This window comes from Coregonus clupeaformis, chromosome 40 (genome assembly GCF_020615455.1).
Source record: "Coregonus clupeaformis isolate EN_2021a chromosome 40, ASM2061545v1, whole genome shotgun sequence".
Lineage (NCBI taxonomy): Eukaryota > Metazoa > Chordata > Actinopteri > Salmoniformes > Salmonidae > Coregonus > Coregonus clupeaformis.
The window spans coordinates 17345297-17593553 of record NC_059231.1 but is presented as its reverse complement, the minus strand read 5'-3'; the positions used below and the strand labels follow the sequence as shown (position 1 = coordinate 17593553).

The following is a 248257-nucleotide window of genomic DNA, read 5'->3' as shown; positions in this document are numbered from 1 at the left end:
CCCATCCAACCTGACAGAGCTTGAGAGGATCTGCAGAAAAGAATGTGGGAAACTCCCCAAATACAGGTGTGCCAAGCTTGTAGCGTCATACCCAAGAAGACTCGAGGCTGTAATCACTGCCAAAGGCGCTTCAACAAAGTAATGAGTAAAGGGTCTTAATACTTATGTGATATTTCAGTTTATAAATTTGCACACATTTCTAAATATCTGTTTTTGCTTTGTCATTATGGGGTATTGTGTGTAGATTGATGAGAAAAAACAATTTAATCAATTTTAGAATAATGCTGTAACGTAACAAAATGTGGAGAAAGTCAACGGGTCTGAATACTTTCGAATGCACTGTACTCTCTGTTCCTAACACTAAAACTGAAACTAAATAATATAAAAACGAAATATAAATATTTTTATACAACTAAAACTAAATAAAACTAGCAAATCAGGTCTGAAATCTACCTGAAACTAAACTGATTTTCAAATAAAAATAAAGACTAATAGAAATAAAAACGACAACAAAAACACAAAACTATAATAACCCTGAACGGTAGTGAACTTTGATACAGTTTGTCAGCTATGTATGTTACCTCTCCTTTCCTGCCTGAGGAAACCTTTCCTTACAGTCCAAGGTTACTAGAGCTCACCGAATTCAGCCCTCTGATAGCAGGCATTACACTTTTTCTATTAGGTTACATATACATCAATTCATATTTCTAGCTGTATCTTTCCTTTGCATATAGGTTTTGCATTACATTAGTATTATATTGCATAACAGTTGGGTTCCCCCCCCATATTGATTTGTAGAATAGTGCAGATTGTGTACAATTAAGTATTTCGTCATATAACAGGATTGAAATAAAAAATATATGACTATACATTGACAAACAATTAAACATTTTATTTATCTACAAAGAAATGCATATTCAAAATAGTTAATTATTCATGTCCACCTACTGAATCCACCATCCTTTCAACTGCCAAAACATACTACTATTATAACCACATTCTTATTATTTACCCAGGCAGAATTAAAGGCTGTTTTCCTCACTCTCTCTACCCTTCTTTCCCAGTTTGTTATTATACAGGCCATGGTTGTTACATCCCAATTATCTCTCCTTTCTTCTTAAGTGTGCACTCGTTCACCACTTCCCACAAATATAAAGAGTTTCCATATGCCAGACATTTCCATTCAAATCCATGAACAGGTGCACACTTAGGGAGAAAGGAGAGATTATTGGGACGCACCTAATGTTCTAACATAATTTAGAGAGGCTGCAGTAGCGGGATATGAGATATGACCTGGGATCTGTCTCAAAAGTATTTATTGGATTCCTCAAGTGTCTCATTAATTCCTTGATGAATCTCCTCTTTTTTTTTTACGCATTGGAAGAGAAAATGTAAGCTTCCTCCCCTCAGACCTTCTCCTCCAATGCATTTTGAGAAAGAATCGATGAATCAAGGAATCAAGGAAATACTTTTGAGATTCACTCCAGTAACCATAACAACAGAAGGGATAGCAGTCCTTGGAAAGGCAGTTCTAAAGGCAGTGCTGTAAGACGCTCACTGGCATCAGGCTATAGGAGCGTACATATACTCTCATTGCTCTGACATCCATAGAATATATTAGACTGTTGGTTTTTCTGAGTAAATATGTAAAATATAATCATAAGTCAGATTCAAGTATTGCAGGTTTAAAGCAACAAAGCCAAGTAATCTTTCAAACACATTACGTAGCATCACTGAGCAAAATCTTTAAGTTATGTTTACCCCACACTAGGCTAAATTAATCAATTTCAAGTAGTGCACTAGTTTCCTCAAATACCCCTCAGACTTTATATGTTGCTAGGCCATATATTAAACAAAAAAGTAAAATTATGAGACAATTCCTAATAAAGCAACGACATGATAAGACTGCTTCAACCTATCCCCTTACTCTTTAAGAGTAAATATTTCACAGTAGTCACGGCCTAAAGGCTAACTAATGAAACGCTGATGCTATATGATGCTTGAAGTCTTTCCAAATGGGTGAATGCAGGGGAATCCATTCTGATATTGATGTGGCTCATCCTTGATAACAGAAATACCTATTCTGTTCCATTCAGCAATATGGTTCCCAGTTCCCTTTGGCCAACTAGTTGTAACACTTAAATTAGTAGAGTAACTAATAACTAAAAATGAACAGTTCAAATAATCCAGTTCAAATGTGTAGATAAGAGAACTGATCACAGCTATTGACCCATGTCTGTCAAAAAGGCACTAACAGATCGACAACTGACACTATTGATAGAACTATTAAGACACATTCAACTGAAATGCTGGTGGGGTGGTGAGGGGTGTTGCTTCCGGAAGGTGTAGGGCTGTAGTCTTATTTGGCATAAAGAAGATCACATCCATATTCTCTCGTCTCATTCCACTCCTGTTGTGGACCCTAAAGGATAGCCATCCAGGTGGAGGACAGTGCAGCTGTCCACAGACTGACCTCTATGACACGCCACAGCATCAGTGGTCTCTCACTGGTCAGTCATCGTCACTTTCACTGCCAGACTCACTTAACTGCAGGTCATTCTCTGTAAAAAGGGAAGTACGAACATCGTATTGTTAGATACTACTGCACTGTTGGAGCATTTCACTACACCCGCAATAACATCTGCTAAATGTGACAAATAAAATGTGATTTCATCATAAAACCATCATCAACCATGTCACAATTCTAGCCTGATGGAGTTTGGCATAGGCCTAACTTGTTCAGTATAGCCTACATCCACAGCAATGCAAATATACATTCTGATCTGGCAATGCAAATATAAAATGGTTCGATTTAACATTAAAGTATTCAGATTATACTCTAAATACTGAAGGGAGGGAGGGAAGGGAGAGAAAGAGAACGAGAGAAAGAAAAAGAAAGAGTAATGAACTTACTTAGTGTGCTCATGAGGTGTCCTCCACCCCGAGGTGGTGAGGGTGGGGAGGAGGTGGTGGTGGTGGTAACGGTGGTGAGGATGGGCATGCCCTGGTGGGGTGGTGGCCCTGTGGGGGGACCCCCAGGGGGTCCGGGGGGAGGGGGGGGGCAGGACTCGTCCTCAGAACCACTACTACTAGAGCTGTCCCCACTACTGGAGGATGAGGAGCTGTGGGAGTCTGAGGACGAGTCCCCACTACTCATCTGGTCCATGACCTTTGCCTCCGCCATTAGCTCTGTAGCGCACACACACACACACCAACGACAGACACACACAAACACATGCACACAGACAGGAAGACACACAGACAGACACAAAAACAGTGACTGACGTTACCTCTGACCTTGAATCACAACACAATTCCAGAAGATTTACAAACATAGCAATTGTTCAATTTATATGACCATGGACTCTAGATGGTTTGAGAGAAGGAGAGCTATTACACGTGACACTCTACCAGGGCTCTAAAGTGCAACCAATATGATAGCATATGCAACAAAATATTTTGCTGTGCGACCAGGAGTTTAATTTTGGGAGCACTGTGCGACTAGGAAAAAAAGTCTCCCAGATAATCATTGTTGTAATGATGAGGCTTCACTGTACCGTTGTTTCCAAATGCCCTGGAGAAAAAAGCGAATGCAGATTCAATAGCGTTATGGTTGCATTATTACTACTACGAAAACGACTTGCTTCTAGCCCAACCAGGTCAAAAGACCCGACCCATATTATACAAACATTCTGGGGCACAGAAAGAAAGGGATATCTTCTTCAGGAGATCAATGATCACAGCAATGACTGAATGACTGATCTCTTGCATGTCTTCATCACAAACCTGACCTTTTTAAAGAGACAGTGTACAATTTTCAATGTAATGCATCTCAATAGGAAAATAATGAATTTTAGCTTTTATAATAAACTAATTTCTTTACAGTGTTACATATTAGTTTCTAGGGCACAACGTACTTCAACAGTTGCCATATTTAATATAAGCTGTATCTCAATCAATTTTTACAAAAAATCTTATTTTCTGGTGTTCCTACATTTCATGTGGTGCTCCTAACATTAAGTTGGTAGTAGAGGTCTGCGCAGGACTGATTTATTCATCTCGTTCCCGCCCGCAAGCTTTCTGTCCAACTCCCATCTCCTACCGCAAGAACTTGTCCCGAACCCAACCACTGTCCCGCAATGTTATTTTAGGCATATGTGACGCAACTCACTTGCTAGCCATGGTCTCAGCAATTATGCGCCCTATAGGCAATATCAAAATGTGCAAAAATAACCCAAAAAAATACGTTAAATTACCAGAGATTACACGTGGCCCATTATATTAGGCTATCGGTATTATTGGGCTAGATCAGCCAATAGGCTAGACGTAGTTTGGAGAGAGCAGAGTTGGAGAGACTTGCACTTTCTCTTGAGCTACGTTTTATAGCCTACCTTTTAGGAGAGGGACGATTTTCAGACTGAGACAAATATGGGTGATCAATATTTATTTTTAGGCAATGTAGTAAACTATAGCCTAATCATATTTAGGAAGTACATTTCCTTGGAAAGATAACTGCCCTGTGCTTCTCTGTCCTACTCTATTTAATGGAGACCACACGCACACCTGATTTCACACATATGGCTACTGAACATGAAGCAACAAGAATGATGACAGTTACACTTGCACTTTCTGTTGAGATACGTTTTGCATATAGAATATAGCCAACCTTTTAGGAGGATGATTTGCAGGCAGAGACAAATAAATAGGTAATCAATATTTTTTGAAAATGAAAAGGCACAACGCTCGCTCACACCATGGTAACTTACGCACACATTGCACCTTTTCAATGACGATCTAATTTTTTGATTGTGCCTCGACTCACGTTGGTTGAGCGCCCTCCACTTTTCCATTATCAATCTTTATTTAGGCCTACTGACACTGTAGTAAACTATAGTCTAATCATATTTAATTTCCTTGGAAAGAACTGCCGCCCATGCATAGGCAGCCTACTCTATTTCATTGAGACCACACATACTGTATACTAGGCACTTGATCTCGCACGCCCAACTAGGAGAGCAGAGGTATGCTACGAAACTTGAAGCAGCTACCTGTGTGTGAATAATGCGATAAAGATGTGCTTTTAATACAATAGGTCCTATAAATAAATAAATAATCAGCGGGACAACAAAATGTTTTCATCCCAGAGTAGGCAGTCTGACCGCCCGCTCCCAACCGCAGCATGAAAGGGCCGACCGCGCCGCGATGATCTCTGTCGGGACCCGCAGGTCCCGCGGGAATGCAGCACTCTAGTTGTGAGCACCAGTGCTACCAAATAAAGTTTTTAATTTAGAGCCCTGTGCGTTACTGATGGTCTACATACCTCTCTCAATGTCATCCATGGGGGAGGCAGGGGACATCTTCTCTTTGGGAGGAGAGCTCTTGGAGCCTGCTGGGGTCTTGCTACTGCTGCCAACACTAGTCTTCATCTGCTGGCTCAGACGACTGGTCTGCTGCTCTATACGAGACTGGATCTTACTGCTGCCTTCAGCCCTGACAACATACACACACACAACTGAGTTTATAGCTCCTAACTACATAAGTAACACAAATCAGAATGACAAGTGAATCTGGACAGCACAGGTAACCAGGGAAACAGAAGGAAGCTGTTCAAAATGGGGAGTTACTGTCCATTAAGAAATTATAATTTTCCATTGCACAAATGTTTTGCTACAGTGTGCCCAAATAAACACGAGTTGACCCTTGTCTGTCCACCCACCTGGTCTTCTTGACTGCAATGTTGCTGTTGAGTTTCTCCAGACGGTACTCTCCTGTATCATGGTTTACAATGAGAATACATTCCTTCATATAAGGCCTCTTGGATCCTTTGAAGACTGTTACAGGGGCAGTGGATCCCTGGGGAAAATCAAGGAAATACGTTAATTTCTGGATATCAAGAGTAAAAGGGGGGGAAACAATAAATATGTGCACTTTTCAGTAATCAACTGTAAGATACATGATAATGCTACATTCTTACCTCCAGGTTGGGCAGTGTTATGGTAACTTGTTCTCCTTTTCCGACCTCCAGCTCTCCCTCACAGGCGGTGTCAATGGAGGCTGGTTTGAAGTCATCTGGATCAAAGAGATAGGAGAACAGTATAAATTCCAAACTACTGAATTATACAGCAAAATTATAAAGGCAGACTGTAGGCTCCACACAAAAACATCCTTGGTTTGGTTAATTCTGACAGAATGAAGTTTCAGTTACCACTGTTCACCAACAGATGATGCCACAAGGCCACTATTGTTGCTAACAAACTGCATACCAGAAGCAAGTGTTGCTAGCCAAAGGTGCAATCAAAAGTACGAAAATGTGATGTGTTTAAACTAAGGACTCTAGGTGGATCACTGTTAATAAAGCGACAGCGACTTAGAAAAACTAACTAACTATTTCATTTAAAACTAATATTTTGGGGGTTTAGCTAGCTACCTATCCATTGGCATACGTTAGCAAGTTAGCTAGCTAGCAAGTATGATCAAAATGCCACTTACATCGCACCGTGTGGTAAGCACCTTTGGGTTGTTTCTCAAATGTTTCGCCTAATTTCAAAACATGTTCTTGATTGTCAAAGTTTGAGTATGTTGTTCCATTCATATTCTAATCAAAGTTTTCAATCATATGTTACCAACAGTAAACTTGCCACGTCCATTCGACACCATCTATGGCAGAACTAGTCAACTCACCTCGAGAGCTAAGTTCTGCCCTTCCTTCGTTGTGATTGGTCAGACTGATCTAGTTGCTTTTTCTGATTCGTTTAAATACCTGTCAATCAATATTTGGAGCATTTCAGGCGGAAGTTGCTTCAGTGCTAATGTCACATGACATGGGTTGCTTTAAAAAAAAAAACGTGCTGAGAATTTCTTCATCATAACTATAGAAGTGTTTTATATTTACGGAGCGTCTACATGACAACTTCACACAGAACAGAGCGTCTATGGCCGGCTCCAAAGGAGCGATGGGCCTGTAAGTAGCCAAACAACCAAACACAGGCAGCCAAACACCATTTTCATGTCTTGGGCTAGCCTATATAAAGCAACAAATAGCCCAGGCCAGTATGTCATTCTTTTTTTCATTTTTAAGAAGGACAATCTAACAACCCTGCCATTTTTTATATATATATATATTTTTTTACATAACAGCATTAGGCCTATGTTTGCATTGTTGAATGAAAATAGAATAAGTGATTCTCAAGACAACAAGAGACAGCTTGATACAGTAGCCTGGTAGGCCAATACACTGAACAGGTGGTCTAAGTAATGAATTAGTAACAGTAGTTTGCTAGTCTCTAAAAACCTGCTATGGTGATGGGCTCTTCCCCCTAAAGCTGGTGAAATAAGCTATTTTCCTTCCCTAACCTGAATCCTAATCCTTCGATGCCTGCTGTGTCTACTTTTGCTGTGTCTGTACAAGCCATATGTACCCCCTTCAAACAGTAGGCTAGGGTAGAGGATGTAAATTTAGAGAAAGAGAATGTGAAGATTATGCTTGTCGGGACGATAATGACAACATTGGTATGAAAAATGTATGCACTCACTAACTGTAAGTCGCTCTGGATAAGAGCGTCTGCTAAATGACTAAAATGTAAAATGTCACTGTATATCCAGTATCAATTGCCCCAATTAGAGAAAGGTTGGAGTGCCAATCCCATCTGCTTCGTCTGGACACTGTTGTTGGAAAATTAGGTCAAGTGTGGTGTGTTACTGTAAATGACGACCCGAGAGAGAGAGAAGGAGGGAGGGAACGAGGGAGAGAGAAGGAGGGAGGGAACGAGGGAGAGAGAAGGAGGGAGGGAACGAGGGAGAGAGAAGGAGGGAGGGAGAAAGGGTAAAATAATGAACGAGAAAAGAAGAGGGATAAAAGGCCTATAGAGATATAATGGTAGGGTGGTGGAGAACAGGAAAACATAAATGAGGGAAGGGACAGAGATAAATCATTTTCTCATTTATAGGACAAACGTGTACAGTACAGTATACTTCGGGGTGGCAGGTAGCCTAGCAGGTTTGAGTGTTGGGCCAGTAACCGAAAAGTCGCTAGTTTTAATCCCGAGCCGACAAGGTGAAAAATCTGTCGATGTGCCCTTGAGCAAGGCACTTCACCCTAATTGCTCCAGGGTCGCTGTTGATAATGGCAGACCCTGGCCATGACCCCACTCTCCGACGGTGTCTCAGGGAGAGTTGGGATTTGCAAAAAGCACATTTCCAATGCACACATGCGTATTAATGCACACTTGTACATGTGTGAAACAGGACACATATAAGCACCCACTTTTTGTAGACCCAACCAGAAACTAGGCATAGGCCTACTGCAACTTTACCATAGCAGTGTATGGTATCCATGAGGAGAGAGCCCCATCCATGTGAAAGGAAAGCAGTAGGGGTTCTGTCAGCATGAACGGAGCGAGACAAAGGCAATTCTATGACGATATCAGTTGCCAGGGGTTTCCCTTGAACTGTGGAAGGTTGAGTTTACCCGTCTACATGCAACTCTACTAGAGCTGGGACGATAAACCGAAAATTATACACTGACCATGCCGATCACTTATCGCAGGCATTTTGCTGATATCGTTCATTACGATAAGTAGCCTATACTAGAGAAATGTGAAGTTTTAAATGAAATAAGTTTACTAATATGGGTGATCGTTAATGGGACAACTGATGGCTATAACCATCAAACTAGTAGTAGTAGTTTAAAGGATAATAAATAATAACACTGTGGTGCACATGCTTGTTATAAACGTATTGTTCTATTTATCTCTGTAGCTCAGCTGGTAGAGCACGGCGCTTGTAACGCCAGGGTAGTGGGTTCGATCCCCGGGACCACCCATACAAAAAAAAAAAATGTATGCACGCATGACTGTAAGTCGCTTTGGATAAAAGCGTCCGCTAAATGGCTTATTATTATCATTATCGCATAAATTCAAGAAATGTATCGCGATATGGATTTTTGTCCATATCACCCAGCTCTATGTTCAACTTCTCATAATGGTATTGCCTATTGGTGGGCCACAAATAATGTTCCCCAATGTGAAATAAGTTAACAGCCAGGCAGGGAGAGAGAGAATACCCCAGGCCCCCTTCTTCACTATAGGATTTAGTGTCAGGCTGTGTAACAGGATATTGCAGGCTGAATGGCCACTATACACTAAGATATGTCCATTCTGGATCAGGTTTCATCTACTATTGTGAGCTGAATGGAGCGTTAACCTGCCTATAGGCCCCATGGCAATAGTGTCAGTGTGATAAATGAAACAGAACAACAACACAATGTAACAGTGTGATAAATGTGTATTACACATTTTCTAATTGTCACTGGACATTATCTTCACATAGATTTTGGGATGCTTGGGTAGCCTATGAGCCTCAGCCTACCTATGCAAAATGCCCCCTCAAATAACATGTATTTATTTACGTCAAATGCATGTCTTTTTGGTTACAAATGTAGGCCTATAGCCTCTATGTTCTGCTCTTTTGATTTCTGAGAGGGAGCCAAGGGGGCACACACCACCACACTTGAATAAAGCTTTTTTCATTCTGTCCAATCAACATTAGAGAAAGGCTTGTCCAGTTTCTAAGGAGACTTCAGGGCCGGCTCAAGGCATAAGCAACATAAGCAGTCGCTTAGGGCCCCCGGCCGCTAGCGGGCCTCCATCCCAAAAATGTATAACCATAACATTTTTAAAAAAATAGAAACTCAGTTGGGGTCTCAACTTACTGTTGAGAATACACAAGATGCAATTTTCTAAATATGGTTGTGCATCAGCATTTTTTATCTTGTTATGTCAGTCACTGATAGTCACTCAATTAGCCCATGTCAGCTAACATTTTTTAGATTGCTAAATTAGCCTAGTGGCCAGCTATCTAAATGTATTAATCATCTACGAATTACCGTCTGGGGAGGGGGCCCATTGATTTTGTTAGTCAATCTCACTCAGATATCATATTAAAAACTGCAAACATTTCTCTCCACCCTATGGCAAAATTTGTAGAATTGCCGGAAATTAGCTGTAAAACTGCAACATTTTCTCTATGCCCCATGGCAAACTGTGTAACATTGCACAAAATGTACTGTAAAAAATTAAACATTTCTCTCCGCTGTCAAGAGAGGGGCTGCTAAAATGTTTTGCTCGCAGTGTGGTGGTGAAGGGTATGCACATGTGGGTACACATACCTATAGTTGAAGTCGGAAGTTTACATACACCTTAGCCAAATACATTTAAACTCAGTTTTTCACAATTCCTGACATTTAATCCTAGTAAAAATTCCCTGTCTTAGGTCAGTTAGGATCACCACTTTATTTTAAGAATGTGAAATGTCAGAATAATAGCAGAGAGAATGATTTATTTCAGCTATTATTTCTTTCATCACATTCCCAGTGGGTCAGAAGTTTACATACACTCAATTAGTATTTGGTAGCATTGTCTTTAAATTGTTTAACTTGGGTCAAACGTTTTGGGTAGCCTTCCACAAGCTTCCCACAATAAGTTGGGTGAATTTTGGCCCATTCCTCCTGACAGAGCTGGTGTAACTGAGTCAGGTTTGTAGGCCTCCTTGCTCGCACACGCTTTTTCAGTTCTGCCAACACATTTTCTATAGGATTGAGGTCAGGGCTTTGTGATGGCCACTCCAATACCTTGACTTTGTGGTCCTTAAGCCATTTTGCCACAACTTTGGAAGTATGCTTGGAGTCATTGTCCATTTGGAAGACCCATTTGCGACCAAGCTTTAACTTCCTGACTGATGTCTTGAGATGTTGCTTCAATATATCCACATAATTGTCCTTCCTCATGATGCCATCTATTTTGTGAAGTGCACCAGTCCCTCATGCAGCAAAGCACCCCCACAACATGCTGCTGCCACCCCCGTGCTTCACGGTTGGGATGGTGTTCTTCAGCTTGCAAGCTGCCCCCCTTTTCCTCCAAACATAACGATGGTCATTATGGCCAAACAGTTCTATTTTTGTTTCATCAGACCAGAGGACATTTCTCCAAAAAGTACGATCTTGTCCCCATATGCAGTTGCACATTAGAGGCTGCTGCTGCCTATTGAAATCACTGGCCACTTTAAGAAATTGAACACTAGTCACTTTAATAATGTTTACATATCTTGCACTACTCATCTCATATGTATATACTGCATTCTATTCTATAATATTATTCTGTATCTTAGTCCATGCTGCTCTGTCATTGCTTGTCCATATATGTATATATTCTTAAATCCCATTCCTTACTAGATTTGTGTGTATTGGGTATATGTTGTGTAATTGTTAGATATTACTGCACCGTCGGAGCTAGAAGCATAAGCATTTCGCTACAATTCCTGGATTCTGTGAGTGCCCTAATAATCCTATTAGGACCAGAATGCGGCTCTCCACTACCTGTTCCTGCAGTGATGATTCACCAACTTCATCAAATGTTTTTATAATGAATCTGCAGATAATCGCCAAAAACAACCTAGGCGTACCAGTTGCCTACGCAAATTAGGGAGCCAAATGAACAGCTTTCTCACGGATGCGATTAGGTAGGCTACACTGACTGACCAGACGATCACTCACTTTAGCGTCACTGTCTGGCAAGCCCCGACATCCTAGGAAAGAAAACCTAAGAAATCCTTTGGTTTAGGCTACTTGTCCCGATGCAATACCATGGACATATAACCAGGTTGCATGATTTATGAATGACAATGGGATATAGGAGATCACATTTTCAGTCAGTTTGACACCTTTTTTAAACTAGTCAACACTTGCTATTCAGTTGTCAATCAACGCACAGTAAATACCCCACTATGAGCCACGACTCTGCATGGCTGGCTATGTAAAACATATACAGTGCCTTGCAAAAGTATTCATCCCCCTTGGCATTTTTACTATTTTGTTGCATTACAACCTGTAATTTAAATGGATTTTTATTTAGATTTCATGTAATGGACATACACAAAATAGTCCAAATTGGTGAAGTGAAATGAAAAAAATTACTTATTTCAAGACATTCAAAAAAATTAATAACGGAAAAGTGGTGCGTGCATGTGTATTCATCCCCTTTGCTATGAAGTCCCTAAATTAGATCTGGTGCAACCAATTACCTTCAGCAGTCACATAATTAGTTAAATAAAGTCCACCTGTGTGCAATCTAAGTGTCACATGATCTGTCACATGATCTCAGTATATATATACACCTGTTCTGAAAGGCCCCAGAGTCTGCAACACCACTAAGCAAGGGGCACCACCAAGCAAGCGGCACCATGAAGACCAAGAAGCTCTCGAAACATGTCAGGGATAAAGTTGTGGAGAAGTACAGATCAGGGTTGGATTATAAAACATTTCTGAGACTTTGAACATCCCACGGAGCACCATTAAATCCATTATTAAAAAATGGAAAGAATATGGCACCACAACAAACCTGCCAAGAGAGGGCCGCCCACCAAAACTCACGGACCAGGGAAGGAGGGCATTAATCAGAGAGGCAACAAAGAGACCAAAGATAACCCTGAAGGAGCTGCAAAGCTCCACAGCGGGAATTTGAGTATCTGTCCATAGGACCACTTTAAGCCGTACACTCCACAGAGCTGGGCTTTACGGAAGAGTGGCCAGAAAAAAGCCATTGCTTAAAGAAAAAAATAAGCAAACACGTTTGGTGTTAGCCAAAAGGCATGTGGGACACTCCCCAAACATATGGAAGAAGGTACTCTGGTCAGACGAGACTAAAATTGAGCTTTTTGGCCATCAAGGAAAACGCTATGTCTGGCGCAAACCCAACACCTCTCATCACCCTGAGAACACCATCCCCACAGTGAAGCATGGTGGTGGCAGCATCATGCTGTGGGATGTTTTTCTTCGGCAGGGACTGGGAAACTGGTCAGAATTGAAGGAATGATGAATGGCGCTAAATACAGGGAAATTCTTGAGGGAAACCTGTTTCAGTTTTCCAGAGATTTGAGACTGGGACGGAGGTTCACCTTCCAGCAGGACAATGATCCTACGCATACTGCTAAAGCAACACTCGAGTGATTTAAGGGGAAACATTTAAATGTCTTGGAATGGCCTAGTCAAAGCCCAGACCTCAATCCAATTGAGAATCTGTGGTATGACTTAAAGATTGCTGTACACCAGCGGAACCCATTCAACTTGAAGGAGCTGGAGAAGTGGCTAGATGTGCCATGCTTATAGAGACATACCCCAAGAGACTTGCAGCTGTAATTGCTGCAAAAGGTGGCTCTACAAAGTATTGACTTTGGGGGTTGAATAGTTATGCACGCTCAAGTTTTCTGTTTCTTTGTCTTATTTCTTGTTTGTTTCACAAAATGTTTTAATTCCAGGTTGTAAGGCAACAAAATAAGAGAAATGCCAAGGGGGGTGAATACTTTCGCAAGCCACTGTAGCCAACACAATAATTAGGCTAAGTTGTGGATTTCGACTCATCGTTACCACTTACATTACATGGGATGTGCAAATTCACGAGCATCATGCACTCTCCCTCCATCATGCACTCTCCTTCCCTTATTTTGGAAAGATTTTGGCGAGAGTGAAACCTCTCGCTTCGCTTCTTCTTCGCTGCTGCGTTTCCCTGTCAAATCAAATCAAATTTTATTTGTCACATACAGTGGGGAAAAAAAGTATTTAGTCAGCCACCAATTGTGCAAGTTCTCCCACTTAAAAAGATGAGAGAGGCCTGTAATTTTCATCATAGGTACACGTCAACTATGACAGACAAAATGAGAAAAAAAATCCAGAAGATCACATTGTAGGATTTTTAATGAATTTATTTGCAAATTATGGTGGAAAATAAGTATTTGGTCAGTAACAAAAGTTTCTCAATACTTTGTTATATACCCTTTGTTGGCAATGACACAGGTCAAACGTTTTCTGTAAGTCTTCACAAGGTTTTCACACACTGTTGCTGGTATTTTGGCCCATTCCTCCATGCAGATCTCCTCTAGAGCAGTGATGTTTTGGGGCTGTCGCTGGGCAACACGGACTTTCAACTCCCTCCAAAGATTTTCTATGGGGTTGAGATCTGGAGACTGGCTAGGCCACTCCAGGACCTTGAAATGCTTCTTACGAAGCCACTCCTTCGTTGCCCGGGCGATGTGTTTGGGATCATTGTCATGCTGAAAGACCCAGCCACGTTTAATCTTCAATGCCCTTGCTGATGGAAGGAGGTTTTCACTAAAAATCTCACGATACATGGCCCCATTCATTCTTTCCTTTACACGGATCAGTCGTCCTGGTCCCTTTGCAGAAAAAACAGCCCCAAAGCATGATGTTTCCACCCCCATGCTTCACAGTAGGTATGGTGTTCTTTGGATGCAACTCAGCATTCTTTGTCCTCCAAACACGACGAGTTGAGTTTTTACCAAAATGTTCTATTTTGGTTTCATCTGACCATATGACATTCTCCCCAATCCTCTTCTGGATCATCCAAATGCACTCTAGCAAACTTCAGACGGGCCTGGACATGTACTGGCTTAAGCAGGGGGACACGTCTGGCACTGCAGGATTTGAGTCCCTGGCGGCGTAGTGTGTTACTGATGGTAGGCTTTGTTACTTTGGTCCCAGCTCTCTGCAGGTCATTCACTAGGTCCCCCCGTGTGGTTCTGGGATTTTTGCTCACCGTTCTTGTGATCATTTTGACCCCACGGGGTGAGATCTTGCGTGGAGCCCCAGATCGAGGGAGATTATCAGTGGTCTTGTATGTCTTCCATTTCCTAATAATTGCTCCCACAGTTGATTTCTTCAAACCAAGCTGCTTACCTATTGCAGATTCAGTCTTCCCAGCCTGGTGCAGGTCTACAATTTTGTTTCTGGTGTCCTTTGACAGCTCTTTGGTCTTGGCCATAGTGGAGTTTGGAGTGTGACTGTTTGAGGTTGTGGACAGGTGTCTTTTATACTGATAACAAGTTCAAACAGGTGCCATTAATACAGGTAACGAGTGGAGGGCAGACGAGCCTCTTAAATAAGTTACAGGTCTGTGAGAGCCAGAAATCTTGCTTGTTTGTAGGTGACCAAATACTTATTTTCCACCATAATTTGCAAATAAATTCATAAAAAATCCTATAATGTGATTTTCAGGATTTTTTTCTTCTCAATTTGTCTGTCATAGTTGATGTGTACCTATGATGAATTACAGGCCTCTCTCATCTTTTTAAGTGGGAGAACTTGCACAATTGGTGGCTGACTAAATACTTTTTCCCCCCACTGTACATATATGGACCACCAATGACAGAGCGGCAGGGACTAAGATACAGTCGAATATTATAGAATACAGTATATACATATGAGATGAGTAATGCAATATATGTAAACATTATTAAAGTGACTAATGTTCCATTTCTTAAAGTGACCAGTGATTTCAATAGGCAGCAGCAGCCTCTAATGTGCTAGTGATGGCTATTTAACAGTGATGGCCTTGAGATAGAAACTGTTTTTCATTCTCTCGGTCCCAGCTTTGATGCACCTGTACTGACCTCGCCTTCTGGATGATAGCGGGGTGAACAGGCAGTGGCTCGGGTGGTTGATGTCCTTGATGATCTTTTTGGCCTTCCTGTGACATCGGGTGATGTAGGTGTCCTGGAGGGCGGGTAGATTGGCCCCCGTAATGCGTTGGGCAGACTGCACCACCCTCTGGAGAGCCCTGCGATTGCGGGCGGTGCAGTTGCCGTACCAGGCGGTGATACAGCCCGACAGGATGCTCTCAATTGTGCATCTGTAAAAGTTTGTGAGGGTTTTAGGTGCCAAGACAAATTTCTTCAGCCTCCTGAGGTTGAAGAGGCTCTGTTGCGCCTTCTTCACTACACTGTCTGCGTGGGTGGACCATTTAAGTTTGTCAGTGATGTGTACGCCAAGGAACTTGAAGCTTTTCACCTTCTCCACTGCTGTCCCCGTCGATGTGGATAGGGTGGTGCACCCTCTGCTGTTTCCTGAAGTACACGATCATCTCCTTTGTTTTGTTGACGTTGAGTGAGAGGTTATTTTCTTGGCACCACACTCCCAGAGCCCTCACCTCCTCCCTGTAGGCTGTCTCGTCATCGCTCGCTTTGTGACTAACAGGCGCCTATCCTATCAATAGATCGCTAGAAGATGCATATCGTTCATTCTAGCGGGAGAGGGCTCGACAGACTAACTAATTTACATTTTTGTATGAAAAGTAGCATAGTTATTATGAAGTGGAAAATGTAACCGGCTGAAAAAGAGTGTGTAAATCAAATCAAATCTTATTGGTCACATACACGTGTTTAGCAGATGTTATTGCGGGTGTAGCGAAATGCTTGTGTTTCTAGCTCCGACAGTGCAGTAATCTAACAAGTAATATCTAACAATTTCACAACATATACACACAAATCTAAGTAAAGCAATGGAATTAAGAATATATAAATAAATATATGGATGAGCAATGTCAGAGCAGCATAGACTAAGATATGAGATGAGTAATGCAAGATATGTAAACATTATTAAAGTTACTATTGTTCCATTTATTAAAGTGGCAAGTGATTTCTAATCTGTGTATATAGGCAGCAGCCTCTAATGTGCTAGTGAAGGCTAGTGAACAGTCTGATGGCCTTGAGATAGGAGCTGTTTTTCAGTCTCTCGATCCCAGCTTTGATGCACCTGTACTGACCTCACCTTCTGGATGATAGCGGGGTGAACAGGCAGTGGCTCGGGTGGTTGTTGTCCTTGATTATCTTTTTGGCCTTCCTGTGACATTGGGTGCTGTAGGTGTCCTGGAGGGCTGGTAGTTTGCCCCCGGTGATGCGTTGGGCAGACTGCACCACCCTCTGGAGAGCCCTGCGGTTGCGGGCGGTGCAGTTGCCGTACCAGACAGTGATACAGCCCGACAGGATCCTCTCAATTGTACATCTGTAAAGGTTTGTGAAGGTGCCAACCCAAAATTCTTCAGCCTCCTGAGGTTGATTAGCCAGCTGATTGGCCGACAGCCGGCGCTAATGCAAGACACTGGTTATGTCAGTCACTGACAGTCACTCAATTAGTCATGTCAGCGAACATTATTTTGATTGGTAAGTTAGTCCATTGATTTTGTTAGTCACTCTCACTCAGATATCATTAACATGGAGTAAGTCTTGGAAAATGTGTAGACTTGCAGGAAATTAGCTTTAAACGTGCAAAAATGTCTCTCCACCCCATGGCAAAAGGGGTAGAATTGCAAGAAATTAGCTGTAAAACAGCTGATTATTTCCTCTCTGCCCCATGGCAAAAGGAGATTTGCATGAAATTTGTTATAAAGTTGCTAAGATTCTCTCTGCACGTTGGCAAAATGTGTAGAATTGCAGAAAGCTTGCTTTAAACCTGCAACATTTAAAAAAGGGGGGGGGGTTCTACAATTATTTGCGTGCAAGGTGGGGGTCTCTCAGCCAAATCTTCTCGCTTAGGGCCCCCAAAAGGCTAGGGCCGGCCCTGGAAGACTGTTGGTGAAGAGAGTTGTATTACACCGTTGTACACTGGGGTACGACTCGAGTGATCTCCCTCATGCTCCCACAACAAAGACAAAAACATACAGTACACATTACATGGAGACTGAAGATAAAAAAAACTAGATCGTTAACATGTCAGCAAATCATGAAAAGCCAAAACGCGAGCTTAGCTGCAAGTAAAATTGTTGGTCCGGGATTCGGAAGACACACCTGCTAGTGATGCGATTCTAACTGAGGATGTCGGTGTTACTTTGAAAAGTAGCCTACTAGAGATGTAAGTTTGAGCTTCATCAATGCAACAATGTATTAATTTGTGTTCATGAGTTCATTGTTTCAACGTTTCATGTGCCACGCGCTAAAATGTAGCAATTTTGCAAGATGACGTCTCGTGCTGGTTACACAGTAGTGGTTTTCTGTTGAGGGATACGGAACGATGCGAACAGAGATTGTATCTATTGTCGAACTAAACGATAGGCTTTTTATTAAATATGTTTTTATTGCATTATATTATGATTCTATTGTTGGTAGGGCAACAATTATACATCCGCGTTATGCATGCACTAGACGCTACAGTAGAGTACTATCACTAACTAGTGCTCCGAGAACATATGATTCAGAGGAGCAGGTGCACTGTGGGGGAAAGGCAAAGGTAAATGATGATTAAGCTCCAGCCATGCAGGCTGTATGCATGCCACTGGTTCGATAGGGCCCAAGAGGGGTAGAGGTTTGATAGAGCCAGAAGCTCGTTTAATGTTGAGCCAGTGAATCAGGAATTGTTCTTTGTAAACTATACCACACCGTACAGGAAGAAAATAATTGATAGAAAACAGTATCCATTCTATCTGAAAACATTATTCTCCATCCTGTCAGCACACTTCTTCAAATATTGATGAAGATTGGTATTTTTTTCACCATGGTGAGAGAGAGAGGGAGGGGGAGGGAGAGATGGGAGGGGGAGTGGTATGAATTGAAGATGAGACCTTCCATGGTCAGCATTGACTCTGGTCATGAGTGCACTTATTGTAGAAAGTTTCAAGATTTTAATGTCACCTGCACAAGTACAGTGAAATGCCTTTATTGCAAGCTCCAAACCTAACAATGCAGTAATCAATAATCACTAGTCACCACACATGATTGGATGGACCTCTTAGATTAGTTTATCATAGCTCATTGCGTGCGTGATGGAAGGCTTGCAAGGAAGGCATGCAAGGGCACTCACTCCATGCTTCCATGGTTTTCTTTACTCAACTGGATTCATATTGAATATCCCCTGGTTTTCCAAGGTTATCAAATCAAACTCTAATCAAATTTATTGGTCACATACACATTGTTAGCAGATGTTATTGCGAGTGTAGCGAAATGCTTGTGCTTCTAGTTCCGACAGTGCAGTAATATCTAGCAAGTAATATCTAACAGTTCCACAACAAATACCTAATACACACAAATCTAAGTAAAGGAATGGAATAAGAATATATAAATATATGGATGAGCAATGTCATTGTCAGAGCAGCATAGGCTAAGATGCAATAGATAGTATAGAATACAGTATATACATATGAGATGGGTAATGCAAGATATGTAAACATTATTACGATAGTATATAATACAGTATATACATATGAGACGAGTAATGCAAGACATGTAAACATTATTAAAGTGGCATTATTAAAGTGACTAGTGTTCCATTAATTAAGTGGCCAGTGATTTTCAAGTCTGTATGTAGGCAGCAGCTCCTCTATGCTAGTGATGGCTGTTTAACAGTCTGATGGCCTTGAGATAGAAGCTGTTTTTCAGTCTCTCGGTCCCAGCTTTGATGCACCTGTACTGACATCGCCTTCTGGATGATAGCGGGGTGAACAGGCAGTGGCTCCGGTGGTAGTTGTCCTTGATTATCTTTTTGGCCTTCCTGTGACATCGGGTGCTGTAGGTGTCCTGGAGGGCAGGTAGTTTGCCCCCGGGGATGCGTTGTGCAGACCGCACCACCCTCTGGAGAGCCCTGCTGTTGTGGGCGGTGCAGTTGCCATACCAGGCGGTGATACAGCCTGACAGGATGCTCTCAATTGTGAATCTGTAAAAGTTTGTGAGGGTTGTAGGTGACAGGCCAAATGTCTTCAGCCTCCTGAGGTTGAAGAGACGCTGTTGCGCCTTCTTCACCACACCGTCTGTGTGGGTGGACCATTTCAGTTATGTATATAATGCAGTGCAGGGACCTGATTAAAATGAAAGGGTTGCTGTGGTCTACTGAACTAAATCTATGAAATGATTTGACTCTGTGTACAGTGCCACCTTAAATGAAACTCGCTCTGCAGTCTGCACTACTAAGACACAGGATTGACGTTGGATATAGAGCAGGAGCAGGGCCAGCTCATAGCCTTAACAGGTGGATTATTCACGCTGTAGCTCACAGAGCTCAACAGGGATTTAATCAAGCGATGTGCTGTGGACAAAGGTCAGGTAATGTTCCTGTTGGTTCCTACAGTCAGTCTCTAGCTGGCCACACATCACCACACACACACACACACACACACACACACACACACACACACACACACACACACACACACACACACACACACACACACACACACACACACACACACACAGTGTGACTCATTACCAGGAGTCAAAAGCACTAGACTTAATGAGACAGGCAGATCGCTCAGGCTGAACCAGCAGATATCCCTGGCAGGCAGGTAGGTGATGGGGTCTAATGCTGATGTGTACTTGAGACAGGCATCCTAATGCTTATTGCTGATGCCTATTTGAGACATGAATCGTATCGTAATGCACTCTATTTTAATTTGGAGCAAGTTGGCATTATGTTACTGCGCTGAGTGTAATTGTGTTCATTTCATTAAGTTATTGGCTGATCTCAGGTCTTTTAGGTCCATTGACATCCAATTATTTAAGTAACGGCCATTAGAGAACAGTCATTAGGTGATTACAGTAATAACTCATGTTCCGCTTTTGAATAGTATACAAATCAAGGTGCAGTTGGACACCGCCATATTCACTGCATAACTGAGCAGAATCATGTTCTGAAGCCTACTGTTATGTTTGAGGCTCCTTCATCTCTCTTTCTCAAATGGCTTAGATTTAGCCTATTTACTGTAGCTAGCAAACACAGCTTGTACTGGTCTTTGGATTTCAGTGTGAATCATCAGTCGGCTTCTTATTTACACAATCTCAGCTGCTGCTGTCCAACATATCGGTGACAGACTGGGAATATTCATACTTGGATGAAAATCATTGGTTGCCAATTGCCATAAATATCGCTTAATGTGTAACCTATTTGGAGATGGTCTGTGTCCTCCAGCAGCCGTGGCGACTGGAGAGATTCTGTCCCTAGCTCCCAGTGCAGTAGCTCTGGATGGAGGGGAGAGTCTACCGTGTACCCCGCATCGCGAAAGCACTGACGTCAAATCAGCTGCTTGCCCTTGATTAGAAGAATGTTACCTTGTTTCAAGAGCACCATTATCCCTCTAATGTAGAAAGAACGTGGAAAATGACAAAGTAATAAAATAACTGGATGTCCACTTTCAAACTCCCTTGATATGGCTGCCTCATATTGCTACCATTTATTGGTTAAAGGTCACTGTGCTAATTGAAAAACAGAACAATACAATGGCAATTTTATCATTTATATATATTATTGTCAGCCAGGTAAATAACGACTGCAGAAAGCCTGTTCATTTTAGATGGCACACTCCTCCCCACCTCCACAGTAACCTCTTCCCCAGGGACCTCAGAGCAACCTTTGTTCCAAGCTGGTGGCTAAACAGATCCCATTGTGTCTTGTTAAAACATCAGTCACAGCTGCATGCAGAGAGGAGGGAGAGAGAGAGAGAGGGAGATGAAGGCAGAGGAGGATCAGTGACAAAGTGTCACTCCCCCTCCTCCCAAACAGACAGTCAACATCAGGCTGCTGACAGGCAGGCCTGGGGCTGTGGTGCGGAAGGTGCAGCAGAACTCTCTCTCTCTCTCTCTCGCTCTCTCACACACACAGGGCTGTTGTAGAGAGCCACTAATTACCATCGCTGGGGTAATTAAAGATTATACAGCTGGGGCAACAACACACCACTAATGACATACAGCTTTCTGATGTATAGCTGCTTAGGATAGTGAAATGGTTAATTAACACACACATCAGCCTCTCCCTTCTCCTCCTCAACCCCTCTGTAATTTGGTTTTGGGTTGCTGAGATTAGTTGGGGGTTAAACCTCTATAAATGGGAATGGCTACAGAACATACGTCATGGGCCTCTTAGCCGGACTACTGATATATATGAACTAGTTACTACACAGACGTGGTCGCAATGGTCAATCCATTCCTACTGTAGGTCTACAAACTGGCCCCACTGTACCTGTCAATGGTCAATCCATTCCTACTGTAGGTCTACAAACTGTCCCCACTGTACCTGTCAATGGTCAATCCATTCCTACTGTAGGTCTACAAACTGGCCCCACTGTACCTGTCAATGGTCAATCCATTCCTACTGTAGGTCTACAAACTGGCCCCACTGTACCTGTCAATGGTCAATCCATTCCTACTGTAGGCCTACAAACTGGCCCCACTGTACCTGTCAATGGTCAATCCATTCCTACTGTAGGCCTACAACTGGCCCCACTGTACCTGTCAATGGTCAATCCATTCCTACTGTAGGTCTACAACTGGCCCCACTGTACCTGTCAATGGTCAATCCATTCCTACTGTAGGCCTACAAACTGGCCCCACTGTACCTGTCATGTTGTATATCGTCTAACCGTCCATTGGAGTTCCACGATCGCATTGGATTACTTTATCATCACATGATGCCCCTGGTCCACTGACAGTCTTTGTAATGATGTCAGTACCTTTGCTGCCTATGATTAATCCTAGCCTATGGCACTAGGACGTGTTTGCATTTACAACACGCTATTAATAAGATAGCTTGCAGACCAGCGGGAAAATATTACCCATAGCACCCATTGTTGGTGTCTGACTGAGCCATTGCTAAAATATTAACCTCCATTTTGCCCTTGATCTACCATTAATAACCCAGAGATTAGCCGCTGTGCTAGGTTAATCCTGCCAGGTTTATTACCACCTAGCATTAGCATATTTCTGAACAAAGAAACTAGCAGGATTATGTATTTCCAATGCATGATTTAGCTATTTTCTTTGTTTCGTAAAGAACATTCAAGGTTGATGAAATCTATAGGGATAGGCCTGTAGCTATTTTGCTATACCTGTGGTAGCCTATAGTTGTTCTGTCATGATGAAAGTCCCTCTTGTACTGAAAGGCAGACACATCACAGTTCATAGCTCTCTGATCGGTAAAAGCTCCCCCAGTGTGCTCTCTCTCTGCTCTCTGTGTGTAGACATCATTGGACTAGCCATGAGTAAATATAGAGAGAGAGGCTCCAGCTGTGCTCTGTCCCACCCATGTGCCTCAGCCCCCCATCAGCCCCCAGCCCTCCACCTCAGCCCTGGCTGGCTGGCTGGTCCCTCTCCCTGCCTGCCTGTGGACTCTGGATGTGGTTGAGTGGCTGGAAGGTAATGACTGTTCACTCTTCTCTGTGGGGTGCTGCCCATGCCAGTGGCCTAGCACACAGGACCAGACCCAGCCTACAGATAACAGCAGTTCCAGACCACAGCACTCTCTCATTCTAAGGTAGTTGCTCACCAGGAACTTCCCATCAGTTCCTCTGGTGGAATTAGCCGCTAGCAACCATTCACTCAACCATTCTGACTGAACGATTTGGGTTTTTGCCTTAAGTACATTTTAGAGGAAAGAACAAAGAAATACTCTTATACAAGAGCTATTGTTATTTTATGCCTATACTCCATTTTTTTCAACTGATGTAGAATATATCCACAGTCTCTTAATGACCCCGGAAGGTATTCCTCACAGAGGGAGATGCGCTCCGTGTGCATGTTAGCATGTCGAGAGAGCAATCAGCACACAGATGTGGAATGGTAATGACTGTAAAGGAATGCAGCATATCTCCTTTACCTGCACGGTTGAAGGCAGGCAGGCGGGCAATGTGTAACCTACGAGCAAAGGAATATGCTGGCTATAAGGTGAATGAACCAATTTGTAAGTCGCTCTGGATAAGAGCGTCTGCTAAATGACGTAAATGTAAATGTAAATGAATACATTTCCTGGCAAAGGAATACATTGTTGATTCCCAGTACAGCAGGATATCTATTAAGATGCAGGTCAGGCTTCAGACTCTGGCCCTTTGTGGTTGAGTTGGGAGGGTTATCCTCAAACGAGCTGAATCGACTTTCTTCTGATTCTGCTCTCTACTGACTGTGTTTAGGTAAAAGGGTTAGTGCCAGTCTGTCAATCAGCGTCCCTCCCAATTAGAAGAGAGCTGCTCGGCTGAAGCATTCCGATTAAAGAATTAAGGTTCTGTCTGGCTTAATAGCATCCCTTGATAGTTGCTACTCTGCACTGCATTTTATAATTTTTTGTGACTGGTGAAGCAGTATAATCAAACTGCTGGTCTGACTGGAACCATGTCCCGTCTTTTTTTCTGTCTGACTCACTGAGGATGGTAAATGACCATCCAACCTCTCAGCTGGGCGTCCATGTTGGGTCTAGCTCCAAAACAGCAATGCAACACTGTCCTGAAAAACGATAGACATTCTCTCCCTGTCTGGGCTGAACGTATAGAGATAGAGACTGTAAGCATTCCAGTTTGTCTTTTATTCTGAAAAATGAAACCCCACAAGCACAATATAATCCTGTGGTACTGTACTGCCTGTAACCTCTCCCTTCCTTAACAAAGGAATATCTGTCTAATGGTGTTGTTTTGTTTCTCTAAATGAACATTATCCCTTTTCAAAGGGGCAGCATTTTTATTCAGTTCATAGCAGCTTCTATTCACATGGATGCTTCTCTTCATTTGAGCTGTCCCTGAGGAGGAATACATTTGTTGATTCTCAGTAGTCAAGGTCTTTTTCTCGGGAACAGCCTTTTTACTCAGGTGCATTTCCTAGTAAACATCCTTGTGTGGCCTTGAGGGGTTTTCACAGTAATACAGAGTGTTCTGTGCTGTGTTCTAGAAGCAGGAGGCTGGAGAGGTATGACCAAGTCATCAATGATACTTGTTGTCCTCTTTAGTATACCACATCATTAAGGGCTGAGATTATGGTTTCAAAAGCAATCTTCATATGCAGATGGTCCATAGTGTCTGTAAAGCACTCATCCTTGCCCGTTGCCTTCATAAATCCTTCATCCGTCCAGAACAATATCTCTCAGGAGCCTTGAGCACACTGATGAGTGTTCTGCATAATGTTACTCCCATCCCGGTGGCTGGATCTGCGCTGAAAGGACTTCTCCAGGTTTCCCTGGCTTTGTTGTGTAAATACTGACGCTACTTCAGAAGAGTCCTGCCGCTTTACCTCCTTACTATTACCATAAAGGTTACTGGGTTGGTTAGAATTTTTATGAGGACGGCCAAAGTTTGTGTGTCTTTAGTTCCGCCACCACACACACACACACTTGTGCACACACACACACGTAGGTCGGTGGGTCCTAAAACTGTCAAAGACTCCAGTCACCCAAGTCATAGACTGTTCACTTTACCCCTACCTACATGTACAAATTACCTCGACTAACCTGAACCCCCGCATTCCTCGACATCCTCAGTGGCTTGGGGGCAGTATTTAATATCTATCTGGTGAGATAGTTGATTAGGCTTCCCAACGTAATTGTCAGCCATTAGATGAGTGATACCACATCCTACTATGGTGCCCTGTAGAGAGGATTAACCATGTCATTTCCCTGTGGAGACAGTCTGGTAATATCCAGTATTCCTAGTATTAGTAATAATAGGACTGGTAGCCACCAGATGGTATGTATTTTTGTTCTGATATATACGGCTTTGATAGCCACTAGCCTATCATTTCCTTACAGCAATGGTATAACGTGACTGTGGTATCGGGCAGCAACTGATTACTAGTCAAATTAAAGGCGAGCCATGGATGTTTCCTTTAGCTGGATCATATTCCCAGGCAGCATACTGCAGAGAGAGAGAGAAAGACGATGGATAGATAGGGAAATTGGATTTCATGGGTTCCCATCAGGAGGCTTGCTGTACTGTACTGCTGCTGCTAGCATGATTGTGTTAGCATGCTCCCTCGACATTTAGCCAGGACTCCAGGCCGTGTTAGAGATACTGTTCTGTTTACTCTGCTGTATGCAGGAAGCCAGAGAGCCACAGTATGCATAGACAGACTCAGAGGTTGTGTCCCAAATAGCACCCTATTCCATACATTGTGCACTACTTTTGACCAGGGCCCTATAGGGAATAGGGTGGGACGAAGCCAGAGAGCTACGGTATGATCACAAGAGCCACCATGTTGCCAGGGAATATACTGTATTTTACAGCACTGTCCCACTGGGCAAAAACGGGTTCAATCAACGTTGTTTCCACGTCATTTCAACCAAAGAAATCTACGTGATTGGATTTGCAAAGTCATCAACGTAAGGGCATTTAGATTTTTTTTTAACCAAATTGTTTACCTAAATCCAATGACATGGTGACATTTTCTGGTGATTTCATGCTGAATTCACGTTAGTTGACAACTCAACCAAATGTAAATCAAAACTAGATGTTGAACTGATGTCTGTTCCAAGTGGGGTGTCTCTCTACAAAGGATGACATGTCCCTTTACAGGTTAATGAAGTCTGGTCTGGTCTGGGCCCTCACTCCTATCACACCTTCTTGGAGGAATGGACCAACCTGGACAGTTACACTGTTGGTTTTGTCTGGTTTGTGTGCTGATGTGCTTTTTAGGGATGTCAGTTGACATGGACCTGATACCCGTTTTTTATTAAAGCAGTGCCCTTAACATTACGGTTGCATGTTCACAGGCCCATGCATCCCTGAACACTCAAATGGACAAACACGCACATATACATCCACATACACACAAATGTCATCATGACTCAATGAAAGCTCTTCAGCTGAGGAATGTGGGCCAGTCCCATGCTGCCCCCCAGCCAGCACAGCCATCACACTGCCCTGCACCCCCACCCCCCATTCTGTTGTGTGCTAGTGTGTACAAAACCATCTAGCACGATGTGTGTGACCATGTGTTAGACATATTCATAGTCAATATGTGTCCATAATACGATGGCAAATAACATTGACATTTTAACCACACTGCAAGAGTGAGTTGTGTTGTTGTTGTTGTGAAAGCCACCACCAGCCACAGGAAAAGTAAAAGGGAAAACCTTTATTCTTATGTTAACCCTTGTCAGCTCATTTAAAGGACACAACCAAATGACCAATTATGTGATTATGTACTGTATATGTCAATGTGTGAGCCTGTCCTGTCCTGTATCGATTTGTTTCATTGTGTTCTTTGTGCATTGTGTCTCTCCGTCCGCATTGCATCAATCTATCAATCAATCAATCAATTGTCTCTCTCTCATTGGCTGATCATCAAAGACCATCATTGTTGCCCACAATGCCCTAGCAGTTGCCAAGCGCCCAGAACCGGTTATCTCTGTCCTTCTCTCCTGCAAAACAAACCAGACCAATAGAGGACATTTGTTGCGACGTCCTGTGGTCCTGCGTTTAGGTATCCCCCCTCAGCTTAACCCAGTAAGCAAACATTTCCATGTAGCCACAGCGAGGTCACAAACAATGCATTGTTCTTCTGTAGGGGGTAACACACTAGTAGCCATTGTATGGTCCTGAATGTAAGAGAATGCAGTAGAAGGGGTGCTCTGTTAATTTACACAGTGTGACTGTTAACACAGTGCCTGTAAAATGGTTCCTCTTCCTCTCTGCAGCATGGAAAAGATCCACAGATGGTAATGGTCCTAAGGAGACTCTGATATCCTGTGTGTGGGGTGGATGGATTTCCTGTTGTGCGCATTTGTATTGTGTTGGGGGGGAAATCCCTTTCTCCATACTCGCAGCATCATGGGCAGCTAACGTCATATACATACAGTGAGCTCCAACAGTATTGGGACAGTGACAATTTTGTTGTTGTTTTGGCTCTGTACTCCAGCACTTTGGATTTGAAATGATACGAGGTTGAAGTGCAGACTGTCAGCTTTAATTTGAGGGTATTTTATTTTATTATTATTTATAATATTTTACCCCCTTTTTCTCACCAAATGTTGTGATATCCAATTACAATCGAGTCTCATCGCTGCAACTCCCCAACAGGCTTGGGAGAGGTGAAGGTCGAGTCATGCTTTCTTCCGAAACATGACCCGCCAAGCCACGCTTCTTAACACCCGCCCGCACCAACGTGTCGGAGGAAACACCGTTCAACTGACGACAGCCTGCAGGCGCCCGGCCCTCCACAAGGAGTCACTAGAGCACGATGAGCCAAGTAAAGCCCCCCCGCCCAAATCCTCCCCTAATCCGGACAACGCTGGGCCAATTGTGCGCTGCCCTATGTGACTCCCGGTCACGGCCGGTTGTGACACAGCCAGGGATTGAACCCGGATCTGTAGTGACGCCTCAAGCACTGCAATGCAGTGCCTTAAACCGCTGAGCCACTCGGGAGGCTGCCAATTTGAGGGTATTTCCATCCATATCGGGTAAACCGTTTAGAAATTACAGCAGTTTTTGTACGTAGTCCCCCCATTTTAGGGTCTTAAAGTATTCACTTATGTGTATTAAAGTACTAAAAGTATTTGGTCCCATATTCCTAGCACACAATGACTACATCAAGCTTGTGACTCTACACATTTGTTGGATGCATTTGCTGTTTGTTTTGGTTGTGTTTCAGATTATTTTGTGCCCAATGAAATGAATGGTAAATAATGTATTGTGTCATTTTGGAGTCACTTTTATTGTAAAAAATAATATAATATGTTTCTAAACACTTCTACATTAATGTGGATGCTACTATTATTACAGATAATCCTGAAGGAATTGTGAATAATGATGAGTGAGAAAGTTAAATGCACAAATATCATACCCCAAAGACATGCTAAGCTCTCACCATTACAATAACAGGGGAGGTTAGCATTTTTTGGGGCGTATGATATTTATAACTGTATCACTTCAAATCCAAAGTGATGGAGTACAGAGCCAAAACCACAACAAATGTTTCACTGTCCCAAATACCTTTGGAGCTCACTGTATATCTCCTAACATCATACAGTACATCTTCCATGAAAAAGAGCCACCCATAATTCAGCATTGTTGTCTCTCTGTGCCAGTCCCTCTGTCATCCCCTGAGTCATCATGAGCCACAGTAAAGTTAGTATCCCAAAGAAAGTGACAAATTCTCTGAGGTAATTTTCTCTCTCTCTCGCTCTCTCTCTCTCTCTCTCTCTCTCTCTCTCTCTCTCTCTCTCTCTCTCTCTCTCTCTCTCTCTCTAAAAGGCTGTCCGTGACTCAAGTCCCCATGCATTATTGAGTCCGCTGGTGGAGCCCTCATAAATTATCTATCGCTGGCCGGGTCGGGCGGAGTGGGGCAGCGGACACTCAGCCCAGAGACCACATTCAGCCACCAAGCTAGCCAGCCAGCCATACACTACATCCATAGGATGTAATGATCACAATATAGTAGCCATATCTAGGAAAACCAAAGTTCCAAAGGCTGGGCCTAATATAGTGTATAAGAGGTCATACAATACGTTTTGTGGTGATTCATATGTTGATGATGTAAATAATATTTGCTGGTCTGTGGTGTGTAATGAGGAGCAACCAGATGCTGCACTTGACACATTTATTAAATTGCTTATTCCAGTTACTAATAAGCACACACCCATTAAGAAAATGACTGTAAGAACTGTGAAATCCCCTTGGATTGATGAGGAATTGAAAAATTGTATGGTTGAGAAGGATGAGGCAAAAGGTATGGCAAATAAGTCTGGCAGCCCAAATGATTGGCAAACGTACTGCAAATTAAGAAATCGTGACTAAACTAAATAAAAATAAAAATAAACTATACTAGTAAAAAAGTTTTGGAGCACCTTAAATGACATTTTGGGAAAAAAGGCAAACTCGGCTCCATCATTCATTGAATCAGATGGCTCATTCATCACAAAACCCACTGATATTGCCAACTACTTTAATTACCTTTTCATTGGCAAGATAAGCAAACTTAGGTTTGACATGCCAGAAACAAACGCTGACGCGACACATCCAAGAATATCTGACCAAATTATGAAAGACAACATTTGTACTTTGGAATTCCGTAAAGTCAGTGTGGAAGAGGTGAAAAAAGGATTGTTGTCTATCAACAATGACAAGCCACCGGGGTCTGACAATCTGGATGGAAAATTACTGAGGATAATAGCGGACGATATTGCCACTCCTATTTGCCACATCTTCAATTTAAGCCTACTAGAGAGTATGTGCTGCCCTCAGGCCTGGAGGGAAGCAAAAGTCATTCCGCTAGCCAAGAATAGTAAAGCCCCCTTTACTGGCTCAAATAGCCGACCAATCAGCCTGTTACCAACCAAAAATGGTGTTTGACCAGATACAATGCTATTTCACAGTAAACAGATTGACAACAGACTTTCAGCACGCTTATAGGGAAGGACACTCAACAAGCACAGCACTTAAACAAATGACTGATGATTGGCTTAGAGAAATTGATGATAAAATGATTGCGGGGGCTGTCTTGTTAGACTTCAGTGCAGCTTTTGACATTATCGATCGTAGTCTGCTGCTGGAAAAACGAATGCGTTATGGCTTTACACCCCCTGCTATAATGTGGATAAAGAGTTACTTGCCTAACAGAACACAGAGGGTGTTCTTTAATGGAAGCCTCACAAACATAATCCAGGTAGAATCAGGAATTCCCCAGGGTAGCTGTTTAGGCCCCTTACTTTTTTAAATCTTTACTAATGACATGCCACTGGCTTTGAGTAAAGCCAGTGTGTCTATGTATGCGGATGACTCAACACTATACACGTCAGCTACTACAGCAACTGAAAGGACTGCAACCCATAACAAAGAGCTGCAGTTAGTTTCGGAATGGGTAGCAAGGAATAAGTTAGTCCTAAATATTTCCACAACTAAAAGCATTGTATTTGGGACAAATCATTCACTAAACCCTAAACCTCAACTACATCTCGTAATGAATAATGTGGAAATTGAGCAAGTTGAGGTGACTAAACTGCTTGGAGTAAAACTGGATTGTAAACTGTCATGGTCAAAACATATTGATACAACAGTAGCTAAGATGGGGAGATGTCTATCAACACTATCAACAAGGCAGGTCCTACAGGCCCTAGTTTTGTCGCACCTAGACTACTGTTCAGTAGTGTGGTCAGGTGCCACAAAGAGGGACTTATGAAAATTGCAGTTGGCTCAGAACAGGGCAGCACGGCTGGCCCTTAAAAGTACATGGAGAGCTAACATTAATGACATGCATGTCAATCTCTCATGGCTCAAAGTGGAAGAGAGATTGACTTCATCACTACTTGTTTTTGTAAGAGGTGTTGACAAGCTGAATGTACCGAGCTGTCTGTTTAAAATACTAGCACACAGCTCGGACACCCATGCATACCCCACAAGACATACCAAGTCCCCAAGTCCCCAAGTCCAGAACAGACTATGGGAGGCGCACAGTACTACATAGAGCCATGACTACATGGAACTCTATTCCACATCAGGTAACTGATTCAAGCAGTAAAATCAGATTTTAAAACAGGTAAAAATACACCTTATGGAACAACGGGGACTGTGAAGAGACACACACAAAAGGTACAGACACGTGCATACGCATACATTGTTATAATGTTGTATGGTGGTATAAAAAATTGTTGTATTGTAGATATGTAGTGGTGTAATAATGTTATATGATGTACTGTTTTATATTTTGTTTTATATGTAAGTGCTTTAAAATGTTTGGACCCCAGGAAGAGTAGCTGCTGCCTTGGCAGCTAATGGGGATCCCTAAAAATACAAATACAAATACAGGAAGTCAGCCAGCCAGCCAGCTAGACAGCCAGCCAGCCATACAAGCAATCAGTCAGCCAGTCAGCCAGCTAACCAGCCATACAGGCAGTCAGCCAGTCAGCCAGCTAACCAGCCATATAGTCAGTACAAATACAAATACAGGAAGTCAGCCAGCCAGCCAGCTAGACAGCCAGCCAGCCATACAAGCAATCAGCCAGCCAGCCAGCCAGCCAACCAGCCAGCCCAGAGAAGATACATCTTTCTCACCCCAAAGCTGAAGGCCACATTCAGGCATTTCATCCTGCCAACATCTCCCCTTTAGCATCACCTCCCTGGCATGTAGTGATGTTTGAATTGAATGGGTAGATCAGTAGATACATGTTATACACATTTTTCAATTTCAAACTTTTACACTGTATTGGCTATGCAAATGTTCTCTGTGATATTTTTTTCAGGCAGTACGCTTTGTGGGACTACTGTATGTTGATGGTTGGTTAAGTGCTTTTTGATAGCATGAATCTGAAGTGATTATTTGCCATAGATAATCCCTCTCTCCTCCATGCCACCCCTGACCCCTGACCTGTGACCTCACCGAGCTGTAAGCCATTACACACCAGAGTAGCATTTTAACAGTTTTAACAGCACAGGGCTGCACACATTTAGCAAGTTTCTGCTGATGTGGATGTGATGCAGTGTGTGCTCCGACCCTGGCCCTGGCTTGGAACAACCGACCAACGAGGGAGTATTTAGTGTATGTACTCCCCCCGGGGAGAGAGCGAGAGGCCAGGCCTGGCACTGTAGCTGTATTGAATACTGATAATGGACAGGAGACTGGAGGCTGAAGTCAAGGCTTCTCATTTCTGCTCTACTGGTGGATTACTGAGGCCAAACCAAAACAAGGAAGCGGCGTAATTGGTGTTTTTGTAAGGTCCGATGGTATTGACACATGGCTAGTGCAGTAGATTGGCAATGACTGGTAGGCAAGGCGGGCACGGGCACTACTGTTGCTCAAGTGGGTGATGCCTCCGAGCGCGCACACACACACACACACACTGGACCTTATGGCTGCTGTCTGTTGCTGTTCAGTTTCACTGCAGGCTATGAGAGCTGTGGTTCCCATAGGAAACAGGGTGGTGCTTGGGTCATATAGCAGAGGTTGGAGGATTATCCCTGTGGTCCATATGCCCTGTAACTGTAACATACTGGAGATACCAAGCAGACAGACAGACACATCATCATCATCAAAGAGTAATTACTAGAGCAACAGCTACCTGCAGGCTAAATACTCTCAATGAGCTGAGACTGACCCCCGGCAATGCAATGCAACAGAATACTGTCCTTTAATTAATTAATTAATTTTCTGAAAAGAGCAGTGGCTTTATCCTTTATGGAACATAAAGTATGAGATTTAGTTCTGGTATATATCAGTCTATATCAGTGTCACGGATACGGCCGAGGCTGCCCCTCCTCCTCGCTCGGGCAGGCTTCGGCGGTCGTCGTCACCGGAGTACTAGCTGCCACCGATCGATGTTTCTGTGTCTCACTAGTTCTGTCTTTATTATTCACACCTGTTACTCATTAGGCTTATTAGTTTCCCTATATTACCTCTGATTTCCCTCCTGGGTGTGTGCGTGATTGTTCTTTGTTACGTCGTCTGTTGAGCTGTTGTTTTGCTCTTCCCTGCGTGGAGGGTTTGCTATGGTTTACTTTGAGTCTAGTAAAGCCATTTATCTCTCAGTCCTGCGCCTGATTCCGTTTACCCACTTCACCCAGACGCTGACAGAATCACGCACCCTTATGGAGTCAGCAGGCACGCCCGATCCTAGCGCTTCGGTGGAGGAACGCATCCACCAGCTCGCGACCATGCTGCAGAGACTAGGTTCAGCTCTGGATCAAGTGATCAACACCATGGATCGATGGGAAAGAGTTGGGTTTTCTACACCTCCTCCTTCACCGATTTCTCCTCCATCAAGACCCTCAAACCCTGGGTCCAGTGGTATTCGGCTCTCGCTCCCGAGGGAATACGATGGGACAGCTGCCGGGTGTAAGGGTTCCTGCTCCAGGTGGAGCTTTACCTGGCCACCATCCACCCGGCTCCCTCGGGATACGAGAGCGTGTCCGCCCTCATCTCCTGTCTGTCGGGCAGAGCCCTGGAATGGGCCAACGCGGAGTAGGGTGGAATAGACGCTGAGTCCGTTCGTTATGAGGATTTTACCCGCCGTTTCCGGGCAGTATTCGATCATCCGCCTGAGGGGAGAGCGGTGGGGGAGCGTCTGTTTCACCTCAGCCAGGGAAGGAGGAGTGCACAAGAGTTCGCCCTGGATTTCAGGACACTGGCAGCCAGCGCGGGATGGAACGAGAGGGCCCTGATTGATCACTACCGATGCAGTCTATGGGAGGACGTTCGTCGGGAGCTGGCCTGCAGGGACACTAATCTTAACCTGGACCAGCTGGTAGATTTATCGATCCGGCTGGATAACCTGTTGGCTACCCGCGGACGTCCAGATCAGGGTCCGTCCAGTCCATCCCCCAGCACTTCCGAGTCCACTCCTATGGAGCTTGGAAGTGCTGATGCGGAGAGAACGAGCAAGGGGGTGGTCTCCTGCACCAACGGTGGCCGCAGAGGACACACTGCGGGCCGGTGCAGGAGAAGACCCTCATGGAATCGAGGCAGCAGGCAGGGTTCTGGGGGACCATCCCAGGTGAGTAGGCACCCAACACACCCAGAGCTCCCTGTTGCTCACATGATGATTAATGTTATTTTTCCTGAGTTTTCCCCACATTCCCAGCATAGGGCGCTCGTAGATTCCGGCGCGGCTGGGAATTTCATGGATAGACTGGTTGCGCATAGATTAGGGATTCCTATATTGCCCTTCCCCATACGTGCCCTAGATAGTCGCCCATTAGGGTCAGGTATGGTTAGGGAGGTCACAGTTCCACTTCGGATGGAGACACAGGGGGGTCATGAGGAGAGAATTAGTCTCTTCCTTATTGATACTCCTGCGTTTCCCGTGGTGCTGGGCCTTCCCTGGCTAGCCACCCATGACCCCAGTATTTCGTGGCAACAGAGGGCTCTTAAGGGATGGTCACCTCAGTGCTCGGGAAGGTGTGTAGGTGTTTCCGTAGGGGCAACCACGGTGGAGAGTCCAAACCATGTCTCCCCAATGCACATTCCCTCAGAATATGCCGATTTGGCTCTCGCCTTCTGTAAAAAGAAGGCTACTCAATTACCACCCCATCGACGAGGGGATTGTGCGATAGATCTCCGTGAGGGCGCTGCACTTCCCAGGAGTCACGTGTATCCTCTGTCACAGGAGGAGACAGTGGCTATGGAGACATATGTCACCGAATCTCTGGGACAGGGATACATTCGGCCCTCCACTTCCCCTGCCTCCTCGAGTTTCTTTTTTGTGAAGAAAAAGGATGGAGGTTTACGCCCGTGCATTGACTATCGAGGTCTCAATCAGATAACCGTAAAATACAGCTATCCTCTTCCTCTCATTGCTAGTATGACGGAGTCATTGCACGGGGTGCCCTTCTTCACAAAATTGGACCTCAGGAGCGTGTACAATCTGATCCGTATCCGGGAGGGGGACAAGTGGAAGACGGCATTTAGTACCACCTCTGGTCACTATGAGTACCTCGTCATGCCATACGGGTTGATGAATGCTCCCTCAGTCTTTCAATCCTTTGTCGATGAGATTTTCAAGGACCTGCACGGACAGGGTGTAGTGGTGTATATAGATGATATTCTAATATACTCCGCTACACGCGACGAGCATGTGTCCCTGGTGCGCAGGGTGCTTGGTAGACTGTTGGAGCATGACCAGTACGTTAAGGCTGAGAAATGTCTGTTCTTCAAACAGTCCGTCTCCTTCTTAGGATACCGCTTGTCAGAGTCAGGGGTCGAGATGGAGTGTGACCGCATTTCAGCCGTGCGTAATTGGCCGACTCCTACCACGCTAAAGGAGGTGCAGCGATTTTTGGGTTTTGCCAACTACTACCGGAGATTTATCCGGGGCTTTGGCCAGGTAGCAGCTCCCATAACCTCTTTGCTAAAGGGCGGATCGGTGCGCCTGCAGTGGTCAGCTGAGGCGAACAGGGCTTTTGGTCAGCTGAAGGTGCTGTTCACCACGGCTCCCGTGCTGGCTCATCCGGATCCTTCCTTATAATTCATAGTCGAGGTGGACGCGTCCGAGGCGGGGATAGGAGCTGTACTGTCTCAGCGCTCGGGTACGCCTCCCAAACTCCGCCCCTGTGCTTTCTTCTCGAAGAAGCTCAGCCCGGAGGAGCAAAACTATGACGTGGGGGATCGGGAGCTGTTAGCTGTTGTGAAAGCTCTTAAGGTGTGGAGACATTGGCTTGAGGGGGCTAAACACCCTTTTCTCATTTTGACTGACCACCGCAATCTGGAGTACATTCGGGCAGCGAGGAGACTGAATCCTCGTCAGGCAAGGTGGGCCATGTTTTTCACGCATTTTGTGTTCACCCTATCATATAGACCAGGTTCCCAGAATGCTAAGGCAGACGCTCTGTCCCGGCTATATAACTCAGAGGATCGGACCAGGGAGCCTACTCGCATACTTCCGGCTTCTTGTCTGGTGGCACCGGTGGTATGGGAGGTTGACGCGGATATCGAGCGGGCATTACGCACGGAGCCCACTCCCCCCCAGTGTCCAGTGGGTCGTGCGTACGTTCCGTCCGAGGTTCGCGATCGTTTGATTTATTGGGCTCACACGTCACCCTCTTCTGGCCATCCTGGCATTGGTCGGACAGTGCGTTGTCTTAGTGGCAAGTACTGGTGGCCTACCTTAGCTCAGGACGTGAGGGTTTATGTTTCTTCCTGTTCGGTGTGTGCCCAGTGCAAGGCACCTAGACACCTGCCCAGAGGTAAATTACAACCTCTCCCCGTTCCACAGCGGCCGTGGTCACACCTATCGGTGGACTTTGTTACGGATCTTCCTCCGTCACAGGGTAACACCACGTCGTTGTGGATCGGTTTTCTAAGTCCTGTCGTCTCATTCCTTTGCTCGGTCTCCCTACTGCCCTACAGACCGCAGAGGCCCTGTTTACGCACGTCTTCCGGCACTACGGGGTGCCTGAGGATATAGTGTCTGATCGGGGTCCCCAGTTCACATCGAGGGTCTGGAAGGCGTTTATGGACCATCTGGGGGTCTCGGTCAGCCTGACATCAGGTTTTCACCCAGAGAGTAATGGGCAGGTGGAGAGAGTAAACCAGGATGTGGGTAGGTTTCTGAGGTCGTATTGCCAGGACCGGCAGGGGGATTGGTCAGTTTACATCCCCTGGGCAGAGATGGCACAAAATTCCCTCCGCCACTCCTCCACTGACCTGTCTCCTTTTCAGTGTGTACTAGGTTACCAGCCGGTCCTGACACCGTGGCATCAGAGACAGATTGAGGTTCCTGCGGTGGATGAATGGTTTCGGCGCTCGGAGGAAACATGGAACGCTGCCCATGTACGCCTGCAAAGGGCGATTAGGAGACAGAAGGCGAGTGCCGACCGCCACCGCAGTGAGGCTCCGGTTTATGCACCGGGGGACCGGGTCTGGCTCTCGACCCGAAACCTGCCCCTTCGCCTGCCCTGCCGGAAGCTGGGTCGGCGGTTTGTGTGGCCCTTTAATGTCCTGAGGAGGTTGAACAAGGTTTGTTATAGTTACAGATCCCCCCTGATTACCGTATTAACCCCTCGTTCCATGTGTCTCTCCTCAGGCCGGTGGTAGCTGGTCTGCTCCAGGAGTCCGAGGTGCGGGAGGTTCCTCCGCCCCCATTGGACATTGAGGGGGCACCGGCGTACTCGGTCCGTTCCATCATGGATTCGAGGCGTCGGTTTGGAGGCCTGCAGTATCTCATGGAGTGGGAGGGGTACGGTCCGGAGGAACGGAGCTGGGTTCCCAGGAGGGACATCCTCGATCCCTCCTTGTTAAGGGAGTTCCATCGTCGTCATCCGACTCGCCCTGCTCCGCGTCCTCCTGGCCGTCCCCGAGGCCGGTGTCGACGCACGGCTGGAGCTGCGCACTGTCACGGATACGGCCGAGGCTGCCCCTCCTCCTCGCTTGGGCAGGCTTCGGCGGTCGTCGTCACCGGAGTACTAGCTGACACCGATCGATGTTTCTGTGTTTCACTAGTTCTGTCTTTATTATTCACACCTGTTACTCATTAGGCTTATTAGTTTCTCTATATTACCTCTGATTTCCCTCCTGGGTGTGTGCGTGATTGTTCTTTGTTACGTCGTCTGTTGAGCTGTTGTTTTGCTCTTCCCTGCGTGGAGGGTTTGCTATGGTTTACTTTGAGTCTAGTAAAGCCATTTATCTCTCAGTTCTGTGTCCTGCGCCTGATTCCGTATCCCCACTTCACCCAGACGCTGACAATCAGTTATAACTTCAACAATGTAATATTTGTACGATTAAAGTATTTTATTATAGGACAAATGTCCATATCATAAAAAATCAAAAATACATTTTATTACATTCATTTGTTTAGATTAACACTTTCCGTTTATAATTTAATCTGGTTAACCCGATGAGTCGCGCCGGCGTGATTTAGGATTTCTAACCCCTTTTATACATTGTGTGTTTGCGCTACAGACGTCCGTATATTTCTTCTGCATCTGTTGGTACCAACCATTCGTCTGTGTGATTAACGGGGACTGAGCTAGAGCGGTGTTTGTGAGACAAGGGCAGATCCTGAAGGGGCCCGGGGCCGGGTCTTTTTTAGAGTCAGAAGGGTTTGAGCTACAATCTATGAAAAATTGAGATTCTCACGAATACGCACGTGCTTTGCTCTATGATGCTCACAAGAGTCGTTAGAAGGTTCTTCTACATAGAAGATCATAGGAAATCCCAGTACATAGAGTGTATAATACTGTAATAAGCTCACATAGTTGCTGTCACAAACTCCAAACTCTACACAGTTGTCACTGACTAGTTGGATATTCATTCCCTATTGAGCAAACCATTTCTGTACTTACAGCATTCATATAAATTCATTTTTATCAGGTTTTTGCTTTGGCTGACCTCATTTGTTTTTATTTGCATGTGTTTTGAGTTTTACTTGTAGCCCTGGTTGTCCTGAAAATAAAATGGTAAAACACTTAATTGTGAGGCTAAATATAAGGGCGGGACAGATAAATGAAAAGTTGATTTTTGCTGGGGATTTTAGGACTCATAGGGTTAATGGGACAGATCAGCGCTATTCAGGATACATTGCGAACGAATGGGAAGCTCTTATTAATTAGGCCTTTGTTACATCTTTGTCAGGCTGTGTGATTAAGGAGAATGCCATAACATAATTAAAGATTGAAGATGTGTTAAGAGATTGCCAGGACCATGACACAGCGACCCTGCCTTACTGTGTGTGTGCAGGCGTGTGTATGTGTGTGGGAGTGTGAGTGTGAGTGTGAGAGAGAGAGAAGAAAGCACCTTAGCACTTATACAGGGCTGCTGCCTGCCCCGCTTCCCGGTTTCCATGCCGACGGGGAGGGTTGTTCAGTTTGAGCATGCTCAGTAGGGCTCCCTTCCCTTGACTGTAACAACAGCTAGGCAGAGAGAGGGCTGGAGTATTCACACACACACACACACACACACACACTGCTAGAGCACAGCAGAGAGGAGTGTAGGAGAGAGCAGAGGGAGTCTAGCTGCCTGCCTGCTGTACTGAGCTGGGCTGAGCTCGTCGAGACGGTCACACACGCTTACTCACAACAAAGGTGAATCGGCAGAGCTTCGTATCTCTCATGTCTTATGCATGTGTAGTATTTTTTCTCTTTCATGATTTTGTACCAGGAATGAATGGACAGTTTGTGTGCTACATGTGCTCTATACTCTGTTATGGGTAATGAATGTGCGAAGAGCAGCCTACTCATTATTTAGTCTAATTAGTCTAATTAACAAGGCACCTTTAATTTGAGCTAGGATGGCCAGATATCTATACGCTGTTGATGATCTGTTACAGTAGATACTGTAAAGGCAGCACTGTGTATAACCAGAGTAGGTTTTCGTCAGTCTTGTTTGACTGAAGTGCACATTTCTACTTTATCCTGAAAGGTTGAAAAAGCATCTCTTGCAAAGCTTAATTTAAGGATACATAAATTGTGCATTTGCTGACAGAATTGAGCAATACAGTACCTAACGTTACTTAGCCAGAAATAAATGATTGACACATGGTGAATTGTATGCTGTGCATGTACCCCAGTGTTCTGTACTGTATACACTTCCGATAGGAGAGACCAACACGCTTGATATGTTTGTTTATACAGAACAGACATCAGATGACTGCCTGGAGCACTGGGTTATCTGTGGTTATCTGTTAGCTGTGTGTGTGTGTGTGTGTGTCTGCGTATGTATGTGCGTTCGTGTGTTCTCATGTCGTTCCCCTCTGATGAGCAGAGAAATGCTGAATATGAAGAGCTTTATCCCACACCCCTGTCACATGACTTGTGTGTTGTGAGAAGGTGCTTTCCAGTCATGCCTCGCTGACCCTCTCATGCTTATGTTGGCAGAGTGGGGCAGGGTCATAACCATAGACATAGAATTACCAGCCATATTGAGTGTACCCAGGAATCAAATTCCTGTGGTCTTTTTTTAATTTAATTGTTTTTGTATTTTTGTATTATATTTCATTTCATATTTCATAACACTGGTGTGTTGTTCCATTATTCTGTATGTGTTTTCTCATTTCGCCCCATTTCTCTGTCAGGCACACATGCCCGTCATTGTAAATAAACATTTGTTCTTAATTGACTTAACTGGATAAACGAAGGTTAAATAAAAAAAATACAAATTAATCACCCCGGCCTCCCACCAGATGAATTGGGCAGGCTAATGAATCCATGGGAGGATCGATAGTGTGTTCCTATGCACTGGATCGTATCATGGTCTACAGTCGTGGTCAAAAGTTTTGAGAATGACACAAATATTAATCTTCACAAAGTCTGCTGCCTCAGTTTTTATGATGGCAATTTGCATATACTCCAGAATGTTATGAAGAGTGATCAGATGAATTGCAATTAATTGCAAAGTCCCTATTTGCCATGAAAATGAACTTAATCCCCAAAAAACATTTCCACTGCATTTCAGCCCTGCCACAAAAGGACCAGCTGACATCATGTCAGTGATTCTGTCGTTAACACAGGTGAGAGTGTTGACGAAGACAAGGCTGGAGATCACTCTGTCATGCTGATTGAGTTAGAATAACAGACTGGAAGCTTTAAAAGGAGGGTGGTGCTTGAAATCATTGTTCTTCCTCTGTTAACCATGGTTACCTGCAAGGAAACATGTGCCGTCATCATTGCTTTGCACAAAAAGTGCCTCACAGGCAAGGATATTGCTGCTAGTAAGATTGCACCTAAATCAACCATTTATCGGATCATCAAGAACTTCAAGGAGAGAGGTTCAATTGTTGTGAAGAAGGCTTCAGGGCGCCCAAGAAAGTCCAGCAAGCGCCAGGACCGTCTCCTAAAGTTGATTCAGCTGTGGGATCGGGGCACCACCAGTGCAGAGCTTGCTCAGGAATGGCAGTAGGCAGGTGTGAGTGCATCTGCACGCACAGTGAGGCGAAGACTTTTGGAGGATGGCCTGGTGTCAAGAAGGGCAGTGAGGAAGCCACTTCTCTCCAGGAAAAACATCAGGGACAGACTGATATTCTGCAAAAGGTACAGGGATTGGACTGCTGAGGACTGGGATAAAGTCATTTTCTCGGATGAATCCCCTATCCGATTGTTTGGGGCATCCGGAAAAAAAGCTTGTCTGGAGAAGACAAGGTGAGCGCTACAATCAGTCCTATGTCATGCCAACAGTAAAGCATCCTGAGACCATTCATGTGTGGGGTTGCTTCTCAGCCAAGGGAGTGGGCTGACTCACTATTTTGCCTAAGAACACAGCCATGAATAAAGAATGGTACCAAAGCATCCTCTGAGAGCAACTTCTCCCAACCATCCAAGAACAGTTTGGTGACGAACAATGCCTTTTCCAGCATGATGGAGCACCTTGCCATAAGGCAAAAGTGATAACTAAGTGGCTCGGGGAACAAAACATCGACATTTTGGGTCCATGGCCAAGAAACTCCCCAGACCTTAATCCCATTGAGAACTTGTGGTCGATCCTCAAGAGGCGGGTGGACAAACAAAACCCCACAAATTCTGACAAACTCCAAGCATTGGTTATGCAAGAATGGGCTGCCATCAGTCAGGATGTGGCCCAGAAGTTAATTGACAGCATGCCAGGGCGGATTGCAGAGGTCTTGAAAAAGAAGGACAAACACTGCAAATGTTGATTCTTTGCATAAACTTAATGTAATTGTCAATAAAAGCCTTTGACACTTATGGAATGCTTGTAATTATACTTCAGTATACCAGAGTAACATCTGACAAAAATATCAAAAAACACTGAAGCAGCAAACATTGTGAAGACCAATACTTGTGTCCACGACGGTAGTCTGGTCTGGGCTGCAGTGGAGACAAGGCTGTGTCCTAAATGGAACTCTATCCCCTATGGGCCCTGGTCAAAAGTACTGCACTACATGGGGAATAGGGTGCCATTTGGAACATACATATTGACTCCGTCTGCTGACCTCAGTCCCTCCAGGATGACCAGGGAGTACACTGTAAACCCCAATGTGATGTGAAAACCCATTGCACTTAATATATCGGAGTACAATTACTTAGTGATTTTGTAGTAATTACTCAAACCAATAGAGTCACTGTGACACTGTCGTGGGTCCAGATTTTAGTTATATCAGCTTGAAAAAAAGGAGCGAGAGAGAGTATGAGAGAGAGGGGGGAGAGTGAGAGAGGGGTACAGAAGGAGAAAGCAGGAGAGAGGTAGAGATAGATGGAGAAGGTGAGATGGGGGTGGAGCGGGGGTAGAAAAGAGGAAGAGAGTCTTTCACCTCACAGGAAATTGGAAAATAAATTGAGTTGACATATCCAGGTTTGTACAGTTTCAGTCAGAGCCAGGGGTAATGTGAAGTTGTGTATAGGGTACGGGGCCAACCAGGTTCAGATGGGCGGTAATCATTTTGGTGCCCACCATTCAGGACTACTAACTAGAGGATATCCTGGGGATATCGATTAGTCATTCAAAGAACTGTAACAGTATAAATGGTACCTGCTAAAAGGGGGATTTTTCAGTTGCCATATTATGTTCTTTAGTCAATTATAATGGAAAACCCCTCTGATGTTAGCTACAATTGAAGTAGTTTGACACACTAATGCTAAAAATGCCTCCAGGATGAGAAGGATTTGTCACAGCTCAGCTCACAGGTAAAAATACTGCTATGTTTGGCTCAGTAGAATAGCAATAGTGGCAGACAGTTCAGGCAGCATGGTGTAGTACTTTGTGTCTGAACTGGTGTGACTGTCTGAGTATTATGACACTTCTCCTTGTTACCCAGATATGACAGCAGCATATCCACCCTGTGCTGTGTCTGGATGATAGTGAGGAGTGATAGACAGACAGCTCTGTGCTCATCACGAGAGAGAGAGAATATAACCTATCAGAGAGAACTTGTGCCGCTGTCACTTTCTTTAGGAGAGATGATTGTTAGCTCCTCAGTCACCCTCAGCGGGGTGGGATTTATCTGGAAACATCCGGTTTTCAGGGATACAGTGTCTTCAAACTAGCTTCCTTTCCCCCTAAAAAAACAGATGTGGGGACCACGCTCAGGCATTTCTTTTTTCGCCTGCTACCTTAGGTTACTCCTCAGTAAACAGATTACATCACCCCCTCCTCTTCTTCCCTCCTTTCCCTGGCTCTCACCTCCTCACTCCCTGTGTGTAAAGGCGTCTGCATGCTTCCCAGCCAAAACAGTTCGGAAGAGTTTGTGCATATATTATGACGACATTTTGTGACGTTTTTGTTCGTTTTGGACTTCTGTACGTTTTTGGGGGGGCTGTTCGGGCACACAATATTTTTTCTAGAGGCAAACCAAAGTCTACGCCCCTTCGTCGGTGATTGGTCAACAGTAAGGATTCTTCAATAAAGTATTTGTTGTCATTCAACGAGAGACGACTCGTTTTCATGCAAATCTTTTCATTGAGTAGTACTGCACCAAACACCTTAGTACTGTCTACGGTGTCTCAAAATGGACAACCAGTACTGTTGCCACTTTTTTCTAGTTTTCCAAGCATAGGTCTTTTAAGGGAGTATGCAAGCACATTCGTTCGGTTCTAACTTGCGCTAGGCGCCAGCTGAACTGAAGCATGCTGACACCTTAAGACCATGACCTGCCTGTCCTTGGCTCAGGGAGATGGGTAGACCTGAGACGAGGGGAGCCCACCACTCCCCTCTCCTCTGTGGTTGGTTGTCACAGACAACAAATGTGTGATCCTAGTTTTGACCCCCAGGGCAATGAGTGAAGAGGGAGAGTGAGCGATCCAATACTATGATCAGCTCCACTTGGGGAATAGTTACTACTGACATTCCTGAAGCTGACATTCTCAGGCAGAAGGGTGAAAAGGGCCATCATTGATCTGTTCTTTAGAAAAACACAAAACCACGAAAGCATGTGATTGACTGTTTTGAATGCAGGTATTGATTTGAAGTCTTATTTAGTATGCATTTTTTATGTTGCCATGTTTAGCCATTTTCTATTTTAAGGAGTTGCCATTGTTTCCTTTGATGTTCCATCCCATTGTAACACAGTGATTTATCAGAGAAGAGAGCTTTTGAAACAGGAGGTTTATTAAAGGCCCAGTGCAGTCAAAAATGTGATTTCCCTCTGTTTTATATACATTTCCACACTATGAGGTTGGAATAATACTGTGAAATTGTTACAATTATGATAATGCTCTTTTAGTGTAAGCGCTGTTTGAAAAGATTGCCTGAAATTTCAGCCTGTTTTGGTGGGATGGAGTTTTGGCCTGTCTGGTGACCAATAGACCAATAAGAAAGAGAGTTCCAAACCTCTCTGCCAATAACAGCTAGTTTTCAGTTATCTCCTCCTCAATCAGACCACCCCCAGACTGTCCTAGCTAAATTATTGCTTGAGAAATTGCTCTTTGCTAAGAATGTATTTTTGTTTTAATTGAGAACAATCAGATGAAGTTACTTAATTGTTACCCAGAAATTATGGGATATTGAGATAGAAATGTCTGCATTGGACCTTTAATGAGCAGACTAACATGGGTAGAATTTATATTCGTTTTTTTTCCTCGTGTGAAGTCAAGGACAGTGCAGGAAGATACGCCAAGGGTGGTGATGTGTGGGAGACATGACCGATATCATAGACCCCTAGATAGGATCTAGGTCCCCTTTTCCTCTCCTCTCTTTCTCCCCCACTGCCCCTATCTCGCTCAATCTCTCTCTCCTTCCTCCTCTTTCTCTCTCCATTCCCCTGTTGGTGATATGAGTGAGTCATTCTGCCATCTGTTCCTGAGTAAATTCTCCCTTATTACCCTCCTTTTGTTTATGAACAACACTCCTGGTTATCTCTCTTCATCTCTCGCTCCCTCGTTCTCTCCCCTATTTCTCTCTCTCTACCCCTCTCTCTCTCCTATTTCTCGCTCTACCCCCCTCTCTCTCTCCTATTTCTCTCTACCTTTCTCTACCTCTCTCTATCTACCTCTCTCTACCTCTACCCCTCTCTCTCTACCCCTCTCTCTACCTCCCTCTCTCTACCTCTCTCTCTCTACCTCTCTCTCTCTACCTCTCTCTCTCTACCTCTCTACCTCTCTCTCTCTACCTCTCTCTCTCTACCTCTCTCTCTCTACCTCGACATCGCTACCTCGACATCACTACCTCGACATCACTACCTCTCTCTCTACCCTGACACCTCTACCTCTCACTCTCTACCTCCCTCGCTTCCTCTTTTACCATCATACCCCATGCCTCCTTCCTCCTCATCACCTATTTTCTACCCACAGCTTTTGTATCCCCTTTCCTCCCTCTCTCCCCCTCTCTCTCCCCTGGAGATTGATCACAGGAATGAAGTCACACAGATCTCACAGAGGTCCCTATATCGTTTTTTGTTATTGTTACCGTTGCCACGGTGGTGTTGATGTCATTACCCCGGTAGCAGTGACAACAACAAAAACAGGAAAACACTGTGGAGGCGAGAGCCGAGTTAAGAAGCCTCAGTACTTACACTACACTGCCTGGGCTTAGAGAGACTTCTACCTGAACCCAAATACTGTAAGCAACTATACTGGATCAGATCAGGTTGTTTTGTTTTCATCATCCTGGAGAACAACATTTTCATTACATTATACATTTATATAAGGCTATTATTCAAATGAGGCAGGAAACATACATATTTGATTTGAAGTAATTAACAAGAAACATAGCTTACAATTAGAGTTTAAGAAGTTGAATTCTGACCTCTAACTGATCCCTTTTACTGAAGCCGACTGTAAGAACCCAGGTTGTTTTGTTTTCATTGCATTATACATTTATATCGGGCTTATTATTTAAATGAGACAGGAATCATACATATTTGATTTGAGGTAGTTATCAATAATCAGGTCCTGTGTTTATACAACAAGCCACTGAATTGAGAGAATCCTCTTGTGATACTGTTGTGTATGAACTATGAATGAAATGCTGCATTGAGAGATCGCCCCAAGCCCTGAGCTAGCATAGCGTGCTTCATTTTAAAATGCTGCAGCTCTTTGTCACAGAAATGCCAAAAGTGGCTGATGACGAGGGAGGGAGTGCGGCCAGCATCTCTACCTCCTGTTGTCCATGCAGCCGAACAGACCTGGGTTCAAACACTATCCAAAATCGTTCAGATACTTTGAGCGTTTGGTTTAACATGCCTGAACGCCTGATGGGCGGGGTTTATAATTTCGTGACAATTCAATTGGTTCCGTTTTGCCAGGCAAGCTCAATCAAAGACAGCTGAAGTATTTGAAATGATGTCAAATAGTATTTGAACCCAGGTGTGCAGCGGACAGAGCCCAGGGTCTCATATTTTCCCTCTGTTATCTAACAGAGGAGGAGAAGAACAGCCTTCTGGAAGGAAGAGAAGAGCGAATGCCGCTTCGTTTCCTTCAGAGTCCCGGCGGGAAAATCTGTTTACTATTAGGTTACATCATCTACAGCAGCCTCCCGCTCTGTGTCTAGGCCACTGGCACTGGCTACAGGCAACTAGCTACAGGCTACTGGCTACTGGATTAATCAGTTCATGCATCGTCGCAGGTGGTTAGGATAGGTATGATTATGTTACCAACAATACAGCAGCATCTCCATCTCACTAAGGTCTGTCTGTCTGTCTGCTTCTCTCTCCATGCTTACTGTGCAGTACTGTATTCATCAGATCTTGCACTGTCGTATGTGGTTAGGAATTATTACCAATCATACAGTTACAGTACTATCGCCATCTCACTAAGAGTTTTCTGTCTGTCTGACTGTGGCTCGATGGGCTGTATTATTGTGTAAGAGGGGGAGAGAGCGAGGGGACGCTGGGGCTCTGCTTTATTTTGGGTTGAGTCCAGAGAATCTGGTGGTGGTGACAGATCCATAACCCTCCATGAGTCAATACCAGAGCCGGAATGGTGACAGATATCCACTCCTCTGATTGGCTCTTTTACACTGGCCGCATGACAAATGGCAGCCTATTGCCTATATAGAGCACCACATTTGACCAGGACCACCACCGGCACCCTATAACGATGTTCATTGTATTGCTAAACCAGCCAGGGGTAAAAATGTACCACTGTAAAGCTATATCCTATTCCCTAACACTGTTACTGAGAATTACAGTGGGGGAAAAAAGTATTTAGTCAGCCACCAATTGTGCAAGTTCTCCCACTTAAAAAGATGAGAGAGGCCTGTAATTTTCATCATAGGTACACGTCAACTATGACAGACAAAATGAGAAAAGAAAATCCAGAAAATCACATTGTAGGATTTTTAATGAATTTATTTGCAAATTATGGTGGAAAATAAGTATTTGGTCAATAACAAAAGTTTCTCAATACTTTGTTATATACCCTTTGTTGGCAATGACACAGGTCAAACGTTTTCTGTAAGTCTTCACAAGGTTTTCACACACTGTTGCTGGTATTTTGGCCCATTCCTCCATGCAGATCTCCTCTAGAGCAGTGATGTTTTGGGGCTGTCGCTGGGCAACACAGACTTTCAACTCCCTCCAAAGATGTTCTATGGGGTTGAGATCTGGAGACTGGCTAGGCCACTCCAGGACCTTGAAATGCTTCTTACGAAGCCACTCCTTCGTTGCCCGGGCGGTGTGTTTGGGATCATTGTCATGCTGAAAGACCCAGCCACGTTTCATCTTCAATGCCCTTGCTGACGGAAGGAGGTTTTCACTCAAAATCTCACGATACATGGCCCCATTCATTCTTTCCTTTACACGGATCAGTCGTCCTGGTCCCTTTGCAGAAAAACAGCCCCAAAGCATGATGTTTCCACCCCCATGCTTCACAGTAGGTATGGTGTTCTTTGGATGCAACTCAGCATTCTTTGTCCTCCAAACACGACGAGTTGAGTTTTTACCAAAAAGTTCTATTTTGGTTTCATCTGACCATATGACATTCCCCCAATCCTCTTCTGGATCATCCAAATGCACTCTAGCAAACTTTTGACGGGCCTGGACATGTACTGGCTTAAGCAGGGGGACACGTCTGGCACTGCAGGATTTGAGTCCCTGGCGGCGTAGTGTGTTATTGATGGTAGGCTTTGTTACTTTGGTCCCAGCTCTCTGCAGGTCATTCACTAGGTCCCCCCGTGTGGTTCTGGGATTTTTGCTCACCGTTCTTGTGATCATTTTGACCCCACAGGGTGAGATCTTGCATGGAGCCCCAGATCGAGGGAGATTATCAGTGGTCTTGTATGTCTTCCATTTCCTAATAATTGCTCCCACAGTTGATTTCTTCAAACCAAGCTGCTTACCTATTGCAGATTCAGTCTTCCCAGCCTGGTGCAGGTCTACAATTTTGTTTCTGGTGTCCTTTGACAGCTCTTTGGTCTTGGCCATAGTGGAGTTTGGAGTGTGACTGTTTGAGGTTGTGGACAGGTGTCTTTTATACTGATAACAAGTTCAAACAGGTGCCATTAATACAGGTAACGAGTGGAGGACAGAGGAGCCTCTTAAAGAAGAAGTTACAGGTCTGTGAGAGCCAGAAATCTTGCTTGTTTGTAGGTGACCAAATACTTATTTTCCACCATAATTTGCAAATAAATTCATAAAAAATCCTACAATGTGATTTTCTGGATTTTTTTCCCTCAATTTGTCTGTCATAGTTGACGTGTACCTATGATGAAAATTACAGGCCTCTCTCATCTTTTTAAGTGGGAGAACTTGCACAATTGGTGGCTGACTAAATAGTTTTTTTCCCCACTGTATATGTATGTCTATCACTGAAGACCATACAAATACATAAGGACCTGCCATTTTCTACTCAGTCACATTTAAACATGACATGACATTATAACAAGCAAATATATTATGGAAGAGGTCCACACACAGAACAAGCACATAGTTACTGCTCTGAGATTCTGAAATATTTGACATCTGTTATCATCCCTTAATTCAAACCATCCTATCCAGATATGTTTTATCTGTATAGTCTTTTATCATATCCTTCCCTGGACATCATTTGCATGGATTGGTTGGGCCGGCTCCTTTGAACAGGCTCTCTCTGTCTAATAAAGCCTCTTTCATCGTCTCTGTGAATAGGTAGAGTTAAGTGGAGCTGTATTGAACTACTCTATATGGCATTGGGCTCCTCTACAGTGCATTCAGAAAGTATTCAGACCCCTTGACCTTTTCCACATTTTGTTACGTTACAGCCTTATTCTAAAATGGATTTTTATTAAACAATCCTTGTCAATCTACACACAATACCCCATAATGACAAAGTGGGACAGCAATGAATGACCTCCACCCACCCACCGTACAGGAACAGAGACACGCCCAGCCTTCACCTGAGGTGATGTGAAATGCAGGTAGAAATAGAATGAATAGAGCTGACGTGATTATTCCCTAGTCTAACAGACAATCATATCTGTTCTACACAATACATTCCTATGCGTTCTGTAACGTTACATCCTCCTGAACAGGCTCGTGCACTACTACACAGATAACCTTTTCACACTATCGTACTGACCGTGCTGTGCTGGCTCAGATATTTCCTTTCACGTTGTCCTTTCCAGCACGGTCCCAGCAAATGGATTTGTAACCAAACAAGCACAGCACTTGACTTGGTTTGACTCAGCTCAATAATGTGAAAAGAGTAACACAGTACAGCAGTACCCTGCTCTATGCTCTGGGTGTCAACTAAACCCCCTCTACACAGACTCTCCTCCCTGTGGCCTTGTAGTTCACACACATCCCAGGGACATGTTGCCTAATTAACTCCAGACTTCCACGTTAGACCTTTGATGTTGCCAGAATGCTACTACGCTAGTCATCTGTACCCTGGTGGGGCTCTATGAAAAGAGACTCAATAGAGAGTTGTAGTAGGTGTTGACTACTGCTGAGCCCGGGAGGATTCTTATTAACCCACACATCTCTGCCTGATGAGAGGAGAGAGAAAGGTTATGCCTTCCTTCTTGTCTCCTGGCATCATTCCTCTCGCTTGCTCGCTCGTCTGGTTGAGTGTTCTGTCTCCTATGGCTGTGAAGAGTGTTCATCTGCCTGCACCTTACTAAGGCTTGTCAGGATCCACTCTCCCCTTCCCTCCTCTCTCCTCCTTTCCCTCCCTCCCTCCCTCCCTCCCTCATCCTCCCCTTCCTTCCCTACCTTCCCCTCCTTACTCTCCTCTCTTTTCCCTCCCCTCCTCCCCCCTCCTGCTTACCTGACAGGAGCTAGAGAGCTACTCCACTTCATCAGGATCCAGTATCTTATTACCCTGGCAGTGTGGGTATAATCAGCCTCTCCTGTGTATTGGCCATCATACTTAGTGTCTGTCATGGCTATGCGTCCATAGATATAGAGTAGATTGAAGCAGCCTTTTAATAAACCTGTGTCATTTCAGTCCTTTCCAAGGGCAAGGAATGTTATTTCATACATAGGCCTACATCAATCTCACCATTTCATTGGTGTGTTCAGATATGCAATGCCTAAAATGCCTTTTAAATGATTTGATTCCATCAGTGAATGTTTAGTGCATGTGGTCCTCTGCAAAAGTAACCTGTTCTGCAGAGAAATTATCTGGAGAGAGATTCCCTCACAGGGACCAGTATTCCATTGAAGCGTAATTTGACTGAATGGTTGTGTTACATAAGATATTGGAGATAAGCATCTCTAGCCGATCAATACATGGAAAAACAAAAACAGTGCACTTGGTGTCCAGAGCTTTCCAGCCTATTGGATTTCTACAGGATCAGATGGACTCTAAAATGGAATATCTGGGATTAATAATCACCACTTGTATGCCTACCCGTAATACAGACAGACAGGTTGTAGAATGTACTGCCACCATACCCGTAATACAGACAGACAGGTTGTAGAATGTAATGCCACCATGCCCGTAATACAGACAGACAGGTTGTAGAATGTAATGCCACCATGCCCGTAATACAGACAGACAGGTTGTAGAATGTAATGCCACCATGCCCATGATACAGACAGACAGGTTGTAGAATGTACTGCCACCATGCCCGTAATACAGACAGACAGGTTGTAGAATGTACTGCCACCATGCCTGTAATACAGACAGACAGGTTGTAGAATGTAATGCCACCATGCCCGTGATACAGACAGACAGGTTGTAGAATGTAATGCCACCATGCCTGTAATACAGACAGACAGGTTGTAGAATGTACTGCCACCATGCCCGTAATACAGACAGACAGGTTGTAGAATGTAATGCCACCATGCCCGTAATACAGACAGACAGGTTGTAGAATGTAATGCCACCATGCCCGTGATACAGACAGACAGGTTGTAGAATGTACTGCCACCATGCCCATGATACAGACAGACAGGTTGTAGAATGTACTGCCACCATGCCCGTAATACAGACAGACAGGTTGTAGAATGTACTGCCACCATGCCTGTAATACAGACAGACAGGTTGTAGAATGTACTGCCACCATGCCCGTAATACAGACAGACAGGTTGTAGAATGTAATGCCACCATGCCCGTAATACAGACAGACAGGTTGTAGAATGTACTGCCACCATGCCTGTAATACAGACAGACAGGTTGTAGAATGTAATGCCACCATGCCCGTAATACAGACAGACAGGTTGTAGAATGTAATGCCACCATGCCTGTAATACAGACAGACAGGTTGTAGAATGTACTGCCACCATGCCCGTAATACAGACAGACAGGTTGTAGAATGTAATGCCACCATGCCCGTAATACAGACAGACAGGTTGTAGAATGTACTGCCACCATGCCCGTAATACAGACAGACAGGTTGTAGAATGTACATTTACATTTACATTTACGTCATTTAGCAGACGCTCTTATCCAGAGCCAGCGGTCAAGGATGAGTTGATCAGCGAGGTGAGGTAGGGGAGAAGGTCACCGGAGATGGTCTGGAGAAGAGAGGAGGGGATGGGGTCAAGCGGGCAGGTTGTTGGGCGGCCTGCAGTCACAAGTCGCAGGATTTTATCTGGAGAGAGAGGGGAGAAAGAAGTCAAAGCATAGGGTAGGGCAGTGTGAGCAGGACCAGCAGTGTCATTAGACTTAACAAACGAGGATCGGATGTCGTCAACCTTCTTTTCAAAGTGGTTGACGAAGTCATCCACAGAGAGAGAGGGGAGGGGGGGGGGGGGGAATGTGGCAAAGAGCTTCCTAGGGTTAGAGGCAGATGCTTGGAATTTAGAGTGGTAGAAAGTGGCCTTAGCAGCAGAAACAGATGAAGAAAATGTAGAGAGGAGGGAGTGAAAAGATGCCAGGTCGGCAGGGAGTTTAGTTTTTCTTCCATTTCCGCTCCCGCTGCCCGGAGCTCTGTTCTGTGAGCTCGCAATGAGTCATCAAGCCACGGAGCTGGAGGGGGAGGACCGAGCCGGCCGGGAGGATAGGGGACACAGAGAGTCAAAGGATGCAGAAAGCGAGGAGAGGAGGGTTGAGGAGGCAGAATCAGGAGATTGGAGGGAGAAGGATTGAGCAGAGGGAAGAGATGATAGGATGGAAGAGGAGAGAGTAGTGGGAGAGAGAGCGAAGGTTGCGGCGGCGCATTACCATCTGTGTAGGGGCAGAGTGAGTAGTGTAGGAGGAGAGCGAGAGAGAAAAGGATACAAAGTAGTGGTCGGAGACATGGAGGGGAGTTGCAGTGAGATTAGTAGAAGAGCAGCATCTAGTAAAGATGAGGTCAAGCGTATTGCCTGCCTTGTGAGTAGGGGGGGACGGTGAGAGGGTGAGGTCAAAAGAGGAGAGGAGTGGAAAGAAGGAGGCAGAGAGAAATGAGTCAAATGTAGACGTAGGGAGGTTGAAATCCCCCAAAACTGTGAGGGGTGAGCCATCCTCAGGAAAGGAACTTATCAAGGCGTCAAGCTCATTGATGAACTCTCCAAGGGAACCTGGAGGGCGATAGATGACAAGGATATTAAGCTTAAATGGGCTAGTGACTGTGACAGCATGGAATTCAAATGAGGATGCCACCATGCCCGTAATACAGACAGACAGGTTGTAGAATGTACTGCCACCATGCCCGTATACAGACAGACAGGTTGTAGAATGTAATGCCACCATGCCCGTAATACAGACAGACAGGTTGTAGAATGTACTGCCACCATGCCCGTGATACAGACAGACAGGTTGTAGAATGTACTGCCACCATGCCCATGATACAGACAGACAGGTTGTAGAATGTACTGCCACCATGCCCGTGATACAGACAGACAGGTTGTAGAATGTACTGCCACCATGCCCGTGATACAGACAGACAGGTTGTAGAATGTACTGCCACCATGCCCATGATACAGACAGACAGGTTGTAGAATGTACTGCCACCATGCCCGTAATACAGACAGACAGGTTGTAGAATGTAATGCCACCATGCCCATAATACAGACAGACAGGTTGTAGAATGTAATGCCACCATGCCCGTAATACAGACAGACAGGTTGTAGAATGTACTGCCACCATGCCCGTAATACAGACAGACATGTTGTAGAATGTAATGCCACCATGCCCGTGATACAGACAGACAGGTTGTAGAATGTACTGCCACCATGCCCGTAATACAGACAGACAGGTTGTAGAATGTACTGCCACCATGCCCGTAATACAGACAGACAGGTTGTAGAATGTACTGCCACCATGCCCGTAATACAGACAGACAGGTTGTAGAATGTAATGCCACCATGCCCGTGATACAGACAGACAGGTTGTAGAATGTACTGCCACCATGCCCGTAATACAGACAGACAGGTTGTAGAATGTACTGCCACCATGCCCGTAATACAGACAGACAGGTTGTAGAATGTACTGCCACCATGCCTGTAATACAGACAGACAGGTTGTAGAATGTACTGCCACCATGCCCGTAATACAGACAGACAGGTTGTAGAATGTACTGCCACCATGCCCGTAATACAGACAGACAGGTTGTAGAATGTAATGCCACCATGGCAACTCTGTAAACGTGTGTTTTTAACATCAGGAGGAAGCAGCCAGGTGGATGTTTGGATTGAACCCACGACTATATTGGGGCTCTAATATGCTTACTGTCAGGAAGGTTCCCACTTGACCTAGGCTCACAAAGCCACAGTACACCGTCTACCCTCCTTAGGTTCATCTTAGCGCAAAGTGACTGAGGCTGAGCCTTCAAAACTCCAACTGACCATGTTTTGTCAGCTGTTGCAGGCTCCATGCCACACACTGTCACAGGTTGTTGCATACTGTACAGGGCTTGGCTTGTCTTGGCCACACCACGGACCACACCCCAGTCTGACACTGAGAAGTCAGTGAGGGAAAAACTGAACACATCACCTCACTTCACGTCACACCTGTCCACAACTTACCAGTAGTAGCGTGACCGTCCCATAGTGTCCCATAGTGAGGGACGGCCATTCTCTGCTCTCCAGCTGGGTTTGACTGGTGCTCCCTGTCACTCACACAGGAGTCACACAGTATGGAGGATTAGCCTCAAACACCTGCTGGGACAATATAGTGGTCTGTGATGTGTAGACAGTCACGTACCACACAAAGAGTACACATGAGCCCAGTGAGCACACACGCGCACACACACACACAGTCAGTCACACACTATCGTTAACGCAATGAGGCTCTGGTACTGGTACACTGCTCCTCTGTCATGTGGTACAGTGATGTGAACATCTCCCTCAGAGCTGCGTAGCCAAAGAGTCCTCAATAACACATGAGAGGAGAGGTTGGAATCTGCAGGGGATTCATACCCATACTGGATAAAAATGACTTTCTGATGCTTGTCCAATCAGAATATACACACACACAGCGCTGCAAGAGGATTGTCTGTAGTCTTACTGTGGGTCAGATGAGGCTATTCTTAGTGTGGGTACAGATGTACGATCTTAATTTGAGACAGTTTGCTACAGCAGGAAAATAATCCTGCAGCAACAGAAAATGTGAATTATTATGTGGATTATTATTAATGGACATTTTTGTAGGGGTTGATACATTTTTCATAAGAGAAAATCAAGTCTGAAATTTTAAAGTGGAAATTACAAACTTCAGAAGCCTTTTTAAACTTCAAATACACTACAAGTTATAAAGTTATCCTGCAACAGGGTGATCAAATTAAGATCTGTAGCAGGAAGTGAAGTGAACAGTATCACTGTGGTTCTGAACATAGATGATATAAGCTAATGGGGTGCAGCTCCTCTCTCACTCTGCGTGTGTGTGAGCTCCTCTGATGCTGCCGCTGCCTCACGTTCTACAATCTATAGGGGAGGGTCCGCAGGGAGGCGGGACCACAGGGTCTCTGTCACTCATCTGCCATCCCACACTGACCTGTCACTCTTACCAGGGGATGGGGCCAGTCACTTAGCTATCACAGGCACTTGGCTTGTCAAACCTCAGGCTTTCGCTACTCCATTCTCCACCCTCCCCGCGACCTACCAAGGGGGCTGTCACAAATGGAAACTTCTAAAAAAAGTAACATGTGCCATCAGTGACTGTGCTGCTTTTAGACTCTCAGTCTCTCTCAGGTAGCTATGATGATTGAGGATGCAGAGATTTGTGTTCTGAGGATTGGATAGGAATGGAATGGAAGTCATAGGAAATCTATTCTAGAGCCTTGAAGCAACTTCTGTTTGGAATTGGGTAAGAATGTGCTTTCTGTATTATTTTCTGCTTCTATTTCTGTGGTCTGTTAGATGTGGTTTGACATGAGATGTGGTGATCTGTTGGATGTAGTTTGACATGAGATGTGGTGATCTGTTGGATGTGGTTTGACATGAGATGTGTGGTGATCTGTTAGATGTAGTTTGACATGAGATGTGTGGTGATCTGTTAGATGTAGTTTGACATGAGATGTGTGGTGATCTGTTGGATGTAGTTTGACATGAGATGTGTGGTGATCTGTTAGATGTAGTTTGATATGAGATGTGTGGTGATCTGTTAGATGTAGTTTGACATGAGATGTGTGGTGATCTGTTAGATGTAGTTTGACATGAGATGTGTGTATTCGGTTGTCCTGGATGTTCTTGTACTTGTGCAGTTTTATTATGGTGTAAAATGTTGTGTAATGTTGTTTGATCATTCAGCTTTGAAGTTCAGTTGAATTGTGTGATACAGTGATAAGAGTTGGCTGTGTGTACATCAGTGATGAGAGTTGTCTGTATGCACATCAGTGTGTGTGTGTTTCCCTGAGATAGTAATCAAACTCTAATGATGTTACTCGCTTACGGCTAATTCAGTTCAGGGTGGCTTGTTTTACATTATCAAATACATCTAGAAGTATATCGCTCTCACTCCCCCTCAGAATACAGAAATAGTTTCTGCTGGTTTGTTTATTTGACTCTATTGAGACTCAGTTATTGATGGATTTGTTTATCTCTCCTCTTGCTCCAGGCCATGGCTGTCTGGGTGCTGTAGTCTCTAGACTCACTGGTGTGCTCCACTGGTGTGCTCCACTGGTGTGCTCCACTGGTGTGCTCCACTGAAGACAGACTGTGAAGAAGCCGAAAAAGGCTGTGTGTTTGGAACGGAGCCAATGACCAGGAGGCTAAACTGAAGGAGAACAAGGCCACAGAGAATTGATTAAAATGGGGTAAGTTTATACTAACGTAGGGTGTACCTGGCTGTAAAATGGGGTATGTTTATACTGCCGTAGGGCGTACCTGGCTGTAAAATGGGGTACGTTTAGACTGCTACAGGGTGTAATGGGTGGTGATCAGAGGATTGAGTTAATACCAACCTGATAGATCATTGGAATATGATGCTCAAGGTTGTTGTGTAACCTCCTGAGAGTAACAGCGGTAGACACACACACTGACTCATCTAGGTGATCACACATACACATACACATTGAGGAGTACTGAGAAGAGATCGATGACCATTGTGACCTGATATTATGAGTGGTGTGAAGCAGTAGTATTTGGAGAATTACTTCAACCACCACTGAAAGGAAGTCACCTTCCAGGAAAAGCAGCATTTTCTCACATCCTTCACGGACTAGCACTCTCCTCTATCATATTAACATGGGCCCTTGTCTCCTCACAGAGTATCAGTGAGACTGATTTACTATGGAGCCAGAGGAGATGAAATATACCCTGGTTAGTGGCAGTGAAAGTAGGAGTAGAGAGATTAGCAGCGAGCCCAGGCCAGCCTCACTGTGTGCCTTTAGATGAGCAGTAATTCAATCAGAAAGGGAGGGTAAAGCGTCTACCTGCCTGTCACTGACAGAGACATAGGTGCTCACACTTACACATGTACACACAAACACACAAGATGGCGTAGTAGTGTGGTCGTGTATTCTGTAGTGTGCTCGTGTAAATAGCCAGTTTTTTTAGTTTTTTTGTCTTTTATTCGTATATATTTCTCTATCTCACTTTCCATCCTTTAACTAAATATACTTTCCTGCAACCCGCCTCACCCAATGTGGAACGGATTCTATTATTTCTTTATTTTTATCAAGAACATACGGCTGAAACTAGCCAGCTAGCCAGCTAACTAGCTACTTGCTATTAGCCACCGTTAGTGGTCTTCACCACTGTCCGTGGCCTACACTACCTACCAGCCAGCTCTAGCCTGGACAATTATCGGCCAGTCTGCACAGCGTGCTATCGACCCAGAGCATATCGGATTTTCTGCCGGAATCACTGAATCACTGGACCTTAACACCGGACCATCGCAACTAGCTAGCTGCAACCGAATGGCTGTTGTTGGCTAATCACCACTTCCCGACGTACCAGTTAGCCTTGAGCTAGCCTCGAGCCAGGCCCATCTCCCGGCTATCTACCTCTCTGTCAACCGGACGGGACCTCCTAGTGTCGACATGGAGCCCCGCTGATCCATCACGACTGGTCTGCCGACGTAATCGTCTGATGTGGTTTCAACAGGCTTCCCGTTGCGACGACCACAAAGTTCCATCTGCTAGCCCCGGCCCGCTAGCACGCGCAATCAACAGCCGTGCCTCCTGCTCGCCTGTGCTTTAGCAGCCTACGATCTGCTCCTGGACTTACTTAGTGCTGTTCACTGGACCTTATGATCACTCAGCTACACAGCTAATGCCTGCTGGACTGTTCCTTTACACCGTACCCCATCCTGTTTATCTGTTTAGCCTCAGCCCAAACTTTCGTCGCCATTACCAGTTGTTGTCTTAGCCCTCTCGAATAACACCTGTGATTGCGTTACGCCTCTCTCCCATGTCAATATGCCTAGCCTATTGCTGTTTGGGTTAGTTCTTATTATACAATTTCACTGTAGAGCCCCAAGTTCAGCTCAACCAGCCTCAGAGAGCTCCTTTGTCCCACACCCCATACACACGGAGACCGGCTCAATCGGTACCTCCAGTGATGCTATCTCTTTCATAGTTACCCAATGCTTAAGTGTACCTCCACTCTACTCATATCCTTCCATATCCTTGTCTGTACATAATGCCCTGAATCTATTCTACAAAGCCCGGAAATCTGCCCCTTTTCTCTGTACCCAACGCACTAGAAGACCAGTTCTTAAAGCCTTTAGTCGTATCCTTATTTTATTCCTCCTCTGTTCCTCTGGTGATATAAAGGTTAACCCAGGCCCTGTAGCCCTCAGTATCACTTCTACCCCCCAGGTGCTATCATTTGTTGACTTCTGTAACCGTAAAAGCCTTGGTTTCTTGCATGTTAACATCAGAAGTCTCCTCCCCAAGTTTGAGTTATTCACTGCGTTAGCACACTCTGCCAACCCTGATGTTCTAGCAGTGTCTGAATCTTGGCTTAGGAAGGCCACCAAAAATTCAGAAATGTCCATTCCGTCTAGATAGAACTGCCAAAGGGGGCGGAGTTGCAATCTACTGTAGCTCATCATACTATCCAGGTCTGTGCTCAAACAGTTTGAGCTTCTACTTCTAAAAATCCACCTTTCCAGAAATCAGTCTCTCACTGTTGCCGCTTGCTACAGACCCCCCTCAGCCCCCAGTTGTGCCCTGGACACCATATGTGAATTGCTTGCCCCCCATCTATCCTCAGAGTTCGTACTGGTTGGTGACCTAAACTGGGATATGCTTAACACCCCGGCCGTCCTACAATCTAAACTAGATGCCCTCAATCTTACACAAATGATCAAGGAACCTACCAGGCACAACCCTAAATCCGTAAACATGGGCACCTTCATAGATATCATCCTGACTAATTTATCTCAGCGATCACTGCCTCATTGCCTGCGTCCGTAATGGGTCCCCTCATCACTGACAAATGCTGCTTGCACCCGCCCACCCGACTAGAATCACTACTCTTGGCGGGTCTGACTTAGAATATGTGGACAACTACAAATAACTAGGTGTCTGGTTAGACCGTAAACTCTCCTTCCAGACTCACATTAAGCATCTCCAATCCAAAGTTAAATCTAGAATCGGCTTCCTATTTCGCAACAAAGCCTCCTTCACTCATGCTGCTAAACATGCCCTCGTAAAACTGACTATCCTACCGATCCTTGACTTCGGCGATGTCATTTACAAAATAGCTTCCAACACTCTACTCAGCAAATTGGATGTTGTCTATCACAGTGCCATCCGTTTTGTCACCAACGCCCCATATACTACCCAACATTGTGACCTGTACGCTCTCGTTGGCTGGCCCTCACTACATATTCGTCGCCAACCCACTGGCTCCAGGTCATCTATAAATCACTTCTAGGCAAATCCCCGCCTTATCTTAGCTCATTGGTCACCATAGCAACACCCACCCGTAGTATGCGTTCCAGCAGGTATATCTCACTGGTCATCCCCAAAGCCAACACCTCCTTTGGCCGCCATTCCTTCCAGTTCTCTGCTACAAATGACTGGAAAGAACTGCAAAAATCTCTGAAGCTGGAGACACTTATCTCCCTCACTAACTTTAAGCATCAGTTGTCAGAGCAGCTTACCGATCACTGCACCTGTACACAGCCCATCTGTAATTAGCCCACCCAACTACCTCATCCCCATATTGTTATTTACATTGTTATTTATTTTGCTAATTTGCACCCCAGTATCTCTATTTGCACATCATCTTCTGCACATCTATCACTCCAGTTTTAATACTAAATTGTCATTATTTTTCACTATGGCCTATTTATTGCCTTACCTCCATAACTTACTACATTTGCACACACTGTATATAGATTTTCTATTGTGTTATTGACTGTACGTTTTGTTTATTCCATATGTAACTCTGTGTTGTTGTTGTTTTTATCGCACTACTTTGCTTTATTGTCACGACGCCGAGGCTGCCTCCCCTCCTTGTTCGGGCAGGTTTCGGCGTTCGGCGTCACCGGCTTAGTAGCTACTGCCGATCCATTTATCATCACTCCATTTGTCTTGTCTTCAATCACACACACCTGGTTCTTATTCCCTCATTAGTTATGGTATAAGTGTTCCCTCTGCTTCCTTGTCTGTGTGGGTGATTTGTGAAGCTCGTATATCGACGGGACTATTCTCCCGTGTGCCTTGTATTTTCCAGTGCGCCTTGTATTTTCCAGTGCGCCTGTTTTGTGCCCTGGAGTGTGTTTGACGCATTTCTGCGTAATCCTGTATTTTGCGGATTAAAGCCTATTATTCTGTGATTTACCCTCCTGCGCCTGACTTCTTCAACACCACCTCATCACATTTATCTTGGCCAGGTCGCAGTTGTAAATGAGAACTTGTTCTCAACTGGCTTCCCTGGTTAAATAAAGGGGAAATAAAAAATGAATAAAATAAACACACCTAGAAAAGTGAGAGAAACACAGAGCTGGCCGATATTGACAAAAATCCATATCACGATAAATTGACAGTTTTTTTTAGATAACAATAATTAGCGAATAATACTTTTTTGGGGAGGTGCACAGTTACTCTAGCCTGTCTGATGTGCGAACCACGTGACTACACAGCGGGCTGCAAGGACGTGGAGGCTGGTGTTAGCAAGACTACAGTTACTCTCCATTAGCGGCCTTTTCACACCATGTCAAAGAAATGTCCATAATATATTAACTAGCCTACGTTATTTGGTTACCAGGTGACCCAGCAAAATGAAATAACGCTGCTACAGAAAGTGACCTGTATTTTAAACATTAATTTAGTTATGCATTTATTTATGATTTTAAGTCCATCAGTATATTGGTGTTTGGTAATTGCAGCATATTATTTGCTCCAAACACAATAAGAATGTAGGACTATAACTTTTTGCTTAATTATATTTAACTTTATTACAATACATACCGACTATGTCGATGGCCAAAATACTGCAACCTCGTCCATCCATTTCAGGTTGGTGGCTTTCACGACGTTTGCCCTACTGTCCGATGCTTCTCCTTTGGCTGATCCCAGGCTGCTGGCGAGTCCCACAGCCCCTGGCCTGTGCTATTATCTCCCCAGTGTGGTCCTCTGGAAAGTAGGCATTCTGCTCTGCAAGTACCTGCTGCGCAGCTTCCAGTCTGCATCGATGTAGTGCAGTGTCAATGTCATGTAGGGCTCCAGTTGTTGCGAAATAGTGCACGTTTCAGATCCAATGCTATTTTGGCATGACATTTCTTGTACGCAGCATTTTGTATTTCTTGTCCAGTGTGTGAACCATCTTCTTGAACCCACTTTGTTCAACTGTTGAATTTGGGGCCATGTCTTTTGCGATGTGGTACGTTATGGCATCTGTTATTTCATTCCACCGGTCAGAGCGTTGCGTAGGGAGTTGTGTGTGCAAATTATTCCATAATGGATTGTTGCCTGGGCTTTGCTCTTGTCATGACGCCTGTTGGCCTCTGCCTCATTTTTCTTCGCCATGCTGTATTACATGCCTGTGTTTCAAATGGTGGAATAAGTTGCTTGTGTTTCCTCGTCTGGTTGCTATCGTTGTGCGACAGTAGAAGCACACTGCCTCACTCTGCTCGATGTCACTAGGTTTAAAACCAATATAAGCCCAAACAACCGACACAGCAGTAATTGTTCTTGGATTTCTGGGACTGCATTTTCTTCGTCGCCGTTCATTTCCCCCGGCTAATGAACAAAGATACTCGCAACATCATTTGGGAGAACTGCCAACAACAGGTGTGGCAAGCATGGGATAGAACACGGCTCTGATTGGCTGCTGTAGTCTTGGTTCAAATAAAATGGCATAGATGAAAGTGTTGAGCTGCGGGAGCGCAAAGCTTTTTTTCTATGCCGTTTCGCTTTCATACAGTATATGCCGTGCTGCTCCGTAGGCTACTGTTTAATGCAGGCAGGAATATTGTGGCATCACTACAGACCCGGGTTTGATCCCAGGCTGTGTCACAGCGGGCCGTGACCTGGAGACCCATGAGGCGGCGCACAATTGGCCCAGCGTCGTCCGGGTTAGGGGAGGGTTTGGCCGGCGGAATGTCCTTGTCCGATCGCGCTCTAGCGACTCCTTGTGGCGGGCCGGGCGCCTGCAAGCTGACTTCGATCGCCAGTTGTACGGTGTTTCCTCCGACACATTGGTGCGGCTGGCTTCCGGGTTAAGCAAGCAGAAACAGTGCGGCTTGACATGGCTCTCGACCTTCGCCTCTCCCGAGTCCGTACGGGAGTTGCAGTGATGGAACAAGACTGTAACTACCAATTGGATATCACAAAATAAGTATTGGTAATTTTCGGTTTATCGTCCCAGCTCTAAAACACACACACACAAATGCGAACTAGCAAAAAGGGATATCTTGACAGGCTGCATCACCGCTTGGTATGGCAACTGCTTGGCATCCGACCACAAGGTGCTACAGAGGGTAGCGAGTACGGCCCAGTACATCACTGGGGCCAAGTTTCCTGCCATCCAGGACCTCTATACCAGGCGGTGTCAGAGGAAGGCCCTAAAAATTGTCAAAGATTCCAGCCACCCAAGTCATAGACTGTTCTCTCTGCTACAGAACGGCAAGTGGTACCGATGGACCAAGAATGGAACCAACAGGACCCTGAACAGCTTCTACCCCAAAGCCATAAGTTAGTGAACCAATAGCTATCTGGACTATCTGCATCAACCCTTTATGTACTAACTCTTTTGATTCATCACATAAGCTGCTGCTACTGTTTATTATCTATCCTGTTGCCTAGTCACTTTATCCCTACCTATATGTACATATCTCCCTCAATTACCTCTTACCCCTGTACATCGACTCGGTACTGGTACCCTGTGTATATAGCCAAGTTATCGTTACTCATTGTGGATTTATTCCTTGTGTTATTATGTTTCTATTATTTCTCTTTTCCTCTCTGCATTGTTGGGAAGGGCCCGTAAGTAAACATTTCACTGTTAGTCTACATCTGTTGTTTACCAAGCACATGACAAATAACATTTGATTTGATTCATCAGAATGATTGACAACCTCCAGCACTGAAAGGATTCACTTGTCTGCATACATTTAGATGAAGAGGTAAATAACAGACATTTTGTTTTGGCACGCAGCTCATTCAATCCAGCCACACAAATTAGATTTGAGGACAGCTGATGTATTTCCAGGAGCAGAGTTTTTAATTAAACCTGAATATCGTCATTTTACCTCCAGCATGTTAGGAATATTGATCAAACGTATTATCTACTATCAAACTAAGCTATTTTTCTCTGGAACTGTAGAGCCAGCTGGTAAAAGAGGAGGGGGGCATTGGTAAATAAACCTATTTTTATTGCATTCATCAATACATCGGGGAGGGATGAGGTATGATGATTCTGCCTAATGCAGCACTGTTTCATAACTATGTGCGGTCTGTCTTTCGACCCTGATCTGTGCTGAAGAGTACAGAGGTAGCTAGCTAGCTATACGGATGGCCCTGTCCTGGCCCTGGCCCTCAGCCATGCAATCTGTACTAATTACAGAGAGAGGGAGGAGTTAGTCCACTACACAGCACTATTGCTTTCTTTCTCTTCTCTTCTCTTCTTTTCTCTCTCTCTCTCTCTCTCTCTCTCTCTCTCTCTCTCTCTCTCTCTCTCTCTCCTTCCCTCCCCTATCCTCTCTCTCTCTCTCTCTCTCTCTCTCTCTCTCTCTCTCTCCTTCCCTCCCTATCCTCTCTCTCTCTCTCCCCCTGTCTCGCTCTCTCTCTCTCTCCTCTCCTAATCCACCGCTCCTCTCTGATTAGTAAAATGAACGCCGAAGGCTAACTGCAAAGTGGCAGTCTTCATTACTGTCCGTTCAGCTTAATGTTTTATTTTCCTCCTCTCGTTTTTCATCATGGCCCAAGAAGAAAGAGAGAGGGAAATAAATCCCTTATTTTATTCATTGCTGTGGAGCAATGCCATTTTTAGAAAATTAAAGTGATTATTCAAGTTAACGGAAGGAATCACGCATCAGGGACAATGACATTGTGTGGAGTGGGGATGCGCTGTCCTCTGTCCCTGTGTCCTAGTGTCATATTGTCCTAGTGTCATATTGTCCTAGTGTCATATTGTCCTAGTGTCATATTGTCCTAGTATCATATTTCCCTAGTATCATATTGTCCTAGTATCATATTGTCCTAGTATCATATTGTCCTAGTATCATATTGTCCTAGTATCATATTGTCCTAGTATCATATTGTCCTAGTGTCATATTGTCCTAGTATCATATTGTCCTAGTATCATATTGTCCTAGTATCATATTGTCCTAGTGTCATATTGTCCTAGTGTCATATTGTCCCAGTGTCATATTGTCCTAGTGTCTTTTTGTCCTAGTATCATATTGTCCTAGTATCATATTGTCATATGTTCTTTGATGGTTGATTGTCACATGGCCAAAACCACAGTATCAGCATCTCACAGAAGCTCAACCATCGAGCTAAGGTCAAAATGTAATCGAAAAGAATTGTAATCTCATTCATAACATGTACTGTATGTACAGTATGGAATGTATTTGTCATTTCAAGGATTATCTCAACAACCCTCAGTGTCTGTCCTTCAAATTCAATTCCTGAAATGTTTTAGTACAGATCACATATAGATGCACTGTGACAGTGTGTGTGTGTGTGTGTTTGCAGACAGTGCTCTTTCTCCCAGCTCATTCCCCTGTGTGTCTCATCTCTGTCCTTTAGGGCCAGTTTCCCGGAGCCTCTCTCTGAAGTATGGTGGCTCATACTGCAGCCATGCCGGACGTGAAGGCCCCTCCACCATGTGACTACCCCTCAGCGGGCTGTTCCCCCGGCCAAGGCCACGGCCTCGCGGGCTACACCTGCACCGCTGGTCTCACCATGGATCTGGAGCCTTGCCTTAGCCTCACTGACTTCCCCCTGCCCCAACCCCTCTCTGGCTTCAGAGGCCACAGCGTACCCTGCTACCCGCCCTACCCTGGCCAGTGCCCCTTCATACCCCGGTCTAACAGCAGTGCATTGCTCACTAACCTGGGGCTCCGGTACTGCTCCACCAACAGTGTGCAGCACCCAGCCAGAGGTCCTGACTCTGGGCTGGGGTTGGGGTCAGGGTTAGGCTTGGGGCCCAACCCAAGGCCCTATTGGAACATGAACCAAGGCTGTGGAACTAGACTCTACCGCAGCATGGAGAACCTGAACTGGAGTAATTCTATGTCTGAACCAGGCCTCTACTGTTCCCCATATAGCGCCCCCTACAGGGGCAGTGTGGACAGTGGGTTCATCTTCCGCTGCACTGCTACCAGCCACTGGTACGATGGGCCCCCGGAGGGGACAGGGCCCCAGGGCTATGGTCCTGAGAGCCTGGCTTTCTACCCCCAACCCCGCCTGGGGAGGGGTTTGGGGGGGTTGGGGAGGAAGGAGCTGCCCCTCTTCCCCCAGTGGCTGTTCCCCGGCGCAGATGACTGGGGGGTGAACGCTACCACCAATGCCAGGAAGGGGCTAAGGGAGAAGCTCCGCCTCCAAAGCGCCCGATCGGCAGCGGAACCACTGAAGCCTCTTCGACCTCAAGTAACCCCAGGCAGTACCACTCCCATCCTGAGGGGGTGCTCAGAGAGGGACTCATCACCCCACCAGAGGTACGTTGGGAGACCCCTGTATGTCCGGCGCCTCACCAGCCCTGAGGAAATCAAACAGGAGGTTCTGAGACGCCTTCAGCTCCGCCGGCAGAACAGCACCCCCAACCTGTCCCTCCACGCCTCCCTGGAGACCCCTCAGACCCCGGACATGGCCATGTCCTTCACCACCGAGTCCATCTGTGTCACTGGGAGTAGTGCTGAGCTCATAGCCGAGCGTAAGAGGCCCCCCATGGGCCGCCTGCACATCCCTACCTTCGAGGAGTTTAAGAGGATGAGACAGAGAGAGGGAGAGAGTGGACAGACAGAGAGCAAGAGTAATGCTACTACAGTAACAACTAGAGACCAACAGCCAGAGACTGGTACAGGCAGCCAGAGCCCAGGGACAGGCAGAGACTGTAAGACTCAGACAGCCCCATTGGGACGGCGAGACTCTCATTCTGCCACTGTGAGAGAGAGGGAGGAGGAGAGGGGGAGCGAGGGGAGGAGAGGCAGTGGAGAGAGGGAGGAGAGGGGGAGTGTGGAGAGGAGAGGCAGTGGTGAGAGGGAGGAGAGGGGGAGCGTGGAGAGGAGAGGCAGCAGTGGAGAGGCCATGCAGAGTGACAGCTCCCCTGTGGCTCCTCCACCATACATCAGTGGAGAGGGGAGTGTGATGGTAGTGGAGCTGACTCCTACAGCCAGCACTTTGAAAACAGCCTCTCCCATCGTCACTGTTCCTACTCCCCAGCCAAAAGTCAGCATTCAGACCACAGTCTCTAACAAAGCTATATGTACAGGCCCTACTCCCCGCTCTCCCCTCCAGCCCTCCAGTAAGACCCAGGGGGAGGGGATCATGGATCATACCCAGGCCCAGGACAGCAGGCCTAGTGTGGGGCTCAGTGTGCCTCGGGCCTCCCAGGTCCCCTTCCCTCCTCCACACAGGGAGAGTGCTGTGGGCCCCTCCAGCTGCTGCCCAGCCCTGCTCCTGGACAGGACTGACCTCTCCAGCTATGGAGCCAAGATCTACAAGATGAAGGATGGGTTCATCGGCTCCGCCCTGGACCTCATCAAGAAGAGGTTAGTAAGCAGGTGAAGGTAAAGCTGAAGCTGAAGGGGCTGGGGGGAGACCATCACTAATTTGATCATCAATGGGATTCAGTCATGTACAATAATGAAGTGTTTATCTAACTCAGTTTGCCTTATTGCTTTGTGGAACCTACTGTATGTGCTTAGTAAGATGAAAGCCAAAGCTAATTGAATATCAGTTGGACCTTAGCCATGTAAAGAGATCATTAACAAGAAAAGAAAACTAGAATATTAAACACTAAATCTACCAGTTAATTTACTGCTAGTTTTCATTTAAGATGGATGCACATGCTTTTGCCAAAAAGCTTGTTTTGAAGCCTGCTTATGCTCTTTGATGGCAGAATTAGATCTAATGGCATGTGCTGTAGTGGTTTTTTGCAGGGGCGACATTAGTGTTAGTGTTGTTATTGATTTATCACAGCTTATTATGAACAGCTGTTACAGTTAACAGGGTTGGCTACCAGAGGAGGCTGTTGTGGCTGTGCCAGGGTCTCCCGTCTCCAGTCTGACACATCATTTCCATAGCAGACCCAACTGGGTTCAAATAGGATTTGTAATCTTTCACATACTTTGAGTGTTTGTCTTGAACCTGCCTGGAATGCCAGATGGATAGGTTGTGTAGTTTTGGGACAATTCATTGGTTCCATTGCGCCAGGGAAGTTCCAACAAGCACATATAAAGTATTTGAAAGATTTCAAATACAGTTTCAACCAAGGTCTGCTCCATAGGCTCACAGTCACAGGACAGCTGGTTGGCACTTCAGGTTGGCACCGCCACCCTCCTCCTCCCCCTCTCACTGTGGCAGCTGGTTTAGGCATACTGTTTGCTAAACAGATGAAGCCTCCAGTCTGGTGTGGTTAGGCAAATCAGGGAGAGATGTAGAGCCTGATTTGGCATTGTTCGTAGGCTGACAATCTAGCATTCACCCAGGCCAGCACACGACATCAGACTCAGACAGGCACGTGTCGCCTCAAGGCCTTCCCACACTGTACGTCGGATTCAGTCTTTTACGATTATTTTACGACACACTGTGCAATGTTACCAAATTAAAATCTTGATATCAACCTGGCCAGATTGTACGATTTGCTTCAGTTCTGTTGTCACATTCTGCGATTGGCTTGCGAGGCTATGTCAGCAGACGTAGGCTACGTCAGCCGACTTACATGGTGACTAGACCGGGCACGCGCGTGCACCATCGCACGCATGTCCATCCACACCAGACGCGATCAGGACACGCAGGTTGAAATATCAAAACAAACTCTGAACCAACTATATTAATTTGGGGACAGGTCGAAAACGCATGAAACATTCATGGCAATTTAGCTAGCTTGGTTTTATGGCGGACTATAACCCAAAAAGGTGTATTGCCGTCACCAACTGGACGGGTTGAAACCAAAACAAGGTAAAAAGAAAATCCATACGTGATAGGGAAACTAACTTAATCCACCCCCAAAAAAATAGTACATTGACAAAACAAAACAAAACTCCCATTCTCCTCTCCCTTCTCAGGCTCTAGGGCCAGAGAGGGTGGTACGGCTTGTGACAATATTCCATGTAACTCCTTCGCCAATAAATCTTTCAGCCCCAGGAACCGCTCCGCCGCTTCCACAGTGATTTCTATCTTCCTGGACCTTCTCTCCACCTTGGCAGTGCCATTTATCACCATAGCTATAAAGGCCACAAAGTCCACCTTCTTAACCTTTAAAATGTCAGGATCCTGCTGGTGAAAGTGTCACATTTTCATCACTTTTATAACACATAATATGATATTTTCCACAACTTGGACATCTCAGCTTCTCCCTTCTGCAAACACTTGAAACATGACCAAAAGTTTTACAATGATCACACTGCATTGGTCTTGGGATAAATGCTCTGACTCTGTAGTTAATATCCCCTAACTGCACTTGAGTAGGGAGAGACTCCATATCAAAAAACTAAAGAACAGATAGACTCTTTTTCTTCATTCATTTCTTCATCCCACGTGCATCAATCACTCCAGGAATATTTTTCATCTCTTCAACATCTACTTCCCACGAGACGCCAGATATAATCCCCTTGAGGGGTGCCCTGTTCCTAAGAGACACACACGACACTTCAAACTTATCAAATCGGGTGAGACGCAACACACGTTTCTTCTGATCCTCAGAAGCACACAAAAATCAAAACCAGCCTGCCTCTCGTGAACCTCACAGCCTTCACTCTACCCAGCACTCTCTCTACCAGTTTGGATATCTCAAATGGATTCCTCAAGATTGGTAATTCGATCAGCTGTTCCTCATTTACAAACCGTACTCCTACAAGATACGAAGTGACATTCTCATCACTGTACTCTACTTTGCTCTGTTTTCCTATATTTTGGACAATATTCCAATACTCCTTGATTCTACTGCCCCGAGTGGCGCAGTGGTCTAAGGCACTGCATCGCAGTGCTAGCTGTGCCACTAGAGATCCTGGTTCGAATTCAGGCTCTGTCGTAGCCGGCCGCGACCGGGAGACCCATGGGGCGGCGCACAATTGGCCCAGGGTAGGGGAGGGAATGGCCGGCAGGGATGTAGCTCAGTTGGTAGAGCATGGTGTTTGCAACGCCAGGGTTGTGGGTTCGATTCCCACGGGGGGCCAGTATAAAAAAATTAATATGTATGCATTCACTAACTGTAAGTCGCTCTGGATAAGAGCGTCTGCTAAATTACCAAAATGTAAAATGTACTGCCATTAGATTCAGAATCCCTTCATCATCCTCTTCCGCCATATTTTTTCCCTCTGTCTCCCGAGCGTCCCCAGTTGAATTTTGGGAGTTTTTCTCAGTTCATCTTTCAATCACCCACGTGGGTATATGCTCCTAAAAACCAATGAGGAGATGGGAGAGGCGGGACTTGCAACGCATCAAGTGTAAAAATGTGTTATATTTTAATGCCTGGCTACCCAGATGCTTGTTGACGCGCGCGCGCGAGCGGTGTATGTGTACATTGATTTTGCAGCACGCAGCGGGAGCGGTGTGGTCAGCATGTTAGGTTACCCCAACTGCAGCAGTGTATTTGATCTGCGTATGTGCCAGCACCAGCAGCGCAAAACTCCCCCTATGCTTATGCGGAAGTGAAGTGAGTTCTGAAAAACTGAAAGTTTGCATCTTATAAATAAGTTTCACATACAAACTTTATATGTCCGACATCAGAATCAAAAAGCTTCCAAAAAATACCATGGTTGTTGTGGTAGAACATTTATTTTGATTTGCGATTTTGGGCATTGATCAAAATCCCATAATGTAGCCTGATTTCAGATGTGTAAACAAGATTATTAGGGAAATCGTTCTTCTTGCAAAGCATGTAAACGTTTAATCAAACTATTATATTAATCTGATTATTCACATTATTCGTATTATTGTGTGCATACGCAGAGCTAACTGTGTTCCTATTCATCACTAGACACAGTACACGATAAAAGCTCATTTCTGACACTGCCAGAACTTTGTCGGAGCCTATGACTGCCCGCACATAGTGGTACTTAATCGGCAGACCTAGAGCCTGTCACATTGAACGAGCCAAGATGTCCGAAAATCGTTTATGACCTAAGAATTTGCCCACGACGTGGACATTTTGTCTGGGATGGCTAAAATCGTACAGTCTGTGCGGGCCTTTAGACACGGTGAAGATTTGTTCTGAGATCTTATGGTTCTTATGGTGTATAACAGGCTCAGGACAAGGTGTAGTATACTAGAGAAGAGTTATAGGATTGTAAGTGTCAGTGGTGACCATGAGAGGAATGGATAGCCTTGTATTCTTATTTTTGTGTGTTATAAATGGCTCACTCTCTGACAGTCAGTCAGGCTGCTCCACTGTGCCTCCTTCTGTCACCCATAGATATCACTGTGTCTGTCACCTCTCCCCCATAGATATCACTGTGTCTGTCACCTCTCCCCCATAGATATCACTGTGTCTGTCACCTCTCCCCCATAGATATCACTGTGTCTGTCACCTCTCCCCCATAGATATCACTGTGTCTGTCACCTCTCACCCATATATATCGCTGTGTCTGTCACCTCTCACCCATAGATATCACTGTGTCTGTCACCTCTCACCCATAGATATCACTGTGTCTGTCACCTCTCACCCATAGATATCACTGTGTCTGTCACCTCTCACTCATAAATATCACTGTGTCTGTCACCTCTCACCCATAGATATCACTGTGTCTGTCACCTCTCACCCATAAATATCACTGTGTCTGTCACCTCTCACTCATAAATATCACTGTGTCTGTCACCTCTCACTCATAAATATCACTGTGTCTGTCAACTCTCACCCATAGATATCACTGTGTCTGTCACCTCTCACCCTAAATATCACTGTGTCTGTCACCTCTCACCCATAGATATCACTGTGTCTGTCACCTCTCACACATAGATATCACTGTGTCTGTCACCTCTCACCCATAGATATCACTGTGTCTGTCACCTCTCACCCATAGATATCACTGTGTCTGTCACCTCTCACCCATATATATCACTGTGTCTGTCACCTCTCACCCATAGATATCACTGTGTCTGTCACGTCTCCCCCATAGATATCACTGTGTCTGTCACCTCTCCCCCATAGATATCACTGTGTCTGTCACCTCTCACCCATAGATATCACTGTGTCTGTCACCTCTCACCCATAGTTATCACTGTGTCTGTCACCTCTCACCCATAGATATCACTGTGTATGTCGCCTCTCACTCATAAATATCACTGTGTCTGTCACCTCTCACCCATAGATATCACTGTGTCTGTCACCTCTCACCCATAAATATCACTGTGTCTGTCACCTCTCACTCATAAATATCACTGTGTCTGTCACCTCTCACCCATAGATATCACTGTGTCTGTCACCTCTCACCCATAGATATCACTGTGTCTGTCACCTCTCACCCATAGATATCACTGTGTCTGTCACCTCTCACCCATAGATATCACTGTGTCTGTCACCTCTCACCCATAGATATCACTGTGTCTGTCACCTCTCACTCATAAATATCACTGTGTCTGTCACCTCTCACTCATAAATATCACTGTGTCTGTCACCTCTCAGCCATATATATCACTGTGTCTGTCACCTCTCACCCATAAATATCACTGTGTCTGTCACCTCTCACCCATATATATCACTGTGTCTGTCACCTCTCACCCAAAGATATCACTGTGTCTGTCACCTCTCCCCCATAGATATCACTGTGTCTGTCACCTCTCACCCATAGATATCACTGTGTCTGTCACCTCTCACCCATAGATATCACTGTGTCAGTCACCTCTCACCCATAGATATCACTGTGTCTGTCACCTCTCACCCATAAATATCACTGTGTCTGTCACCTCTCACTCATAAATATCACTGTGTCTGTCACCTCTCACCCATAAATATCACTGTGTCTGTCACCTCTCACTCATAAATATCACTGTGTCTGTCACTTCTCACTCATAAATATCACTGTGTCTGTCAACTCTCACCCATAGATATCACTGTGTCTGTCTCCTCTCCCCCTAAATATCACTGTGTCTGTCACCTCTCACCCATAGATATCACTGTGTCTGTCACCTCTCACCCATAGATATCACTGTGTCTGTCACCTCTCCCCCATAGATATCACTGTGTCTGTCACCTCTCACCCATAGATATCACTGTGTCTGTCACCTCTCACCCATAGATATCACTGTGTCTGTCACCTCTCCCCCATAGATATCACTGTGTCTGTCACGTCTCCCCCATAGATATCACTGTGTCTGTCACCTCTCCCCCATAGATATCACTGTGTCTGTCACCTCTCCCCCATAGATATCACTGTGTCTGTCACCTCTCACCCATAGTTATCACTGTGTCTGTCACCTCTCACCCATAGATATCACTGTGTCTGTCACCTCTCCCCCTAAATATCACTGTGTCTGTCACCTCTCACCCATAGATATCACTGTGTCTGTCACCTCTCACCCATAGATATCACTGTGTCTGTCACCTCTCCCCCATAGATATCACTGTGTCTGTCACCTCTCACCCATAGATATCACTGTGTCTGTCACCTCTCACCCATAGATATCACTGTGTCTGTCACCTCTCACCCATAGATATCACTGTGTCTGTCACCTCTCCCCCATATATATCACTGTGTCTGTCACATCTCCCCCATAGTTATCACTGTGTCTGTCACCTCTCCCCCATAGATATCACTGTGTCTGTCACCTCTCACCCATAAATATCACTGTGTCTGTCACCTCTCACCCATATATATCACTGTGTCTGTCACCTCTCACCCATAGATATCACTGTGTCTGTCACCTCTCACCCATAGATATCACTGTGTCTGTCACCTCTCACCCATAAATATCACTGTGTTTGTCACCTCTCACTCATAAATATCACTGTGTCTGTCACCTCTCACCCATATATATCACTGTGTCTGTCACCTCTCACCCATATATATCACTGTGTCTGTCACCTCTCACTCATAAATATCACTGTGTCTGTCACCTCTCACCCATAGATATCACTGTGTCTGTCACCTCTCACCCTAAATATCACTGTGTCTGTCACCTCTCACTTATAGATACCACTGTGTCTGTCACCTCTCACCCATAGATATCACTGTGTCTGTCACCTCTCACCCATAGATATCACTGTGTCTGTCACCTCTCACCCATAGATATCACTGTGTCTGTCACCTCTCAACCATAGATACCACTGTGTCTGTCACCTCTCACCCATATATATCACTGTGTCTGTCACCTCTCACCCATAGATATCACTGTGTCTGTCACCTCTCACCCATAGATATCACTGTGTCTGAAAGAGGACAGAGGACAGGGGAAGGTTTAATAGTTTCTCATCTCCATACTGCTTATGAATTGCTATAATTTATGAGGTAGCTTTTATCAAGGGGTTTAATACATGTATGTAGGCTATTTTGTGCTAATATACAGTATGTTCATATTCTAACATACAATATATTCTTAGTAGGTTTTAATTTGACCTCTGTTAGCTGTGAGCTGTGTGAATATTTTAATAGCATAAAGTTGGTCATTAAAAATGTGTAATTTTCTAAGGGTATGCATGCACCCCAAGCTTCTAGTTTTAACCAGTCTAAACTCCACTAAACGCTCCTCAGTGTCCCATACAGGCTTGCAATCTTGATGGCTATCGAACTGTGGCTAGTCTGATGGCTTTTTCACCAGGCAACTACAATGCTATTCCCATGTATTATACTGTAGTGTACAGCTGATGGGATGGTGGAGCAGGAATCTATTAACGGGAAGTTCTGGAACAGTGCTCTTGGGTGTGCTTAAGCTCTGGGCTCTCAATTTCCTAATGACAAATACACACGTTATGGTTTTAATGTCCTATTTTCCCCTAACAGGGACTTTAATATTTAAACATGAATGGAGAGATTGATTAGGCCTACTAATGTATTTAGAATGTATGGATTCATACAAACATACAGTATATATGACGGCTATATGGCGACTATATACTAATTTAAATGTCACATTGTACCGCAGGCAGGGACATGTGATATACACAGTCTGTAGGCTAACAAATTAAGTTCCAGGTTATTACCCCAAATGCATCATACAGGCTGACAGGTAATATCTGGAAGGAAAGATTTTAATGACAGTTATTCCAACTGGAAGGAAACGCCGGCAGCAGCTTCTGTTTATTGCCTCTTTCTAGGCTGCGTCGCAAATGGTACCCTACGCATTCCCTACATAGTGCAGTACTTTTGACCAGAGCCCTATGGGCCTTGATATAAAGTAGTGCACTATATAGGAAATAGGGTGCCATTTGGGATGCAGACCTAAAGAAGGAGCATGTTAATTATCCCGTGTAGCCCCTGGCACCTGCACCATCTGAAGATTCGGGGGCAGAGTTCTTTTTTGTTGCTTTGTTGCATTTTAAAGACTTCAGAACCACTAGTGAGTGTTGCTAATGGGTAGGTCAATTGTGTGTGTGTGTGTGTGCCTGCGTGTGTGTGTGTCGTGTAGCTCAGTTGGTAGAGCATGGCGCTTGCAGTGCCAGGGTTGTGGGTTCGATTCCCACGGGGGACCAGTACGAACAAAGTATGAAAATGTATGCACTCACTACTGTACACTCGCTCTGGATAAGAGTGTATGCTAAATTACTAAAATGTAAATGTGTAAGGTGTGTGTGTTTTCTCTGATTAGTGTGTGACGGCGGTGCAGTCAGATCTTCCTCTGGCCTGAGACGTCAGCAGGTGGAACTGTGGATTATTTGTATGCTAATGACGGGTCCATGACGAGCTGAGATGGAGGCTTCAGACAAATACAGCACAGAGTTGTGTAACAGGCCAATTAATAGAGGAGACGTCATGCAAATTCACAGAGGAGATGTTATTCTACATGACAGACCAGAGAGAGATGGCAGTAGAGCAGGTTAAAGGAGGCTAGAGAGACAGGATGACTATGTAAACGTGATAAATAATGACTTTCACACATTGATGATTGACAAAAATGATTTAAATGTAGAATATTGATTAGCGTTCCATTTACATCCCTGACCAAATAGCTAGGCTATTTTCGTGTCATAGAAAAATTGATCTTTGGGAAGGAAATTGAGATTTTTGTCCGTCTAGTGCAGTCAATCACAATGTGACGTGAACGGACACCATGATTGTGGCAGGCGGACTGGTCTGTTCTCATGTTCATTCTGCAGCTAACTCATACTATGTGTGTGCATGCGTGTGTGTGTGTGCTCGGAGCATGTCTGGTCGGCACACAAAGGAACCAGAGAGGTGCAGACAGACAGACAGATGTATGATGCAGGTAGAGAGAGAGCTGTGGTGTGGAGCGAGGGAGGGAGGCAGCATCCTGCCCTGTGGTCCATGTGGTGTGGAGCGAGGGAGGGAGGCAGCATCCTGCCCTGTGGTCCATGTGGTGTGGAGCGAGGGAGGGAGGCAGCATCCTGCCCTGTGGTCCATGTGGTGTGGAGCGAGGGAGGGAGGCAGCATCCTGCCCTGTAGTCCATGTGGTGTGGAGCGAGGGAGGGAGGCAGCATCCTGCCCCTGTGGTCCATGTGGTGTGGAGCGAGTGAGGGAGGCAGCATCCTGCCCTGTGGTCCATGTGGTGTGGAGCGAGGGAGGGAGGCAGCATCCTGCCCTGTGGTCCATGTGGTGTGGAGCGAGGGAGGGAGGCAGCATCCTGCCCTGTGGTCCATGTGGTGTGGAGCGAGTGAGGGAGGCAGCATCCTGCCCTGTGGTCCATGTGGTGTGGAGCGAGGGAGGGAGGCAGCATCCTGCCCTGTGGTCCATTTGGTGTGGAGGAGGGAGGGAGGCAGCATCCTGCCCTGTGGTCCATGTGGTGTGGAGCGAGTGAGGGAGGCAGCATCCTGCCCTGTGGTCCATGTGGTGTGGAGCGAGGGAGGGAGGCAGCATCCTGCCCTGTGGTCCATGTGGTGTGGAGCGAGTGAGGAAGGCAGCATCCTGCCCTGTGGTCCATGTGGTGTGGAGCGAGTGAGGGAGGCAGCATCCTGCCCTGTGGTCCATGTGGTGTGGAGCGAGGGAGGGAGGCAGCATCCTGCCCTGTGGTCCATGTGGTGTGGAGCGAGGGAGGGAGGCAGCATCCTGCCCTGTGGTCCATGTGGTGTGGAGCGAGTGAGGGAGGCAGCATCCTGCCCTGTGGTCCATTTGGTGTGGAGTGAGTGAGGGAGGCAGCATCCTGCCCTGTGGTCCATGTGGTGTGGAGCGAGGGAGGGAGGCAGCATCCTGCCCTGTGGTCCATGTGGTGTGGAGCGAGGGAGGGAGGCAGCATCCTGCCCTGTGGTCCATCATGTGGTCCAGGAGTTCAGGTGTTAATGGGAATTGATGCGTCTCATTACCCAGTCCCTGAGCCCCTCTGCTGCGGAGAGAAAGGAGAAGAGAGGGGGGTCGGTCCCTGGAGAGGTGGAGGGGAAGAGGAGGAAGGGAGGATGAAAACTGAATGATTTGAATTGTGTGATGAGAGGAGAGGTGCCAGGAATCATAATTCCATCCTCTGCCGTTCTGCCTCCTCTAACACCCCTCCTCACCCCCCCCTCGCTCTCTCTCTCCCTTTCTCTCTCTCCTTCTCTCTCTCTCTCTCTCCCTTTCTCTCTATCCATCCATCCCTCTCTCTCTCTCTCTCTCTCTCCCTTTTTCTTTCTCTCTCTCTCTCTCTCTCTCTCTCTCTCTCTCTCTCTCTCTCTCTCTCTCTCTCTCTCTCTCTTCTCTCTCTCTCCCTTACTCCCCCTCCCTCTCCCTTCTTCTCTCTCTGTCTCCAGCTGCAGTGCAGAGATTGTAGCAGTGGAGGCCCCCGTCAGGCTGTCAGGTGACCAGGACGACAGCACTAACATCGCTCCCCCACCAGATTGTCAATCCTCCACCGTCTCCATGACAACCGCGGCGGCCTGTGGAGAGGAGGCTTGCGACGAGCCTGCAGCAGCAGGAGGAGGAGAGGAACTAGCTGCAGAATGCGTAAGGAGAATCTCTCCCCCCCCCCCTCTCTCTCTCTCTCTCTTTCTCTCTCCTTCACCACATCTTTATTCATTTTCATTTTTGAACCCTCTCTCTCTTTTACTCTGTCTGTCTCTCACTCAATATGCTGGAGACAGTGGTGGGCTGTAGCACGCACACAGACAGGCGCATGTGAGGATGGTTAGGGCAGAACAGAACAGAACAGAGGGACTGCGTATCCAGGCAGGCAGGCAGCAGGCTGCAGACACACACACACAGAGCCAGGCAGAGGTCTGTGATGAGCCACTGACAACCGCAGGCAGGCAGGCATGCAGCTACAGCCTCAGCGTCTTCCTCCCAGCCCAGCTCTGCGTCTGCCTGGGAACAGGACTCAGCAGAGAGGGAGGATTAAAGAGCAGGTTCATGGTGGTAACTGACGGGGCTTCTTCATCTCATCTGTGTGCTGTGCTGCTTGGCTTGCTCAGCTGTCTGTCCTCCTGTCCTCTCTGTGTGAAACGCAGCTACCCAGCTGCTAGCCGTCTGTCGGTAGCTGTCGGTGCATTGTGTTAATTTGTGCAATAATCCGACCAACACGTCTCTGCCTCTGCTGGGGTTGAGGTTACAGCATCAAGCATCACGTATCGACAACCAGGGTAGTTGGGTTTATGGCCGACAGTCCGTCATGTGTTTTGTATGAGGAAGGATGCTATAGGTGAGAACGAACGCTAACGTCATATATTCCACCATTGCTTTTTGCTCATAGCTCAGTCATTGTTGCTGTTGTATGCACCGGCTTATTTAATGCATGGAGAATGGCAGTGCATTTTTCCAGTCATGGCCAACCGCAATTCATTAATACCCCCATCCAACCGCGTCATTAATTATTCTGTGTGATACCTGAGCCCTAGCTACGTGTCTTATTTCCCGTCCTTGTCTTGTTGGATATGACAACATACCACAATGCCCTTCGTTTTCAGCCACGGTCATGTTGTTTATCATGCGTAGGTCTGCAGCTATCTGTTGTTTTTCAAGCTGATGCTAGGAACCACAGAGTCTAGACTTTAGCAGTTTTGGGGCCGATCGATGATGACCTGTCAATCAATGAGCTGCTGTCATTCAGCTCTGTCGATCACTAATGATGCTGAATGAGCATCTGTAGAGGGGTGAGGAGTCAGGGGGTCACCCTGTCAGTCTGATGACCTTTCACCTGATCTTTAGTTCCATGATGAGGCCCACCAAGATGTATGCAGGAATAATTTGACCGACGCCAAAGCAATCAATGCAATCCATCCTTGAACAGCACCTAGCATTGGTGCCATTGTGTCAGGCTGAGAGAAACTCATAATGTTGTCTTGGGGTATTTCTAAAATCTCAAAGGCTTCCCTAGCATTCCCATTCCATTCCATGGCTTCCCTAGCATTCCCATTCCATTCCAAGGATTCCCAAGTCATTCCGTGAAGGAAACAGATATTTGGTCTGTCTGTCTGAGTACGTACAACATTGACAGCCTCTCAGAGTCAAGGGTATCATATTAACAGTCTGTATCTCAGGATACTAAACACCATTTCATTAGTCAAACCTACCAGGTTCAGAATGGATCAATATCTGTTGAGATTGAGAGGGTGATGGCACCATTAGCAGGACTATTCTATGCTACAGAGCATGTTCTCAATGTGTTGTACAGCCAACCCACGTCCTATAGGCCTCTCACGTTACCATCTCCCTCTCACTCTGTCTCTAACACTCCATTGGCTCTTTCAGTTTCAGCCAATAGCAGGTGACATATTCAGTTGATTGACAGGTGTCTCTCCAATCAGCAGCACTCTGGCCTGGGCTGCAGGCGCTCCAGCTCGGACGCAGCCTATGAACCGGCCAAATCGGTAAGGGCCCAGCGCGAGTGCCGCCTCCGGCCCCACTACAGCGACCCCATGCCGGCCGACGCCACAAAGCGCAAACAGCTGGAAATGAAGATCGCTGCCGCTGCACGCCTCCACAGCCAGCGACGGGACAGGGACAGCGGTGGGTGGACTTACTGTACATGGTGTCTTGTCTCTATGCTGTATCTAGTGTTGTACAAACCAAATGTCCCTATGGGATGATACGGTGATGAGGTGTGTGTTTGAGTGTATGAATGAGTGGCCGCTATTCTAAAAAGGCATTAACATCGCAAAAGGAAAATATTGGAGTCTACTTTGTGTGCGAACCTACCTACTTTGTCATTGAACCCAACTCTAGTCCCCACATCCCTGTCCAGCCCATATTGAACATCCCTGTCCAGCCCATATCGTACATCCCTGTCCAGCCCATATCGTACATCCCTGTCCAGCCCATATCGTACATCCCTGTCCAGCCCATATCGAACATCCCTGTCCAGCCCATATCGAACATCCCTGTCCAGCCCATATCGAACATCCCTGTCCAGCCCATATCGTACATCCCTGTCTAGCCCATATCGAACATCCCTGTCCAGCCCATATCGTACATCCCTGTCCAGCCCATATCGTACATCCCTGTCCAGCCCATATCGTACATCCCTGTCCAGCCCATATCGTACATCCCTGTCCAGCCCATATCGTACATCCCTGTCCAGCCCATATCGAACATCCCTGTCCAGCCCATATCGAACATCCCTGTCCAGCCCATATCGTACATCCCTGTCCAGCCCATATCGAACATCCCTGTCCAGCCCATATCGTACATCCCTGTCCAGCCCATATCGAACATCCCTGTCCAGCCCATATCGTACATCCCTGTCCAGCCCATATCGTACATCCCTGTCCAGCCCATATCGTACATCCCTGTCCAGCCCATATCGAACATCCCTGTCCAGCCCATATCGTACATCCCTGTCCAGCCCATATCGAACATCCCTGTCCAGCCCATATCGTACATCCCTGTCCAGCCCATATCGAACATCCCTGTCCAGCCCATATCGTACATCCCTGTCCAGCCCATATCGTACATCCCTGTCCAGCCCATATCGTACATACATATCGTGGTCCTCTGTAGCTCAGCTGGTAGAGCACAGCGCTTGTAATGCCAAGGTAGTGGGTTCGATCCCCGGGACCACCCATACACAAAAAAAAACATGTATGCACGCATGACTGTAAGTCGCTTTGGATAAAAGCGTCTGCTAAATGGCATATTATTATTATCCCTGTCCAGCCCATATCGTACATCCCTGTCCAGCCCATATCAAATATCAAGTCTTACTTCATCATAATCACACATTATCCTCAGGAATAGTCTTTCCTAACACTAACCTCTTCGGGGGTAATTCCCCTAATCAATCCTGACAACGCACCCTTCCACCCAACTACCCACACGATTCATTACACTCACCCTTCTCATCCTACTTACCCTTTGGGCAGTCTTCCCAGCGGCCTTGTCTGGCACGGAGCCCATGTTGTACAGGCACAGAGACTCTAACAATGAGCCAGGTTAAGAAACAAACACCCATACACACACATGAACCCAACCTCAGGCTATCGTGTCATGCCACAAATTGTATTATTCTTGACTGTGACCTCTCTTACTAAAGTGCTAGCTTTACATAATGGACCTCACAACTGCAGTGTGATTGTCTCTTTGCTATTGAAACAGCTGCCTCCAGGACAGTTAAGATCTTTCCGAGTCACTGCACTCATATTTAGAGCCTGAGCCCCCCTCGACTCTGTTCTCCTCCGATTGAGTGCACTGCAGCCAGCTGAATCAGTAACTAGCTATCGTGTGTGATTTTTAAATGGCATTTTTCAGAGGCCCTTACAGTAATTTACCCTAACATTTTAAGATTGGGCTTGTTTTGAATAGTAGAAGCCTATTTAGTTTTGTGTCTTTTCGATACACTCTTAGAAAAAAAGGTGCTTGTGAAAGTATTCACCCCCCTTGGTATTTTTCCTATTTTGTTGCCTTACAACCTGGAATTAAAATGGATTTTTTGGGGGTTTGTATCATTTGATTTACACAACATGCCTACCACTTTGAAGATGCAAAATATATTTTTTGGTGAAACAAACATGAAATAAGACAGAAAAACTGAAAACTTGAGCGTGCATAACTATTCACCCCCCCCAAAGTCAATACTTTGTAGAGGTACCTTTTGCAGCAATTACAGCTGCAAGTCTCTTGGGGTATGTCTCTATAAGCTTGGCACATCTAGCCACTGGCAAAACTGCTCCAGCTCCTTCAAGTTGGATGGGTTCCGCTGGTGTACAGCAATCTTTAAGTCATACCACAGATTCTCAATTGGATTGAGGTCTGGGCTTTGACTAGGCCATTCCAAGACATTTAAATGTTTCCCCTTAAACCACTCGAGTGTTGCTTTAGCAGTATGCTTAGGGTCATTGTCCTGCTGGAAGGTGAACCTCCGTCCCAGTCTCAAAACTCTGGAAGACTGAAACAGGTTTCCCTCAAGAATTTCCCTGTATTTAGCACCATCCATTATTCCTTTAATTCTGACCAGTTTCCCAGTCCCTGCTGATGAAAAACATCCCACAGCATTATGCTGCCACCACCATACTTCACTGTGTGGATGGTGTTCTCGGGGTGATGAGAGGTGTTGGGTTTGCGCCAGACATAGTGTTTTCCTTGATGGCCAAAAAACTCAATTTTAGTCTCATCTGACCAGAGTACCTTCTTCCATATGTTTGGGGAGTCTCCCACATGCCTTTTGGCGAACACCAAACATGTTTGCTTATTTTCTTCTTTAAGCAATGGCTTTTTTCTGGCCACTCTTCTGTAAAGCCCAGCTCTGTGGAGTGTACGGCTTAAAGTGGTCCTATGGACAGATACTCCAATCTCCACTGTGGAGCTTTGGAGCTCTTTCAGGGTTATCTTTGGTCTCTTTGTTGCCTCTCTGATTAATGCCCTCCTTGCCTGGTCCATGAGTTTTGGTGGGCGGCCCTCTCTTGGCAGGTTTGTTGTGATGCCGTATTCTTTCCATTCTTTTTATAATGGATTTAATGGTGCTCCGTGGGATGTTCAAAGCTTCTGATATTTTTTTATAACCCAACCCTGATCTGTACTTCTCCACAACTTTGTCCCTGACCTGTTTGGAGAGCTCCTTGGTCTTCATGGTGCCGCTTGCTTGGTGGTGCCCCTTGCTTAGTGGTGTTGCAGACTCTGGGGCCTTTCAGAACAGGTGTATATATACTGAGATCATGTGACACTTAGATTGCACACAGGTGGACTTTATTTAACTAATTATGTGACTTCTGAAGGTAATTGGTTACACCAGATCTTATATACATATACATACATATACACATACATACACTACCGTTCAAAAGTTTGGGGTCACTTAGAAATGTCCTTGTTTTCGAAAGAAAAGCAATTTTTTTGTCTATTAAAATCACATCAAATTGGTCAGAAATACAGTGTAGACATTGTTAATGTTGTAAATGGCTATTGTAGCTGAATACGTCAGATTTTTTATGGAATATCTACATAAGCGTACAGAGGCCCATTATCAGCAACCATCAGTCCTGTGTTCCAATTGAACGTTGTGTTTGCTAATCCAAGTTTATCATTTTAAAAGGCTAACTGATCATAAAAAAACAGCCGTTTCACATATAATTCACTGTATCACAATTCCAGTGGGTCAGAAGTTTACATACCCTAAGTTGACTGTGCCTTTAAACAGCTTGGAAAATTCCAGAAAATGATGTCATGGCTTTAGAAGCTTCTGATAGGCTAATTGACATCATTTGAGTCAATTGGAGGTGTACCTGTGGATGTATTTCAAGGCCTACCTTCAAACTCAGTGCCTCTTTGCTTGACATCATGGGAAAATCTAAAGAAATCAGCCAACACCTCAGAAAAAAGATTGTAGACCTCCACAAGTCTGGTTCATCCTTGGGAGCAATTTCCAAACGCCTGAAGGTACCACGTTCATCTGTACAAACAATAGTATGCAAGTATAAACACCATGGGACCACGCAGCCGTCATACCGCTCAGGAAGGAGACACGTTCTGTCTCCTAGAGATGAACGTACTTTGGTGCGAAAAGTGCAAATCAATCCCAGAACAACAGTAAAGGACCTTGTGAAGATGCTGGAGGAACAGGTACAAAAGTATCTATATCCACAGTAAAACGAGTCCTATATCGACATAACCTGAAAGGCCGCTCAGCAAGGAAGAAGCCACTGCTCCAAAACCTGCCATAAAAAGCCAGACTACGGTTTGCAACTGCACATGGGGACAAAGATTGTACTTTTTGGAGAAATGTCCTCTGGTCTGATGAAACAAAAATATAACTTTTTGGCCATAATGACCATCGTTATGTTTGGAGGAAAAAGGGGGACCCTTGCAAGCCGAAGAACACCATCCCAACCGTGAAGCACGGGGGTGGCAGCATCATGCTGTGGGGGTGTTTGCTGCAGGAGGGACTGGTGCACTTCACAAAATAGATGGCATCATGAGGAAGGAAAATTATGTGGCTATATTTAAGCAACATCTCAAGACATCAGTCAGGAAGTTAAAGCTTGGTCGCAAATGGGTCTTCCAAATGGACAATGACCCCAAGCATACTTCCAAAGTTCTGGCAAAATGGGTTAAGGACAACAAAGTCAAGGTATTGGAGTGGCCATCACAAAGCCCTGATCTCAATCCTATTGAACATTTGTGGGCAGAACTGAAAAAGCGTGTGAAAGCAAGGAGGCCTACAAACCTGACTCAGTTACACCAGCTCTGTCAGGAGGAATGGGCCAAAATTCACCCAACTTATTATGGGAAGCTTGTGGAAGGCTACCCAAAACGTTTGACCCAAGTTAAACAATTTAAAGGCAATGCTACCAAATACTAATTGAGTGTATGTAAACTTCTGACCCACTGGGAATGTGATGAAAGAAATAAAAGCTGAAGTAAATCATTCTCTCTACTATTATTCTGACATTTTACATTCTTAAAATAAAGTGGTGATCCTAACTGACCTAAGACAGGGAATTTTTACTAGGATTAAATGTCAGGAATTGTGAAAAACTGAGTTTAAATGTATTTGGCTAAGGTGTATGTAAACTTCAGACTTCAACTGTATATACATTTTATGGACACAGTCAATTTTACAATAATTATATTTTGTTTATTTTTACTCCTGAACTTCCTCTACCCTCAACCTCTCTGATAATTTTCATGATGTTCATCTGGTTTGCTTCTATATGCCATATATTTAGGGAATATGTTAGTCAATATGCCATATTGGGCTGGGGGTAGATCAGCTTTAATACTTCAGATAGATTGTAACTTCCATCAATGTAATTGTCTGCACCACTTCCAATCCCCCATATGTATTTTTTTTTTTACTCAGTACTTTGTTGAAACACCTTTGGCAGCGATTACAGCCTCAAGTCTTCTTGGGTATGACGCTACAAGCTTGGCACACCTGTATTTGGGGAGTTTCTCCCATTCTTCTCTGCAGATCCTCTCAAGCTCTGTCAGGTTGGATGGGAACGTCGCTGCACAGCTATTTTCAGGTCTCTCCAAAGATGTTCGATCAGGTTCAAGGTGCTTAGTGTCGTTGTCCTGTTGGAAGGTGAACCTTCGCCCCAGTCTGAGTTCCTGAGCGCTCTGGAGCAGGTTTTCATCAAGGATCTCTCTGTACTTTGCTCCGTTCATCTTTCCCTCGATCCTGACTTGTCTCCTAGTCCCTGCCGCTGAAAAACATCCCACAGCATGATACTGCCACCACCACGCTTCACCGTAGGGATGCTGCCAGGTTTCCTCCAGATGTGACGCTTGGCATTCAGGCCAAAGAGTTCAATCTTGGTTTCATCAGACCAGATAATCTTGTTTTGTCCGGGTCTGAGAGTGCCTTTTGGTGCCTTTTTGGCAAACTCCAAGCGGGCTGTCATGTGCCTTTTACTGAGGAGTGGCTTCCGTCTGGCCACTCTACCATAAAGGTCCGATTGTTGGAGTGCTGCAGAGATGGTTGTCTTCTGGAAGGTTTTCCCATCTCCACAGAGGAACTCTGGAGCTTCCTGACCAAGGCCCTTCCACCCCGATTGCTCAGTTTGGCCGGGCGGCTAGCTCTATGAAGGGTCTTGGTGCTTCCAAACTTCTGCCATTTAGGAATGATTGAGGCCACTGTGTTCTTGGGGACCTTCAATACTGCAGAAATGTTTTGGTACCCTTCCCCAGATCTGTGCCTCGACACGATCCTGTCTCGGAGCTCTAAGGACAATTCCTTCGACCTGATGGCTTGGTTTTTGCTCTGACATGTATTGTCAACTGTGGGACCTTATTTAGACAGGTGTGTGCCTTTTCCAAATAATGTCCAATCAATTGAATTTACCACAGGTGGACTCCAGTCAAGTTGTAGAAACATCTCAAGGATGATCAATGGAAACAGGATCCCCCTGAGCTCAATTGAGAGTCTCATAGAGAAGGGTCTGAATACTTATGTAAATAAGGTATTTCTGTTTTTTATTTTTAATAAATGTGCAAACATGTCTAAAAACCTGTTTTCGCTTTGCCATAATGGGGTATTGTGTGTAGATTGATGAGGAAAAAAATATAATTTAATAAATTTTAGAATAAGGCTGTAATGTAACAAAATGTGGAAAAAGGGAAGGGGTCTGAAGACTTTCCGAATGCACTGTCTGACTATGTAATCTATCTTTATAATTTAGCATTACAACAAAGTAATTAATGTTCTAGGATTGAAGGGAGGTCGGGAGGTCTCTTGTTCACTTAGTAAAAAATAATTTGATGCTCATGTCCCAAAAAACAGTATAACTAAAAGCCTACAACAGTTCACTTCTTAATAATTGTGTGACTAGTTTCTAACCTTTCTTCTTGTCTGTGTTTGTCCCACAGCTCCTGCCTCGGTGCGGGTCCGTTCCGAGCCCCGCGGTGTGGAGCGTCTAGGGAGTCTGGGTGTGACACGGGCTGGACAGCACCGCTGGAGCACCGTGAGCAGCCTCAGTGCCGACAGCGGCGTCGTGGGCCTGTGTGACGACCGCAACGATGACGATGAACCCCGGAGAGTACACCACAGCGGAGAAGCTGAGGTAGAACGGGTGGACAGCGGGATTGGACCCTGCCTTGCTCGCGGCTGGAAGAGACCTTCTGCCTCCCTCATGGCCTGGGAGGCCCAGAGACCCTGCCCAGACTGTGGCCAGAGAGATGGGCATGGGGTGGCCCGGACGGATGGGGAGGGGACCGGGATGTGTGAGCGCTGCTCCAAGCTGAGGACGGAGAGGAAGGAAGCTATCTTGGAGTTCCTGAACACTGAGTCAAGCTATGGGGAGGACCTGAGGATCATCAAGGAGGAGTTCTACTGCCCCATGCAGAGCGCCGGGCTGCTGAACTCAGAACAGCTGACCGTGGTGTTCAGCAATGTTCAGGAGCTCATAGACGTCAACGAACGCTTCACTGAACACCTGCAGGACAGCATCGACCAGGCCTTCGACCAGGTGAGTCAGATAGAACCAGGTGACCCTTCAGAAAAACCAATCACTCACATGTTATTCTTTATCAGTGGTCATTGAGTAGGTGATAAGCCTACTTCAGAAAGAACGCCAGTCACTCATGTTATTCTATATCAGTGGTCATTGAGTAGGTGATAAGCCTACTTCAGAAAGAACGCCAGTCACTCATGTTATTCTATATCAGTGGTCATTGAGTAGGTGATAAGCCTACTTTAGAAAGAACGCCAGTCACTCATGTTATTCTTTATCAGTGGTCATTGAGTAGGTGATAAGCCTACTTCAGAAAGAACGCCAGTCACTCATGTTATTCTATATCAGTGGTCATTGAGTAGGTGATAAGCCTACTTCAGAAAGAACGCCAGTCACTCATGTTATTCTATATCAGTGGCCTGGTGATTAGTCAAAAAGCATAATTGATTTTTACTTAACTCGACATTAGTTTGGTATAAGTCATGTTGAAAAAGTGACACAGTGGCTTGTGGTTGCACTTTGGTTAATCTCTCATGTTAGCTAGCTAGCTAGTGTACACACGTTTTGGTTCTGAGATTACACTGTGGTCATACTATTGGCCTATAGAGATGTTCTAAATCTATGTATGTGCTTGTTCCCTTGCAGGGAGATGAGGACCTGCTAACAGTGTGCATTGGAGAGATTTTCCTGGAGTTTGTCAACATGCTGCCAGCCTTCCAGACGTACTGCCTGCAGCAGTCCACCTCAGTCAACATGCTCAACACCCTGGAGAAGGAGAAAGAACTGCTGAGGTAAAGACTGTGTAAAGTAACACTTCAAAGATCAAATCACATTTTATTGGTCCCGTACACATATTTTGCAGATGTTATCGCAGGTGCAGCAAAATGCTTGTTTCTAGCTCCAACAGTGCAGTAATACTGAACAATACAAAATGATACACACAAATTCCCAAAAAATAAAAATATGTGAACGAGCAATGTCCAGAATATAAATATATACACTATATATACAAAAGTATGTGGACACCCCTTCAATGCCAGGAGAATGCTACCTGTCCGAAAGCATAGTGCCAACTGTAAAGTTTGGTGGAGGAGAAATAATGGTCTGGGGCTGTTTTTCATGGTTCGGGCTAGGCCCCTTAGTTCCAGTGAAGTGAAATCTTAATGCTACAGCATACAACAGGTGTAGACCTTACAGTGAAATGCTTACTTACAAGCCCTTAACCAACAATGCAGTTTTAAGAAATGACATTCTAGATGATTCTCTGCTTCCAACTTTGTGGCAACAGTTTGGGGAAGGCCCTTTCCTGTTTCAGCATGACAATGCCCCCATGCACAAAGCGATGTCCATACAGAAATGGTTTGTCAAGATCAGTGTGGAAGAACTTGACTGGCCTGCACAGAGCCCTGACCTCAACACCATCGAACACCTTTGGAATGAATTGGAACGCCGACTGTGACTGACTTGTTGGAAAGGTGGCATCCTATGACGGTGCCACGTTGAAAGTGACAGCTCTTCAGTAAGGCCATTCTACTGGCAATGTTTGTCTATGGAGATTGCATGGCTGTGTGCTTGATTTTATACACCTGTCAGCAACGGGTGTGGCTGAAGTAGCCGAAGCCACTAATTTGAAAGGGTGTCCACATACTTTTGTGTATATAGTGTAGAAGCTGATTTTCAGTCTCTCGGTCTCAGCTTTGATGCGCCTGTATAGATTTGGTAGTTTATACTGTACGGATACTTGCAGGATTTGATCAACTATTGTTTTCTGTATTATAGTTACAAATAAGGGAACTTTGGTTTTTATTTTTCCTTATTCAAGATCGAAATCAAGAGAAAATGAATGTGTTGTTTTGGAAATGTCCACTGACCAGAATTCTCTTCTGTGCTCTAAGAGCAGAAGAACGGTACCTTGGAACCCTAAGTTCCCACCACGCTGTGGTAGTCTTAATGGAAGAGACAGAAGGTTATCATTCATTCATAACTGGACCTATTCTGAGAACAGTGCTGAAGTCATTATTATTTTTAGACCCAGGCAACTACATCACATCTCTGCCATAATGACTCAGCCTGTATTGTCTTGTGATTCCCACTGCTCTCAACTTTACAATTAGGTCTGAGACTCTCTTGTCTACGATCACAATTAAACAGTATGTTAATATCACTGTCTCTTTCCTTATCTCTCTTTCACTATCTCTCTCCCTCCATCCATCTCTCTCTCTCTCTCCCTCCTTCTCTCAGGATCTTCCTGGACGTGTCCCAGAATGACAACACAGCCCTGCGGCGTATGAACCTACGCTCCTTCCTCATGGCCCCCCTCCAGAGGGTCACCAAGTACCCCCTCCTGCTGAGCCGCATCAGCAAGGCCACCATGGAGTGCCACCCTGACCATGGCCGTCTCCGAGAGGCCAAGAGCCGCGTGGAGTCTCACCTAGAGCACATCAACATGAAGACCAAGCAGGAAGGAACCCTGACCTGGACTCTGCGTTCCTTCCGCCGCGACAGCCGCAAGAACCGTGAGGTCATCAACATCGAGATGCGGGAGATGTCTATGAAGACTGTGGGCTGGGCCAGGGAGAACACACGCTTCATCATGGAGGGGCCCCTGCAGCTCTCCCAGCCTGCAGACGGACAGTGGGTAAAGAAGGGCAGTAAAGGCCTCAAGTTCCAGAACGTCCAGAGTCTGTTGATGGTGCGTACTCAGCGGCCTGGTGAGGGGCTGTCTCAGACAGACGGCGAGGCCAAGGTGGAGCAGCAGGAGTACGGCGTGTGGGACGGTGTGCTGGTGCTCATCAAAGACAAGAGCAGTGGGAAGTTCACCGTGCTCAGAGAGCCCATCCGCCTGGCCAACTGTGTGGTGTCGGCCGACCCTGAATGCGAGGACACCTTTGAGGTGCTGGACATACGTAAGGAGGCCTTTGTTTTCAGGGCCTCAGACAAACCCCGCACGCAGCAGTGGTTCCGGCAAATCAAGAGGTATACCCGTGACCTGGGGCTGTGGAGGAAGAGGCGTAATGCGCTCCCCAATATTATGATGAACACAAACCAGGGCAGGTCCTGAGACTGAGCCCTGAGGAACACCTTTTCCCTGGCTGGATACCAGTGTAAATAGATGTACGACTACTGCAAAAAGAACTGACCATGGTTCTGGATGGTGAACCGATTTGTTTCTGAAGTTTTAAGGTGGGGTTTGTCTGAGGCTTGTGAGGTTCCATGTTATGATGAGGATAGCACTTTTTTCTAAGAAAAACTGCAAGTGCACCATACTGTAACGAAACGTATGAAGGTATAGTTTTTAGCTTCTGTCTAAAAATGATCAGCCACTTGGATGACCAAAAAGGTGACTTGGTTGGGAACACTGCTGTTTTCTCTTGAAGAAAGATATGTTTTCAGTATACTGACTGACTGGTGTCTGTGTTGAAAAGCATGGTTGAAGTTGATGATTGAAAAAACATGACTGAAAAAGATGACTCTGTAATGTTAATAAAAATGCACAAATGAGTGAAAAACTACTGTTAAATTATACAATGGGGACTTGGACTACAGCTTAGTAAAAAAAGACTTGAACTTTTTATTTTGTTTTACCTGACCAAGGTAAGTCAAAAGCACTGGCCTCTTCCCACTTTATTTTGCCCTTTGTGTCAGTAGCAATGTCCACTGCCAGGAGAGAAGATCAGTGATATGGCATCCATAGTAGGAACTCCGTTAGTGACTTCCTACTATGGATGCCGTGCAGACAGTGTCTGTCAGACAGATTGAACCCAGGGTGGTGGACATACTTGTATCAGAGGAGGCTGGTTGGAGGAGCTATAGGAAGACAGGCTCATTGTAATCGCTTAAATGGAATGAATGGAATGGAGTCAAACGTGGTTTCCATATGTTTGATGTGATTCCAGCCATAACAAGGAGCCTGTCCTCCTATAGCTCCTCCCACCAGCCTCCACTTACTTGTATCAGTGTACTGGGTAGGCTCAAGTCACAAAGCCAGAAAGCAGCAATAATTCGTGCAATTGTAGCTATTTATTTTTGTTTTTCCACATCTGGTCAGACTTTGTAATTGTGGGAAATTGAGAGCTTATTATCCCACCTATGAGTGGCAGTGACGTTATTGACACAAATGAGCTACAGAGGTTAGGCCCAAGAAGAATGTGCACTTGAACTTCAATCCTGGTTTGGCCCCTACCAGTATTGTCAACAGTTTATTCAAACTCTCAAAGCCTTTACCTGTACCTGAATGTGGTAGTAGAGCATGGCCAAAGTGGAGATGGAAAGGCCTCAAACGCTGGTCAACCTGGATCATGAGTTTAGTAGCTAAAGCTAACATAGTAGCGCCACTCAAATGTCTTCACAGTGCGCTGTTCCACAACAATCAGATGGGGAAATTATGAGCTTTTGTTCCTTGGGTTTTTATTTTACTCTAAATTAACAAAAAGCATTTCTTCTGTTGCCAGTCACAGTAATGTTGATAAAACGTTGAGTATCTGGAAATGGTCACTGAGTCAAACTGCCCTCTGCCCCTAGGTGGCAGCAGAAAGGCACTTAAAAAGCCTGCTTACATAGCCTGGTTACATAGCCTGGTTATACCAGTGAACACTGCATTCACCAATCTGAAACTTAGTGAAGTCTGTTTGGATGCCAGACCTTACAGGCTGTACTAATCACTTCATCTGGCTGCTAGTGTTACTACATTATTATGTCATAGTTTACCTGTGCCCTTATCTCAAGTGTGATTTCCCAACTCCTAACATGTGTTTTTGTGTCTGATGTTTCTGAATCTGAAGGCACTTTATAATTAAGACTACAAACTAGATCCAGATTATGGTGTGACTGTCACTCTCCAACAACGCTCTCTGCTGTTCATGATTTCAAAAGCTTTATTCTGTTGGTTGTGTTATTTATTCACAGAACTCTTTATGTTAGGGAAACGTATAAGACCACAGCTGACTACATACAGCAGGTCAACGCAATACTTCTTATCAAACAAATCTAACCTACATATACTGTTCAGTCTGATTATGTTTAGTCCAGGAGTAGCATAGGTCAATGAGGTAGTGAATCACTGTGTTTTTGGACAGAGAATGGTGTACGGAGTAGACTACTACCTGTCTTTTACTGTTCATCACCTTCCAATGGCGTTAACACTGTTACAATCATAGAATTAGAATCTCATTCTATTTCTAGAATTGTATCATTTTTCTATTGTTAGAATTCTTTCAGCTTCCATCTTGTTCCACTAAATTATTACTACCATATATGAGAAGACCGATGCTGTGTAAACCTTTTGAAAATATCATTTTCAATATCCTAGACCTGCTGAACTGTCAAATGTTTTTCCTCTGCATTTTAAAGACCTAATGTGATATTTCCTTTATGTAAGATATTGTGAATTATATTAAAAAATGACATGTTCAATACATATTTCTTTGTACTTTACCCATTTCCACTTATTGCTATCCATTGGCTTCCACTGTGCCTTGAGTCGTCAGGTAAGTCATATTCTGAAATAGTGAACGAGGTGTTCTTGTACACTACCAGTCAAACGTTTGGACACACCTACTCATTCAAGGGTTTTTCTTTATTTTTACTATTTTCTACATTGTAGAATAATAGTGAAGACATTAAAACTATGAAATAATACACATGGAATCATGTAGTAACCAGAAAAGTGTTAAACAAATCAAAATATATTTTATATTTGAGATTCTTCAAATAGTCACCCTTTGCCTTGATGACAGCTTTGCACACTCTTGGCATTCTCTCAACCAGCTTCATGAGGTAGTCACCTGGAATGCATTTCAATTAACATTTGTGCCTTCTTAAAAGTTAATTTGTGGAATTTCTTTCCTTAATGCGTTTGAGCCAATCAGTTGTGTTGTGACAAGGTAGAGGGAGTATACAGAAGATAGCCCTATTTGGTAAAAGACCAAGTCCATATTATTTCAAAAACAGCTCAAATAAGCAAAGAGAAACGACAGTCCATCATTACTTTAAGACATGAAGGTCAGTCAATCCGTAACATTTCAAGAACTTTGAACGTTTTTTCAAGTGCAGTCGCAGAAACCATCAAGCGCTATGATGAAACTGGCTCTCATGAGGACCGCCACAGCAATGGAAGACCCAGAGTTACCTCTGCTGCAGAGGATAAGTTCATTAGAGTTACCAGCCTCAGAAATTGCAGCCCAAATAAATGCTTCACAGAGTTCAAGTAACAGACACATCTCAACATCAACTGTTCAGAGGAGACTGTGAATCAGGCCTTCATGGTCAAATTGCTGCAAAGAAACCACTACTAAAGGACACCAAAAAGAAGAAGAGACCTGCTTGGGCCAAGAAACACGAGCAATGAACGGTGGAAATTTGTCCTTTGGTTCCAACCGCCGTGTCTTTGTGAGACGCGGTGTGGGTGAACGGATGATCTCTGCATGTGTAGTTCCCACCATAAAGCATGGAGGAGGAGGTGTTATGGTGTGGGGGTGCTTTGCTGGTGACACTGTCTGTGATTTATTTAGAATTCAAGGCACACTTAACCAGCATGGCTACCACAGCATTCTGCAGCGATACGCCATCCCATCTGGTTTGGGCTTAGTGGGACTATCATTTGTTTTTCAACAGGACAATGACCCAACACATCTCCAGGCTGTGTAAGGGCTATTTTACCAAGAAGGAGAGTGATGGAGTGCTGCATCAGATGACCTGGCCTCCACAATCCCCTGACCTCAACCAAATTGAGATGGTTTGGGATGAGTCGGACGGCAGAGTGAAGGAAACGCAGCCAACAAGTGCTCAGCATATGTGGGAACTCCTTCAAGACTGTTGGAAAAGCATTCCAGGTGAAACTGGTTGAGAGAATGCCAAGAGTGTGCAAAGCTGTCATCAAGGCAAAGGGTTGCTATTTGAAGAATCTCAAATATAAAATATATTTTTATTTGTTTAACACGTTTTTGGTTACTACATGATTCCATATGTGTTATCTCATCGTTTTGATGTCTTCACTATTATTCTACAATGTAAAAATTAAGAAAAACCCTTGAATGAGTAGGTGTTCTAAAACATTTTACCGGTAGTGTATGCAAGTAAGGCGTGGTTCATTCATAAAAAGGTACAAGGCAATTATTGGACTTACGTGTTTGGACAGAAGTCTCCCTTTACCAGAGAAATCAGTGAATATTGCTTATTTGACACCAACTAGGACAAATTAAACAAAACAGCATTAGGTATAAATATTTATTTGGAACATTTTCAAATTAAGAAATAAAATACAGTGTTCCTTTAAATCAGATGGAATTGTTTGTAAGCATTCACAAATACTTTATGAAAACAAAAAAGCACATAGGAAGAAGTGCAACAATACAGTAAATTCTATTTACTACAATTCAACTACAGTACGGTACATATGCATTAGATGCATAGAAGTTGGCCATAACAATGTATCAAAATTAATATTTTAAGACTGAAAGCTTTGCCATGAATGAAGTACAGTATTTTCCTGTCTCTAGCTGACACTGCCATGTCTGCAGTGTGCATAGCTGAGTGATTAGAAGTCATTAGCCGTTGTCAATACCATTCTGACCTGAACTGGGATGGATATCAATTGTATTTCGTAGATTCCTCACGTCCCCTCTCCTAGCCTTCTCAAAGCACATTGGAGCAGAAGACCCGGGGTTCCTCCACTCAGATACTTCTCCAATGTGTTTTGAGGAGGAGGCAAGGAGAGGACAAGGAATCAAGGAAATACAATGTACATTAACCCTGGCTCTTTAGATTCCATATCCTCTCCTCCTAGTCTCCTTGCTTCCCTCTGTTGAGAAAGACAGAGACGACCGAACAGAATACGAGAAATTAAGGGAAGACTTGAGAAAGAGATGCAATGTTTCAGATCAGAGTATGGACCAGGAAATGAGGCTGGAGTCACAACAGTTACTAAATGAGGAGATATGAATTGCAAGGAAGAATGTGCCAAACTGTGGCGGAAATGGCAAATAAGAGAGCCAGACACATACAATCAAGTGGCCTTAGATCTGCACTTTCCCCTTGCCTTTCCCCAACATGTATGCTGTTTCTTTGGCTCCTTTTTTTGATGGTTTGTTTGAACATTGAGATATCAACCATGAACAGAACATTCACCCTGTCAGCACCCCCTTAAATGAAATTAACATCAATAATTCAATACATAGATGGTGACCTGTATGAAAAGCAAAAACAACAAACTTAACAGGCATACAGTATGATGTTGGACATTAAATTAACATTTCCAATCACCAATATGGAACAACTCCTCCCCTTCAAACAACTGTGCCTTTATATAAAAGGCTTTCCAAGCCAACTGACAGACTGTCATTCCTCACATGCACTTCTCCAAACAAACGCACACACACACGTCAGTCTGTACTAGGCTGCAGGGGCCACAGACCTCCTATTCCTGCTCTCCAGCAGGTCAAGTCTCCACTGTCCCAGTCATGGAGGTCAGGTCCCAGCCTAGGGTAGCGCCCCGGCCCCACACCCTCCGCCCTCAGCTTTACTTGTCTCCCCCAGCCTCCTGCTCCTTGGCCAGGCCGCGGATAGACAGGTCGTACACCACCTCCTCTATCTTCTTCACGTCGTACTTGAGGCCATCGTAGCGCTTACGCAGGGGGTCGTTCTTGAGGTTGAGCAGGCGGAAGCCAGAGTCCAGCTCGTTGATGAAGTTGGAGATGCGGAGGGGCCGGCTGTAGTCCCCTGCTGTGACGCTGTTGACTGCCAGGCGAGACTAGAGAGAACAGGTGAGTTTATACATCTAAATAATCCATCTAAACCATCATATATTATCCAAAAAAAACAGATGTACATTTTGTATAAACCAATGTACTGATATATTAAAATGGTACAACACCACAATTCATTCTCACCAGTTCACTGGCCATGATCAGCACACCTGCCAGGTAGTCCTCAACATCCAGATGGAATCCCTTCTCTCTCACCACCTCAACTGTAATAAATAGGGAAAATGTATGCCCACCACAGCACTACCTGACTGCCGATTGACAGAGGAACAGTCTGCGAATGCACCCATTGTCTTGAGAAAAGTTCAACTCAAGGTAATGGGTGCATTCGTTTTAGATTGCCTGGTGCACTGGGTGGGCAGAGATTTACCATTGGAATGGTCTAAAATGTTCAAACTCCATCCACCGGGGTACCGGGCGAGCTAAAACAAAGGCACCCAAATGAACTGACACCTACTTCCTAGTATTTGTGCCACTTCATCGCGTGTCACCAGAGACTCACTCTCCAGGTAGACCACGAACGCTGCCAGGAAGGCCAGGCGCTGCAGAACAAACCTCCAGTGCTCATGGAACCTAGAAGCACAGTGGAGGATGGAAAATGACATGTTAGTTTGTCCTTTCAATAACAAGGAGAGAAGATAGACAATATCACTCCATAACTTAATGTGGTAATAAAGATACTTGTAATTACTAATTTCCCTTATGAATGTAATTCTGTGGACAGGGAATTGTGAATAAGTTGTTTGCGAATCAGTAGCCATCTTTAGATTCAGCCATGTGCAGGGCCTACCTGTAGTACTGCTCCACTGGGAATTTGGTTTTGAGTTCTCCAAGGTGCGTCCTGACTGTACAAAACAGTTCCCTGGCCTTTGCGCATTTACTGGGAACTAGTGTGACAGACAGGGGGACAAGAAAGAGATGTTTATGTACTACCTGTAGTACTGTTCCACAGGGAGTCTGGTTTTGAGCTCTCTAAAGTACATCCAGACTGTGCTAAGCAGTTCCCGAGCAATTACACATTTATTGGGAACTAGTGTGACAGGACAAAACAGAAACAGTTATGACAAGGTGACAGAGAACCTGTAAAGCAGTGAGTCAATCAGTAAGATAAGCCATCACAAGTGATAGTCTAGGGTTGTATTCACTAGGAGTAAAACAGAAGAAAACAGACCAAAACAGGGAGGGACTACATTAACTTGCCACTTCTGTCATCATGAAGTGCTTTGAGAGGCTAGTCAAAGACCACAACACCTCCTCCCTCCCCGACACACTCGACCCTCTCCAATTCGCCTACCGCCCTGACAGATCCACGGACAACGCAATCGTCATTGCACTGCACACTGCCCTCACCCACCTGGACAAAAAGAAAATGCATATGTGAGGATGCTGTTCATCGACTACAGCTCGGCCTTCAATACCATAGTGCCCTCTAAGCTCACCACAAAGCTCACGGCTCTGGGACTGAACTCCTCCCTATGCAACTGGGTCCTGGACTTCCTGATGGGCCGCCCCCAGGTGATGAAAGTAGGCAACATTACCTCCTCCACAATGATCCTCAACATGGGGGCCCCACAAGGGTGCTTCCTCAGTCCCCTCCTGTACTCCCTGTATTCCCTGTATACCCATGACTGCGTGGCCTCACACAGTTCCAACTCCATCATCAAGTTCGCTGAGACACAACAGTAGTAGGCCTGATTACCAACAATGACGAGACGGCCTACAGGGAGGAGGTAGGCACTCTGACGGCGTGGTGCCAGGTGAACAACCCCTCCCTCAACATCAGCAAAACAAAAGGAGCTGATTGTGGACTTCATCAACGGGGCCGCCATAGAGACGGTCAAAAACGTGAAGTTCCTCGGTGTACACATCTCAGAGGAGCTGAAATGGTCAAACCACACGGACACCGTGGTGAAGAAGGCACGACAGTGACTCTTCCAACCTCAGGATGCTGAAGAAATTCAGCCTGTCCCCGAAGGCCCTCACAGTGTTCTACAGGAGCACCATCGAGAGCATACTGTTGGACTGCATCAAAGCCTGGTACAGCAACTCCACCGCCGCAGACCACAAGGCGCTACAGAGGGTGGTACGCTCAGCCGAACACACCATTGGGTGCATACTGCCTTCCCTCCAGGACACCTACAACACCAGGTGTCGCAGGAAGGCCAAGAAGATCATCAGGAACCTCAGCCACCCGAGCCATGGCCTGTTCTCCCGGTTTCCATCACTCAGACACGGGCAGTATAGGAGCATCATGGCAAAAACTGTAACTGCGGCCAATAGCTTCTACCCCCAAACCATCAGGCTGCTGAATAGCCACCACAAGTCAGTTACCTGCTCCTCCAGTCCCCCTCCTGCCCCACCAGACTTCCTGCCCTCCCCTTGCTGCTCCCCCTATGGACCTTTTACCCTGCCCCCACCCCAATGAACATTTATCATGCTGGATAGAGCTCCACAGTGGAGGTGTCATAATACCCATAAAACCTAGCGGTGGAAAATGGGAAATGAAAATGGTTCCAATCGTTTTTTCCCATAGGGGATTTTAGAAACACTTAAAATAAAGGCTGTGTTTTGTGTAGGCTTATGACGTGAAGTTTTGATAACCATGTCAATCTCTCTCGGACAAGAAGACTTATCAATATATTCGGCTCGATTTACTCTCAGATTCGAAAATGCTAATTAGCATCAAAGTAGACATCATGCAAAACTACAAATCCCTGCAAGCTCCTGCATGTCATCTCTAGCGTACACCTTTGCTAACAGATAGTGTCAATTTAAAACTCGCACAAGACAGTTCACAGAATTGTCCATTTAAAGAAATGTAGCCAATCTGTTCATTACTACATTTAGCTAACATTAGCTAGTTACACCAGAGATTCTTACCTTTGCCTCGATTTGGCAGTCTCATCCAGATCATCATGGCATTTGTAGTTGTTTATGATAGCCACATAAGCAGTTAATTTGCATTTCATTTTTTGGGGGTAAATACAGGCAAATATATTGATAAAAGTCACCTTGTCCTAGAGAGATTTACACGGTTAAAAAAAACGTCACGCCAGGGTAAGCCTACACGAAACACAGCCCATATTTTAAGTGTTTCTAAAATCCCCTATGGGAAAAATGAATGGTGGAAAAATGATTGGAACCATTTCCCTGTTCGACCGCTAGGTTCTATGGGTATTATGACTCATACTGTGGTACTCTTATAACCACCACTAGTCAGCTACCTGCCCCCCTCCCCCGATATTTATCATTGCCATACACATATATATATATATATATATATATATATATATACATACATACACACACACACACACACACACAGACACATATATATACACACAAACATACAGTGAGGGAAAAAAGTATTTGATCCCCTGCTGTTTTGTACGTTTGCCCACTGACAAAGAAATGATCAGTCTATAATTTTAATGGTAGGTTTATTTGAACAGTGAGAGACAGAATAACAACAAAAAAATACAGAAAAACGCATGTCAAAAATGTTATAAATTGATTTGCATTTTAATGAGGGAAATAAGTATTTGACCCCTCTGCAAAACATGACTTAGTACTTGGTGGCAAAACCCTTGTTGGCAATCACAGAGGCCAGACGTTTCTTGTAGTTGGCCACCAGGTTTGCACACATCTCAGGAGGGATTTTGTCCCACTCCTCTTTGCAGATCTTCTCCAAGTCATTAAGGTTTCGAGGCTGACTTTTGGCAAGTCGAACCTTCAGCTCCCTCCACAGATTTTCGATGGGATTACGGTCTGGAGACTGGCTAGGCCACTCCAGGACCTAAATGTGCTTCTTCTTGAGCCACTCCTTTGTTGCCTTGGCCGTGTGTTTTGGATCATTGTCATGCTGGAATACCCATCCACGACCCATTTTCAATGCCCTGGCTGAGGAAAGGAGGTTCTCACCCAAGATTTGACGGTACACGGCCCCGTCCATCGTCCCTTTGATGCGGTGAAGTTGTCCTGTCCCCTTAGCAGAAACGCACTCCCAAAGCATAATGTTTCCACCTCCATGTTTGACGGTGGGGATGGTGTTCTTGGGGTCATAGGCAGCATTCCTCCTCCTCCAAACACGGCGAGTTGAGTTGATGCCAAAGAGCTCCATTTTGGTCTCATCTGACCACAACACTGTCTTTTATCGATCGCGGTTATAATATCGTTTAGGACCTTGAGCGTGGCTGAGGTGCACCCATGACCAGCTCGGAAACCGGATTGTATAGCGGAGAAGGTACGGTGGGATTCGAAATGGTCGGTCTTCTGTTTGTTAACTTGGCTTTCAAATACTTTCGAAAGGCAGGGCAGGATGGATATACAGTGGGGAGAACAAGTATTTGATACACTGCCGATTCTGCAGGTTTTCCTACTTACAAAGCATGTAGAGGTCTGTAATTTTTATCATAGATACACTTCAACTGTGAGAGACGAAATCTAAAATCCAGAAAATCACATTGTATGATTTTTAAGTAATTCATTTGCATTTTATTGCATGACATAAGTATTTGATACATCAGAAAAGCAGAACTTAATATTTGGTACAGAAACCTTTGTTTGCAATTACAGAGATCATACGTTTCCTGTAGGTCTTGACCAGGTTTGCACACACTGCAGCAGGGATTTTGGCCCATTCCTCCATACAGACCTTCTCCAGATCCTTCAGGTTTCGGCGCTGTCGCTGGGCAATACGGACTTTCAGTTCCCTCCAAAATGTTCTATTGGGTTCAGGTCTGGAGACTAGCTACGCCACTCCAGGACCTTGAGATGCTTCTTACGGAGCCACTCCTTAGTTGCCCTGGCTGTGTGTTTCGGGTCGTTGTCATGCTGGAAGATCCAGCCATGACCCATCTTCAATGCTCTTACTGAGGGAAGGAGGTTGTTGGCCAAGATCTCGCGATACATGGCCCCACCCATCCTCCCCTCAATACGGTGCAGTCGTCCTGTCCCCTTTGCAGAAAAGCATCCCCAAAGAATGATGTTTCCACCTCCATACTTCACGGTTGGGATGGTGTTCTTGGGGTTGTACTCATCCTTCTTCTTCCTCCAAACACGGCGAGTGGAGTTTAGACCAAAAAGCTATATTTTTGTCTCATCAGACCACATGACCTTCTCTCATTCCTCCTCTGGATCATCCAGATGGTCATTGGCAAACTTCAGACGGGCCTGGACATGCGTTGGCTTGAGCAGGGGGACCTTGCGTGCGCTGCAGGATTTTAATCCATGACGGCGTAGTGTGTTACTAATGGTTTTCTTTGAGACTGTGGTCCCAGCTCTCTTCAGGTCATTGACCAGGTCCTGCCGTGTAGTTCTGGGCTGATCCCTCACCTTCCTCATGATCATTGATGCCCCACGAGGTTAGATCTTGCATGGAGCCCCAGACCGAGGGTGATTGACCGTCATCTTGAACTTCTTCCATTTTCTAATAATTGCGCCAACAGTTGTTGCCTTCTCACCAAGCTGCTTGCCTATTGTCCTGTAGCCCATCCCAGCCTTGTGCAGGTCTACAATTTTATCCCTGATGTCCTTACACAGCTCTCTGGTCTTGGCCATTGTGGAGAGGTTGGAGTCTGTTTGATTGAGTGTGTGGACAGGTGTCTTTTATACAGGTAACGAGTTCAAACAGGTGCAGTTAATACAGGTAATGAGTGGAGAACAGGAGGGCTTCTTAAAGAAAACTAACAGGTCTGTGAGAGCCGGAATTCTTACTGGTTGGTAGGTGATCAAATACTTATGTCATGCAATAAAATGCTTAAAATTAATTACTTAAAAATCATACAATGTGATTTTCTGGATATTTTTCCTCGATTATTGTAGATTTATCGGTGGTGACAGTGTTTCCTAGCCTCAGTGCAGTGGGCAGTTGGGAGGAGGTGCTCTTATTTTCCATAGACTTTACAGTGTCCCAAAACTTTTTGGAGTTAGTGCTACAGGATGCACATTTCTGTTTGAAAAAGCTAGCCTTTGCTTTCCTAACTGATTGTGTATATTGGTTCCTGACTTCCCTGAAAAGTTGCATATCGCGGGGGCTGTTCGATGCTAATGTAGTACGCCACAGGATGTTTTTGTGCTGGTCAAGGGCAGTCAAGTCTGAGGAGAACCAGGGGCTATATCTGTTCTTAGTTATGAATTTTTTGAATGGGGCATGCTTATTTAAGATGGAGAGGAAAGCACTTTTAAAGAACAACCAGGCATCCTCTACTGACGGAATGAGGTCAATATCCATCCAGGATACCCGGGCCAGGTCAATTAGAAAGGCCTGCTCGCTGAAGTGTTTTAGGGAGCGTTTGACAGTGATGAGGGGTGGTCGTTTGACCGCGGACCCATTACGGACGCAGGCAATAAGGCAGTGATCGCTGAGATCCTGGTTGAAGACAGCGGAGGTGTATTTAGAGGGTAAATTTGTCAGGATGATATCTATGAGGGTGCCCATGTTTACAGATTTAGGGTTGTACCTGGTAGGTTCGTTGATAATTTGTGTGAGATTGAGGGCATCTAGTTTAGATTGTAGGTTGGCCGGGGTGTTAAGCGTATCCCAGTTTAGGTCACCAAGCAGTACGAACTCTGAGGATAGATGGGGGGCAATCAGTTCACATATGGTGTCCAGGGCACAGCTCGGGGCTGAGGAGGGGCTGTAGCAAGCGGCAACAGTGAGAGACTTATTTCTGGAAAGGTGGATTTTTAGAAGTAAAAGCTCAAACTGTTTGGGTACAGACCTGGATAGTACGATAGAGCTCTGCAGGCTCTCTCTACAGTAGATTGCAACCCCACCCCCTTTGGGAGTCCTATAGAGATGGAAAATGTTGTAGTTGGGGATGGAAATTGGGTTGTAGTTGGGGATGGCCTTCCTAAGCCAGGATTCAGACACTGCTAGAACATCAGGGTTGGCGGAGTGTGCTAACGCAGTGAATAACTCAAACTTAGGGAGGAGGCTTCGGATGTTAACGTGCAAGAAACCATGGCTTTTACAGTTACAGAAGTCAACAAATGATAATGCCTGGGGAGTAGGAGTGATACTGGGGGCTACAGGGCCTGGGTTAACCTCTACATCACCAGAGGAACAGCGGAGGAGTAGAATAAGAATACGGCTAAAGGCTTTAAGTACTGGTCTTCTAGTGCGTTGGGTACAGAGAAAAAAAGGGGCAGATTTCCGGGCGTTGTAGAATAGATTCAGGGCATTATGTACAGACAAGGATATGGAAGGATATGAGTACAGTGGAGGTAAACCTAAGCGTTGGGTAACGATGAAAGAGATAGCATCACTGGAGGCACCGATTGAGTCAGTCTCCGCGTGTATGGTGGGTGGGACAAAGGAGCTATCTAAGGCAGGTTGAGCTGGGCTGGGGGATCTACAGTGAAATAGTACAATAACAAATAACCGAAACAGCAATAAGCAAGGCATATTGACATGGGAGAGAGGCATAAAGCAAATCACAGGTGTTATTCGAGAGAGCTAAGACAACAGCTGGTAATGGCGACAAGGTTTGGGCTGAGGCTAAACATAAACAGGATGCGGTACCGTATAAAGGAACAGTCTAGCAGGCATCAGCTGTATAGCTGAGTTATAAGGTCCAGTGAACAGCAATAGGAGAGTTCGGAGGTAGTTCGGGGGCTGCTACAGCACTGGCGAGCAAGAGGCCACGGCTTGCGTGTGCTAGCGGGCCTTAGGCTACATACATACATACATACATATATATTATTATTTATATTATTATCTATTTTTATTGTACTTTGTCCTACATTGTTGGAGCTGTAACCTGTAATTACATCTGCAACCCTGTACATGTGACTATTAGCCTAAACTCTCTAATCTCTAATAAGAGTAACGTTTTGGTTGAAAAACGTTTCGCTACGGTGCAATAATGAATGCACCCCATGTGATTGGGCACTCACTCTCTTTGAATCCAGATGGCTGATGGACACTTTGGAGCAGAGTCAGGATCTCCCTCGCTGTCTGTTCCAGAACCTGGACCACTTTTCGAATGTCCTGGAAGATAACATGAGCCGTTAGTTAGCTAGACAACGGTATGAATTTGCAAAAACAAAATGCATGTATACGTGTCCTCCTCCCAATTGCAATGACGGTAGTTAGCTGCTAACTAGCTATATTGCAAATGTCTGCAAAACATTTATCTTGCACGTAGTGTTTACCATACAGCGCATTTGTAAGTGGACATGTTATTCAATTCATCACATGCTCAATGAAAACCTCACTGACTGTACAACTGACTGTGAGTCAAATGCTAGTTTTGCAGTTGGGTAGAGGTTCTGAGCTAACTCGGTTGACAAAAACATTAACAATCAGCCTGTTGATTGATTACCTCTCTTATTTCTTGATCCGCACTCAGAAAACCCTGAATGTAACTGAACATTTCCGGGACAGACATCTTCTACAAATTATTGTATTGTGCCAAGGATATGCTAACTAGTTTGCTTCTGCACAATGAATCAAAACAGTTGGTAGCTAAACCAAAAAATACCAACGCGTGCGCATGGGTCCTTCGTAAATGTGTCGCATTGAGGTGATGTCATCATTCTCCCATATCGATTTTTTTGTTGCATCTCCAAATTATGATCAAGATAATGAAAATATACATTGTGAAATAACATAAAGAGGAAAACGTTTGTTGTGTTCATTTGTCTCTTTGAGAATAAGTAAAACACCTCAATCTAAAAGTAAAATACAACCAAAATGTTTTATATAGATCATATTCATATATCTACGTTATTTCTGCCCCCCCTTTATCATCAATATGGAAAAACATTCACGTCCACATTTAGTGAAGACAAATCCACGTACCTTTATCCCGATTTTTCAAAGACAACAGCACCTATGGTGCTTTGTTTAAGCATAGCACTAAATTCACAGAGAGGAAAAGGTTCACTGGAGAGGTTTACACAAATATAGCTGCTTGAGTTGGGCCAGTGCCAACCGGTGCAGAGTACCGTCATGGCTGCACCTTGCATTTTTATCCTGCTTGAGTACCGGCACCTTTTTCACTCTAAAATATTCACTCTAAAATATTAATGAGGACCGGTAGCTTTTTCATTCCACAGCTAGTGGATGCAGTTGAAATACAGTGAAGCTATATTGGAGTAGTGTTTGTAGACAGGGAGCTCTTACCTCCAGGCAGGGGAAGAGGTTGGCCAGCTCCATGAAGAGGGGTAAGAGGACGAAGCCAATGAAGCCTGTCTGAGAGGACGGCTTGGTCACCTTGTCCCTGTCCATGAATGGAGTCACAGGAAGACCCTCCAGCTTCTCCATGTCACTCTGAGTGAGAGCAGTAGAGAACAGGACGTGGTGAGATACTGGATACTGGGAATGCCGCTGGTTTTGGACAATGGCTTTGATCCAATATCTACACCACAGACTTAATTAGTATGATCCAGTCTATCATACCATTCAGAATGAAGCAGTGTTTTAGCCATGCAATCTATGCATAGTAGTGTGTATATTGGAACATAACCAATATCTGTGTTGTAGTGGTTAGTTACCTGGTTGTAGAACTCCTGCAGGAGGCAGTCCAACCAGGGCTCAGCAACGTCCATGGGCCGTGCCTCGTTGGAGATGTAAATCACTTTGATCATGATCATCATTTGCTAGCACAGACTGGAACATGTTCTGGGATTCTTCAGATAGCATTGAGGAATACACCACATCAGTCACTGGCTTCATCAATAAGTGCATCGATGATGTCGTCCCCACAGTGACCGTACGTACATACCCCAACCAGAAGCCATGGATTGAAGGCAACATCCGCACTGAGCTAAAGGGTAGAGCTGCCGCTTTCAAGGAGCGGGACTCCAACCCGGACGCTTATAAGAAATGCCGCTATGCCCTCCGACGAACCATCAAACAGGCAAAGAGTCAATACAGGACTAAGATTGAATCGTACTACACCGGCTTTGATGCTCGTCGGATGTGGCAGGGCTTGCAAACTGTTACAGACTACAAAGGGAAGCACAGCCGTCAGCTGCCCAGTGACACAGGCCTACCAGACGAGCTAAATCACTTCTATGCTCACTTCGAGGCAAGCAACACTGAAGCTTGCATGAGAGCATCAGCTATTCCGGATGACTATGTGATCACGCTCTCCGTAGCCGATGTGAGTAAGACTAAGCAGGTCAACAGACAGATTACCAGGACGCGTACTCCAAGCCTGCGCTGACCAACTGGCAAGTGTCTTCACTGACATTTTCAACATGTCCCTGACTGAGTCTGTAATACCAACATGTTTCAAGCAGACCACCATAGTCCCTGTGCCCAAGAAACACTAAGATAACCTGCCTAAATGACTACCGACCTGTTGCACTCACGTCTGTAGCCATGAAGTGCTTTGAAAGGCTGGTCATGGCTCACATCAACACCATTATCCCAGAAACCCTAGACCCACTCCCATTTGCATACCATCCCAACAGATCCACAGATGATGCCATCTCTATTGCACTCCACACTGCCCTTTCCCACCTGGACAAGAGGAACACCTACGTGAGAATGCTATTCATTGACTACAGCTTAGCGTTCAACACCATAGTGCCCTTAAAGCTCATCACTAAGCTTAGGACCCTGGGACTAAACAACTCCATCTGGATCCTGGACATCCTAACGGGCCGTCCTCAGCTGGTAAGGGTAGGTAAAAACACATCTGCCACGCTGATTCTCAACACAGGGGCCCTTCAGGGGTGTTTGCTCAGTCCCCTCCTGTACTCCCTGTTCACCCATGACTGCATGGCCAGGCACGACTCCAACACCATCATTACGTTTTCCGACGACACAACAGTGGTAGGCCTGATCACCGACAACGATGAGACAGCCTATAGGGAGGAGGTCAGAGACCTGGCCGTGTGGTGCCAGGATAACAACCTCTCCCTCAACGTGACCAAGACAAAGGAGATGATTGTGGACTACAGGGGAAAAAAAGAGGACTGAGCACGCCCCCATTCTCATCGACAGGGCTGTAGTGGAACAGGTTGAGAGCTTCAAGTTCCTTGGTGTCCACATCACCAACGAACTATCATGGTCAAAACACACCAAGACAGTCGTGAAGAGGGCACGACAAAGCCTATTCCCCCTCAGGAGACTGAAAAGATTTGGCATGGGTCCTCAGATCCTCAAAAAAATTCTACAGCTGCACCATCGAGAGCATCCTGACTGGTTGCATCACCACCTGGTATGGCAACTGCTTGGCCTCCGACCGCAAGGCACTACAGAGGGTAGTGCGTACGGCCCAGTACATCACTGGGGCCAAGCTTCCTGCCATCCAGGACCTCTATACCAGGCGGTGTCAGAGGAAGGCCCTCAAAATTGTCAAAGACTCCAGCCACCCTAGTCATAGACTGTTCTCTCTGCTACCGCACGGCAAGCGGTACCGGAGTGCCAAGTCTAGGTCCAAAAGAGTTCTCAACAGCTTCTACACCCAAGCCATAAGACTCCTGAACAGCTAATCATGGCTACCCAGACTATTTGCACTGCCCCCCCACCCCCACCCCATTTTTTTACGCTGCTGCTACTCTTAATTATTTATGCAAAGTCACTTTAACTCTACCCACATGTACATATTACTTCAACTACCTCAACTAGCCGGTGCCCCCGCACATTGACTCTGCACCGGTACCCCCCTGTATACTGTATATAGCCTCCCTACTGTTATTTTATTTTACTTCTGCTCTTTTTTTCTCAACACTTTTTTGTTGTTTTATTTTACTTTTTTATAAAAAATAAATGCACTGTTGGTTAAGGGCTGTAAGTAAGCATTTCACTGTAATGTCTGCACCGGTTGTATTCGGCGCATGTGGCCAATAAAATTTGATTCAATTTCATTATCAGCTGGAAGGAGACGGGGGGACATAAGCATCACTTTAATCCAGTTGGGTAGATCCAAGCTTTCAGCTGGGTCCCTATCAGCACTAATAGATAGTAAGATCCACCCATCTGATGTTTCTCTGAGACACAGCTGCCGAATCCTAATGTACCAGCTGTGTCTCAGGGCAACATCTGGCTAGAAAGGAACAGGTAGTACCCGCTGACTGCTCCATGGACTAGGTCAGGATTACATTTACCTGACACCTCAGAAACACAGGGCTAAACATAGGAATATGTCTGAAACATATTAATTCTTACCACATCCCTGTGGTCCTTGTGACAACATTCGAGCACATGTGAAAACCCAGGTGTCAAATGTCATTTAGAATATTTTACTTTGGAAGGCATAACTGACATGAATTCAATTTAAACAGTCATAATCCCCTGGAGGTTTTTGTCTAGGACAAATATGGTAAATCTACAACTAGTTACTGTATTTTTACAGTTAAATTCAGGTCTTAATGTTAAAAGACAGTATGCTGCTGTATGCTGATTACTTGGGACTCAACCTCACTTGGGATTTTAACACACAACCTCTTGGTTGCTAGCTACCTGAAGTTCCTGCTGCGCCACCAGGTCTGTGGACATAATGGAGATTGGCAAGAATACATTTCTACACTTTGCCTGAAGTTGCAGTAAAAAGAAAGTAAATATGTACAACAACTTGTTATTTCTATAAAATGATAGTATGCTGCTGTATTATAATTACTGTAAGATCTTGTACCATGACCACAATTGAGACTCAGCCTTAAATCTTGTACCAGGCCCTGTGTAGCTCAGTTGGTAGAGCATGGCGTTTGCAACGCCAGGGTTGTGGGTTTGATTCCCACGGGGGGCCAGTATGAAAAAAAATGTATGCACTCACTAACTGTAAGTCGCTCTGAATAAGAGCGTCTGCTAAATGACTAAAATGTAAATGGGATTTGAACTCATAAGCTCTTGGTCGCTATCAACCTGAAATGTCCTGCAACACTGCAGCTACACAACCAGATCTGTGAGCTTGAAAGAGATATGGCCACAGACTTATTGGGAAGAATGCATTTCTGCACTTTGCTAAAAGCTGCCCAGAATCAAGTAAATAATTGTCCAATTATCACCACCAAAGTAAAACTAGTAGCACTCAAGGACACTTGATGTAAAGTATACATTAATTATTTGGGGATTTGAACTTTCTACCTCTTGGTTGCAAGTGCATCAATGTTTCTGCAGTGACACCAGGTTCATACTAATTCCTTGGAACTGTGACGTCACGAGAGGCTACACAGCTTTCAGCGGGATTGCTCAAGTAGTGCAAGGAGACAAGGTTCAAACAAAACAAGGATTTTATTATAGGTCTTGGGAAATTAACGGAAATATAACAAAATTCTGTTCTCTTGTGGCTCTTTAAGGGTTAACCGTTCAGGGATGTCTCTTCCACATCCAGAATCATAATTCTCACTCGCTCAGATAACTTTTCCCCAGCCTTACTGTAGTCCACGTTGCAGCTAGTGGCCAACCCAGCAAAAAGTCCTTCCAAATGTCTCTCACGTATTTCCCACAGGTGCATATATCCAAAGGTGAGTATTTCCCAAAGGTAAGTATCTCCAAATCCTTATATTCCTCATGGAAGTGGACGTGCAGCACTCTTGTCCTCCAGAGAGCCCAGGTTGGAGACTGTGTCTCTTCACCCCCCACACACTCCCTCAGTGTGTCTCTTTCCTTCCCAAACCTTCAGCTCATCAGCTCCTCATTTGTTTCAGCTGCGTGGGAAGATTGGCCATAGAGGGGTGGAGTTCCCGACCATACCAGCAGATGGAGCCATAGCTGTCTGGGTTTGCAGCCACCTCAGGGGGATGTAACGTCCCTCCAGGACACAGCCTCTCGTGACATCACACATCCCCTCCTCGGGACCGACGTCCTCGTCGGGGTAAAGGCAGCGAAGAAGGCATCACGCCGGGAGAGGGCGTCCGCATTGCCGTGGTGCTTGCCAGACTGCTCTCTCTTCAACTCCTCCAACTCTAGGACCAGGGACTCAGCCTCCTGTTGTCTCTCCTTGAGTTTCTTACTGAACGCATCAGCCTTGGTTTTAGCAGAGTTTAGCTTCTGTTGAGCAGCTTTCAGTTCCTTCTCTCTCTCTGCCTCCGCATTCTTCATCTTGTTCTCCAACACCTTGTACTTCTCCTCTGCCTTCTTCTGGACCTCCTTACTACTGCGCAGGGTCTCCTCACACCGGTAACACTGTCGAGTTTCCCCCTCCTGGTGTACTCTTCTTGGACCCGCCTGGTTTCTGGCTCCCCCTGGAGCCGGGATAAGTCCTGACGTGGCTGGGTTCGAGACCTTGGGGTCCTTTGGACGGGTTCTTCCCATTTGTGGTGGGGCCGCACTCCTGGGGTCTTTTCGGGAAGCATTCAGCATCTCCGCTGTGGCCTGGTACTTTTCCACAGCTTCCACGGTCAGATCAGCCGTGGTCAAGGCCTGTTGACTGATGAACCGTTTTGCCTCATAAGGCAGGGCGCGTAGGTAACGATCCACCACAACGGCCTCCACCACCGCCGCTGCTGTATTCCTCTGCGGATCCAGCCATTTCCTTGCGATTCGGACAAGTTCATGCATCTGCGCCCGAGGAGGTTGGTCTGGTTGGAAGGTCCAGCTGTGAAAGCGCTGGGCCATACCAAACTTTGTGAGTCCATATCTGCTGAGGATTTCCGACTTCAGGGCATCATAGTCAGTAACCTGGTCAGGGCCCAGGTCCCGGACAGCATTCAGCGATTCCCCGGTTAGAAAGGGGGGCTAACAGACCAACCCACTGTTGCTTGGGCCAGGCTTCCCTAGTGGCCGTGGCCTCAAATGCATGCAGGTATGCCTCAATGTCATCGGTAGCTCCCATCTTAGATATAAAGTCACTTGCCTTTATTGGGCGGGTATTTTGGACAACCCTCTGTCTCTGCAACTGCAATTCCTCTGCCTTCAGAAGGTTGGCTTTCTTTTGCTCCTCCAAGAGAGCCACGTTTGCTTGCATCTGGGCTTGCTGGCCAGCAACAAGGGCTTTCAATATGTCCTCCATTTCAGTCGGCGGGAGCCTACGGCCAACTTGGAAAACTGGGTGATCAAACCTTCGGTATCCTCCTCTGACATGCACTATTAACGCTTGAGCGTGCCCGTATTCTCCACCATCTGTGACGTCACGAGAGGCTACACAGCTTTCAGCGGGATTGCTCAAGTAGTGCAAGGAGACAAGGTTCAAACAAAACAAGGATTTTATTATAGGTCTTGGGAAATTAACGGAAATATAACAAAATTCTGTTCTCTTGTGGCTCTTTAAGGGTTAACCGTTCAGGGATGTCTCTTCCACATCCAGAATCATAATTCTCACTCGCTCAGATAACTTTTCCCCCAGCCTTACTGTAGTCCACGTTGCAGCTAGTGGCCAACCCAGCAAAAAGTCCTTCCAAATGTCTCTCACGTATTTCCACAGGTGCATATATCCAAAGGTGAGTATTTCCCAAAGGTAAGTATCTCCAAATCCTTATATTCCTCATGGAAGTGGACGTGCAGCACTCTTGTCCTCCAGAGAGCCCAGGTTGGAGACTGTGTCTCTTCACCCCCCACACACTCCCTCAGTGTGTCTCTTTCCTTCCCAAACCTTCAGCTCATCAGCTCCTCATTTGTTTCAGCTGCGTGGGAAGATTGGCCATAGAGGGGTGGAGTTCCCGACCATACCAGCAGATGGAGCCATAGCTGTCTGGGTTGGCAGCCACCTCAGGGGGATGTAACGTCCCTCCAGGACACAGCCTCTCGTGACATCACAGAACATATATTAACACAATCAAAAAAATAATAATAGGGGTATGGTTAGGGTACGCTACAGTGTTGTTACTTGGGGTACAAAAAGATTAAAAAGGTACACTTCACAGGTACACATATGAACTCACATGGTACAGTTTGGTACCTTTTATGGGACATTTTCCTACCCAATATTTTGAATATCAGGTACGATCATCACTGCATTTTGATAGGTGGGGGCAATGTATTGGTGGGACTCATTAGCATATGTGGGGGTGTGGTCAAATATGTATATTTGTGCCAACCGTCAGTGGAAGTGTTTAAGTGCTTGATGGTTATGCCGATGCAAGGAGAGCAGTTCCTTTGACATGGTCTGTTTGGCAAATAGTGTAAGAGAATGTGTCAGTCATGAACTCCACTGAGTTCGCTGTGTTCTGGTGCTTTCTTTGATTCCAAACTGCTTTCAAACACTGACTGGACACTGTACTTACAAATATAGTAAGGATTTTATACGTGTAGTTTCACCTGACTGGTCGAGTTGGGAACTATGGAACATTCAGGGATGTGAGGGTATGATGTCGAATATTGAAGGCACACTGTTCTACAGCTGCACCATTGAGAACATCTTGACTGGCTACATCACCGCTTGGTATGGCAACTGCTTGGCATCCGACTGCAAGGCGCTACAGAGGGTAATGCGTACCGCCCAGTACATACAGTGCCTTGCAAAAGTATTCATCCTCCTTGGCATTTTTCCTATTTTGTTGCATTATAACCTGTAATTTAAATTGATTTTTATTTGGATTTCATGTAACGGACATACACAAAATAGTCCAAATTGGTGAAGTGAAATGAAAAAAGTGGTGCGTGCATATGTATTCACCCCATTTGCTATGAAGCCCCTAAATAAGATCTGGTGCAACCAATTACCTTCAGAATTCACATAATTAGTTAAGAAAAGTCCACCGGTGTGCAATCTAAGTGTCACAAGATCTCAGTATATACATATACACACACACACATACAAACACACACACACACATACATATATCACACACACATACACCTCTTCTGAAAGGCCCCAGAGTCTGCAACACCATCAAGCAAGCGGTACCATGAAGACCAAGGAGCTCTCCAAACAGGTCAGGGACAAAGTTGTGGAGAAGTACAGATCAGGGTTGGGTTATAAAAAAATCAGACACTTTGAACATCCCACGGAGCACCATTAAATCCATTATTAAAAAATAGAAAGAATATGGCACCACAACAAACCTGCCAAGAGAGGGCCGCCCACCAAAACTCACGGACCAGGCACGGAGGGCAATAATCAGAGAGGCAACAAAGAGACCAAAGACAACCCTGAAGTAGCTGCAAAGCACCACAGCGGAGATTGGAGTATCTGTCTATAGGACCACTTTAAGCCGTACACTCCACAGAGCTGGGCTTTACGGAAGAGTGGCCAGAAAAAAAGCCATTGCTTAAAGAAAAAAATAAGCAAACATGTTTGGTGTTCGCCAGAAGGCATGTGGGAGACTCCCCAAACATATGGAAGAAGGTACTCTGGTCAGATGAGACAAATTTAGCTTTTTGGCCATCAAGGAAAACGCTATGTCTGGTGCAAACCCAACACCTCTCATCACCCTGAGAACACCATCCCCACAGTGGAGCATGGTGGTGGCAGCATCATGTTGTGGGGATGTTTTTCCATCGGCAGGGACTGGGAAACTGGTCAGAATTGAAGGAATGATGGATGGCGCTAAATACAGGGAAATTCTTGAGGGAAACCTGTTTCAGTCTTCCAGATATTTGAGACTGGGACGGAGGTTCACGCTCCAACAGGACAATGACCCTAAGCATACTGCTAAAGCAACACTCGAGTGGTTTAAGGGGAAACATTTAAATGTCTTGGAATGGCCTAGTCAAAGCCCAGACCTCAATCCAACTGAGAATCTGTGGTATGACTTAAAGATTGCTGTACACCAGCGGAACCCATCCAACTTGAAGGAGCTGGAGCAGTTTTGCCTTGAAGAATGGGCAAAAATCCCTGTGGCTAGATGTGCCAAGCTTATAGAGACATACCCCAAGAGACTTGCAGCTGCAAAAGGTGGCTCTACAAAGTATTGTCTTTGGGGGGGGGGATGAATAGTTATGCACGCTCAAGTTCTCCGTTTGTCTTATTTCTTGTTTGTTTCACAAAAAAAAATTTTTTTGCATCTTCAAAGTGGTAGGCATGTTGTGTAAATCAAATGATACAAATCCCCCCAAAAATCCATTTTATTTCCAGGTTGTAAGGCAACAAAATAGGAAAAATGCTAAGGGGGGTGCATACTTTCGCAAGCCACTGTACCTGTCAGAGAAAGGCCCTAAAAGTTTTGAAATACTCCAGCCACCCAAGTCCTAGACTGTTCTCTCTGCTACGGCATGGCAAGCGGTACCAATGCACCAAGTCTGGAACAACTTCACATTTGAAAATGTGATCACGTGAAGTGTTTCAATAACACGTTTTCACATCTGACTGATATTTCACGTGTTTTTTTTACACTTCACATGTGATCACATTTTCAAAATGTGCAACTCCATGTGTTATCACTGTTCAGCTAATACACTGCTCAAAAAAATAAAGGGAACACTTAAACACCACATCCTAGATCTGAATGAATGAAATAATCTTATGAAATACTTTTTTCTTTACATAGTTGAATGTGCTGACAACAAAATCACACAAAAAATATCAATGGAAATCAAATTTATCAACCCATGGAGGTCTGGATTTGGAGTCACCCTCAAAATTTAAGTGGAAAACCACACTACAGGCTGATCCAACTTTGATGTAATGTCTTTAAAACATGTCAAAATGAGGCTCAGTAGTGTGTGTGGCCTCCACGTGCCTGTATGACCTCCCTACAACGCCTGGGCATGCTCCTGATGAGGTGGCGGATGGTCTCCTGAGGGATCTCCTCCCAGACCTGGACTAAAGCATCGGCCAACTCCTGGACATTCTGTGGTGCAACGTGGCGTTGGTGGATGGAGCGAGACATGATGTCCCAGATGTGCTCAATTGGATTCAGGTCTTGGGAACGGGCGGGCCAGTCCATAGCATCAATGCATTCCTCTTGCAGGAACTGCTGACACACTCCAGCCACATGAGGTCTAGCATTGTCTTGCATTAGGAGGAACCCAGGGCCAACCGCACCAGCATATGGTCTCACAAGGGGTCTGAGGATCTCATCTCGGTAGCTAATGGCAGTCAGGCTACCTCTGGCGAGCACATGGAGGGCTGTGCGGCCCCCCAAAGAAATGCCACCCCACACCATGACTGACCCACCGCCAAACCGGTCATGCTGGAGGATGTTGCAGGCAGCAGAACTTTCTCCACGGCGTCTCCAGACTCTGTCACGTCTGTCACATGTGCTCAATGTGAACCTGCTTTCATCTGTGAAGAGCACAGGGCGCCAGTGGCGAATTTGCCAATCTTGGTGTTCTCTGGCAAATGCCAAACGTCCTGCACGGTGTTGGGCTGTAAGCACAACCCCCACCTGTGGACGTCGGGCCCTCATACCACCCTCATGGAGTCTGTTTCTGACCGTTTGAGCAGACACATGCACATTTGTGGCCTGCTGGAGGTCATTTTGCAGGGCTCTGGCAGTGCTCCTCCTGCTCCTCCTTGCACAAAGGCGGAGGTAGCGGTCCTGCTGCTGGGTTGTTGCCCTTCTACGGCCTCCTCCACGTCTCCTGATGTACTGGCCTGTCTCCTGGTAGCGCCTCCATGCTCTGGACACTACGCTGACAGACACAGCAAACCTTCTTGCCACAGCTTGATGTGCCATCCTGGATGAGCTGCACTACCGGAGCCACTTGTGTGGGTTGTAGACTCCGTCTCATGCTACCACTAGAGTTAAAGCACCGCCAGCATTCAAAAGTGACCAAAACATCAGCCAGGAAGCATAGGAACTGGTCTGTGGTCAAACTGCAGAACCACTTCTATATTGGGGGTGTCTTGCTAATTGCCTATAATTTCCACCTGTTGTCTATTCCATTTTCACAACAGCATGTGACATTTATTGTCAATCAGTGTTGCTTCCTAAGTGAACAGTTTGATTTCACAGAAGTGTGATTGACTTGGAGTTACATTGTGTTGTTTAAGTGTTCCCTTTATTTTTTTGAGCAGTGTATATGACCCAACCTGGGATTTGAACTCACAACATCTGGATTTCAGGTACACTGATCTTTCTGCTGCGCCACAAAGTCTTTAGCATTCCCCTAAACATTCATTACCTATAATACATCTCTGCATTTAGCAAGAGTGCCATTTGCACTGCTACTTTAGTTATCAGTTATTCAGACTATTTTGTCATCATCGATTTCATGTACTTACACTGAACAAAAATATAAATGCAACATTTTTAGTTATTTATTTCACCTTTATTTAACCAGGTAGGCCAGTTGAGAACAAGTTCTTATTTACATTTAAGTCATTTAGCAGACGCTCTTATCCAGAGCAACTTACAGTTAGTGAGTGCATACATTTTTTCATACTGGCCCCCCGTGGGAATCGAACCCACAACCCTGGCGTTGCAAACGCCATGCTCTACCAACTGAGCTACACAGGGCCAAGATTAAACAAAGTAGTGCTTAAAAACACAGAGTTACATATGGGATAAACAAAAACATACAGTCAATAACACAATAGAAAACTATATACAGTGTGTGCAAATGTAGTAAGTTATGGAGGTAAGGCAATAAATAGGCCATAGTGCATTAACACTGGAGTGATATATGTGCAGAAGATGTGCAAATAGAGATACTGGGGTGCAAATTAGCAAAATAAATAACAATATGGGGATGAGGTAGTTGGGTGGGCTAATTACAGATGGGCTGTGTACAGGTGCAGTGATCGGTAAGCTGCTCTGACAACTGATGCTTAAAGTTAGTGAGGGAGATAAGTGTCTCCAGCTTCAGATATTTTTGCAGTTCGTTCCAGTCATTGGCAGCAGAGAACTGGAAGGAATAGCGGCCAAAGGAGGTGTTGGCTTTGGGGATGACCAGTGAGATATACCTGCTGGAGCGCATACTATGTGTGGGTGTTGCTATGGTGACCAATGAGCTAAGGCGGGGATTTGCCTAGCAGTGATTTATAGATAACCTGGAGCCAATGGGTTTGGCGACGAATATGTAGTGAGGGCCAGCCAACGAGAGCGTACAGGTCACAATGGTGGGTAGTATATGGGGCTTTGGAGACAAAACGGATGGCACTGTGATAGACTACATCCAATTTGCTGAGTAGTGTTGGAGGCTATTTTGTAAGTGACATCGCCGAAGTCAAGGATCGGTAGGATAGTCAGTTTTACGAGGGCATGTTTGGCAGCATGAGTGAAGGAGGCTTTGTTGCGAAATAAGAAGCCAATTCTAGATTTAACTTTGGATTGAAGATGCTTAATGTGAGTCTGGAAGGATAGTTTACAGTCTAACCAGACACCTAGGTATTTGTAGTTGTCCACATATTCTAAGTCAGACCCGCCGAGAGTAGTGATTCTAGTCGGGCGGGCGCAAGCAGCGTTCGATTGAAGAGCATGCATTTAGTTTTACTAGTGTTTAAGAGCAGTTGGAGGCTACTGAAGGAGTGTTGTATGGCATTGAAGCTCATTTGGAGGTTTGTTAACACAGTGTCCAATGAAGGGCCAGATGTATACAAAATGGTGTCATCTGCATAGAGGTGGATCTGAGAGTCACCAGCAGCAAGAGCGACATCATTGATATACACAGAGAATAGAGTCGGCCCGAGAATTGAACCCTGTGGCACCCCCAGAGACTGCCAGAGGTCCAGACAACAGGCCCTCCGATTTGACACATTGAACTCTGAGAAGTAGTTGGTGAACCAGGCGAGGCAGTGATTTGAGAAACCAAAGCTATTTAGTCTGACAATAAGAATGCGGTGATTGACAAAGTCGAAAGCCTTGTAAAAGTATTGGTCCCATGTTTCCTGAGCTGAAACAAAAAAAATCCCAGAAATTTTCCATACGCAAATAAAGCTTATTTCTCTCAAAATGTTGTGAACAAATTTGTTTATATCCCTGTTAGTGAGCATTTCTCCTTTGCCAAGATAATCCACCTGACAGGTGTGGCATATCAACAAGCTGATTAATCAGCATGATCATTACACAGGTGCACCTTGTGCCGGGGACAATAAAAGGCTACTTTATAATGTGCAGTTATGTAGCACAACAATGCCACAGCGGTCTCAAGTTGAGGTAGCGTGCAATTGGCATGCTGACTGCAGGAATGGCCACCAAAGCGGTTTCCAGAGAATTTAGTAATAATTTCTCTACCATAAACTGCATCCAACATCGTTTTAGAGAATTTGGCAGTACGTCCAACCGGCCTCACATCCGCAGACCACATGTAACCACGTCAGCCCAGGACCTCCACATCCGGCTTCTTCATCTGTTGGATCATCTGAGGCAGGGTGGGTCCTGGGGCGGCAGGTAGCTTAGTGGTTAAGAGCGTTGTGCCAGTAACCGAAAGGTCGCTGGTTCTAATCCCCAAGCCGACTAGGTGAAAAATCTGTCGATGTGCCCTTGAGCAAGGCACTTAACCCTAATTGCTCCTGTAAGTCGCTCTGGATAAGAGCGTCTGCTAAATGACTTAAATGTAAAAAAATGAGTATTTCTGTAATAAATCCCTTTTGTGGGGAAAAACTCGTTTTGATTGGCTGGGCCTTGCTCCCCAGTGGGTGGGCCTGGCTGCCAAGTGGATGGGCCTACGCCCTCCCAGGCCCACCCATGACTGCCCAGTCATGGGAAAACCATAGATTAGGGCCAAATCAATTTATTTCAATTGACTGATTTTCTTAAATGTAACTCAGTAAAATCTTAGAAATTGTTGCATTTATATTTTTGTTCAGTATATTTCAGCAATTTGAGGGTTTTCTACATAGTTGTCTAATGTTGGTGGCACATATTATTCTGTTTTAATGTTACTCCTGAATCACTACGATAAATATCATTGGTTTTCTTGTGTATTTTTAACATGGATGAGATTTACTTGACGTTAAAAATGTAGGAATACAGGTGAAATCAGTTACTGACAGACATGGTGGCGTAGCAGGAATATTGAAATGCCGTGAACCAAAATGTTGTGAGTTCAAATCCCAGGTAAGGACATATTGAAAAAGAATTACTGTATAAATAAACATACACAATATAGTCGTGTGTCTAATATTTTGAAAACATTCCTTGCAGGGCATCACCTGTGAAATCTCATGTCAAAATGTGAATCCATATGTGATCACGTGAAACTTCATGTTAAATATCATCACGTGTTTAGTGTTCCAAAAACATGTTTTCACATATGGAAATCCACATCACTTGTGAAGCGTTTCAAAAACACATGTCTCATGTGGAAAACCACGAGACATTTCCACATATGAAATCATGTGGATTTCCTTAAGGTTTGATGCACTTTACACACATTACAGTTAGAGAACAGTAAACATGTATTTGTGGTGGGGAGGATGCAAAGAAATACATTCTTACTTGATGATGCCCTCTCTTATCCATTTATACTGTACTGTTGTCAAATTTCTGAAATTGTTGTTTTCGTTCTGTAAGAAAGACCAACAGTGTACTGTTGTCAACTGAAAGTTGATCCACACAATAGCCCAACTCCAGCCACCCATACCTTCTCCAGGATCTCAAAAGCCACAGCACAGTGGTGGTTCTCCAGGGGAGAGATGTCATTGTAGCGCAGGGCCAGTTCAGTACGAGCATTTATCTGAAAGATCGAGCTGATTGTGAGCTATCCGTTTACTCAGACAAGCACGCACACACACAGAGTGTATACTACTTTATCTGTGGTGGTCAGATAAATAGGTCACCTGGTAGGTGTTGTTGTATCCCGTGTGATCAAGGTTGTGACAGACTGCAGTGGTCAGCATGGTGAGCAGGTCAATGGCGTCAATCTTACTTTTCAGGTCCGTCAGCCAGATCAGCCCATACATCTACCAGAGAATAAAGCATTTTAAGATTATAACATTTGATATAATAACCACTTTAACTTGCCATACACTTTAGTTCCCCTGGCTCTTTACATGTGTAACACACATTTACCTGGAATATTCAATCGAGTCAGCTTACAACATTTTTGAAAGTGTAGACTATGTTGTGGCTCAGTTGGTAGAGCATGGCGCTTGCAACCCCAGGGTTGTGGGTTGGTTCCCACGGGGGACCAGTACGAAAATGTATGTACTTACTACTTACTTTAAGTCGCTCTGGATAAGAGTGTCTACTAAAATGTAAATGTAATAACAAAGGTTCATTAGGGGTTGCTTCAGTTGTTTTTCATCCAAGTAGCCAATAGATATCCTCCTTTTTGAAGATTCTCTATCCTGTTATGTTAGTTCTAAAAGGCTCAGTAGTACTACATAACCAAACTTCATTGAAATCTTTGACGTGCATGTCGTCCACATAATGCATCCTTCAAAAGCGCCAGTATTAATGAAGCCTGTTATGAAGACCTCCTTTAGACTGGTAAACCCATAGCAGAAAGCAGTCCCATTCATATTGATATGAGCCTTTAGGACAGATGAAAGGGGTGAATAACACCAGACTCTTCAGAGGTGCCGGCCACCCCGCTCCCTGTCTCTATTGAAGCAGCAGGTGCAGACGGTATTTGTTTATCACACAGAGATGTTGCTGGACCCTCTCATAACCAGTGGTGTAAAGTACTTAAGTAAAAATACTTTAAAGTACTTCATAAGTCGTTTTTTTTTGGGGGGGGAGGGGGGTATAACTTCTACTCCACTACATTCCTAAAGAAAATAATGTACTTTACTCCATACATTTTCCCTGACACCCAAAAGTACTCGTTACATTTCGAATGCTCAACAGGACAGATTTTTTTCTCCAAATCAAACTTATCAAGAGGACATCCCTGGTAATCCCTACTGCCCCTGATCTCACTAAACACAAATGCTTTGTTTGTCAATTATGTCGTCAGTGTGCCCCTGTCCATCCGTAAAATAATAAAAACAAGAAAGTTGTGCCGTCAGGTTTGCTTAATATAAGGAATGTGAAATGATTTACACTTTTACTTTTGATATGTAAGTATATTTTAGCAAATTACATTTACTTTTGATACTATATTTAAAACCAAATACTTTACTGGTAACTTTCACATTTACTTTTGTCATTTTCTATTAAGGTATCTTTCCTTTTACTAAAGTATGACAATTGGGTACTTTTCCCACCACTTCTCACAACCCACGTACTGTAGTCTCTGCAACTCCTACTGTGTAAGAAAGTCCATTGGTACATTTTCTAAGTGAAGTGGGAATTGGCAAATTACATTTGACATTTAGCAGACGCTCTTATCCAGAGTGACTTACAGGAGCAATTGGGGTTAAGTGCCTTACTTAAGGGCACATTGAATAGATAGGGAACTCACCAGTTGTCAAAGGTTGGGGTCTTGAGGTAACATAAAATGACTACCCTTATCTTCCTATAAAAACAATTACATCTCAATTGCAACACCACTATTCAAGCAATGGAGTCTGGATAAGAGTGACAGCCTAAGATTCTATTAATCTAATGTCACACTGTCTATCGGCAGACTGTAAAAAGCAAACCTGCCTCATCTGCAGGAACTTTTCCCATGCATGTTCACACTCCTCTGGTCTTGCGCAGGGTTCTCTTGTGGTAGAAAGGAGGGCTTGTGTTCCTTCAGAAAGCTATTTGAACAGGCCAAGCCAGCTGAGATGTTCAAATCCTAGTGCCACAGCAAGCTCCACACCTGCAACATGAGGTACACAATTGATTAAAATATCAAAAAGTCAATATACACAGTATTCAGTACCTTATGAAACAAACAAGAGTTACAACACAATAAAAATGCAAGTCTGCCTAGTCGCTCTGGTGCCATGGCACAGAATACCTAACAGCTCACTGTTGCAGTCAGCAGCCACCACCTCTAGCAATAGTTAGGACTGCTGGGCTCCACACGCAGAAACATGTCGCCCTTAGGGTTGTACAGCTTCAGAACGTCATGGGGTCCCGCCTCAGCAGCCGAGCATAACAGATCTGGAAAGTGTTGCGGTTTCGGCTCCAAGATCTTTGTAAGGCAGGGTTTACACATACAAACACACACACACCACCAGTCCAAGTGAAGGATTCAACCGGTTTATTACTATCAGGTTTTGGCAGCATTGCTGATATACCAAACTCAAAACAGACAGAGTAAACACTTCGTCACCAGTGGACCGTCCTCCAATCTTGGTCTTTAGGGGTTCAATCCATCTTGAAATCATAAGTTCCTTTCTTCCGTTAATCCTCCTTCTCCACCATACGTTCTGTCTCCCCAATAACCTCCTACTCCTTCACCTGCCGGGGTCAAAGAAAAGACAAAGAAAACCCAGGGCGCGGTTAAGTAGAGGCACTGATCGGTTTCATCTGTCTGCAGTTTGGCTCTGATTACAACTGGAGACAGGTGTGGCTGTTCTGCTGCAGTCTAGAAGTTTTCCCCTGAGCTGTCCGTGGTCCTGCCTCTGGGGAATACTTCACAGTGCTGTCCGTGGACCTGGCAGCCCAAAAAATAAGAAACCTCGCAGGCACAAAAAGTCCATCCACCACACAACCTCTGACACCGCTACAAAAGTAACAAACTTCAATCAATACTAGTTTGTCAGAGTTAGGTTTTGCAATGAAACACCCAATCATACACAAACACACACACACACACACTGCCAAGAGCTCTCTTCACAGCAGGTGAACAAAACACCACAAGCCTTTGATGTGCTCAGCATCTTGGCCAGGCTTTTGGCAATGATTTTCATACACAATGTTTAGAAGAGGAAATATTATTGCCAGAGGCCGTTCTGTAAAGGGGTTCTCTAAAGCTATCACTCACACTGTGGTTAAATAGATGGGGAAAACATATACCCAAGGAAGAACAGGGAGAAGAAAATGAGAACGGAAAAGACTCAAGAGATGTGCTTGGTCAATTTCAAACCCAATCAATTTCATTTTAGATCAATCCTATGTTGTTTGTGAGCTCCAAAGAGGTTTGTCAGCACTCAAATCTAGGCAGTAGGCAGAAATTTGAAAGAAAATGAATTCTCATTCAATTAGCATCTATGAGATGCATTTTATGCTATTTGATCAATTACAGCCCTTTATGTCTGCACTCTTAAAGAAAAGGTGCTATTCAGAACATTAACGGGTTCTTCGGCTCCCATAGGAGAACCCTTTGAAGAACCCTTTTTGGTAGCAGGTAGAACCCTTTTGGTTCCAGGTAGAACTCTTTTGGGTTCAAAAGGGTTCTACCTGGAACCAAAAATGGTTCTCCTATGGGGACAGCCGAATAACCCTTTTGTAACCCTTTTTTCTAAGAGTGTGTCATTGGTACTGTTAATAATATTAATAATACAATTATGAATATGTTATGTATTCATTTATTTGAAGGGACCTTCAATAAATCCCCTTCCCTCATTAGGAAAATGCTATATGGACACTCCTGACATTAGGGTCAGGGTTAACAGTTTGGTTAAGGTTAGGGCTTAGGTAAGAGTCAGTTTTAGATTTTGGTTAGTTGTTTTGCAGGTCAGCAGTGTCCTTATGAGCTCTTCCATCTCATTATAGAAACAATACTGTGACGTATTGTAGCACTCTCCATAACCCTCACATCAATACATCACATCACTAGACTCAGTTCTAAAGATGCCATATGCACACCATATGTTAGCTTTGACGAAAATGCCGTAAGTGCAGAGTGTTGCTTTCAGCTGCACCTGCGTCTCACTGTCTCTAGTGTCTAACCTGTTGAAGCATCAAGCATGCACTATCTCTCTCTATAGATACAGAATGTCTGCTTATTTTGTAATGGATCTCTCTTGTTGAGGACATGGATTGCATGTGTTTGCATCTTCTGATGGACTGCAGTTACATAACTCTTTTAGGTCTCATAGACTGCATTTACACAGGCAGCCAAATTCTGATCTTTTGCCCAATTATTGGTCTTTTGACCAACCAGATCAGATATTTTGCCAATAATTGGGCAAAAGATCAGAATTGGGCTGCCCGTGTAAACATAGCCACAGTGCTTTACATGACTTCTGATCCACTGTTTGCTCTGGTAGAGAAGCAATGGAAGATCTCTGTGATTTTAACCTTTCTCTCTCTGTACTTTTTATTTCAGAGATTTTTAGAGGTTTCTCATATCAGAGTTATTGTAATACCTGCTGTAAATTGCAATCTACAGTGTCTATTGTTTTAAGTAGGCTATAAACGTAATGCATTTTGATGTTGCATTTGAAAAAGAAAACCCACTGGACAGTATCAAAAACAAAATGTTGTTCCAGAGAACAAAATATGACTTCTACGACATTTCAAAGATAACGAAATAATAAGGTGATATTATTTGAAATGCCTACCTTTTACATCCTGGGCAGGGCAATCCACTGGAAACTGCCTGCTCTGGTCTCACATTCACTGTGAAGTTGATGATTTTTGTTGCCATATCAGTTTTAAAGCCACTGATATCACTGCACTCACTGTTCAATGATGTTCTGAATTCAGTGTGTGACAACTTCAATTTAGTAGAGGGCCACTCCACCTCCTTCTCTCTCTCACTCTCTCTCTCTCTCTCTCTCTCTCAATTTTTCAATTCAGTTCAATTTAAGGGCTTTATTGGCATGGGAAACATATGTTAACATTGCCAAAGCAAGTGAAGTAGATAGTAAACAAAAGTGAAATAAACAATAAATATTAACAGTAAACATTACACTCAGAAGTTCCAAAGTAATAAAGACATTTAAAATGTCATATTATGTATATATACAGTGTTGTAACAATGTGCAAATAGTTAAAGTACAAATGGGAAAATAAATACATATAAATATGGGTTGTATTTACGATGGTGTTTGTTCTTCACTGGTTGCACTTTTCTTGTGGCAACAGGTCACAAATATTGCTGCTGTGATGGCACACTGTGGTTTTTCACCCAGTAGATATAATATAATATAATGCCATTTAGCAGACGCTTTATCCAAAGCGACTTACAGTCATGCGTGCATACATTTTTGTGTATGGGTGTACCCGGGGATCGAACACACTACCCTGGCGTTACAAGCACCGTGCTCTACCAGCTGAGCTACAGAGGACCACTCTAGATAAGGGAGTTTATCAAAATTGGGTTTGTTTTCAAATTTTTTGTGGATCTGTGTAATCTGAGGGAAATATGTGTCTCTAATATGGTCATACATTTGGCAGGAGGTTAGGAAGTGCAGCTCAGTTTCCACCTCATTTTGTGGGCAGTGTGCACATAGCCTGTCTTCTCTTGAGAGCCAGGTCTGCCTACGGCAGCCTTTCTCAATAGCAAGGCTATGCTCACTGAGTCTATACATAGTCAAAGCTTTCCTTAAGTTTGGGTCAGTCACAGTGGTCAAGTATTCTGCCACTGTGTACTCTCTGTTTAGGGCCAAATAGCATTCTAGTTTGCTCTGTTTTTTTGTTAATTCTTTCCAATGTGTCAAGTAATTCTCTTTTTGTTTTCTCATGATTTGGTTGGGTCTAATTGTGTTGTTGTTGTTGTCCTGGGGCTCTGTGGGGTCTGTTTGTGTTTGTGAACAGAGGTCATATGTTTTTCCCCCCACCCCACATTCCATCAATTTGTATAGCAGACCCTCAACAAAGCATGAGAAGACTTTGCCTTTGTTTTGTTTTGTTTGTTTGTCAATTAGGGTGTGCAGGGTGAATACGTAGTCTGTCGGACGGTAATTTGGTAAAAAGCCAATTTGACATTTGCTCAGTACATTGTTTTCACTGAGGAAATGAACTAGTTTGCTGTTAATGATAATGCAGAGGAATTTCCCAAGGTTGCTTTTGACGCATATCTCACGGTAGTTATTGGGGTCAAATTTGTCTCCACTTATGTGGATTAAGGTGATCAGTCCTTGGTTCCAAATATTGGGGAAGATGCCAGAGCTAAGGATGATGTTAAAGAGTTTAAGTATAGCCAACTGGATTTGTGGTCTGTTTATTTTATCATTTCATTGAGGATACCATCAACACCACAGGCCTTTTTGGGTTGGAGCGTTTGTATTTTATCCTGTAGTTCATTCAATGTAATTGGAGAATCCAGTAGGTTCTGTTAGTCTTTAATAGTTGGTTCTAAGATTTGCATTTGATCAGGTATATTTTTTTGCTGTTTGTTCTTTGTTATAGGGCCAAAAAGATTGGAGAAGTGGTTTACCCATACATATCCGTTTTGGATAGATAGCTCTTCGTGTTGTTGTTTGTTTAATGTTTTCCAATTTTCCCAGAAGTGGTTAGAGTCTATGGATTATTCAATTACATTGAGCTGATTTCTGACATGCTGTTCCTTCTTTTTCCGTAGTGTATTTCTGTATTGTTTTAGTGATTCACCATAGTGGAGGCGTAGGCTCAGGTTTTCTGGGTCTCTATGTTTTTGGTTGGATAGGTTCCTCAATTTCTTTCTTAGGTTTTTGTATTCTTCATCAAACCATTTGTCACTGTTGTTACTTTTCTTCGGTTTTCTGTTAGAGATTTTTAGATTTGATAGGGAAGCTGAGAGGTCAAATATACTGTTTAGGTTTTCTACTGCCAAGTTTACACCTTCACTATTACAGTGCAACGTATTGTCCAGGAAGTTGTCTAAAAGGGATTGAATTTGTTGTTGCCTAATTGTTTTTTGGTAGGTTTCCACACTACTTTTCTTCCATCTATAGCATTTCTTAATATTATTCCGTTCCTTTGGCTTTGATGCCTCCTGATTGAGTATTGCTCTGTTCAAGTAGACTGTGATTTTGCTGTGGTCTGATAGGGCTGTCAGTGGTCTGACTGTGAACGCTCTGAGAGACTCTGGGTTGAGGTCAGTGATAAAGTAGTCTACAGTACTACTGCCAAGAGATGAGCTATAGGTGTACCTACTATAGGAGTCCCCTCGAAGCCTACCATTGACTATGTACATACCCAGTGTGCGACAGAGCTGCAGAAGTTGTGACCTGTTTTTGTTGGTTATGTTGTCGTAGTTGTGCCTAGTGGGGCATATGGGGGAGGGAATGCTGTCACCTCCAGGTAGGTGTTTGTCCCTCTGTGTGCTGAGGGTGTCAGGTTCTTGTCCAGTTCTGGCATTTAGGTCGCCACAGACTAGTACATGTCCCTGGGTCTGGAAATGATTGATTTCCCCCTCCAGGATGGAGAAGCTGTCTTCATTAAAGTATGGGGATTCTAGTGGGGGGATATAGGTAGCACACAGGAGGACATTTTTCTCTGAGATAATTTCCTTTTGAATTTCTAGCCAAATGTAAAATGTTCCTATTTTGATTAATTTAATAGAGTGACTTAGGTCTGCTCTATACCAAATTAGCATACCCCCTGAGTACCTTCCCTGTTTCACACCTGGTAGTTTGGTGGATGGGACTACCCGCAGGTCTGGGAGAGTGTCTTGCTGGTCTGGGCGGGGTGTCTGTTGATCTGTTGCTCCTGTGTGAGGTGTTGGGTCTGTGGTTGAGGGCGATATCCTTTAGGGTCCGTGCGAAGTTGGGCACTGCTGCCTTATATAGGTTGACCTGGTCGTAAAGGCTGTTCACGTCCAGGGTGGAGTGGTGGGCCAGGTAGACATTTGGTTTTGATGCACAGTCACAGGAAATACTTGCGTTTACCTGCTGTATGGTAGCAGGGTGGAAGTATTTTCGTGGTAGCAGGGTTGAGATAACCACTTGTGCGTTGGGGAAAGTAGAAGAAGCTTTTTCTATCACTCCCTTGAGTGCTGTGGCCACCCTTTCCTGCTTTGTGCCTGTGTGTATTATTATGTGGCTGGGTGATCCTAGTTGGTCCTCAGACAGAAGGTCAAGGGCGCGCTGGGTGTTTGGACACCAGAGTTTAGACACTGTGTGTTTGGGAAAAAGTTTATTTTCTTGTATGTATTTCCCGTTTGAGTCCATAAGGAGTAAGTCATCCCCCTCACTCTGATCCCTCTGCCGCCCCCCCTCTGTCCTACCTCATGCCCCTCTCTATACTCTCTGTCAGGGGCGGTGTGTTCAATAGGGAGATATGGGCGACGCACTGCCAAACGGGAAAAGGAAGGGATTTTTTTTCTAATCAATTATATCACGGCAACAGTAGTTATCAGTGTTGTAATGTCCAATCAGGCTAAAGTCGTGCTTCAAATGGCTCCCCCCCCTTTTGGGGCGATTTCAGTCAGGTTGAAAATCGCCCAGAAGTCTGTCATAGACTCCCATGTAAAATCTATTTTTTTCAAATTTCAGAGCTTTCAATACAATCTCTATGGGTGTCTGAGGGCTTGCACTTACGCGCTTTCGTCATACGTAACGTAACCATGAACGTAACTAAGAAAAGAGCGGATTGTGTCTTTGAAAGAAGTTCCTTTTGTCGGCGAACAAATGAAGATAAATTGGCAACGAAACAATTAGGACCTCCCAGACCAAATTTAATAATTCAACAGGTTTCTACTAAAGGCGGAAAGTCCTACACCCGAGGATTTTCCAAAAATTGGTACGAACGAAAAAAATAACATTGCCACTCAACTGGATGAGGGATACAGGCTAGCTGTCCGCCGCCACAACGATGAGGTTAGTGTTGATAATCACAAGTTTACTGGAGAACTGAGACCAAGTAGAGACTTTGGACAGGGTGGATATGGTATAATAAAGGCAGTTTATTCAGAGGTAAAGATATCTGGAATCGCGTGCACGGACCCGTTCGTCAAACTCTTAGGGAGCTATACATTAAGCCCCATTACTTACCATATCAGATAAGAGAAATTGCTGCAGCTACATATATTTTACATCCTGGCCCTACATAGTTCACTATTTGCATCACTTACCAAAATATTACATGTGGTCATATATGCTTGGAAAGTGGAGATGCCATAGAACGTCAAAAAAGTAAACATTGCTGGAGACACATTGCCGTTTTGGAGAAGACATCGCGTTTGCTAGCGAAGAGATTTGTTGTGGCAAATGAACTTGGGCTGGGAATTGCCAGGAACCTCACGATAAGATATATGCATTGCGAGTCTCATGATTCTATACGTATTGCGATTCGATACTGTGATTTTATTGCGCACCATATGTCTGTTATCTTCTCCTTTCCCCCTTCTGATAACCAGGTGGCGAATCGCATCTCTGCATGTCTGGCAGACATATCAGTATGGATGACGGATCACCACCTCAAGCTGAACCCTGGCAAGACGGAGCTGCTCTTCCTCCCGGGGAAGGACTGCCCGTTCCATGATCTCGCCATCACGGTTGACAACTCCGCTGTGTCCTCCTCCCAGAGTGCGAAGAGCCTAGGCGTGACCCTGGACAACACCCTGTCGTTCTCCGCCAACATCAAGGCGGTGACCCGCTCCTGCAGGTTCATGCTCTACAACATTCGGAGAGTACGACCCTGCCTTACACAGGAAGCGGCACAGGTCCTAATCCAGGCACTTGTCATCTCCCCGTCTGGACTACTGCAACTCGCTGTTGGCTGGCCTCCCTGCCTGTGCCATTAAACCCCTACAACTCATCCAGAATGCCGCAGCCCGTCTGGTGTTCAACCTTCCCAAGTTCTCTCACGTCACCCCCCTCCTCCGCACACTCCACTGGCTTCCAGTTGAAGCTCGCATCCGCTACAAGACCATGGTGCTTGCCTATGGAGCAGTGAGGGGAACGGCACCTCTGTACCTTCAGGCTCTGATCAGTCCCTACACCCAAACGAGGGCATTGCGTTCATCCACCTCTGGCCTGCTGGCTCCCTTCCTCTGCGGAAGCATAGCTCCCGCTCAGCCCAGTCAAAACTGTTCGCTGCTCTGGCACCCCAATGGTGGAACAAGCTCCCTCACGACGCCAGGACAGCGGAGTCACTCACCACCTTCCGGAGACATTTGAAACCCCACCTCTTTAAGGAATACCTGGGATAGGATAAAGTATTCCTTCTAACCCCCCCAAATTGTAAAGTGGTTATCCCACTGGCTATAGGGTGAACGCACCAATTTGTGAGTCGCTCTGGCTAAGAGCGTCTGCTAAATGACTAAAATGTAATGTAAATGTAAATGTTGCAGAGGGATCAGAAAGCCATGAGAACGAGTTTTGATCAGTCATGGAAATAAAAGTGCTGAAAACAAATTGGCTCCCAATGTGAAAAGATTGAGAACAAGCTATGAAGGAACAATAATGGTGTTTTGGTGCAGGTACAGCCAACTAGCGCTAAAATATTGCGATATTGTCAATACAGTATATCGTAAAGTATCACTATGTAACTCGATTTCTTTCACCCCAATCCCTCAAATTAATGGTAAATAACTGAATTGTTTGCCCCACATTTAGCTAAGATGATTAGCTAGCCAGCTAAAATGTTTTATTTAGTTAGCAGTCGCATCTACAATAGTTTACTGTCAATAACATGTCTCCAAAAATGACGTGGTGTCTCCAATTGTGTTGACATTTTACAATTGCGATGCGCATCCATGAGTATCCACTTTCTGTAGCTCAGCTGGTAGAGCACGGCGCTTGTAACGCCAAGGTAGTGGGTTCGATCCCCGGGACCACCCATACACAAAAATGTATGCACGCATGACTGTAAGTCGCTTTGGATAAAAGCGTCTGCTAAATGGCATATTATTATTATTATTATCTGAAGAGAGCCCCGAAACATTGTGTGCAGACATTTTATGCAATAAATGAAGTAGGTTGAATCTAGTAGTTCTGATCTTCTGATTGGTCCTGATGAGTTGGGCGAGGTCCCCTCCAGGCTACTGTCACTGTTGCATTGGCTCTGAGTCGGGTTCTCTGTCTTCAAATGTTCAGCCTAAGAGAGGGGATTTTTGTGTGTGTGTGTGTGTGTGTGTGTTTAACAGTGATGATGTGTGTGTGTGTGTGTGTGTGTGTGTGTGTGTGTGTGTGTGTTTAACAGTGATGATGTGTGTGTGTGTGTGTTTGTGTGTGTGTGTGTGTGTGTCCTCAGAGCAAGAACTCGTGAGTTGGAAGAACTGAGAGGCCTATGGCGTGGGTGTTGTCCTTGGCCACCTGCTGACAAGGCTGACAAGATAGGACCCTTTTGTCCATTGTTATTGGATAGGAACAGAACTTATAACCAGCTCCTGACCTAAATAGATCTTAGCACAACATTTTACTCAACATATCATATTCCATATTCACTATAACAAATATATTTACTACGACATTAGCAAGAACCGCCACATCCTCAGCCGGCTAATCCAGTGTGTGAAGTTTTGCGGAGTGTTTGAGTTAGCTTTGCGAGGCAAAGATGAAACTGAGGGCTCCACCAACCCTGGTAAGCCAACACTTTTGAGATCAGTCAATAAATGCTTCTGGTATTGACTTATATGCTGCCCCTGTCTTCATGTTGTTGCTGGACATATCTTTTTTAAAATGTGTGTAGGTCACCTAAATCATCAGAAAAATTGCCCCCCCTGAGAATTTTTTCAGGAGCCGCCACTGCTCTCTGTACCCTGTCTTTGATGCAACTGTTAAATGAAATTGTCCATGACAATTGTGATTTTTATTAACATTAGATTGCATATGATATCCTTTTTATTCAAAGTACATCAATGTATGGTTCCTTCATATTTTCTTATGACAACAGCTGTTATAAGAAAAGAAGAACACGTGTTGTGGGTCCAATCAAGAGAAGCCTTGCTATCCCACCGGCCGATAGATGGCGCTGTTTAGAAATCAGGACAACTCTAGTTCACTCAACTAACTCGTCCTTTATTCGTTGAGTGTAGTCACGTGGGTTACTGGGCGGAAGAGAAGAAAACGTGGTCGTTTGGGGATCGCAACGTCGTGTTTTCTGTCTTGCAAATCGTTTTAGTTCTGTTAAAAATAATCAAACAAGGGTCATGACAGAAACAAAGGCACGGGCGGCTACAAAGCCGGCTAAGGCTTTACTGGCTTTGAACCCTAAAGAGGAGGTTGAATTCAAGAAGAAAGTCCAGGAGGTGAAGAAGCGACCCAACAAGGTTAGTTTGCCCAAACGCACGCGACACTGCCTGTGGCCTGAAAGCCACAATCCACACGTGGAACTTGCAATCTAGCTAGACTGCTACAATTAAATAATAATCGTCGTTTATTTTTAAGCAATGGACTTGTTAGTTCATCCAACCATTTATTTTCTTAATTGTTTCCTCAAGGGATGTGCTGCTAGTTACATTAACTTGCTAGTTAGCTAGCTAACGTTAGGTGGCTAATTTAACGTTAGCTATCAAACTTTGACAGAGTATTGATATTCTTAGTAAGTTTTGGGTTATGTTTTGACACATTTTACCAATTTTTCTACAGGGACACCAAATAAGTCCAGGAGTGATCTATGTTGGTCATCTTCCGACTGGCTTGTTCGAACCTCAGCTCAAATCCTACTTTGAACAGTTTGGAAAAGTCGTCAGGTTACGACTGGCCAGGAGTAAAAAGGTATCGTCGATCTCTGATCAGTGCTCTTATGAATAAGATGGTGGATATAGTCAGCCTACTTGTCAAGGCAAACATGTACTTTATATTTTGACAAACACTCTGACATGCAAATTACTTGATTCATCACATGATTGACAGATGGATTATGGCACCGTCTGAAAATAACCTCAGGTGTACCAGTTGCCTGGGGTGAGATAACTGTGCCAACAGTATTGTGGTACGTTAAGCTTATTGCCTGCTCTGTATAGCAGTGTGATTAAACCCATGTGCCCACACTAATTTACTGTACAACCACTCATGCCACTCATACGTAGTTATATAACATTAATTGCAAGTGAACATGGATAGAATTTGTTTCATGGTCAAACCTAAATAATACATTATATGATAGAGATCAGATTGAGGGTAACCCATTCATAGAAGCTAACTACCTTTAGCGCCTACTGATGATAGTATGTTATGGCCTGGGAGCCCCGATGCGCATACTAAACTTTAAAACGCATTTGTTGCGGTACGGTTTTTAGAAACATAAAGAACGTATATTTCATATCACCCAGAAATAATTGTCTAAAAACAGCAGGTTAAATTACTACACCATTATAGGTTAAGGGTTAATTTTCCCCACACAACCATATCGCCATGTTGTTTACATAAGACAGGTGGCCATCTGTGCTCATTAACTATCTAGAATGCCCCGAACTCCTGTGCATAACTGGGGAGGAAGTGTAGTTGGGCTCCCGAGTGGCGCAGCGGTCTAAGGCACTGCATCTCAGTGCTTGAGGTGTCACTACAGACCCCCTGGTTCGATTCCAGGCTGTATCACAACCGGCCGTGATTGGGAGTCCCATAGGGCGGCGCACAATTGGCCCAGCGTCGTCCGGGTTTGGCCAGTGTAAGCCGTCATTGTAAATAAGAATTTGTTCTTAACTGACTTGCCTTGTTAAATAAAGGTTAAGTTAAAAAAACGGAGAGGCACACAGCATATGGATCTATCATCTGTGTGAAACTGCTACAGTAAGTGTATATATTTTTATATTACATTTTCTTTCTCGCTGATATGAAAGATAAGGGGCATATGTTTCAAAAACAGCAAGCAATGATTATTGTCATTTCTAAAAGTTAAAACACAGCGTCGGAATTGTCGTTCACATGCAGCCAACAGTGGGCTAATCGAACCACAGAAAACCCCACGGATAAGAAGGGTTTTCAAGAGCTAGATTGAGGGGTGATCCAGTGGAAACCATTTGACCCCTCCCCTTCCTCTCAGACAGGTGGGAGCAAAGGCTATGCATTTGTGGAGTTCGACTGTGATGATGTCGCCAAGATCGTTGCTGAGACCATGAACAACTACCTGATGGGCGAGAGATTGATCAAATGTAAGTTATCTGAAGAAATAAGATGCATTTTTGCTCATAATTTAAACCCAGTCATATGTTCAGGTCTAACGTTTGCCCTTCGCTCTTGATGTCTTGTGTGTGCATTTTGTGGGAGGAGAGAAGAAGATACATAGATGGACTAATAAAGTTGTACGCTGTTCCACAGGTCACCTGGTCCCTGCTGAGAAGGTGCATGAGAAGCTGTTTGTGGGTTCACAGAGAGAGTTTAAGAAGCCCAGGCAGCCTGCTGTGGCTCGCTACAACAAGAGACACACACCAGAGGCGGTCACGGAGATGACTGGGAGGCTACTGCGCAAAGAATCCAAGCTCCGCAAGAGGCTGGCAGAGAAGGGAATCGACTACGACTTCCCAGGATTTGTAAGTTTTGCATTTGACTCAACGGTTCAATAGATGTTTCTTTTTTGTGTGAAATTAGTTAAAATTCAATACATTCACATTTTTAAAACAATTTTATGTATTGAATTTGAACCTGTATCATTTTCTTGTATCCTAATCTATTGTAAACTCTTGAAGGCTTCCCAAGTGCCACAGAAGAAAAAGTTAGATGACACTGTGAATGCCTCCACATGTAGTGAGGTAAGGACAATTAATCTGAAATGTACATGTTTGTGAATGACTACTTTGAACTACAGGATGCTTTTATGTTGTTGTATATAGCTATGCTTTTTGGCACATTCTGAAAATAACCTCAGGTGTACCAGTTGCCTGGGGTGAGATAACTGTGCCAACAGTATTGTGGTACATTAAGCTTATTGCCTGCTCTGTTAGCAAGGTGATTAAACCCATGTGCCCACAGTCACCTCACAATATCTAACAAGTAAATTATTCTCGGACTCAGTAAGAATAATACCCACTCATTGGCTTGTTATTCTGCACAGTGAACATGTTCCCACCCATAGAGATAAATCAATGGAGAGGCTGATGTCATAGAGCCCCAATGCTCTGAAATTGAAATATTTGTAGGCCATCTTACCTGGGTATAACATCCTGTGTTGATGTCTGTTTCCCCTCAGGATATCACCCCAGTGTGCACCCCCTCAGTCCTGGAGAGGAGGAGGTCCATGAAGATCAACGAAGACGACAGCGATGGTGAAATCATCATCAAGAATACACCAGCCCCCAAAAAGTCCAGAGGCAGACGTAAAAGAGCGGAGACAGGCGACGAGGAGTTCTCAGAGGAGGAGGAAACTGAGGAGGAGTCCTTCCTAGAAGGGAGCGAGGAGCCTTCGGAGGGGGACGTGGAGCCCATTGTCGAGGAAGGAGGCGCAGATTGAACAAACGTCAACACTGACGTTGAAGGACAATAACTCGCTTTAATTGCCTTGCATGTAAAGCAGAGACATTTGTACATGTTGGTTGGTTGGTCCTCTATATAATTTCCCAGAGGAGAATGGCTAAAGAACCAATGACTGTTGGCAGTTGAGTGTTAACCTATGAACCTGTATAGCACCTCCTAAAGTCCCACAGCTTTACCATAAGGTGAAATGACAAAGCAGCATATTTACTTGTCACGCCAAACTATGAGAAAATAAATATTATCAGTAGTTGGGTGGTGTTGCATTTGTAGCCATACAGACTAAAAAGAGATGTAATTATTTTTAATCGGTATGGCGATGTGGACTCATGCTGCTCTTATCCATCTGCAGTTATTTTTTATTACATTTATTTGTCAATGTGCTTTGGTATTTTTGGTTGTCAAAATAAATGGTAATGATCTGTAATAAATATAAAACCTTCAATATTGGGTTTGGCTATTGTCACATCATTGGTAATGCCACAAAAGCCATCTATTCTATGTGAAAATATTCTCTGTTTAGGCCACAAGATGTCGCTAAAGACTAGTGGCTTACGCCTCGATCACACCGACAGTCATATTGCATTTTGGCACACCGTTCATTTCTAATGGTACGTTGCGGAGGCAGTTGCAGTGCGTTCTGTGCAGTGCATATGTTGGATTTCTCTGACGTACAGTACCAGTCAAGTTTGGACACCTACTCATTCAAGGGGTTTTTCTTTATTTTTTAATATTTTCTACATTGTAGAATAATAGTGACGACATCAACTATGAAATAACAAATGGAATCATGTAGTAACCAAAAAAGTGTTAAACAAAGTAGCCACCCTTTGCCTTGATAGCTTTGCACACTCTTGGCATTCTCTCAACCAGCTTCACCTGTAATGCTTTTATAACAGTCTTGAAGGAGTTCCCATATATGCTGAGCACTTTTTGACTGCTTTTCCTTCACTCTGTGGTCCAACTCATCCCAAACCATTTGGGTTGAGGTCGGGGGATTGTGGAGGCCAGGTCATCTGATGCAGCACTCCATAACTCTCCTTCTTGGTCAAATAGTCCTTACACAGCCTGGAGGTGTGTTGGGTCATTGTCCTGTTGAAAAACAAATGACAGTCCCACTAAGCGCAGACCAGATGGGATGGCGTATCGCTGCAGAATGCTGTGGTAGCCATGCTGGTTAAGTGCCTTGAATTCTAAATAAATCACACAGTGTCACCAGCATAGCACCCCCACACCATTACACCTCCTACATGCTTCACGGTGGGAACCACACATGCGGAGATCATCTGTTCACCTACTCTGTGTCTCACAAAGACACGGCGGTTGGAACCAAAAATCTCACATATGCACTCATCAGACCAAAGGACAGATTTCCACCGGTCTAATATCCATTGCTCGTGTTTCTTGGCCCAAGCAAGTCACTTCTTATTGGTGTCCTTTAGTAGTGGTTTCTTTGCAGCAATTCGACCATGAAGGCCTGATTCATGCAGTCTCCTCTGAACAGTTGATGTTGATATGTGTCTATTACTTGAACTCTGTGAAGCATTTATTTGGGCTGCAATTTCTGAGGATGGTAATCCTCTGCAGCAGAGGTAACTCTGGGTCTTCCTTTCCTGTGGCGGTCCTCATGAGAGCTAGTTTCATCATAGCGCTTAATGGTTTTTGTGACTGCACTTGAAGAAACTTTCAAAGTTCTTGAAATGTTCCGGATTGACTGACCTTCATGTCTTAAAGTAATGATGGACTGTTGTTTCTCTTTGCTTATTTGAGCTGTTCTTACCATAATATGGTATTTTACCAAATAGGGCTATCTTCTGTATACCACCCCTACCTTGTCACAACACAACTGATTGGCTCAAACGCATTAAGAAGGAAAGAAATTCCACAAATTAACTTTTAAGAAGGCACACCTGTTAATTGAAATGCATTCCAGGTGACTACCTCATGAAGCTGGTTGAGAGAATGCCAAGAGTGTGCAAAGCTGTCATCAAGGCAAAGGGTGGCTACTTTGAAGAATCTCAAATATAAAATATATTTGGATTTGTTTTTTTAAAATGTGGTTACTACATGATTCCATATGTGTTATTTCATAGTTTTGATGTCTTCACTATAATTCTACAATGTAGAAAATAGTAAAAATAAAGACAAATCCTGGAATGAGTAGGTGTGTCCAAACTCTTGACTGGTACTGTATGCGTCAAACAATGCATAGAGGGCTTGACAGAAATGGTAGCAGAAGGTGACTGGACCTTTTGAAGCACACATCCAGATGATGCTGAGTACTATACTATCGGTGTGATGAAGGCGTTACAGACAACAGAGTGTGAGTTGCTTGGGTGGATCTGGCACCATTGCGCCTCCCTTCACGTAAGTGACTGAGTTGCTGTAGCACTGTCTTCAAATTTAGAAAAGCTGCATTCACGCAAGTACTAGCTACACCGAGGGCAATTTAATCCAAGGAAGGAAATATATTTATCTTGGAGAGAAGTAGTGAACAACAGAATTGTGAGTGCGCCAATTTCCAGGCGCATCCCCTGTCAATACCATTCTTGTTCAGCAAACGGCATTCTGGGTGGAGACTGAGGTGCCTCGATGCTGCTCAATAGTCATAACCCGACAATATTTACAAATACTTCAGATATTTGTATTGCTTTCTGAGAATGGCATGGTAAGTAATAAGACAAACCTTTTCAAATGTATGCATGTTTTCATTCAGAATAGATTTTCACATTGTGTGAAGTGGTAACGTTAGCTAACAGTAAGCTAGCTATGTGAGGTCTGACGTTTAGCTAATCAATGAAAAGGGGCTAGCGCTAGTTGAAATATAGGGTGTCTACCGTAACGCTTGGCTCCGGCCGTACTAGCTACAATCGTTGTCAAAATATGCGGTTGTTTTGAATGTGTTAACATTGTGTTTCCATTGAACTGTCAGTCTCTTATAGGAATTTGTGGTTTATTTTAGCGAATACGACTGCTGCTGTTGGCTAGCTGTCAGCCACAAGCAGATACAAAAGCTAGCTAGGTACATTCAGTAGCAAACTGTACAAGGCTACTGGTACAATAATTCAAGCACAAGGATGCGTGTCATCATTGTGTCTGTTCATTCATTGTAGCTAGCTAAACGTTTCTGCTTTCTCTGTGTTTTCAGTGTAAATAACAAAACAAAAGAATGGTGCCTGACAAGTCTTGCTTGTGTTGTATGACTTCTTAGGTTGTGGGTCTGACAGTCTTTGTTTAAATAATCCTCTGTGAGTGTGCTCGGTCTATTCATGCAATCTGACAGTCCCCACAAACTGAGAACCATGATAATACAGTCCGTTGTTTACATGAAATTAGTTGATATAGCCTGGTCCCAAGACTACCATGGCATGATAACGACCATAAGAGTTAGCAAAACAGCAGAGACTTGGGACCAGGGTATATCACCTGTACATATAACAGATATTTAATATAAGATAGCCTACTTCATGGTTATTGGTTTGTGGGTAATGTCAGACTTTCTGACAGTGCAAATCTTTGTCCCTTTAGCAGTTTGACATGTCTTACCAAACACTGACTGCATTTGTATTGTCCAGACAGAGACGAATTCTACATACTTCTTAGGAGAAGTATGCATTTCTTGCTGGCAGGTCACATCATACACAAACAAAGCCGATTTGATATGAGGTGTCAACATTGCAGTAGGGCATTTCCATCTAAAAGGACCCATGAGAAGCAACATGTGAAGTTCATAGGTGCCTTGTAATTCTGTTAGAAAAAACATATCTTTAAGAGATTTTCTAATTTCTCTCCCTCATGAGGGACAATAATGAAAGTTCACAGAAGTAACAAGTGAAGGTAGATCTACCAATTAGTTATAGGGTTTTTACTGATATCAAGTTTGTTTTAGGATTTATTAAGTGATTCAAACTCGTAATTTCATAGCAGACACCCCATCCCATCTGCAGACATCTTTGAATCTTAATTCGGAGCAAATATTTAAAAGGTTTTGGAAAACATGGTCGTAAACGTGGTCGCATCTGCACAGTTCTTCCAGTAAATGTGTTTTTGTTAAATTTGTTCAAAGTAGTCCTTGCATAGAGTTGTATGGTTTGTTTAACTTTGAAATTACTGGTTTTTGTTTGGCATACATTTTACATTGATAAATCTGAGTCTCAGTGTAATTCCTTTATTGTGGAATTGCCCATTAACTCACAGGGGTTGGGGGCTCCGGTGATCTTTACATTGACCCAAGTTGCCATGGCGGCAGGTTGTGTATCGTTTACAATTTGAAGACAGGAGGGTGGGATTGTGTTAACGGCCTCCCCTTCTCTATTCTTGACCCCAGGCCTTCCCGGGAACCAGGGACCACTAAGTTATGAAGCTCTTCCCTTCCAGACCTTCCCTGCTCTCCATCTCCAGTTACTGTCACTGCCTGAGCGTTACCTGCTGTTGCTCTCACGACCATCTCTGCCCAGCCTGGTACTAACAGCTTGGCTCAGACTCACTTCAACACAAAGAAGAAAAAAAGAGCGAGAGAAGAGAAGAGAAGAAAACCCTCCCCAGCTGCCATCCAGACACATATGGTGCATAGCTGCCATTCCCCAGGCTCCCTCCATACCCGCGGCCTGACCTCTAGCTCCTGGCACTCATCACACAGCCTAGCCCAGGGCCTGCCAGAGGGATATAAATAGGCTACATCCATCCAGGGTGTGGAGCGTGCTCTTGTGTTTCCTTTTTCCCCCAGGTCACACACACGCCCGGTGGGGGTCACACCCATTTGTTTTCGCTCTTCCCGCTGCCTGGAGCAGTGGGAGCTAGTGGTGGGAACGAGGCGGGAGAGACGAGGCCGAGACCATGGAGGTCAATATGGATTACTGTCTGGCCCAGGTGGTGCAGAAAGACCTGGGGAGGAAGGTGCAGGTGGGACAGGAGCTCATAGATTACATCCTGGATAAGGACAGGTCCCAGGATCTGGAGCAAGACCAGACAGGTCTGGACAGGATGGTGGACAGCATCGCTACAACCTGGGTCAACTGCTCCAACTTCAAGGTAAGATGGGTGAATATGCAGTCAGAGAGCAGCTAGATAGCTGCATGTCATCATCACACAAAGAGAGGCATAGATACATGAAGGGCTTCATGAGAGTAGTTAGCTACTCGTTCTAATATTTCTTAATTTCTTTTTTGATTTGTGTGTATTGTTAGGTATTACTGCACTGTTAGTGCTAGGAACTCAAGCATTTCACTACACCCACGATAACATCTGCAAAATATGTGTACGTGGCCAATATTATTTTATTTTATTTTATTTACATGTCATCAGGGGTAAAGCAACACAAACAAATCCCATGACTGAAACGTAAAGCTGCTATGTGTAACTTTTTGGGCGATCCTTCAAAATGCACATTGAAATGTGAGTTATAGAGCTGTCATGTTCGATATTTCTATGCTTCCAGTTTTTATGGTTCGTTTTTGCGTCTTTTACTTTCGGTTTTGTACACCAGTTTCAAACAGCTGAAAATACAATATTTTTGATTATGGAAAATATATTTCACAGCGGTTTAGATGGTACAATGGTTCTCTACATTATACTTGCTTGTTTTGTCACAAAGTGAAATTAGGCAAACTAATTTTAGCAACCAGGAAATGGCGGAGCGATTTCTGCATGGTGCATCTTTAAGTCGATCTCAGATCGATTGTTTACCTCCCCTTTCATAAAAAAAAAGTTATGACCATCATGCTTTTGGGGAAAAATGATCATTTTGTAAATTTTGTATTAAACTGCAAGTTTGACTAATTCCAGTCCTTCAAAAAAAATAATGTTTTTATCCATATGACGGAAATCCATTGCAGTGACTGAGAACTTGAACTCCTGCATCATTCATAGAGGGAGATATCAAAGGCACTCTGGAGATAAATTAAGAGTGGTGAATGGGGATAATGAGAGCTCAAAGGGATGGGTGGCTTGTTGTCAACATTTGACCTATGAAGAATGTGAATTGGAAAGCTAGAGCAAGGTGGAGAGGGAGGCTATATTGTGGGGCCAGACTGTCCAATATCCTTTAGGGGATTTGTCCTCTGGCTGTTGTTGGGTTGGTAGACAGAGTAAACTAATGGCATTGATCTTGTGTTGGCATTCAAACATGTTGGTTTTCATCCATGTTATTCAATAAATCAACAGCATAATCCCGCTTTTCAGATACGAATGCAAAAAAAAGGGATACTTCAGGATTTTGGCAATGAAGCTCTTTATCTACTTCCCAGAGTCAGATGAGCTCGTGGGTACCATTTTTATGTCTCCGTGTGCAGTTTGAAGGAAGTTGCTAACTAGCATTAGCGGATTGACCGGAAGTATATGGTAACTGCTAGCATGCTAGTAGATGCGATAGACTTCCAGTCATTGCGCAAACACTAGTTAGAGGTAGCTTCGAGAGCCAATGCTAACTAGTGTTTGCGCAATGACTAGAAGTCTATCGCATCTACTAGCATGCTAGCAGTTACCATATACTTCCGGTCAATCCGCTAATGCTAGTTAGCAACTTCCTTCAAACTGCACACGGAGACATAAAAATGGTACCCACGAGCTCATCTGACTCTGGGGGAGTAGATTGCCAAAATCCCAAAGTATCCCTTGAAGTTTAATGACATGAATCGACAAACTTGATTAAAACATGAATGTAATATATTATGCGGCTGAGCTGACCCATAAGATATCCGTTCCAAAGCATATCTTTACAGGGATAGCAGTTCACAGTCTTTCCTCCTTGCTAAGCATGTTTTATAGTGCATTAACTGGCCTATATACAGAACCAGTCAAAAGTTTGGACACACCTACTCATTCCAGGGTTTTTCTTAATTTTTTACTATTTTCTACATTGTAGAAATAACACATATGGAATCATGTAGTAACTAAAAAAGTGTTAAACAAATCAAAATATATTTTATATTTGAGATTCTTCAAAGTAGCCACCCTTTGCCTTGATGACAGCTTTGCACACTCTTGGAATTTATTTCCTTCTTAATGCGTTTGAGCCAATCAGTTGTTGTGACAAGGTCGGGTTGGTATACAGAGGATAGCCCTATTTGGTAAAAGACCAAGTCCATATTATGGCAAGAACATCTCAAATAAGCAAAGAGAAACGACAGTCCATCATTACTTTAAGACATGAAGGTCAGTTAATCTGGAAAATGTCAAGAACTTTGAAAGTTTCTTCAAGTGCAGTCGCAAAAACCATCAAGCGCTATGATGAAACTGGCTCTCATGAGGACCGCCACAGGAAAGGAAGACCCAGAGTTACCTCTGCTGCAGCGGATAAGTTAATTAGAGTTAACTGCACCTCAGATTGCAGCCCAAATAAATGCTTCACAGGCCTACCACTGTTGTGTCGTCGGCAAACTTAATGATGGTGTTGGAGTCGTGCCTGGCCATGCAGTCATGGGTGAACAGGGAGTACAGGAGGGGACTGAGAACGCACCCCTGAGGGGCCCCCGTGTTGAGGATCAGCGTGGCAGATGTGTTGTTACCTACCCTTACCACCTGGGGGCAGCCCGTCAGGAAGTCCAGGATCCAGTTGCAGAGGGAGGTGTTTAGTACCATGGTCCTTAGCTTAGAAAATTGTAAAATAGTAAAAATAAAGAAAAACCCTTGAATGAGTAGGTGTGTCCAAACTTTTGACTGTTACTGTAAGTTGCCTATGTAATGTGCCTGAGACAAGCAGAAGAACAGAATGGCAATACGGAGTCCTTCCTTCCATCTACAAGGATCACTTTACCTGAATACCGCACAATGCTTTTACACTGACATTGCACCTTAACATAAACTTCATTGTTTTATTTCAACAGCAGCTAAGATATGCATGTAAAAATGTAAGATTGATAATAATTTGGAATTCTTTCTGGGGCATACAGGCCTATGACCTATCTAGCCCAATTTGTGACTACACCAGCAGTCTGATTCGTTAATGCTCCTATTCTTTCCCATCTTTCTGTGTGGATATTTCCTTGCATTGTTTATGAAGCTGGTGATTTATTGCTGTGATACGCAGCTTATTGTATGCTGGTACCTTTTGAGATCTCTAGACAAAGCCATACTTTCCCTTGCCTACATAGTTTAAAGTGGGTCTCAGACTTTTGTCGGCCCTGTTTTGCCCCCTTGCAGTCTCTGTGTTTAGCTGCCTTTGCCCCAGAGCTCAGGCCCTCTGAGCTGGTAAACTAAACTAAGGCTAAGCGCTCCCAGGCAGTTCCCTTCGCCTGCTGTTTCTGGCATGGCTAGGAAGATGGTCATTAGGGCTGTGGCGGTCATGACACTTTATCAGTCGGTGGGCTATCTTGCACCCATCACGTGGAATTTGACTGCAGTCATGACTTGTGACCGCCGGGGCGGCAGGTAGCTTAGTGGTTAAGAGCGTTGTGCCAGTAACCGAAAGGTCGCTGGTTCTAATCCCCGAGCCGACCAGGTGAAAAATCAGTCGATGTGCCCTTGAGCAAGGCACTTAACCCTAATTGCTCCTGTAAGTCGCTCTGGATAAGAGCGTCTGCTAAGTGACTCAAATGTAAATGTAAAATGTAATACGGTCACCATTACAGCCCTAATTAGGACCTGGATGCTGTGTTGGTACAGAGAGCAAGAGGCTTTAGGCCTAATTGGAGCTGGCCTGGTTACTGCTCAGCTGAAGGGGCTCCATAGGGGTTCTGTGATGACCGAGTGAGAGGGGTTCAGGGATGGGGCTCCACAGGGCCGAAGAGGGTTGTCCACAATCTTGTTTGTACCAATAGGCTTCTGACCTGGATCCTTCAGTGATGACACTAGTGCTCCGTCACAGGTCAAAGGGCTATGGTTCCAAAAGTCTTCCTCCTTTTCGCCACATCATTGTTTTAGTAAAATGTAGTATGTTTCAGTGTGCTTCTAAAAGCTTAATGGTGGTCGCTGGTCAAATCAGCGTCAAAGGTCAGATGGGGCAGTTGGCCCATTGACAGGAAAATTATCCTCTGTCAGGTAGTGTAATGATTCTCTTCTGTGCCTCTGAAATGCAGGCCAGGCAGTGCCTAGACCTCGGAGCGGAGCGTGCCTGGACGCAGACTGTGGCTGATGGGCCGAGTAATGTGGAAAGTATTTGGAGGGAGGGACTGTGGTCTACGTGGATTGTGATCCTCCTTAAAACCTAGAACTAGGCCTATATCTGGTTCCGTCATCACTACAGGTCTGTTGATTGTCTTCATTGAATGGAAAGAGATCATATGTAATGGAATGAACAAGTGGTCCTATAGGCATACCCTCCATTCCCTAACAGAAGAATAGTCTCTCTCCTCCTGCTATTCTATATGTAGGCCAAGCCCGCCAACATAGTAACTGTCACTGCTCTACCTAAGCTGGTAATGGAGTGACGTGTGCGGAATTACTGTAGTAGTATTACTGTAGTATTTAATCCTTCATTTGGCAGACTGTCCCATTAAGACTTACAGGGATAACAACATAGTACCATGTCTGTCCCCTCAGCTCACAGTGGACTTCATCATGATTCGTACATATGCAATGAGGACATATAGTCTAACAACCGAGGGAGAACTGTGATAGTTGACATTTCCTTTCTTACAATGGTTTTTCTGCTGCAGTCTTTCTTTTTATGTCTCTTCCATACATGGGTGTGTCTATTGACTCAGCAGCCTTGCCTCACTTCAACTCTTACACATCACTAATGTTAATTCATGTTGTTTATATTTCCCTTTCAAGATGATACGATACGTATCTAGAGACATGGGTTCCGATTCGATACAGGAACGATACGTTTTAGTTTGAAATTATTCGGTGCGATTCGGTTTGATTAGAGAACGAATCGGTTCGATACGATTCGATGCACTAATATTTGTGGCATAAACACATTCATTTTCCAATCTAAATTAAATCTGCTGTTGATGGAGCTCATGAGCCGGGCCTCTCTGAGCCGGGCCTCTCTGAGCCGTGTGTGTGTGTGTGTGTGTGTGTGTGTATGTATGATGTATGTTTATGGTGTATGTACATGGAGGCATCTGAGTTGAGCCAGAAGGGAGGCTAGGTATCTACCACTATCAGATTAGAGGAGGCAATGTAGCCTATGTTTTTTGTCCCCCACTTTGGTTCTAAAATCACTATCACCCACTAATTAACTTTACATTTTTGCAGATTAAGCATTTGAGCTAGTAATGTATCAATATTTTTCATTTACAAATTAGCTATGACATAGCCAATGAATATATAGCACCTTTTGGATTTCACCCCCATCTCAAAATCGAATGGTTTTGACCGTTTGGAAGTTTTTAGAGTGTTCTTCTCCTCTCGCTTCGGCCATGCAGCGCGCCCCTCATTTAAAAAAACATAGTCATTTAGCAGACGCTCTTATCCAGAGCGACTTACAGTTAGTGAGTGCATACATTTTCATACTGGCCCCCTGTGGGAATCGAACCCACAACCCTGGCGTTGCAAGCGCCATGCTCTACCAACTGAGCTACACAGGCCCTCAAAAGTGATTGCTGTCCTTGTTATGAAATTAGCAGCTTTACCCTGTATATCTAAAAATGACCATATACACTGATTGTTTAAAGCAAAACTATTGCTGATGGTGAACCTGAACAATCAAAATTAAATTGTTATTAAATTATTGTAAGCAGCGTTCAGCTTACTTTTATTCTGGTAAAATATAATTTTCAACAGCAGCCAGAACTGAACGGGCACGCAGGGCACATGCCCCGGGGACGCCCAGATAGCATTTGATAGCAAAATGTGTAGAATTGCAGGAAAATAGCTTTAAAACTACATATTTTCTCAGCCTCATGGCAAAATGTGAGCAATAGCATGAAATTAGATATTAAAAAGCACATTTTTCTCTCAGACCCATGGCAAAAAATTTAGAATTGCAGGAAATTAGCTTAAACTGCAACATTTTCTCTTAGCCTCATGATCAAATGTGTAGAATATTTTCAACAATATTTTCAACACAATGTGCATCCTCTCGTTCAGTGTAGATAACATCCTAGCAAATTACATAAGTTGTCATTCACCTAATAAAGCCTAATATCACGCAAGCCATTTTATCATTTGAATATGCTGAAGGTGCCGCGCAGATGTGCAAGATCAGGAACAGGCCGCCTACCTCGCGGTGGTCAGTGCGTGAAGCTGGGCACAGTGCACAGTTTGCCTAGGTTACTGATATTGCCTAGGTTAATGACTGTCAACACCGTTACCTGCAGTTCGACACTGAACGAGAGGATGCATCAGTTGAGCTGGCGATTTCATAACGTTTGAATCGATTTTCTGACCGATGCATGCTACATTTCAATCGGTTTGGTGTCCGCGGCCCGATGCACTTGTATCTTAAACATTTGAATCAGGGACCGATGCATATCGGTGAATCATTACTTCCCTAATTACCATGTAATTGTAGACCTAATGATAGTTTAATGATGTAGGTGTTTCTCTGCTGTTGAAAAAGATCAATCATCAAAGGGAACAGGGAGCAGTATTACACTGTCTTTATCACAGCTAATCCTAAGGCTTCTTCGGCAAGATTAAACAGTGTGTGTGTCTGTTGTCTGTGCACTGTGGCCTGTCAGAACATAGGTCTGTTTGCGGTACAGCGTATTTATATTTGGCACAGTGCGTGCTGGCTCTGCTCTCCTGCTTGTCAGGCGCTGCAGTATCCAATGAACAAACTAAGCATCACGTCTTCTTCAGCAATCACCAACTGACCCTGCTAAGGCTTTTCTGCCCCGCTGCACTCCATTAAAACACACTGATAATCTTCTCTACCGATCCACACCAAACTCCTGTATCCCTGTTTATATCTGCTTTGTTACCCAAAGCAGCAGCTGATCTCTCACACATATTCAATAGTTCAGGAAAAAATACCCATCACCAAGCTCAGCAAAAAAGAACCTGTGCTGTAGCCTTTGTCTCACATTTTACCACTTGTAAATCTATGCATGATAGGGCTATTGTCTGTGCCAATCACACTGTGTAGCACACTGCAGCCCAGGGAAACCAGGTGAGCTGAGCCGTCTCTCTTGCCAAATCAATGACCTCACAGAATCAGCTGTTTGATGGGGCTTGAAGAAATCAGTCAGGCAACACCGCCTCAATGTCTCCACTCAGCCTCCCTACCTCTCCTACCCTCCCCATGCCTCAATGTAGCAGTGGAGGGTTCAGCCTGCTTATCATTCTCTCTCGTCTGTCTGTCTGTCTGTCTGTCTGTCTGTCTGTCTGTCTGTCTGTCTGTCTGTCTGTCTGTCTGTCTGTCTGTCCTCAGCAGGAAGCCTGTCTGTCTGTCCTCAGCAGGAAGCCTGTCTGTCTGTCTGTCCTCAGCAGGAAGCCTGTCTGTCTGTCTGTCCTCAGCAGGAAGTCTGTCTCTGTCTGTCTGTCTGTCTGTCTGTCTGTCTGTCTGTCTGTCTGTCTGTCCGTCCTCAGCAGGAAGCCTGTCTGTCTGTCTGTCCTCAGCAGGAAGTCTGTCTGTCTGTCTGTCTGTCCTCAGCAGGAAGCCTGTCTGTCTGTCTGTCCTCAGCAGGAAGCCTGTCTGTCTGTCTGTCCTCAGCAGGAAGCCTGTCTGTCTGTCTCCTCAGCAGGAAGCCTGTCTCTCTCTAGATTTGGGCTGAAGTGTTGTCTGTGAGTCTGTCTGCACTGAGGCATAGAGCGCTTTGACACTGAGCTATACCAAAATGCCTGTATGGGAAGACTATGGGCCCTGGTCAAAAGTAGTGCAATATATAAGGAATAGGGTGCCATTTGTGACAAAGACCCAGGGTGTTTCTCAATATGCATACTACCGTGCTCCACACACTCATGCTCTGAGTACATTCTCCGACCACGTTCTCTTGGGTATGTGGAGAATGCATAAAACATTACATTTTAGAAGCACTCACACTCCCCCTACTATATTACCTCACGCTTCACTGAACCTTCTTCCAGCCAGGACAATGGCAACAATAGACGAAACAAGATATACACAAAGCAAACGTTTTACTTCATAACTATTAGCTAGCTATATGTGAATCGTAATAATGTAGCTAACCAGATAGTTTAACAGGCAAAAATGACCTAAAACTAATATTATGCAAGATAGAGGTCAATTATTTGTGGGTAGCTAGCTAACAATTTTTCGTGGCTAGCTAACAGTATTAGCTAGCCAGTTAGCCGTATTGACTTATTATGGGCTTGCGATCTACGGTACGTAGGCAGGTAAACATGCCAAAATTAACACAGCGTGTATTTATTAACGTATCAAGATAAAATATTGTAGTCAGGCAACATACTGTGAGATGTGAATAGGCAACATTTCATTCCGAAGTAGTGTATTTTCTCTCGCTTCAGCTCAAATAATGTCCGCCATTGATTTAAAGAAATTTTGCATCGATGCATGCTTAAAAATATGTATAAATGGATAATGCATTTGAGAAGTGCCCTCCTTGCTCCGTTTCGCATGCTTTGATTTGGACTCATACTCCGACCTTCCCGTGCTCCAATTTGCGTGCTCTTTTTGTATTGTTTATTTCACTGTTGTTTATTAACTATTTCACTTGCTTTGGCAATGTAAACATATGTTTCCCATGCCAATAAAGCCCCTTAAATTGAATTTACAATTGAATTGAGAGAGAGGCTGGCTGACTTGCTGGCTGGTGTATTCCTGTCCTCTGGCTGGTGTATTCCTGTCCTCTGGCTGGTGTATTCCTGTGTGTCGTTCTCACTGTCTATCTGTCCTCTGAGGATGATGACCATTGGCCAGAAGAGAAGAGGACAGTGGACAAGACAATGTAGCCATGATGGTGACTGGCTGATATATTGCACTGCCAGACTTGGCCTTGTTGTACTGACAGATGATATACAGTATGCACGGTAAAAGTCAGGATTAGCCAATAGCCTAACTTGTCTTGTGTTCCCTGTGGCTACATTAAAGGTGTATTAGGATTAAGTTGTCACTCTAAAGAGGCCTCCCAAATCATACAGACCTAGGGCAAAGTCTTCACTTGGCGCTGGTCCAACAAACCCTCAAACCATATTCTTTATATTCTGCAAACTTGTTCCTCCATACGTTCTGCTAATCGTGCACTGCTCCTTGTCCAATGCAGCTTGAGATGGTGAGAGGCAAGGAGATCAACATGTCCCTGGTTTGAGTGACGGGAGCAGAAAAAGTCCATTAGGCCTCTAAGCCTTTACTAAAGCCCAGGTCTTAATTGAACTTGTATGATATGTACTGTACAGAGCAACACAGACCGATGTGTGGCTTACTGGCGTTTTGATACACTGTATTATGATGCACTCAGTACAGCAGCAAGCCAGGCATTTTCTTCTTGGAAACCTGACTGACTGACTGGATGACTACCTGACTGTTGAAGTTGACTAAACTCTTGGGTTATTCATCTAGCACATACTGACTACTGTGGGACAGGGACAGGGAGGACTTAGGTTCAGCTCTGAAACCTCTCTGGGGTCATGTCATCCCACTGAGTAGGACTTTGTGCTTGTACAACTAAGACAAACACAAGCCTGTGTTAAACGTTAATCCAAAAGATTTGCTTGTTATGTTTTGACTAGAAAGTAGGGAGGGGGGGGGTCTCCTGTCCTCCTGTCCTCTGCTCTGCCTCCAGAGGGCAAGCACACACTGTCTGCCTGTCTGTCTGTAACTTCCAAGATCTGAGCCAAGGCTCTATTAGAAGACTGCCATCCACCTCCATCTCCTCCTGTGAGGTTCCTCTTAATCCTGTCTGAGGCTAGCCTCACTATTGCAGTCAGTATATTACCCTCTTTGTCCTTCTGCATCATATTTAGTTTATTTAGCTACATATTGTCCATGTTCTCTGAACTGAAGTTATTGATCATAGTAGGATCTTGCTGCAGTGTGTCTGTGTGTGTCTGCATCCATGATCATGTATGTGTGTGAGTGTGCAGTATGTAGCATCTGTGCGTGAGTATGCGGTTATCCTCCGTGCCTGTTGGTGTGCTGTGGAGCAGTTTTAATGGAGGTGCTGCTGCGGTAGCTGTGTTTCAGGCGGCAGGTCTGTGATGTGGTGATGTGGAGCTACAGCGAGAGCACAGCCAGGCTGGCAGCAGGATAGCGCCATGATGGGGGGGATGACGCATAGGAGGAGGAGGGGATAGTATGAGGATAGAGAGGAGGAGGAAGGGAGGAGCTGAGGATGGTGGGAAAATAGGACTAGAGACTGGCTTAATGAACCTGCTAGTGGAACACTAGAGAGTGTGTATGTGTGGCTCTCTCCTCTTCTTGGCAGCATGCCAGCTCCCTTTCTCTCTCTCTTCTTCTTTTACTGCACTCTCTTTTCCCTCTCTCTCTTCCCTCTCTAACCCTGTCAAGTCATCAGCTAGGCTGAACTACCCAGAGTCATCAGCTAGGCTGAACAACCCACAGTCATCATCTAGGCTGAACAACCCACAGTCCTCATCTAGGCTGAACAACCCAGAGTCATCAGCTAGGCTGAACAACCCAGAGTCATCAGCTAGGCTGAACAACCCAGAGTCATCATCTAGGCTGAACAACCCAGAGTCATCATCTAGGCTGAACAACCCAGAGTCATCAGCTAGGCTGAACAACCCAGAGTCATCAGCTAGGCTGAACAACCCAGAGTCATCAGCTAGGCTGAACAACCCAGAGTCATCAGCTAGGCTGAACAACCCAGAGTCATCAGCTAGGCTGAACAACCCAGAGTCATCAGCTAGGCTGAACAACCCAGAGTCATCAGCTAGGCTGAACAACCCAGAGTCTTGACAAGCTCTTTGTTGTCAAGAGTATCACTGCTGCTGTCTCATCTCTGTGTCCTGTTGTGTTGTGCTGTCTCTCTGCTTTGTCTCCCTGCCACTCCCCTTAGTTTACTGTTCATTTTAATCTGGGCTGGTATTTAACCTGAGGGGTAGTCTATTTGCTGTGTTAAGTGGCATAATTGCACATCTCAATCCCAGGCATGCTTATATTTTCCTTATCCATTGTATTTTACTGTATTCGGTGGCTTTGTCAAAGCATTATGCTGGAGGGAAAGAAAACCAATTTTGAAAAGTAAAGTTTAGTAAACAAACATTCAACGTTACCACTCTAAAAAGTAAAAACCTAGTTCCTGCAGGATCAACCAATAATTCTGAGGCACCAGCGAATATGGGATCTCTGTGGCAACCAGACAAAAGATGGGAAAGGAAAAGGCATTCACTTACTCGGTCCTGCCCTCATACTGGGAATGGAGCCTGAATCTACAGTAGTCCCTCCCTGCTCATTAGAACCCATTCAGAGATGATCGAGGAACATTTAGTCATATTATTCATCAGACCCATTAGATAAAAGTTTAGTTTCCCGGGAGATTTATTTGAGAAGGTAGGCCTATTTCTCTATTAATCAATAGAGACATGATCTCATCAAGCCTTTTCGACTCAAAAAAATGTGATTGCTGAATCTGGGAGTGAGTGATGTGGTAGTGATCGGAAACAGTTGAAGTTCCAGTGTTTGTGTCTTGATTCAGTGAGCCCTCTGATTGTACTGTACTGTCTGTAGCCTACTTGTGTGGTCTCCATCTCCACTGTTGATCAGGGAGAGAACCTTTTTGGTGTCTATTAGAAAACTTAGTTGTTCCCCCACGGGGGGCCAGTATGAAAATGTATGCACTCACTAATTGGAAGTCGCTCTGGATAAGAGCGTCTGCTAAATGACTAAAATGCAAAATTAGGTTTGCACAAAATGGAAAAAATGGTATTTGGCGCTCTTCTCATTAAAAGGATAGAAACAGACACGTTACACACATTGAGCATTTCCATGTCAGTTCACCACAGTCTTATTGAGGATTGCCACTGCAGAGGGGATGAAGGATTTGTTTTAGGGGTGTAATGGTTCACCAAACCCACGGTTCGGTACGTATTGCAGTTTTGCGGTCACAGTTCGGTTGCGGTACAGCGGGAAAATTAAATGCAGTTCACAATGTTCAGCATTCACAATGTTCCTTGCATTGTCTGTTGTTACCGGATTGTTATGTTGGGCCTCTCCAGTTTCCACTCTGATGCTATGTTTGTAACCGTGGGAGGTGGGAATTTACTAGTTGTGAAGTTGTAAATGCCAGTTGGATGCATTCATGTGATTTGAACGCCGATTGGCTAATGGCCAACAAGCTGTGCCAACCATGAACTAAAAGTACACCTATCATGCTTGTAAACAATTTCTAGAGTTCAAAACCCACATTTAATAGATCGCTTTTTATAGAGAATATTTTGTTGCATTTACCTGCCGAAAATGCTGTTGTACAGGCCATTTCCTTAGGTGACGTCAGAGGTCACTGTGTGGGAGAAGTGGGTGCTCAGGATGATAGACGAGTTTCCCACTTGTAATTAATAGGGCTGTGATGAAACCAGTATCACAATATTTTTTCCATGGCTAAAATGAAAACATGAAGCAGACCACACTCTTTGGTTCTTTACAAACCTGATGTATGTAAAATACAGTGCATTCGGAAAGTATTCAGACCCCTTCCCCTTTTCCACATTTTGTTACATTACAGCCTTATTCTAAAATTGATTAAATTACTTTTTTCCCTCATCAATCTACACACAATACCCCATAATGACAATGAGAAAACAGGTTTTTAGAAATGTTTGCAAATGTATTAAAAATTAAAAACAGAAATACCTTATTTACATAAGTATTCAGACCCTTTGCTATGAGACTCGAAATTGAGCTCAGGTGTATCCTGTTTCCATTGATCATCCTTGAGATGTTTCTACAACTTGATTGGAGTCCACCTGTGGTAAATTCAATTGATTGGACATGATTTGGAAATGCACACACCTGTCTATATAAGGTCCCACAGGTGACAGTGCATGTCAGAGCAAAAACCAAGCCATGAGGTCGAAGGAATTGTCCGTGGAGCTCAGAGACAGGATTGTGTCGAGGCACAGATCTGAGGAAGGGTACCAAACAATTTCTGCAGCATTGAAGGTCCCCATGAACACAGTGGCCTCCATCACTCTTAAATGGAAGAAGTTTGGAACCACCAAGGCTCTTCCTAGAGCTGGCTGCCCGGCCAAACTGAGCAATTGGGGGAGAAGGGCCTTGGTCAGGGAGGTGACCAAGAACCTGATGGTCACTCTGCAGCACTCCACCAATCAGGCCTTTATGGTAGAGTGGCCAGACGGAAGCCACTCCTCAGTAAAAGGCACGACAGCCCGCTTGGAGTTTGCCAAAAGGCTCCTAAAGGACTCTCAGACCATGAGAAACAAGATTATTTGGTCTGATGAAGCCAAGATTGAACTCTTTGGCCTGAATGCCAAGCGTCACGTCTGGAGGAAACCTAGCACCATCCCTATGTTGAAGCATGGTGGTGGCAGCATCATGCTGTGGGGATGTTTTTCAGCGGCAAGGACTGGGAGACTAGTCAGGATCGACGGAAGATGAACGGAGCAAACTACAGAGAGATCCTTGATGAAAACCTGCTCCAGAGCGCTCAGGACCTCAGACTGGGGTGAAGGTTCACCTTCCAACAGGACAATGACCCTAAGCACACAGCCAAGACAACGCAGGAGTGGCTTCGGGACAAGTCTCTGAATGTCCTTGGGTGGCCCAGCCAGAGTCCGGACTTGAACCCGATCGAACATCTCTGGAGAGACCTGAAAATAGCTGTGCAGCGACGCTCCCCATCCAACCTGACAGAGCTTGAGAGGATCTGCAGAGAAGAATGGGAGAAACTCCCCAGATACATGTGTGCCAAGCTTGTAGTCTGTCAGTAGTCTGAGAGAGGGGCCTAGCTTGAGGCCCGAGAGGCTGATCAGATGAGCGTCAGTAGGCCTAAGTGTGCCCCATCTCCTCTTCTAAACAACAGAGAGCCACAGCACTCTTATGTAATGGGCCCTATCTAAAGGCATAACAACCAATCTCCTAGCGATCTTTCCATCTTTGTTTCTTTCTTCTCTGTGTTGAACAGTTTCAGTTGAGGGAACTGTAAACTGTATTGTTTTGCTGTAACCCAGTGTCTGCAAAATCTCTATCTCCACTTAACTCAATTAGGCTGTACAAGCATAACTTGATTACAACCGCAGTGCACAATTTATCATGCATGAGTCATGACATGGCTATGGTGTCTGTCTGAGAGAGGCTCTATATCCATAGGTCTAGGTCATCTGTGTTCAAGCTCTGCTACAGTACCGTACAGGACAGGTGAAACTCTCTCCCTTCCATTCTGCGTCTGTCATTGTTTGAATGACAATCAGTCACTCCAGCCAAACTTTGATATTTTATTTTCTCTCTCTCCTCCCTTCCTGTGATGCACAATATCTCTGTTGTCTGACCTGTGTGTTCAGCACACTCTACTGTGTTTTCTTAAGCTTTGTGCAGCAGCCTCTCCTTTAGCAATTGGATTACCACAGCATTGCACAGGGCCAGGCTGGTCTCTCCCTATGCTTTGAAATGGAGCACCAGGCCCTAACCCAATTGGCTGGCTGTCTGTCTGTCTCTGAACCTGCTGTGCCTCTGATAAACAGGCGTATAGTGGAGGAGAAGGGCCTGTGATGTCAGGACCCTGAGATACCCATTCTTCTGAGAACTCTTCTTCTCTAGACCCCTAGGGGCAAATTGTTATCGGCCCTTTGTACAGATTCAATGTTTCTGTTCAAATGGTTTTTAGGAGAAGACCTTCCTTTAGCCCTCTGGATTCAGTCCTTCTCCCTGTCATTTTCCGGTGTATCTATTTGATCCAGATCACATTGTCAGAGTGCTGTTGACTTTTGCCCAGTCAACCTTGCTGAGGAGGTGAAGCTGCTATGTCGTCATGGCAGCTCAACACAGCTGGCACCACTGTCCTGCTGTAACTGTACCACCATTCTACTGCTCAACTCACATCAGTTCAGCACACGGTGGCTTCATCCCAGGTAAGAGATGGAGGGTGGAGAGGGATAGAAGACGGTATAGACCTAAGGATAAAACATTCCCAAGTGGACACTCGTCATCATTGGCATCCTTCCATCTGTGAGAGATGATGGGAAATACAGCAGCAAGGAGACCGCTGTAGTTATCATGCTAGACTGGCTTTACAGTACATTGTGAGAGAATGCAACACCTTAGCTAGCACCTACACCTACAATACAGTGGGGGAAAAAAGTATTTAGTGAACCACCAATTGTGCAAGTTCTCCCACTTAAAAAGATGAGAGAGGCCTGTAATTTTCATCATAGGTACACGTCAACTATGACAGACAGTATTGAGAAAAAAAAATCCAGAAAATCACATTGTAGGATTTTTATTGAATTTATTTGCAAATTATGGTGGAAAATAAGTATTTGGTTACCTACAAACAAGCAAGATTTCTGGCTTTTACAGACCTGTAACTCTTCTTTAAGAGGCTCCTCTGTCCTCCACTCGTTACCTGTATTAATGGCACCTGTTTGAACTTGTTATCAGTATAAAAGACACCTGTCCACAACCTCAAACAGTCACACTCCAAACTCCACTATGGCCAAGACCAAAGAGCTGTCAAAGGACACCAGAAACAAAATTGTAGACCTGCACCAGGCTGGGAAGACTGAATCTGCAATAGGTAAGCAGCTTGGTTTGAAGAAATCAACTGTGGGAGCAATTATTAGGAAATGGAAGACATACAAGAACACTGATAATCTCCCTCGATCTGGGGCTCCACGCAAGATCTCACCCCGTGGGGTCAAAATGATCACAAGAACGGTGAGCAAAAATCCCAGAACCACACGGGGGGACCTAGTGAATGACCTGCAGAGAGCTGGGACCAAAGTAACAAAGCCTACCATCAGTAACACACTACGCCGCCAGGGACTCAAATCATGCAGTCCCAGACGTGTCCCCCTGCTTAAGCCAGTACATGTCCAGGCCCGTCTGAAGTTTGCTAGAGTGCATTTGGATGATCCAGAAGAGGATTGGGAGAATGTCATATGGTCAGATGAAACCAAAATATAACTCTTTGGTAAAAATTAAACTCGTCGTGTTTGGAGGACAAAGAATGCTGAGTTGCATCCAAAGAACGCCATACCTACTGTGAAGCATGGGGGTGGAAATATCATGCTTTGGGGCTGTTTTTCTGCAAAGGGACCAGGACGACTGATCCGTGTAAAGGAAAGAATGAATGGGGCCATGTATCGTGAGATTTTGAGTGAAAACCTCCTTCCATCAGCAAGGGCATTGAAGATGAAACGTGGCTGGGTCTTTCAGCATGACAATGATCCCAAACACACCGCCCGGGCAACGAAGGAGTGGCTTCGTAAGAAGCATTTCAAGGTCCTGGAGTGGCCTAGCCAGTCTCCAGATCTCAACCTCATAGAAAATCTTTGGAGAGAGTTGAAAGTCCGTGTTGCCGAGCGACAGCCCCAAAACATCACTGCTCTAGAGGAGATCTGCATGGAGGAATGGGCCAAAATACCAGCAACAGTGTGTGAAAACCTTGTGAAGACTTACAGAAAACGTTTGACCTGTGTCATTGCCAACAAAGGGTATATAACAAAGTATTGAGAAACTTTTGTTATTGACCAAATACTTATTTTCCACCATAATTTGCAAATAAATTCATTAAAAATCCTACAATGTGAATTTCTGTAAAAAAAAAAATCTCATTTTGTCTGTCATAGTTGACGTGTACCTATTTTGAAAATTACAGGCCTCTCTCATCTTTTTAAGTGGGAGAACTTGCACAATTGGTGGCTGACTAAATACTTTTTTCCCCACTGTATATGTCTGAGGAACACATATATCAACACTCTTCATGTGTTAAGTCACCGTGTTCACTTCATGTGTTTCTGTCTCCCTCCCATGATTTTATTTTCTCACGGTCTATCTGCTCCTAGACCCAAGCTCTGTAATCCAATCATTCGGAGTGATGCCTTTTACATTGGGAATGCACAGCCATGGTCTCTCTGCTGTCCTCTGCAGTAGTGTTCACATTTAGAACACTGAGAACCGATAGGAACCTTGTCCCATATCGTCTCAGGATGGTGGTTAGGCCGACTTAGTATTCAGATGTGGTAGGCAGAGCAGAGCGCTGAACGCTCCCCTCCAATCAAATGAATAGGTCATTAAGCTGTTTCTGTAATAATGAGTTTTCTCTCTCCTAGATGGAATACATTCTCTCAAATGAGTGCTATGGTATGCATTATGCATAGCTGGACCTGAGAGGACAGGCTGTGTGCTGTGGTCACTGGACTTAACCATTTTATCATCAAAGTGCAAATTCATGGTTTGAAGTTACATAACAGTATGTGTGTGTAGCTGCTAGCTAGCATGTTTACAGTCGTCTAATGGGCTCTGGTTAAATGAGCTGATGCTCCATGCGCAGACGTAAACAATTACACCCAAGCTCCCTTTATCAACAATACAATACACACTAAATAGGTGGTCATTGAAGAGCTTTGACAACTGTCCTAACCCAACAAGCAGGTCCCAGCTCCAACATCTTCTAGCACCGCAATGTGCACGCTGATTAGGCCTACACATCTGATTGTCCTGTCAGTGGTTGGAATTCCAGTCTTCTGTCTCAGACGCCCCACCGTGACCTCTTTATGAGTGACCTTTAACGTCTGAGGTCAGTGGCTGTATATTATCAGCCTTCAGCGCTGGGGTGAATGTCCCCCAAATTCTCCCTGTTATCACCTAACCCCACTGCCCTCAGACAAGTGAAACGGTTTCTTACAAGCACAGGCTATTTTGGCTATTTTAGGGTAGCACAGACAGGTCCCAGAGGCCCCCCCCCCCTTTAAATGTGTGTACTTTACTGTTTTTATACTTGGGATATCACTTTTCAACAGTAAAAGTACAACAAAAAAAAAAGCTTTTTGTCCTGTTCTATTTCAGTGAGGAAGCCCAATTTGACCTGTAAAACTAGTAACGTTATGTCCTCCTAGAGCAGAGGCAGTCAGATCAGGCCGTAGCTCCCAGTTTTCTGTCATGTAGTGTCAGACATTCTGAATCAGCTGCTGCCTGGTTATGTTTGGAGGCCACGTTTGAAGCCTTTACTTCCAGCAGAACATTAGTCATCATGTTGCAAACTGATGCCTTTTTCTATCCTGTCGGACAGGTCTGTCCCGTGGCTGGAGCTGTGCTTCCTCTAGCCTGAGTGTGTTTGTGTGTGTGTGGTCAGCGGTCACTCCATCCTCAGCCCCAGTCGAGCCTGCCCTGCCCTGCCCTGCCCTGCCCTACCCTGCCCTGCCCCGCCCTGCCCCGCCTGGTAATGGTGTGTCAGTTTCAGTGGAGAGGCTATAGGGTAAATCAATTTAAATTCATTCACTTTTTGACAGCACCCCTTTTGATTGGAACGAAACCGTCCATACATTTTTGCCCATTGTCGGAGTGCTCAGAAAGTGGCTTTTTGGACCTGAATGCCAAAACATCCAAGAGATAAAGGATTTTTTATTTCAGCTCATGAAACATGGGACCAACACTTTACATGTTGCGTTTATATTTTTGTTCAGTATAAAGTTTGATAAGGTTTGATCATAAAGTTACAAATGCCCTCCCCCATGTCAAACACTTGGATTCATTATTAAGGGGACAAGGTGTCTTCACCTTAACCTAATTTAAACACCAATGGTAACAGGATATTCTCTTACCTAATTTAAATAAGTACCGCCTTCTAAACAACATCGGCGAAGGCATGTTTGCAGAGGGGTGTGGTTTATATAGCTAGATAGTTACTCTACTGGTGCCAAAATGTTACTGTAGGGTGTCAGAAAATAAAATAAAAGTTGACCCTATTCATCTATGGCAAAGATACTTACAGTGCCTTTGGAAAGTATTCAGACCCCTTTACTTTTTCCACATTTTGTTACGTTACAGCCTTATTCAAAAATGTATTAAATTGTTTATCTTCCTCATCAATCTATGCACAGTACCCCATAATGACAAAGCAAAAAGGTTTTTAGAAATCTTTGCAAATGTATTCTGACCCTTTACTCAGTACTTTGTTGAAGCACCTTTGGCAGCGATTACAGTATGACGCTACAAGCTTGGCACACCTGTATTTGGGGAGTTTCTCCCATTATTCTCTGCAGATCCTCTCAAGCTCTGTCAGGTTGGATGGCGAGCGTTGCTGCACAGCTATTTTCAGGTCTCTCCAGAGATGTTCGATCGGGTTCAAGTCCGGACTCTGGCTGGGCCACCCAAGGACATTCAGAGACTCGTTGTCCTGTTGGAAGGTGAACCTTCACCCCAGTGTGGTCCTGAGCGCTCTGGAGCAGGTTTTCATCAAGGATCTCTCTGTACTTTGCTCCGTTCATCTTTGCCTCGATCCTGACTAGTCTCCTAGTCCCTGCCACTGAAAAACATCCCCACAGCATGATGCTGCCACCACCATGCTTCACCATAGGGATGGTGCCAGGTTTCCTCCAGACGTGACGCTTGGCATTCAGGCCAAAGAGTTCAATCTTGGTTTCATCAGACCAGATCATCTTGTTTCTCATGGTCTGAGAGTCTTTAGGTGCCTTTTGGCAAACTCCAAGTGGGCTGTCGTGCTTTTTACTGAGGAGTGGCTTCCGTCGGACCGCTCTACCATAAAGGCCTGATTGGTGGAGTGCTGCAGAGATGGTTGTCCTTCTGGAAGTTTCTCCCATCTCCACAGAGGAACTCTAGAGCTCTGTCGGAGTGACCATCGGGTTCTTGGTCACCTCACTGACCAAGGCCCTTCTCCGCCAATTGCTCAGTTTGGCCGGGCAGCCAGCTCTAGGAAGAGCCTTGGTGGTTCCAAACTTCTTCCATTTACATTTACATTTTAGTCATTTAGCAGACGCTCTTATCCAGAGCGACTTACAGTTAGTGAGTGCATACATTATTATTTTTTATACCCCAGTGGGAATCGAACCCACAACCCTGGCATTGCAAACGCCATGCTCTACCAACTGAGCTACATCCCTGCCGGCCATTCCCTCCCCTACCCTAGACGATGCTGGGCCAATTGTGTGCCGCCCCATGGGTCTCCCGGTCGCGGCCGGCATCGACAGAGCCTGGATTGGAACCAGGATCTCTAGTGGCACAGCTAAGAATGATGGAGGCAACTGTGTTTTTGGGAACCTTCAATACTGCAGAAATTTTTTGGTACCCTTCCCCAGATCTGTGCCTCGACACATTCCTGTCTCGGAGCTCTACGGACAATTCCTTTGACCTCATGGGTTGGTTTTTGCTCTGACATGCACTGTCAACTGTGGGACCTTATATAGACAGGTGTGTGCCTTTCCAAATCATGTCCAATCAATTACATTTACCACAGGTGGACTCCAATCAAGTTGTAGAAACATCTCAAGTATGATCAATGGAAACAGGATGCACCTGAGCTCGATTTCGAGCTGATACATTGAAATATACTTTATAATGATAATACCTCTTTATTATACCTCTCAACCTCCAGGACACATCTCCCTACTAAACTATGTGGGATGGAGGAGGTGTGGTGAGTGTAACTTGTGGATGGTAGTGACCTGTCTAACAGGCTAGTGTTAGTTCTGTACGGTTGGGGCTGACTGTAGCGGCTCAGGCAGGAGCAGTGGCGTGGCTTTTAATAGCTGCAGTAGTGTAGAGGTGTGGAGACACACACAGCCAGGGTTTTCCCCCTGGGTTATACACATGCAGGTACACACACACTGCTTACAGTGGCTTGTGAAAGTATTCACCCCCCCGTTGGCATTTTTCATATTTTGTTGCCTTACAACCTGGAATTATAATGGATTTTGGGGGGGTTTGTATCATTTCATTTACACAACATGCCTACCACTTTGAAGATGCAAAATATTTTTTATTATGAAACAAATAAGAAATAAGACAAAAAAACAGAACTTGAGCGTGCATAACTATTCACCCCCCCAGAGTCAATACTTTGTAGAGCCACCTTTTGCAGCAATTACAGCTGCAAGTCTCTTGGGGTATGTCTCTATAAGCTTGGCACATCTAGCCACTGGGATTTTTGCCTATTCTTCAAGGCAAAACTGCTCCAGCTCCTTCAAGTTGGATGGGTTCCGCTGGTGTACAGCAATCTTTAAGTCATACCACAGATTCTCAGTTGGATTAAGGTCTGGGCTTTGACTAGGCCATTCCAAGACATTCAAATGTTTCCCCTTAAACCACTCGAGTGTTGCTTTAGCAGTATGCTTAGGGACATTGTCCTGCTGGAAGGTGATCCTCCGTCCCAGTCTGAAATCTCTGGAAGACTGAAACAGGTTTCCCTCAAGAATTTCCCTGTATTTAGCGCCATCCATCATTCCTTCAATTCTGACCAGTTTCCCAGTCCCTACCGATGGAAAAACATCCCCACAGCATGATGCTGCCACCACCATGCTTCACTGTGGGGATGGTGTTCTTGGGGTGATGAGAGGTGTTGGGTTTGTGCCAGACATAGCGTTTTCCTTGATGGCCAAAAAGCTCAATTTTAGTCTCATCTGACCAGAGTACCTTCATCCATATGTTTGGGGAGTCTCCCACATGCCTTTTGACGAACACCAAATGTGTTTGCTTATTTTCTTTCTTTAAGCAATGGCTTTTTTCTGGCCACTGGTTTGTTGTGGTGTCATATTCTTTCAATGTTTTTATAATGGATTTAATGGTGTGCCGTGGGATGTTCAAAGTTAGAACCCAACCCTGATCTGTACTTCTCCACAACTTTGTCCCTGACCTGTTTGGAGAGCTCCTTGGTCTTCATTGTGCCGCTTGCTTGGTGGTGCCCCTTGTTTAGTGGTGTTGCAGACTCTGGGGCCTTTCAGAACAGGTATATATATATATATATATATAGATATATATATACTGAGATCATGTGACACTTAGATTGCACACAGGTGGACTTTATTTAACTAATTATGTGACTTCTGAAGGTAATTGGTTGCACAAGATCTGCTTTTAGGGGCTACATAGCAAAGGGAGTGAATACATATGCACGCACCACTTTTCCGTTATTTATTTTTGAGAATTTTTTGAAACAAGTTATTTTTTTCATTTCAATTCACCAATTTGGACTATTTTGTGTATGTCCATTACATTAAATCCAAATAAAAATCAATTTAAATTACAGGATGTAATGCAAGAAAAGAGGAAAAACGCCAAGTGGGATGAATACTTTTGCAAGGCACTGTATCTGGTGTCCCTGACACCTCACCTGATATTTTAACACAACTCGGCACTGGGGAATGGCTGAGTCTATTGCAAATAGGGCCTAGGCGTTAAGAAGACACACAGGCTTGTTGGAGCTTTAGTTCGGGAGCACCGTCAGCCTTTAGATAAGACTACTATGTCCAGTAAACATGATAAATACCAGTGCTATAGATATGCCTATAGTATCTCTCTGTAGTGCTGCATTCAGCAGAGGGCTGGTTCTATAGCTAGGGTCCTCAGCTAGGCTATATAGCTGGAGGAGCAGGCTCTTATTTCACTGTTTTCACTCCAGGAATTCAAGCTTGAACAGAGAGGCAGAAAGGGAGCATCGTCTGTGTGAAGTGGACTGGAAATACTGGCGTCTGTGTGCGTATCCCTCTCTCTGTGTGTCTGTGTGTGTGTCTGTGTGTGTGTGTGTGTGTGTGGTAAATGCGTGTTTACTAGTTTTTCCTCAACACTTTAGAACAGCTAGGCCAATTCACCCTCAGGCTCCTGAGTACTGCCTGCCGACTAGTCTATCTATCGCTGAGTCACTGTGCTGGTCTTCCGGGAACAACATACAGAGCTCTGAAGTATAATATTATCAGCATCACTCACTACCGCCCCGGCCCCAAGCACTGGTCTAGGATAGGGCAGCACAATTAATCCAATTCACATCGAAATTGCAATATTGACATGCAATATTCATATCGCAAGAGATGGCCTATCCATATCGCAATATTTTGAAACGCCACTCAACCGCGTACAACATCCATTTTAATAGTTTACTCTGTTTGTCGTCTTGCTCCCTCTCTCCTCTTGCGGCTGCTTCCCATACACAAAGCCCCGCCCCCTGTCACTCAAGCAGCGCAGTTCCTCCTCCTCCTTGTTAGATTCACTATAAGTTTGCATGATGTTCTGTTAGGTCAAATGCAGTCAACACATTGTTCCAATCAAGAACGATGCTTCTTTCCACTTTGCTTCTTAATATAAATCATGTTATTTCTATGATTCCAACAGTTTACCCAAGTGTTATGATCTATATCGCAAGTCAAATCACAATCGGTAACAATTCGATTTTTTGCACATTTTGCAGCCCTAGTTTACGATCAGTCCAGTCAAATCTCTGCTCTGACTCCAGCCAGTGTTTTGCTAAGAACACAAAACTGATCCAGAATCAGCTGGTAAACATTTGATGTTATAGTGTAAGGGAGGGAACTAGGGTCAGGCATCCAGACCAATGACAGGGTGTTAGGTAACTACTGTATAGCTCTGCCTCTGGGCTCTGTCTGTCCTGACAGCACAGGCTGGCTAACTGGCTGGCTGTCTCTCTTTTCCTCCAGCCACCACTCAGCCCAGCTGTTCCCCTGACTCATGGAAAATTACTGCAGTGAGGGAGGGAGAGCCCACAGTGTGTGTGTGTGTGTGTGTGTGTGTGTGTGTGTGTGCGTGCGCTCTTGTGTGTGTCCGTGCATGTGTGTGAATGAATCTGCAATACATCCATGCCTGTCTGATCTAATATGTCCTTCTACTGTCTCAACAGACAAGGGAGGGAGGAGTGTGTGTGTGTGTAGTGTGTCAGGCCACTGGATGTAAAATAAAAGTCTCAAAGAGACTGGGCTTCGCCATGATTCAATCTAAGCCTGGTCCAGCCACATCAGATGAGAGCAGAGGGGGAATCCTTATTTTCCATGACCCATGACACAGCAATGAATAGCAGACTGTTTGAGTGAATGATATGTCATTAAGTGTCCATTATAATAGAGATGATTGATGGATTGTGGCAGGAGAGGAAACCACCCATCTTCCTCTAGTAATGGAGAACACATTTAGCTGGCTATACCAGGCTAGCACTACTGGCTGGGGCCTCTTTCTTTTGTGTGTCATGTCTTCATGCTAGGAGGATAGGCATGTACTCATGTAATGTCCCCTTCCTTGTTTATCCATGTCATATAGAGATATACTGTGTGTAGGACTGTAGGTGCTACTTGTCATAGAAGCCAGCTGATGGCAGTGATGCCACTGAATGCTACAGATTGCTACAGTACAGTACTGTAGAGAGAGCTGCAGAGCTGCAGGTTTCATTGGGACGAGGATCCCATAGGGACTGGGTGAGCTTATTTTACCAGTGTGTCATCAGACAGGATGACCACCAGCCTCAGTGTCCTGTAGCCTATATCTCTGGGTGGGGATCCATACTCTGCTCCTCACTAGTCAGCCCCAAGGTGAGACAGAGGCTTAAACAAATTAACCTGAATGCAGAGAAAGTAGAACAACAGTCCCAGCCAGTCTGCCACCTTGTCTCAGAACGTCAACATACCCCTGGTGAAAGTCAGTGAGAGGAGAAATAACAGAGAATCCATGTTAAAATGAAGTGTAGAGTAGCCATGTTGAAATGAAGTATAGAGCAGCCATGTTGAAATGAGGTGTAGAGCAGCCATGATGAAATGAGGTGTAGAGCAGCCATGATGAAATGAGGTGTAGAGCAGCCATGATGAAATGAGGTGTAGAGCAGCCATGATGAAATGAGGTGTAGAGCAGCCATGATGAAATGAGGTGTAGAGCAGCCATGATGAAATGAGGTGTAGAGCAGCCATGATGAAATGAGGTGTAGAGCAGCCATGGTGAAGGGAGAAATGTTTACCAGCCCTGAGCCAGTGTAGCCATCTGTCTGTCTGCAGGGAGTGGGAGGGGTCTGTCTCTCTCTGGGGGTGGAGACTAGAGAGCTTGGGCTAGACAATGGTTGTGTGACTGACTGGACGGGTGGATGGATCAGGCAGGAGAGGCCCAGGCAGAGAAAGAGTGAGGAAACACACATACAGTTGAAGTCGGAAGTTTACATACACCTTAGCCAAATACATTTAAACTCAGTTTTTCACAATTCCTGACATTTATTTCTAGTAAAAATTCCCTATTTTAGGTCAGTTAGGATCACCACTTTATTTTAAGAATGTGAAATGTCAGAATAATAGCAGAGAGAATGATTTATTTCAGCTTTTATTTATTTCATCACATTCCCAGTGGGTCAGAAGTTTACATACACTCAATTAGTATTTGGTAGCATTGCCTTTAAATTATTTAACATGGGTCAAATGTTTCGGGTAGCCTTCCACAAGTTTCCCACAATAAGTTGGGTGAATGTTGGCCCATTCCTCCTGACAGAGCTGGTGTAACTGAGTCAGGTTTGTAGGCCTCCTTGCTCGCACACGCCTTTTCAGTTCTGCCCACACATTTTCTATAGGATTGAGGTCAGGGCTTTGTGATGGCCACTCCAATACCTTGACATTGTTGTCCTTAAGCCATTTTGCCACAACTTTGGAAGTATGCTTTGGGTCATTGTCCATTTGGATGACCCATTTGCGACCAAGCTTTAACTTCCTGACTGATGTCTTGAGATGTTGCTTCAATATATCCACATACATTTCCTTCTTACATTTACATTACATTTATGTCATTTAGCAGACGCTCTTATCCAGAGCGACTTACAGTTAGTGAATACATATTTTATACTGGCCCCCCGTGGGAATCAAACCCACAACCCTGGCGTTGCAAACGCCATGCTCTATCAACTGAGCTACATCCCTGCCGGCCATTCCCTCCCCTACCCTGGACGACGCTGGGCCAATTGTGCGCCGCCCATGAGTCTCCCGGTCGCGGCCGGCTGCGACAGAGCCTGGATTCGAACCAGGATCTCTAGTGGCACAGTTTGCACTGCGATGCAGTGCCTTAGACCACTGCGCCACTCAGGAGTTTTCTTCATGATGCCATCTATTTTGTGAAGTGCACCAGTCCCTCCTGCAGCAAAGCACCCCACAGCATGATGCTGCCACCCCCGTACTTCAAGGTTGCAAGCGACCCCCTTTTTCTTCCAAACATAACGATGGTCATTATGGCCAAACAGTTATATTTTTGTTTCATCAGACCAGAGGACATTTCTCCAAAAAGTACGATCTTTGTCCCCATGTGCAGTTGCAAACCGTAGTCTGGCTTTTTTATGGCGGTTTTGAAGCAGTGGCTTCTTTCTTGCTGAGCGATATAGGACTCGTTTTACTGTGGATATAGATACTTTTGTACCTGTTTCCTCCAGCATCTTCACAAGATCCTTTGCTGTTGTTCTGGGATTGATTTGCACTTTTCGCACAAAAGTACGTTCAAACAGAACGCGTCTCCTTCCTGAGCGGTATGACGGCTGCGTGGTCCCATGGGTGTTTATACTTGCGTACTATGGTTTGTACAGATGAACGTGGTACCTTCAGGCGTTTGGAAACCAGACTTGTGGAGGTCTACACATTTTTTTTCTGAGGTCTTGGCTGATTTCTTTTGATTTTCCCATGATGTCAAGCAAAGAGGCACTGAGTTTGAAGGTAGGCCTTGAAATACATCCACATGTACACCTCCAATTGACTCAAATGATGTCAATTAGCCTATCAGAAGCTTCTAAAGCCATGACATCATTTTCTGGAATTTTCCAAGCTGTTTAAAGGCACAGTCAAGTGTATGTAAACTTCTGACCCACTGGAATTGTGATACAGTGAATTATAAGTGATATAATCTGTCTGTAAACAATTGTTGGAAAAATGACTTGTCATGCACAAAGTAGATGTCCTAACTGACTTGCCAAAACTATAGTTTGTTAACAAGAAATTTGTGGAGTGGTTGAAAAACGAGTTTTAATGACCCCAACCTAAGTGTATTTAAACTTCCGACTTCAACTGTACTCTCGTGTGTTTTGTGGGCTTGTATAAATATCCTTGTGGTTACCGGAAACCCCCAAAAGTCCCCACCAGAATAGTAAAACAAGTAGAATTCTCTCTCAATTTTAGGGGTTAGGTTTAGGGTTACAATTAGGGTTATAAATGGGGTAAGCAGATTCTGGGATGAGTCGTTTCTGTCCATAGAGAGAATCTAAATTTCCCTCAGAAGAGACTGAATGTGGTTGAATTCAGAGCTGCAATTTGGAGCTCTCTTTAAGGTGTGACTCTCTGTACTGTTGCCTTCTCCTCTGGCCATCCAGTTTTAGTTCTCCAGACCTTTTTGTTTCAGTTTAATTACTGTAATTCCCTTTCATCTGCGTCTGAGAGAGCAAAGGATCTGGATTATTCCCCCAGAGCAGACATGCATGCTGCTGGTAGTGTTCAAGTAAACCTTAACCAGTGTCCAGTCTAAACTGAGGAAAGGAGATCTATTAAAGTTGTACAGCATATGATACGGAAGCTGTTAAATTGGATAACATAGAAGATGTCTGTGATTTCTGGCTGCTTGGACTAATCAACACTTACTTTACTGTTACTACTTCCTATCACACAAACCAATAGATGGCAGTGTTCCTTGCATAGTGCCCCATTTCATTTACAAGATTGAATGTTCCAAAAATTGCACCATGGCCTGAGCAAGCTCAGGTGATGCTTATGTGTCATTATGGTGTTAGCAGGGCTACTCTCACTAGACGTTCATTGAGCAGCACTCTCACCCCATGACAAGGAAAGTTAATGAGTTAGGGGGGCAATGCACTTACCTTACATCAGCCATGGTTTTCCTATGGTGGGTGACAATTTTTAAAATTCGTTTTCTATGGCTGTACTGTCCTAAATGTATAATAAGTCAATACTACAAACGTTTCAGAGAGGAAGGATCATCCATTGTCCTTTTATGAGAAGATAGTGTGACTATATTTCTGTTTACCCACAACCCTTTGCAAAACGAATTTGCATACTGAAATGAATTCTGAAGGAAGAGACAAATTGTTAGATTCAGTTTTATGTTGTTAAAAAGTGTTAACTTATGATGGAATTTTTATTTCTATGTACTTTATTTCATATTTTTATGTTTATTCAAAATGTCCTACTTTTGTGTTTTCCAGGTGGCTTTGCTAGGAATAGACCTTTTATCTGCCCTAGTGACAAGGCTACAGGACCGATTTAGGAACCACGTGGGAACAGGTAAGATTGTCATTTTATTATCTTAAAAAATATCACTTTCTTCATGCTTAAATTAGTTCAAAGAAAAATTGGTTTAGGTTTCTAGACAAAATGTCAGACTAAAAATCACTGTATTGTATCCCTGCCTAGACTAAACTATTGAGCGCCATTGGATTTTAACTCATCGTTCACACCTTTAGATAACAATGCTAACCCTTCCCCTGTCTGTTCTTCTCTTCTCTCCTCTGTGTCTCCATCCCTCTGTCCTGTGTGTCTCCAGTACTGCCCAGTCTGATAGATCGTCTGGGTGATTCCAAAGACCAAGTCAGAGAACAAGATCAAATCCTGCTGCTGAAGATCATGGAGCAGGCTGCCTCCCCACAGGTACATACACACACCCCCCCCACAGGTGGAGCTTTCCTGGGCTAACCTGTCCTCATAGACAAGCTATTGACAAAGGTCTTGAGTCAATCCCACAATTCCTTCCCTGTTGATTAATTCCTGAATCCCTAGTAGGTTTTGATTCCTTACTCGATTGTATGTTAATTGATATGATCCTGATCTGTGATAAAAAGCGATTTGATTGTTGACCTGGTATAAATATCCTGTCCTCTCCTCCCCAGTACGTGTGGGATAGAATGCTGGGAGGCTTCAAACACAAGAACAACAGGACCAGAGAGGGAGTGTGCCTTTGCCTCATCTCAACGCTCAACATGTAAGACTCCCTGGCCTCTCAATAACCCATCTATGAAACTGTCTCTTTTCTTACTATAGAACAGATGGGCATTAGAGCTCTCGGCTGATTTCTTTTAACATTGCTAATGTTTTTCATCATTAGTTCGTAATAGACAGGGAAGGATTCAATATACATTTGTAGATTTCTGGTTTATAATACTCTGATAGCAATGGAAATGTAGCTAACTGCCAAGAGAATGGATGAGCCTAGGTTTGATTTGTGTATCATAGGGAATTTAAAAATGATATTATGGTAAGGTCTTTATTGTCAGGAGTCTATTTGCAGTGATGCTGATTCTTACCTATGATGTCATTGGCATGCTTTCTCTCTCTCCCTCTTTGTTCTTCCAGGTACGGAGCTCAAGGCTTAACCCTCAGTAAAATAGTCCCTCACATATGTAATCTACTAGGTGATCCCACCAGTCAGGTACGTACGGCCTGTTTGCTGTGTCATGAATCAGGTTATTACACTGCTGGCCAGGGAGGGGGAGAGTTCTAGCGCAGATGGACACAAAGGCATTTCTACAGGGACATGAAGCCCCCTAGTGGCAGCCACAGAACAGAACAGTGCTATCTGTTGGGGGATGCAGACTAATGTTTCTGTTCGTGACTGTTTCAAGATCTGTAAACAAATCATATTATTGTTAGCGTATACACATCTGTGAGTGACTGGGGGTTGCATTCTGTCAGTAGATAAAGACATTGTCATATTCTATTGTAGTCCTGTTAGGGCATGTTCTAGATTGAACCTTCCCCCCCTGTTGTCCTCAGGTGAGAGACGGAGCTATGGGCTGCCTGGTGGAGATCTACAGACACGTGGGGGAGAGGGTGAGGATGGACCTCAGCAAGAAGGGCCTACCACAGTCACGGTATGATGGACCTTCTACCTCTCTGTCTGTCTCTCTGTCTGTCTCTCTGTCACTCTGATTGTGTCTCTCTCTCTGTCTGTCTCTGTCTGTCACTCTGATTGTCTCTCTTCCCCTTATCTCACTCACTCACTCACTCACTCACTCACACACTCACACTTTCTCTCACTCCTCTTTCTCGTTCTCTCACTCCTCTTTCTCTCTCACACTCCTCCCTCTCTCATTCTTATCTCACTCCTCTCTCTCTCAGTTCAAATCAATTCAATTCAAAGGGCTTTATTGGCATGGGAAACATATGTTTACATTGCCAAATCAAGTGAAATAGATAATAAACAAAAGTGAAATAAACAATCAAAAATTAACAGTAAACATTACACTCACAAAAGTTTCAAAGGAATAGAGACATTTCAAATGTCATATTATGGCTATATACAGTGTTGTAACAATGTGCAAATAGTTAAAGTACAAATGGGAAAATAAATAAACATCAATATGGGTTGTATTTACAATGGTGTTTGTTTTTCACTGGTTGCCCTTTTCTTGTGGCAACAGGTCACAAATCTTGCTGCTGTGATGGCACACTGGTATTTCACCCAATAGATCTAGGAGTTTATCAAAATTGGATTTGTTTTCGAATCCTTTCTGGGTCTGTGTAATCTGAGGGAAATATGTCTCTCTAATATGGTCATACATTTGGCAGGGGATTAGGAAGTGCAGCTCAGTTTCCACCTCATTTTGTGGGCAGTGTGCACATAGCCTTCTCTTGAGAGCCAGGTCTGCCTACAGTGGGGTCTCTCAATAGCAAGGCTATGCTCACTGAGTATGTATATACTCAATGCTTTCCTTAATTTTGGGTCAGTCACAGTGGTCAGGTATTCTCTCTCTCTCTCTCCCTCTCTCTCTCTAGGCTACAACAGTGTGAAAGAGGGGTGGGGTCTAATGTAAAGGTCCTAAAGGGAATGTAACCACCTAAATGACTCCATTCAACCATAATTCCATTCTGTAGGCCTATACCATTAACATTTAGCAAATATGCAAAATATTTAATTCTGAAGTGCACTTTCTCTGATCATTTTAACAGCCTACAGAACACTGTAGACCAGAACAGTGTAGACCAGAACAGTGTAGACCAGAACACTGTAGACCAGAACAGTGTAGACCAGAACACTGTAGACCAGAACAGTGTAGACCAGAACAGTGTAGACCAGAACAGTGTAGACCAGAACACTGTAGACCAGAACAGTGTAGACCAGAACAGTGTAGACCAGAACAGTGTAGACCAGAACAGTGGGAAAGAGGGGTTGGTCTAATGTAAATGACCAAAAGGGAAGCAAACCACCTAGGTTAAATGATCTGTTATGTCAAGTGTTAGATGTGTTTCATTCAAGCTTACTATATAACCCTGGCAATGCAAAATCTTTCAAATCAAAAGTGACTTTTTAAAATGAATGGCCTACTTTCTGCAGGGACTTCTATCAACTGTTATAATCTACTGATCCCTCTCCCCCTGCTCTGCCCTGGCCTGCAGCGTTGAATAAAGAACACTCCACTATAACCACTAGCTAGCCAGCTAGCTACTCTTTCACTATGGCTGTGAGGCCTCCAATGAACTTTCCCCTGTGAGAAGTGAAGCCTCATGGGTAATATAACGTCAGCGCTGCCGCACCAGCCTGCCTGTGTCTGTGGCATGGAGGTGGGGAAGGGATTGAGTGTATGGTAGCCAGCCATCAGTCTTTATTGAATTAATCTGTATACCAATACAGTTCTTATTGCATTAGACCGACCACTGTACCATGACACCTTATTGGAGATCAGCTGTTGCAGAAGCACGGATGCAGGCCCACGATAGGCTAATCTTGTAACCGGGTCACACCGATTGGCCACACAGGCCTCAGCGATGCTAAGTGATACCACAGTATGCTATTTAAACATGATGGTAGTGGGAGTGACAGAGACAATGGTTATGATGACTCAGGCTGGGCTCTAACTAAGTGCGTGCATGTTTGAGTGGGGCTGAGACTGGGCAGCAGATTGATTAATTCCCATTTATCTCTGTGGTTGAGAATTAAAGGGGAACATCTGTTCCTGGGACCGTTCCGTCTGGGGCATCTGTCGTCCCCCCGTTTAGTTTATTACAGTGCCCCCTGTTTAGTTTGGTTTACTACCGTGCCCACAGGCTAGTAACATGCAATGCACTCTAGGAAGGAGGCATCCATCCTCCTTGATCTCAGTTTGTCACTATGAACTGTTTTTCACAGTCAATCTTCCTCTTTCAGCCCACATTGTTGGTCCTTGTACTGCTTCTCCTACCCACCCTTGATTGTTTCAGCTAGTATTACAAAACTATTTCCCAGACCCAAAGGAAATTGGGAACTTGAAGGGGCAGGGTTGGAGGAGGGATAAGCTAATTTGGTCTCCCTTTAGGAGTGCTTCCTCTGCCCATGATTAGATTGGTTCAGGGCCCAGGCCAGGGTGGGCGCTGAGGCTCTCTAGTGACCACCTGTGCGATCCTCCTGTCTGTAGGAACACTCTTAATCCATTTACTCCCAAGAGATCCATGAGCAATTAAAATGCAGATTTGTTAGATCCAGTTAAATACTAACTAAGCCTTCTTATCCATATGTTCAGATCGGAGTTTCCTGCCATTTCCTGCAAGCAATGTGCTTTGTATTTATTTGATTCAATGTTTTTAATAAAGCCTTGATTACATCAATGTCTACCACAGTAATGAATGTGATTTAATAATAATAATAATATAATATGCCATTTAGCAGACGCTTTTATCCAAAGCGACTTACAGTCATGTGTGCCTAAATTTTTACGTATGGGTGGTCCCGGGGATCGAACCCACTACCCTGGCGTTACAAGCGCCATGCTCTACCAATTGAGCTACAGAGGACCACAAATAGCCTATGTTGCAAACAGTGTGAGAATGTCATTCTAATTTAGGCAATTTAGCAAACTACCATCTGTGGGAAAAGGGGTGGGGATATTGGCTTAGGACTGTACTATATTTGAATAGAAAGAGAGAAGCAAATGCAAATTGTGTAAAATTGCATTAGAATGAAAAAGGATTTAGCTGCCAGCATCTACATTTGGCCTCATTTCCAAGTCAAAGTGGTACAATGGAAACCTGGAGGGATTAAATCTACACAGCCTTTTCATTAACTAACACCAAATAAGAACCTGCCTCATCTTATCAGTATATTATGAGGACATTTTGTGACGTTTTTAATCTTTTTGATTCGGCTGTTCGTGCAGATTTTTTTTTTTATTGAGGCGAGCCGAAGTCTACGCCCCTTCGTTGGTCATTGGTCAACAGTAGGGATCCTTCAATGAGGTGTTTGTTGTCATTCAACGATAGACAACTTGTTTTCATGCACATTCTTTCACTTGAGAAATACTGCACCAAACATCTTAGATGTAAAATTACGCAACTAAGATCTCTGCAAAAACGTCAGAATGAATGAATGACATATATTTAGATTAATTTGGACTATTTTGAGGAAGTGCATACTGGCTACGGCGTCTCAAGATGGACAAACAGTACTATTGCGGCTTTTTTGCGTTTTTCAAGTAAAGGTATTTTAAGGGAGTATGCGAGCACACTGGTTCGGTTCGCCAGCCGAACCGAAGCATGTGGAAGCTTAATGCAGTGGAAATAAACCCTACATATTTATTAAATCATACATCTATACATTTTGTTGATTTGAGTTGGCAGAGAACTGTAGCCTAGGATGTGTGTGTGTGTTTGTAAAGAATTGTGTTAGTCAGAGACGGCTTTCAACACAGCAGGTGAGCCAGTCCTGACATATCAATCAATCAATCAATCAATCAATTTTATTTTATATAGCCCTTCTTACATCAGCTAATATCTCGAAGTGCTTTACAGAAACCCAGCCTAAAACCCCAAACAGCTAGTAATGCAGGTGTAGAAGCACGGTGGCTAGGAAAAACTCCCTAGAAAGGCCAAAACCTAGGAAGAAACCTAGAGAGGAACCAGGCTATGAGGGGTGGCCAGTCCTCTTCTGGCTGTGCCGGGTGGAGATTATAACAGAACCATGCCAAGATGTTCAAAAATGTTCATAAGTGACAAGCATGGTCAAATAATAATCAGGAATAAATCTCAGTTGGCTTTTCATAGCCGATCATTAAGAGTTGAAAACAGCAGGTCTGGGACAGGTAGGGGTTCCATAACCGCAGGCAGAACAGTTGAAACTGGAATAGCAGCAAGGCCAGGCGGACTGGGGACAGCAAGGAGTCACCACGGCCGGTAGTCCCGACGTATGGTCCTAGGGCTCAGGTCTCTCAGTTGGCTTTTCATAGCCGATCATTAAAGAGTTGAAAACAGCAGGTCTGGGACAGGTAGGGGTTTCGTAGCCGCAGGCAGAACAGTTGAAACTGGAATAGCAGCAAGGCCAGGCGGACTGGGGACAGCAAGGTGTCATCATGCCCGGTAGTCCTGACGTATGGTCCTAGGGCTCAGGTTCTCAGAGAGAAAGAGAGAACGAGAGAATTAGAGAGAGCATACTTAAATTCACACAGGACACTGGATAAGACAGGAGAAGTACTCCAGGTATAACTAACTAACCCCAGCCCCCGACACATAAACTACTGCAGCATAAATACTGGAGGCTGAGACAGGAGCGGTCCGGAGACACTGTGGCCCCATCCGAAGAAACCCCGGACAGGGCCAAACAGGAAGGATATAACCCCACCCACTCTGCCAAAGCACAGCCCCCGCACCACCAGAGGGATATCCTCAACCACCAACTTACAATCCTGAGACAAGGCCGAGTATAGCCCACAGAGGTCTCCACCACAGCACAAACCAAGGGGGGGCGCCAACCCAGACAGGAAGATCACGTCAGTAACTCAACCCACTCAAGTGACGCACCCCTCCTAGGGACGGCATGAAAGAGCACCAGCAAGCCAGTGACTCAGCCCCTGTAACAGGGTTAGAGGCAGAGAACCCCAGTGGAGAGAGGGGAACCGGCCTGGCAGAGACAGCAAGGGCTGTTCGTTGCTCCAGAGCCTTTCCGTTCACCTTCACACTCCTGGGCCAGACTACACTCAATCATATGACCTACTGAAGAGAGAAGTCTTCAGTAAAGACTTAAAGGTTGAGACCGAGTCTGCGTCTCTCACATGGGTAGGCAAACTGTTCCATAAAAATGGAGATCTATAGGAGAAAGCCCTGCCTCCCGCTGTTTGCTTAGAAATTCTAGGGACAATTAGGAGGCCTGCGTCTTGTGACCGTAGCGTACGTATTGGTATGTACGGCAGGACCAACTCGGAAAGATAGGTAGGAGCAAGCCCATGTAACGCTTTATAGGTTAACAGTAAAACCTTGAAATCAGCCCTTGCCTTAACAGGAAGCCAGTGTAGGGAAGCTAGCACTGGAGTAATATGATCAAATTTCTTGGTTCTAGTCAGGATTCTAGCAGCCGTATTTAGCACTAACTGAAGTTTATTTAGTGCTTTATCCGGGTAGCCGGAAAGTAGAGCATTGCAGTAGTCTAACCTAGAAGTAACAAATGCATGGATTAATTTTTCTGCATCATTTTTGGACAGAAAATTTCTGATTTTTGCAATGTTACGTAGATGGAAAAAAGCTGTCCTTGAAACAGTCTTGATATGTTCGTCAAAAGAGAGATCAGGGTCAAGAGTAACGCCGAGGTCCTTCACAGTTTTATTTGAGACGACTTTACAACCATCAAGATGAATTGTCAGATTTAACAGAAGATCTCTTTGTTTCTTGGGACCTAGAACAAGCATCTCTGTTTTGTCCGAGTTTAAAAGTAGAAAGTTTTCAGCCATCCACTTCCTTATGTCTGAAACACAGGCTTCTAGCGAGGGCAATTTTGGGGCTTCACCATGTTTCATTGAAATGTACAGCTGTGTGTCATCCGCATAGCAGTGAAAGTTAACATTATGTTTTCGAATAACATCCCCAAGAGGTAAAATATATAGTGAAAACAATAGTGGTCCTAAAACGGAACCTTGAGGAACACTGAAATGTACAGTTGATTTGTCGGAGGACAGACCATTCACAGAGACAAACTGATATCTTTCCGACAGGTAAGATCTAAACCAGGCCAGAACTTGTCCGTGTAGACCAATTTGGGTTTCCAGTCTCTCCAAAAGAATGTGGTGATCGATAGTGTCAAAGGCAGCACTAAGGTCTAGTAGCACGAGGACAGATGCAGAGCCTCGGTCTGACGCCATTAAAAGGTCATTTACCACCTTCACAAGTGCAGTCTCAGTGCTATGATGGGGTCTAAAACCAGACTGAAGCATTTCGTATACATTGTTTGTCTTCAGAAAGGCAGTGAGTTGCTGCGCAACAGCTTTTTCTAAAAATTTTGAGAGGAATGGAAGATTCGATATAGGCCGATAGTTTTTTATATTTTCCGGGTCAAGGTTTGGCTTTTCCAAGAGAGGCTTTATCACTGCCACTTTTAGTGAGTTTGGTACACATCCGGTGGATAGAGAGCTGTTTATTATGTTCAACATAGGAGGGCCAAGCACAGGAAGCAGCTCCTTCAGCAGTTTAGTAGGAATAGGATCCAGTATGCAGCTTGAAGGTTTAGAGGCCATGATTATTTTCATCATTGTGTCAAGAGATATAGTACTAAAACACTTAAGTGTCTCTCCCGATCCCAGGCCCTCGCAGAGCTGTGCAGATCCAGGACAGCTAAGCCCTGGAGGAATACGCAGATTCAAAGAGGAGTCCGTAATTTGCTTTCTAATGGTCATGATCTTTTCCTCAAAGAAGTTCATGAATTTATTACTGCTGAAGTGAAAGCCATCCTCTCTTGGGGAATGCTGCTTTTTAGTTAGCTTTGCAACAGTATCAAAAAGAAATTTTGGATTGTTCTTATTTTCCTCGATTTAAGTTGGAAAAGTAGGATGATCGAGCAGCAGTGAGGGCTCTTCGGTACTGCACGGTACTGTCTTTCCAAGCTAGTCGGAAGACTTCCAGTTTGGTGTGGCGCCATTTCCGTTCCAATTTCCTGGAAGCTTGCTTCAAAGCTCCGGGTATTTTCTGTATACCAGGAGCTAGTTTCTTATGACAAATGTTTTTCGTTTTTAGGGGTGCAACTGCATCTAGGGTATTGCGCAAGGTTAAATTGAGTTCCTCAGTTAAGTGGTTAACTGATTTTTGTCCTCTGACGTCCTTGGGTAGGCAGAAGGAGTCTGGAAGGGCATCAAGGAATTTTTGTGTTGTCTGAGAATTTATAGCACGACTTTTGATGCTCCTTGGTTGGGGTCTGAGCAGATTATTTGTTGCGATTGCAAACGTAATAAAATGGTGGTCCGATAGTCCAGGATTTTGTGGAAAAACATTAAGATCTACAACATTTATTCCATGGGACAAAACTAGGTCCAGAGTATGACTGTGGCAGTGAGTAGGTCCAGAGACATGTTGGACAAAACCCACTGAGTCGATGATGGCTCCGAAAGACTTTTGGAGTGGGTCTGTGGACTTCTCCATGTGAATATTAAAATCACCAAAAATTAGAATATGATCTGCTATGACTACAAGGTCTGATAGGAATTCAGGAAACTCAGAGAGGAACGCTGTATATGGCCCAGGAGGCCTGTAAACAGTAGCTATAAAAAGTGATTGAGTAGGCTGCATAGATTTCATGACTAGAAGCTCAAAAGACGAAAACGCCATTTTTTTTTTGTAAATTGAAATTTGCTATCGTAAATGTTAGCAACACCTCCGCCTTTGCGGGATGCACGGGGAATATGGTCACTAGTGTAACCAGGAGGTGAGGCCTCATTTAACACAGCAAATTCATCAGGCTTAAGCCATGTTTCAGTCAGGCCAATCACATCAAGATTATGATCAGTGATTAGTTCATTGACTATGACTGCCTTTGAAGTGAGGGATCTAACATTAAGTAACCCTATTTTGAGATGTGAGGTATCACGATCTCTTTCAATAATGGCAGGAATGGAGGAGGTCTTTATCCTAATAAGATTGCTAAGGTGAACACCGCCATGTTTAGTTTTGCCCAACCTAGGTCGAGGCACAGACACAGTCTCAATGGGTATGGCTGAGCTGACTACACTGACTGTGCTATTGGCAGACTCCACTAAGCTGGCAGGTTGGCTAACAGCCTGCTGCCTGGCCTGCACCCTATTTCACTGTGGGGCTAGAGGAGTTAGAGCCCTATCTATGTTGGTAGATAAGATGAGAGCACCCCTCCAGCTAGGATGGAGTCCGTCCCTCATCAGCAGGTCAGGCTTGGTCCTGTTTGTGGGTGAGTCCCAGAAAGAGGGCCAATTATCTACAAATTCTATCTTTTGGGAGGGGCAGAAAACAGTTTTCAACCAGCGATTGAGTGCTGAGACTCTGCTGTAGAGCTCGTCACTCCCCCTAACTGGGAGGGGGCCAGAGACAATTACTCGATGCCGACACATCTTTCTAGCTAATTTACACGCTGAAGCTATGTTGCACTTGGTGACCTCTGACTGTTTCATCCTAACATCGTTGGTGCCGACGTGGATAACAATATCTCTATACTCTCTACACTCGCCAGTTTTAGCTTTAGCCAGCACCATCTTTAGATTAGCCTTAACGTCGGTAGCCCTGCCCCCTGGTAAACAGTGTATGATCGCTGGGTGATTCGTTTTAAGTCTAATACTGCGGGTAATGGAGTCGCCAATGACTAGGGTTTTCAATTTGTCAGAGCTAATGGTGGGAGCCTTCGGCGTCTCAGACCCCGTAACGGGAGGAGTAGAGACAAGAGAAGACTCAGACTCAGACTCCGACTCGCTACATAATGGGGAAAACCGGTTGAAAGTTTCTGTCGGCTGAATGAGCGACACCGGTTGATCATTCCAACAGTATTTCCCTCCAGAAGCCATGAGAAAGTTGTCCGGCTGCGGGGACTGTGCGGGGGGATTTATACTAACGTTACTATCTGTACTTACTGGTGGCACAGACGCTGTTTCTTCCTTTCCTACACTGAAATTACCCTTGCCTAACGATTGCGTCTGAAGCTGGGCTTGTAGCACAGCTATTCTCGCCGTAAGGCGATCGTTCTCCTGTATATTATGAGTACAGCGACTGCAATTAGAAGACATCATGTTAATGTTACTACTTAGCTTCGGCTGTTGAAGATGTTGACGAACCATGTCCAGATAAAGCGTCCGGAGTGAAAAAGTTGAATGAGGGAAAAAAGTTGCGATGGAAAAAAGGAAAAATAAAGTAAAGTTGGCAGCAAAAACGCACAGGAAAATGACTATCAGTCACATCGTTCTGAACTGATGTCTCTGATTATCGCTGTAAACTAGATAAGACATTATTTTGATGAGTTGGAGAAGTTATGAGTGAGCAGTGATTCTCCATGTGTGCTTCAGGCTACGTTTGACTTAAAGGTGCAATATAGATACAGAGACACAGAAAGAATAAGCGGAATAGTGGCATTTCTTTTCTCATGTGGCCAAAACTGAACAGCGCGTCAAATCAATTCAAATTATATTTATCAGATGCGCTGAATACAACTGTAGACTTTACAGTGAAATGCTTGCTTATGAATCTTTCTCAACGATACAGAGTTTAGAAAATAATAATACAAAATAAAATACTAACTAACATGAGGATTAAAATAAAATACGCAAGAATGGAGCTATATACAGGGAGTACCAGTACCATATCATTGTGCAGGGGTATGAGGTAATTGAGGTAGATCTGTACAGTGGGGAAAAAAAGTATTTAGTCAGCCACCAATTGTGCGAGTTCTCCCACTTAAAAAGATGAGAGAGGCCTGTAATTTTCATCATAGGTACACGTCAACTATGACAGACAAAATGAGATTTTTTTTCTCCAGAAAATCACATTGTAGGATTTTTAATGAATTTATTTGCAAATTATGGTGGAAAATAAGTATTTGGTCAATAACAAAAGTTTCTCAATACTTTGTTATATACCCTTTGTTGGCAATGACACAGGTCAAACGTTTTCTGTAAGTCTTCACAAGGTTTTCTCACACTGTTTGCTGGTATTTTGGCCCATTCCTCCATGCTGATCTCCTCTAGAGCAGTGATGTTTTGGGGCTGTCGCTGGGCAACACGGACTTTCAACTCCCTCCAAAGATTTTCTATGGGGTTGAGATCTGGAGACTGGCTAGGCCACTCCAGGACCTTGAAATGCTTCTTACGAAGCCACTCCTTCGTTGCCCGGGCGGTGTGTTTGGGATCATTGTCATGCTGAAAGACCCAGCCACGTTTCATCTTCAATGCCCTTGCTGATGGAAGGAGGTTTTCACTCAAAATCTCACGATACATGGCCCCATTCATTCTTTCCTTTACACGGATTAGTCGTCCTGGTCCCTTTGCAGAAAAACAGCCCCAAAGCATGATGTTTCCACCCCCATGCTTCACAGTAGGTATGGTGTTCTTTGGATGCAACTCAGTATTCTTTGTCCTCCAAACACGACGAGTTGAGTTTTTACCAAAAAGTTCTATTTTGGTTTCATCTGACCATATGACATTCTCCCAATCCTCTTCTGGATCATCCAAATGCACTCTAGCAACTTCAGATGGGCCTGGACATGTACTGGCTTAAGCAGGGGGACACGTCTGGCACTGCAGGATTTGAGTCCCTGGCGGCGTAGTGTGTTACTGATGGTAGCTTTGTTACTTTGGTCCCAGCTCTCTGCAGGTCATTCACTAGGTCCCCCCGTGTGGTTCTGGGATTTTTGCTCACCGTTCTTGTGATCATTTTGACCCCACGGGGTGAGATCTTGCGTGGAGCCCCAGATCGAGGGAGATTATCAGTGGTCTTGTATGTCTTCCATTTCCTAATAATTGCTCCCACAGTTGATTTCTTCAAACCAAGCTGCTTACCTATTGCAGATTCAGTCTTCCCAGCCTGGTGCAGGTCTACAATTTTGTTTCTGGTGTCCTTTGACAGCTCTTTGGTCTTGGCCATAGTGGAGTTTGGAGTGTGACTGTTTGAGGTTGTGGACAGGTGTCTTTTATACTGATAACAAGTTCAAACAGGTGCCATTAATACAGGTAACGAGTGGAGGACAGAGGAGCCTTTTAAAGAAGAAGTTACAGGTATGTGAGAGCCAGAAATCTTGCTTGTTTGTAGGTGACCAAATACTTATTTTCCACCATAATTTGCAAATAAATTCATAAAAAATCCTACAATGTGATTTTCTGGAAAAAAAAATGCTCAATTTGTCTGTCATAGTTGACGTGTACCTATGATGAAAATGACAGGCCTCTCTCATCTTTCTAAGTGGGAGAACTTGCACAATTGGTGGCTGACTAAATACTTTTTTCCCCCACTGTACATGAAGGCATGGTAAAGTGACTAGGCATCAGGATAGATAATAATAAGAGTAAAATAAAGAACAGAGTAGCAGCAGCAAATAATGTGTGTGTTTGTGTTGTGTCGGTATGCGTGTGTGTGTGTGTGTGTGTCGTGTGTGCGTATGTAGTGTTTGAATGTGTGGGAGTGACAGTGTGTATATGGTGTGTAAATAAAGTATAGTGAGTGTGCGTAGAGTCAGTGCAAGATAGGGTCAGTGCAAATAGTTTGGGGACCGTTAATTGACTATTTAGCAGTCTTATGGCTTGGGGTTAGAAGCTGTCTTGGAGCCTGTTGGCCCGAGAGCTGATGCTCCGGTATCGTTTACAGGACGGTAGCAGAGTTCAGTCTATTGCTTGGGTGGCTGGGGTCTTTGCCAATTTTTCGGCCCTTCCTCTGACACCGCCTGATATAGAGGTCCTGGATGGCAGGGAGCTCGGCACAAGTGATGTACTGGGCTGTCCGCACCACCCTTTGTAGCGCTTTGCGGTCAAGAGGTGATGCAGCCAGTCAAGTTGCTCTCGATGGTGCAGCTGTAGAACTTTTTGAGGATCTGAGGGCCCATGGCAAATCTCCTCAGCCTCCTGAGGGGGAAGAGGCGCTGCCGTGCCCTCTTCACGACTGGACGGGTGTGTGTGGACCATGTTACGTCCTTAGTGATGCGTGCCACTAGGCAGGATATATGCTTTGATTGAAACAAAATACAAGAAAGGCTAATAGTTTGTTAACACCATCTGCTCTAATTCGCTCACGAAACAGAAATTCAAGAAGATCTAAATGCATATTCCATGAAACTGATTGAGATCAAATATTTGGCATGCAGATGCAGTTTGGACATTTCACCGGTAAAACGTGAAGAGTTATCATTCACCATTGATAGTGATGACCTATTTTGAAATTAGATATGCCTAATTGGGTGTTTGAGGGTATTACAAATATAACATTTTCTTGTGACAATATGTGTTGGCATAGGGCAAATGTTGCAATTGGAGAAATGATGACCTAAAACAATAGCACTACACCACTGGGTGACTTGGAGGAAATTGTATTCTGTATCACATTCTATCAGTACTGCCTTTTTAGGTTTTTACTCTACATTCTTCAGGCCAAGGTCGTTCCAAACGCTCATTCTACCTATTAAATGCTTAACTGCCAGTTTTATTGGGTCTAGTTTGGCTCTCCATTCTTCTGAACAGGCCAGAGGGAAAAGTTCTCCCTGACGGGTAGAGATCGATACAGTCGGGTGAATCAGCGAGAAGGCTATTCACCTTCCTGTTTCTTTCTCAGTTTTCTGACCTGTTTTCTCTCTTTCCTCTTCTCTTACTTACTTTGCCCTTCTCTTCCTTTTGTTTCATTCCTCTTAGGGTTGAATGCAATCTTCTTCTCCTCTCCTCTGCAGGTTGAATATAACCTTCTGTTCCTCTCCTCTCCTCTGCAGGTTGAATGTAATTTTCAGTAGATTTGATGAAGTCCAAAGATCTGGGAACATGATCCCATCATCAGGTTCAGGTGAGTGCTGCTGCTGGACTCCTGTTGTGTTGATTCATGGTGGAGGGGTTATTACCATGGCTTCTGGGGCTGTTTGTGTCTATGTTTGCTTCCTGGGTTCCTCTGTCTTTCCTTTTTCCTGTGTATTTTCTATGCACTTCTAGTTTCTGGAACTTTAGACGGACTCAAACACAACCATCTTATTGACTTAGCTGAGAGTTGTTTCCCATGAAGCTCTAGGGTTATGAGGGGATTTGTCTAATTTCTCTGTGATCTCGCTCTCTCCTCTATTTTTTAAATGTATTTCTCTCTCTCTCTATTTATTTATTTATTGCTTTCTCTCTCTTCTCTATCGATTTCTCTCTCTCCTCTCTTTCTCCTCTGTCTATTTTTCTCTCTCTCTGCGTGTGTGTCTCTAGGCTGGATATTTAGGTCCATTTCTATTTGGGTTGAGGGAATTAAACACAACACAACCGGGGCTCATAGTCTTTACTGTTCTCTTTCTCTTTTGAAGTTGAGGCAGTTTCTACCAAAAGCAGGCAGTGCCGCCTGAGATTAGGCAAAACAAGAAAATATCAGTCTAATGTGCTTTTGTACTTGTAGAAAAATGTGGATTGGATTTGGGACGGGGATAAATGGATATTGCACCACGTTTGTTTGTTGTTGTTTTCTTTTCCGTGTGAGGCCAGGAACTGTATGCTTAGAAACTCTCTCCCTCCATTTTCACTCACTCACTCTTTCCCCAGCTTTCTCGCTCCCCCCTCTCACCACATTTTCTATCCTCTTCTTTCTCTCCCCTTGCTGTTGGCACCATTGTGGCCTGGCTGTCTCCTGCCCATGTTGTGTCCACTCTCCACATCCGTCACCAGTGTGTTGGTGAGAGGAGGCCTGAGGGCCAGACGGACAACCTGGGACTTGAGTGGATGAGTTTCCCCACAGGAGGGCAGCCTCCACTGGGCCTCAGATGTTGCATTCCCTCAGTGTAGCCAAGCCAGATCAGACTCACTGTAATCCCTTCAAGGCTGTGTGTGTGTGTGTGTGTGTGTGTGTGTGTGTGTGTGTGTGTGTGTGTGTGTGTGTGTGTGTGTGTGTGTGTGTGTGTGTGTGTGAAGTTTATATTTGTCTGTGTGTGTAGTAGTGTCTGTGTAGTGTGTGTGTGTTTATACAGTGCATTCGGAAAGTATTCAGACCCTTTGACTTTTTCCACATTTTGTTACGTTTACAGCCTTATTCTAAAATTGATGAAATATTTTTTTTCTTCATCAATCTACACACTACCCCATAATGACAAAACGAAAACAGGTTATTAGAAATGTTTACAAGTGTATTAAAAATGAAAAACAAATACCTTATTTACAACTGTCTTTGTGTAAATAAGGAGCAGTTTCAGTGTTCACTGTCAGTGTGTAACAAGAGCTGTGAGCTCTCTTTGCAGTGGCGTGGGCAATGGCTCCATCACATTCTAGCTGACTGGGTACAGTGTTTGGTTGCAGGACAGGTAGAATGGCTGAGCTGAGGGGAACTGTGGAAACTGCTCAGCATTTAGGAACTGTTTTCCATGCCCTCAGACAGTAACTCCCTCAAGGACAATTACTTAGGACTTTACTGAGAGAGACAACAAATCAATCAAGAAAATTAAATCACCCTGAGACGTAACACAGTAATAATACTCTATTTCACAGAAGTTAATAGAAGTTTTCTGTTTTATTATGCATAATAGCAGTAACAACATTTACTCTACACTCTACATTTACATCATTTAGCAGACACTCTCTAAAGCATTTGCTAATAATGTTGATCAGTAAGACATTTAAAGGAACAAAACCGTTCAAGAAAGTCTCTGTGTAAGGGCTTTATTGCTTCACACCCTCACTCTTCAAACTCATATTTCCAGATTAATCTCAGACACACACTGTTTTGATGACATTTTAATTTGATAATGAAAAGTAATATTACACCATTCATTATGCACTTGGCACTTTTGTTTTGTTTTCCCCTAACGGTTCAACGCAAATTATTTTATGACAGAGCTGAGGGCGATGACTAAGATTGCCTCCTTAGCTTGTAAAAAGGAACTCGGCTCTCGACTCTAAGGGAAATAGTTTCTGTGTGTGTGTGTAACTTAGAGATATAAACAACAGAGGAGAAGAAGGCAGTCAACAGAACACAACATGGTAATGAGGGCCTTTCACTGCAGAGACATGGGTCGTATTCATTAGGCACCAAATGGAACAGAACGGACTGAAACAGGGAGGAACTACCTGAACTTGACCAATTAGAAACACTTGTTGCAAAACATTTTGCTGCAGTGTGTCCTAATGAATACTACCCTGCCTCTGTGCTGACCAGCGTTGTGTGGGCCCCCTAGCCGTTTGGACCTGGAGACACAGATGGGGGTCAGAATGCTCCCAGCTAGTCAGTGAACTGAAGGAATAGCTCTCCTGTTCCTTTCCTTCTGACCAGAGTAACCTCAGCCTCTCCCTAACCTCCATCTGTCTTACCTCAAAGGAACATGGAGAAATGTCGCTAATGGACTGAAACCAAAGGAAAAGTTATTGGCATTGCAAACTGATTGTTTGTTAAGGCCATTTATAAATAGTGTTCTGAACCACAAGCTCAAACATTTGTCTCCCTCTCACTGGGCCAGTTTGGTTAGAGCAAGGAGATGGACTGAGTACTTCTTCAGTTTTCATGAGGAAAACATATACAGCATCTCCCTCCACGAGAGTACACTTCAGAAAACTATTGAATTTCATCAGTCATTGTACTGGTAAAGTATCTGTATACCCTAGAGGTATACATCGGCTACAAGTAGACCATGCTTAAGTTTAGTTGACAGGAAATAGGAGCTTTAGTAGTTCATCGTCCTGGGACATGATGTTAGACTGTCCTGACTGCTGAGGCGTAAGCGATGCGCTTTCCTCCTGTGGAGGTGAAAGGTTGTGATACGTAGGGTGTTTGGCTGCTGTCTGATTGTGGCTGTGAATCTCATATAGACTTACTGTAGACTGTCACATTTGCCACAACTCAGTGATTTGGCCTAAATCCCCAGATGTATCTTGCAGAAGGCTTATAGGTGCTGTTGAGATAAAGATGCCATCCATTGACTCAGTTTGTGTTGGTTGTTGTACTGTATGTTCACCCTCAATTATGTTTCTTTGTTAAATCTCATGCCAACCTTCACCTGATAGGAGGGGCTTTTTTCAACTGAAAGGCCAAATACCACTTCTCTGCAAAATGAGGGGTCCACTGCAGCCTGAGCCTCTTGATATGTGGTCCCGTGTGGCTCAGTTGGTGCAGCATGGCATTTGCAACTAGAGACTGATTTCTTCATCCCGCCTGCACCCGCTGGCTTTCTGTCCGACTTCCTCACACTACCGCAAGAACTTGTCCCGAACCCAACCACAGTCCTGCAATGCTATTTTAGGCATATGTGACGCAGCTCACTTGCCAGCCATGGTCCCAGCTTGAAGCAGTGAATTCTGAGTGTGTGTAAACAATGCGATAAAGATGTGCTTTTAATACAATAGGTAGGCCTAGACTAACGCATACAAAGCAGAAAGACCACCATTTCCAAATAATCAGCGAGACAACAAAATGTTTTCATCCCAAAGTAGTCAGTCTGACCGCGCCACAATGATCTCTGTCCGGACCCGCAGCCCTCTACTTGCAACGCCAGGGTTATGGGTTCGATTCCCAAGGGAGACCCGTATGCAAAAAACAAAGTATGAAAATGTATGCACTCACTACTGTAAGTTGCTCTGGATAAGAGCGTCTGCTAAATTACTAAAATTTCAATGTAAAATGAGAGAGATGGTAGCGGTATTGGGTGCAGTAGTCACAAGACTAGAACAGGAGGAGAGAGAGAGGAGAGAAGAACAGGGAGAGGGAGAGCGAGACACACAGACGTGAAGCAACATTCTCCCTGACTGTTCACTCACTCTCTTCTCTCTGCTCTGCGTGGAAGGAAGGCTTTGCACTATGACAACCGGGGAAGGTAAGAGCAGGAATGGAGTGGACTATTTAATGTCAAGGGCAGAACACACAGGGCTCAGAGGCTAATGGTTGTTTGTATCTCTCTCTCTCTCTCTCTCTCTCTCTCTCTCTCTCTCTCTCTCTCTCTCTCTCTCTCTCTCTCTCTCTCTCTCTCTCTCTCTCTCTCTCTCTCTCTCTCTCTCTCTCTCTCTCTCTCTCTCTCTCTCTCTCTCTCTCTCTCTCTCTCTCTCTCTCTCTCTCTCTCTCTTTAGAGGTGCTACTGGGGAAGAGCGGGGGGGTGGGGGGTTGTGAATTGTAAGGGAGAGAAAATCATATTAACTAATGATTTGTCTAGTTATTTTGTATATTTCTTGTGAGACAAAGTAGCAATTTGAGATTGTAGGCGCAGTTCCTATTGCCCAGATAGTGAACATATAGATAGATAAACAACCGATAGTGAACAGTGGGCTGTTGTTTTCAAACTCTCTAATAGAGAAGGATTGTTGTTGTTTACTATGTGTCATTCTTTCTGTTTTTATTGTGTAGGATAAAACAGACCGCTGTTTTGTTGTATAGTTAATTTATATATACAGTACCAGTCAAAAGTTTGGACACACCTACTCATTCATTTACATTTGACATTTTAGTCATTTAGCAGATGCTCTTATCCAGAGCGACTTACAGTTAGTGAATGCATACATGTTTTTTTTATTTTTTTCATACTGGCCCCCCGTGGGAAACGAACCCACATCCCTGCCGGCTAAACCCTCCCCTACCTTGGACGACGCTGGACCAATTGTGCGCGCGCCCATGGGTCTCCCGGTCGCGGCCGGCTGCGACAGAGCCTGGACTCGAACCAGGATCTCTAGTGGCACAGCTAGCACTGCGGTGCAGTGCCTTAGACCACTGCAGCATTCCAGGGTTTTTCTTTATTTTTATTATTTTCTACATTGTGAAGACATCAAAACTATTAAATAACACATATGGTATCATGTAGTAACCAAAAAAGTGTTAAACAAATCAAAATATATTTTATATTTGAGATTCTTCAAATAGCTACCCTTTGCCTTGATGACAGCTTTGCACACTCTTGGCATTCTCTCAACCAGCTTCACCTGGAATGCTTTTCCAACAGTCTTGAAGGAGTTCCCATATATGCTGAGCACTTGTTGGCTGCTTTTCCTTCACTCTGCGGTCCAACTCATCCCAAACCATCCCAATTGGGTTGAGGTCAGGGGATTGTGGAGGCCAGGTCATTGTCCTGTTGAAACAAATGATAGTCCCACTAAGCCCAAACCAGATGGGATGGCGTATCGCTGCAGAATGCTGTGGTAGCCATGTTGGTTAAGTGTGCCTTGAATTCTAAATAAATCACAGACAGCGTCACCAGCAAAGCACCCCCACACCATAACACCTCCTCCTCCATGCTTTACGGTGGGAACTACACATGCGGAGATCATCCGTTCACCCACATCGCGTCTCACAAAGACACAGCGGTTAGAACCAAAAATCTGCTTTGTGAGGCTGGAGTAGTCTGTTTTGGTTTCTACTGTTTTGGTGATAAGATGCTGCGTGATCCCTGCTTGATCAATCTCACTGTACCTTTGTCTTAACTTTAAGTTAAGTGGAATAGTATCAAATACATCAAACACATTGTTTCCAGGTGTTTGACACCATTCCATTTGCTCCGTTCTGGCCATTATTATGAGTCGTCCTCCCCTCAGCAGCCTCCTGTGGTGACGTGTGTGTGTGTGTGTGTGTATGTGTTAAGGCTCATTAAAGGGACGAAAGAGGAAGAGGAACGGGAGGAGATGGTCAACAACACAGAGAGGGAGAGCAGCAGAGGGAGAGGGAGAGCAGCAGAGGGAGAGGGAGAGCAGCAGAGGGAGAGGGAGAGCAGGAGAGGGAGAGCAGCAGAGGGAGAGGGAGAGCAGGAGAGGGAGAGCAGCAGAGGGAGAGCAGCAGAGGGAGAGGGAGAGCAGCAGAGGGAGGGCAGGAGAGGGAGAGGGAGAGCAGCAGAGGGAGAGGGAGAGCAGCAGAGGGAGAGGGAGAGCAGCAGAGGGAAAGGGAAAGCAGCAGAGGGAGAGCAGCAGAGGGAGAGGGAGAGCAGCAGAGGGAGAGGGAGAGCAGCAGAGGGAGAGCAGCAGAGGGAGAGGGAGAGCAGCAGAGGGAGAGGGAGAGCAGCAGAGGAAGAGCAGCAGAGGGAGAGGGTGAGCAGCAGAGGGAATTCAGGTTAAAAATAAATCATTTTAATCCCATCACACACTCAGAAGATCGCACTTTGCAAGCTGCGTCACACACACACAGTGGATTTGGGCACAGCAAAAAGACTTCACGGATGGTGTGTGTATGTGTGTTAGACAGTCTGTTAATGTTTGCTCTTTTATGTAAACACTAGAGTTCAATTCAGTGAGGAGTTTAGTGCTGACAGCGGTGCATTGACCTGCACAGGCGAGATAGCCATTTTGTAATGACTGACGAAAGCAGGTTTGAGTTAGTGCTGCTCTCTGATCTCTCTACTCTGTTTTCTCTAAACAGTACAACTAACCAGGCCCCTCATTGGCTCGTAAAGCTCTGCACTTAACACTGGCCACTGGCTCAGAAGCTGTTTGTTGTGTGTGTGTTGTTGAGACTGCATGAGGCTGGCAGTAGCATGCCGTGCATCAGGTCAAGCTGCTTTCTGCCCTGTCATGAAAGATCTGTATAACTTGTTCCGTGAGGCAGAAGACTTTCAGAAGGAAAGGTTGACCTCATATTTACATCCAGTTGCTTTTTGATAATGAAAAGCTATCTCTGCCGTACAGACTAGGCTACAGCCGGTCAATAGATAACCACACAGATCCTGGGCCCTCCCTAGCCTGGAAGACTACATCCTGATATGGAGCTCCGAAGGGGTTGGTCAATATTATGGTGAAATGATCTTGGTGATACAGTGGCATGTTAAACAAGAGAGAACATTTGAGAAACTCCTCTCTCATAGCATGCAGACACACACTCTTGGATGGCTGAGAGGTAGGGTGGGGTGACTGGACTGACTGGTTTGTGACTGACAGGCTGAGAGGTAGGGTGAATGGACTGACTGGTTTGTGACTGACAGGGCAGCAGCAGCTATTTCTCTCACTCGCACATCACACACACACACACACACACACACATTATTAATAATGTACCTTTAGGAAACCATTTCAGTCACTGTGGCAGAGTACCATTCCAGTGCTGGTCACTGGGGAAGAGTAGGGCTGGTGACAGTGTGTACTTAACTTGACCCTGGACAGCTGTGTGTGTGTGTGTGTGTGTGTGTGTGTGTGTGTGTGTGTGTGTGTGTGTGTGTGTGTGTGTGTGTGTGTGTGTGTGTGTGTGTGTGTGTGTGTGTGTGTGTGTGTGTGTGTGTGTGTGTGTGTGTGTGTGTGTGTGTGTGTGTGAAGGATGGACATAACACCAGAGGCCTGGTAAGAATAACCTTTACCCATTCATCCACTTGCAAACATTAAGGCCAAATGCCAGAGCTAGATGTGTAAAGGAAGCTTAGGGCTAGTACCAGCAGTAGCCTACTTGTCCAAGGGGATAATAGAGAGTTCAACGACAGTGATACAGGATAGCCAAAGCTCTGTTAATTCAAACTAACCATTTATTATGGCTTGTATAGATGTAGGATCTTAATTTGATCACCCACTGCAGGACGTTTAAAACTTGTAATATATTTGAGGTTTAAAAAGGCTTCTGAAGTTTGTAATTTCCTATTTGAAATTTCAGACCTGATTTTCCCTTACAAAATATTTATCAACCCCTACAAAAATGTCCATTAATTATAATCCACATAATAATTCACATTTCCTGTTGCTTCAGGATTATTTTCCTGCTGTAGCAAACTGGCTCAAATTAAGATTCTACATCTGTACACTCTCAATGACTTACATCCCCATCACTGTTGTCGGGAAATGTGATTCATAAATACGGACATGCATGTTGTTGATTAGATAAGAAGAAGAGATAAAACTGTTTGTTTTGATTTAGATGGATCTTGACCACAAAATATAAATAGTGAAACGCAAAACATACAATAATCCCATCCCCACCCTCACCCCTGATTGGAGGACCTCATACATGTATACTGTACATTTGTGTATATAATTATTCCAACACTCATCAATTCCACCCTTCAGACAGCCACAGATCAACCAATCTTTCCCGATAAATCCTCATTCTACATTTATTCTCCCAATACATCCCTCCATTCTCCCATGGTGTCTCACTAGGGACTTGAACCTCCCCATCTGCAACATTTCTGCCGAAATTGCCCCCCAATTTATTTATTTTACCCAAGAGCACAACATTGATATTTACTATTGACTGACTGTGGACCTTCAAATCCTCCAGCAATACAGTTTACAGGTCCAACCACACCCTGATATTATGGCTTAACAACCATTCCTGGACCTGACTCCAAAAATATGCCACCGATGGACAGTACCAAAAGAGATGCTCTATTGATTCTGTTTCCGCAAGGCAGAGTCTGCACCGGTCTGACTGTTGAATACCCCATATACTGAGCATTCTTTTTGTAGCGAGAATTGTATATAATAGCTTAAATTGAAAAGAACGAATTGATGCATCAATTGTTGTTTTGTTAATCAGTTCATAAAACCGATGCCATGGTATTGGGACATCGAAAATGCGTTCCCAACTATCTTGAATTTCATGCAGCATAGTTGTCAACCCTCTTGACCGTAAGTAAAACTGATACATTTTACGATTTATATTAGTCATTTTAAGCCATTTATTATTATTAATTGGTGGCAGACAAACTAATTCATTCCTTTCTCTTTTAAATAATTGCCTTTTCCATTTTTGTGACAGAGCTGTGATGAGTAGGTTATAATTTTGTATTCAGCATACATCTCCATACACCTAGATTAATTGGTTGTATGACATAATCCATCGTTGTTTACAATGTCATTCATAAACATGATACGTTGTTATACATTCTCGCCAAGAAGATTGGTTTATCCTACATTGGAGTTTAGCCATATTATTTGCTATAATATATATTCTGCCTCTTCTGGAGGATAAAATTGGATAGCTTAATAAAAAAAATAAAAAGTATACTTTAAACAGGGTTCCATTGTCAATCCACCCGAAGTTGATAGTTTTAATCAAAGAGCCCCCTTTTAAACATTGGATGTGCCTCTGTTAGTAGCCTACTAGAAAACCAGTTTGGATTTAGACTAAAATGTAAATGTATGTTTTAGCTGATTTTGAAAGCAAAAGTTGAATTGAAAACATTATTGCCGTTGTTGAATTCGATTTTCATAATGGCAAGCTAGGACTGATGGTTGGGTTAGCTAAACTAGGAAGGTCTGTTTGTTTGGTTACCACGGCAACTACTATAGCTATCTAGTAAACTTGCTATCTACTTCAGTGGATGTTGAACACATTTCTACCTGGCAAATGAAAACATTTCTAGTGGCAAATGTGCTAAATTATAGCCATGGTATAAAATGCATAATCAACTCGGGGCTCTATGAGTTCTCTGGAAAATAATGCAACCCCGTGAAAGGTCAGTTCCACTCCACTAGCGTGTCGTGGAACTCACCTTCCACATGCCGTTCATAATTTTCCATAGAGTGCATAGCCCCTCGTTGATTATCCCTTACCCAGTTTCACTCTGCTCTGCTCTGCTGCCACTGACTGATGGAAATGAATGCTGTTGACAGTAACACGGTGCACAAGAGACAAATTATTCTGAAGATACAGATGTAGGATCTTAATTTGATCACTCTTTTGTTGCTGAGAATTTTCCTCAAATGATGTATCTAGCGGGCCACAACCTAACTCATGACGCAAAACATGTAAAGGAATAATACAAATAACTGTAGGCCTATAATTTCACTCAGTTATGTTGCTGTAGCTTTGGCTAGTGTCACAAAACGTTGATCCACAGACCCCTCTCAATGCCCTTGCTACAGCCATAAGAGTACTACTGAGAAAGTGAATATCCAATATCCATCACTGTCTGTCTTGCCATAGACCCTTTGAGACCCCCAGAGTTCTATCAGTGTTCAATTAAAGGGGAATGGAGACATTTTTACATTTTTTGTAATTTAGCAGACGCTCTTATCCAGAGCGACTTACAATTAGTGAGTGCATACATTTTTCATACTGGCCCCCCGTGGGAATCGAACCCACAACCCTTGCGTTGCAAGCGCCATGCTCTACCAACTGAGCTACAGGAGGGCCAATAGGATTTAGAACGCCAGCTAACTGTAACTGTAAATTGCCATATTGGCATTGTTGCGTCACTGGCAGGAGAGACATTTTTGGAACCCAAAAATGGCTGAATTTACCAAGAGTAGCTCAGAGTCTGAGAAAGAGGATGAAATAACGTTTGTTAGGGAGCCAATAAACCTACTGAAGCCGTTCATGTTTGAGCCGATGGTTGCACCAGATCAGAGTTCGTTCTTGTAGCGGTAACAACACAGACATGCCGCCTGAAACACCTCAGCTAGAGGGTTGGCGTAGCGGTGACACAATCTGGTGTGAGTGCGGATGCTGCCAGATAATGGCTAGAGAGTACGAGTGCGTGTGTTGTGGAGAGATGGTGGCGATACGGCACAAAATCCCAGCGGAGGGTGGCTGTATTACATCCAGGCAGAGGTGTATTGGACTTCTTGGCAGAAGAAGAGGTTACCCGACCAGTCAGCAGCCGGTATGCCAGTTAAATAATTGGTTGAATTTTGCTTGATTTATAAATTGTTTAAAGCTAACATCAGTAGTGGGTAGGTGCTCAATATATATAATCAGTAACCTATAACGATGTTTATCACAAGCGCTGTTTGGCGCGATGGTAACGCATTCACCTTTTGATTAGACGACCAGAGTTCGAATCGCAGACAGCATCGTAATTCATGAAATCTCATTCTAACCTATAATGGTGCATGCTCATTACAAATACATTGTGATTTAGTTTCAGTATCAGACTAACTTTTCTTATGATTTTGTTTGCAGAGCATACAGGCTGGCAGCTTATTGCCAGTTCACCCTATGGACACTATAGGTTAGGCTATAGCATACCTCAATGTGTTTCAGGCATCTCTCTAATCCCTCTCCAACCAGTAGCTGTTCTTCACTTTGGTCACATGCAGTCTCCTAGGCGAGGATTAGTTGGGAAGCAGAGTCCAGGATGGTCTAAGTGCCAAAGGAGGCACAATGGCCTGTCGAATCACACCGTGCGTCTCCAGATACGATCAGTGGACTGTCACCAATTGTAGACAGAATGGCCTCTGTGTGCTGGGTCCACATGTGGTTAACCTCTGGCACAATGTAGATGCGCTGTTGGTTTGCAAACTGTCGCAGCGACATGGACACCAGGCTGAGGTGACATGTTTCCACAAATATGGAGTGGGAGCCGCCAGTAAGGAAGACCGCTGATGGCACCAACAGATTCCCTGCAAACAACTTTCCCACTCTGGTCTGGGACTCCCGCTTCCTCCTGTGGCCCACAACACACTGTCTCCATGGTGATGGCAAAACCATTTCTTTTCAGGGATGAACTGATGACACCTGCTCGACATCCTGGCTCATGGCAAACATTGAACAACTCCTTCAGCTTGCTATCAAAGACTATGTATTTTGGATCTTGCATACACTCTTCGATAGTATATCTTGGCTCGCACTGTGATGATTGTGATTCTGAGCTCTCAGGTTCATACAGTTCTGGTCTTCACTGATCTCACTCTCCGTCAGTTCCATCTGTGGCGTATAGGGGCAGGACTTGGTTGTATACTGATGGTCGTGAGCGCAATCTAGCTGGGCCTCAAGCTCTTTAGTGATGATCCTGGTGGACCTCTTCTCCACCGCAGCACAGGAACACTGACACCCAGGGGTCAGTTTGTCATGCTGTACTAACCGTTCTTTCCTGCTGGTAGAAAACAATTAAGTCATCTATTATCTATAGTTATATACTTTATATTGTCCATTTTACTCGGTCCTGGGGGCCCCCCTGGGTGCACGTTTTGTTTTTTGCCCTAACACTACACAGCTGATTCAAATAATCAAAGCTTGATGATGAGTTGGTTATTTGAATCAGCTGTGTAGTGCTAGGGCAAAAACCAAAACGTGCACCCAGGGGGGGCCCCAGGACCGAGTTTGGGAAACCCTGCCCTACACCATAACCCTTGAAAATGGAGGGGTAAGCAGAGCGCTTCAACGTAGTCCAATGACTCCTTTCCATTCGGAAACTCCCGGTTGTCGCATTGAAAGTGCCCTTCATTGCGAAGTCTTCCTCCACGAAGTGATGGCTGCAGATCCTGCTAGCTCGAGCTGGTACGTCCTTCTTCAAAAGTTGTGGGTCATTGGGCAGCCAATGGTAGCTTACAGAGGGATTTCTTTGGAGCCAATTCCTACAGCCTGCCGCTATACAGTTCATGTTTGAATTACTACTTGTTGTTGCCGTCTTCGTTGTCCGCACCTAACCTCACTCTCTTCGATTCACTCTCTGCACAAAAACTGAATACCACAGACAATTTGCTGATTCCTGCCAGTGACGCACTGGTGTCAATCGTTGCTATGGCAATTTCAAATGTCGCTGATCATAACTCAAATAAACCTTGTCGAAGTTTTAAAATACTAAATATAGAGATGTTTTTATGTTAAATGCACATGTTTAGTGTTAGTGGATTGAATACATCTCTTTGCTTAGATTTACTTCCTAAAGTGTTTCCATTCCCCTTTAACTGACATTCGCCTTCAGCCTGCTGCGTGGCCTTCCTCACTGACAGATGGCTGCTGTCTTTCATCTCAACCTTTGATTGACTCTTCATTAAGAACTAAATATATGCTCCTCTAGAGAGAGAGAGAGAGAGAGAGAGAGAGAGAGAGACTACTGAGGAGCTGACCTCTGTTTGTTTCGTTATAATGAGGTCATATATAAACATACTTTTTTTTCTCTGAAACAGCCTTAAGCCCAGAGCCCGGGCCATTGAAATGGCTGCTGTGTTTCAGTACAAATGTGTTTCTGTGCTGTGAAAACATTTCCCCAAAGAATGGCTTTTGTTTGTTCTTTGTTCATGGCATTGTAGAACTTCTTGTGTTTTTTTCCCCTTTCAGATCTGGTCTTTATTGTCCCATTTGTCACAGCAGCAGAGTCTGACTCTGAACCCAAGCATTTAGTGTGAGTCACACATGGCATCCTATTCCCTATATAATGCACTACTTTTGACCATAGGGCCCTGTTCAAAAGTAGTGCACTATATAGGGAATAGGGTGCCATTTGGGACATACTTTTGTGTGCTGCTTGGCCCTAGGCCTAGGCTTTTTATCTTGTTGTTATAGAAATGTCATGGCTCAGAATAAACCTTCTGTCTGGAGTTGAAGACATAACTGTTGAGACTTCTAGCTCACTCAGGAAGAAATATATATATATATATATACAGTGGGGAGAACAAGTATTTGATACACTGCCGATTTTGCAGGTTTTCCTACTTACAAAGCATGTAGAGGTCTGTAATTTTTATCATAGGTACATTTCAACTGTGAGAGGTGGAATCTAAAACAAAAATCCAGAAAATTACATTGTATGATTTTTAAGTAATGAATTTGCATTTTATTGCATGACATAAGTATTTGATACATCAGAAAAGCAGAACTTAGTATTTGGTACAGAAACCTTTGTTTGCAATTACAGAGATCATACGTTTCCTGTAGGTCTTGACCAGGTTTGCACACACTGCAGGAGGGATTTTGGCCCACTCCTCCATACAGACCATCTCCAGATCCTTCAGGTTTCGGGGCTGTCGCTGGGCAATACGGACTTTCAGCTCCCTCCAAAGATGTTCTATTGGGTTCAGGTCTGGAGACTGGCTAGGCCACTCCAGGACCTTGAGATGCTTCTTACGGAGCCACTCCTTAGTTGCCCTGGCTGTGTGTTTCGGGTCATTGTCATGCTGGAAGACCCAGCCACGACCCATCTTCAATGCTCTTACTGAGGGAAGGAGGTTGTTGGCCAAGATCTCGCGATACATGGCCCCTTCCATCCTCCCCTCAATACGGTGAGATCTTGCATGGAGCCCCAGACCGAGGGTGATTGACCGTCATCTTGAACTTCTTCCATTTTCTAATAATTGCGACAACAGTTGTTGCCTTCTCACCAAGCTGCTTGCCTATTGTCCTGTAGCCCATCCCAGCCTTGTGCAGGTCTACAATTTTATCCCTGATGTCCTTACACAGCTCTCTGGTCTTGGCCCTTGTGGAGAGGTTGGAGTCTGTTTGATTGAGTGTGTGGACAGGTGTCTTTTATACAGGTAACGAGTTCAAACAGGTGCAGTTAATACAGGTAATGAGTGGAGAACAGGAGGGCTTCTTAAAGAAAAACTAACAGGTCTGTGAGGGCCGGAATTCTTACTGGTTGGTAGGTGATCAAATACTTATGTCATGCAATAAAATGCAAATTAATTACTTAAAAATCATACAATGTGATTTTCTGGATTTCTTTTCATTTCACCGCAGACAATCATCAGGAGCACACAGCCCGTTGGTATGTAACTGCAAACTACTCACAGTCTAGCATTAATGTTTAAGTCACTTATATGTTTGAGCACTGAACGTTTACCTCACTGTGTCGGTGTTAGTTGGCCCGAGAGTAACTTGTAGCTCGCTGGGTGCGGTAGGTCAGCGACCCAGATGCTGTATAGCATTAGGCTATCATTATCAGCCATTTGCGTTGTGCTGATTGTTCGGAGCACTCTGCTGGTTTCTGGTGGCGGTGGTGATAGCGGTGGTTTGGTTCGGTGATCCATGGTGGAGCGTCATGGTGTGACATTGTGTGCTTCCTGGTGAGCCTTTTCGGAGGGCTAAATAACAAAATCCGAACAGTCATAAACCATGGTTCTCCTATTACATGGATAATGCAAGGACTAGAACATTCATCATGAGACTAACTTCTGATAAGCGAACAGTCCACCCATAAAGCTGTCTGCTCATCTGCTGACTTACTAGGCAAATCAGTAATGAGTGAAAGCCAAGAAGAGGATAGAGTCTACAGTTAAAGGACTACTTAAAACCCAGTTGGCGGAAAACAATTGAACTTGAGTTAAACGCTAGAAAAGTTGGCAAGATGGCAGCATCAGAGGAGGAGCTGGAGAGGCTAAAACAGAAGCGGTCAGCAGCCCAGACTGCGTTCACTAGAAGAGCCAATTACCTCGCCTCCAGAGCTAGTGCACTGGGGGAAAGTGAAATGAGAAGTGAGTGGAGGAACTTTAAAGTGGATCACTCCAGAGTCAGAGATGCAGGGTTTGAGTATGCCACGGCCCTGAGAGAAGTGGACGACGATGAAGGCGAAAAACATTGACGGAAAAACAGCAGAATGTGACTGTAAGTTTGATGAAACTGAACAAATCATCCTGATCAGCTTCTGGACAAGGTTCGCTGAGGCGGAAATTACCACCCTCACTGAAGACGCTGGATCAGCCATGGTCCAGGCCGAGGCAACCGATCACCACCATATGACCAGGAGGGAATGTGAATTGATTTATAGGAACCTGGAACGGGAGGTCTACAACTTCGAACGAGGATTGGATGAGTGGAAATATTTGATCCCTCGGTCCAAGGCAACAGAGTCAAAGGACCAGATCCGGAAGTTGAAGAAAAGGCGTGAAAAACTGTGGGATGAGTGGGCATGGAAAGGCGGTTCTCAATCCGACGACAAAGAGAAACTGGGAAAAGTTAAAATTGTGGAGCAGGAGGAGCCAGTTGGGGCTTACAACTACAGGCCCCAGATCAGCCTAGAACGTGCACGCTTGCCCATGTTTGCTGGTAATATGAGGGATTACTACCGCTGGAAAGCTGAATGGGAGGACTTGCAACATCTGGGAAACCCTCATGGATTGGAAAATGTGAGGAAATTCCATCTCTTGGGAAGCCTAGATGAAAAAGTCAAGAGGGACCTCGTATTGTCCAGCTGTGGATCCGCCAACGACGTGTTCAGGCTTCTGGACAACAAGTATGGAAATAAGCCGAAAATAGTGCTGCTGATTGCACAAGAAGTGCAATGACTTTTCCCCATCAAAGGAAACCATCCGAGGAAGACAATCGAACTGATTCAAGCTGTGGAGAGAGCTCTTCGTGACCTACAAGTCTTAGGGGAGGAAGATGCTGTAAAGAACCGAGTGGTTGTGCAGTCGATTGAAAGTAAGCTTCCTGACTCTCTGAAAGAAAAGTGGTTAACACACAAAAAGGACCCTGGAAGCGGGTTTTCACCACGCAACCACTTCGACTGTCTACTGCAATACTTGAAAAAGCAGGAGGACATTCTCGAGGAACTAGACCAGCTACAGCCTAGCCCGGCGGACAATACTGAGAGGTCAAGCGAAAAGAAAAAAGAAAGGAGGGCATTCACCATCAGGAAACACCCTAAAGGGCTCTCAACCAAGCTCATGCATCACATGTGGAGACAACGAGCACGGAGGTAGGCTGTTCGCCTGCAAGGTCTTCAAGAAGCTCAATCTGACAGGCAAGAAGGCTCAGCTTAGGAGAGCAGGAGCATGCTTTAAGTGCTTGCGCCTTCATGGTGACGATGGCGGCTGCAGACAAAAGTATCTATGCTCAAAGGATGACTGTCAGAAAGAGGGCTCTTCAGACCACAATTACTTGCTCTGTCCAAAGCCACAGACCAAGAAGAAAGAGGAAAAGAGCGGAGAGCAGAGCGATGCAAAATTGGGGAAAAGGGGGCTTGGACTAAGCAACAAACAGGAGGAGCTCCTTGCCAAACTTTCTCCAGAGCTGCGAGCAGAGTTCAAAGAAGCCTTTTCAAATAAGATCACGACAAAAGTGTGTGCTAGCACTGGTTGTGAGCCAAAAGAGTGCCCTGTCATAATGATGCTGTTGGATGTGACGACAAACTCTGGCCAGCTAGTCGGTACGTTGATTGATCTCGCTTCAGATACTAATTATATCTCTAATAAAGCAGCAGAGCGTCTCAAGCTAAATGGTGAGAACATTAAGTTGATTGTCCAAGGTGTTGGAGGGATGGAGAAAACCATTACTACCAAGAAGTATACCCTGAGGCTGAGAGTAAAAACTCCCAAAGGTACAATAGCAGAGCACAAACTCCTTTGTTACGGCTTGGAAGATGTTGCGAAGGTGAACCAAGCTGTGTCGCCACAGCAACTGCAGAAGTTCTTTCCAAATGTTCCACTCAAGGACTTGGTCCGGCCCGAAAAGATCGACCTGTTGATTAGCCACAGGGAGGGTCGCCTGGTCCCACAGCCAGTCAGAGTAGTTGGAGACCTCGTCCTCTGGGATGGCCCCCTTGGGAAGACTGTTGGTGGAACGCTTCCTGACCTCTTTGAAGTGATAGACCTAGCAGTGCACTGGTCTGAAACCCATTTCGCTAGGTCAATGAGAACAGCTTCAAGGGCGTACAAAGAAATTCTCGTGAAGATGGAAGGACCCAGTGGAGTTTCAGTGGAAGAAGACTCAATCCTCCGAAACACTGCAACTACCAACAAATATGTTTTTGAATGGTTCAAGTGGGACAGTATTGGCGCCGCCTGTGATCCTCAGTGTGGTGGCTGCAGATGCGGTAGGTGCCCCCCTGGAGGCAAGGAAATGACCCTAGGAGAGGAAAGAAACTTGGAGAAAATAAAGGAATGTCTCACCTACGTGCAAGCTGACAAGCACAGCGAATCCCCTCACTGGGACGCAGCTTACCCGTGGAAAGGAGACCCCGCAACGCTGACTGACAATCAACTTGCAGTGGAAGCAACCTTTTTAAACACTGAGAAACGACTGGAGAGGGAGCCGGAATGGAAGGCTGCGTACATAGAGCAAATCCACGATATGGTCTCAAGAGGGGCTGCCGTTCAAGTCACCCAAGAGGAAATCGAGAGCTGGAAGGGACCTAAGTGGTATATCAGTCATTTCGTTGCTCCTAATCCTCACTCAACCACTACCCCTGTAAGAATTGTCTGGAACAGTAGCCAAGAATTCATGGGAATAAGTTTAAATGACCTACTGTACAAGGGTCCTGACGTCCTAAATCAGATAAGGGGCGTGCTTCTGAGATTCAGGACTGGGTTGTACGCCGCCCTGGGCGATGTGAATTTTTTTTACAACTCTGTCTGGCTAGAAGACAAAGAAGTACACCTCCATCGATTCCTCTGGAGAGACAATTCTGAGGAGGTGATCGAAGTCTTTGCTGTTGTCAGGGTCAACATTGGTGATAAACCTGCTGGTTGTATCGCCCAGATGGCAATGAGAGAAACAGCCAACCTGCCCCAGTTTGCAGCCATGGTTGAGGAGCGCAGAGTTGTGGTAGAAGATAGTTATGTGGATGACATCTTGACGTCCCACAATGACTTGCGGATACTGGAGAAAATCACCAAAGGAGTGGAAAAGATCTTAAAGGCTGGAGGCTTCTCCCTTAAGCCATGGGTCTTATCAGGCCAAAGTGGGGGGTCCGCAACCACAACTGATGCCAGTATCAGTAAGACAACTGTGAGTGTGCCCAAAACGCTGGTGTTACCCAACCAAATGCGGGACGAAGAAAGCAAAGCACTTGGAGTAGGCTGACAAACTTCGTGTGATGACCTTCGTAGATTTCTCAAAGATGAGAGGAAAGATGAGGACAGGAGTCGATTTGCGCGAAGAGGAAGTCAGAGGTAAAACTCCAAACCCATTGACCCGTCGGATGCTGCTAAGCCAGATCGCTGGATTCTACGACCCCATTGGTCTTGCCACACCCACAAAGCAGAAAGGGGTGATGCTTGTGAGAGAAGCTTACCAAGAAGCGAGTATAAGCAGTCCAGTTAAGGACACTTGGGATGACCCACTCTCACCAAAACTACGGGAGGCTTCCATAAGACTCCTCGAAGAATATGTGAGACTTGCCCAGATCAGGTTCGAAAGAAGCCTCACACCAACTGGAGCCATAGGCCATCCAATGGGAGTCACATTTTCAGATGGGAGTGAGGCTTCCTACGGCGTGGTGCTCTACCTCCGTTGGGAGACGCAGAATGGGGTCGTAGTGAGGCTGGTTGAGTCAAAAGCAAAGCTTACCCCTCTCAACCAGAAAGGAGACGTGATTAAGGCAGAGGTATGTGGTGCTGTCTTTTCGATCCGTCTGAGAAAATACCTTGTAAAGCACTGCCGCATCAAGGTCGCATGCTGGGTCCACTTCGTGGATAGCCAAACAATCCTGGGAGCAATTCACAAGGATAGCTATGGCTACCAAACTTTCTTCGCTAACCGCATCGGAGAGATCCAGAAAGCTGGACCAGTGGAAGACTGGAGGTGGATTGAGGGCAACCTGAACATAGCAGACATCATCACAAGGGGAGCAACTCCTGAGGAACTCGATGAAGGGTCAGAGTGGCAACAAGGCCCAGAGTTCCTGAGTTGGCCTGGGGCTGAGTGGCCTGTGAAGACGGCCAGTGAGATAGTGACCAGCGTGGCTGATGACGTTAAAAGGTTGCAGAGAAGAGCGTTCTCAGATGTAGTCACCAGGTCTCAGGCAGAAAAATTCTCAGGCCCCAGCAATACTGATGTTGGGGCAGACTTGCAAGACTCCGCACCGCGACTGCAGATGAAAGACCAAGGTCCAACTCCAGCAGTAGAGAGGCCAAAGAGGAAGCCCTGGGAGATAGCTCTAGTGCGCATTGTTGGGCCCGAACGATTCAGTAGCTTGTCTAAATTGTGTGGAACAATCGCCTGGGTTCGAAGAGCTGCAGAATCCTGGCTGAGGACAAGCTACCAAGCCTTGAGCTCAGCAAAGTGGGAGGTGAGGGGCCCCAGGCTGTCTGTGGGAGAGAGAACGGCGGTTTTCCAAGACCTAGCCCTTGCGGCCCAAGACGGCGTGAACTTTCAGGATACGACCTTAAACCGCCTTGTTGTGATTAAAGATGACAACAATGGACTCTTACTTTGTGGTGGTAGAGTCCAGTCTTGGAATGAAGACGGAACCGCTGTACCTTTAATCCCGTTCCGGTCGTGGCTGGGGGCCTTTGCTTGTGAGGGAAGCTCACGAAGCGAATCATGAAGGGGTGGCTGCCACACTGCTGCACACTAAAAGAAAGGCCTGGGTTGTGCAAGGTCGGAGGACAGTGAAGAAGGTGGTCAACAGGTGCATCACTTGAAAGAAGCAAAGAGCCCGGCTGTGCCAGCAAGTGATGAGCGCTCTTCCTCATGAACGTACCAGTAGAGCGAACCCATTCGAGTATACTACACTAGACCTCTTTGGACCCTTTGAAGTGAGGGACGCTGTTAAGAAAAGAACCAAGAAAAAGTTCTGGAAGAAATCCAGTTTCAAGTGGCACCGAGCAGAGAGAAGTATCGAGGTTGGAGACGTAGTCTGGATTGCGGACCAGAACGCTCTAAGGGGGCAGTTCCGGCTCGGCCGGGTTGCTACAACATATCCAGACGAGAAGGGGGTTGTCCGGGATGCGGACATAACAACCTGCATGGGTCTTCCTGCTCCCATGGTTCCCAGGGCCCGGAGAAAGGACTCTACCATGCACACGACAATCGTCATTCGCAGGGATGTGCGGAGGTTGGTGATCTTGATTCCTGCTGAAGACCAAGAGGAGGGAAGATAAGTCCTCGCCATGGGTACCCAAAGACTGTGACTCTGTGTTCTTTGCTTAGCTAGCGGGTAACCCTGGGAGGCAACTGAGTGCTTCAAGGGCATACCTACACTCAGTAGGAGGAAAGGTGGTGAAGCCTACCTCCTTAGTTAATACATGTTTGTTTGTAAATGCTTACAAAGACTGGACTTTAGTTTGAAATTCTCACTGAGACACTCAAGAGACTGTGCCCTCCTTGGATCTTCGATCAGTCGGCCAAGTGGGAGGTGTTGAGACTTCTAGCTCACTCAGGAAAAATAAATAAATAATAATAAATAAATATATATATATAAATAGATAAAAGAAGCAAATGGGTCTGATGTGTTCAATTAAATGGGGAACGAGTGATTTCTTTAAGTTTCTTAGATGCTCAGATATGTTACGTTATGTGCGCATGCGCAGCTTCACTAGAGACTTAAATTATGGCAGCTGGTAATCATTTCACCGCAGACAATCATCAGGAGCACACAGCCCGTTGGTATGTAACTGCGAACTACTCACAGTCTAGTATTAATGTTTAAGTCACTTATATGTTTGAGCACTGAACGTTTACCTCACTGTGTCGGTGTTAGTTGGCCCGAGAGTAACTTGTAGCTCGCTGGGTGCGGTAGCTCAGCGACCCAGATGCTGTATAGCATTAGGCTATCATTATCAGCCATTTGCGTTGTGCTGATTGTTCGGAGCACTCTGCTGGTTTCTGGTGGCGGTGGTGATAGCGGTGGTTTGGTTCGGTGATCCATGGTGGAGTGCCGCGTTATGTTGCGTTTGTGCGTGTGTAAATCCTTTGGACGAGGCATGTGGTGGCATGGGTTCTATGTCCTGTGACAGCGTCCATAGCAACCATTGACGGCAGAGTCACTGTGCGCATGCTCCTCTGGCGCTAGGCATTCTGGGTGATGTAGTCAATGTTGTTTTAAGCCAGATTTGCCACATTTTTGATGGTGTTGCAGGCTTATTTGATTTTCATTATTTACATTATTATTATATTATATTATTTGAATAATATATTTACATTATATATTTGAATAATATATTGTCATTATTTGTTTGTTGTATTTCAGGTTTATGACCTGTGGTCATTTGATTTAAAATAAAATAAAGGACAAAACACGAGTCATGACATTGTGTGCTTCCTGGTGAGCCTTTTCGGAGGGCTAAATAATGAAAAATCCGAACAATAACTAAGTGTCTGACTGAAGTACTTCCACTGACCTTCACTGTTAGGATGCTGCTGCTGGCTCTGTTCTGAATCCCTAGTCTCTGTCTACCTCTGTGATGCCTCTGTCCTCTCACACTCTGATGAAGAGGTTAGGTCTAACTCATGACAGTACACTTGATGCCAGAGGCTTTCACTTTGTTTTGCCTTTACCAGAGGGGGATGTAGTACTTTATGGTGAGAGCCATAAAGTACACAATCTTGCCTTTGTTTACAACACTCAACGTTTACCTAACACTCTTTGCTCATTTTCAGTCTCTGATTCCTGTCTGCTCACCCTGGCAACCATGAAGCCAATCACCACTACACGTAAAGTATGAGAGATCCCACTGGTACGGTGGCTCATTAGGGACACACTTTCCCCTCTGTGTGTAAAATGTTTGTGCTTTGTTGGCTGTCTTATTACGTAGCAAAGCAGATCAATTTTAATTAACAGAGCCTTTCAAGCACTGTGGGAAGATCAGTGTTTCATCCTACATTCAGTAATCAGAGATCTCTCATTTAAAAGTCTGAAGAGCTTGTGTGGAAAACACAAGTCATTCTTCCTCTGCTCTGTCATTAGGTGATTGACCAGGTAGATTAACTTTGACCCTCCTTGACACATGAGCAACCAATGGGAAGAGAGTCTTGAACCTGATCTGCCACTTAAGCCTTTTCTATGTTTATTTTACCATGGCAACAGGGAACTCCTCCCATAGCTGGCTGTCAAGGAACAATACCAAGTAAGCATGAGCTCTCTTTCTCTCTTCCTCTCCTTCTCCCAACGTTACATTCACATGGATTTAAATCCCTTATGGATTATAGGGAAGCAGAAGCAGAACATTGTCAAATGCTTTAGTAATGGTTATTATTATTCAGTGCCGTGTGAGGTAAATGGGCATGTGTGTGCGCCTGCCTGTGTGTGTGTGTGTGTGTGTGTGTGTGTGCGTATGCATGTGTGTCTCAGAGTGAGTGAGGGATGGGGATGGTGTTTTGTCTGAGCGGTCCCTGTTTGCTCTTATAGGCATCATCATAATGAGAGATCACTGTAATGACATTGTGCTGAACATTAGCCTGAAGCCCTCAGACTTATGTAAACTGCTGACTAGAGTGACAGGCTCAGAGACAGACAGACCAGGACAGTGCTGGAGGAATGAGTTGTTGAAAACCAGCACAGCAATGCTCTTCCACCCCCCCCAGCCTTAGCATGGTCCCAGATCTGTTTGTCCTGTTTAGCCAACTCCCTTGGCCATTGTCATGCCAAGATTGCACAAACAGATTTGGGACCAGGCTAACTCCCCCCAGATTAGCTGGGTCCTCAGAACACCTGGAGCCTGAATCAGTCAGAACAGGACAGGAGAAACCTGCCTGGAAGGAACTAAAGAAAATACTTTGTGTCAGAGTCCCTTCTTTCTCACTCTGCAGCTTAGAACGGACATGAGAAAAGCATCGCCTTAACCCCCAAATATAAATCTGTGGCCCAGGGATTACCAGTGCTGCCTGCCACGCAGTTAGGATGCTGCTGGATGTGGACTCTCGTCTGCTCTGCAGTCACTGGAGCATGCCGCACACGCAGGTTTATTGGGATGAATCTTGTCCTAGAGGCAGAGCTGAGCAATTTCCACTAGATGGGCCAGATTCAAAGTCAAAATTGGTCTTAAAGGAAAAATCCACCCAAAACCACTAATTCCTATAATTTACAATGCTAAATAACAGTAATATGTGAGAACAATATTTTTTGTGAACAAATGTTTCATTTTGTCATTATAATAAGGTTGGTAGCAACCTGTGAAAAACATTGTGGAAATCTGTTGCAGATCAAGTCGACTACAAAACCCACAATGCAATGCATTCTCTATGGGCTGGCTGGCTAGCTAGCTAGCAAACATAGCTACATACAGTAATACCAAAGTCAATATCAGCATATGAAGTACCTAGTTAGCTGTGAAATCGCCTAAACAAACTGCACTATCAATTTAGGAGTCTACAATCTTTTTTTCCCCCCACTATGTTCAACCTGCAGATTGATGTGCCTCGCAGAGTGGAATCTGACATTCGCAACGGCCATGCAACGGCACCATGCAATGCATCCTGGACTGGAGAGGTAGACATATAGGAGAAATGTGGTGGCCCCTCTGTTAAATTACACATTTCTCGAGGTAGGAATATCGCAGAAATATGATCAATGGCTCATTCAAGAGAAGACAACCTCCCACGTTATGTCATTTACCAGTATTGAAATGTATAATAGATGATTTTGTGATCTAAAAGGCACATTCCTATTAACTTTCAGTGTAGTGAGAGCGGCTTTATTGCAATGCTGCGTCATACCAGCCAAAATGTCTGCCTGCTTGAACGGCAGTAGCTCAGATACACCAAAATAAATGTACCCCGGGAAACAATATAACATTGCTCAGAGATGCACAAAAACAATATAACATTACATTTGGGTGAATGTTACCTTTAATTTAAGGTTAGGCATGTGGTTAGCAGATTTTATAACTTTGTGGCTGTGCCAGCTAGTGACTACCCTGCAGGGCTGCCTCCAGAACGTGAGTCATCCCAATAAATGCCAACCTGTGCAGCACACAGGGTGCTTCAGCATCTAGTGGACAGATTAGGTAGTGTAGTGTGTACTCTGTTAATGGCATTCTCCCTTAGTAAATTTGGATGGTTGTTTTGTTACTAAGTGTTTGTCCTTATAGTAATCCTGAAACAGCAATAATTACCCTTGATGATATTCCATATACTGAGAAATGCTCAGTATTTGACAGTCCCAGTAAGTTGCTGTTCTGTTCCTGTTCCCCAGAGGCACAGACATCCTCTCCATCCATCCACCCATCCATCCACCCATCCATTTTTGTTTCTCTGTTCTCTCCATGATCTTTGAGTTTGGCAGTACAGTACATAGTTTCAGTAACATTCCTGAATCCTGAGTACTGACCTATATTGGTCCTCCTGAGCTGTCACGTCTGGCTTCTTTTCTCTTCCATGTACTTGTCTAGCTCTAGCTAGCTGTTTCCTGCATAATATTGTTTTATAGAGCAACTCCAGCAGCAGCCAGAATGCGGCCAGTGGCAGCCCTGCAGTGTTGGGGTGGTTTTAGTTTAGTAGAGAGAATCTGTGGCGGCCGGGGGACACTTGAACTGTTGAACTTCCTGAAGGATGCAGACTACAGTCGGACAACTTCCTGAGGGATGCAGACTACAGTCGGACAACTTCCTGAAGGATGCAGACTACAGTCAGACAACTTCCATGAACTAGATAGGGCCAAACAATGATGTGAATGTCTCTATGGGGCAGACAATGCAGTTTCACCTCCACCAGCAGAGGGAGCCAGAGAGGACAACCTCTCCATGACATCACCCATATTATACCTCCTCTATCATTATACCTCCTCTATCATCAATGACAAGTCACTGATGGTCTTACCTGTCTCTCCCTACCAATCCTCCATACAGTCATTGACCTACAGTCATTGACCAGTGTCCATAACTTTGACGATTCAGCTCAAGGAAATAGGTCATATAATACATAGTAGCCTACATGCAGAACAGGACAGTCCAGCTTACAGTAATCATATCACTAGGCAGAGCAGGCTGAGGGCAGAGCAGGCTGAGGGCAGAGCAGGCTGAGGGCAGAGCAGGCTGAGGGCAGAGCAGGCTGAGGGCAGAGCAGGCTGAGGGCAGAGCAGGCATGATCTCATGGATTACTAACACGACCCCTGCTCTCCCAACAGGCTACAGACACACAGCTAACGACCTAACTACTGCCCCCAGAGAGAATGGGTGTGTGTCCCCGCCCGCCCGCCCACTGTGTTAATGGCTCCCTATGTGTGTATAAATCAGCTCGACATTTTTGTGTCAGTGTTTGATTAAGTGCTGCTGTAACTGCTACAATCAATAAACTAAATGCATGATCGTGTTTTGCTCTTTCACTAAAGATGTTCCAGTAAATAGTCTCTGTTTAGAGATGGTATTTGGGAGGGTTGACTCATACGTCTTGTGCTCAGATTCTCTGAACGTAATCATGGAGTTTGTCTCAGGCTATTCTTTCAGTACTCTAAGACCATAGATTATAGAACAGTTCTATCTATCTTGTTCTATCTCTATGTCTAAAACTCTCTCAACGTCATTTAACGATCAGTGAAAAACTGATTGAAGGTGTTCAATCAATGAGATGGATGCTGTTGGATAAATGTTACATTTACTCCTAGTAAAGTATTGAGCCATCCCACATGCTGCAGTCGCCTCCCTGTCTCTCTGGTATCGTAATGCTGCTAGCCTCAGTGGAAAGCAAATGGAAGGTGTGCCATCAATAAGATGGGTGTTGTTGGATGAGCCTTTTCACAGGCTGCAGTCCCCTCCCTGTTTCTTTGGTACTATAATGCTAACCACAGTCCTCACTGTATTGACTATTTTCTCACTGATAATGCTAGCCCCCACACTCCACACATAAATAACTAACACTACGGCGGTGATGAGAGCTAGAGAGCCCGGGGGCCATAACTAGTGTCTACTCTTAATCAATGTAATAAAGCACTGCTGTGTGAGTGTGCATACGAACATGAGGGATGTTTTCTAATACCAGTATGTGCTTTATGTTTTACACCTTCCTGTATATAAAGAAAAGGTAGATGGATGCTAGAGCAGGAAGACTCAAGGCAAACCATGTATACATTCAGCAGCTTGCATGAGGCAATGCAGAACAGATTTTATGCTTTTGTTATGTTGGAACAAAAGCTTTCTTATCTCTGGGTGGGTGAGCTAGTGACCGTTTTCACTGAGAGTTTCACAGCATGCTAAACAGGTTTCCGGGGGAAAATAAAACCGACACAATGTTGAGGTCTGCTAGTGTTATGGTGCGCCGTGTGGCGCCAAACACAGTAAAAATATTTATGAATTTACATACATATTCATACATATATTTAATGAATATGCATAATGCAGTGTAAATAACAGTAGTGGGACTATGTCATAAGCCAATGACCACCAGGCTAGGTTCCTTTGGTTTTGTTTTCTCCTCCACCAACACCCTGAATAAACAATGACTGATCAGTGGTGACATCACAGGTGCTGGCCCCTCCCCTACCTCTGTGGTGGACAGCCAGTGTCCCTAAGGACATGTCACACCATGCTGGCAATGCAGGAGCTGCAAGCATCTTCATGCTACACCCACACACACACACACCCCGCTGTGTTTGACAGCTAACCCTTGGACAGAAGGGCTTAAGGGGGAAGCTGGTCTAGCACTGTGTCATCACAGAGCTGCACACGCACCCTCACCAAGGCACGCGTCACGCAGACACACACACACTGTTGATGCAGAAGCGTGGTGAGGAAATGGTTTAGCGCGCGTGCTATAGATCATGATGCTAAGGAAGCTGGTGTGTAAGAAGATCTGTGCCTGTAAGAACCTGATGCTATTTATTATATATTCTCTTCTTCTCTTCACGTGGTATGTTTCTCTCTCTCCCTCTATTCCTCTCAAACTACCTACCGACACCTCGCCCTATATTTTCCTCCTCTCTTTTCCCCAATTTATCTGCCTTTCTCATTCTTCTCTCTCTCTCTGTCTCTCTCTCTGTCTCTCTCTCTGTCTCTCCCTCTCTCTCAATCTCTCTCTCTCTCTCTCTCTCAATCTCTCTCTCTCTCTCTCTCTCTCTCTCTGTGTTAGTGGATATATACTGCTTTCATGGTAATTACAGGTTAGCAGGCTGGTGGAGGAATGGAGGGTTGTGAGAGGAGGATGAGTGGGGGAAGGCTGAGCTGTGAACGGGGCGTTTCTCTCTGTGTGCCTGCCTGTTGCTTTGTTTATGGAGATATTGGTCTTGTTGTCTGAATGGTGTCTTGTTTTGGTGTCTTTCATAATTATCACTAGCGTTACTATGGTGATAGGGACACAACCTTTGAACAGGCTTTGATGACCTATTTTTATTGTATGAATCCCTCCTAAGAAAAAAAATGTTTTATCGTGTGCAGTTTGTCTTCCTTCTAAGGAGTACATTACCGTTCTCTCACAGAGCATTTCTGTAAAATAATGCTGGCTCAAGGCATCTCTCCAGGATCATATTTTCCCTTCATTCATAATCCCTTGTGTGAACCGGAAAACTGGAGAGGTGACAGAACGGCTTGTATTCATGTAACATTGACAATCCAGATTAAATGAGCTAGCTACACCCAGCACGGCAGATGGGTGGGTTCAGGCATGCACTCTCTCACCCAAAACAACAGGGTCGAGCTTAGTAGGCAGGAAACATAAGAACAAAAGTGAAACTGGAACATACTAGGCTAGCTGTCCAATATAAAATGCTTGTTTTTGTAACCATAAGGTGTGTCCTAATGAACATGGTGGTCACCAATGCAGAGATGAAATGACTTCAAACTGGATTAACGCCACTCCTCTTCTCACTCCCCTGTCAGATAAGAACTTTGAGGATGAGGACTCTGTGGATGGGGGCAGGTCCTCCTCCTCCGTATCGTCCTCCAAGGCGCCCCCCAGTGGGAGGAGGACTGTAGCTCCAGCTTCTGTCCGCAGGCCCAGCTCTGCCACCGGACCCGGCAAGATCTCTGCTAAAGATGCTGCTGCAGGAGCAGTAGATGAGGAGGACTTCATCAAGGCTTTTGAAGAGGTTCCTTCTATCCAGGTAACATGCACAGATAAGGGTGCTCTGTGTGTGTGTGTGTGTGTGTGTGTGTGTGTGTTTACAATATAAATTGCCATCAACCCCAGTCTGACTCCTGTCTCTTTTCTCCTCTCCAGATCCATTCCAACAGAGAGATGGAGGACAACCTCTCCAAGGTCCGGGAGGTTCTGTCTGACGACAAAAACGACTGGGAGCACCGAGTCATCGCTGTAAGGACCGCAACCACTAATGATCAATAGCTGCATGACCATCTCATCACCTTGTACTGTATATTCTGGTGTTGATAGTAGTAGCCTATAAACAGTCAGAAACTGCGGTTGTAGCGTAATAGTTTGTGCTTCCTCTGTCTAGCTGAAGAAGGTGCGTTCTCTGCTCCTGGCTGGAGCGATGGAGTATGATAGTTTCCCTCAGCAGCTCCGTCTACTGGAGGCCCCTCTGAAGCTTTCGGCTAAAGACCTGAGGTCTCAGGTGGTACGAGAGGCCTGCATCACACTGGGGTAAGGACCTGCAGACACGCAAGCCAGCTTTCAACCTCTCTCTTCCACTTCTATGCTAAGTAGAGTTAGCTACACTGTTAAAACGATCTGTTCCAAAAGCTGCTATCTCAGACCAGTTGAGTAAGGTTGACCAGAGACAGTGGTTAGAGATGTAGCAGCTCATTGAAATGCCACAGTAAAGTGGTGATATTAAAGGGAGGGAGGGAAGCTCCTCGTCCCACCTGGCCTAGACTGTAAATCCGTCAACCTGATGATCTTTAAATGTGTATCTTGACTCTGTTGCACCTCATCACTACCACATTAGGAGCACATCACTGACTGACAATGAACACCTCTGAGTCTGGACAACTTGTAGGCTGCTACTACTTCTGCTCCATATCTACACTGAACAAAAATATAAACGCAACATGTAAAGTGTTGGTCCCATGTTTCATTAGATGAAATAACAAATCCCAGACATTTTCCATACACACAAAAAGCTTATTCATCTCGAATTTTGGGCACAAATTTGTTTACATCCCTGTTAGTGAGCATTTCATCCTTTGTCAAGATAATCCATCCACCTGATAGGTGTAGCATATCATGAAGCTGATTAAACAGCATGATCATTACACAGGTGCACCTTGTGCTGGGGACAATAAAAGGCCACTCTAACATGTGCAGTTTTGTCACACAAAATAATGCCACAGATGTCTCAAGTTTTGAGGGAGCGTGCAATTGGCATGCTGACTGCAGGAATTCCCACCAGAGCTGTTGCCAGAGAATTGAATGTTAATTTCTCTACCATAAGCCGCCTCCAACGTCGTTTTAGAGAATTTGGCAATACGTCAAACTGGCCTCACAACCGCAGATCACGTGTAACCACGCAAGCCCAGGACCTCCACATCCGGTGGGGTGCTGAGGAGTATTTCTGTCTATAATAAAGCCCTTTTGTAGGGAAAAACTCATTCTGATTGGCTGGGCCTGGCTCCCCAGTTGATCGGCCTGGCTCCCAAGTGGGTGGGTCTATGCCCTCCCAGGCCCACCCATGGCTGCGCCCCTGCCCAGTCATGTGAAATCCATAGATTAGGGCCTAATTCATTTATTTCAATTGACTGATTGTCTTATACATTTATGAACTGTAAATCAGCAAAATCTTTGAAAATGTTGCATGTTGCATTTATATATTTTTTCAGTATAAGTTCCAGTACATTAGTCTAGAACATTAAATCAAATGTTTGAGGAGGTTTAACAACTTTGATTGATATTGATTTGCTGTATGTGTTCAATCTCTCCCCTCCCCTCTTCAGATACCTGTCCACGTTAATGGGCAACAAGTTTGACCACTGTGCAGAGACGCTAATGCCCACACTGCTCAACCTGGTGCCCAACAGTGCCAAGGTCATGGCCACGTCTGGGATGGCAGCCATACGGCTCATCCTCAGGGTGAGTACTGCACACACACAAACTGTATATACAGTCAGTCATATACTGTACGTCAGAGGTTGAATCACATTGGAGGAGTGGGATTCATGCATTAGCTACTGTAACAAACAGAAAATAAATAATTTCCTGATGTATTTATTACTCAGTATGACTGATATCTGGTTGTGAAATGTTATGTGTTGTTAAGACACTGGGAGGTGTGAAATAACCTGTATTTGAAGACCTCTGGGACCTCCTCTTCTCTTCCAGCACACACACTACTCACGTCTCATCCCCATCATCACTAGTAACTGCCTGTCCAAATCAGTGGCCGTCAGAAGGTAAAGACACTCAAAGATCCTTTGAAATTTGAAATTATTCGGTGTGAAAATCTGCGACCTTTTTCCTGAGGTTTCCCTTATAAATGTGTTAACTCTCATGTCTTCCCTCTCCAGGCGCAGTTATGAGTTCTTAGAGTTGTTATTACTAGAGTGGCAGACGCACACACTGGAGAGGTAAGCACACACCCTTTCAGGATACACTCTGCATGCTAATACAGGACATAAACACTAACAACAGACTTTAGCATGCTTTTAAACTGCTACTCTGCTCAGGATCTCAGCCAGTGTTTGTGTTTGTGTAGAGAGGGGTGGCTGCTGTACTTTAGAATTCCCTCTCTCCTCTCCTTCTCTCTCCTCTTTTCTCCTCTTCGGCGTGTGACATTTACCGTAAGTAGTTGGGTGTTGGCTGACTGGGCGACTGATGATCCCTGGTCTTTGCTAGTTAAATTGATGATTCTGGAGGCCTGGGGTGAGCCATCACCATCAGACTCTCTACGAAGCATCCCCTGTGGTTGCCACGACAACCCAGCAGAGAGTTTAAAAAGCATGTCGAAAGCGTGCTATGTGGTCACTTTCCACCCGTGGAGAAGGAGAGTGGAGGATAGCAGAAGAGCTGTGGGATAGTAGAGGGAGAGAGAGAGAAGAAAGGAGTGTAAACAGAAGTCTTGGGGAGGGGGGGAATGAGGAAGTCTGTGTGTCCTCTCCATTGGTATAGTTGTGGTTTCCTGGCTGCTGTACCTGAAGTGGTCTCTGTCATGTTTCCCTACTATCCCACCAGGCACGTGACTGTTCTGACGGAGACCATCAAGAAAGGGATACATGATGCCGACTCAGAGGCCAGATCCGTGGCCAGAAAGTAAGTTCTGTTTTTATGGTTGTTTATTTGGTAAATTAGTCTGAATTTGTCCTCAGTAAAACAATGAATTGGTCTTTGCAGTTTTGTAAAAAGTAATATATTGCTTTATGATTTCATGACTGATACAAGTGGATGACAATTTGGAATAAAATTACATCTCTCTGTGTCGCTTATTTTACTACTAGTGATAATTAGAACAATTATTAATTCCTCTGGGCATCGTCTCATGTCACTTTCTCTGCTGGTGACCTATCAGAGGCATGTGGGTGGCAGGTAGCCTAGTGGTTAGAGCGTTGGGCCAGTAACTGAAAGTTTGCTGGTTTGAATCCCAGAGCCGAGAAGGCTCTGGCGATGTGCCCTTGAGCAAGGCACTTAACCCTAATTGCTACTGTAAGTCGCTCTGGATAAGAGCGTATGCTAAATGACTAAAATGTAAAAAAAAAAATAAGTGTGCTGACAGTTCTGTTCATGTACTGATAGGAGGGGCTGTGACCTTCATGTGACCTCTAACCTTCTTCTCCCCCCCCCTCACCCATAGGTGTTATTGGGGTTTCCATGGCCACTACAGCCGGGAGGCAGAGCATCTGTTCCAGGCCCTGGAGTCGAGCTATCAGAAGGCTCTCCAGTCTCACCTGAAAAGTTCTGACAGCATTGTGTCCCTCCCCCAATCAGACCGCTCATCCTCCTCCTCTCAGGAGAGCCTCAAGTAAGATACCCCTCCTTCTACCTCTCCCTCTATCCCTCCCTCCTTCCCTCCATCCCGGTTTACTTTCATCCCTTCATCCATCAACCACTCCCCCAGTCAGACGGCTCCTCTTCCTCCTCTCAGAAGAGCCTCAAGTAAGACTCCATCCATCCCTTCCATCCCTCCCTCCCCTCTATTTATCCCTTCCTCCATATGATTCAGGATGATGTGGATAAAGACCATTTATCATTGATTTGAAGACACCACTAATGGATTTGTCTGCCTCATGGACACACTGAGGTAGATTGAATCGGTTGATCCAGTTTAACGACTGGAGAGAGTGAGCTAATCTTCCTCTAAGGATGTTCTTTCCCCCTGCATCATCATCCTCATCATCAGATGGGTCTGAGCCCTGAACTGGTGTCCAGACCTTTACCTTTTATAATGTCTTTGGCAGTTTGAGTCACTGGTAGTTTGAATCATGTTTTGCCCTACACCATCAGAGGGGTCTGAGCCCTGGCCTATGACTTTGTTTTGTTAGTGTGAAGTACAGGGATACTGAGCTGTTTACAATAACTCCATAATGGTGTGTCCTTCTCTCTCCTCAGCCGGCCCCTGTCTGTCAAGAGTGTCATAGGTGGCAGCATAACAAGGGGTAAGAGTACTAGCTACTACAGTATTAATTTCTCAACATGTGTTGTTTATTTCATGCCACCTCTTTCTATTTGTGGGTTATGTCAGGTCTCTCTTGCAAATCCGATGATAATTTTTTCCTCGGTGAGACTAAATACAGACTATTTAAATGTAGAATGTGTTGATATTTCAACCTCTCCCGTTCTCCCCGATGGCAGGTAAGATGGTGAGTTCCAGGGTGAACTCTAACCCAGGCGGTTCTCTCCAGCGTTCCCGTAGTGACATCGATGTGAATGCCGCGGCCAGCGCCAAATCCCGTCTGGTTATCGTGCCCTCCGCTTCTCCCTTCAGCTCAGCCGCTGCTCTGCCCCCAGGCTCCTACGCCTCTCTAGGTAAACCCCACACACACTAGGGATGGGCATTTTAAATGATTTCATTATTCAAATAATATCATGATATTTCTTCGGATATCCAGATAGTCGAAATACATGTCAATGGAGACTTGCTCGTGAGAGAGCCGGTGCGCTGTGCTCTGCTTGTTTCAGCGGGTGGGGTAGGGGCGGGAGATGAGCAGAGGCCGGTGTGTGTGTGTGACAGTCTATGTGTGGCATGGAGAGAGAGAGACAGAAAGTAGCCAAACTGACTCGCGCTAGTTAGACAAACTTGTTTCTGCCATAAGTTATCGATCATACCATCGGGTAGTGCCTGTTTTCACTGCATCAAATCGTTATAAAGAAGCTAGCTAGTTACAGTAGCCAGCTAAGTTATCTAGCTAGCTAGCTAAAGTAACAAGGCTAATTGAGGCTAATTTGCTACACTCCCCATCCCATGTCTACAACAACTCCATTCATATGAAACCTGCTGGTTGGTCATTGTAGCCTACGCTTTCTCATTTAGCCAACTTAATTACGTCATGTTAATTCCATTTAGCATTGATTAGAAATCTCCCACTTCACTTGCTACACATAGCCTCTGACTGTAGCGCCGCTGTGATTGACCGACAAAACAACAAGCTACACCTGTGAAACGTCTGTAGGTTACCGGTAAGTCTTTTTTATGGGGCACACATAAAAACTGTCATAAAACTGTTGTTTTATAAAAAAAATGTATGTAATGGTCTATCATTGTAGGCTATGTGGCAATGTAACATATACACTTTTATTTAATTTGAGACAAAACCTTTAAAAATGTATATACATGTAGTAGTCGAATACTAATGCCCGTTCGGATATTTGAATATTCAAATAAACGTGTCCATCCCTAACACACACACACACTCTACCCCTCTCCCCAGGTCCATCTATGCCAAGCCCGAACTACCACCAGTCAACATTTAAAATTGTAATGGTCACAGGATGTCAGTTCTGGAACAGTCATTTCTCAAAGTCCCCATGGTGTCTTAATTAAATTATTTAGAATAAATTAAAATCTGAAAACCACTGGCTTTTATGGCCTGATTGGAGATATTAATTAATGTGATGGTTGTTAGTAAGACATCATTAAGCTGTGCTCTGAAGAGAAACAAGAAACAGACAAAAAGGCCAAAATGTGCAGATAGACAGGCTGCAAAGTTTTGTATGTAAACTAATTAAACTAAACATGATAAATAGCTGCCTATAATCACTTTAAGATATGACTACTGACCATTATATAAATATTGAAGTCCATGATAAATAATGATGAAAAACTCTCCATATACCCCCAAAATGTATGCAATTTGATACTGAGGCGTGCTGCAATCCAGTTGCTGTCCCTCTGTTCTTGCCCTAACGCGTCCCTGTGGATTTTACTGCTTACTGTCCATTACTAATGTGACCTCTTTCTCCCACCCACCTGTCTCTGTCTCTCCCCCTTCTCTCTCTCCCCCTCTTTCTTTCCCTCTCTCTTTCGCTCTCTTTCTCTCTCTCCATCTTTCTATCTCTCTCTTTCTCTCTCTCTCCATCTTTCTATCTCTCTCTTTCTTTATCTCTCCCTCTTTCTCTCTCTCTCCCTCTTTCTCACTCTCGCTCTATTTCTCTCTCTCGGCTAACTGGTACTAATGTCTAACTCTATACCTCTCTTCACCCACCGCCCCCCGCTTTGCTTTATGCCCAAAAGATGGCACACCTGGTAAAATTCATACTGGTAAGATCTGTATGTATGTGTTCTGCGTCTGTCGGGGACAGTCAAAAGCTCGGCTGACCCCCCCCCCTCTTTTCTATCTTGTCTACACACCAACGTACAACCTATTTAGTGTGTTATGTGGTCTGCATGTTTGACCAACATGGTAATAATCACTGTTGACTGACGACAGACAGGGTTAGATAGCTATGTGCAGTCAGCACAGCACACCATAAAACCTCACCTCCCCCCCACAACTTTTGTTATCCTCCTTATGTTGTTATCCTTTACGTTTTGTTTATTAGTGATTAGCGAAGGGCAAGGACCCTGTGTTATGTATGTAAAGGTGAATGTTGCATGCAGTGAAACTCTCCCACCCTTTGGTCTCTGTCTGTGTGTAAGTGGTCCGATTTAAGGGGTCAGACGTTGCTGAGGTTTAGTGTTACCTGCTTCTCAAGGTTATCCTCTACCTCTTGGTTGAAAATGTTTAGTCCCTGGTATATACTTATACTCTTATCATTATCTAGATGTCACTGATAGACTTTATAGACCCAAAGAAAGGGCTTTCCCTATCCTGTTGTGTAATGCGGTTGTTCTAGAATCTAGTACAACACTCTCTGACTGAGTAGGACTTCGCCTATCAAACATCTTCCAATGAAAATAAGGTCACAGCTTCTGCCCACATTCTATCAAACAGCGTGTGTAGACTGATAATAAGACTCATTATTGGCTAAGGCAGGGTTTCCAAACTCGGTCCTGCCTCCGCCGGGTGCACATTTTGGTTTTTGCCCTAGCATTACACAGCTGGACTGAGTTTGGAAACCCTGTCTTAGCCAATAATGAGTCTTATTATCAGTCTACACACGCTGTGTGTAGACTGACTTTGGGAAACCCTGGGCTAAGGTGTTACTTAGCCAAGTCCCAGCTATGGCCAAGTCCCAGCTGTTGTGGAAAGATAAATTCTCAATATGTGGTGTTTGGGAGTGCATGTGTGTCTGTAGATCTAAAATTGGAGAGGTTTGGTGGAAAAATGTAAGACTACTTGTTTGATAACACAGTCCAAAATTAGCAGACATCTGAACTCCCCAATCTCTTTCTCAGCATCAGTCAGTGTGTTGTCCTAGCTTTTAGGAACATTACTTGGCTGGATTGCAAGTATGATAATGCCAGTGTTCTTTTATTTATGATTTTGCAAATTAATATCTTACATTGTGTATAATATGCACAGTTTGACGTACTGTAAAGAAAGTTGTGTTGTCATGATGTTGCTAGCTGCTTTAGACAAACCTTTCTCAGATCCAATGCATTTCTGATTGAACCCTTCAGTGAGAAGGTGTTCTTTGTGTGAATGTGTAGAAATATTCAGTTGTTTGTCTCTCCTTATATCTGTGTTTCAGAAGACTCTCTCTCCCCATCCAGATATTTTGTCACTGTCTGTTTTAAAGCAGTTTCTTTCAGTTTTGTGTCGTGGTGAACTGTGGTGCACAGCTGCTTGGATACAGTATAATTTGTAGTGTAGTGACTTAAACTCTCTCACTAACTCGCTGTGTGTGTTGTTGTCTACAGGTCGTGTGCGTACGAGGAGGACAAGCGCCGGCAGTGCCGTCGGAGCCAGCGCTACTGTGACTGACAGCAGGGGGCGCAGCCGAGCCAAAATGGTATCCCAGTCCCAGCGTGAGTATGCACACACACTGTCAGCAAAATAACCCGAGACCAATTTCACTCCCTCACAGCACATGGTCTGAACTCAGGGAAGCCAGTCCACAATGTCATCTCCAGTCTCTCTCACTCTCATGTAAACCCCCAGTATGACCTTTAACCTGTCTGCTGTGAGCTCATACTACATCTCCAGTTTATATACAAGGTTCAGTTCAGTTTATATACTAGGTTCTCTCCAGTTTATATACTAGGTTCTCTCCAGTTTATATACTAGGTTCTCTCCAGTTTATATACTAGGTTCTCTTCAGTTTATATACTAGGTTCTCTTCAGTTTATATACTAGGTTCTCTTCAGTTTATATACTAGATTCTCTTCAGTTTACAGTGCATTCGGAAAGTATTCAGATCCCTTATTCAAAAATTGATTAAATTGTTTCCCCCCCTCATCAATCTACACACAAGACCCCATAATTACAAAGAAAAAACTAGTTTTTAGATTTTTTTCGAATTGATTTAAAATAATAAACTGATATCACATTTACATAAGTATTCAGACCCTTTACTCAGTACTTTGTTGAAGCACCTTTGGCAGCGATTACAGTCTCGAGTCTTCTTGGGTATGATGCTACAAGCTTGGCACACCTGCATTTGGGGAGTTTCTCCCATTCTTCTCTGCAAATCCTCTCGAGCTCTGTCAGGTTGGATGGGGGTCATCGCTGCACAGTTATTTTCAGGTCTCTCCAGAGATGTTCGATTGGGTTCAAGTCCGCGCTCTGGCTGGGCCACTCAAGGACATTCAGAGACTTGTCCCGAAGCCACTCCTGCGTTGTCTTGGTAGGGTGCTTAAGGTTGTTGTCCTGTTGGAAGGTGAACCTTCGCCCCAGTCTGAGGTCCTGAGCGATCTGGAGCAGGTTTTCATCAAGGATCTTTCTGCACTTTGCGCCGTTCATCTTTCCCTCGATCCTGACTAGTCTCCCAGGCCCTGCCGCTGAAAAACATCCCCACAGCATGATGCTTCACCATAGGGATGGTGCCACGTTTCTTCCAGACATGGCGCTTGGCATTCAGGCCAAAGAGTTCAATCTTGGTTTCGTCAGACCAGAGAATCTTGTTTCTCATGGACTAAGAGTCCTTTAGGTGCCTTTTGGCAAACTCCAAGCAGGCTGTCATTTGCCTTTTACAGAGGAGTGGCTTCCGTCTGGCCCCTCTACCATAAAGGCCTGAATGGTGGAGTGCTGCAGAGATGGTTGTCCTTCTGGAAGGTTCTCCCATCTCCACAGAGGAACTCTAGAGCTCTGTTAGTGACCATTGGGTTATTGGTCACCTCCCTGACCAAGGCCCTTCTCCCCTGATTGCTCAGTTTGGCCGGGTGGCCAGCTCTAGGAAGAATCTTGGTGGTTCCAAACTTCTTCCATTTAAGAATGATGGAGGCCACTGTGTTCTTGGGGACCTTCAATGCTGCAGACATTTTTTGGTACCCATCCCCAGATCTGTGCCTCGACACAATCCTGTCTCAGAGCTCTACGGACAATTCTTTCGACCTCATGGCTTGGTTTTTGCTCTGACATGCACTGTCAACGGTGGGACCTTATATAGACAGGTGTGTGCCTTTCCAAATCATGTCCCAGGTGGGAAAGGGCAGTGTGGACTGCAATAGAGATTGCATCATCTGTGGATCTGTTGGGGCGGTATGCAAATTGGAGTGGGTCTAGGGTTTCTGGGACAATGGTGTTGATGTGAGCCATGACCAGCCTTTCAAAGCACTTCATGGCTACAGACGTGAGTGCTACGGGTCGGTAGTCATTTAGGTAGGTTATCGTAGTGTTCTTGGGCACAGGGACTATGGTGGTCTGCTTGAAACATGTTGGTATTACAGACTCAGTCAGGGACATGTTGAAAATGTCAGTGAAGACACTTGCCAGTTGGTCAGCGCATGCTCGGAGTACACGTCCTAGTAATCCGTCTGGCCCTGCGGCCTTGTGAATGTTGACCTGTTTAAAAGTTTTACTCACATCGGCTACAGAGAGCTTGATCACATAGTCAACCGGAACAGCTGATGCTCTCATGCATGCTTCAGTGTTGCTTGCCTCGAAGCGAGCATAGAAGTGATTTAGCTCGTCTAGTAGGCTTGTGTCACTGGGCAGCTCGTGGCTGTGCTTCCCTTTGTAGTCTGTAATAGTTTTCAAGCCCTGCTACATCCAACGAGCATCAGAGCCGGTGTAGTACGATTCAATCTTAGTCCTGTATTGACGCTTTGCCTTTTTGATGGCTTGTCGGAGGGCATAGCGGGATATCTTATAAGCATCTGGGTTAGAGTCCCGCTCCTTGAAGGTGGCAGCTCTACCCTTTAGCTCAGTGCGGATGTTGCCTATAATCCATGGCTTCTGGTTGGGGTATGTACGTACGGTCACTGTGTGGACGACGTCATCGATGCACTTATTGATGAAACCAGTGACTGATGTAGTGTACTCCTCAATGCTATCGGAAGAATCCCGGAACATATTCCGGTCTGTGCTAGCAAAACAGTCCTGTAGCTTAGCATCTGCGTCATCTGACCACTTCCTTATTAACCGAGTCACTGGTGCTTCCTGCTTTAGTTTTTGCTTATAAGCAGGAATCAGGAGGATAGCGTTATGGTCAGATTTGCCAAATGGAGGGCAAGGGAGAGCTTTGTACGCGTCTCTGTGTGTGGAGTAAAGGTGGTCTAGAGTTTTTTCATTTAACATGCTGGTAGAAATTAGGGAGAACGGATTTAAGTTTCCCTGCATTAAAGTCCCCGGCCACTAGGAGCGCTGCCTCTGGATGAGCGTTTTCCTGTTTACTTATGGCCTTATACAGCTCATTGAGTGCAATCTTAGGGCCTGCATCGGTTTGTAGTGGTAAATAGACAGCTACGAAAAATATAGATAATAATAATATGCCATTTAGCAGACGCTTTTATCCAAAGCGACTTACAGTCATGTGTGCATACATTTTTACGTATGGGTGGTCCTGGGGATCGAACCTACTACCCTGGCGTTACAAGCGCCATGCTCTACCAATTGAGCTACAGATAAACTCTCTTGGTAAATAGTGTGGTCTACAGCTTATCATAAGATACTCTACATCAGGTGAGCAAACCTCGAGACTTCCTTAGTATTACATTTTATGCACCAGCTGTTGTTTAGAAATATACACAGACCGCCACCCCTTGTCTTACCGGAGTCAGCCGTTCTGTCCTGCCGATGTAGAGTATATCCCGCCAGCTATGTTATCCATGTCGTTGTTCAGCCACGACTCGGTGAAACATAAGATATTACAGTTTTTAATGTCCCGTTGGTAGGATAATCGTAATCTTAGGTTGTCTAATGTATTTTCAAATGTATGAACATTGGCTAATAGGATTGATGAAAGAGGCAGTTTACTAGCTCACTGTCAGATCCTTACAAGGCACCCCGACCTACGTCCATGATATCTCTGTCTCTTTCTCATGCGAATGACAGGGATTTGGGCCTTGTCGGGTGTCTGTAGGATATCCTTTGTGTCCGACTTGTTGAAGAAAAAATCTTCGTCCAATACGCGGTGAGTAATCGCTGTCCTGATATCCAGAAGCTCTTTTTGGTCATTAGAGACAGTGGCAGAAACATTATGTACAGAATAAATTACAAATAACGCGAAAAAACACACATAATAGTACAATTGGTTAGAGGGCAGTAAAACGGGCCATTCAAGAACCTGCTCCCACAACAGCTCAATAGGGTTGAGATCCGGTGACTGTGCTGGCCACTCCATTATAGACAGAATACCAGCTGACTGCTTCTTCCCTAAATAGTTATTGCGTAGTTTGGAGCTGTGCTTTGGGTCATTGTCCTGTTCTAGGAGGAAATTGGCTCCAATCAAGCGCTGTCCACAGGGTATGGCATGGTGTTGCAAAATGGAGTGAAAGCCTTCCTTCGTCAAGATCCCTTTTACCCTGTACAAATCTCCCACTTTACCACCACCAAAGCACCCCCAGACCATCACATTGCCTCCACCATGCTTGACAGATGGCATTAAGCACTCCTCCAGCATCTTTTCATTTGGTCTGCGTCTCACAAATGTTCTTCTTTGTGATCTGAACACCTCAAACTTCGATTCGTCTGTCCATAACACTTTCTTCCAATCTTCCTCTGTCCAGTGTCTGTGTTATTTTTCCCATCTTAATCTTTTCTTTTTATTGGCCAGTCTGAGATATGTCTTTTTCTTTGCAACTCTGCCTAGAAGGTCAGCATCCCGGAGTCGCCTCTTCACTGTTGTCGTTGAGACTGGTGTTTTGCAGGTACTATTTAATGAAGCTGCCAGTTGAGGACCTGTGAAGCGTCTGTTTCTCAAACTAGACACTAATGTATTTGTCCTCTTGCTCAGTTGTGCACCGGGGCCTCCCACTCCTCTTTCTATTCTGGTTAGAGACAGTTTGCGCTGTTCTGTGAAGGGAGTAGTACACAGCGTTGTACGAGATCTTCACTTTCTTGGCAATTTCTCGCATGGAATAGCCTTCATTTCTCAGAACAAGAATAGACTGACGAGTTTCAGAAGAAAGTTATTTGTTTCTGGCCATTTTGATTCTGTAATCGAACCCACAAGTTGGTGATGCTCCAGATACTCAACTAGTCTCAAGAAGGCCAGTTTTATTGCTTCTTTAATCAGCACAACACTTTTCAGCTGTGCTAACATAATTGCAAAAGGGTTTTCTAATGATCAATTAGCCTTTTAAAATTATAAACTTGGATTAGCAAACACAACGTGCCATTGGAACACAGGACTGATGGTTGCTGATAATGGGCCTCTGTACGCCTATGTAGATATTCCATTAAAAATCAGCCGTTTCCAGCTACAATAGCCATTTACAACATTAACAATGTCTACACTGTATTTCTGATCAATTTGATGTTATTTTAATGGACAAAAAAATTGCTTTTCTTTCGAAAACAAGGACATTTCTAAGTGACCCCAAACCTTTGAACGGTAGTGTATGTAAATAAGGTATTTCTGTTTTTTATTTCTTATAAATTTGCAAATACTTCTAAAAACCTGTTTTCGGTTTGTCATTATGGGTTGTTGTGTGTAGATTGATGAGGAAAAACATTTATTTAATCCATTTTAGAATAAGGCTGTGAAGTAACAAAATTTTGAAAAAGGGAAGGGGTCTTAATACTTTCCGAATGCACTGTGTATATATATATATATATATATATATATATATATATATATATATATATATATATTTATTTATTTATTTTACCTTTCATTTAACTAGGCAAGTCAGTTAAGAACAAATTCTTATTTACAATGACGGCCTACACCGGCCAAACCCGGACGACGCTGGGCCAATTGTGCGCCGCCCTATGGGCTAGGTTCTCTTCAGTTTATATACTAGGTTCTCTTCAGTTTCTCTCGTCAGTTTGTGTGATGTTTTACCTCATAAACTTTAACATCCTGAAGGAACTTGGAGCCACTGTTATTAGTGCACCCTTTCAGAAGATGTATGTGTGGTTTTCTCTCCCCCTCTCTCCCTGTGAAGCCTCGATGAGGGGCTTCAATTATATATTTGCACGTGTAACATGACATGCACAGTTAACATCTGGCCCAGTGCATGCTGGGCTAACACTACTCCCTGTCACATTGACCGTTTTATTTTCACGTCCTGTTCTGCCGCTCGCTACCATAACAACCACAGGATCCAGATCTGCTAACCCCACTGGCGGTGGTAAGGCCCGGACTTCATCCAATCAGAGTAAAGCATCAAGTCTTTAGTCCCGCCCCTTCCTCCCTGTGCAGATCTCTGCATGTCAATCAACTCATTATTTTAGTTTTAGACTCATGTCATACCAGCATGCTCCATTCAACTCAAGTGCCTGTAATGGATTATGATTTATTATTTTAGTCTCACAAGTGTTTTGATTGGTACATTTTGTTGTCAGTTGTTGGTTGTTGTCTATGTCCTCTGAACTGTTGTTGTTGTTGTTGTTGTTGTTGTAATCACTGGTTGGTTTTCCCACAGCCCAGTTAGACCCTGGATTCAACCAATCTTGTTTGTCCTGCAACTGTTTATTAGCTGTTTGTATGTCCCTCCCTATCTATCTCATCAAAGCTGAAATCCAATATCTATGTTATCCACCTAGTAGGATAGATAGAGAATGTCATTGGTCCTATTACCTCAAGTGTTGGTTAGACATTCTGTGAATTATTCCCCTCCGAATCACCAAGTCACTGTAAACACACAGAGATATGTGCTCAGTTGGTAAGAGTGTGGCACTAGTAAAGCCAAGGTTGTAGGTTCAATTCCTACTGGAATCACATGCACATTATGCACTCACTTTACTGTAAGTCGCTTTAGATAAAAGTGTCTGCTAAGTGTTGTATATTATTATTTTATTACTACAATAAAAGCAACATATGCCATTAGAAACATTTAAGTAATTAAATATTCCTCCAGAAAGAGGGAGGTAGAATATGAGCGAATTCAGCTTTGAGCAGTGACAGAACCTTCCCAGCATGCCATGGAGAGGTGCGTCGCTCCGCTCGCTGTGACCCATCGTGTCTGAAAGGGTGTGTCGTTTCACACTCTGCCTGTGACTCCTGTGTGTTGTCCTTCCTGCAGCTGGCAGTCGCTCCAGTTCCCCTGGGAAGCTGCTGGGCCACTCGTCTGGGTACGGGAGGATCAGCAGGCCCCCCTCAGCCTCCAGCACCCCTGTAGACAAGAGGAGCAAGGTCCCCCGCAGCCAGGGCTGCAGTAGAGATTCCTCTCCCAGCCGACTGGGACTAGGTAAGGGACATTTACATGATGTAACAATTTCAGCATCGTGCAAGTAAACACAACATAAATCATGTATTCACTCTATACTAGGAAAAATAGATTTGCCATTTGCTAGCAACGCACATAGTAACTAAGTAACTGCCTAAATAAACAGTGTATTGTACAGTATCACCTACACACTGGATACACATACATAACAGACAGCACATGTTTGCTGATAAATCGGATACCACACACATGCTGTCGAGGGCCATGTGTCAAAACATGCCGGTGATATGCCCAACATTGTCATTGTGCTCTCCTATCTATCTAGTGAAAACCTTATATATACTGTACACCAAGTGTGTCCTTTGAAGCTCAGATACACTATCTTGGTTTTCCCGGTCATAAACACAAAACAAGGAAACACAATAAACACAAAAGATAAGCCTTGAAAGCAAGGAACCCGCATAGTAATGTTATGAAGGACCAATGGACCCTTTTAACTCAAAGGGGGCGGCAGGTAGCCTTAGGGTTAAGAGTGTTGGGCCAGTAACCGTAAGTTTACTGGTTCAAATCGCTGAGCCGACTAGGTGAAAAATCTGTCGACATGCCCTTGAGCAAGGCACTCTGCATAAGAGCATCTGCTAAATGACTAAAATGTAAATGTAAAATACTGAATGGCAAAATACTGAATAACAAAATACTGAATGCGAAAAGGCGCAAGGCCCCTTGTAAAGGAGAGTGAATGGTATGAGCCTGTCTCTCAGGGTTAGCAGCTAAGTAGAACTCACTGTTTTGGGAGGTGTCTCTCATCTTGGTCGTATTTGTTAGCGTCATATCTTCCAGGCATGTCCCATCATTGGGGTGGTGCCTCCTCTTTCAGGAAATGTGGATGAGCCTCTGTAGGTCTAGCTGTCATCAGCAGCCCAGTTTATGTCCTTCCTTCCATTCAGTCTGAGTCACTGGCCCTGGCCTATTGCTTTGATTGATTGGTCGGTGTATTTCATCGACCAACCAGCTCCCCACATCTTGGCTTGTTATCAGTGTTCTGTCTGAGGTCACCCTCTTTGTCTGTCTGTCAGTCTGTTGTGAACAACACCGTCATCCCTGAATTGGGAAGGCCGCCTTTTTTACATCTGTCCAAGGATGAGATTTAAACATTATGGAATCACGAAATTGACAATTACACGTTGCAATGTTTTAAAGTTTGTACGTTTGTCTTCTTCTTAGTCATGTTTAGTTCATATATTTTATTAGAACATATAATAACTGAATATAACAGTTTGTCTTTAATTTTCTTTGGTGTTTCTACCATATCTTTATTTTTATACCTTATTTTAAATATTTTATTTTATTTTATTTTTTTCTGTTTTTATTTTGTGTGTTAACTCTGTATATCTGTTGTAAGCTAAGGTCATAACAATCATCTTGTCACTGACAACCTAATCCTTGTCATGAAATAACAAAAACATTTAAAAAACGGACTTGCGCTAACTTATGTTTGTAAAATGTAATCTGATGTCCAGCAGACTCCAACCCACCACCACGCCCCAGAGACCTCCTACCCCACTCTTCTCCCAGTCCCCATCCCCAGCCCCAGCCCAGGCCTCACCTCACACCCCAAACCTGTGTTCTACTGTCCTACTGACAGCCAGGCTGTGTGATAAAGCTCTTGTTCCTGGTACTCCTCTCTCGTCCTACCACGCTAGCGAGGAGCCGTATCCCCCGGCCCAGCATGAGTCAGGGCTGCAGCAGGGAAACCTCTAGGGAAAGCAGCAGAGACACCAGCCCTGCTCGGGCCTTCAAGCCTCTTGGTGAGTACCACGACCAACCGGACACCAGGAGGCCTCCTGGAAGCAGCAAGGCCCACTAGTACACACTCCTCTAGACCCCTACTCTCTGTCCCAGCCTCCCTGTACACCCCAGGATGTCTAGATAGAAGATCCACCTCTAGAACTAAGGGGTATAGACCTCTTCTTTTGCCTACTCTGATCTACTCTACATGCACTAACCCTCTCAAAGGTTCTGGAACATAATCGCTGCACTGTCTTTGTCTGTCTTGTTGGGAATGCTCCGTGTTGTGCTATATTAGTATGTTTTTGTGTCTTTGTATTTGTTATATAAAGACCAGCAAAATGGAAAGATCACAAAAATCTCTGGATGTTCTAGGATTCTGTTTTTGGTCCAATGATTGATGTACTATAAATGATTTGGCACATCTCATAATAAATCTACATCAAGAGGCAGAGAAAAAAGGCAGTGACTACAGTAAACATTGTACTGTATGTCATCGTATTCAATGTCCATAGCTGACCTGCTTCTCAGCTCTTTCCTGTGCTGCTGCCACATCACAGGAAATGACAAAACTTTGTCACTGCTTTGACATGGGGGACCAAAAAAAAAGAACAAAAGAGGGACAAAGTGGGATGCATGAGGGATACCCGCCCCTCCCACCCATAGGTAAAAATGTATACACACATGACTGTAAGTCGCTTTGGATAAAAGCGTCTGCTAAATGGCATATTATTTATATTATGTGGTTGGTCATAATCCTAGTGGATTAATGCAGCTAGGCGCTGAGCCTGAGTCAGCTACAGAGGATGATACCTGTCGCGTTTGTGTCACTAATGCCCCGGGTGTCATCCACCCCTCCTGTCCCTTGCAGCCTCCCGACGTACTTCCCGCTCTACCAGCGCCCTATCTACGGCTGACCCCCACGGCCAGTCAGGTGACCTGCATGCCCCTCCCCATCCCCATATTAGCGATTATGCCAGCATGAGTCCGTACATGTTGCTTTGAGGGCTGTGCCCACCCTGCCACAAGAGGCAACATTTCTTTCAAACTTTTGTTTGAGTTTTGAAGCTTGTAATGGTATTTTCTTTTCTTTGAGGAGGAGATCTATAAGCGTGCTGCTTTGTCATATTATGTGTTGTGGCCATCTGCTTCAATATAATGTTTTGTGATTTTATTTGAAAAAGCTTGTGTTACTGTGTATACGTAATGCCTGTCCCCAACTGTATGATTTTCTCCTTGTTAGTGACTTTTTTGACATTGTATGATGTATTTGTACTTCAGTGTATTGAGTATCTCATGAGTTTTTCATTTCCCCGTCTACAAGTGTCAGTAGGTTTCTTTTCTCTTCATTTTTCACGAGGTGTTTCAAATGAGCACTAATCATTCTCTAGTGATTTCTGCTGGTGTCTTCATCTTTATTTCAGCAATCATTTTTTACATATCACTCCAGATTTTTGTTTTTGTTTCCAGCTTTTTGGTGTTTTTTAGTTTCAAGCTTTTTGGTGTATGGTCTGTAAACCCCATCATATTGCCTTTTTGTCTCCCTAGAGCAAGATCCCATTGACTTTCTCCTGTGTTACTCCACTCACTTCTCCTCTGTTACTCCACCCCCCCAGATCGGTTTGGTTTGATCCACCAGGACCGCATCTCTGCCTCAGTAAACGCCATGAAAGTCCTCAACACTGGCACTGAGGTCGAGGCTGCTGTGGCTGATGCACTGGTAAGTCACCAATCAACTCTTACCAGCTGCCAGTTCTGAAGACATCACGACAGTTTGACTTAAGATAGAGTGACAGCAAGTCAGTCCCTCATTAAGGCATGCTAGTTAATGGCTGAGGACTTGATGTGGAAGCCATATGCGTTTGTAAGTCAGTGTTTAGATGTTTACAGTGGGCCCTCCTAAAAACTAATGAATTCCAGGGGTTTTGCCTTTGTCAGAAAAGAAAACTGCATTGAGTAGTAAAATGTAATGAGATGAAATCAAGCCTCTGTTTGTGTATCTCAAGAAGAAAGACTCTGGCTGAAAGTAAGTCAACATTGTTACTGTGTAGAGAAATTAATTAAAACATGTCTTATCTTATTGCCAAGCAGGACTGCAGTCATAATATTTTCCCTTCTTGACACCCTTTAAAATATCTGTCTTTCCTCTTTTCTCCTTGCTTGCCTGTAACTTCAGCTATTAGGAGACTCCAGAAATAAGGTAGTTGTCCAATTTGTGTACCGTTTGTTTATTCATTCTATTCACTAATCAACAAAAATGCAAAGTATAATCACTAAATGTTGCTATTTGGCAAAAAGCAATTACTGGCATATTTAGTTTATTATTCAATAAAATATTATTAACAATAGGCATTCTTATAACATAATTTAATAATCTCATAAAATCAAGAGTTGGAACAAATTGCATGGCTACCACATTCATTGTGAATGGCAAACGCATAGAAGTTGTGCATCGTAGCGTAGCCCATTAAATCCTACTTCCTGGCTGAGTTTGAGTGACCAGAGTTCTAGCCTGCCTGTCCCACTTCTCTTCTGGTCCTATGAACTATGACCTCACCATTACCCATCCCTCCCCATTCTCTCCCAACAGAGGAAGCCTATAAGGCGGCGGTATGAGTCTCCAGGTATCTATTCTGACGACGATGCTAACAGCGATGCGTCCAGCGCTTGCTCGGAGCGCTCGTACGGGTCCAGGAACGGAGGTATGTGGTCCTGTGTTACTCAGTTGGTAAGAACATGGCGCTAGCAACACAAGGGTAGTGGGTTCGAATCCCACTACATTCACATAGACTAAAATGTATGCACTTGGATAAAAGCATATTCTGAATGGTATACATTACCGTTCAAAAGTTTTCGAAAGAAAAGCAATTTTTTTGTCCATTAAAATAACATCAAATTGATCAGAAATACAGTGTAGACATTGTTAATGTTGTAAATGGCTATTGTAGCTGGAAACGGCTGATTTTTAATGGAATATCTTCATAGGCATACAGAGGCCCATTATCAGCAACCATCAGTCCTGTGTTCCAATGGCATGTTGTTTGCTAATCTAAGTTTATCATTTTAAAAGGCTAATTGATCATTAGAAATCCCTTTTGCAATTATGTTAGCACAGCTGAAAACAGTTGTGCTGATTAAAGAAGCAATAAAACTGGCCTTCTTGAGACTAGTTGAGTATCTGGAGCATCAGCAATTGTGGGTTCGATTACAGGATCAAAATGGCCAGAAACAAATAACTTTCTTCTGAAACTCGTCAGTCTATTCTTGTTCTGAGAAATGAAGGCTATTCCATGCGAGAAATTGCCAAGAAAGTGAAGATCTCGTACAACGCTTGGTACTAGTCCCTTCACAGAACTGCGCAAACTGCCTCTAACCAGAATAGAAAGAGGAGTGGGAGGCCCCGGTGCACAACTGAGCAAGAGGACAAACACATTAGAGTGTCTAGTTTGAGAAACAGGCGCCTCACAGGTCCTCAACTGGCAGCTTCATTAAATAGTACCCGCAAAACACCAGTCTCAACGTCAACAGTGAAGAGGCGAATCTGGGATGTTGACCTTGTAGGCAGAGTTGCAAAGAAAAAGCCATATCTCAGACTGCCCATCTTAATCTTTTCTTTTTATTGGCCGGTCTGAGATATGGATTTTTCTTTGCAACTCTTATTATTGCTTCTTCTAATCAGCACAACAGTTTTCAGCTGTGCTAACATAATTGCAAAAGGTTATCTAATAATCAATTAGCCTTTTAAAATGATAAACTTGGATTAGCAAACACAATGTGCCATTGGAACACAGGACTGATGGTTGCTGATAATGGGCCTCTGTACGCCTATGTAGATATTCCATTACAAATCAGCCATTTCCAGCTACAATAGCCAGTTACAACATTAGCAATGTCTATACCGTATTTCTGATCAATTTGATGTTATTTTGATGGACAAAACAATTGCTTTTCTTTCGAAAACAAGGACATTTCTAAGTGACCCCAAACTTTTGAACTGTAGTGTATATATTATTATCATTATTATCTAGGTATCCCTCACTACCTGCGTCAAACGGAGGATGTGGCGGAGGTGCTAAACCACTGTGCCAGCTCAAACTGGTCAGAGAGGAAGGAGGGGCTGCTGGGTCTGCAGAATCTACTCAAGAACCAAAGAATACTCAGGTGGGTCCGGGGCCAGGGGGTCATGTCATTGTATGTGTCTTCCTGCTGTAACTATGCTGATCTGCTCCTAACGCTGTCATGTATAGTTCACTAAGCATTATAAAGGCCCCTTGTTGTCTTTTTGGGTGGCATTGGAGATAGTAGAATTGGGGTTGTTTAGGATGTTGTGCCAGCTGTGGATAGGGTTTGAAGTAGTCTTGATTATTTTGCATATATTATGATAATTTCCTTTTTTCAATTGTTCAACTTTGAAAGAGGAGAGCCTGTCAAGGAGATTCCAGCAGGGCGTTTCTTTTCATAGCGTTCCTTAATTGAGGGAGAAATGACTGATCACGAGGAGCCTGCAGGTGTGAAGCCGCCCGTCAGGTGGTGAAGTGGAAGATGAGTTTCAGACGAGTCCGTTTGTGAGACAAGGACATTTGTCTGCCTGCTTTCCCTGTGAGGCCAGCAGCATTGTGTCTCCTGAAGGAGCTGCTTTAAATCAAGCCTCTCTGACATCTATTAGTGATGTCTGCCTGTGTTTACTAATGTCTGCCGGTGGATGCTGCTTTGTGTGTTGCAGCCGAGTGGAGCTGAAGAGACTATGTGAGATCTTCAGCAGGATGTTTGCAGATCCACACAGCAAGGTAGGTGACAGGATGTTCACCTGTGTTTGAAAGTTTCATATCAATACATTGATAAACTCACTCATAACTTTTACTTTTGACATTCAAAAACCCATTGCTTTGCAGTGATTTGTCTGAAAACTAATTGAGTGTTTTGTTGCATGGTCTGCTTTGGTGTGGATGTTAACAACAGAGAGTAAGTGTGTGTTTTTATTCTTTAAATATTATAGTGTACAGACACCTATTGCCTGTGTTGTTACTTTTATAAAGGGGCTATGTTGTCAGGTGTTGATGGTAGCGTTTTGTGTGTGTCCCTCAGGTGTTTAGTATGTTTCTGGAGACTCTGTTGGACTTTATCTTGGTGCACAAAGAAGACCTGCAGGACTGGCTGTTTGTCCTGCTCACCCAGCTACTGAAGAAGATGGGAGCTGACCTGCTGGGGTCTGTCCAGGCCAAGGTCCAGAAGGCTCTGGACATCACCAGGTATTGACCTCTAAATCCCCCCTCCGATAACATCTCTAACCATTTTCATACTATGCCGACCCAAACCAAACTGTGCTTGCTTGGATATTTTATTTTTACACTATTTTTCAGCACTGTTCCAGCACCTGGGGGATTCTCATGAAACCAGTTTTAAAATGTCTATAGCAAAATTAGTTACAAAACCATTATCAACTATCATTCTGAGGACTAAGATGTCTCGTTTTTGGGAAAGTGTCTCATTTTAAATACATTTTACATTTTAGCCTGAATTTTGTACATTTTCACACCAAATTCAGATTCTCGGGTCATTTTATTAACAACATTATTTAGAAAAACTTATTTGAATAAAACACAAAATACTGTATGTTGCTGTAGTTTGTCATAAATCATAAAAATTGTATATTTACATTCAACTATAATATTTATTACGTACAAACACAGTGTCTGATGTGGACATGTCTCATTACCGTAAAACATTTTCAAGTTCCTGTAAAAACTCCAAGAATTGTTTTAATAAAGTTTTATTCACCCATGATGCATCATCTAGAGGAGTAGTCCTTAGTTAAATGTATTCTCTTATATGCCTTCAGAATGAGGTTCTTATTCTCAAACACCTCTTTTAACCCATTTGGCCTTCTCATTACGGAAACGGCTAAAGAGTTTAAATTGAGAAAGTCTTATTATTATTATATTTGTATAATTTATTTAAAAAAAAAAAAAAAAAACTGTGTTATGTTTAACTCAGGACTTTTCATTAGGTGAGCAATGTATCAAATATTATAAATATTGATTTGTTTATTACTTTTTTGGACATCGAAAACTGTTACGTAATGACCATTTTGTGAAAATGTTGGTAAAATGCATAATATCTGATCAAGAAACATAATAATTATGAAATAGATAAGTACAGATCCTAATTTTAGTGATTCAAGAGGACATTTTCAAAAAATGACACTTGAGAATTGTTTGTTTTTTTGGACAGTTTCATGAGAATTACCCAACTATGGTGGATGTATAATCAGGCCACCTCAGTAGAGTTTGATTTGACCCTGCTCGGTGTGTGAAACACCTTTTGAGAGTTATGTAGCTCATTTCATACACTAACTGTTACTGTTTTCTGTTTTGTTCTCCTTAGGGAGTCTTTTCCGTTTGATCAGCAGTTCAACATCCTGATGAGGTTCATTGTTGACCAGACACAGACACCCAACCTCAAGGTACAGTATGCAGAGAATGTCACCTAGCTAGATGATTCTCTGTTTGTTTTAGGGATTGGTTTTGTGTCTAAGAGTTTATGATTTCAAATACCAGTAGACACAGTACAATGGTGATATTGTCAAACATTTTAAAAGTAAACTTGCTAAATGCCTGTGTGAATCATATAGCATAGCACACTGTGTGAATCATGAAGCTAAACCATGTGTGAATCATGAAGCTAAACCATGTGTATCACGCAGGTGAAGGTGGCCATCCTGAAGTACATAGAGTCACTGGCAAAACAGATGGATCCTACAGACTTTGTCAACTCCAGTGAAACCCGACTGGCTGTATCTCGCATCATTACCTGGACCACAGAGCCCAAGAGCTCCGACGTCAGGAAGGTACAGTGCCTATAGAAAGTTTATACCCTCTTGAACTTTTTTCACATTTTACAAAGTGGGATTGAACTAGATTGAATTGTAATTTTTGTCATTGATCTACACAAAATACTCCATAATGTCAAAGTTAAAAGAAAATTCGACACATTTTTACAAATTAATTCTAATTAAATAACTAAAATATAGTTGTTGCATAAGTATTCACCCACTTCGTTTAGGCAAGCCTAAATTAGTTCAGAAGTAAAATTTTGCTTAACAAATCACATGCTAAGTTATATGGACTCACTCTGTGTGAAATAATAGGGGTTGACAAGATTTTTGAATGACTACCCCTTCCTCTGTCCCCCATACATACAACATCTGTAAGGTCCCTCAGTCAAGGATTTGAGTGAAAATATTCCAAAATATGTTAATGTATGAAACAATGCAGTAAAGTAATACACTTTTTGGTCTAAATGCAAAGCCTTATGTTTGTGGCAAATCCAACACATCACAGAGTAACTGCCTCCTTATTTTCAAGCATGGTGGTGGCTGCATCATGGTATGGGTATGCTTGACATTGGCAAAGACTAGGGAGTTTTTTTAGGATAAAAAGAAATGGAATAGAGCTAGGCACAGGCAAAATCCTAGAGAAAAACCTGGTTCAGTCTGCTTTACACCAAACACTGGGAGAGGAATACACCAGACACTGGGAGACGAATTCATCTTTCAGCAGGTCAATAACCTAAAACACAAAACCAAATTTACACTGGAGTTGCTTACCAAGAAGACAGTGAATGTTCCTGAGTTACAGTTTTGACATAAATCTGCTTGGAAATCTATGGCAAGACTTGAAAATGGCTGTCTAGCCATGATCCCCAACAACTTGGCAGAGCTTGAAGAATTTTGAAAAGAATAATAGGCAAATATTGCACAATACAGGTGTGCAAAGCTCTTATGAGACTTTCCCAAGAAGACTAACAGCTGTAATCGCTGCCAAAGGTGTTTCTAACATGTATTGACTTAGTGTTTTATTTGTCATTAATCCAAAAATATATATATATACGTTTTCACTTTGACATTACAGAGTATTTTGTGTAGATTGTTGACAGAAAATTGAAATTAAATCCAAAGGGGGTGTAGACGTTCTACAGGCACTGTATGTCTCAGTGGGAAGTAGGAACTACTAGTTATGGCGTAGTCCCTAGGGTCTGCTCAATAAGTACCATCTGAATAACATGCTTTCTAGGCAGAAAGCAATGATTATACTGCAATGCTAATAGTACAGGAGCTAGATTACTTCCTGAACTGAATTCAGCATTACTTTTTTTGAGGGGATTGATTCGCTTTGATTAAGTCATTTGTTGTTAAATCTTAGCAAAACTCAGAAACCATCTTTTAGAGGAAATGCATTCAATAGTTTTAAAATGTTATCCATATTAAGATCTAGTTATGTAGCTATCGATCCACTGGGTTTTACGTAATTTGAATTACTACAGATTTTATGTTGGCAATGAAGCCATGTGCCACCAGAAATGACCTTGTGATAAGACTCTGCTATCTCCCTGTTCTGTGGCAGGACATGTGTTCACTCTTGGGTTGTTTGTTTTTCTACCACTGCTAGTTCCAAATTAAGTCCTCAACTAGTTTTTAACACAGGATGTACCTTACGCTGTAGGGTATTAAAAACAGGTAGACTAAAAATAATCTTTAAAGGAATAAAACATCCTGCTTTTTATTGTTTTATAATAGAAACAAACTTTATATACCTGACCTGCATCCCACAGGAGGACTCTGCTAACAGCTATAACCATGTCTAGGTTTATAGTAGTGTACTACTATAAACATCTGCTTTCCTTTGTACAATACCCATAATTCTACCCCCCTGCCACTGTGCCCCAGACCCTTCATAACTGGGTGGTGGAGGAGCTATCAGGCAGGTCCACTACTGCAGCCTTACTGTCCCAGCAGGCCGGGGAGGGGCAACTGGAAGAATGGTGTAAGCAGGTAGTGCCTCATCAACCAATCACTGTCCACTGCCAAGCACGCCCTGCCCGCCGAGCTGCACCGACGCCTAGCTGCCTCAGAGTGTGAAATTATCTCAAGTGTGGCCTTGCCTTTTTTACCTCACCTTCACGCTCTAGCACTTTCTGCTGCTTGCTCTAACCTACAGTAGCTATGCCTTGTGAATTTGATTCTGGATAAATGGGCAGGTTTGAAAGTAAAACAGCTGTTGTTGGCCAACAGAACACTACTACAACACTACACAGAATTTATGTCATTAGGTCTCAGGAGTATGTGAATGGATTGTTACTTTGTTTGTTCGAAGTTCTACCGACCGATGTCATCACTGAATAACGATGTGTGAACTTTCCCCTGTTCTGTTCTGTTTTGAACCACATTAACAGCCTCTACATATGCATGCTGACATGGTCATTTCTAGTAGAAAGAATGACTTTCATTATTTAAGATTGTATTGTATTTATTAAGGAAATGTCTCAGTCCTTGTTATAAGCAATGTCTGACCTTCTAGAAATGGGTACTTCTGAATTTAATATTTTGTTTTTAAAGCATGATGTCACTCACCACAAACTTATAATTGACTATATTACAGCAGAAGTTGCAAAAACGTGTTTGATAATGTGATCAACTGTGATTTGAGAGTTTTGGACTGTTTCTCTGTACTATTTTATTCAGTATAACACTAATAGACACAGCAGTTTCACTGTGTACATCCAAGTCTCTCCACTGGTATGGTTAGCTGACATATTCCTTTTAGCACCTAGAGGAGCAAAGGGCTTCCCTGTAAGAATAAATACATCCACTATTGACTATATGTCCCTGTTCCCCCTCTCTGCCCCCCAGGCAGCCCATAACCCACTATTGACTATGTCCCTGTTCCCCCTCTCTGTCCCCCAGGCAGCCCATAACCCACTATTGACTACTGTATGTCCCACTGCCCCCCAGGCGGCCCAGGTTGTGCTGATCTCTCTGTTTGAGCTGAACACCCCAGAGTTCACCATGCTGCTGGGAGCCCTGCCCAAGACCTTCCAGGACGGGGCCACCAAGCTGCTCCAGAATCACCTGAAGAACTCCAGCAACACCAGCAGCGTGGTAAATGAATACAACCGGGGATAAAAGGGAGGGGGATCTGTTTACGCTAGCAGCCTTATCAATTTGGTGAGGTGATTAGTAATATTTTATTTTTGGTGTAGACTAGTTCATTCACTAGTATGTGATCCAATGGTTTCATTCCATTTGGTCATGATCTTCGATAAAAGTATGTTTTCTAATTTATAAACCTGTTTGTCTCTTTCTTTCTCAGAGTTCTCCCAGCAACGCTATTGGGCGGACCACAAGCCGCCACACCCCTAGCCGGACCAGCCCCCTCACTTCCCCGACCAACTGCTCCCATGGGGGGCTATCTCCCAGGTACGTACCTCCTCTCTCTGACCTCCATCTACAGGTGCCATTTTGTCTCCTAATGCATGGCTAAACCACAGACCGCTGCTTGACTGACTGAAGGCTTGTTCTCCTTCACCATTCATTCTAATACTCTACTCGTATTGATGCATGCCAACCTCTGATCTCTAACCTCAACTCAGACTATAGTTTATTTTTCTCTTTTCTCCTCACTCTCTCTGCTGCTCTTCTCTTCTCTTCTCTTCTCTTCTCTTCTCTTCTCTTCTCTTCTCTTCTCTTCTCTTCTCTTCTCTTCTCTTCTCTTCTCTTCTCTTCTCTTCTCTTCTGTGTGTGTGGTCCCTTGTGGTGTTGCTCCCCCCCTGCCCCGTTCTCTCCTCCTCCGTCCGTCCGTCCTTTCCTCGTGGCCGTGCTGTGGCCACAGTCGGTTGTGGGGTGGGTGTTGGAGTGGCGATGGGCTATCTAAGCACCCCCCTCCCCCTCATCCTCCTCCGCCTCACTCCACCCCCGCAGGCCCCGCCCTCAGGGTCCTCCGCAGAGCGTACTCTCCCAGGTAACACACCTATGGGCGGGGCCTCAGTTCCCCAGGAGGGGCAGGACAGGAAGTGACACGTCGTCCTTCTGTTGTCCTCCCAATATTTCCTCGACCAATAAGGATTGGGAATCTTTTCAGAACATTTTCCAGTCTCTTTTTGCGCTATGTTCTCAGGGGCTGTATCCCATAAAAGTGACAAATTGGGTATTGAGAACACCATCATCTATGGTCAGAGCCGTGCCCAAAATACATCTTTACCTATCTGTGTGAAGATCATCTACTTAGCTTGCAGAAGCAATAAATATAACCCCTTGCATGGTGTCAGACTGAAACGGTAAGTGTCCTTGTAAGTGTATTCATCTGTGTGTGTGGCTTTGCTGTTTGTGTGTCTGCTGTCCTGAGGGACACTGTATAGAAAGCCTCTCTTCCTGTCCTGTCTCCTCAGTATGTTGGAGTATGACACAGAGAACATGAACTCTGATGAGATCTACAGCTCCCTGCGAGGGGTCACAGAGGCCATCCAGAGCTTCAGCTACCGCAGCCAGGAGGACCTCAACGAGCTGAGAGGGAAGAGGGACGATGCTGTGAGTCCCAACCTCTACATTGGAAGCGTCCTCTCTCCTCGCTGCTTCTCAAAATCCATAGGAGGATACATCCAAAGTCCCACCCCTTATCCTCTAATGTATTTTGAGAAAGAGGCAAAGAGAGAGGACAAACAAATTGGGAAAGAGCCCAGGGCCCGTATCCACAAAGCATCTGAGTAGAAGTGCTGATCTAGGATCTGTCCATATAATCTTATTCATTATGATCTACAAGGCAAAACTGATCCTAGATAAGCACTCGTACTCTGAGATGCTTTGTGGATACGGGACCTGGACTTTGTTGTGTCCTGTATACCTCCCTGGTTCACAGGAGGTTGGTGCCACCTTAATTGGGGAGGACAGGCTCGTCGTAATGGCTGGAGTGGAATGGTATCAAATTCCATTTGCGCCGTTCCAGCCATTTATTATGAGCCATCCTCCCCTCAGCAGTCTCCACTGCCCTGGTTGTCATAGCCATTTCCACATCTGAGACTAACTGTGTTCTCTCTCTCTTCCCAGGCGGGACGGGAAGGTGTTGCGCCCTCCCCAGGCTCTGATGCCCGTCTGGGGTTGGATGTGGTGGAGGGTGGGCGGACGGCCCTAGATAACAAGACCTCCCTTCTCAACACCCCGTCTCCCCGCTCCTTCTCTGGGCCGCGAGCCAGAGATTTTGCCCCCTACGGATACGGAGACACCATCACCTCATCCTACGACAAGAGTGCCCTGAAGGAGGCCGTGTTTGATGACGACGTGGAGCAGTTTAGAGACTGTGAGTCACCTTTGACCTCTGCTTCAACCTTGACCCTGTGACTCCACCTCCATGTTGACCACCTCTGATACATCATGTGATGTCATGACATGATGGTGTGACTTCTTCAGGTTTGGGCAACACAAAGAAAGAATAGATTTGGTCCATTCTAGTGTTACATGTTGGCTGAAACCAGAGTGATGGAATTGGGAATAGGATAGCCCTTTATCTGCAGTGAAAAGTGAGTCTGCTGGCTATAGTCAGTGAGTCTGATTGTTTCCTCCCTCCTTTCCCCCTTCTTCCCTCCTCTACAGGCCGTCGGCAGGATGGCAGTGGGGAAAACAAGATGGTGCTGCCTAAGGGATTTGCTCCTGGTAGAGACCCACAACTCGATGACTGTTGTTTTTGTTTTCTAAAGTTTTTCAATGGTGTTTCCATTTCCCTGTCACTTTTCTGTTGTTGTTGGTACATGGGGATACTAGCTAGCTAGTTAGGGCTGAGAGTTACATGATCCGTACCACTCACCCAGTCTTTTCCTCTATCCTCTCCTCAGGTTCCCAGGACCACTCGGACCTGGTTGCAGACCTGCTGAAGGAACTGTCTAATCACAATGAACGCGTGGAGGAGCGTAAGGGGGCGTTGGTGGAGCTCCTGAAGATCACCCGGGAGGACAGCCCGGCCGTGTGGGACGAACACTTCAAGACCATCCTCCTCCTGCTCCTGGAGACACTGGGGGATAAAGACGTAGGGATCCTTTACTTTACTAGTTTTGACATGACAGACAGACTGCAGCTAGTTGGAAGGTTTTACTTGCAATGATGGTGATTATTATCGTGACAATAATAATAATAATAATAATAAGACTGCATACCCAACTACCACATTGATTCTTTGTTTAGCTGCAAACTTAAAACTCTCTAAGGCTGAAAGATATGGGGTTTGGTGAGGGTGTGTGGTGCATGTCTGTGAGCAAGAAGGCATGTATGTTTTGTAGTGGTTTGTAATGGCAGCTCGTTTCCCCCCCATGTAGCACACAATCCGTGCCCTGGCACTGAGGGTACTGAAGGAGATACTGCGGAACCAGCCGGCCCGCTTCAAGAACTACGCTGAACTCACCATCATGAAGACCCTGGAGGCACACAAAGACTCCCACAAGGAGGTGCAACTCCTTATATTTATATTCCCTGGTGTCCCCCAAGGCTCGGTACTAGGTCCTCTCCAGTTCTGTCCTGTTCTCTCTGTATACGAAGTCCATTCTTGCTTCTGTCATATCTTCCACATAGTCTCTCTTATCACTGCTACACCCAGAGCAGTTCTCTGTCATCAAACCCATGATATATCACCTCCACTTTCCCCCTGTAGGTGGTAAGAGCAGCGGAGGAGTCTGCCTCCACCCTGGCCGGCTCCATCCACCCAGAGCAGTGTATCAAGGTGCTGTGTCCCATCGTCCAGACGGCTGACTACCCCATCAACCTGGCTGCCATCAAGATGCAGACCAAAGTGATAGAACGCATCACCAAGGAGTCCCTGCACCAGCTGCTGCCTGACATCATACCAGGACTACTGCAGGTGAGAATCTGGTCCTGTTTCGCATTATGTGAGTGTTTGGTAAGAGTGTGGTGCTACGCTGGTTACAGGAACCCACTGGGCACAAACTAGTTGAATCAAAGTTGTTTCCACGACATTTCATATATATTTTTTAATGTGATGAAGTTTAATCAAACATTGGATTTGCAAAAGTAATCAACGTACAAGAATTTCAGGATTTTTTTGTATTTCTTTCACCAAACTTTTAACCTAAATCCAATGACATGGTTACAGTTTTTTGTTTATTTCTATTTGAATTCACTTCAGTTGGCAACTCAAATGTAAATCCAAACTAGATAAATGAAGACATCTGTGCCTAGTAGGAAGGTTGTGGGTTCAATTTCTACATGGATTACTTACATATTCATACGGAATGTATAATGGTTATAGACTATGGGGATATTGTCTATTTGTATGCAGCTGCCACTGTATTGAAGCCATTAGACACAGTTTATCATAGCACACTACGCATTATTATGGACGATAGGTTCAGTACACATCACTGCATAGGTTCAGTACACATCACTGCATAGGTTCAGTACACACCACTGCATATGTTCAGTACACACCACTGCATAGGTTCAGTACACACCACTGCATAGGTTCAGTACACACCACTGCATAGGTTCAGTACACATCACTGCATAGGTTCAGTACACATCACTGCATAGGTTCAGTACACATCACTGCATAGGTTCAGTACACACCACTGCATAGGTTCAGTACACATCACTGCATAGGTTCAGTACACACCACTGCATAGGTTCAGTACACACCACTGCATAGGTTCAGTACACACCACTGCATAGGTTCAGTACACATCACTGCATAGGTTCAGTACACACCACTGCATAGGTTCAGTACACACCACTGCATAGGTTCAGTACACATCACTGCATTCTGTATCAGAAAGTAGGCTGGCCCTCTTTGAAGTCTCGTAGAGCGATTCTTTGCACTATTTTTGTTTATGAAGCCCTCCTGCATAAACCTCCGCCGTAACTTACTTCACTGGTAACTTACAGACGTATGAGATACCAGACCCAGTCTCAGGGATGGCTAGTTAGGTAAATCTGCTTTTAGTTTTTTTTGTTGCACCTTACTTGTGGAATGCTCTCTAAAGTTGGATGAATTGGTGACTCTAGGGCAATTCAAAAGGCTGATTCAGAATGTGTTTGTTTTCTATGCTGTGATGTGCTTTTCGTCTATTGGTGTTTTTGTTTTATATATTGTTGATGTATATATTGATGTGCATGTTGATGTGTATAGTGATGATATTAATGTGTAATATGATGTTATTGATGTGCATTGATATGTATAGTGATGTGTATAGTTTATATTGATGTGTATAGTGATGATATTGATGTGTATAGTGATGTTGATAGTGACGTGTATAGTGATGTTATTGATGAGCATTGATCTGTATACAGGGCTCATCTGTGAAAGAGACCTTGGTCTCAGCATGACTCTCTGTTAAAATAAAGGTTAAATAAAAAAACATGTAATTTGCATAAGTTGCTTTTGATAGGAGTGCTTAGTGGCATTTATTATGTTATTATATAGATTGCAGGACTAGTGAAGGGGCCATTGCGGGGGGGGGGAAATGGAAACATCCTTGTTAGTATCTGCACCATATTGGTTCATATTTGGACAGTGGGAACTGTTTGTTTGCCTTATTTGTTCCTGGAAATGTTTCTCTAGGTGTGGAGTTGTGAATGGAGTGGTGAACAGATGGCTAATGTCTCAATCATATTACGACTGCACAGTAAACTAAGTGTTTCTCTGTAGGTGTGGAGTTGTGTTACCAAACATCCTTGGTAGTTTCTAGGCCTACACCGTGTTTGTTAATGTTCATATTTTGACAGTGAGAACTGTTTGCCTTATTTTTTACCTGGAAATGTTTGCCTGTACTCTGCCCCTGAACACACCTCTGCCACTCCTCCCACGTTCCCAATGACCTGTTGTTCTATGTGTGCGCGTTCGCGAGTGTGTTCGCTGCTAGCTGATTCAGTGTGTGTGTGTGCTTGTTTCTCCGTGTGTGTTTCTCCTGCTGGCAGCCAGTCCAGTGATAGTCTGTATGTCTGTTCCCAGGGTTATGACAACACAGAGAGTAGTGTTCGCAAGGCCAGCGTGTTCTGTCTGGTGGCCATCTACTCCGTGATTGGAGAAGAGCTCAAACCACACCTGCAGCTACTCACGGGCAGCAAGGTACTCTACCCACAACTGTCATGTGCTCGCTCTGCATCTCAAAGTCCTCAAACACACACACACAATACACCACACACACACACACACACACACACACACACCTGTCCCCCAAACACAACCCCCTAATCGGTTTTCCATGTTTTTATTTAGCCTCTGGTTTTGACTGGTTTGGTCTGTGGTGTGTGGTTGAGATGTACAGTAAGGGTCATTTTTGCCCTACTTTCCCTCGGCGGCCTGTGTGGCCATGCATAAGGGGGCACTGGAGTCCATCAGGGAAATATTCATTAGGGCACACTGTAGCAAAACGTTGTGCAACAGAAAACGAAAATCTTATTGGACAAGTTCAGGTAGTACTTCCTCGTTTCGGCCTGTTTTCTTCCGTTTAGTTCCTATTTGACCTAGATAGTTTGTGTGTATTGATTTGTAGGCTACGTGTGCATTTTTTTTATGTCGTTCTGTCCTCGAGCTGTTCTTGTCTATTAATGTTCTGTATTATTTCATGTTTTGTGTGGACCCCAGGAAGAGTAGCTGCTGCCTTCGCAACAGCTAATGGGGATCCTAATAAAATTCCAAATACCAAATATGAACACGATCCAGGGGTGAATCCCCCCTCCCCCTATTCCTAGTTTCTGACAGGCATGCCAGGCAGTGAGAGAAAGGGAGTGAGAGTGAGTGTGCTGGCTGGATTGAGCCTGTTGCACAATGACCTTGGCTGGGTTGAGAAAGCAGCAGGGTCACGGAGCATTGGCTCTGAGGTTCATCGCTAAGGCAACAGCGTAGTTAGTTAGCATTTACACCTTATTAGAGGACTCTGGACCCTCACGACATTCTAAGCGGAGCCATGCCCAAAGCCTAATCCTAGAGCAACGGTAGTATGTAGACTATAACACACATTTCCCTTAGCAAGCACTACTCTAATCAGGCATGTCATTCCACTGGATGACGTAGCTAGCTCAGTTTAAAACAATTCTCACCAACATGAACTTACAAAATTATTACCCATTCATTAGTAGATTTCAACGTTGAAACAATGTTGTCCTCATTTCTGTGAGGAAATACGCAATTGGCACAATGAGCTAAATGTTTTGGCAAATTAACAATACTCAGGTCTCTCTGTCTGTCACGCTACGCCAGCCGTTCCCCCGTCACCTCAGTACCGCCACAGCTTTCTGTCATCTGATTGGTCTAGACCAGGGTTGGGGTAAATTCAATTTTGAGTCCTGTGTCGCTCAGTTGGTAGAGCATGGCGCTTGCAACGCCAGGGTTGTGGGTTCGATTCCCATAGGGGACCAGTACGTAAAAGTACGAAAAATGTATGCAATACTGTAAGTCGCTCTGGATAAAAGCGTCTGCTAAGTGACTCAAATGTAATGTAGATGTTAATTCAGGAAGCAAACTGAAAATCCTGATATTGGAATTTCAGTTTACTTACAAATTGGCTGAATTTAAATGGAATTGACCCCAACCCTGGTCGGGAACGGTATCATTGTAACCTTTTACGTCATGATCACAACAATGCAAAACTGTTCTTCTTGCAGATGAAGCTGCTGAACTTGTACATCAAGAGGGCTCAGACAACCAACAGCAACAGCAGCAGTTCCTCGGATGTCTCCTCACACAGCTAGCTAACGGAGCAGAGGGAGGGAAACACTGATCCATCTGCCTGTACTGTGGATCTGAATTGGGGGGAAAAGGGTTGCTTCCCAAATTGTCATCCTTTTCCCTATATAGTGCACTTTTGGGCTTTGGTTGAAAGCAGTGCACAATATAGGGAATAGGGTGCCATTTGGGACGAAGCCATAGTCGTGCCTCTTCCAGACCTCTCCATTCCTGAGCTTTTCTTCTCTCCTTCACCCCACTGGACTCCTCTGGGTGACCCTATGACCTGCTCATCGCTTCAACCACCCCTTCACTTACTTTGCTCTTTTCTTTTTCTTTCCGGGGAACTTGTACCTTCATTAGCCCCCCCCCCTTTATTGAAGTTTTTGAATGCAAAGGAGGTCTGGGTGAAGGGCGCTTTAACGCTTTTGGACTTTACTATAAGACCCTGAATGAGAGTCGAGCTGTGTCTGCTTCAACCCTCTAGTTCACTAGCAATTTTTTGTAAGGTAAAGATCGGATGTTCATTATGTTGAGCATTCAGAGTGTAGGGGGGAAAACATAACTAAGGGTTATGATATGGTCCAATAAGAATGGTACGTATGGTCCAATACCAAATAATACCCTGATATTGATTCAGCAAAAACAAAACATCCCTTCAAATGCAATTGGATGAATAAACACAGCCTGAAACGTCACAGTAGAATAGGTCCTTCACGTTTAACCAGGAAGTCCCATTGAGGTCGGAAGACCTTATTCCTAAGGAGGACCACATGACATCCGGTTTGTGATAAAGAATCATATGGCTGACCCAGTGATGATACAAAGCCCTTATAAACGGGGGGCCAGTATTAAAAATAAAATAATGTATGCACTCACTAAGTGTAAGTCACTCTGGATAAGAGCGTCTGCTAAATGACTAAAATGTAAAAATGTAATAAACAGTTTGGGAACAATGAAAACCAAATATGTCAGCAATTGAAGTAGAATGAGTGGAAATCTGATTGTTTTTCTTTATTAACTGAGGGATGACGTTATACAATCTCGTAAAAAGGAAACATTTTAATTTGAAAATGTTACGTTTGTCAATCATTATAAAGGCTAACTTAAGCCCAGGTAAGCTAACACTATCTTTTATTATTAGTATCCATTAGTTTGGGAGAAATTATGGCGCAAACATTGTCAGAGGCCAATTTGCAGCTAATAGCTTGGCTATAACATGAGAAAAAATAGAAGTACTGTATTAAATAAATGGTGACCTTCATTTTTTCAACACAAAATTGGCAATCTAAAATGGAAGCTTTTCAAAAGAAGGAGAGAGGTAAAGATGCAACTGTGTCTGAAGTTAAATCTGTTTTTCCAACTCACAATCAATTATGGTTGTGGTTAACTCCATTTCGATTGTCAAATAAAAACAAATATTAAGGGAGGAAAATACACCAAAACATAACATTTCTTAACATTCCCTGAATCAATCAAGTGCAATTGTAATGGATCCCTTCCAACTCAGAATTTGAATGAGTGTTCTCAACCTACTCAATGTCCATGTTGCTAATGATGTCACTGAATGAGTGGGCCATAATCAGTCATGACAACATACAAACTTGTCAGTGAAAACACTAAACAAATCCAAAGTGTCACATTTATTTATTCCCACCCTCTTCCCACCTGTGTTGCCAGATTATGGCATTTTACCTGTTAACTATGATGCTGCTGTTTATAACGTATACATGTCTGATAATGAGTAACAACACTACACTTGTTGATAATGTGAATATTACAGGCTCAGTTTTGGAAGGAGATCAGTGGATTCATTGAGACAGACTCCTAGTCCTGGATTAAAAACTATTCTCAGTGGAGAATATCTATTAAAAGTGTGTTTTAGTCCTAGTCTTAATCTGTGTCCAGGAAACCGGCCCTACCAGGCTTATGTTAATTTTCCACAGTAATGTTTGGATCACTTGTACTGTTGAAAAACAAGATAGATGTACATACAGAAGCTCTCAGCTCTTAAAAATTTGAAACAATTACTCCATGAACTACAATAAACAGGCTTGCAAACCGATACAATAATATTCACCATGATGATGCAAATATTAGTTGTTTATAATAATACAGTATTACACCCACCTTCCCTTCACGTAACTACAGCTTTTGCAATAAAGAAAATACCATGATGAGCAAACTTAAGTATTTTGTACATAACTGTTGATCAATCACCGCTTCGCAACTGTCATGTAATGAAATAAAAAGGTTAATATCTCACTTTTTTGCACGTTAGTGAATTAGCTTGCATGTTTTTGGGCAGCACATCCACTTGGTGCTGCCTTTAATCGATGGGTCCTGTTTTGGCTGTTGAAGTGCACTTGTAACCTCATCAGTTTGGTCAGCCTTTACAACAACAGGTAGCCACCTGGCAGGAATACACTCTCAGAGCTCTGCGAGTTGACCAGAACTTTACGAAGTCTCTGACTTCCCTAGACAACTGTGTACACTGTACAGGGCCTAACCGTCTCAAGGTGCCAAGCAGACATGTACAGTACTAGTTCTCCTTTAGTACAGTACTACATATTTGGGCATGTGGCTTTTATTAAAGGTACACTGTGTGTGCGTGCCTTTTTACTATAGTAAAGTATCTGGCATCTATTCCCATCTGCTGAACAGTTGTAAAAATTACACTAATTGTTTGCTTTGTTTGTTTTTAAATGGGGCTATCATCCTTTTGTAAGTATGTTCATTTTATTTTATTGTGTGTTAGTGAGAAGCCAATCGTTTTGTTAAAGACAGAAAGTACTGTATTGGCTGATGACCCATGAAGATCTGGATCATTTTCACATTATCTGCTGGTGATGATGGTCCCTAAGAGAAGGTATTCTTAGCAATCTGTTCACTTTGCATGTTATTATTTGTTTGTTTCTCTTGTTTTGTCATTTAAGATTAATATCTCTATTTATATAATTGTTTTATTTTTGTTTTATTTTTTCATGACAACTTGTACAGAAGGGTTTTGTTAACATCCACCTGTGATAGATGATTTGCCATCAATGTACATTTGTTTGCTCTAGAAATAAACAAACATGAAAGTTGATTCACTTTGTTTATATATGTTTGTATTTGTATATTTAGGTGGTCGAATTTAGCATTGGTATGCAGTTCGATTGCTCAGTCTCCCATTCATTTACAAACAAAGTTGAGTGCTGATGTGTGCATTAGTTCTTCTGTCTAAACATTAACCCAACTGAGAATTTGATATGCTCTTTTGGTACGTAGTGAGGGATGTCAATGCTGCTTCGCTTGGCTGCCAAGGGTAGAGTAGTAGGCTGAGCCAATATAGATATACAGCACCAGTCAAAAGCTTGGACACACCTACTCATTCAAGGGTTTTTCTTTATTTTTACTTTTTTTTTTTTACATTGTAGAATAATAGTGAAGACATCAAAATTATGAAATAACACATGGAATCATGTAGTAGCCAAAAAAAGTGTTAAACAAATCAAAATATATTTTATATTTGAGATTCTTCAAATAGCCGTCCCATATAGGTTGCAAAATAGTTGTGAAGAGATTTTTGACGTACCGATCCCATGGCATAGTGTTTATGAACTGACACGCAAAACGACACCGGATTCAAAAATTAGAATCTTTCAATTTAAATTATTATATAAAATTCTTGTTACCAATAGAATGTTATTTATATGGGGGATACAATCTTCCCAGCTCTGCAGATTTTGCTGTGAAGAGACAGAATCATTAGATCATTTGTTTTGGTTCTGTCCATTTGTAGCTTGTTTTTGGACACAGGTCCAGGAATGGCTAAAGGATTGCAATATTTACCTGGAGCTAACCTTGCAGATAGCATTACTGGGTGATCTGAAAAGTCATAGTCAATCGATCAATAATATAATAATACTTTTAGCAAAAATGTTTATTTTTAATTCACAATCTGTAGAAGCAATGAGAATAGAAAGGTTTAGAACTTTTGTAAAACATCACAATACGGTTGAAATATATATGGCAAATAGAAATCCTATATGGATGGTGTTAAGAGATAGATGGGA

At 44.4% G+C, this 248257-nt stretch overlaps 5 protein-coding genes and 3 non-coding genes across 21 annotated transcripts; 5 read left to right on the top strand and 3 right to left on the bottom strand.

The window, feature by feature from the left end:
- Positions 1-871: 871 nt before the first annotated feature.
- Positions 872-6681, bottom strand: LOC121555037 (ELL-associated factor 2). The gene is made up of 6 exons (XM_041868810.2): positions 6490-6681; positions 5975-6069; positions 5717-5853; positions 5321-5490; positions 2914-3189; positions 872-2561 (listed from the first exon to the last, which is right to left on the bottom strand). The coding sequence occupies exons 1-6, from the start codon at positions 6590-6592 to the stop codon at positions 2512-2514; spliced, it is 831 nt and encodes a 276-aa protein (XP_041724744.1). The 5' UTR covers positions 6593-6681; the 3' UTR covers positions 872-2511.
- Positions 6682-17439: 10758 nt separating this feature from the next.
- LOC121554929 lies at positions 17440-90483 on the top strand. The gene is made up of 9 exons (XM_045212028.1): positions 17440-17692; positions 56223-56421; positions 64816-66210; positions 66253-66779; positions 77063-77255; positions 79055-79253; positions 86046-86644; positions 87275-87420; positions 88871-90483. Exons 3-9 carry the CDS (start codon positions 64846-64848, stop codon positions 89688-89690), a joined length of 3849 nt encoding a protein of 1282 aa, XP_045067963.1. The 5' UTR covers positions 17440-17692; positions 56223-56421; positions 64816-64845; the 3' UTR covers positions 89691-90483.
- Positions 90484-93839: 3356 nt separating this feature from the next.
- LOC121555048 (translin-like) lies at positions 93840-103894 on the bottom strand. Its single transcript, XM_041868822.2, has 6 exons — positions 103716-103894; positions 103288-103381; positions 96179-96275; positions 95846-95961; positions 95515-95594; positions 93840-95375 (listed from the first exon to the last, which is right to left on the bottom strand). The coding sequence occupies exons 1-6, from the start codon at positions 103779-103781 to the stop codon at positions 95145-95147; spliced, it is 684 nt and encodes a 227-aa protein (XP_041724756.1). The 5' UTR covers positions 103782-103894; the 3' UTR covers positions 93840-95144.
- Positions 103895-130785: 26891 nt separating this feature from the next.
- Positions 130786-134606, top strand: LOC121555020 (MKI67 FHA domain-interacting nucleolar phosphoprotein). Its single transcript, XM_041868784.2, has 6 exons — positions 130786-131017; positions 131337-131465; positions 132733-132841; positions 133008-133219; positions 133376-133438; positions 133876-134606. Exons 1-6 carry the CDS (start codon positions 130898-130900, stop codon positions 134134-134136), a joined length of 894 nt encoding a protein of 297 aa, XP_041724718.2. The 5' UTR covers positions 130786-130897; the 3' UTR covers positions 134137-134606.
- LOC121555210 lies at positions 131616-131743 on the top strand. The gene has a single exon (XR_005997854.1). It is a non-coding gene; the product is annotated as a small nucleolar RNA ACA64 (small nucleolar RNA).
- Positions 133534-133660, top strand: LOC121555209. Its single transcript, XR_005997853.1, has one exon. It is a non-coding gene; the product is annotated as a small nucleolar RNA ACA64 (small nucleolar RNA).
- Positions 134607-136366: 1760 nt separating the features above from the next.
- Positions 136367-247287, top strand: LOC121554960 (CLIP-associating protein 1-A). Of its 14 annotated transcripts, XM_041868679.2 has the most exons (45): positions 136367-136824; positions 138484-139187; positions 167063-167141; positions 167401-167504; positions 167744-167835; positions 168207-168282; positions 168627-168724; positions 181498-181568; positions 209753-209976; positions 210093-210185; positions 210328-210473; positions 211763-211898; positions 212148-212218; positions 212333-212392; positions 212997-213074; positions 213613-213780; positions 214368-214414; positions 214611-214784; positions 216490-216516; positions 218059-218166; positions 223846-223902; positions 224770-224934; positions 226617-226721; positions 227573-227635; positions 228318-228421; positions 228878-228901; positions 229292-229403; positions 230730-230862; positions 231425-231488; positions 231661-231663; positions 231787-231950; positions 233086-233164; positions 233405-233548; positions 235427-235531; positions 236492-236638; positions 236850-236956; positions 237369-237497; positions 237925-238063; positions 238580-238829; positions 239123-239182; positions 239362-239552; positions 239839-239967; positions 240171-240377; positions 242484-242600; positions 244139-247287. In XM_041868679.2, the coding sequence occupies exons 2-45, from the start codon at positions 138993-138995 to the stop codon at positions 244223-244225; spliced, it is 4932 nt and encodes a 1643-aa protein (XP_041724613.2). In that variant the 5' UTR covers positions 136367-136824; positions 138484-138992; the 3' UTR covers positions 244226-247287. The 14 variants fall into 14 exon arrangements, with proteins under 14 accessions (XP_041724613.2, XP_041724614.2, XP_041724615.2 ...); XM_041868680.2 differs by lacking the exon at positions 235427-235531; XM_041868681.2 differs by lacking the exons at positions 231661-231663; positions 235427-235531.
- LOC121555208 lies at positions 166565-166689 on the bottom strand. The gene has a single exon (XR_005997852.1). It is a non-coding gene; the product is annotated as a U4atac minor spliceosomal RNA (small nuclear RNA).
- Positions 247288-248257: the final 970 nt, after the last annotated feature.

Coding starts and splice junctions, on each gene's coding strand:
- LOC121554929 (XM_045212028.1), top strand. CDS start 64,846: ATGGTGGCTCATACTGCAGCCATGCCGGACGTGAAGGCCCCTCCACCA. Junction 77,256..79,054: donor AGGAACTAGCTGCAGAATGC/GTAAGGAGAATC, acceptor TCCAATCAGCAG/CACTCTGGCCTGGGCTGCAG. Junction 86,645..87,274: donor TCGACCAGGCCTTCGACCAG/GTGAGTCAGATA, acceptor GTTCCCTTGCAG/GGAGATGAGGACCTGCTAAC.
- LOC121555020 (XM_041868784.2), top strand. CDS start 130,898: ATGACAGAAACAAAGGCACGGGCGGCTACAAAGCCGGCTAAGGCTTTA. Junction 131,018..131,336: donor TGAAGAAGCGACCCAACAAG/GTTAGTTTGCCC, acceptor ATTTTTCTACAG/GGACACCAAATAAGTCCAGG. Junction 133,439..133,875: donor ATGCCTCCACATGTAGTGAG/GTAAGGACAATT, acceptor GTTTCCCCTCAG/GATATCACCCCAGTGTGCAC.
- LOC121555037 (XM_041868810.2), bottom strand. CDS start 6,592: ATGAATGGAACAACATACTCAAACTTTGACAATCAAGAACATGTTTTG. Junction 5,854..5,974: donor TAACACTGCCCAACCTGGAG/GTAAGAATGTAG, acceptor GATTTTCCCCAG/GGATCCACTGCCCCTGTAAC. Junction 2,562..2,913: donor ACACCTCATGAGCACACTAA/GTAAGTTCATTA, acceptor CCCTTTTTACAG/AGAATGACCTGCAGTTAAGT.
- LOC121554960 (XM_041868679.2), top strand. CDS start 138,993: ATGGAGGTCAATATGGATTACTGTCTGGCCCAGGTGGTGCAGAAAGAC. Junction 233,549..235,426: donor AGAGCTCCGACGTCAGGAAG/GTACAGTGCCTA, acceptor ACTGTGCCCCAG/ACCCTTCATAACTGGGTGGT. Junction 238,064..238,579: donor GAGGGAAGAGGGACGATGCT/GTGAGTCCCAAC, acceptor CTCTCTTCCCAG/GCGGGACGGGAAGGTGTTGC.
- LOC121555048 (XM_041868822.2), bottom strand. CDS start 103,781: ATGTCTGTCCCGGAAATGTTCAGTTACATTCAGGGTTTTCTGAGTGCG. Junction 96,276..103,287: donor GCCATCTGGATTCAAAGAGA/GTGAGTGCCCAA, acceptor CTGTCACACTAG/TTCCCAGTAAATGCGCAAAG. Junction 95,595..95,845: donor AGTGGCACAAATACTAGGAA/GTAGGTGTCAGT, acceptor TATTTATTACAG/TTGAGGTGGTGAGAGAGAAG.